The sequence below is a fragment of the Stegodyphus dumicola genome, chromosome 1 (assembly GCF_044657685.1).
Source record: "Stegodyphus dumicola isolate Sdum_Otavi_A_Nest chromosome 1, ASM4465768v1".
NCBI classification, from domain to species: Eukaryota; Metazoa; Arthropoda; class Arachnida; order Araneae; family Eresidae; genus Stegodyphus; species Stegodyphus dumicola.
In genome coordinates, this window is record NC_140768.1 from 106,787,319 (window position 1) to 107,006,617 (window position 219,299).

Sequence of the window (219,299 nt, forward strand, 5' to 3'; positions counted from 1 at the left end):
ACTCACATTGCCATCATCTTGGAATCGTTGCCAAAGCCTGGAGATGACACTCTTGGAAATTCCAAGTTCGTCTGATCCTTCCGAGTTAGGTACGCGCACATTCCAGACGGCCGATAATTCTACCACGTAAAAAATCATCCAAATGCGTCCTTTGTGTCATAACTATTTAGTTATTGCACTGAAATGCTTATAAAGCGCCTGCGAACAATTTTACTTCCTTGGCTGTATTCCTTACATATCACTCTCTTGCACTCTCGTCATTGTGACGTATCATCGGTGTCATCTGGTTACTTCCTGAAATTTGCATATCATTCATGAAGATGTGTGTAGTGATTTTACAAATGATATATTTATTTTAGAGTTCGATTTTCGCGTGACTCCGAATTATCCTTAATTTATGGACATGAGTGTAGTTCATTTCCATATTTATCGCCATGAATAATTGATGTCATCTTAGTTGCTGCAGGAAGGATAAGGGATTCTCCAATTGTATGGGGTTTCATTGTTTTTTCTATTAGATAAGAAACTTCTAAAGAAGCTCGTAATGCTTTCTGAGGTATTGTTGTAAATTTCTTTAAATGTGCACTTTGAATTTTCAGATTTTCAGCTCGTCTTTGAAAAAAATCGGCATGTTTATTTTGAATTTCTTTACGTTTAGTTTCCAGGTGCCTTTTTAATTTAGCTGGTTTCATGCTCTCATTTGCTAATTTTTCGTTGCAAATGACACATATCGGGCGTTCTTCATCATCAACAACACAAAATGTAAAACCATACTTAGTAAATTCCTCATTGTATGTTCTTATTTTTTTAGATCGGGCATTTAGTTCAGTATTTTGCGACTGCTCATCAGTATTTGTTCGTTTGTTAGCTGAAGATGTACCTGGTGTACGTATTACCCATTTATCCATTATGAAGATAGTTGTTAAATTATTTAAACTAAATAATATATAAAATTTTATCAATTTTTTTCAAGAAATTCAATAAAATTAACAGAGATCTTTCTCTAATGATAGTACATACCTGATAACAAAGAGTAGCAAAGCCCGATAAAAATATAAAAAATCATAATTACACAACGTCACATGATAAAACTCGAGGATAAACTAAAACAATTGCAGGCCAACTGCTACATGCTACAACTTCATGTGAACACTTCACGTCTTCCTCTGACTATCTGATACACCGCGTACCTCGCCATCTGATTGGCTGATCACGGAAGCGAATTTTCCCCCTTTCCTTGGGGTTAACGTCTAGTCAAATAGGTGCTTTTCAGTAAAACTGGCGAATTACCACAAAGAGGGCACTATCTACCGGAGTGAAAAACTTGCGTCTTCACACTTTACCTATATACGCATTACGGTCAAAGAAAGAGCGGACAGCATGAAATTGCAATTAAACAGTGAGTGACGGCGCTTCACTCTTTATATGTACACTGTATGGTATGCAGCATGCAGGCATAATTCATTTCATAAAAATTTGGCGACTCCTAGTTTGGGCACGACTGCAGTAGATGATTGATCCCGTCCATTATTTTTCATTTTATTATGAAAATTCTTTAAAAAACGCATGCTTGTAAAAATTTTATTTTTTCTGTATAAATTATTATTATTATTTTCTTTCTGTTTATTATTTTTGTATAAATTATTACTATCATTTTCTTTCTGTTTAATTAATTTTGTATTTAAGAATAAATTTATTGAAAAAGCTGGAAATATTGTATTGCTATTTGCTGCAAATGCTGATTTTCTTTCCAAACAAACTTCATGAATTAATTTTACTAAAACATCAAATCAATATCCAGCATCTGTTGTTTTTTTTACAGTAAAATTATTAAAAAAAAAAGAAAAAAATATTTTCACTTATTTAAGAATAGTCACAGTAGTCAATTCAGTGGAGTAAGCTTTGTATAAAAAATAAAAGATTAATCTTTTGAGAAAATGCTCTTATGAATTCCAAGAAGGAAAAAAATGTAGCGAAATAGCCTTAAAACAACAGTAAACATGTAAGGATCTTAAGTTTTACTAACGTTTATTTTATTTTAAATATTTACTATCACTTCTTATTTTCTACTTCCGGCCAGAATTATAAGCGTTAATGTATTTATGCAAAGTTTGTCTGGCGAACGCCAAGTATTTAAGTTGTGGCTTTTTGCCAAGCGAAAGGGAGGAAGCAGTTAGTCGAAGCAGGCCGCTTACCTTAGAAGTTTTACTCAGTTGCTGGTTGCCTTCCAGGCCAGAGGTTTAATCCTCTTGATAACTTTAAACGTATTGTAGTGTTCTCAGTTATCTGTACTACATACGGCTTCCTGTTAATATAAGGCCAATCTTCCACGTTTATTACTTCAAAGTTAGAGTTTAGTTCTATTTTTATATTCTTACGTTTAGACCACAAGTAGTGGATCTTTGTATTCCGAAGTACGGAAATTATTGTAAATAGAGAAAAATAAAGGGTTTTGTATACCCTTCTTGTGTATCCTGTCTACTTCCCACAGTTTTGAACATAGCTTTAGTAAGCTCCCTGTTCCGAATCAGCTTGCATGTTCCCGAAGAAGGTAAGACGGAACATTGAACCTGATAGTGGCGCCCAACGAAGAAGAATAACCATGGCCGAGTTTCAAGAAGAACCTGTGCTGCCTGCAGAAGCGGCTCAGAATCCAGAAATGCCAGCTGCCGGCCTGGAAGGATTTGGTTACATCGTCCAGACCATGCGCGCTTCGATGAAACCAGAAGCAACATTTAATGGAAACTCACCGGTAACCAGTTTTTTGGAAAAATTGGATGACCACTTCATGCTCTACCCCGTGCACGAATTTCAAAAAGTTACCTTAGCTACCAGCGCTTTGAGGGGCCAAGCGCTTAACTGGTTCAAGTGTATAGGCAGAAGTCTCTTGGGTCAACCACCTATACTTACGTGAATTTCAAGACTGCCCTAGTAAAAGCCTTCCTTGTTGTAAGGGATCGTGCGAAATTAGAAACGGAACTTTTCAGCATATATCAACAAAGAATCGAAAATCTCTCAAGCTTTATTTTAAGAAAAATTCACTTCTTCAAACTCTTGTATGGAAACCGTCCGGATCCTGAGATAATTCAAGTGATTTTGCCGAGGTTACTGCCCCAAGTGCAAGACTTTATTGAATTAAGAAATCCGACTACACTGGAAAAGTTATTTGAGCTAGCAAACCAATTTGAATGTAGAAGAACGACGGACGTCGAAAGAAGACGCCAATATCAACAGCGAAACCAATTTGGTGAGCCAAGACTACAGCAAACTCAAGCACACGGCTACGGAAGCAAAGCGAATCAGTGGGCAAGGAAACCCGAGCATTCAAAAACAGCCGGCGAACGTCGACAGTTCAATAGCAATCCAGGAAAAAAGTCTCAAGGCCAGTGGAAAAAGAAGGAAAGCATGGAAACGAAAAAGGATTTAAACTAAAACGGATTTCTGCTGACGGGAGGGTGCGGAAATCCGAAGGCCACGAAAACCCCTCTTCCTTCAAGTTAAATACAGTAATGGTGAAAAATTTGACTCTTCCGAAGATTGAAGAGTTGGTGAATAATATCCCAGCCACCGCACTCCTGGATACAGGCGCGCAGTGTTCCTGTGTGGCAGAAGAATTTTTTAGGAAGTATTTTCGGAAATACCGCATATATAATTCGGATAATACGAATGTAAGTGTATAGGTAAAGTACCGCTGTATGTCCGTATCAAGGACGAACAAGTAAAGGTGATGTTTTTTATAGTAAAGAATCTGCAAGCACATATATTCTTAGGAATAGATTTTCTTTCAGAGGCACAAGCAACACTGGATTTTAATGAAGCGTCCCTTAAGCTGACAATGAAACCAGTTCGTGCAGAAAAGGCTGAACCGCCGATGTTAAATCTTGACCACCTGCCTAATGACGAGAAAGGAAGAATCCGACAAGTGGTAAGTGAATTTGCTTCGTTATTTAGTGATATTCCAGGATGTACTCAGGTTACTAACCATAGTATTGACACCGGAGATTCAATGCCAGTTCGCGACAAAGCATACCGGCATGATAAGAATAAGGAAAAAATTATAGAATGGCATATAACGGATATGCTACGTAAAAAGATCATAACGCCCATCTCAAGTAGTTATGCTAGCCCGGTGGTTTTATGTAAGAAAAATAATGACTATCCTTTGACACATCCAAAAAGGTGGAGATTCGCAATTGATTACCGTAACTAAATATCCGGTATAACCGTTACCTATTATTGAAGAAATCCTAAGGAACATAACATCCACCAAATATATGACGAGTTTAGACTTAACGACTGGTTATTTTCAAATAGGGGTTAGGCCTGAGGACGTGCCTAAGACTGCTTTTATAACCAAGTCTGGCACTTATGCATTTTTGCGTATGCCGTTTGGCCTTTCAGGGGCCCCGGCAACATTTCAGCGATGTATGGACATTGTGTTAAGGCCTGTTCTTGGAAAGTCCACATTTATCTATTTAGACGATATCATTATTACTAGTGATAATCTCGACCAACATGTTCAGGATTTAAGACAGGTGTTTTTTTTATTAAATGAGGCCGGTCTAAAAGTTAATGTCGAAAAGTGCAAATTTGCAGCCCCTGAATTAAAATATTTAGGTTACAAGATATCTCAGAAAGGAATAGAGACAGACGAATCAAAAATAATCGCTGTACAAAAGTATCCGACTCCGAACACGGCAAAGAAGCTCTCTTCTTTTCTAGGACTTTGTTCATATTATAGGTCCTTTATAAAAAAATTTTGCAGCTATTGCTGAACCATTGTTAAAATCAAAAAGGAAAAAGACAAGATTCTCGTGGACGGCCGAAGCCAATAGTGCTTTCGAAAAATTAAAACAAGCATTAAAGCAAGCCCCTGTGTTGAAATTTCCTGAAAAGGATGAGAATTTAGAAATTTCAGCGGATGCTTCGGATTATGCGGTAGGAGCGGTACTTTCGCAAAATCAGCAGCCCGTGGCATTTTTTAGCCGAACTTTAAATCAAACACAAAGAAACTATTCCGTGACCGAGAGAGAGGCACTTTCAGTTCTGTTAGCAGTGCAAAAGTTCCGAGTCTATTTTGGAAAGGCGCCAATAACAGTGTACTCTGATCATGCGGCGGTTACTAGATTGTACTCAGGGAAAAACTTATCCCCAAGGTTAATAAGATGGGCACTCAAGCTACAAGAATATAATCTGGTAATCAAGCATACCCCCGAAAAGGAAAATATCGTAGCAGATGCCCTATCCAGAATTAAAATAGATGAAGAAGGTAATACCGTAAAGGTGGGAATGCTCACAGCCTGTACAATAAATTCCCGAGAAACTGTAATAACCGAACTGGGTAAGGATCCTGAGTTTTGAAGCATTTATGAATATTTAAAGGATCCTGAAAATTTTAGCCACCAAGATATTGTGGCGATAAGAAATAGGGCGGCCCATTACGAACTAATAGATGGTCTATTATTCTATACAAAAACTACGAATTCCAACAACGAATTTCGACCTGTTACCCCAGCTAGTCTTAGATTAAATATCCTGCAGGAGCTCCATGACAGCCCTTTAGCTTCTCATGCTGGTATTCGAAAAACTATCCAACGCGTACGCGAGGCAGTCTATTTTCCTGAACTGCAAAAGTTAACAAGGGCGTATGTCCAGTCCTGCCCAACATGTCAAGCAGTTAATTATATTAATTTCCGCCCGGCCGGGTTTCTAAATAGTATTAAATCCGAATTTCCAAATGAAATAATTGGCATCGATTTATTGGGCCCTTTCCCAAAAAGTCAGTTAAATAAAAGTCGCTATCTCCTTGTTATGGTTGATCATTTTAGTAAATGGACCGAAATTGTTCCCTTAAAACGAGCCTCCGCGAAAGAAATTTCTGATTCATATAGAATGAATCAGAAAAATAGAATCTTTACTGATTCTATTTTAAATAAATATATTTTAAAATACGGGGCGCCCCTAAAAGTTATATGGGATAATGGTCCTCAATTTGTAAGTAATGTATTTGAAGACATGTGCCAAAAACTGGGCACACGTCATTTAAAAATGGTCCCGTATCGGCCGCAATCAAATATAGCGGAACGGGTCAATAGAAATATAGTGAAAATTATCCGTAGTTATGTTAAAAATTTTCATAAAAGCTGGGATAACTATGTCAATGAATTTGCTTTCGCCCTTAGGACCGCAAAACATGATACAACGGGCAAAACTCCTGCTGAGTTATTTTTAGGCAGAAAGATTATAACGCCGTTAGATAAATTATTTTATGTGCAACAAAGAGCCCAGGAATTTAAAATGGGTGATATAGAAAAACTAATTAAGGAAGCAAAGAAGAATACTGAAGTAGCACAGAGAAAACAAAAACTCTATTATGACTTGAAACGACGGGGAGTAACTTATAAAGTAGGGGATGAAGTTTTAAAAATTAAGCATTCACTTTCTTCAGCACCAGAAGATAAAACTGCCAAATTTTTTCCACGATTTGAAGGACCATATGTCATAGAAAAAATAACTCACGCTGTAGTAGTGTTAAAAGATAGAAATGGTGAAACCTGCTCCGCAAACATTGATCAAATCAAACCCTACTATGATCGTAATAAAATGCAAATATTTACAGATCTTTTGCAGGATCCGGCACGGCAGACACCGCAGGCACAAGCTCCAGAGGTGGAAAAACGACAAGTACAAGGGCAAGCCATTAAGAGGCAGAAGCAAGTGAAAAGAAAGTTTCCCCGCGGAAAAATTGAAGGTAGCAAGAAAAAGAAGCCGTTCCACCGTCCAGAAAAGAGAGCTCACGATCACCCCCAGAATGAAGAAGGGAGAAGGACGACGTATGCAAGGAGAACCAGGAGAAATGACGGCAACTATAACCCGGCTCTAAAACGGAAGATCTACTCATCCGACAGGACTCTCCGCAGCAAATGTCGCCGAACTGCGGAAGGGCCACCAGCGACGGAGGAAAAGTTAAAAGGAAAATTTGAACGGCCAGCAAGGAGGTCCAAGCAGGAACACGAAAGAAGTTTCCCGGTTCCGCCAAGACCAGCTGCCATCAAACGACCAAGACCACAGGCAGAAGCGAAAAAGAAGGTATTCAAGGGTGACCGAACTGGAGAAAAAAGAAAGCATCTAGAGGAAGGCACTGAAGGGCGAGCCCGTACAAGAAGGAGGATAAATCAAATAACAATCTGCACTACCTTTCAAGACTGGGCCCAGAAAAGAATGTCCGAATATCACAAAGATAAGTAAAATTTTATGTTACTTTGCAAACTTAAGTTAATCTTTCATTCTTACTGCAAGTGGCAGATTTCAAGAAGTTTTACCTCATGCGAGGTCTACCTTTATCGCCAAAAGGGCGAGAAATGAGTTGTTACCGATTTTGGTATTATGTTTTTCAATTACTCGCGCGTAAAACTAAAGTTGATGTATAATAGCGTTGTGTAAAGACTTAAATATTGTAAAAAGTTATTGTATAAATATTATTTAAAACATTCTGGCAAGAAAGAAGTTTTAGTCTGAAAGACTTTTTGAAATGTATTATTTCAATGTAGAAAGAATTGGCACTTGCTTTGAAAAGAATAGAAGTTAACAATGTACTACTAAGGTATGTTTTCAAATGTATAAAATTAACGGCATGTTAATATGTTCTTATATACAATGTGAACTGTTATTTTATATCTTAAGAAATACCGTGATATGGTAAAAGTGAAAGTAATGTTAATTTTTTTTTTATTCGTGTGACTGTAAAAAGACTAAATCATGGTGAATATGTGTTAAAGGTTGAATGATGTAGTTAGGCTCTCTGACGCTACACTTCAGAGTTAGCCACTTTCAGAATAGTACCTCAGGGTTTAGAGTTGAAATTAGGGTGTGTTACGAGGTCTTGGTATGTTGGATTTTAATACGTTAGTGTTTTGATTGTAGGAGGAAGTGTTGAACACATAGACATAAACACATTCGTGTTTGGTGTTCTTTTACAACACATGTCAGAGAGCACGGGGAGAGATAACTAAAATAGTTATGAATGAAATAAGAATGTTAAGAGAAATATAATTATACATGTTGCTTGCCATCTCATTGTGTAACATTTCATTAAACTAGTTTTCCTTCCAGATCTCTGGAAGGAACCAGATTTGAATAAAAGCTCCTGTTTAGATACAGTACAGATGAAAAAAACTGTGTGTCCTGGGAGCTGCTATTGTAAAAACAAATTTCTTTCTTTTAAATTTCTAGTTTCTAGCGAAAAATGTTTGTAAAAGATTGGCCTCGCGTTAGATTCTAGAGCTAAAAGTTTTCAACAAGGTCGTTTTAGACCTCAATTTCAAACTAATTAACTCTGGCGGGAAGTATAAACTGTGTGTCCTGGGAGCTGCTATTGTAAAAACAAATTTCTTTCTTTTAAATTTCTAGTTTCTAGCGAAAAATGTTTGTAAAAGATTGGCCTCGCGTTAGATTCTAGAGCTAAAAGTTTTCAACAAGGTCGTTTTAGACCTCAAACTAATTAACTCTGGTTTCAAACTAATTAACTCTGGCGGGAAGTATGTAAGGATCTTAAGTTTTACTAACGTTTATTTTATTTTAAATCTTTACTACCACTTCTTATTTTCTACTTCCGGCCAGAATTATAAGCGTTAATGTATTTATGCAAAGTTTGTCTGGCGAACGCCAAGTACTTAAGTTGTGGCTTTTGCCAAGCGAGAGAGAGGAAGCAGTTAGTCGAAGCAGGCCGCTTACCTTAGAAGTTTTACTCAGTTGCTGGTTGCCTTCCAGGCCAGAGGTTTAATCCTCTTGATAACTTTAAACGTATTGTAGTGTTCTCAGTTATCTGTACTACATACTGCTTCCTGTTAATATAAGGCCAATCTTCCACGTTTATTACTTCAAAGTTAGAGTTTAGTTCTATTTTTATATTCATACGTTTAGACCACAAGTAGTGGATCTTTGTATTCCGAAGTACGGAAATTATTGTAAATAGAGAAAAATAAAGGGTTTTGTATACCCTTCTTGTGTATCCTGTCTACTTCCCACAGTTTTGAACATAGCTTTAGTAAGCTCTCTGTTCCGAGTCAGGTCCTTGCATGTTCCCGAAGAAGGTAAGACGGAACATTGAACCTGATAAACAGTCTAGACAGTTTCGTCTCCTGTTGATGTTCTGTTCTGTTTTTAATTACATTCTTCACGAAAGGAATTTACTTTTAATGAAACTGAATAGCACACATAATTCATAACATGGGCTATAATTTAATTAATAGTATTTGTTATTATTATCTACTCTTTATTACTATCATTTGAATGGAATTTAGATCATTAAATTCATGCTATTTTTTTGGCAGAAATTCCTGGATAACGTATGAATGTTTATAATTTTGTTGTATTTGAAGACTTTGGTACCTAAAATTGTCAATGTGAAATTACTTTTGAGATATTGTTCGTAAATAGAAATGACAGCATAGCATATGTTGAAATTAAACTCTTTTTGGTGATTTAATATGCATGTCTGCCAGTGAGTGAAGAATTGTCATAATCTGTCAGCAAATGAAAAATCATTAAAAGTAATTACTTCTGACAACAGACGGGGATGAATCTTACATCTATGACATCTCACAGCAGAGCAGAGTTTAATTTGAATTACTGATATGATGTAAACATACCAGTTTTCAGAATTATCTATAAAAATTCCTGAAAGTTATTGTTTACTATGTTCTGTAGTCTTTCGAGTGTAACCTCCCCCTTTTTTTTTCAGAAAAAACATATGAAATTCAGGGGTGCGGCTTATGCATGCAAATTTTTAGAAATAGATGTATACAAACAGCTGGCCACTCAGCAAAATGCATTTAATGATTGAGCATAAAATACATTGTTGGGTGAACGTTTTATAGTATTGTACTAGTTGTGGTTGCTGTCATGGTGACCAGTTGTGGGATACTAGTACTAGTGATAATTGATACTGGTAGTGCAGCCAACTACTGTAGTGATCGACAGTGACAGGGAATAAGGAGTGCTAAGCACAGAAATATGTTCCTTTTGATTGAAAATATATATATATATATATGTATGGTAAGTACTATTTTCCGCTTAACTGCTTTCACACCTGCAAAATAAATGGAAAGATATTTTATACAGGCTATGTGTCACTTATCGTCAAGACTTTTTTTTAATTAGGCATATTTAGAATATCGTATTTCTCCTAAGAGAAATTATATATAAAAGTTGAAGAAGGTTTTATATATATAAATATGCACGTGCGAGTTTATAGTATAGAGAGTACTACAAAACAATGGAGAAATATCCCATACTGCTTTGCACAGAACTATATGCCAACAAAGTATTGGCATTTCAAAGAAAATATCTCTAAACTATTTCGTTCTTTTTCTTTCTTTACCTTCTTCCGTTGCGTCTTGGCTTATAAGAAGGACAGATAAAAGAGCATTCTGTTGAACAAGTAAAACTTTGTCATGAGCTGAAAAAGTCATGACGCAAAATAACGAAAAATAGCAGAGCGAGCGCGGGAAATCAATCGAGCTGAAACACAGCGCGCGAAAGGTGTAGGCGCATCCACGCATGCGCAAATTTAGCTTGTTTCATTGGCCACAGCTTAGACCATCGTCTCGCAGGTTTGAACTGAACTCTCGTATTTGTAATGCCCTTATGTCTATACTTCTATGCTCTTTATGCCCGCAGTGGATAATCGCAGCGACGCTGCGAATAGCTAAGAGGCTATACACATCACCTACGTTCGCGCATCCGCACAATCAGCCCAGGTACCAGCATTTTACGCTGATTTCCGTAAGGCAGGCGGAGGCGAGAGCGAAGGTTGTTAATCCTAACTCAGTATACAAAGGGTTGTTAGTAGTTCACCAGCAAGAGAATAATTTGCAAGTAATAATTATCGGTTATAAAGACGAGATCAATCTATATACATGATAATGTTCAGGAAATGATTAGATAAAATAGGGATTTAATGATGGTTCTAATTGCAAACGGCCCACCAGCGGCCGAGCGGTAAAGTCGCTGAACACTGGTAGTTCGGTCCGAGGTTCGAATCCCGCGAACGGGCTGGCTGCATGGGGGTTTTCGTGGTTTTCCCCATGTGTAACGTGTATACGAGCCAGTTTTCCTTAGAAAGTCCTCCACGAAGGCATCCCTCCCCTTAGGCAGATAGCCCTCGAGGCTTTGCCATAATCACACACACACACACACAATTGCAAACGAGTACGTGTATTAGTTAAAAAATCTTTAATGTATTGACAGAAAGGCTACAGAAATTAGTTAAAATTTCTTTTATTTAACAGAGGAATTTTTATGCAAACTTAGACCCTAGTCTTGTAGCATAGAACTGTCAGAATTTATTATTCAATAAGAAAATTTACTGAAAATTATAATATTCTTATATATTCATCATTTTTTCAGTATCCACACATGTTTATATGTTCAAATGTTATATTTCAATATCAAAGTTATTTATGAAATAAAACCTTATAAAATCTGATAAATTATTTGTGTGTGCAAATTTTTAAATCTCAGTCTCTCACATTAAATTATTTCTGTCTTTTAAATTACACATTAATAAATTATTATTTCAATTTAATTTATTTATGCGTTTGTATTAATATTTCAAAGTCCTTTGAAGTACTTTTTGTGTCCTGAAAATGCCAAGCATTTCCATAAAAAAAATAAAGAGTCATATAGAATTGTTAATAACCAGTATTATATGATTAATTGTTCATTTAATCGCTTTTAACTTATTTCATGTCTAAATTTTCTACACAGAAATCCTCTGTCCAATTTTTATTATCTTTTCTCGGACGAAAATTTTAAAAGAGGAATGAATTAAAGTCTTGATTGCGCAAAACACAGCTTTGAAGCTAAATGTATTCTAAGATGTACAAAAAATGTAAACAAGATTTTGTCCCCCCCAATCAGTCCTTTAAACTATTCGAACCGTTTAGGAAAACGAAAAACATTGCGAACATAAAAATATGCCCTTGTTTTATACATACTTTAATAAAGGGAAATGTGTTCCTTCTTTTTATAAGGAAACCATTTTCCTTTCTTAACTTTTGAAAGTCGCCAACGCTTAAAAAATGATAAACTACGCTAAGGTAGTAACCCGCCTTTAAAAAAAAAAAAAAAAAAAAAAAAAAAAAAAAATTAGTTAGACATTACAACAGTAGATACTACAACAGTTCGCGTACGTAGAATTGCGCATGCGTGGTTAATGTTGGTGCGAATCAAGGAGGTTAGAATAGAAGGAGGGAGGGTTCGCTGTTTCCTCCACTATCGGGGAATGAAACTCCACCGAACAAGCGGCGTCCATGTTTGTAACTTCAAAACATTGCGTTACAGCAGTGAAACGGACGTGTTTTTAAGCTGTTCCGTGCATGTATTGTTCACTAAAAATATGTAAAATTTATAATGAAATGCTTCGCTATTATTAGTTTTTTGTTTTAAAGTTATAAAGATGATATCCGTAATTTATTACGTATAGAAAATCATTAAGAAATAGTTCGGAATCTAAATGCATGTGCATAACATTAAAGCCTTTAAAAATAATGTTTCTGCATATTTCAAGAATTTGTTTAGGTTTTACTAGCAACCTGTTGGGTGTACTTTCAAATTTTTCCTTTAAGAAGTGATATTTCTGATTTATTCAAAATACTGTAATTTGTTAAAAAATCATTTAAAATAATTTTAACCTGAAATTAATAGCAGATAATTATCTAAAAAATAGCCACAGGTTGCATTTTTTTTAAAAATGAAACTTTTAAATAGATTCTTTTCACAACCAACAACCTTATAACAACAAGAAAATAAATATTAATAAAATGAAACAGATGTATGTGATTTCAATTTATGCGCGTTTCATATTTATGAATCTCAAAGAAATTGCCTTGAATTAAGCTCAATTATACCTATACCTATATTTTTGGATACATCTTTCCACGTGTTCAGTTGTGTAAATATTTTACTTACAAATTTATGAAAAAAAAAAAAAAATTAACAACAGAAAAGTTAGATTATCTTGATCAAATGCCCAAATTATATTCCTAACAGTTCACAAAACTTTAAAATGAATAATAATTAATACATAAAGAAAAGCATTACTTTGTTTAACACCCTTACAATTCATAAAAATAGTAACAATTGGTGTCTTACTTTTCATGAAAATTATCAAACGAATTACCTAAACCGTTCAAATTATACAGTTTCAATCCTAGCATACATCATTGTATGTTAAGGAACAAAGATGCTATAAACAGAAACATTAAAATGTATTTAACATATTTTGATTATTATTACGTCCTTTTTTTCACATCTGGAAAGAAAACAACATGGCATTGTGATATTTTTACCTAAGTTATCAAATTACATAAAAAAAAAAAAAAAAAAAAAAAAAAATACTTACGCGTGAATAGTAATCCCAGGAATCTTTTTCGAAAATCTGTTTGTGCATCCATATACAACACAAGCTCATAATCCTTCAAAAAGAAAAGAAAAAAAAAAAAAAAAAATATTGCAGTTACAGAATTCCTTGCACACGTCACAGCGATTACAGGAACATGGCCGCCAAGCTTCACCGTTTGAGTTGAACCTTCCCTCCTTCTATTCTAACCTCCTTGGTGCGAATAGCTTAAGCGGCTAATCGCACCGCTGGTGGGAATAGCATCGGCCCTTTATGCCGCCGTCTGAATGCAGCTTTAGGAGGCAATGAACACTAAACACACGTCGGAGCGAGTTTTTGAAGATGTTCACGGAAATCAATGATAAAAGCAATTAGTATGTAGCAATTGCTACATCAGAAAATATTACTTTTCTGTTTAAGAATAACTTTTCTTCTACTACATTTTAAAGACAATTTTTTATTATTTTAAGATATTTATCTTTTTAAAACATTATCATTCTAATAAAATGTTTTTCGTTACCATTCGGTGTCTACATAAAATTGTACAAACAAAATATTATATATGCTTTGAAGAGGTTCCAAATACATGAAATTGCGTTTTTAATAATTCCTTTATAAATTATTCTTGTAAATATCCCCGTTCCTTTTCCGTTTTTCTGTCCATTCCTTCTAAATTGTATGGTCTCTGAGGGAGTCTTCCCTAAGCTCCACTTGAAAGCCCTGCTAAATCTGATACTTTTTTTTTATCCTCCATTGCTAAGCTCTTGCTCTAATAATTGATTCTAATGCAGTGTAATACTGATTAAATACACATACGACATAGCGACACATTTTGATAAACTTCAAAATTTTTGTGGCTGCCGCAAGTTTGCAACTTTTAGTGCTTGTTATGCTCCGAATTATATAAGACCACTCTTTCACAGGAAACACTGCAGAAATATACAAACGTAGAGAAATAAATACGTATAGAAATACGTATAAAATATGAAGTCTGTGAAAACGAAGCATAAAAATAAAAGCAAAAAATTGTAGAACCTATGCATGGCGCTGCATTCGTACGCTCTTTGGAAAAGAGTTCACTAGCCATTCTATTACTCAGTCATTGATGGCAATGTCCGTGCACGTTGTTGTGCATATTTGGAGTGAAGCGAATGTAGTGGTTAGGAGCTTTTGAGTTGTTTTTATTTACTTTTGCATGGAGTGCAAGTTGGACTTAGCAGAATTTATTTTCTAGGGCTGTAATCTATTTTGTTTTTACCTTTTCTATATATAGTAATTCAGGAATCATTACATTGCTATTCACGATGTCCCAACAGCGGGATGTTATCGAGCAGCAAGGGCCCAACCAAATTGTGCGGATACGAAGTGACAGTGGTACAAACTTAGATGATCTTTTTAAGGCTGTAATGGAACCTAAAGGAAACCAGGTTCATCAAAGTATTCCTATGCGACTTCGTAATCTGCCACCGTCATTTTTCCAACAGCCTGAGAGAGGATCTAAGTCGGCATCTCATAGCAGAGAATCCAGCACTGATAATACTTACTCTAGCCCGCCACCTCAGCCACTGTCACCGAACAACAATAGCAGTAGTAATAATGTAAATACGAGTAGTAATCAAGGTAATAACAATAACTCTGTGAGTTCTCCACCACCGCAACATCCTAGTGGGCTGCCAATTAATCATCCCAGGGCCCATTCTTCTCCCGCATCACTTCAGCAAACATACACAAATGCAGGCCAACATCAACATTTGCGACAGCAGAGTTACGACATTACAGATAGTATACCACTTCCTTTAGGCTGGGAAAGAGCGAAGACTGCAACAGGGCAATTGTATTTCCTCAAGTAAGTTTGAAGTTGATTTTTAAAATTTGTCAATATTAATGATTTCTAAAGATTGTTAAATCAGCCTTAATTATTTAAGGTGAAAATTCCATGCTTCATAAGTGGTGCTGCTTTTACAGTTATTTTAAATTATCAGTTGTTATTATATTTAAATTGCTATTCAGTGTATAAAGGAGAGGAAAACATTTTTGTAATTTATTTTATTATTTAATGAAGTGAAAACCTAAACAGAGCTTGTGTTTTAACTGTTTAGATATAGTTAAATGCTAAAACTACATTCAAAGATGCAAGGTTAGTAATGTAAATATAATTTTTAAATTAAATGCAATTATACCATTTCATCTTAAAGTAAATATTCTTTAGGTTTTTTCCCCCTTCAATTTCTGTGATGTGTTCCAAATTGAATTGTGGCAAAATAAGAATACAGATTGTTTGCATAAGAATGCAGTTTCCTTAATTATTCGTAATAAATTCATGTTAATAACTTTTAGAAGTCAATAGAATTATCAGTAAATTTTTTAAAGCAGTTATAACGGATACTTTCGTATTATTGCAACCACCATATCAAAATTTGCGAAATTTTCATTTTGTGTCATACTCTGACAGTCGTATACATAACAGTTCTTCGGTCAAGTTGTCGCCATTTTTGTACGCATACAGCAGAACCTTATTTCATAATTAAATATATTTTGAATTGCTGTAGTGTGTTTTCTTTGATAATGTTTGCTGATTTATGATAAATATGAATTGTTTGGGGATCTTTTTTTTTTAAAAAAAATGCCAGAATTGCCAACTTGCGGTAAGTAACTTTTACGGAATGAACGATGACTTATGTCACCATTCTTTTCTTCTAAAAAATCAGCATATTACAGCAGGGTGGTTGCATATAAATGCAACCATCTTATAATGGTTATTTGCTGAAATTTTTAGTGAGAATTTTTTCTTAGTTTGTAGGTGCTTGAATCAAATGGTTGCATGCCCAAGCTTTGTAAACATAGGTGTTTATTTATTTGTAAATTACAAAATAAAAACTGTAAACCTCATTTTTTAATATACTTTCTATTTTAGCAGAAATTTTTTTAATGTTCACTTAAGTAATTCAGGTATCTTATGCACCTGACTAAAAATTAACTGGTATTATGTTTTTATTTGAAAAATTGTAGTTGATATTGATGGCTACTGTATATATTAGTAAAACATGAGAGTGCAGTTTGAGAAGTTGTGAGTTTTTTGATACAGTATAGTCTGAAATCTGGACATCCAATATGCAAACCTCTGGAGCACAGGGGCAAAAAATAAATAAATTAGTGGTTGTGTGTATGTGTGGTGGGGAAGGAGTACCAAGGCCTTCCCCCACACCTAAAATCATTTCGTGATGCAGTGCAATCTTTGTAGGCCCTAAATTCTTCTGCTCTGTGGTTCTCTAAATTCTCTAACACGGTTTCCAGTTCTAACCCAGTACCTCTCCTAAATTCTAAAAATTCTGCCATCCCTAATTTTGGATGCTTGTTGTTTTTTTATATTTTAAAGCTTTTTGTTTTCAGTGAATTTTGATTGGATAATAATATGCTGTGAAATCATTATTGGCTGTTTTAGTACCATTTACATCATCAGAATTAGATAAGAGTCATATGACATAGATTAGTCTCGAAATGATGCAGTGCAAAGAGAGATTACTATTTTTGAACAGAGAAGGGAAATTAATTTATGCTGCTAATTATCCTGTACATATTCTTTATTCATTTTTTTTTTTTTTTTTACATATAAACTGATCGAAAGAAAAACCACTGTTTGTTAAACTCATCTCTGCCACTTATAAAACTGAAAGTGGTGAAAATTTTATTATTCAAATCTTGAATATACTATTTGTGGCTGAATATATACAGTCAAAAGTCGTTAATCCAGACCTCAAAGCTACAAATTTTCTGCATAATACGTTTACGCATGCATGTTTAATGTATAACAGACGGTATAAGCTAAGCTAAAATTATCTAATTATTTGTTTCAGTTAATGTTGCAGATTGCATTGTTCCTTAATCTTCGAATTGGATCTGGCTTATTATTTTTTGCAGACTGTTAGAGCAATTTTATAAAAGTAAGCTTGAACTTTCGATTATGTAAAATAGAATTTCAGATACTGGAGCTATAATTCCTTACTAAATGTAGTATTTCATCTCAATGTACTTCGTCTTTGATATGATTTAAATCAAAATTCCTCGTCATTATAATTCGCTTCCAATAGTGAAGAAAGTGACGCAGACGTTATTGAAAATGAAAAAAATTTTATTGACAAATTAGTCGGTATTCTCGACACAGCAATTATAGGACTTGAACAGCGGAACTTTATAACTGAACAGGAAATTATGTCTGTTTATAGAATTAAAGAGAAAGTATTATCCCATAAAACGAAGCAACTTAAACAACTTACATTGAAAGAAATGTTTAATAAAGTAAACAAGTAAATATTAAGCTTTTTTTTTTTTTGTAAATTTTGATACCCTTTTGATCATAATTGTTCTTTATTTCATAAATTACGGTTTCATATTTTTAATTTTATAATTTCTGTATACCATCTTACCAGATTTAAACTGATGATTTATAATCCGGAAAAAACGATAATCCAAAATCGCCAAAGTCCCAACGAGTCCGGATTAAAGACTTTTGACTGTATTGGTTAGAAGTTGTTTGTAGTTCATTCATTTATCTTTCACTCATGTATTGCGTAAATTAAACGGTTTTTAACAGAAATTTTGACCAGTGTAGTTAGAGCTAAGACCGTTTGTGGTATTCGGCTTGTACACTTTCCTAGTTCCTCTAGGACCCTGTTTGGAAAGACACGTGTGGTGTTTCATTATCTTGATGGAACATTACCCTTTTGTGCCAGAACTCATTTTGATGTTTTTTCTTGGTAGTAGTGTCAACACGGACTAGCATCTCAATGTACTCCTTACTGTCGAGGGTTTTACCTTTTTCCAGATATTCTTTGTGGATAATACCATGGCAATCACACCAGATACAAAGCATGATCTTTTTATGGTTAATCTTTGGATTATGGTAACTTGGCAATTTTTTGGCAAAAATTTGGAGACAAACTCTGCTACAGCAACCCTCTATTTTATTCCCCCCCCCCATTTTGTCTTCACAAAGTAAAGACATGTTTCTTTTCTTTTTATTTACTCAACACTTTTTCCAACAATCTGCTAGCCGAATTACACTTATGCTAGAAATTTTATGGAACAAAACTGCTTGGTTGATCTTTACATTATGGTAACTTGGCGATTTTTTGGCGAAAATTTGGCGACCAACTCTCCTACAGCAACCCTCTATTTTTTTTCCCCCGCCGCCATTTTGTCTTCACGAAGTAAAGACATGTTTCTTTTCTTTTTATCTCCTGAACACTTCTTCCAACAATCTTCTAGCCAAATTACACTTATGCTAGAAATTTTATCAAACAAAACTGCTTAATCATTACAAATATTCACTGCAAAATTAGGAAAAACTGCACAATACCATTCTCCTTACGCATTTTTCAAAATAACACATACACATAAACCATGTACACGCCGACTTATTTTTACTTAAAAAAACATCCCAGAATTGCACAAAAATGGCATTGCGCACGCTCTTCACTATATCCATGTACACTGCTTTTTTCTTATAAATTATAAAAATTTCACGAAAATACATGACAATTTTCTCAATCTTTAAACCCGGTAAAAAGAACATATATGAAATTACCTGATCGCGAAAAAGTATTTACCCTTTACAAATATGAACATTTTCACATATAAAATAAATAAAATATCCAAAAACTTTTACCTCTAAATCATCTATTACATTATACACGTCACCAACCAATTCATACCTCAAGCATTACAAATACTTAATATCAAATATTTAAATTATTTCCATGCACATTTATTTCAACCTAAACGTATACCAAATTCCTACAAACATAAAATTCACAAAATAACTATCATTTCATTAAAATATAATTAAATTCAAAAACACTACTTAAAATATAAATGAGCACATACATTAAATTAATAAAAATTACCTTACAATCCTAATTACTTTAAACTAAATCATTGCTAATAACAATTTTCCCAATAATACCAAATTCCTTTCCACCTTACATTTACAACAATGCATAAAAATAATATCCTCAAATAATTAAAAATACTAACTTACCTAATCTTCTTCAGAATCTTGATTACATGGCGGATACACTTTTCTTACTTCTGTTTCAGAATCTTTAAAATCATACTTATCTTTCAAAGCAAGATACCAGGTAAAATAAATAACATAATAAAACATCTTTATTTCTCTCTCGCACAACCTTAAAAAACATTTATTACTATCCTTTTCAATACCACTAAATACCCATTTCGAATTCACTTTAGTTACGGCCATGGGATCCAAAAATTCACAAACACTTTTTCACACAACACAGAATAAAGCCAAATACAAAATTGCCAGATTTTTTCCCGATTAAAGAACAGTAATTCGTCCATTAATATCACATAATATATCCCATAATCTCTCATTTCCCTCACACAAAATAATGTGTAATCAGAACTGAATACTACTCACATTCTTAACAAAGTCTAACTAACCTAATCTTCTTCCGAATCTTCCTTACATGGTGGATACACTTTTATTATGGATTCAATAAAATTACTGAACGATTTTTTTTCCGAATTTGATAGAATTTGATAAAAAAAAAATTCTCTTTATCACATCTACAATTCACTTTAGACAGCGCCATACAATCCCAAAATTATTCAACCCTACTTCACACAACACACAATGAAGCTTAATACAAAATAATATACATCCACGGATACTTGTCCAAATTCCCCCCTTTTCCGATTAAAGAACCGTAATTCGTCCATTAATATCACATGACATATCCCATGATCTCTCATTTCCCCCACACAAAATAATGCGTAATCGGAACTGAGTACTGCTCACATTATTACCAAAGTCCCAGGTAGTAACCTTTATCGCCTCCAAAATGTCGCCAAACTACCAGTTACCATATTGTAAAGATCAACCAACTGCTTAATCATGACAAATATTAACTGCAAAATTGGAAAAAAGTGCAGAATCGCAAACTCCTTGGCGCGTTTTTCAGAATCGCACATACACAGTAACCATGTACACGTCGACTTGTTTTTACTTAAAAAAAATCCCAGAATTGCACAAAAATGGCATTGCGCACACTCTTGACTTTATCCATCTACACTGCTATTTTCTCATAAACTACAAAAATTTGCACGAAAATGCAGTAAATTTTTGTGAATCTTTAAACTCGGTAAAAAGCACATATATGAAATTACCTGATCGCGAAAAAGTATATACCCTTTCCAAGGATGAACATTTTCACGTATAATATAAATAAAATATCCAAAAACTTTTACCTCTAAATTATCTATTATAAACGTCACCAACAAATTTATAACGCAAAAATTAAAAATGGTTACAAATACTTAGTGTCAAATATTTAAATTATTTCCATGCACGTTTACTTCCACTGAAACGTATACCAATTGCTACAAACAAATAATTCACAAAATAAATTAAAATATAATTAAACAGTTAATTAAAACATAATTAAACCATGTACACGTCGACTTCTTTTTACTTAAAAAAAACATCCCAGAATTGCACAAAAATGGCATTGCGCACACTCTTCACCATATCCATGTACACTGCTTTTTTCTCATAAATTAGAAAAATTTCACGAAACTGCATGAAAATTTTGTGAATCTTTAAATTCGGTAAAAAGGACATATATGAAATTACCTGATCGCGAAATAATAAAAAATGTCAAATATTTAAATTATTTCCATGCACGTTTACTTCCACTGAAACGTATACCAAATTGCTACAAACGTATAATTCACAAAATAACTATCATTTAATTAAAATACAATTAAATTAAAAAACACTACTTAAAATATAAATAAGCACATACATTAAATTAATAAAAATTAGCTTACAATCCTAATTACTTTAAACTAAATCATTGCTAATACCAATTTTCCAATAATAGCATATTAATTTATTTACTCCTTACATTTAGAACAATACATAAAAATAATATCCTCAAATAATTAAAAATATTGACTTATCTAATCTTCTTCAGAATCTTGATTACATGGCAGATAAACTTTTATTATTTCCTCAGCTAAAGCAATTCCTAAATTTTCCTTTCCTTTTTAGGAATAGCTAAGCTAATTCCTAAAAAGCAAAATTCTCTTTATCATAATGCTTCGGAATTTCGCTTTTTATAGCACTCCACGTGCCCTCTATTGTATTCGTATGTGCGCCTGTTTCAGGATCTTTAAAATCATACGTTCACAGCAAGATGCTGAAAACCCTCATCCTCCAAACAGACATATGACTTCCAGCAATCAGATATTATTATTGTACCAGGTAGAATATACTGCTTAATAAAACTTAATAAGCAATCTTTACTTCTATCTCGCACAACCTTAAGAAAAACACTTATTACTACTACCCCTTTCAATCCCACTAAATACCCATTTCGAATTTACTTTAGATAGGGCCATGGGATCCAAAAATTAACCAACACTGTTTCACACAACACAGAATGAAGCTAAATACAAAATACTATAAAGTACTGCAGATATTTTTCCAGATTTCCCCCCTTTTCTGATTAAAGAACTGTAGTTCGTCCATTAATGTCACATGACATATCTCATGATCTCTCATTTCCCTCGCACAAAATAATGCGTAATCGGAACTGAGTACTTCTAACATTATTCCCAAAGTCCTAGGTAGCAACCTTTATCGCCTACCAAAATGTCGCCGAACTACCTGTTACCATATTCCAAAGATTAGCCCTTTTTGTTAGTCAAACTGCACTTTGCGACACTGCTTATGGGCTCACTGGGCACAAACCAACCCTCTTTTCAGCCTGTGTTGTTGAAGTAAATCCACTTTTCATCTCAAGTCATGACCTAGTCCAGAATTTTATCCTTGTGTTGATATTCAACCAGATTAGTGCAGGCCCAAACACGTCTGTCGACAACACGTCAAAGGATATGCCTTTATCCACATGAGCTGCTCAAGTCAGCTCATGTGGCACCCAGCGATTGAACTGGTACGTCAATTTTTATGCAATCAGCTCATGTGGCACCCAGCGATTGAACTGGTACGTCAGTTTTTATGCAATGACAATTAGTGTGATTAATGGACATGGCACCAACATCTAACTACTTAGCAAGCCCTCGAGTGATTGCATACTGATTCCACAAGTTCTGGCAGGCATGCCTTATCAACATCAGTAGGCTGGCCAGAGTGCTCTGCTTCTTGAATGTCATAGTCCTTGTTTTTGAACTTTCCATACCAAACCTTCACTGTGTCATATGATACGACATTAGTATAAAGTGACTACATTTTCAATGGAATTCAAATGAAATGAAATGAGAATTGTAATTTAGTTATGAAAGCAGACCAATAATTCAAAAAAATATATTTTATCGTATACATTCATATATTTGTCTATAAATATACAAAAATATATTTACTATTAACTATTGGTAACTATAAAAATGTTTATAAAAAACTACAATCTGAATATTATGTTTTTTAATTAATTTAAAATTTTATTTAAAAAAATTATGATTTTTCTTTCACGGTCATAGTTTTATCCGAGTGAATACTTTGCAATAGATTCAGATTATTTATTAAAATATCATGAAATTTCTCACATGAATTGGTAAAATTATATTTTACGCTTAATAGAGATTTTAAAGTTTTAATATTCAACTGTGTTTTGTCAGTTGTCCATATTTTTTTTTTTTTTTTTTATATACTAGAAAAACAAATTCTGTTGCTGCATTTGCTTCTGGAAAAGAGAGCGCGTGTTCTACAATTTTCAAAATATTTTCATAAGGAATATTATTCTGTTTAAAATGATGGAATAACTTCGTCCATTTTTTTTGTCTGTTTCCACATTTGCTGACAATTAACATTTAACTTTTTACCAATGACACCCCATCAAAAAGATAATTTTTGCAAATATTATTTTTTGGAAAATGGGTACTAATATATTAAAAAGATTTTTCCACATATTCCCATAAAATCTCCTTTTTTAATGTCACCCAATGAAAATTTTTAATATCTTTAAATTGAACTGTCCGTTCTTCAAGATATTCCAAACAGTTATTATAAAAATTTCTGACTTCTTTCAGAAAATCAGGTCATTTAATGGCACCTTGGTCTGTCAACCTAGTGATGTCCTTTCGAATAACTAAAGGAACACACATTATCAATTCTTTCTCGCAATTTTGTTTTTAAATTATTGATTTCATGTGACACTTCCGTAACTGAAATTTTGTCTTCTTCAATAATTTTCAAAGCATTGTGAAATAATGTAGCTTGGTTGTGGATGAACTGAAGCCAAATTTGTGATGTGTGATTTTCAAAAAAGAGCTGCAATATTCTTCGGCATTTATCTTGTGACGGGAAATATGATTTTGATGGTTCGTATATTTTAAAAATATTTTCTACGGCTGGTTAAAAAAGCTAGTTATTGTGTTTTGCTGTAATAAATAATTTATATTCGATATATTCGATTTCTGCGCTTTCACAAAAATCCTTCAAACCTTCAACACGCACAGCATATACAGTCAAAAGTCTTTAATTCGGACTCGTCGGAACTTAGGCGATTCTGGATTATCAGCTTTTCCGGATTATAGATCATCAGTTTAAATCTGCTAAAATGGCATGCAGAAATTATAAAATTAAAAATATGAAACTGTAATTTATAAAATAAAGAGCAATTGTAATCTAAAGGGTATCAAAATTTACAAAAAAAAAAAAAAAAAAAAAAAAAAAAAAGCTAAATATTTATTTGTTTACTTTATTAAACATTTCTTTCAATGTGCACTTGCTTAAAGCATACATTACGCATAATCGAAATTAGAAAATTGCAACCAGAAAACTATTTGATGTGTATTCGTGATATTTATAATGACGAGGAATTTGATTTAAATCATATCAAAGATGGAGTACATCGAGATGAAATACTACATTTAGTAAGGAATTATAAGTCAAATAAAATAAAAACATCTGCCCTGAAGATAACGATAGTGCTGACAGATCAACTTCCAGTTCATTGCACGCCGGGACGTCCCCCCCCCCGCAGAGCAGCATGAAATTGATAAACAGATTTCGGAGTGGTTAGAGAAACAAAGGATATGCCTTTATCCATTTTTTTGCAGCAACTTCTCTTTTTGTTTGATGGACATCGAAACATGCTTTAGCTTTGTAGATCCTTTGGCAGCTCCAGAATCAGAAATTCTTTTTGACATAATCGAAAGTTCAAGCTTACTTTTATAAAATTGCTCTAACATTCTACAAAAAATAATAAGCCAAATCTAATTAGAAGATTAAGGAACAACGCAATCTGCAACATTAACTGAAATATATAATTTTGGCTTAGCTTATACCGTCCGTTATACATTAAATGCGCATGCATAAATGTATTATGTGCATGTGTGGATGCATATGCGCAGCATAAGAATATTATGCGCATTCGTAAATGCATTATGCGTTTACGCATGCGTAGAAAGTTTGTAGCGTTGAGGTCCGGATTATGAACATCTGGGTTAAAGACTTTTAACTGTATATAAAAATACGAATTAATTTTTGCAAGAATACTTTCAAGATCCACTTTAAGTAAGTCAGATGCTCTTTGAAGAGTAATGTGTAGAATATGCGCTGCACAACCTATTCCAATAATTTTTTGGTTCTGTAACCTCTACAAACCATATACAGTCAATCCGGACTCGTCGGGACTTCGGCGATTCCCTATTATCGATTTTTCCGGATTATAGATCAACAGTTTAAATCTGGTAAGATGGCATGCAGAAATTATAAAATCTAAATTTAAAAACCGTAATTTATGAAACAAAGAACGATTATGATCTAAAGAGTATCAAAATTTACAAAAAAAAAAGTTTAATATTAATTGTTTACTTTATTAAACATTTCTTTCAATGTAAGTTGTTTAAGTTGCTTTTTTTTATGTGATAATATATTCTCTTTAATTCTATAAACAAACATAATTTCTTGTTCAGTTACAAAGTTCCGCTGTTTAAGTCCTATAATTGCTGTGTCAAGAATACCGACTAATTTGTCAATCGAAATTTTTTCGTTTTCAATAACCTCTGTGTCACTTTCTTCGCTATTGGAAGCGAATTATAATGACGAGGTATTTGATTTAAATCATATCAAAGATGGAGTACATCGAAATGAAATACTACATTTAGTAAGGAATTGTAAGCCAAATAAAATAAAAGCATCTGCCCTGAAGATAAGGATAGTGCTCTGACAGATCAACTTCAAATTAATTGCGCGCCGTGACGACCCCCCCTCCCCGCAGAGCAGGATGAAATTGATATACAGATTTCGGAATGGTTAGAGAAACAAAGGATATGCCTTTATCTATTTTTTGCAGCAATTCCACTTTTTGTTTGATGGACATCGAAACATACTTTCTCCAGCATCGGAAATTCTATTTGGCATAATTGAAAGTTCAAGCTTACTTTTATAAAATTGGTCTAACAGTCTGCAAAAGATAATAAGCCGGATCCAATTCGAAGATTAAGGAACAACGCAATCTGCAACATTAACTGAAATAGATAATTAGATAAATTTAGCTTAGCTTATACCGTCCTTTATACATTAAACGCACATGCATAAATGTATTATGCACACACGCATATGCACATGCGTAAAAGTATTACGCGATTGCATGAACGAACTATGCGTTTACGCATGCGCAGAAAGTTTGTAGCTTTGAGGTCTGGATTATAGATCATTCTGGATTATGGGTGTCTGGATTAATGACTTTTGACTGCATAATCTTTTCTTTCGTACAACTTTATGTAGACTGGGAGTAGCAACAGTAGAAACAAAAACAATCATAGCATGATGTCATTTAAAAAGATTGTCTTTAAAAAGTGAATAATAAATTGTTTTTCTTTCAAAATTAGTGGTGTAAAGCAGAAAAATAATGTTTAGGATGTAGCAACCGCTACAGTTCAAATGTTCGTTAAGTTTCATAAAAATGTTATTGACGCCCCTTCTAGCTTTTCCACCAAAATTTGCATTAGTGTTATCCTCTCAATAGGTAATAATTTTATTGTTCAATTTTATTACTCTTTATTAAAGATTGAATAAAAAAATTATTTTGGGAGTTTCACTCAGCAATGAAACAAAATATAATATTCTAATTTTAGTTCCTGTTTCTAGATCAAAAAGTCTAACAATTGTGGGAAATAATTTTAAATCTTTGGGGTTGGAACTATCATAATATATGGATATAAATGTTCATTTATCTAATTCTTTCTGAAATTGTGAAAACGAATATAGTGAAATAACATTACAAATAATTGCTTCGGTTTTTTGTCCTTGCACATGCAAATTTTTTGTTGTACAATGTTTTGATCATTTGCGACGTATAATCAATTGATCTGAAACTTTGATTATGGTTTATGGTGTGGAAAGCAAATAGCCCTTCAGCTAATGCTAGCTGTTCCTACATTAACAATACATATTCCTTGACGAGACGTAACGAAAATGATAGAACACCACCAAGTAAATGTAACTTACTAACTTTAGTTTGCTCTGCATCAATTTTATGTGTTTTCTATTTACGTATTTTTTATTTCTTTATATTTGCTATAATAAATAATAAATAATAGATAATATATTTTTAAGTTACATTTAAAATAAGATATGCAGATGTTTTCTAAAAAGCGGGACATTTTTAAAAATCGGCAGGACTCGGGACATTCCTCCAAAAAGCATGGCTGTCCCGTCAAAATCGGGATGTGTGGTCACTTTACATTAGTACCTAAAGCTGTACACATGATTTGGTGACATTCTGTAGCTGACTTTTTGCAAAAGAACTGAAAGTAAATGATGGTTCTAATCTGGTAGCATGATAGTTCCATTTCAGATACTTTGTATTTAATGATAATGATATTTTTTTACGAACTTCATAACAGAGTATTCTAAAGCAAGTCTCTTCCTTTCAAGTGCCAAAATATGACATGCCATCGTGAACTGTTTGCATGGACGATATTTGTGGTGGTGGGAAACTTTCATTAAAACCTGATATTATAATATTTGATGGATAGTTATTTGGTATTTGGTATTAACCAAGTTGGACACATCGCTTTTCAGCTGAGTTACCTCATAAAACCCCCAATGGCACCTCACACGAATGAATCTTTACTGCAGTTCTCGAGGTTGACATCGAATGGAAGAAATGAGAAGTGAGCGAACAAAAGACCCAGATTTCAAAAGATGAAACACATCAGCAAAAGACAATAGGTCACATACACTGTAATGTAAATAATAGAAGTAAGGAGAAAGGACATGTTTGTAAAGTTTCTTAAGTCTGAGAAAACTTGTCATGCAAGGGTAATTAATGAAGAATCTTCTCAAAATGCATTTCAAATAATAAATATAAGGAAAAATAAAATGGATGAAATGCTAAAACAAAAATGCAAATGCAAATTGAATACACTGAATAAAAATAAAAGTAGTTTAGGGGGTTGAACTTTACTGTGTGGTACCACTTGGTTTCTGCCTGAAAAAAGTCGCCAAGTCATATTGGTTATTTGTGAAATCTGGTAGCCCGCTGCGTGAACTATGTTTTTCGGTAATCCTGATGTTGATAATAGTTGTGAAACTAGCCTCGGGGAAAATTGTGTTTTTTTTTTACTTTTTAGTCATTAAAAAGGGGTTATTTCTACGAATATTACCAAATGTGTTGTTATAAATTTAGATGTTGGCTATTTTTTGTAATAGTAACCCTTTCATATGGATCCGGGTTTGGTTTTCAGTTGCTTCGTTTGCTTGGATGTGTGTGGTATGGTCTTGGATTTTGAACTTGCTGTTATTTTGCTGTGGGCACTATCATTTGAATATGTCTGAGGTGGGTAAAAAGATGAGTGTTGATTAACAACGGATGAGCTGAAGCGACCAAAAATTTTATTGCTTATGTGGAGGATAGAAGAGATGGTAGTGGGAAGCATGAACGTATGCATGTGAAAAAAGGTATGGTAAAAAATTGACGTTTCATTTATTTATTCATCTGTGTGTGTTAATTTTTCGTAAAAGATTTGTTGTTTAATGTTTTTATGATAGGAAATATGTATTTTTGGTTATTTGTTTGTCTCTGTGTGTTAAGACGGTGAATTTGTTATGGTTAACATGCTAGTTTTAACTTTGTTTTAGCTTTCTGATTTTGTTAAAGTGAAAATAAATCAATGTGTACATGGCCAAAGTTAAGGCAATGCACAATGCCTATTTTGTGCAATTTTCTGATTTTTTTTAAGTTAAAATAGGTTGATGTGTGCATGGACAAAGTTAAGGCAGTGTGCAATGCCTAGTTTGTGCAGTTCTCTCTCTCTCTCTCTCTCTTTTTTTTTTTTTTTTTTAAGTTGAAATAAGTTGATGTGTGTGTACATGGACACCAAGTTTTTGTAAGCCTTTGACTTCTTGTTTTGGTTTTGTGTAGTGGGTGGAAGGATTGGTGCCGATCTTGGCGTTAAAAAAGAGATTTTTCACAAAGGGGTACCGTAGAGTAAATTTTAACCAGTTTAGGGAATATAATTTACCATCAAAACTAGCCCTTAGATGTAAAACTATGTACAGAAGACGAACTGGAAAATTATGTGAATATTTTGAAAATTTTCAGAATTTAGTGCTAAAAAGCTACACGAGGAAATACCGTATTTGTTTAAAATCTGAATTACTCAATAGCTAACATAGTATCTAATTGAGTTATATTTAGAATAATTCTTTCAGTTAGTTTTGGTAGTTAAATAGTGAACTGATTAAATGATAGTTCTGGGACAGCATGTGGCTCTGTTTGAAAAAGTAACGTGTCAGATCTAGCTGTTATTGCCTCTAGGCTCCCTCAGTGCAACTCACTCAGTTTTCATGTTGTTTTGGCCAATTTATTGTAATGCATTTTCATATTTTGTCTCAAAATATGAATACACTTTTAACTTGACCATATATTCATGAAGTTAGAAATTATTCCTGGCCAGTGAACTGAATGTTTCTAATGACACACAGAATTTGTCTTATTAAATTGCACCAACAAAGCAATATTTTTCTTATTTCAGCTGCTCATCACTTATTACTAAAACACCTGAACAAGAACAAATGTGAAACTTTTAATCCCACAGCATGCCTTTGGTGACTGTGTACATCTTCATTGAACATAATGTAGTCATAATGAGCTAGATTTTCAGACATGTTGCTCATTTATTAAATAATAAATTGAATAAAAAAGGAAGAAGAAAATCAAAAACCTGACTTCCCCCCCCCCCCGAAAAAAAAGATGTTACTTTGAATCATTGTGCATAATCAATGTAACTGGAAAGAAAGAATACTAATGTTAGTGTTGAATTGAGTTCAGTAATTGAATAATAATTTGATAAAATGGAAAATAAAAGTTCAAGATCCGAGTTGCAAATAAGTTTCTAGCAAAAGTGAAAAATGGTGATGCTGAAGGATGTAAACAAAGTGATAACATTTGTACATTTAATTACTAAAATGAAATGTTTAAACTCGTGAAAGCATAAAAATGGTGGATGGTGTAAACATAGTGATGAAATTTGTAAATTTAATTACTGAAAAAATATATTCATACTTTGTGAAAAATAAAAAATGAAACTAACATTAAAAATTTTTTAAAATAAATTTTAACAAGTATTTTAACTGCGTGGAAAAATGGAATTTAAAAAATGACATTAATTTAATAACTTTAAATTACTTTATATGCAATGGGGAGTAGAAAAGGGAAATAATAGTGAAAATTCTTTCAAGCTGACAATCAGTGTCATTCTGCAGGAGTAGTTAAAGTGAAGAAGAAGGTTGACTGGTTTTAAGAAAAATTTTAATGTAGATATTTTTATTTGTCAAGATGCTTGAGAGAATTAATTTGAGTTGTAGTGAAATAATTTTTTGAATATGTGTTGTGGAGAATTGTGCTACAGTCGTAATTTATCGTAATGGATTTTTAGTAGTATTACAGGAGTACAAAGAGTAGTTCAAGAGAGCCCAGTTATAAAAAATAGTCAAAAGTTCATTTCAAATGTTTACATTTTGAACTTTCTGCACCTAGTACTGAGAGAATAAAGTTTTCCTGTGTACCTGTGACTTTGCAGGACTAGTCCGTGTGTGCCTAAGCATTTTTTGCTTTTTAACCTAATATACCCGTTCCTCCTTCAAAAAAGCCCCTACAAATTCTGCTTTTTATCAAAATATATTTATTCCTTAAGATACTGTTTAAGTTATATTTTTGTTCATAAACAGAAAGTCTTGATTTATATAATTAAAATAAAAGGTAGAAATGAGACAAAATGTAATATTATCTGTAATGATTATGCTTGTACATTGAAGAGCCATTACATTATGACCACCCTGTTAATAGCATGTAGAATCACCTTTAACTCTTAAAACTGCCAGCCCCGGCATGGCATTGACTCTACAAGGTGCTGATACTAAAAGTCTGAGGTATCTGGTACCAAGCGCTAACCAACTTGTCCTGCAATTCCCGCACAGTATGAGGCATTAGCGAGGCAGCACGAATTTGGTTATCCTAGTAGGACCAGAAATGCTCTATTGGATTAATGTTAAGTGAATTTGGAGTCCTAGACGTGACTTGAAAGTCACTGGAATGTTCCTCTAATCACTCCCTGATGTTTCCACCATTATGACATGGTGCATCCTGTTGGTAAACACAATTCTCTGGTAGAAATACTGTTGTCATGAATGGGTGAACCTGGTCTGCAACAATGTTCACATTTTTCTATGGGGATTATGGGTCCTAACGTGCTTCATGAAAACATTGCCCACATCATAATCCCCTCCCTTCTGCAACAATGTTCATGCAACACATAGACATCAGGGATTGTTCTGTGGGACTTATAGGTTCTAATGTGCTCCACGAAAACATTGCCAACATCATAATACCCTGCCACCACCTGGTCTCCATCGAACTGTGCATCTGGGAGCCAGGGTTTTGTTTAGAAATCAGCATATTAGCACACACCCATCGATGTGATGGACCAGAAAACATGATTCATTGGACCATGCAACTTTCTTCCATTCTTCTAATGTCCAATTCCGATGTTTTTTGGCCCATTGCAGATGCAGCTGCCGATGGTGTGCCATCATGCTTCGGTCTGCGGCTGCGTAGGCCCATATATGCAGCAATGTATGCTGCACAATGTGTTGAGAAACACTTTGGGTCACCACTGTTGTAGCTGGTGTTGATTTCGGCTGTTGTAGCTCTTCGGTCATAGCGAATAATATGTAGTATTCTCCGCTCTCCTCCGGAATCAGTGCACCTTTGATGACACTCTGCTGGCCTACGACTTGTCATTTCATCATCCATACACCACTTTCAATATGTGCTCACAACAACTGCATGTGAACAGCTCACTAAACACGCTGTTTCTGATATTGTTGTTCCCATTTGCCGAGCCATAACGATTTGACTTTTATCAATTTCTCGCTTTTCCTTGGGGGGGGGACGTCACGGCGCGCAATTAATCGGAAGTTGATCTGTTAGCACTATTCTCATCTTCAGGGCAGATGTTTTCATTTTATTCGGCTTATAATTCCTCACTAAATGTAGTGTTTCATCTCGATGTACTCCGATATAATTTAAATCAATTTCCTCGTCATTATAAATATCATGAATACACATCAAATGGTTTTCTAGTTGCAACTTTCTAATTTTGACTATGCATAATGTATGCTTTATGCAAAGAAATGTTTAATAAAGTAAACAAATATTAAGCTTTTTTTTTTGTAAATTTTGATACTTTTTAGATCATAATTGCTCTTTATTTCATAAATTACGGTTTCATATTTTTAATTTTATAATTTCTGCATGCCATCTTACCAGATTTAAATTGATGATCTATAATCTGGAAAAACCGATAATCCAGAATCGCGAAAGTCCCGACGAGTCTGGATTAAAGACTTTTGACTGTAGATATTTATAAATTACTGTTATTGTACTAGCATTATTTATTTTATATTAGAAAGGCAACAAGATAAAAATGTACATGGTGTGGACACACTCAGCTGATCAGTATTTAACAATATTTTTACCTGAAATATTGTGTACAGTGACGTTTTTGATTAGTTTCATGAGCTGATTATTTTGTTAATTTTAGTGCTGTTTGTTGTGCAAAGTTTGAGTTATGTTGTAAAGTAAAGCAATAAAATAATGGACCCAACTTCGTTTAATCATTATTTAATATTAAATATGTACTACTTAATTTTATTTAATGTTTTATTTCATTATTTGCAGCAAGTCTCAAAATGTATGTACAACTTTAAAGTTAGATTTATTCTCTACTTTTCAATTATTCATTATTTGCAGCAAGTCTCAAAATGTATGTACAACTTTAAAGTTAGATTTATTCTCTACTTTTCAATTCTCCCATTCTCATTCCTATGCAGTTCATACCATAGCATGTTTTGTGCTTTCATCTGTTTGATTCATTACATAATTGAGGGCTTAGTAGTGCATATAGAAAACTACAAATATCCCATCCAGCTAGCCCATCCAGTTGTCAGAAATTTAACTTGGAACAAAATCCTAGTATTAAGTGGCCTGATCCATTCAGCCCATAGTAGTAGTTAAAGGGCAAGCGGTGACCAGACAAAAGCCCACTGGACGAAAGCGCACGCGACAAAAGCCCACAAAAAAGACCCCACTGTGATAATTGCCCATGTGACTAATACCCACATCGATGAAAGTGCACATTGATAAATGCCCACACAGATAAAAGCCCACATTGATAAAAAAAAAAGCCCACATAGATATAAGCGCACACTGATAAAAGCCCACACAGACAAAAAACCACACTGATATATATGCTATGTTAAAATTAATATTTTTTCCCTTTTTTCTTCAGCTTCCCAAAGCAGATTCATGAATAAAGGTAAAATAAAAAATAAATTAATAACAAATAATTGAACAATTAATTTAAATAGTGGAGCACATTTCATTTTGGGGTCTGGCTGAATTAAAATCCTATATGTATATAGAACAGAGAATCAATCAAAATAATACAATTAAAAACATATACATGTATGTATAACTTTATTTTTATATTTACGAGGCCAAATGGAAGTGCCCTTGTATGAGTCCGACAAAGGGAGGTGAAAGGGAATACTGGCCACACTGCTTCTTTTAATTCTACAAAATTATAAGAAGTATAAAATATATGTAAATTTTCATCATATACAGAGAATAATTTATGAATAATTTTAACACTGCAGAAAATTTTGCATATAATGAATTTAATATGGAGAATTAAAGCCGAACTTTCATTTCAGCGAAAAAAAATAAAAGTATCGTATTCTATTATGATTAAGAAAACATTTGTGTGCGCTATCACAAACACTGTTTTAATGGTGAGTTTAAAAACACGGTTTCAAATAATCTAGTTAAATTTTGACAACTTGGATTTTACATAATTTAATTTCTTTCCCACTTGAAATTTAATTTTTAATCATAATAATTATTACTCATAAAATTTTTCATGAAGTCATAGCTATTTTGGAATTCCTGAAAATGTGTGCTGCTTTTAAGTGGGCATTCATTCGTCTTGCGGGCTTTTGTCATGCATTTGTTCTAACTGGCCATTGGTTATTCAGGCAGAAAACCATTGCATTCCTTTTCTTTTGCCCCCAGCTGTGTGAAAAAGCAGTTAAAGAGAGGAAAGCCTTGCTTAATTACTTTATCCCCTATCGAACCTGGGGTGCTGAAGAACGGCCTCAGAAGGGAGGGGGTGGCAGGAGAGAAATTAAAGGTTGGTCAGGAATAAACTAAATAGGATTTTAAATGTTTTTTGTTAGTTACTAGAAAATAACAATATCTGTAATTCCGCTTGTAACTGAAGTTAACCCCTATATATTGCATTTCTTTAGTCTAGTTCTTGAATAACGTTTTATCTAAAGATTTAGTTAGAATTTCAATAACTTAAAAACGAAAGGAATTGAATATTTCTTAACCATTTTTAAAGGGATAGTTCACTGTTTTTACAGTAAAACTGCAGAGTGGAAAAATATGCTAGATCCCGATTCGATAGTGTCTCTAATAACTTTTTGATGAACTAATTAAACATGTTTGTTATATCGAAGCAAAGCCGTTATTTAAAAGTAAAACTACTGAACTATTTCTAAAAATATTAAATTATTACATATATTAAAATTTACGTAAAAGTAATATTTTTCATTTTAACTTTCATATTGTTGCATTTTCAACCATATGAAAGTTAAAATGAAAAATATGAAACCATATAAAAGTAAACTATTCGAATAACTTTAGTAACGAAGCTTTCTGAACTCAAGAACAAGAGGATTTAAGAACAATGAGCCCAGCGTTGTAAGAAAAGTAATCTTGTACATTAAAAGAATTTTTATTTCAATAAAAAATATTATGTTATTCAATTGACTGTACGCTTAAAAACAGTTCATTTTAATTTAACGTAATTATTTATATATAAAAACTTTCAATGAAGCAAATTTAAACAGCATTTAGAAACTGAATTTCACTGCAGCACTTCTTTTGTGGGTCTTATGCTGTTATTACATGTTGAATATTATTTCGCCTAGATTAAGAAAAAGAAACACATAACATGTAAAAATTTATTATTTAGGAAAACTATCAAATTAAGGTCATTTTCTTCACCTCGAAATGCATTGTTTTCCCTATACGAATTTGTATTCTGACAGCACAGAAATAGTGGCCACATAACTTGTAGGTGATATTTCTTATAAGATTCTTGTGTTGATGATCAAGTAGAAAAAACGCATAATTATGGAGCTACGGTTTGAAGAATTTTTCCCTTATTGAATAAGTTCAAAAGTTTTTAATATCTTGTTTTCTAACATGAAATGTTTCACGAGTTTTTAAGGTTCTTTTCTAAGAATAATTCATTAAGCAGAAGTTAGTAAGAACAAGTAAGGTGTACTTCAAATTTGATCTCTTGGGTTTATTAGGTCTGGCTACCAAATAAACGTTTTTGAATTCAAACAAAATTTTAAACATAATTTTCTTTTAATTTGTGTCTTAACTTTTATTTTCAAAAAACATGCACGTTATCTATCATGCAAGTTTAATATAACAAAAGTTAGTATAAGAGAAGTGTGACAAATTAAATTATCTGTGCATTCAGTCACTATTAAAAACTAATTCTGTTTAGACTTTGGGTCCTCAATCAGGAAATAGCTCTAAGAGGAATTTCACGATTTCAGAGAGTAATTTAGTCAACCTTTTCTGTACGTATTAAGTATTTAGATTTAGTTTATGAATATAAAAAAAGCACTTTTATTCAAATTTTGGTATTTACCAACATGTTTAATTTACATTAAAAATAATCCATATTTAAACAAACGCATATGTACTTTTCAAGTTTGGGGAAGGAGAAGTTGAATGATCTTTTAGTATTGGTGAAAAGGGCATATGAGGGAAAAACTGTTGAGAATTACTTTTCTAGACTGAGCCAACTTGAATTGAATTAAATATAGAATTTTATACTTTATGGATCGTAAGTTCTTACTGTAGAGTCATTAGGGTTTTTTTTTATGTGGGAGACAAGAAAAATAAGCAATGCCCTCTTCGAGACTAGAGCCTGTATCTCTCGAATATGAGCCAATTGTACTGACCCTTACACCACAAAGGCATTCTGGAGGGAGGGAGAAAATACCTTATATACTCCCCCTTTTAAAGACGACTGGGTATTGGGGGGACTCAGTCGTCAAATCTTGGTGGAGAAGAGTCATCATCCACTACCTTTTTTTTTTTTAGTTCATGTGTCATGCTGGAGACATGAAAAATGAGCAAAACGCTCGCCAGGACTCTAAATTGAACCTCTCAAATACATGCAGAGAGTGCTAATCGTTACACCACAAACGCATGCTGAAAAGAGGGAGAAAATACTATCCTGTTATGTGTTATTTCAGCATATACTGTCAATTCTACTTTCTGCTTCGTCACCCGAATGTAAATAAGTTAGTAAGTAAACATGTTTAGGATGCAAATGAGTTAAGAGTATTTAAGGCAAAGCTTTTGAAGTTGAAAGGGAATGCGAGAATTGGCTACGTCGACTTCTGCTGTCAGGGTTTAGCCATTTGCGGCCGTTGCATTAAGTGTGTCAGTAAGTTAATTGTCTGAGGAAGCCTGTTAGGCTAATCTTGAATTCCTCTATTTAATTTATTACCTTGAAATGTTAAGCTTATTAGTTGTGCTGATACTTTAGCAACTCAATATTTTGTTCAGTTGTTAAAATATGAACACAATTTAAGTATTGTTGTATGGCTGTACTGATACTTTAGCAACTCATTCGTCAATACTGAGTAGTTAAAGTATCAGCACATCTATACAACAATATTTAAATGTAAGCAGTAAAATGCAGAATGAAGTAAGCTTTGTAAACAGTTTTATAGTGCTAACTTAATTTTGATAGTAAACACAGATGATGTTTGCAAACACGCCCTTAAAGAACATCATCTACAGCATGCCTTTATCTGCTGCAATATGTAATGTCCTGAAACATATCATAATGCCATTAAACATGCACCTGTACAACTATGTATCGCTATATAGTATATCATGTAATGTAATGCATTTTAGGTGATCTAATTTAACCCCCGGCGGTGGCAGAACTTGCAGTGTTAGCTGGAGTCACAATTTCATTATGACTCGAAGACGCTGGAAGGTTGTTGTTTTTCTAGTCAGTGTGTAGAGCTAATGTCTATTTACTTCAGGTAAATATTAGGTGGCCCCTTCACTTTTACGTAACATAACACCACAAGCAGTGGTCTATACGTTAAGCACAAGGTGTACTCTTGTAAATAGTTCTCTTGGATAAAAGGTTTCAACCTTTATCCTTATTCTGTTGTTACTGAACATCAAGTTGATTAGTGAGTTTGGTTTGGTGTATGTTAGCACGGCAAAGCCTCGAGGACTATATGCCTGAGGAGAGGGATGCCTTCGTGGAAGACTTTCTAAGGGAAACTGGCTCATATATATGTTACACATGGGGAAACCCATGAAAATCTCTTTACAATCAGCCCACACTGTAAAAAAAAATCTGTAAGGTTACTAAGAAAACTCATAGAAACTGGGATGCCATGAGTTATTTGAGTAACAGAAACAGGTGCATTCTTTGTAACTTTACAAGAATTTTGCCTGTAATGGTTACATATCTTTTTCTTGTAATATCACAGCATATAGTTATGGAAGTAGAACATATTTTTCTCATGTAAAATCCCAAATGATATATCTGTAATGGTTACAGATTATTTGCGTGTAATATTACAGCAAATAATTATGTAAAAAGAACATGTTTTTCTCATGTAAAATCTCAACAAATATATCTGTAACCGTTACAGGTTATTTGCTTGTATTATTACAGCAAGTTATTATGTGAGTAGAAGATGCTTTTCTTATGTAAAATTCCAACGGTTGTATCTGTAAAGATTTCAGATTATTTCCCTCTAATATCCCATTAAGTAATTATGTAATATGTTTTGAGTAAAAGAATGATATCTGTATATATGTATATACATACAGATATCATTATACAGATATATGCAAGTGAAGCATAATAGTTTGGTTTTTAAATTAGCCAATTTGACCTCAGAATAGCATTAATTTCAAAGATGTGTTTTCAACAGCATTCAATGTTCTTTTTCAAAACGTAACATCATTCTGTTGCAGAGTATTTTTGTTTTATGAAGAGAAACTTATGTCTGATATTATTGAAAGGCCTTTCATATTATCACTTTGATTAATTTAAATATTCAAATTGATATGCTACTCCTTACATTAAATAACATGTATATCATTTACATTATAAGGTATTTCTCCTACCTTCTTGGCGTGCCTTCGGGGTGTAGTAGTTCTGCACAATGGGCCGGTATTCTAGAGGTCCGTGTTTCGATTCCTGGCGAAAGCGTTGCATATTTTTCATCTCTCTGGCTTTTCCAAAAAATCCTAATGTCTCTACAGTGGCACCCGATCTAAAAGGGTGTTGGATGACGATTCTCCACACCCAGGATTTAGTGATTGGGTTCCCTAAAAACCCCAGTCGCCCTTTAAAAGGTGGTTTATATAAGGGATTTCTCCCACCTTCTTGGTGTGCCTTTGTGGTGCAGTGGTTCTGCACCATGGGCCGGTATTCCAGAGGTCCGCAGTTCGATTCCCGGCGAAGGCGTTGCATATTTTTCATCTCTCCGGCTTTTCCAAAAAAATCCTAATGTCTACAAAATAAAATAATGGAAAGACATCTGGAATTTATATTTGCCCTGTAAAATAGCTGGAAAAAAACAGTATGTTTTATTTGCATGTTTTAGTGTCAATCAATAAGATATGTTCTAGAACTTCCTTTTTAGTAATTTTAGCTAAAATAGACACATGTTGCTTTAGATTTAACTTATATGAATAAAGTGTTGCATGTTGATATGATCATATTATTACAGTAAAAGACATTTTGTGAAATATTTCTATGAAGAACTCAGAACAGCTATTCTTTATGTTTCAAAAATATTATATTCTCTTCTAAATATCAATTTTTCTTAAAAATGATATTTTCAGTAAATCAAAGAATTCAACCTAGCAATGAACTTCATTTTGTTACTACAAGGAATTCGAAATTTTGTTCATACGCTTGAATTATAATGTCCAACTTATCTTTTTATTCTTCTCTGTACTCAGTGTTTGTCAACAGTCTGCTATTGTTTAAAGTAATAGATGGTAAATGCATAAATTTTTACCTTACCTTCAAATAATTTCCTTTGAATTAACAGATAGAAGTCTTCCATTAAAAACCTAACGTCATGCTTTTTGAATAAGCATAAAACTTCACCAACTGACCTTATTTTTAAAGCCTCGCTTCCATTAAAATTCTTAATGCAATTATGCCTTTAACAAATTTGTTTCAAAAATTAATACTTCAGTTTAGCTTAAAATTTAATGCATTTTAATTTTACCTATAATTTTTTACAAACATGATATGTAATAAATCTAAGCTTCATATTTACCATTTAGAAAGTGATATCAAAAAGTATTCCTAGTTATTCTAAATTTCGAGATTTGCATACAAAATTGTGAAATATACATATGACAGCAGAAAACAAACTTTATGCCCTATATATATATACAGTCAAAAGTCGTTAATCCGGACTCATCGGGCGATTCCGGATTATAGATCATCAGTTTAAATTGCGTAAGATGGCATGCAGAAATTCTAAAATTAAAAATATGAAACCGTAATTTATGAAATAAAGAACAATTACGATCTAAAGGGTATCAAAATTTACAAAAAAAGCTTAATATTTATTTGTTTACTTTATTAAACATTTCTTTCAATGTAAGTTGTTTAAGTTGCTTCGTTTTATGTGATAATACTTTCTCTTTAATTCTATAAACAGACATAATTTTTTGTTCAGTTACAAAGTTCCGCTGTTCAAGTCCCGTTAATTGCTGTGCCGAGAATACCGACTAACTTGTCAATCGAAATTTTTTCGTTTTCACTAACCTCTCTGTCACATTCTTCATGTCTTTATCCATTTTTTTGCAGCAATTCCACTTTTTGTTTGATGGACATCGAAACATACTTTAGTTTTGTACGATCCCTTGGGAGCTCCAGATTCGGAAATTCTATTTGACATAATCGAAAGTTCAAGTTTACTTTTATAGTATTGCTCTTACAGTCTGCAAAAAATAATAAGCAGGATCCAATTCAAAAATTAAGGAACAACGCAATCATCAACATTAACTGAAATAGATAATTAGATAATTTTAGCTTATACCGTTCGTTATACATAAAATGTGCACGCGAAAATGTATTCTGTGCTTGCGCACACGCAAATGCGCAGTCGTAAGAGGTCTTACGCACACGCGTAAACTCCTATGCGCATGTGTCAACGCGGCGCATGCGCAGAAAGTTTTTAGCTTTGAGGTCCGGATTATAGATCATTCCGGATTATGGGTGTCCGAATTAACGATTTTTGACTGTATATATATTACAGCATGTTAATTAAGAAAGTTTACTGAATTTATAATTTTATTGTGAAACACTATGAAGCAAATAATATGCTAATTAAAATACAGAAGTAAAAATAATTTATTACTTAATTCATAAACTTTATATAAAACCTGAAAAAAGAAATAATTAAAAAATAAAATAATATAACATTTCATAAAAATTTGTTTTGACTGCTTGGAAAAAATGAATGGTTTTTTCCCTCTTTACACATGTAAACCATGTCTCCTAAATAAAGAAAAAAACATTTCTTTTAAAATCATAATTATGCTCTTAAAAAGCTTATAAAAATTATTTTAATAGATGTTTTAAACATGTGCTTATGTAACACTTTTAATCATATTTCTTTATAATATCTTAATTAATTAAGAACAGCTTAAATTCTTTAAAAAATTGGATTACAGTGAACCGTCTCATTGCGACAAGCTACCTCAGTCAATCACTTTTTAAATTTAACCAACATTCCTCATAAAATAACTAATTAGTAAACATAACTAAGATGCCCACTATCATTGAAGATCAAAATCTTCAGGAATCACGCATAGCTAGCTTAGAGAAGGTTCATTGTACAAAAACAACCAATATGCAAATCGTTTCATAAATGAAGCCACCATAGTTATTAAATATAATATACAGTATACTTATATTCAGAATTCAGAACTTGAATAAATTTCTCGAACTGCTCTAGCATTCGAAAAATATTATATTTATTACCTTAAATTTCTAAACCAATGTTACATATTGGTCCTTATGAATCACTAGGACTCAGGCAACATTTGCCTTCTAGCTTTTTTTTAGCACAGGATTCTGAAATTGTTTTAATGATTCAGGTAATGTTTGTCTTCTAAGCCGCTCACAAAACGAGTTACCCTAAATATTTCGTCCGCGTAGTGGTCGTTTTCATCTTACTAACTGATATGCTAGTGGATTTTGGGTGCATGGCGTATCATAGATGAAATAATAATAGTGAACAGCTTCAAGAAAATGAGGATAACTAATGCTCTTGATGCCATATTCCCACTTATTTTTACTAATTTTATCTTCCGAAAATTGAGAGGGAAAAATTAGGTGAATAATTTAATTTCCAAAGGACACAATCACAGTAGGAATATAACAAATGAAAAGTAATCATGGATAAACTACTACTATCACAATATTATTTCTTTAATTTTCTTAATTTGGTTAACTTAAAATAATATTAAAAAATAAATCTTCATATATACAGTGTCTCACAAAAGTGATGGGACACTTGTGCTTTACAAAAGGAAACTAATAAAATAAATTAAAAAAACATGTAAATTTTTTTTTGTGGGTGTGTTTCATGCTTAAATTTAGTAACAATTATTACATAACATACATTTTCTCAAAATATTAAAATAATAATTTAATAAAAATATAATTGTTTAGAACGGAGCAAAAAATGGCTCACATAAGTAAGTGATGGGATGCCATTAGATACTACTACGTACTACAATAAAAATATTTGTTTGGTTTTTTATTTTTACTCAAAAGCAATTAGCAATAATTTATAAAATCGTCTGCAGTCTTTCTCTCCAGTTTGTTTTGGAATTTTTGTGTTTTTTTAGCTCTGTGCAGCCATAAATGCTAAACAAAAAGGAACTTTGCCTGAAATTCGAAAATTAGTTATTAATTTGCATATTGAACGTGAAAAATCTATTAGAGAAACTGCTGAAACAGTTAATATGAGTCATTCAACAGTTTTCAATATCGTTAAACGATATAAAAAATATCATATGATTCAGGATAAAAGAAGACCTGGCCGACCATCAAAGCTATCCAATGGAATAAAGCGAATTATTGTTCAAAATATTAAAAAAAATCCAAGAATAAGTGCTCCTAAAGTTGCTGCTGATTTACAAGTATTATCTGGAGTAATTGTTAATCCTGAGACTATTAGAAGAGTAATTCGATCTGCTGGATATCACGGTGGAGCAGCCAGGAAAAAATTCTGTGTAAGTGAAAAGAATAGAAAACTCAGACTGGCTTTCGCAAATTCCAACATAAAGAAGAACTTCGATTACTGGAATGAAGTTATATTTGCTGATGAGAGTAAATTTAATATATTTGGTTCTGACGGTAGAATCTTGGTGTAGAGAAAACCCAGGAAAGAATTTCGCAAACAGAACTTGGTGCCAACAGTAAAACATGGTAGAGGAGGAGTTATGGTATGGGGGTGTATGTCGTCTGCTGGAGTTGGTAATCTTGTTTTTATTGACAATATAATGGATCACGACAAGTATATTGACATTTTAAATGAAAATTTGAAATCTTCAGCACGAAAATTGACCCTTCATAACGATTTCTACCAGGAAAATTCTACTAAATTCTACCAGGACAATGACCCCAAGCACACTGCTTTGAACGTTAGACTCTGCCTGCTGTATAACTGTCCTGAAATAATAAAAACACCACCACAATCTCCAGACTTAAATCCCATAGAGAATATTTGGCAAGAATTGGAATCAAGAATTCGCAAACACACCATTTCTTCAAAACAAAAATTAAAATCATTGCTTCCAGAAGAATGGGGTAAAATCACTCCAGAAATCACAAAAAAATTAGTCGAATCCATCCCAAGAAGATTAAATCACGTTTTAAAAGTAAAAGGAAATCCAACAAAATATCAAAACATTTTAAGAAGTAAAATTTTGGATAAATATTTGATGGAAAAGTAAGTGTCCCATCACTTATGTGAGCCATTTTTTGCTCCGTTCTAAACGATTGTATTTTTATTACATTACTATTTTAATATTTTGAGAAAATGTATGTTATGTAATAATTGTTACTAAATTTAAGTATGAAACACACCCACAAAAATTTTTACGTTTTTTTAATTTATTTTACTACAGTTTCCTTTTGTAAAGCACAAGTGTCCCATCACTTTTGTGAGACACTGTTTTGTTTTGTTTTTGCTAGAACGCCCCAACCCGCCTGATCACAAAGTGATCTTATGGTCCAAAAAGGGGGCGTCCCATTCACACCACATTCTGAGTAACTAAAAATGTTAGTATAATCAACTAAAGAAAATAATAATTATACATCCAGCAAGGTTGCCATACGACTATATAATTTTATTTGTGAGATACTGTATGTCTAAAAATCAGACCTTCATAATTTTCTTTTATTTGAACGATATCTGAATTCTGCATTACTTTGGACTAGTAAATCATTGGCCAATTAAAATGCCAAACTATGAACTAATGTGGTTTACAAATGCATTGAATTTTATTTCCTGCATTAACTTTCAAAGAAAGTAAAATTTTTTGCATATTTGCATCATTTGAATTGATAGAATGTGGCAAAGCATGCAAAGGCTATCAGCCTAAAGGGAAGTATATATTCATGGACGGCTTTGTAAGGAAAAATAGCTTGCATTTCCATGCTAAAAGCAATTGCTTCATTAAAAATTTATTTTTATTTTATTTTTAATACTGACATACAGATACAGAATTGTTTTAAATTCCAATAAACAATCATAATTTATTTTTAAGAAAACTTATTTTATAATTTATATATTATACTACATGATTAGGTAGGTTATTTAATTATGGCAAAGCCTCGAGGGCTATCTGCCTAAAGGAAGGGATGCCTTCGTGGGGGACTAAAGGAAATTGGCTCATATATGCATTACACAGGGGGAAAACTACGAAAACACCCATGCATAGCCTGTTCTCAGGATTTGAACGTCGGACCGAACTACCAGTGTTCAGTGACTTTACCGCTCGGCCGCTGGTGGGCCCTTATACTACATGAATGAGAGAAACATTTGTCAAGAAATGTATTAAACTTGTATTAGCAGATTTATGCTATCCTAGTAACAAGATATCATACTTCAAAACTGTATTAAAACTGTGCAAAATAAAATAAACATACAGTGTCTCACAAAAGTGATGGGACACTTGTGCTTTACAAAAGGAAACTGTAATAAAATAAATTAGAAAAACATGTAAAAATTTTTTGTGGGTATGTTTCATACTTAAATTTAGTAGCAATTATTACACAACATACATTTTCACAAAATATTAAAATATTAATTTAATAAAAATACAATTGTTTAGAACGGAACAAAAAATGGCTCACATAAGTGATGGACACCATTAGATAGTACTACGTACTACAATAAAAATATTTTTTGGAGTTTTTATTTTTACTCAAAAGCAATTGACAATAATTTATAAAATCGTCTGCAGTATTTTTCTCCAGTTTGTTTTGGAATTTTTGTGTTTTTTAGCTCTGTGCAGCCATGAATGCTAAACGAAAAGAAACTTTGCCTGAAATTCGAAAATTAGTTATTAATTTGCAAATTGAACTTGGAAAATCTATTAGAGAAACTGCTGAAACAGTTAACTTGAGTCATTCAACAGTTTTCAATATCATTAAACGATATAAAAATAATCATATGATTCAGCATAAAAGAAGACTTGGCCGACCATCAAAGCTATCCAATGGAATAAAGCGAATTATCGTTCGAAATATTAAAAAAATTCCAAGAATGAGTGCTCCTAAAGTTGCTGCTGATTTACAAGCATTACATGGAGTAATTGTTAATCCTGAGACTATTAAAAGAGTAATTCGATCTGCTGTATATCACGGTAGATTAGCCAGGAAAAAATTCTTTGTAAGTGAAAAGAATAGAAAACTCAGACTGGCTTTCGCAAAATCCAACATAAATAAGAATCCTGATTACTGGAATGAAGTTATATTTGCTGATGAGAGTAAATTTAATATATTTGGTTCTGACGGTAGAATCTTGGTGTGGAGAAAACCCAGGGAAGAATTTTGCAAACAGAACTTGGTGCCAACAGTAAAACATGGTGGAGGAGGAGTTATGGTATGGGGGGTGTATGTCGTCCGCTGGAGTTGGAAATTTTGTTTTTATTGACAGTATAATGGATCAGTACAAGTATATTGACATTTTAAATCAAAATTTGAAATCTTCAGCACGAAAATTGAACCTTCATAACGATTTTAAATTCTACCAGGACAATGACCCCAAGCACACTGCTTTGAATGTTAGACTCTGGCTGCTGTATAACTATCCTGAAATAATAAAAACACCACCACAGTCTCCAGACTTAAATCCCATAGAGAATATTTGGTAAGAATTGGAATCAAGAATTCGCAAACACACCATTTCTTCGAAACAACAATTAAAATCGGTGCTTCAAGAAGAATGGGGCAAATCCTAAGAATCCATCCAGAAATCACAAAAAATTAGTCGAATCCATCCTAAGAAGATTAAATCATGTTTTAAAAGTAAAAGGAAATCCAACAAAATATTAAAACCTTTTAAAAAGTAAAATTTCTGGATAAATATTTGATGAAAAAGTAAGTGTCCCATCACTTATGTGAGCCATTTTTTGCTCCGTTCTAAACAATTGTATTTTTATTAAATTAATATTTTAATATTTTGAGAAAATTTATGTTATGTAATAATTGTTATCAGGGTCAATGTTCCTTCTAACCTTCTTCGGGAACATGCAAGGACCTGACTCGGAACAGAGAGCTTACTAAAGCTATGTTCAAAACTGTGGGAAGTAAACAGGATACACAAGAAGGGTATACAAAACCCTTTATTTTTCTCTATTTACAATGACTTCCATACTTCGGAATACACCGACCCGCTACTTGGGGTCAAAACGTAAAAGTATAAAAATAAAACTAAACTCTAATTTAACTTTAGAATAATAAACGTAGAAGATTGGCCTTATATTAACAGGAAGCGCATGTAGTACAGAGAACTGTGAACACTACAATACGTTTAAAATTTATCAAGAGGATTAAAACCTCTGGCCTGGAAGGCAACAAGCAACTGCGTAACTTCTAAGGTAAGCGGCCTGCATCGACTACCTGCTTCCTCTCTCTCGCTTGGCAAAAAGCCACAACTTAAATACTTGGCGTTCGCCAGACAACTTTGCATAAAAACCTTAACGCTTATAATTCTGGCCGGAAGTAGAAAATAAGAAGTGATAGTAAAGATTTAAAATAAAAATAAACGTTAGTAAAACTTAAGATCCTTACATTGTTACTAAATTTAAGTATGAAACACACTCACAAAAAATTTTTAAATGTTTTTTAAATTAATTTTACTACAGTTTCCTTTTGTAAAGCACAAGTGTTCCATCACTTTTTTGAGACAACGTAAATATAAATTCTACATTAAATGTTAAAAAGTATGCAATGGTAGTTATATATACAATATAATAAATTTTGTCATTTCTAAAATGTTACTGAAATGATATTTTTGGAAATGATGTACAAAATTTGAGTTTTCGTTTATAACTAGTTTAACAAATTTTTAGAAAATATATTTTAGGTCATTTCCATCTTTCGCCTGTTGATATTGGTATATTAAAATATATGGAATAATTAAGTTGCATCTAATTAGTAAAACAAAACATTACGAAAAGTATGATGCGACATATTTTTAATCATTATAATTACTTCATTTTGGAGTTATAACATTATAGTAAGAAATTAATACCACTGAAAAAATAATATTATTACAGTAAAGAATAAACGAGACTCTCGCAAGACCGTGTTGTTCAAGTTTTTGTAATTTTAATTCATAACATATCTCGTACATAAACATATTAGACTGAATTATAAACCAAGTATAATTAATCAGGTAACCGTAGAAAAAGAATAAACTAAAGCTAATGAGCAAAAAATATATACATTACATTCAGAATTCTAAATGTTTACATAAACTTTTCTCGCAAGGCCTGCCCGGAAAAAGATGTGAAACGTTCTTTGGTCAGACGATTGCAAACGAATGCTAATTTTGTTTGTAATGTTTAATTAATTTTGTTTTCAACAACCACATTACTGTTTCAATTAAATACCACAATAGTGATTAAATTTTGGAATAATTAGTTATAAATAATACGGTCAATTTAAGGAGTAATTTATCGGATGCACAATGACAAAATACTACTATTAGATCTGCATTTGGAATAAATATTTTGTACTCTTTCAACTCATTAGACATTACGAACACTGATATTAATTAATAGCAAAGCTTAAACGTTAAAATACTTATTCAATACATATATCAGTGCATAAGAATAATCTGCATAAAATGAACAAAAAATGGTACTACTTTGGTAGACGGTTGCACGGATTTTTGGCGATTTACATTGGCGCAATTGTTGGCGCGGTTTTTAAAGTCGTCGGCCATCTTGAAAAATGCTGTTTTTACGTATTTCACGCATAATAAAGTATTCGAAACTTAAAAAAAATAAATATCGTTAAAAATAATGGATTCATTTTTTGTTGAAAACGTTGTTTTTTTAAGATGGCTGGCAAATGTAAATAAAGAGATTTACTAAGTGTATAAAATGCTAAAGTAAGGTTAAATTATTACTTTCATATAATAGAATAAAAACACCGCTATAAAAACATTGCGCCAACATTTAATTGGAATAAAATATTACTTTAATTGAATATTGAATTAAAAACATTAACCAACGTTTAAAAGAATTAAATTTTTCAATTACTTAAATTCAAATCCTTTATAATAAGTTTTATAGGATATAATTATTTAACATTAAAACATATGTGGTATAAATATCTCAGGAATTTTTGAAAAAGTGTGTTAATTTTTTAATAAAAATTTAAGTATACAATAATAAAGTAAAAGAAAAATATGTACTTACATTTTTTTTAAGCATTTTACCTTAGGTATATTGATAAGTACCAGAAAAAAAAAAAAAAAAAAACCGATTTTCATCTGTTATCCCCATCTCTCGCACTTCATTGAAGAAACAATTAGCGAGGTTTCCTCAAAAAATTTTTAATAAATTTCTTCTGAACCTTGTAACAATAAATAAATCTTTGATTAGGAAATCCAGGTTGGCCAAAATAAAGTCTCAAACGGCAAATTTTGTATGCTGATACCAATAATTCTTGGTAATTACCAACAACAACATTTATCTTCGAAATGGAGACATCCATTCGTTTTGAAATCTGAGGAATTCGAAGAGATGAATAATAAAATTTTAAAATGGTGCGGAAATGCACAAATATTCAGTAACCAATAAGGGAGCTGATTACATCATGCATAGAATTAAAATTATTTAAATAATCATTCATAATAAAATCATATTTAAAAAATTACAAAATTAAATTGTATTTTAATATTTAACAGCCATAAGTAATGTTTAAAACATTAGATTAAATTTATAGATATTAAAACCAATTACTTTTAAAATAATGTGACGTCATTCATTACATCATTCACAACATAAAATTCCATAAAATATCATAAACAATAAAAATTTTATTTCAAATAAAAATGCAAAATTAAATTCATTTTTATTATTTTGAAGTCATAAATAATATTCAAAACACAGAATTTATGCATAATAAAACGCATTATTTTTTAAATAAAATGACAACAAAGTATCGGTTACCATAAATAACTTGTCCAGCAATGGGTTTACCATAAGTCGTATCGCACGCCAAAAAAATATCGCCAGAATATCGCCAAAAACCGTGCAACCGTCTACCAAAGTAGCACCCAAAAAATATTTCAAACAGTAATTGTAAAATTTATCTTACCTCTGTTATGCAACAAACAGACATTCAGCCATGCTTTTTTCTGCGACTAGCTTTCAAACACTTATCTCATTGGCTGATCTCCAGTCAGTCACATGATTCTTCCGCGCGGCTTCTGAAACATTATCTGTAATGCTGCAGGCAATTCATCTGTAGTCGCCACAGATCGCTTTGAAGCTGTTCACATTACAGGAAATTCTTGTGTAACTTTTTGATTTCTGTAACTTTACAAAACTTTTGCCTGTAAAGAACGACCTTTTTTCTTTTACAGTGCATTCGCGAGACTCGTATCTACCTCAGACCGAAGTACCAGTATTTAGTGATTAACTATTTTTAAGGTAATATGGCTGAGATTATGCTATTTTTAAGGTAATATGGTCGTCAATAGATATACAGTCAAAAGTCATTAATTCTGACACCCATAATCCGGAATGATCTATAATCCGGACCTCAAAGCTACAAACTTTCTGCGCATGCGTCGCGTTGACACATGCGCGTAAGACCTTTACGGCTGCGAATATGCGTGTGCGCAAAATACGTTTACAAATGCGCGTTTAATGTATAACGGACGGTATAAGCTAAGCTAAAAATCATCTAATTCAGTTAATGTTGCAGATTGCGTTGTTCCTTAATCTTCGAATTGGATTCGGCTTATTATTTTTTGCAGACTGTTAGAGCAATATAATAAAAGTAAGCTTGAAATTTCGATTATGTCAAATAGAATTTCTGATATATATTTACTAATATGTAAAAGATCTACAAAGCGAAAGTATGTTTCGAAGTCCATTAAACAAAAAGTGGAATTGCTGCAAAAAATGGATAAAGGCAAATCCTTTGTTTATCTAAACTTTAACATTTGTTTATCTTTAACGCCGCGCCACGCAATGAATTAAAAGTTGATCTGTCAGCAGTATCCTTATCTTCAGGGTAGTTGTTTTTATTTTATTTGGCTTATAATTCCTTACTAAATGTAGTATTTCATCTCGATGTACTCCGTCTTTGATATGATTTAAATCAAATTCCTGGTCATTATAATTCGCTTCCGATAGAGAAGAAAGTAACAGATGTTATTGAAAACGAAAAAATTTCGATTGACAAATTAGGCGGTATTCTCGACACAGCAATTATAGGACTTGGAACAGCGGAACTTTGTAAATGAACAAGAAATTATGTCTGTTTATAGAATTAAACAGAATGTATTATCACATAAAAAACGAAGCAACTTAAACAACTTATATGGAAAGAAATGTATAATAAAGTAAACAAATAAATATTAAGCTTTTTTTTTTTTTTTTTTTTTTGTAAATTTTGATACCCTTTAGATCATAAATGTTCTTTATTTCATAAATTACGGTTTCATATTTTTAATTTTATAATTTTTGCATGCCATCTTACCAGATTTAAACTGATGATCTATAATCCCGAAAAATCAATAATCCGGAATCGCCGAAGTCCCGACGATTCCGGATTAACGACTTTTGATTGTATCTCTAGAAAATCGCCAAATTATAATTGTTACATTCAAAAAAGCTTTTAATGAGAAACTAGCGGGCAAGCCCGCCAGCTGAGCGGGCTGAAGCCCGCTTTTCATTGTTCAATGTTCATGAGTTTCCATTGTAATTTCGCCGGTATTCGAAAGTTGGACCGAACTACCAGTGTTCAGCAATTTTGAGCGGTCTGCGTCCGCTTTGTTCACCTATGCATGGAGAAGATACTGCATAAATGATACACATGCGTAAAAGCAAGAAAACACACATGGAGCCAGCCTGTTCGCCGGGATCGAAAGTTGGACCGAACTACCAGTGTTCATCGGTTTTGTGCTGGCTGCGCCCGCTTTATTCACATATGCATCCAGAAGACACTGCATACACGATACACATGCGGAAAATCATGAAAACACCCATGCAGCCAGCCCGCTCTCTTGGATTCGAAACATGGACCGAACTACCAGTGTTCATCGGATTTGAGCGGGCTGCGCCCGCTTTATTTACGTATCCATCCATTAGATAGTGCATACACAATACACATGCTTAAAATCACAAAACACCCATGCAGCCAGCCCTTTCGCGGGTATTCGAAAGTTAGACCGAACTACCAGAGTTCAGCGCTTTTGCTCGGGCTGCGCCCGCTTTATTCATGTAGGCTTCCAGAAGATTCTGCATACAGGATACACATGTGTAAAATCACGAAAACACCCATTATTCGCGTATACGTCCAGAAAATACTGCATACATGATAAATATACCTAAAATCACGAAAACACCCATGCAGCCAGCCCGATCGCCTTTATTCGAAAGCTGGATCGAACTATCAGTGTTTAGCGGTTTGCGCGGGCTGCGCCTGCTTTATTTACGTATGCATCCACAATATACTGCACACACGTTACACATACGGAAGATTACGAAAGCACCTATGGAGCCAGCCGAGATTCGAAAATTGGACTGAACTACCAGTGTTCAGCGATTTTACAGCTCAGGCTTTTTGCCAAGTGTAATCGCAAAAATTTTCGGGTATTATATTCAAACAGTAGATTCGTTATTAAAATTCCTTTTGATAAACTTTAACATAATCACACACAAAGGTGCATCAATATATATATTAATGTAATTAATCAATCATAATTATTTATAATATGAAAACTTTCCATATGCCATATCCGAGCAACAGAAATTTAAAACCTTGAACGAAAAAAATATTTAATCAGAATTTAAATAAATAGTTTAATTATTTTTTTTTGCAATTAAAATTTCTTAATTAAAATTTAATTTAATATTAGCTTTATGCGAACAGAGACATTATATTAATGCACTTATATATAATAACAAAAGCAGTGAATGATTACGTAGCTCAGTAACACAAATGAGCACGGTGATTTAAGCTATTAGACATATTAATTTGTATTACTCAAAGTTGCTTTTCTTATTCAGATCCAAAAATCACGAATTGTTCGAAAAATGCACAAAAAATACGTATCTCGGCAACCGACAGTCCGATCGGCTCGCAATTTACAATCTTATAATTGCCAAATTTTGAAAAGAGGTTTGGTCTTTGTTCCAGACAGATTGGCAAATTAGAAGATTAATTAGCCATAATGAATAAAAATCCTCCACTACTTTAATTTCATCCCTGGCGAATGGCCTTGACGATTCCAAAAGTCGTGCGGAAACCATCTCCCCCTCTCCGACACCCGTCGCTTTCGAACATGGAGTAAACAAATAAGTATTAAGCTTTTTTTTTTTTGTAAATTTTGATACCCTTTAGATCATAATTGTTCTTTATTTTATAAATTACGGTTTCATATTTTTTATTTTAGAATTTCAGCATGCCATCTTACGAGATTTAAACTGATGATCTGTAATCCGGAAAAATCGATAATCCGGAATCGCTGAAGTCCCGACGAGTCCGGATTAACGACTTTTGACTGTATAACAAATTGTTGAAAATTATTTGGTCTTTTTTGAGGAGAACTGAAGAATTTTCAACAGAGCTACGTTTTGAATTGCACATAGATGATTATTAATTATTGAAACAATTCAAATGAAAGTGCCAAGTAAAGATAAAAAAGTACATTAATTTAAAACAACAATTTAAGGCCATTAAAAAGTTTTGGCAGGAAAGAATGTAAGGATGTATAAAATATAAATAATTTTTTTTAAACTATAAATCATCAAGATATCTGCTTCAGTATGACCCTAAAACAAATAATACTGTAAACAGTATATTTGTAGATAGTATATTTGTATACATCAAGAATTCTTGAAATTAGAAACCAAGAAAATCATTAGGTAAATTAAAAGCAGTGGGCTACGTAAACATTTGAAATAAATTTTGACTTTACTTCCCCTCCAAAAAAATATGAAATTGCTAAGAAACATTGTAAATCAAAAGTAGCTATTGCAAATCGAAATTAAATATATTTTAATGTCAAAATTTTTGAGGAAACAAATTTATTTTAGAATGAAATTTACTTAAAAGTAGAATAAATAAGAAGCTTTTGTTAATTTATGCGTGAAAAAAGTTCCCAAATGGAGGAAAAACGAAACAAACCTTGCAAAAGAATGAAAGTGATGAAATTCTCTAAAATAGGGAATACTAAAAAAGACAAAGAATTTTCAGCAATTTGTTATCATTATTATAATTGATATTATTTTTATGATGTTATTTTATTGATCTATTTTTGTTTCAATTTGATGTATGTTCTAGTGACCTCTGTAGTTTCATTTAATTATTATTTCTGGATTATGTAATGTATATGAATTGGTAAACATTAAAGGCAAAAGCAGCTTTAATAACTAGTAATTAAAGAAGAAATAAATTATAATTCACTTTCTGTGGCCGAAAAAAATTTTTAATATAAAAATGCTAGTCGAAAATTAAAGTTAGACAAAACAGGCAAAAGATAAACGCTAATTAATTTTACTTGATTTTTACTCGGATTTTACGAGTCAGCAATTTTTATATTAATTTTTTTTTCCGGTCCTAAGAAGTGGATTATATTTTATTTCTAGTTTATGAGATAAAACGACTATTGTTTACTAGTTAGAGTAAAATACTAGGTTTGCAAAAATAAAAATTTCCAGTAATAAAAAAGTGATGCTACAAGACTGGTTGCACTTCTTGCTGTCCAAATAATCAGAAATATCATTTTCGAACATGTCAAATAACCGTATACTATTTTACGAATTTTCATTTGCGGGCTTATTTTAGCTGAAATTTTATTTGGAAGTTAAACACGGAGAGCTAGAACTGCGTCGGTATGAATGAATTAGGTGACTCATTCGCGCTATAGTAACTGCTGCCGTGATTTAAAGCTTGCGACTTAAAGCTTATTAAAGCTGCTTACCTTTTCTTTTGCTTGGAGAAAAGGTTATGTTGCTACGGAAAGTGACAACGAGCAATCCCCTCCTTCTGCCTACTACTTTCTGGAGTATAAAAAAGAACGATTTTTCTTTCTCCAGTTACGGGTTGGAAGTTTATTTTTGCCCAACCTGACTGTTGATGGTTTTGCGTTTTATAAATAGCGATTCAATGTTCTTTTCTTTCTTGAGATAGTGCTGATCTTTTCTGTGTCCATCTATTCAGTATTTCCCCTTTTCATATAATATTCTAATTCGAAAATCGGAGAAAATATTCATTCCGACGAAATTACGTGTGGAGAAATAAATTTATTGCATAACCTATGAATCAGTGGGGTAAAAAAACAGTGAAGATAAACATTTTCGAGTTATTGAAAATATTTTAATTTCTGTGTTATTCTTGTATGTCTCTGTCAGACTTTTAAATTACAATGGTACCTCGGAATAAGTCTTTTTGGATGCGAACAGTTTTATTTGCAATATGACTGGAGTTCGATGAATCACGAATACGCGCACTATATTTGTTTACTTCTTTTGAAACAATGCTATGATTGTCTATGACAGTGGTTTTCAACCTGTTTAGCCTCATGCACTTCTTACACCATTGTTAGAAGATCATTCCTTCCCTCTTTTACAAAACGTGACGAATTCATACTCGAAAAATTGATATATACTATTAACGTAACCACCATCGCAAAATTTTGGCGGTTTTTTACTGATGAAAAGGTGATAGTTATTTATCGGACGCTAGTTGGTGGTTTTTGGGGCCTGTTTTTTGAAAGATTCCTATGGATATTTATCCTACGTCGGGAAACATTTTCAATGTATGAAAAGAAAATAATACTTTAGCTATTGAAAGTACTAAGGATTACTGAATGCATTAAAAAATAAAATACTTAACATTCTTCAAATCTTTCTGTAATTTTTTTGCTCTTTTCTTCTCCCAAAGTACACAACGTTTTGTTTTCGCTGAAAAAAAACATAAAATTCCCAAGACTCGGCTTCGTGTAATCGTCGACAACTGCGGCTATCGAGGAAATGTATTTCCTCGTTGTTTCCTTTAGAAAATTTTCAGAAAAATTTTGTGTTCTTGCAAAAATTTAACTGTAAATTCTAAAGCTCATATTTTAAAAGAGTTTAAGGCAAAAAATATCACGCTTTGTGTGTGAAAACCGTTGGAATCTGAAATACAACAACAAAAAGAAAAAAAAAAAAAAAAAAAGTATGCGAAAATGGCAGCTTTGCTGAACTGAAGGATTGTTATCAGCATGGTTGCCGGAATAATGGTTATGCACATTGTTGCCAGTTTGGCAAATTCTAAAAATTTGGCGACTTTATACTAAGGTGGTTGTATTAATATATAAGTACCCATTTATTTTAAATTATTTTTAGTTTCTTATGAATTAAACGATAAAAAGTATACAAAATGTTGACAAATACCAAAATTTAAATAAAAGTAATTTTTTTTATATATATATTTAGAAACTAAAACTAAGTTCTTAAAAGCTAAATAAAAAGCTCACCGCATTCTTCCCTGAAACCTTTCGGAGGGGGGAAATTCCCACGTGGTTGAGAACCCGTGGTCAGTAAGCGGCAGTGCGCCCATTGCTATTATTCACTAAACAACCAGCATTAGAAACTCTGAAATTTAAAGGGATTTTATGTTTTATCTCATACATGTTTAGCAAATTCATTAATAATATGTTTTAGGAAAGTTAATAGTCTATTAAAGAAGAAAATTTTTAAGTTCACCATGGAGGTGAAAAGAGAGATTGTTGAAAAGTATAAAGACTACTCGCGTATTTGTAACTGAGCTATTGCATACCGTAAGCTGAGTTAGCATGATTGTGAGATTTAATCGGCTGACGTCGCGAAAGGTGATGAATTCAATTTCGAAAACTCAAGAGACGTTAGAGCATAATATTGCTTGTTTTGTTTCATTCCGTCGAAATTAAACTTTGCATTAAAACCAAACACATGGCCGTTTATCCCTGTCCTTAGTCGATTCCAGTGCGTAAAAGGATTATGTATGGTGTACATACTGTATTGTACAAAATAATGAAGCTTTCGTTTTTTTGAAACGCAATTTTATTTTAGTTAGTTGGTTTGGCTATGCGAAATTGTGGAAATTTTGTATACATACCTGCTTGCAATGATATAATCGAATATGCCAAGGGAAAAAAAAAAAAAAAAAATGTGTGGCGGAGACGTACTCGGATGGTCAGTGTTTACGTTTACAGAGTGTTAAGTGTTGCATTGCTCTTTTTACTTCCTTGTAAGTAAAAAGGAAGTATTGTAATCGCGAAAAGTTTCAGGCAGCATATTTCAACGAAAATATCCATTTTGACCGCTATCGAATGCAATTTAACGATGGTTTTGCGTGATATCTGTACGTAAGGACAGAATAAAAGACTCGTTTCCTTCAAAAAAATTATAAAACTGCTTTAAAATTAATTCTGAAGAGAATTTTTCGTGGCGTCTGTACGAACGTATGTACGTACGTAAATATCTCGCGTAACTCAAAAACGAGTAGCCTCAGAACGTTGAAATTTTGTATATAGGACTGCTATAACATGTAGATGTGCATCTCGTATTTTGGTTGCAATCGGCCGCACCAAACGTATATAAATATATTTATATATATATCCACTCTGTTACCCGGCTCAGTGATCTCAGTTTCTTCACTCTTATATGTTTGTAAATTGTACATTTTTTTGCTTTAAAAATGATTGAATTATGTTATTCTTATCTTCCGGTTAAGGTTTTTATGCCTTTAGTTAATCTGCATGAATAGTAATAGAATTATCAAAAAATTAAAAGTTGTTTAAGTGCATCTAAGCCTAATATTTTTACTATAGCAGCTATATTTGTTTATATTTAAAATTTAGCAGAATAGTGAATTAAGTCAGTTTCTGCACATTCAGTGTTTTTTTGCCGAGAGGGATAAAGAGGTAACTTTCAATGTATGCTTAAAGAGTTTCAAAATTAAATAAAAAAAATATTACATATAAAGTTGTAATGTTGTATTTAAATTTATGCAAACAGTGTCAAATGAAACACAGTGCACCTAAGAAAGGTATTGTTGTGAAACCAATGATAAGTTCCGAGTTAAACTCAAGATGTCAAATTGATCTGATAGATCTGCAGTCAAACAGAGATGGCGAATATAAGTTCATAATCGTGTATCAAGATCATTTAACTAAATTTGTCCAGTTACGACCTTTGAAAACTAAGAGAGCTGAAGAAATTAGTGTATCACATTCTTGCAGTATTTTTAACATTTGGTGCTCCAGCAATATTGCAATTAGATAATGGTAGAAAATTCAGTAATCAAGTCATATCCGAAATATGCGCTATGTGGAAAAATGTTAAAATAGTTTATGGAAAGCCTCGTCACAGTCAAACTCAAGGGTCAGTTGAAAGGTCAATCAGGATATACAGAATATGCTAACTGCATGGATGAACGATAACAATACAAATAAATGGGCAGAAGGTTTACGCTTTGTTCAATTTGTTAAGAACACTACATACCACGAAGGAATACGCCAAAGTCCTTATGAAGCCATGTTTGGCGTTAAAGCAAAAAGAGGCATAGCATCGTCTTTTTTGTCTAGTGAACAAATCGTAAATATCGAAACCGAAGTACAACTCGAAGAAATTGCCAATACTTTTGAAACCGAAGGGCAGCTTGAAGAAACTGGTAATATTTCTGAAAAAAATTTGACCGGTGGTCATACCGAAAACCATATTTCAAAGAAAAATATTGAAGAGGACTTTGAATCTACCACGTCTTCACATCAAATTCTGAGTGAAAAACACGAGTTAATTTCTATAAAAAGAGCGGCTGTGAAAGAGAATCTTCAACTGCAAGCTACAAAAATGTTACGAACCTCTCAAAAATAATTTCCTCCTGCTCAAATTGGTGATACTGTACGAATACAAGTCCCTGATGTCGACCGTGGTCGTACAGATAACAGAAATGTGTTAGCGGTTGTTGTTGGAATAGAAGACTCCGACTTCTGTAAACTTGCAAACGAAAATGGTACCCTCAAGCAGCTTTACACACATAATCAGTTCGTAATTTGTAAAGAAAAATTACTTTCCATAGATGAGATTTATTTTCAAGAAATGTCGCTGTGTTATTGTGTCTTAATCATAACCAATGTGTTTTGTGAGTATGCTGTTGACCTTCACAATGTTTTGCTATGAGAATACTCGAGTTTTATGGCACGTCTCTTTCTACTCAGCGTTAATATCATAATTCAGATAATTATTTACCATTTATTCTGCGTAATAAAAATATTAAGAACCACAAAATTTTGGAGAAAAGCAGCTGCATCTAATTCGAGAAGCGATGGGCAAGGTTTTGCACGCTGTCATTGCAAAAGGACGTGTTCCACAAATAAATGCAGTTGAAAAAGAAAGGGCTTCTTGTGCAATTTAAAGTAGCATAATAGTTTAAGTTGTTGCAATAAATAAGAACATAATTTAGTAACTTTTCTATTACTAAATTATGTTCTTATTTATTGCAACAATTATTTTATTTTATTATTTTATTTTCTCATTTAGAACGTACTGTATAATTAAGTAAGTTTTTAACTTCTATTATTTTCCTTTCTCATTTTGAATGTACTGTGTATTTTAAACTCTTATTTTAAGTCTCAAGTGCCCTTTTTTCGCGACTGAATTACGGAGAAGAACATATAATATTCTTATACAGTCAAAAGTCGTTAATTCGGACACCCATAATCCGGAAGGATCTATAATCCGGACCTCAAAGCTAAAATCTTTCTGCGCATGCGCATAGGCGTTTACGCGTGCGCGTAAGACCTTTACGACTGCGCATATGCGTCTGCGCAAGCGCAGAATACGTTTTCACGTGCGCGTTTAATGTATAACGGACGGTATAAGCTTAAATTATCTAATTATCTATTTCAGTTAATGTTGATGATTGCGTTGTTCCTTAATCTTCGAATTGGATCCGGCTTATTATTTTTTGCAGACTGTAAGAGCAATTTTATAAAAGTAAGCTTGAACTTTCGATTATGTCAAATAGAATTTCCGATGCTGGAGCTCCCAAAGGATCTACAAAACGAAAGTATGTTTTGATGTCCATCAAACAAAAAGTGGAATTGCTACAATAAATGGATAAAGGCATATCCTTTATTTATCTAACCGTTCCGAAATCTGTTTATCAATTTCACGGTGCTCTACGGGGGGGGACGTCGCGGCGCGCAATGAACTGGAAGTTGATCTGTCATCATTATCGTTATCTTCAGGTCAGATGTTTTTATTTTATTCGGCTTATAATTCTTTACTAAATGTAGTATTTCATCTCGATGTACTCCGTCTTTGATATGATTTAAATCAAATTCCTCGTCATTATAAATATCACGAATACACATCAAATAGTTTTCTGGTTGCAATTTTCTAATTTCGATTATGCGTAATGTATGCTTTAAGCAAGTGCACATTGAAAGAAATGTTTAATAAAGTAAACAAATAAATATTTAGCTTTTTTTTTTTTTTTTTTTTTTTTTTGTAAATTTTGATACCCTTTAGATTACAATTGCTCTTTATTTTATAAATTACAGTTTCATATTTTTAATTTTATAATTTCTGCATGCCATTTTAGCAGATTTAAACTGATGATCTATAATCCGGAAAAGCTGATAATCCGGAATCGCCGAAGTCCCGACGATTCCGGATTAAAGACTTTTGACTGTAGTATGTTCAACATTCATGTACTAATGAGTACATGGTGAATGTCGGCATTTACCGGTGTAGGTCAGAAATAAGAGTATTTGGAAAATATTTCGGACATAACCAAGTGACTATGTGAATGTTGACATTCTCCAGATTTCGATGTTTCACCGTAACATATATATATATATATCCATTCTGTTACTCGGCTCAGTAATCTCAAAGTTCTTTATTCTTATATATTTGTAAATTGTGCATTTTTTGCTTGAAAAATGATTGAATCATGTTGTTCTTATCTTCTGGTTAAGGTTTTTATGCCTTTAGTAAATCTGTATGCAATATTTTTAGAATTGCCAACAATTTAAGTTGTTTAAGTGTCGCTAAGCCTAATTATTTTTGCCATGGCGGCCATTGCTTGTTTACATTTTAAAAAGCAGGATAGTAGATTCTGCATGGGCATTTTCATGGTTTTCCCCATGTGTAACGTGTATACGAGCCAGTTTCCCTTAGAAAGACTTCCACGAAGGCATCAGGCAGATAGCCCTCGAGGCTTTGCCATAATCACATACATGCACACATAATTTTCAATACAGATGTTTTGAGGTTTTTTTTTTTTTTTTTTTTTTTTTCCTTGTCGCGAAGTGAGAACTGAATTAATTGAATGAGAAATACTGAATCGTCTGTGAAAAACTGTTTCTTTCTTTCTTTTTTATTTATTTATTTATTTTTTTGTTGTTGTTCTTTTCTTAATTTCTTTTATACATCGTTTTAGATTTATTATACTAGTATTTGAATAGAGCATGTGGCAATGTTAGAAAAAAGGAAACACAGAAGTCTTCTGTTGCTCAACATTGTTGGTCCGAAAATCACACTTTCAATTTTTCTGCTGGCAAAATTATTCAAAAAACATCTTCCATTGGAGAACTGGATTTTCTAGAGGCATTTCACATTCATAAAAATCTTTCTGTTCTAGTTAACGATCCTAATTCCAATCCAAATTTGCCTTCGGCTTTTAGAGAAATTATGTTTTAGTTCTGGTTTCGCCAACAGATGGCACCACTTGCTTATTCTCGTCCAGGCTTTCTTATCTTATCTAATCATTATTTCCTATCTTGTTCATTTGCGGTTTTGCAGCTGAAGATGGTGGTTTGGTAAAACCATCGAAACTAGTCCTGTGAAAATTTTGTAAATATAGCGCTGATTTTTGTTGTTTGACTTTTGTTGTTTGACGCCGAATAAATACTAATTCAGTATTTATTCGGCGTGTTATTGTGTCTTGATCAGATAATTCTTAAGATGATATAAATTTTGTGCATTCTGAGTTAAAAAATGAACGAAATGTGACTATTAAGTGAACCTAGGGGCGCTATGGTAAACAATATAGTGAATTTTAAAGAGTGAATTTATTCTATTGTGCTTTATGCACTATCGACGAAGTAGATTTTATTCAACCCAATAAGTTTAATGAAATGCAAGAAAAAATGCGTATAATTTAATATTCCATACAAGGAAGTCGTGGTGTACGCATCAAATTTTTTAGCCCAGTAAAGCCGAGCATAGAATATTAATATATTCTAAACTTCGACTGTTTAAGGAATCGATTTACACTTTATCCTTACGGACTGAATGCATATCTCAGTACTACCACCAATAGACAGCACGAGATCTCTATATATGAACAATTCAGATTTTTTAGCACTACTACTACCAGAGGAACTAGAGGAGGTGATACCAAGAACAAAAAATTTTTTTCGTCACAAGATCTGAAATTAATTATTCACAATCTTAATTCCTACCTTGAACATAAAGAATTCGCAAAAAATGCCATAAAACTTCTTCATACCTTTAAGAATACTACCTTATGGAATCTGATAAAAACAGTAAATCAACCGTCTCAATGCTTCAAAATAGTCAAGGATCTAATTATAGACTTCTGCTATTTTAAACTAAAGAACAGTAATTTTTTTCACAAAAAACTTTTTTGTACTATTCAGTTCAAACACCCTTCTTACGATAAGTTAAAAATACCTAGCATTTTAAAAAAATATCAGCACTTGCTTCCTGATCAACCACTCCAAATTAAACCCTGTTTTAAATTTGAAAAAACCTTAGGTCAACTAGTTATCAACCACCACGTTCTACAAGATAATAGCAAATGTAACAGCCAATTGACTGTCTACAAAAAATATGTCGATCCTTTCCACCAACATATTATTACAGGAGATCTTAATATTGTTGAAGATGTTGAATTACGTAACCTTTTGCAACTTGGCACCAAATTTCGTCCTATTTTCGGTATTAATAGACACATCTGCCTCAAACAATTCAATAATGATCTTGATAAATTTATTATTTTAGCTAGTAATAGATCCAATCTACCCACTACAACTTTTCTTGATTGGAAAGCTGCACTTATTAAAGAATTTCAACGTTTGCTGTTCGAGGCACCTTGTTTCTACTCTTTACACAATAAAAAATGCCTGGAGGATCTAATTCAAAAATTGCAAAATCACTTTATCATCACGAAGATTGACAAAGCAAGCAACATTTTTAGTATTATTTGACAACAATTCTACTACAACCTTCTGCATAAAGAGTTAAATAACACCTGCACTTACCAAAAAATCACTACCAGTGCTCAGATTCTTCTCAATAAATTTAAAGCATTCCATAAAAGACTAAAAATACAACCCCAGAAATATAACAACAGCTTTGCCAATCTCTATGCCTTGCCTAAATTTCATAAGTCTCCAATAAAATTCAGGTTTATAGCGAATAGTACCAAAAGTTATCTCAAAGAAACAGATTATCTCTATGCTCAAAAACTTTGTATAATACGTGACCTAATCAATAACTATGATTTTGAGGGTTTGCATTGCAACTGGATGATCTCTAGTAACGAACTAGTTCTTAAAACTATGAATTCACTTAAAATTGACTATATGCAATGCTACGACTTTGAAAACCTTTATACATCTCTACCGCTCGAAGAAACTTTTACAAGTTTACTTGCTCTTCCAGATTTATTTCCGCAAATTTCTACCATTCTCAGCAACGAAAAATGGCAACTATTCCTTACCAGCGTGCTCTCCAATAATTTTATTCAATTTGACAATAACATCTATAAACAAGTACAGGGTATCCCTATGGGCGGTAATTTTTCAACCTCTGTCTGTGAATTATTCCTGTTTACTAAAGAATTGACCTGTGTCCGTTCACTCAGTACAGAAGAAAGTCTCTTTTACCAACACATCTATAGATATATTGATGATGTCATTGCATTTAATAACTACAACAAAATAGAAATAGCTAATATCTACCCTGCATGCTTAAAACTAAATAAAACAAATACAGAACAGCATAATGTAGTCTACCTTGATTTACATATTATAGATTACAATTTTATTAAAGTTTACGACAAAAGAAGAGAATTTAATTTTTCCACACTTAAATTAACTAACTGGAATTCAAATATTTCCAAAAGAGTCATACTCAACACAATTTATTCACAGCTACTTAGAATAAAAAGAATATGCAATACTGCGAAACACTTACAAGAAGAAATACTATACTTCGTAACTATTTTAAAAAGTAACCTAATTCCTCATAAAATAATTAAAAATACCCTTACAAAAGCTGGCATTAGCCTTACATATTTTTAGATTTTTTGAATTAGATAATGATATTTTATGCTTAAAGCCATGGACGGTTTAAGATGGATGACTAATTCAGAGAATCTAATGTAAAAATGTACAGATAATTCTTGTTTGTTTATTCTCTTTCCTCCAAAATTTTGGCACTTTACTTTTAAATACTATTGTGTACATAGTTTTAAATTTCTATAATGGCCAATTTTACTGCTTTTATTAACCTTCCAGCGGGCGCGCCTTCTGCACCAACAAGAAAGGTCGTGCGTATTTCTTAGATACGCTGTTATAAAAAATAAATTTTCCAGAGCAAAAATATTAAAATTAGCTTGTAAATAGTTAAATGTTAATAAGTACAATTGAGTTAAATAATATTAACTTTAAATTAAGGAAAATAAAATAAGTATAAAGGAAAAAAACAATATAAAATGGACTAAAGACTTATCAAACTAACTTGAAAGTAAAACAAAATTAAACTGCCAATATTTACATTGAACTTTTATATTTTTAATCAGTAAGTGAAAACACATTAAATATTACATAACAAATCAATTTCATAGTCACTTCATTGCATCGGTGCAGTCTGAACAAATATGTTTACAGTGCTCTAGACAAATGAATTTTAAACAAATCTCACAGCTGAACATCGTAATTCCAGTATGCTTGTCATTTTGGCAGGGTTTGCATCTTTTTTTCCCTGAAGTCATTTCTTACACAACAGCTAATTCTGCTTTTCGTTTCAACAATTTAAATTTCAGCTCACTTTGAAGAGAGTTAGGGATTCTTCTTTCAACGATTTCCTTCACAAGAGCATTTGCTAGCTTTCGCAGATATTATCTTCTAAGTAATTTTTCACTATTATTTGTTGAATGAATTATGTAGCTGTTGATTGCTGCTATATTCAGCATAGAGAAGAAAACTACAAGAGTCCACACCTCCTTTGGTACGATTGTAAAATGTGATAATCTCAGGCTTTTTTTGGTCTTGGGTATTATCATCTATTGTTACGTCATCATGAAGATTTGAAATCAAGATGACGTTTGTATAACGTTTGGGTACATAGGAGAGAAGTGTCATATTTTTTCTAAATCCAAAAAGACTCGTATTGGGTTCCCGAGTTTTCGCCAGCTTGAACTGATCCAGAATTTGAGGTTTATTGTTTTTCAAAGTACCTACAAATGACAATTTTTTTCATCTATTTCTCGTACTAACTCAAAACTTGAAAACCAGTTGTCTGTGGTTACATTTCTTCCAGTGTTATCAGTAGGTTCTGTCAACCTTTTTACAACATCTTTTGGTTTGTTGCTTACGTAAAAAGACAATCTGTAACATTCTCTCCAAGTGAATAGCACTTCTGGCAATTAGAGACAAACTTTTCAAAAATGTTTCTTATTGGAGCCAAGTGGTCGACTTCTCTTCGTTCTGCTCTTGTGTTTATGTCATCAAACCATAAAGCTCTTAGTAAAAACAAAAATCTTTTCAAGAGTTCATTACTACTTTAAATTCCTCCATTCTCCACAGTTCCTCAAGATTCCAGAAATCTGTTACCATGATAAATACCAGCTAAGTAAAGTAAGCCCAAAAAAGCTTATTTCTGCTGTCCCTTATACGAGAATAATTAGACTTCACAGAAGAAATAAACTTAATCGTATCTTCAGCGATGATTTCTATCAAACTATCAGTAAAGAGGCATTTCCATATATCCAAATTATCTGTTAGATATTTAGCTTTACCGATGACTCGAGAAACATGAACACATATGTTACGAGGCGCTCGTTTAGTTTTCTTTTTATGCCATGTCCAAGAATCAATGACTTTTCTGTTTTATGAACTATATAAATTTCGGAAGAATTATCATCATTATTTCCCTCTTCAGAATTGCCCTCTGCACTTATCTCCGATTCTGAATCACCTTTTTCTGAAATTCGCTCTTCTTCATCTGTAATGCTTTCATCTAAAATAATGTCCTCATCACTGTCACATAAAAGCATATTTCTTATAATCTCAAGATCCTTCGGATCATTCATGTCGAGTATTTTACTTTTATTCGCCATAACTGAAAAGAAAAGAACAAAAATATACATGGTCGCGCATATGTGACGCATACAGTGCTTCTATTTTATCATTAAAAGTAATTATGCAGACAAATTATACAAAATTATAAGATTTAGATGCAAAAGAATAAAGATTTTCTATAATAAAAAAGGAAATTAGATATAGCAAAAACTTACTTCAATGGTCGCACGTATTTCTGGAATACAAATAGTAAATCTGCAGACTCGCATTAACCCCTCGAAATCCAGCAGACGACTGAAAGAAGGGCAAACAAAGAGGAGAGAATAGCCAAGAACACACGGCCATAGCGCCTTCTGGTCTACGAAAAAAATGCGAAATTAAAATCTAGTGTATGTCACACATACGTGCACCCGCTGGAAGGTTAACAAATCGGGCCTTTTCATTTTTCATAGTAGCTTGATCGCCTGCTAGCTTGAAGAATTACGACTTTTTTAACAAATGACTGTTTTTTCCTTTTACTCTTGCTTTTATGGCCAAGTTTTTGTAGTTTTAGCTGAATTAGCCATTTTCACTTCGAGACAAAAAATTTTTTCCATCCAACTACATGCCAGGCGCCATTTTTGAGATCTTTTCACGTTTTTCCGAGGTTTCCGGCCCCCTTCGATAATAGGAGACGAGTTGCAGATAACGAAAATCTCTTCGTATTGGCTAATGCCCACAGAACTTCGCACCCCCCCTACATACGTCATTCGGATGAAATACACAGAAGGGAATGCAACCACTTTTCAACTAGTTTTAAGAGGGAGAGCTTTGCATAGCCACAGGTCAGTTTTTTGTTTCTTTTGTTACAACTTTTTCTTGGTCTTAGCAAGACCCACTTAGTTTGTTATCATCTTAATTTACTTTTATTTTATTTTAATTACAGTTTTTCATTAGAGATTTCTAAAATATATAAAAAAATAAATTGTTAATCTTTAAGCTTGCAGGCCCAGCCCGTATGTTTTTTGTATATTTAGAACTAATAGCTGACCGCTATTTATTTTCGTTTTTATTTTGATTTTAATTTTGATTTTAGTCTAGATTTAAGATGTTTAGGTATTGTTTAACATATTTTAACACCTTAAAGTGTCATTCTGTGCGTACGCGTCGGGAAACAGGAACAGAGAATTGAGACTATTAAAATTTCCAAGACACTTTGTCTAAATTTAAAAAAATTTTGTAGCGAAAAAGTTTCAATTGTCTGTTTCGGCGAAACGCGTAATGGGGTTAGCTTAATTCGACGTTCAAATAAATTAAATTTCCCTTGAAAAGCCAGTTTGGAAGTCGAGTTGGGCTAATTTACCATTTTCCGCTTACCTTTTTATCTGATTCTGTTTTTTTTTTTTAATGTTTTACATGTTTAATGGTTTGATTTTCATATGTATTATTTTTTTTAAAATGTGTTGAACCTTTTGGAGCAGCAGCTCTTGGTAACTTTTAGGCGAGCTTACTACATTTTTTTAATGTATTCTAAATTTATATATATTCATTTGTAATTAAATATATCTTAAGTGATTTTTATTTAGAAAGCTCTTTTCACAAGGGACAGCTATAGGAAAAGTTTGCGATAGGATTATAAAGTTTGGAACTTTGTTTTGAAGATTGTATTTTAGAACAAACTGAAATTCAAAAGGACTGCCTTTCCACAATCCTGTTTTTGTATTTTAGAACAAACTGAAATTCAAAAGGACTGCCTTTCCACAATCCTGTTTTGATTTCCTTAACAGTATCTAAAATACTTCTTTCTTCTTAAAGAATGTCTTCCTTATTAACGCCCCATGATCATAATTTAGGTGGCATTTGCAATTCAACAATCAAAAGTTTTAAAGGAATAAAAAAGATATAACAATTTTCAGATCTTGTGGCGATTCTTTGAATGTTTCATCTGTGGGGGGGGGGGAATTTATCTTCTCAATTTAGTTCCATAAGGAAATTCAGAATCTCTCATTATTCTTGAAATGCATCAGTGATCCACATGACTAACTCTTATAAAGCGTTTCATGTAAAACTTGCTACCCTAAAAAATATGCAGAATTTTTATTCACATTTGTAAAAAAAAGAATTTGTTTAAGGCTATGTAATAAATTTTTCAACAAATGAATAAAGAAGAGTAAAATAGTTTATTAGACTTTTCTTCTGACTTCAGAATATGAGTTAACAAGGAACTTGCATATAACTGAACAAATATAAATTTTAATAATTTATTCCAATGGTTCTCAGTTTTATTGAATCTAGAGTACTGTCTGTGCATCAGTTTTTCCATGATACCCAAATTCAAAATACATAAAAATAAATTATAATTAAATTGCTTAAGTTGAAAAAATATATGCATTTCAAATTTCTGTTCAATTTGTATAAACAGAAAGCACATGTTAAATAATAAATCCCAGTCAGTGGAATGGATGAACATGTTAAACATTAAACATATTCTAACTTGTTGTGTGCTGTACTACAGTGTATATTATAATTCTGTAAGTATGTAGCCATTATTAGGAAAATTGGAATAACTTTCAAAATTTGTTCGGTAAAACATTATTGCATGCAACAGTCATGTGTACTACTTGCAAAGCTTTAAAAAAAAAAAAAAAAAAACTTCCAGCGCGCAAAACTGTGTATTGGGAATTCTAAAGACATGTTCTTTTAAATATTTTGTGATATTGCCGTTGAATTGAATTTTATGGTTTAACTGCGAAGAACGTAATATTTAATAAATAAGGTAACACGCGAAACATTAAAAAAAAATGCCCCTTTGGGCGTAATATAAAATCTGAGAGCTTTCAGATATTTAGTCCAAAGGGGCTTTGCCCCTGAAGGACTATTGTTTTTTGTTTTGCAATTTTGCGTTGTTTCACTATAAATGTACGTTTCACGTTTCAAACTGTTGCAACCAAATATTATCGCCCTGTATTATGTTTGAAGAAATTAAATAATGAAAAATCTGCATAAATGTATGTATATTTCTGGCATTTTGATAAAACAACGGTGCGTAGAGCCATCGAATTTTGAATGACGTAATCCTACTGTGAATATGGGCATGTTGAAGTCGAAATTTGTTTTATTATCGATTTCATATTTTGTAAAACTTAAACGAATTTTTGATTAGCAAACTCAAGGATTTCAAAGCGAGCACTTATCTACATTGTGCAGAAAAAACATTTTTAACTTTCAGATTTTCTTTCCCCCCCTTTTTTTGGTGTTTAATTAATTCAGATTCTTATATATTAAAGCGTAACATTTAAAACTATTGTTGTGGTTTAGTAACTTTCTTCATCCAACCTTGTAGCGTCTGTGAGTTCCATTGCCGTCTTCATGCGTCGTGGACGGGGTGAACAGGGAAAGAGGACTTTTCGGCTGCATTCTTTCTTCCTTTCCTTGCTTTTATAGCTTTCGCTTAGGAAATATGTCCTTTGATGTAAACAACGAAATGAGTCCTTTTTATCTTTCCACCCCTTGTTCCACAGCTTTCTTGCGGCCAGAAAATCCATTTTGCAAGCAACTTCACAATACTTATTCTATAGGTCAGTCCTTTTTAAACCTTTTCATTCATGACCCCGTTTTTGTTATAGAGATTTTTTCACGACCCCAGATACGAAATATAGAATAAAGATATGAAAACTCAAAAACTAGTTCATAAAGCTGGGTAATAGAAACTATGCTTCCATTCAAAAATTTTAACACCAAAAAGAATTATACTCTTTCCTTATTCTTTGAATAATTTTTCAAAGTGGAATGTAAAATCATAAGTATTAAAAAAATCTGAAAGGATTCAGATTTTTATATTACGCCTAAAGGGTCGTTTTTTTTCTTTTACACATACATACACGTTTTGAGAGCATTTGGGCAAAAAATATTTAAAAATAGCACATCTTTGGAATTTGCGATAGACAGTCTGACGCGCTGGATATAAAAATATTTTATTCCGCACATTGTGTTGTCACTGCTGGCTTTGAAATCGTTGATTTTCTCAATTCAAAACTCATTAAAAGTTAAAAAATATGAAGTAGTTAACAAAAAAAAAATTCAAGATTCGGGCTTCCAGGTGCCTATGTTTGGATGGAGAACTACGCTATTGAAAATTCGATGGCTCTAGGTGTCATTGCTTTTTCACAGTGCGAGAAACGTACATATATTCACTCAAATTCTTCTTTATTTAATTTCTTTAAATATAACACAAGGCGGTAATATTTGGTGGCAATAATTTGAAAAGTGATACAGCTGTTTATAATTGATTTGACGCAAAATGCCGTTTCAAGATTAACAGACCTTCTGGGCAAAAAATATTTTCTCATAAGTAATGACTTTTTTTTGTAAATAATATATACATTCGAAAAGTAGTAGTTTTTAGGATTTATTTCAAGTATAGAAACATTAATAAAAGAACATTACGTTTTAATGTAACGGATGTGCTAGGTTTTTTTCTGCAGAATAGGTGTAGTATTTGATACTATTGGAGCTATGTATACTCATGTCCATAAATTAAGGATAATGCAAAATCAGGCAAAGCAAGAGTTAGAAGCAAAACAAATTTGACTTATTTGTAAAGCTTATTTATTAAACAAAAATGTAAAGAGCAAAAAAGGATGCTATATGTTTGATATTAAAAAAATTAGCGATTTGTGTAGTGATGTAAGATGTGTGTAGTGATTTTACAGGTGATATATTTATTTTAGAGTTCGATTTCTACGTGACTCCGAATTATCCTTAATTTATGGACATGAGTGTATTTTACCATTGGACCACATTCGGGATAAAGCAGGAAACGTCATTTCACTTCAGAAATTGTGGAAAATTCAGTTGGGCTTTACAGATGACAGGTGATTAACCTCATTAATGTCAATTGATGTAATTTTTTACAGTTATGTAATTAAATTTAAACTCACAATTTAATAAACTTTACTATAGGTTAATCACTAAGGAGATGGATTTTAGGCGACAGAATTGGTAAATGTCGTGATTTTTTTCTCTTGATAAATTCTTTATCTCTGCTGGTAAATTTTTAAATTATGTGAAAGAAAAAATTCCAAATAAAGTAAAAATTAATGTACTTTACCACATTACAAAGCCTCTCCTATTTTATGGTTATGCAACTCCTAATTCCTGCTGTACTTATAAGCTTAAGGGTCTTAAATTTTCAATATGAGCGTTGTGTTGTCCAGATGTGGCCAAGAAGGGAAGGACATTAATTACGACGGGAAAAGTAAACAGGTGTGCTAACGGTCATAAGGGGAGGTATTTTTTAAAAGAAAGTTGCTTTTTAGTCTCTTTCAATATCAGTGTATCAGGCAAGAAAGTTTTATTCTTCTTAATTTTGCAGATGACTTAGCACCAGAGGTGCTTTCGATAAAAACTAGAATGGAGCTACAGAGAGAGCTCTTATTTTCTCTTTACTACTGCCCAGAGTTACTGGTCAGAGAGTTCGTTGGAGGGGTATTAGAAGCAAGTGGAAATGAGAAAAAAGTTCTGCTTAAGGACTTCTGAAACAAACGTTTAAACCAGGGATTCCCAATGGGGTTGGATATTCACTTCCTTTTGGGTCAATAACATTTAAAAATGGTCAATGATGATTAAGGAGTCGATATCCAAATATAGAAGTGGATCGGTATAATCAAAATCCCATTGATCACAGTAAATTTATTAATAAAACTGTTAATTTGTTTATTGATATAACAATGTATCCTGCAGTAAGGAGGAAATCATATAAAATAAGTATAAGGGAAAAAATAAACTAAAAAGATTTAATATATTGTCAAAATCAATAATAAATTAAAAAAAATTTTTTTTTTTTTTTTTTTCAGTAAGTGCAATATAAAAAAGGAAAACGCAATAAGAAGAAAATACGAAGTACTCAAACTAGAAACGGGAAACGAAAGAGGTTGAATATTTTTGAATGAGATGTTAAGTATTAAATTAAGCAATTTTATAGTAAAAATTTAAAAAAAAAAATGAGTAAATACATTAAGCGTAGCCATCACATTTATTAAAATAAAAGGTTTGTGCAATTTGAGTCTGATTTTGTTTCTGAAAACTGATTGTTACGAATTTTGTGTAATGTAACATGAAATGCCTCAAGAGTAAAGCTTCGCAGGAAAAATAAAGTTGCTGGGACAAGTCCGTTTAACATTAGGTAAATGACTATCTCTCCAAGTTCACGAGATAGCGCCAAGCTAGAGAAGGTTTTGGCGAGTAATTTTTACCGCAAAATTTAGCTAGAAATCGCCAAAAAGTTACCAAACTTCGTGAACATTTAGCGACATTTTGGTCCGGTACCTGTGCAACTGTAATTGATCCTGTCGCTATGTAACTGTATCTAAATAATACTATGTAACTTGTATCACTGTATAACTTGCAGTTGTATATGAATTCCAGAATTGCGAGAGCCCACTAGCGGCCGAGCGGTAAAATCTCTGAACACTGGTAGTTCGGTCCGAGGTTCGAATCCCGCGAGCAGGCTGGCCGCATGGGTGTTTCCATGGTTTTCCTCATGTGTAACATGTATACGAGCCAGTTTCCCTTAGAAAGTCCTCCACGAAGGCATCCCTTCCCTTAGGCAGATAGCCCTAGTGTGCTTTGCCGTAATTAAATACACCACACCACCAGAATTGCGAGAAATCAGAGGTACTGGAAATTTCTCAACTGCCGGGCAATAACAATGTGAGATCGGAAAGAGCATTAGTTTTCGGTTTTTAGTTCAGAGTCGACATGCGAGCCTCGCTGTAGATGTGCTTTGCATTGCGTTTCGTTGTATTTAACGTTCTCTGTATTCTGAAGTGGTAACTACTGATTGTGCTTTATCATATTGAGAAGAGCTGTATGAGTACTTTTGTAGAAAGCTCCAGAACTGTTAAGTGTTTTGGGAAAATAAACTTTATCGAGCTATCATCGGTTCTGTGTGCATTGCGAACCGTACACACGTAACAATTAATGGTGTCAAAAAAGGGATGCCGATGATGAGCGATGGAAGTACATCTACGGCAGCTGATGGTAGCCTTTGCTGCATTCCAAAAAAGGATGGAAGGGCCCGTCAACGTTCTTAAAGAAGAGATGAAAGCAGTTCACAAAAGATGGGAGTGAGCGAAGAAAAGATGGAAGAGGCTGTCCAGTCAGCTAAAAAGAGGTTGAAGGAGGTCAAAAGCAAATGAAAAGAGAAATTATTTCCGTAATAGAAAACAAATTCGAAGGTATGGAAGACAGAATGGACAGACTTCAAACTTCGAGAAATTGAAGAAGGAGTTTCTGCTGTAGCGCAACAAATCGAAGAAGGGGTTTCTGCTGTAGAACAACAAATCGATGATTGAGTTCTTGCTGTCGCCTAGAAGATGAACTTAAGGAAAACGATAGAGACAGCAGAATTCAATTCTGACGCCTTTAATTCGTACCTATGTCTTCTATGAAGCTATGATGAAAAGTGTGTGTGGGATTATGGCAAAGCCTCGAGGGCTATCTGCCTAAGGGTAGGGATGCTTTCGTGAGGACTTTCTTAGGGAAACTGGCTCGTTACACATGGGGAAAACCACGGAAACGCCCATGCAGTCGCCCGTTCACGGGATTCGAACCTCGGACCGAACTTACCACTCGGCCGCTGTTGGGCCTAAGATGGAAAGACTTGCTGGTAAGCGTACGAGACTCAGTTGTCTATAGCGGCGGAAGCAAATGGATGAGATTCCAAGCTAAGGCCGGCAATCGCGCTGCCTTCTGGGAGCAGACGCAATGGATATTCTTCAAATTCTGGTCGGAAAACAGAGGCTAAATTTTGAAACTATTTGCGAATATTGATAGCTGGATTCCATAGATATTGCAATCAGACAGGTTGACCAGTTGTGGAGTGGTAAATTTGCTGAATACTGATCGTTCGACCTAGGTTTAAATCCCCACGAACAGCCTGGCTGGACTGGGCCGATTTGAGGCTTTTCTTTGCTTTGTGCAAAATCTGCGACTTCAAAATTCTGTCTCCCGGTTCCCTCCTTCCTGAGTTCTGAAATTTTGTCATCCTTATATTGTACTTTCCGTTTCGTCGAGTCTGGCACCACCCTGTGGCTGCATGGTGTTTTGTGATTTTCTCCAAGTGTAATGTAAATAGGAGCTAGTTTTCCGTAGGAAGTCCTCCACGAAGGCATCCCTTCTCATAGGCAGATAACCTTCAAGTTGCTTGCTTTAATCGAATAACCTAATTTCATATTACAATCACATATTTTTACAAGGATCATATTAAATCATGCCAATCGATGCTTTGCATATGTAATTCCAAGTTACATGTAATTGGTTCATTTTTCTAATCTGAGGGAACGAATCCAAGACACAAAGTTATCAACTTAATAGGCTAAAATATGTCCACTAACATGGCATTCAATGATATCCAGTATATGAAAATAACAATTCTTTCGATATGAAACTCTGTGCATGCTGTGGTAAGAATCTGTGTATGGTTTCTTATAGCTGTGAATGCTTTAAGAAATCTTTAATCTGACACTTAAAGACCATTTTGTTTCTGTATTGCATGGCATAATAAATTTGATGATGTGCAAATCCAATAAATACTTTCCTTTTCCGTTGTCCAAAATGGATCAGCTTCTTCACTGGGACATAAGCATACCAGCTCTAGGGCTTCCTTGACTAAACTAAAGACTCAAGGATTTAGTGGCACTTGAGCACTAATCGAAAAACAGAGATATTTGCGCACAAGAAACATTCATTCCTGTGTAGTTTGTATAGTTTAGTGTCAGTTTCGCGCCAAACCACATCTACTTGATTATTTTTCTATAACTTGGAACAGTGACCTAGATAAATAAATTTGTGTCATAAAATTTAAAGGTACTGGACTGAACAAATAGAGATTTTAACAAAATATTTATATTGTATATATATCAACTTGTAAAGAATGACAAAACACTTTAAGGAATCAGGTAGTACCTTTAAAATGTCAAAATATTCCCAATATATTACAGATGTGTTCTGTACTTTCAGAGCTACTTCCTTCATTTTGCATCGCCATTCACTCTTTACATCTGTCATTTCTGCTTTTAACACATCTTCGCGTTATCACTTGAAGAGCTGCACAATGCGAAACTATGGATACCGATAGTGGTATCCGATCCGTAACTGTCGACTGCGCATGGTGCGCCTTTTGATGTTTCAATACGGGTGAAATTTATTTTTTGTAAATATTCGAAAAAGAACTGGTAAGAAATATAATAATACACAGAAACACTTAGAACAACTGTCAGAGCAGGAATGAACACTATGAAGGAAAATCATGTTAATAAATCATAAGGCTGATTGATTGTTTCTGACAGGGTGTGCGGAAATGTCGCTTGTCTATAACGGGTTATACCAATCAGAAAGCTTCTTGTCGCAAGCATGATGTGCATAAATGCCATTTGTGCCAAAGTGGCATGTTTTTATGTGTCACATCATCGACCAAGGATCTTATTGCATGGCCGTCGGGGTTATTGTTTACATGGTGGGTAAAAGTTTCGAATGTTGAAGGCTTTTTTCTATAAATCAGAAATTCGGAAACTCGGAAGAAACATGCCTTGTATGTACTGGGAATCTATTGCTGCTGTGCAGTGGAGATTTCCATGTCTTGTTGCTTTCTGGTTTAGAATGAATGAAAGGGTTGGTATTTTGAGATGCTATTCATAGTTATCCATTTGCTGAATCATCGTTGCACTGGCTGAGCTTCGAAGAAATAAATAAGAAAACAAGACCGTGAATAATGCTGATAAATACATTGATGCATACATACTACAAAGTTATGACGTTACAATAGGTATGTAATTCACCGATTATCGTGATGCCCATTATAATGTACAGTGAAATGAAAGTACCGTATTTCCTTGCATATTTCTCCATTTTTTAACTTTTTAACGCCAGGTTCTGAAAATTTTAAAAATATTCGCGTCATTTTCCCTTTCCTCATTCCGGTCAGAGAATGAGCTCTCTTAAATTTTAAAATATATTCGTCCACATAACGATTGTTTTCGTCTTACTAAGACAAACCCTTGGAAACTGTGTGCGGAGGTCAAGCGGAAACGTTCAGCCTTTACAAGAACTGACCCATCACAGCGAAGCAAGCACTGACCGATGTTCAGTGTACGATTGAACGCAGTACATTCATATTCGCTAATTATTCATGCATGATTTGAAGCCTAAAGAGTAGCAGAGACGACACTAAACGGCCAAGACTCAAGTTATAGGGAAGTGAAAATAAAGATATCTTATTACATATTATTGCAATATTAATATTCCTGTGTATTCTTATCGAAATGTAGGTTTCTTTTAAAGAAATATTATTGTAATAGTTACCTGTGGTTTATCTATGTCTACTTTTCATTTGTTACGTTCATACAGTAACCACGTCCTTCGGAAATTAAATGATTCGCATTAATTTTCCCCTTCGGATGATAGAAGTAGTTAAGGGAAAACAGTGAAAATTGCGCAGTAGTTGGGAAAACATGTGGCATGCAAACTGCAATAAATATCTAAAATACATTAAGCGTTTTCAGGCGATACCCAGAAGTCACATTGAGAAGATATCTAATATAGTTCTGTGCTAGAATTAGGGGTTTGTTTGGCATAAATGATTCAAGAACTGAAATTAATATAAATTAAAAAGAATTAGAGTTAATTAAGTTGTGGAGAACTGAATGAAGGAAGTTTATAAAAACAATAAATTTATTAAATAAATTGAAAACTGATACTTCTTTGGTCCTCTAGGTCCTTTATCAAGGGGACATTCCAGAAGAGATTTGTTAAAAAATAATAAAAAACATTTTATTTCTACCCATCCCTATAATATTATATACAAAAGGAAAAGAAGTATAGCTTATGTCCAGTTTTGTGCATGCTCATATATTTCAATTTAAAAGTGTTTGAAATAGCTGTGCGTGTTTCCTCTACAACGGCTGCTGCTGAAATTATGTACTGGATTGGTAATGAAAAAGGTAGTAACAAAATGATGCTTCTCGTATTACATTTATGAGGAATATCCACTTTGACAATCTTCATTCCAGTTAGTTGCAAAACATGCCAGAGTTCCTCTATTTGTTAACTTTTCTGTGAATGATTACAAAAGCGTTCTGTGTATTTGGTCAACTTGTGATGCAACTCTTGCAAATCACTCCGTGCATTTGCAGTAATCAACAAAAATTTACTTACAGTAATCAACAAAATTCAGTAATTCTTTCAGTTAAAACATCTGATAATATTATTTCGGGTATGGGAAACTGAATTTATAACTAAGCAGAATGAATATGCCAGTTGTTAGAGTATCCTTTTACTAACTTCTTTACCTTTGCATTTGCAACATAGAAAAGTGTTTTTAAACGATACAAGCACCTGTATCGTTTAAAAACCTGTATCATCAGCCTACTTAAAAGAAGAAGGTCTTAAAAAGGTCTTCTATGAAGCATCCGTCATCTCAGACATTTAGCCCTCTTTCGCTTTGTCGTAATTCAAATTAATCTAATCCTCATCGGCAGATATTGCATCGAGATGAGATTTACTTTTCCGTATCTTCAAGCTTAAACATGTATTGTTTCAGCTCTAATTGTTGATTAGAGACTTTGCATAGTTCCCTTTTCATCAAATGATCAACGTCCTGCGAATTTTAGTCAAAAAGAAAAGAGAGATTGATTTTTCACTTGACAGCATGATTTCAAGAACTTGAAAGCTTTCACTATAAGAAATTAAGTGGTCCGTTTCTTCTGATTTCGGACAGAATGGATGAAGTCAGGAATAAAATTTTGAAATCAATAATTAAAGACTATGAGAAAGATGGCATTGCAATGAAATTTATGCATTACGAAGTAATATTCCATCATGAAATTTTGCTCTTTTTGGGGAAGAGCTAGTTTTCTTCCTTCACCAAAAAAAAAAAAGGGGGGGTTTAAGCTAACAGAGTAAATGGGTACTAACAGAGTTTAAGCTAACAGTTGAATTTTCAAGTGATACATTTAGTTTTAATAGTATATAGGGGTCATTAGTTGAAACCATTAATATCCACAATTTTTGAAAGTTTTATATTCGCGACTTTTTCAGCACTTGTTATATAATGGAAATATTAAAAATTAAATTGCTCATAATTTTTAATAAAAACAATCCAAGTATTCAGACGTCATATGCTATCACGATGTTATCTCACATACTTTTTTTTTTTTTTTAATTTTATTTTCCTTAGATAGGTTTTATGTTGAATGTGACAGAAATTTTCCATTGGTTCGCTATAAAAATTCTTTTGACAGAGCCCAATTAGTTAGCATCTTTCGCACCCAGTGGTCTCACATTCGCACTCAAAATTCTATAGAATGCAAGTCGATGGTTTTCTTTGTGAAACTTCATGCGTAAGTAGGTAGCATAGGGCGCCATTACTTGGTGCGAAGCGGAAATTTCTGGATGAAATGCAGTGTTTCAACAATATTGGCATTTTCATGGTGTGATGCCACTTGTAGAGGGCCATAACCTTGCATTTTGTGCAATGCAGTTTTAATAGCGTTTCTGCAATGGCTGGCAAGTTATTTTCTCAACATCGGTGTCTTCGTATATTTTGGCATTTTGTTGACGTGACAGTAACTTAGTACATCTTATTCTTCGTAAGGGGTGAAGGTCAATTCTTAAACTGAAAGATTTTTCAAATTTTTGTAGAAAGAATGATAGCACTGCAAAAATGTTGGATGAAAAATTTAAAACATCAAGGCATGTGTTATTTTGTTTCATTTGAGATTCACCAACCAGAAGCAGCTCATATACAAATATACGCGATATCATTGCCATGTGGTTTATGCAATACGAAAGCTTAATTGCATCGCACAAAATGGCAGTACATAGTTTGCAATGTTGTATTCAGCTTAAGCAATAAGAACAACTGTTTTCTAAGAGTATAGTCCTAATGGTAGTGTATTGGAATCACCACATTTTGCATAATAATTTAAAAAATATCGGACGTGGGCATCGCATTACTTCCTTAAACGGCTAAAAAATGTGTACAGTTAAGTACACATTTTTTGCAGCATTTCACTTAGATTCGTTTCCTCGCATTATTATAACTCAATTAACCGATCCCTCAAGGCAAGTTGAAAATGACATAAAAAATTGCAAATTTTGAAATTAGATATCTCTGTCAGTTTTTGTTGTGTGGGAATCACACTTCTTATAATTTTATTTTTTTCATAATGAGTATAAAGCTTTCCCAAATATAAATATAGGAACCGGGAGACCGCATTAAAAGTTAGATTTCGTTATTTGCCTAAAAATATTAATAATATTTTTAATTTGACACATTGGCAAAACATAACTTTCGCCATTTAAAACACTTCTGTAATTCAAAATATATTACTGCAATTAATGGTTGCGAAGGTAAAGGCTGGGTAAGAGGGTGACACCTGTATTTATACACACACTCACCTGGGGTTCTCAGCCTTTTTTGCTCCATGCCTCTCTTTCACCACTGCTAGAAGGTAATTCCCTCCCTCCTTTCCAAAACTCGAAACATGAATGTAATATTTTTATCTAGACTTAGATGATTTTCCAACTTGTTTCTTAAACTAATGAGAACGTCTGATATATATGTTTGCTACTGCCGTTTGCAGTAATAAAGGGGAGGTATCATTTTGGAAAAAAAGAGTCCGTCATTATGTCCGTACACACAGATATCATGTAAAAAAATTGTCCATATGGATTCAGGAATGGATATTTCCATTGGAATACGATACCCGAAATTTTTCGCGATTACAAAACTTCCTTTGCTTTGTTCAAGAAAGTAAAAATCAATAAATATTTTGCTGTTTAAATATTAATGATTCCAGATATGTTAACCATGTAACAAGCAAGTAATTTTTTTCACTAACTACCTTTTTATTGGGGGAGGGGGTGGACTAAAGGGTTAGTCCGCACTTCATTCATTTTCAAGCATGGTAGGAAACACTTCAAAACATTTTTCACTCCGATCCTGTATTTGTATCGCAGGTGAGTTTCAAAAGTGGATTAGGAAAACTCTGTTGTAACGTCATTGCGTTGAGTCAGCGTATATATCGACATTTGTTAGCAGGTGTTCGTTGATTCACCTACCAGACTGTAAATGCAATCATTCATATACTAATATCCCTTTGTCACGTTTCTTACCGAGATTGTTTCTTGTCCTCGTCATGCAAATGTACGTCTGTTTCTCGCATTGTGATAAAACAACGGTACCTAGAGCCATTCAGTTTTGAATAACTTAAGTCTCCATCTGAATATGGGCATCTAGAAGTCCAAATTTGGAATTTGTTTTACAGAGGCTGTTCACACATTTTTTAGACGATTTTGGTAAGCGGTAATAAAAAATCGTTTACTGCAGAAGAAGTAATTGCATTTGTACTACGTTTTTAAAAGTCAAAATTATCGTCTGTGGCTTGAAAGTTTTGTTTTTATTCAAAATGGCGAATTTAACAAAGCAGTGGTTCGAAGGCTACATTTACGCTCGTTCCGAAGAGAAATATGCATACTCCGTTACCCAAAAGCGATGTGAGAGTCATGGTTTTGTAATATCTAAAGCGTTGATAGGGTAATATCGTCAACAAGAAAGGAAAAAAACGTCAAATTGGAGCCTCAAGTGGGACAAAAATTTCAAACAAGTATCCAAGGAAAAAACGGACGTCTTCGACTATTGCAAAGGTATGTTGTTTAATGTTAAAAGAAAAATCCCCATAGTCAAAGGACAGTTGCAAAATCATTAAAATGCTCGGTGTCCACTGTAAACAAAATGATAAACGTTGATTTAAATCTTAAGAAAGCAAAAAAACGTAATGTGCATCATCTTCTTCCAAAGCATATCACTCAACGCAGGTCACGCTGCAGAATTCTATATGAGAAACGCTTATCCAAAGAAAAATGGAAAACAATTGTCACAATAGAAGAAGCACGGGTGTATTTAAATGATTGTAAAAAAAAAAAAAAAAAAAAAAAAAAAAAGCCATTTATTATCATAAAAGGGGAGAAAAAAAATTTAAATACATGGTTCAAAGAATTGAAAGATAGTTTTTCTAAGGGATTCATGATTGTTGCTGGTTTTTCTTATAATGGCAAGTTAAAAATAAAGAGAGTGCAAAAAAATGTCAAGATTAACTCCAAATATTATCAGGAACTTATTTTATCACCATTTTTTATGAATGAAATACCATCGCTTTACCCACAGTGCCATCAATCTGTGAGACTCCATCAGGACAAAGCTAGCAGTCACACATCAAAATCCACTGTAAATTTCCTAAAAGAAATGGAACAAAAAACTGGTATCAAGGCCATACCCTTCACTGATATCTCTACTAAATCTCCCGATGTGTCACCTATGGATTTTTGTGCTTTCGGACTTTTAAAAACTGCATTATCCAAACGTTGTCCCAAAACCCTAACAGGACTCTGGAAAGCTGTTCGGGAGAAATGGGATAGAATATCTCTTCTGCCACTTCAAAAGGCATTATTATCCTGGACATTGCGGTGTCGAAAGATAGTTCAGAATAAGGGATGTCAAATAGAACATTTAAAACACAAGAATTTTATGTAATTTAGTTTTGTGAATAAAATGTAGATCGTCTAAAAAATGTGTGAACAGCCTCTGTATTATCATTTTCATGTTCTGTAAAGCATTTATGAGTTTTTGATTAAGAAAGTCAACGATTTCAAAGCGAGCAATGGCAAAACTGTATGGGAAGGGATTAGCGAGACTCTATCAGAAATTCTATAGATACGCTCTTTTAAATATTTTGTGATATTACTGTTGAATATAATTTTATGATTTAAGTGCGAAGAGCATGATATTTTAAATAAAAGTAAGACACAAAATGTTAAAAAAGTGCTCCTTTGGGAGTAATATAAAATCTGAAAGCTTTCAGATTTTTTTTCTTTCGAAACTGTGGAAGGCAGCGATTTGTAAAGTAATTTAAAATGAAATCTTAAGTTTTAAGCCTTTTATTTAGGAAACAGGTAAGATGATGTTTTTACATATTTAAAATTCTGAATTTTAATGTTGTTATAATACAATCCATAGAATTTTATAAGCCGTATTATTATGACCAATTTTTTTTATTTGCATTCTGTGACCTGTTTTGATGTTTAAGATTGTGAAATGAATGAGTTGTACAGCATGATTTGCTAATTTAGTTATTATTATTTATTGTTACTTAGGATATTATTTGCAGCGTTAACAGTGATTTCAGCATCTTGGCCTTTGCTTATTCGATTCGTTAGAGAAATGGGGGGTGAGCATACTAATATTTACATAAAATAAAATATATATAACCTTAAGAATTTTTACTTATTTTTATTGGAGACCTCTCTGTTAATTAGAGTAAAAGGATAGGTCGAAAATAGTCCAATTAAACTGTTTAGTAGATTAAAATAATCAAGTATATGAGCACGACGATAATTACAAGCATCTCATATTCAAGCAACATCCTCCTCAGCTTCAAATGTGGTGATCGCAAATAATAATGAGAATTAGCTGTGAAAGTTGATGTTAATGTACAAATTAATTCCTCTTCTAAACCAGGAATTTTTAACCCTTTTTTACATCAACCACTTTAAAAAAATAATTTTCCATGTCGACATGCTAACGTTTATAGTCCACCAGCGGCCGAGTGGTAAAATTGCTGAACATTGGTACTTCCACCCTGGGTTTGATTCTAGGCGAACGGGATGACTTGCATGGACGTTTTCGTGGATTTCCTCACGTGTAACGTGTATACGAGACAGTTTCCTTAGAAAGTCCTTCACGAAAGCATCCGTACCTTTAGGCAGGTAGTGCTTGTGAGCTTTACCATAATTAAAAAATAAATAAGTAAACTTTATATAACATAGCATTTACCTTCAATGCAGTCAACTCTTCTTTCGTAATATTCACATATATCGCATTTCAGCGGTTCTATGAGCCATACAGGCACATTCAAATATGCAGCATCTTGGAAGTTAAACATTAAAGCTTTTCCTTAATTTTCAATGAACAATATATCTTCTAAGAAAATACAGTCTTTTTTAGCAGCGGACGATCGCGCTAAGTTATCAGAGTAATGGAATTCTTTTCGATTCAGCCAGTGTTGATGTAAACAAAGCAGTTTTAGAATGAAAATAATCATGATATCGCTTTATAGCAATAAATAATTAATTATGAATTTAATTAATACTTTTTTTATTTTAATAACCATAAAAGCAGAATATGTAGAAAGGTGAAAAATGAATAAGTTAATTAAATAGTAAATTCATGGTAAATAAACAGTCCGTGCTTTCCATTTCGTGAATTGGGCCCTGTTTTTCGCTTTAATTCAACTATAAAACCATGATTTTTAAGTGTAGAGAATGCTAAGTCTATGCGCAGGAGACAGATCCATTAAAACTCTCGGCGAATTTAGTTTTTATATTTGGCCTAGAAGCATTTTAGTTATTTTTAGTTAACTTTTAATATAAAATGTGGCAACCGCTTTGCGGAATTATAGCTCATTGACAAGACGAGTAAATGGTTAACCACCGTTTCTTCGCGTTTGATTGATTTCCCGCTCAGTCGTGGTTTCTTCAAGCAAAAGTGTGCTTTCGCCGGCTTTCAGGCCGCTGGCATTCGCAGTTCATGAACCGAAGGCACCCAGCGACGCGTGACTACGAAAGTGTCCTTGCCGTGTCCTTGAGTACGTTTTGTTGTTTTGTTTTGGTTTCTCCGCCCTCTCGTTTTCTCCCACTCCTTTTCGTTTTGTTCTCACGTTTGGCGTTTCGCTTCGCCGTTACTCGGGGCACAAGAACATTTAGCCATTGACGTTAGTTATTTTTAACAATATTTGTCTACCACGTTGACCAGTCAAAGTATCGTTTGCAGAGTTTGCATGACGCTGGAACCCGGCTTCGGTACTTTTCAATAACTGAGGTAAATCATAATTCTAGCCGAAGTGCAGTGGAGCCGTAAATAAAAGAACTCGGGCATTTCTTTATGTAACTCAACTGCAGTTTCAGCAGAAATTTTTTATCTCTGAAATTTAATTTTAATAATAAGTAAACTTAAAGATTGATTCCAACTTCTGAAGGCATCACCCCAATTTGATCGAGTGGTTAAGAACGCTGAATACTGGTAGTTCTACCTGCTTTGGGTTCGAACCGAGGCAAAATGTTTGGTTTTCCACATGCGTAGCGTGAATACGAACAAGTTTTCCATAGGAAATTCTCTCGGAAAGTATCCCTTCTCTTAGGCACAGATAATCCTCATAGCTTTGCCATGTTCAAAGAACTAACTATCTAAAGGCATGCCTGCCTTTCGTGGGGAGCATTGCTTTGGATGGAGGTTAACACTTAAAGACTCCATCCATATGTCCAGAGAGTGCAATGAATTTTCCAAGAAGTGCATTGACTAGAATTATAGCGGCAGGGAAATTGTGGTCAGAAAGTGTTAGATTGTTCTTTCTTTGTTTTCGTACTTTCTCTGATTACGGGTACAGCATCGGTGAAATAAATTCCGAAGGCGTTATGAACAATTCATAAACAAATATTTGCATTTTCTTCATTTGCTGTGAAAATGTTCTGGAATGCTGTAAAAGTATCCATTTTTTATGTTTCTAATTGTATTTGTATCAAAGAAGTTAAATTCCATTGCTATTTTGAAGGATATTTTTGCCTCGTCGTTTGATGTTATCATCCAGTTAATGTTATCAGAATAGCCATGGACAATTGTAATCACATTAAGCCTATTGAACAACAGTGCAAATAAATATAATTTCAAGGTTTGAGATTACCTGACAAGCAAATTCGTTAAAATTTATGGCAATCACTTTGGCGTTAGAAATTCCGTAATGGCAGTTAAATTGGGAACAAAATAGTCGTCTTTGTGGATTCGCCGCAACATAAATTCTCAATAAATACGAATCGAAGATTTGTTGCGGTTGCCGTGTGTTTTACTGCTAATTTTGCCGAACCCCAGAGTCTTTCAATGTTCTGAGCATGCGCACCAATACGGCCAGCGCCGTAACTTTTAAAATACTCCAGTGCTTGCTATTCTATGTAGAATGTAAGACCCCCCCAAATTTTATTTATTTTTAATATCGTTTTTGTCTATATACAAGAAAACAAAGCTTAGAAGTAGCAGTAACTTGTATCCTTCATTACAGAAACTAAACTGGATTGGAATTGCATAAAAGGAAAACGAAGATCTTGTAAAAGTGTTTTGTGAGTTTAGGCTTATTCGTTATTGGATCGCGGCGTTGTTCGTTCTGGGGTTCAAATCCCAGCGAATGCGCCCGCTGCGAACGAAAATGCAAAACATATTTTTTAAATAATTTTGTTTTGTTAATAAAATAATAAATAAATTTTGGCTTGTTGGACGTTTTCAAATCATATATTCGGCTTGAATGCAGTTTATGTTTGAGACCACTGTTCAACGGAATGATTTATTATTTAATTAGAGCAGACTATATGAAGTAAGCGGACATTGGAACTTTATTTGCAGACTTCTTGCACTGGCAATATTGATGACTTTAAATAATAAACCAATTAAATATTACAATAAATTTAATTTCTACTAAGTTTATTTGCGAAGTACAGCATCCAAATTTTTCATTTCTCAATACATTCACTACCATTGTCGGAGGGTGGTGGTGGAATCGTCCAATTTTAATCCGATAATTTGGCATCACTGAATTCTCGATCATATTGAATTATCAGATTTCTGCTTTTTTTACTTGTATTTGTTAAATTCAAATTTCATTCTTTGCAGCATTGGCGCAAGAGAATTATTTAATTATGTTTAATATATTTTTTTAAACTCTACTAATTAGTTTCTTATGAAACAATGTATGTATATGGCCACTCTATTACATTACTGGGTGAGCTCTTTTTTTATTAGTATTATTATTCTAATATGTTGGTAAATTGTGCAGTTTTTGCTTTAAAAGTTATAATGTTGCGATGGCCCCAACTTGTCAGCAACGGTGGTAGTGACTGCTTTGAACTGTATATTACACAAACTCGTAAGAAGGGTTTAAATCCCTTTTTATTCCACTTTAGAAATCACACCTGCGTTCACTTGACGCTCACAAACTATGCCGACCCGGTGGTTTAATAAAATAGAAAAAAATGCAACTAAAAATAAATGACAGTATGAATAAATAACGAGGTCACTACCTACGAGGCTCTGTAATCGTAACTAACTTAACCGCGTTCTAAGATACAGCTGAAATTCTGCAAACTTACTGTTTAAGAAGTTGAAAGATTCAACGAACTGCCGAAATAGGCACACAGGCCGAAACGCGTGGTTCTTAAATTTCTACCTAGCAACCTTCACGCTCGCGATTCAAGAAGCACACTTACAATCTCGTTTCCCTTCTATTTAAACTCAACTTAATTCTGCTAAAATTTGAATACTCTGCGCGTTCGACTAAAATTTACATACTCTGGCTTTGGCAATTCTAGGGGAAAGAAAAGGCTTGACAGGAAAGATAGCTTAAACTTAAAATAAATGTTGGTTAAAATAAATATAAACCCTACAAAGTGATTGAATTATGTTGTTCTTCTAGATTAAGGTTTATGTGCCTCTAGATAAGCTGCATGCAATAGTTGTAGAATTATTAACAAATTAGAACTGAAGCTAAGCCTAAATAAGCTTAAAGAAGGCGCCATTTGTTTACATTTGAAACTCTTAGTAGAGTAGTGAATTAAGTCGTTTGATGCACCAACATGTGTGTCTTTTGCCTAGTGTGATCAAAAGTTAACTTTCAATTTTGTGTATCGAAAATTTTGTCTTCCTGCCCACTGGTCGAATTACTTACTTTTATGTAGAAAACTCTAATTTTAATTGTAAAAATTGTTTCTAACTCTATTTGGTTTTGTAGGTTTTTCTGTATTTTAGAATTGTTAATGAGGATTAAGTTTTTATGTAGTTTGCCTTCCCGCAAAGTGAGAACTGAATTGATTGAATTAGAAATATATCTGTAGTGAAGTTCGAAGCAATAAGTTTAAATGAAGTGCAAAAAATATGTATAATTTAATAGGCCGTACAAGGAAGTCATGTGGTGTTCACATTATTTAATGTGGGTAGCCTTCGAGTGCTTTGCCATAATTAAATTAACGAAACCAAACCAAAGTTATCTCTAAATGCTATTTCTCATTATTATGAGTTTTGTGTCAGCGGTGTGTCTCTGCTTTCTCTCTTACTCATTCTGTTGCTCTTTTTTTTCAAGGAGTTCGTTTACATTTCATTAACTATCTTATATCAAGCATTTTTATTGTGCCCATTTAAGTTTTATAATTACAGAAGGCGCCGTTTCATGTGATCATGTTTGGCAACGGCTATTCTGATAACATCAAAAGATGAGAAAAAATAGGCTTCAAAATAGCAATGGAATTTAATTCAGCATAAAAAATATCAAGAAATATATTACTAATTTTATTCATAAAACTATAAAAAACTATTTATGAGTTGTTTTTAATACAAAAGTTCATATAGGAACAGTGCATGATGTTTATGGAAGTAATTTGAGCAATGTTTGTATCCCTGACTGGTAGGGTACGAACTGCGCCAAATTTGATCGAAGATCCCCATCCCCCACTTATCTAATCCACGAACTGCGTGACGTTTCCTTCCCTTATTTCTTTTCCAAGAAGATTGGGTGCTACAAAAAGTCATTTATCGCCATTAATGGGACATTCTATTGAGACTACAAGCCTTTATTTTCATTTATCAATGTTGTAAAAATTGTGCATGCAAAACAAATATTAATTTAAAGTCTGACGGGTGCTGAAGCAAAAATAAATTTCTTTTACACTCATTTTAAAGTTTTATGATGCTTAAAGGAATGATGAGTCAGATCTTTTTTATTCTCTGTAAGAATTAAAAACTTTCCAAGTTGTAGATTATAGTTGTTGATATATCAGTTTTGAATAGTAAAATTGATAGATTAATGACATATACAAAACTTATACATAATCAACCTATCAAATATCAGATTTGTAGTTCACCTTAAATAAGTTTCTTGTCTAGATAAATATTAACAAATCTTCTTACATAGCAGAATGGTTTTAACTTTCAAATTTACCATTTTAGGTAAACAGTTCTAATTTAATTATAAAAATTATCTTTATTAAATCTAAAAATTGGACTTCTTAAGTCGTTCTAAATTCACACTAATATTATTGCAATATATTCTCGTATTAAGCTTTCCATTTTTAGTCATTGAAGTTATTTTAAGGTTATTTAACTTTGTTACAAATTCCATATTTTAATACTAGAAACGTTTAAATATTTATTCTGTTTTCCACCTGATGTACTTTGTCATACATTTAATTAATAAATTGATAATTATGAGCGTCATCAGAATTTTTATAATTAACAAAAAAAAAAAAAAAAAAAAAAATCAAACTTCCTTATATTCATATCCTGGGATTTTCAGTCTCCCTTTTAATCCATTCCTTTTTCACATATTGTTGCACTGTACTCAAGTTTTCATGTATGTAAAATTTATATAATTTGTATTGTATTTATGCCAATTTATATTTAAATGATAATTTTTACAAATTCTTGCTTCATAACTCTAGTTAACAGAAGATGTTTCTAACACCTTGGCAAAGCTTAATCTTCAGCATGTAGCTTATTTTCTAACCTAGTTTCAGGCTGAATTATTTGTAAAATTAGTTACTTGAAATTATTTGTTAACAAAGATGGTCGCTAAATCACGCTAATAATGTTTCTAACTGTTGTATGTTAATTTATAATGCAACAAGTTCATACGATTTATAATATAATTCATTTATAATTTTTTCAGCAGTATTGAAATTAATAGCAGATACTGATAATGTTATACATTTAGATTACAATGATTTTGTTTGCCATTGCCTTCTCCACTCATGCTTTTATGCTACTTCCTAATATTTCATAATGGCATACAGGTAAGTTTAACTTATTCATTAAACATGTAAATCTCTAATTCAGCCCACTTTTGTTCTTACGTGTGCTGTATCTTCTATTTTTTTTAATATATTGTTCAGGCTTATTTCAAAAGGTCTTATGATCAAGCGGAAAAGTCACTAAACATTGGTAGTTCGACCCGAGTTTCTAGTCCCAGTGATCCCCCAGTTCTTTCTTTTTTTGTACTTATTTATTGTGTAAAAATTTATAGTAAAAATTTCAGTTCATGAAGTAAAAATACTTTTAAAATTTATTCTTTAAAAATATTGCAAAATTTTTCACCTTAGCATATCTTTTTACAAATCCTTCTGATAAGAAAAAGTAAGGAAAGAAATTAACTTGGTTTCGGTGATTGATACCTCAGTGCAAATTATGTGTAACTTTTTCCAAAAGCATAGAGTTTATATGGATATCAATAAATTAAGGATTATTTCTCCATCTAATTTTCTTAACATGTTTATTCCAGAATTTTCTTTTCACACTGTAGCGCTTAACTTTATGAGTTTTCTATAATCATTCAATTTCTCTAGCCAGGGCAACTTTGCATACCTTCTGACAAGTAGTTATATTTTTAGCCACTGTATTTTAATTTCTGTTGACTATCAGTACATTATTCACTTGTTTCACAAGTGCAAATTTTATTTATATGCAAATCTACGTAAAATAGCATTAAAACTTCAGTTATGCGGAGCTCCTGATCGATTGCTTGTTTTAGATTGAAATTAAGCTTAACGTTACTGTTAATTAGCTTGTTATTAATTTAATTATACAATTCTAATTAATTATATGTTCAGATATTTCCAAGTATATTACTCAAACGTTTGCATCCCAATTTTTAATTTTTGGTTAAAAAAATAAACTTTTATTTATTGAGAGGCCTGATTGATTACATTAATTTGCAGTATTGTTTACCTAATTCCTTTCTTCTAGATAAATTTTAGAAAAAACTTCTTAGCATAATAATTTAAATTTTTTTACAATTTATATGTCAGTGTTCCAAATGCATAGTAATGTTGTTATAATAGATTTCATGCTAAGCTTTTCTTAAATTTAACTAAATTTAGTTTCTGCAAACATTTACATGATTACTTTAATTAACAAAAAATATTTTTAGCACATTTTAACATACTTTGATATGAAATAATTTTTTGCACGCTAGTGAACTCTATTAAATTTTCCAGTCTAGTTCAGACATCTTGACTATTATTGAGGTAATTTCTTAAAATATAATCTGTATGCTTTATAATTATTTAATTTATGATATTATTATAATAAATGAAAGATGTTTGTAATGCTAATATGTATATTTACCAATACCTTTTATTTTCTTTGTTAGCTCTCGCATTTATTACTGTTATTCAAGTAATTAGCCTGCTTGTTAGATATTTTTACTTCCTTGTACGAAGTAAAAAGGAAGTATTGTAATTGTGAAAAGTTTCAGGCAGCATATTTCAACGAAAATATCCATTTTGACCACTATCGAATGCAATTTAACGATGTTTTTGCGTGATATCTGTACGTAAGGACAGAATAAAATACTCTTTTCCTTCAAAAAAATTATAACACTGCTTTAAAATGAATTCTGAAGAGAATTTTTTGTGGCGTATGTACGTATCTCGCATAACTCAAAAACGAGTAGCCTCAGAACGTTGAAATGTATATAGGACTGCTATAACATGTAGATGTGCACCTCATATTTTGGTTGCAATCGGCCGCACCAAACGTATATAAATATATTTATATATATATCCAATCTGTTACCCGGCTCATTGATCTCACTTTCTTTACTCTTATATGTTTGTAAATTGTACATTTTTTTGCTTTAAAAATGATTGAATTATATTGTTTTTATCTTCCGGTTAAGGATTTTATGGCTTTAGTAAATCTGTGTGCAATATTTTTAGAATTATCAGCAATTTTAAAGTTGTTTAATTGCCGCTAAGCCTGTTTTTAATGGCGGCCATTAATGTTTACATTTGAAACAGGAGACTAGTGGATTTGTTGCCAATCTAGAGAAACTTAGCTTCGCAACAACAAAGATAACGCATTCATTTATTATTGCCAATTAAATCATGCTTAATTCTTTCTGGAATTTTTTCGAGGAAATAAGCGTTTGAGATTTACTTCGTAATTTTTAATATAAATATTTTCAGTTTTTATGTTTTTTTGCCTTCTCGCGAAGTGAAAACTGAATTAACTAAATGAGAAATACTCAATCGTCTGTGAAAAACTGTTTCTTTTTTGTTTTGTTTGCTTAATTTCTTTTATACATAGTTCTAGCTTTATTATAGTATTTGAATAGAACATGTGGCAACGATTAGATAATTCTTTAAATGATGCACATTTTGTGCATTCTGAGCTACAATATGAATGAAATATAATACTGTTAAGTAAACCTAGCGCCAGAGTGTCGCTATGGTAAACAAAGTAAATTTTAAAGAATGCATTTATTCTATTGTGGTTTATGCGTTGTCGGCGAAGTAGGTTTAATTCAATCTAATAAGTTTAAATAAAATGCAAGAAAAAATGCGTATAATTTAATATTCCGTACAAGGAAGTCATGTGGTGTACACATCAGATTTTTTTACTTGTTCTTGTGATATGCAATTCTATTTATTTATTTTTATTTTCCTCTTGGCTACAATTGGCTTCGAAAAGTTAAATTGTAACCCTGTAGGTAGCAGGGGGAAGAAATTTTGATTGGTGCAGCTCGACCCGGGGGGGATTTTCATTAGCGCAGTTGGAGTACACTCCCCTGATCTTGCGCATGGAGGTAGGAAAGGGAGGAGGGGCCAACCCGCGCTAAAAGTGAAGCACTGCTTTGAAGCTTGGGTCACCAGATGGGGTGTTCTTTGTTTACATTCAGAAGCTCGCTTGACAAGATTCTGATAGTATTTCGACACACGGCAGTTCCATAGAAATCGAAAAAGGGACACTTTCGCATGAGAGAAACATTTATAGTGTGATGGATAATAGCAATTTGTATAGTTTAGTGACATTTACGCAAAAATCACATCTTGGTTATTTTTCGATAACTAACAACAGCGATTTTGATTATGAATTTGTTTTATAAAATTCTAAGCTATTGCACTACAAAAATATAGATTTTAAGAAAAATGTTATGCTTAAAGAATGAAAAATACCTTACGGTACATTTAAAATTGTATACGTCTTTCGATACTCTTGATAGAGTATTCGCTACTTTTATTTTATTTTCCAAAAGTCAAAATGTTTTAAATAAAACAAATTTTTTTCACATCCATGTATTATTGTAACATGTACCTTTTAAAATTTTTTAGAGGAGAGGCTTTACTGCTGCTCATTTTAAACCCATCATTTTAATTTTATATATCTAAAAAATAATCACTTTGGGCTTACACGTTTTATAAATATAAAATTATGTATGTTAAAATATTTGTAATTAGGCACATAGGTCAGATTAAGTTTTTATTAAATAGAGTAACGCATGCAAGGGCTATCTGCCTAAAGAAAGAGATGCCATCGTGGAGGAATTTTGAAGAAAAACTGACCTTTGAGTGGGTATTAAAAATAATACTTATAATTTTCATTCAAATTATATTCATATATATTTTTTATGTAAAACTTTCGGGTGTATGCTAAATTAGTGTAAATTACTTTACACGAGAAATATAGTGAATGCACAGAAATTAAAGATTTGCATATGCCGGAAATGAAAAATAGGAAATATGTATGGGTATTTATGCATGTGCTTGCAAAAAGCATGTATCTGCCTTTGACAAAATACTTAAATATTCATTAAATTATTTATAAATGTATTTGAAATGAAGAATTTATTCACTTATAAACAACAGTGAAAGTACTGTCAAGATATCTAATTATTAAATGTATCTAATTTATAATGATTATAAATATTATCTAAATATATAATAACCTTAATATTGAATTGTAAACATAAATTGAAATCCTGTTGACAAATACGTTATAAAACTATTTAAACAAGAATTGTTTGTATTGGAAAGCAATCTGTTAAAAGGTATTGTAAAGCAAATGCTATGAGATGCGCACTTAAGAACGTAATAAAGAGTTTTGGAATATGTATTGTTGAAATGAAGGTTAAAAAAAAATCTGATAAGTAGAATTAAAAGAATTATTCCCCTTACATTTTATAATAACTCAGTTACAAGTTTTAAATAATACTTAAAAAAAAAAAAAAAAAAAAAAAAAAAAAAAAAAAAAAAAACTTATTTTTTTCCCTTTCAGAAATGTTCAGAGAAAGTCAAGTACTATTTAATACCTATTTAATTATTAGGAATTAGCGAAATACTTATTTAAAATATTTCGCTAATTCCTAATAATTCTCTAATTTAAAATGAACCAAATAGAGCATTAATTATAAATTGACTTACATTTTTTGATTTAAAAGATGCCTCAGAAGCCAAAAAATCATGTCATATTTAAGAAAGTATTTTAGGAAGAAGCTCTATAAATAGAAAGAAATAATGCATAATTTTAATATTAATAATACAATAAACTTTGATCTTAATTTTTGTACCTTAACCGAATAAAATCGAATTACCTTAATTTTTTTTTCTAATGTAATTAACACTAGAAGCGCCAGAGCAGTCATTTTGACTGCTTTTGTCATTTGACCTTGGATTCCTTAAAAACCCTTTATCTTAAGAAGTCACAAATTTTGGTATTTTCCTGAAATATGTCGAAAATTATTGATACCAAACATAAATCGAATGAAATTAAAATTAACGGATATATTATTAGTTATACCTAAAAGCGCCACGAACAGTCATAATGACTGCTAGTAATACTGGGTAGATTTATATGGTATTCTCGCTCAGAAAATATTTTTCTTGGAAAAACATCTGGCGTACATATACATTTCTTTCATTCACTGATTATTTACAGAAGGAATTGCATTATTTTACGAGAAACAATGTCTCGCAATCGTTTTCGAGACATTATGAAATATCTAAGATTTGACATGAAGTCAACTAGGACTCAGCGTTTAGAAAGTGATAAGTTTGCACTTTTTCCCGATATTTGGAATAAATTTATACAGAACTGTGCGATTTCCTATAAACCAGGAGAAAATCTAGTTGTGGATGAGCAGTTATTTCCATCCAAAGTCAGGTGTAAGTTTATACAGTATATGACGAATAAACCGGATTAATTCGGTATCAAATTTTGGATGTTAGTCGATGTAGACTCGAAGTATATGTGCAATGCTTTTCCATATCTTGGAAAAATACATCTAGAAGTGAAACTGAAAGTCTTCCTGAAAATGTAGTAATGCGTCTTCTAAGCCATTATCTGAATTCAGGTCGAAATTTGACAACGGACAATTATTTTTCCTCACTATCATTAGCTAGAAGACTTAAAATGAAAAACACAAGTTTTGTCGGCACAGTAAGAAGACATCGACAAGAAATTCCGCATGAAGTAAGGAAATCAAAAACCCGGCTATTTGAAACAGTTTTGCTAAAGAATGGTGAAACTACGCTCACTGTCTATCAGGGAAAAAGGAATAAAAATGTCCTACTACTAAGTACCTTACATCCAAAGTGTAAATATAGACTCACAAAATAAGAAAAAGCTTCCAGAAACAGTAGAGTTCTACAACAAAACAAATGTGGAGTTGATATCATTGACAAGACACGTAAATATTCTGTTCGCGCTGCTTCACGTAGATGGCCTGTGCATGTTTTCTATAATATGCTGGATTTAGCAGGGACAAATGCCTACATTATCTACCATAAATTGAGTGATAAAAATATTACAAGGCACGACTTCCTATTTCAATTAGCAGAGGAATTAAGAGAGCTTTATTTAAACAGAAGAAAAACCGCAAAATTGCCCCAGGAAATTTCCAAATCTAGCAATAGACTCTCGAAGAAAAGACCTCAATGCCAGATTGGACTTTGTAACAACAACAAAACAAGTGATGTGTGTAAAAAATGTTCATATTAGGTGTGTGGAAAATGCACTTCCAATATTGAAAAAGTTGTGTTTTGTAAAAATTACGAAAAGCTGTAAAATGTGTTTTATTAAGGGTAGGCTGAAATTTATAATAAAATATCTTCTATTTTTTATTAAAATAATCTGTTATTCTGTAAAGTTCTTCAACAACTGTACTTAATATTCTTAAGAGCATTATAAAGCATTTACATTTGAATATATACATTAATTCGTTGAGCAGTCAATTTAACTGCTGCTGGCGCTTCTAGTTAGGGAGAAAGCTTGGCGCTTCTAGTTAGGGAGAAAGCTTGGCGCTTCTAGTGTTAACGAAAACTTGTGAAAATATTTCATTCAAATTAAACCATTCTGAGAAAACTGTCCTGTGAAAAATATAGCATTTAATTCCGTTCAGAATGAAATGTTGTTTTCACATACTTAGGACTCTGAAGTGTTGTAGAAAAAGAAAAAAAATATACATTTATATGTATATTTACGACGTAATTACAAAATATTTACATCCGAACGCGTCAAATCCCATAGAATTCAATGGTAAATGACCCAATGTTTTGGTCACTACGTAGGGATCGCTGGTGCTTCAGAGCAGGGTACGGGAGAAACTTGTTTAGAGCGACTCCATCTTACTTCCTACCTCCATGATCTTGCGTTGATGAGAACATGCCAGTGTGGGGGGGGGGGCTGAAGAGTAGTGTTAGTTTTTCATAAATGTTTCCAGGAATTTTTTTTCTCCCAAAATGAACTAACCCATGAACTAGTTCTGGTGAATGTTTTTGTTGCTGAAGAAGAAAGACCCATTTGATTCTTATCGCTCTCAAAATAGATTGAGTTGTAAAAAGTCTACATCAAACTAAGATTGATTTTTTGTCTGTAATAGTTGACTGACATCGAAATCAAGCTATTTGGCGAATTAACCCCTCACTTGGCGACATTCATTTCTCTGTCATTTGGCGATTTTTGTTAACTAATTTTGATCTTATTGACGATTTTACTTGAGCTTAAAACATTTATTCAATAGAATCTCGTCTTCTCTGGTAACATCAAATGTACGAGAACTCTTGAGACTAAAAGCGAATTATCGCTATTTCTTGTAAGTACTACAGAGACAGGAAAAGGGTGTCAAAGGATTCTTTTTATTTTACTCAAATAAAAGTAAGTAGACAGCACCACTCGTGCTTACAAAAATCAACATTTATGGCTTAAGTCAAAGCTAATGGATTAAATAAAATTAAGAAAAGTAAATTAGCCCAACGTCCACACAGTTGGAATAACGCGCAAGCTGTCTGTGACCTAGGGTCGGCGTAACAAAGTCAATGGCGAGAATAACACAGCGCCGCAGAATAGTACTTGCAAGAATATCAGATTCGAACCGTGGCCTTCAGCAAGCAGAACATGCTGTGATTCTGCCCTCTAAAAGCTTCCTTTGATACTCTCTTCTTCCTCATTTTAATATCACAGGATCTAGAAATTAACATTCTGGCAGGAAAATGGAAATGAAGGAGATAGCAAAGCGGTTTTAACATAAAATGACTGGTAAAGGAACATAAATGAGACCTTATATAATTCTATCATAGTTTGATCCTGTTAACCAAGTTTTTGATACCAGTAAGCGAAGTGTTTACCATGTGTTCGTATGTAAGAGGGCGAGACTTCGGTAATTCGGTATCATATCTGAATGAAACATTTACCGCGATCACATTAAGTGTTTAAAAAAATCAATTTTGCAAAAATTATGAAACCTCTTTTATAGGATCTGCCACACTCATTGTTATATTTATTAAAAGTTTATAACTGTTTGACGAGCTAAAACACAAAAAGGTTTGATTCCCGTACTGTAAAAGTTGTTCGAGATACTTAATTTTAAAGCTTGAGGTTATACTCTTGAAATGCAGGCGTCGTAGAAGCTGAAGTATGAAATATTTAAATTTGTATGTAACTGAAAATGAAATATCTGTTTAGAAAAAGATTTCTGATGCTAACAGATGAAAATGACAAGGCCCACCAGCGGCCGAGCGATAAAGTTGCTAAACACTGGTAGTACTGTCCGAGGTTCGAATCCTGCGAACGGGCTATCTGCATGGGTGTTTTCATAGTTTCGTAGTAAGAAACTCGGCAATCCACCGCGAATTTAATATACCGTATCTGAAGGAATATATGGCCACTCTGGCCCTCAGATTTTACAAAAAAATTCCTAAAGTCTCTAACCCAACCATTCCTGTACTAGATTACAATTACAATACTCAGGCCTTCAAAAAAAGGCCTCGGGCTGTGCTCAAACATCTTAAATAACCTGTTGATATGTATTCCCTTTATATGTAATTTTTCTGGTATGCAATTGTTTTTATGTAACCGCACAATTCGTCACTCATGTATAATATATTATATTAATTTTCATTTCTGCATTGATTTACTCAAATTCCTATTATTGCTTTTATTTTTGTGTTGTCTCCGTATGTATATCAATATCTATGTGTTTCACACTGGACTTTTGGACTCTGTTGCGACTGGCATTTCTTTTTTACTCCACACTTACCCTCGCCCAATGGGGCATGTTAGCTACTGCAGTAGCTCAGTCTCTTAGGATCACAATGGATTATCACCATGAATTTCAGTCTCTTAGGATCTCAATGGATTATCACCATGAATTTCACATCCACTTCATGCGTTCAATTGACCCTGCACCAGCTTAGGAACTTTATGTGTTCGAAAATCGTTTAAAATGATAATGTAGGGTAGCGCACCATGCGTGGGCACCTGAATGCAACCTACAGACGTACTAATGCTTGATCCGAGGTTCGAATCCCGCGAATGCATGGGCGTTTTCGTGGTTTTCCCCATGTGTGTAACGTGTATACGAGCCAGTTAAAGACATCCTGTAGAAAGACATTCATAAAGGCATCCCTTCTTTCAGGCAGATAGCCCACGAGGCTTTGCCATAATCACATGAACCAAACAGATTAAACTGACGAGCATTGCAATGCAGATTGCCATGAAACGTTTTGATCAATACAAAGTTTTTCAAAAAGAAGGTCTTATTGAGATACATTTATAGAATTCATATTCTGGAAAACAATGCAGAATTTATTGACATATAATCATGATATTGAAGTAATAAGCGATATTTGTGCAACATTGTATGAACCTCTTGTCCCAACATTTTGATTGCAGCTAGTATGGGAGATTGAAAGGAAAACTAAAATGTACTGTATAAGGTACCAAGTGTATTGTATTTCCTAGTGTACTTGTTCTATAAAAATATCGTGTCTAATAACTGGATGCCTGTTATACAACGGTGGCGACGACGGCAACGGAAATACTAACGTTACGGCGAACGAAACCTGGCATTGAAAGACTGTCGACTACGTATGCAGGGCATGCGTGTTAACCCTTTGCGACACTTAAAAATTTCCCTCTGTACGCACAGAAAAATTGAATGAAAAAGGATTTATAGGTTACTCTGAACCTTCTTTATTTATAGTAGATGGCAGCTCAACACAAACCAGTCCATATATTTTAGCCATGTTTAGTTTTTAAGACCCTCATTTAACTCAGTTTAAACTCATTTAACTCAGTAATTTTTGAAAATTTGGTTTTTTATTTCATGTAGCTCAAAATTTGTCACCCTGTATATTTGGCATTTAAACTCTATTTTATTTGAATTGAAATTATATTTGGAATCTATTATATTATACTCTCTGTTGCATTAGAAACAAGTTCTTCCATTTTTTGGAATGTAGAATTTTTGTGCTGCTTTCGCGATTTATCAAAGTTTGGGCGAATTTAAGATAAGTTTGTCTATAAAAATTTTGAATGCGATGTGTTGCAAATTTCATGCCAGTTTTTTTAAAACAAATATAATAATATCATTATATTTAATAAAATATATATAATAATATAATGATATTATTATATTTGTTATATACAAACGTAATAATATTATTATATAAGTAATATATAATAAATATAATAATAATGTTATTAGAATATCATTAAAAAATAATAAATCAAAGTTATATTTTTCGGGTAGTGCATTAAAAGGGAAAAATTTGCTCTGTTTCTGATTCAAAATGTTTCATTTTTCATTTTGGCAGTTTTTGACTACTGATTCTGAAATTTAAGTTAGATAATAAATGTTACGAAACCCGATTTCCGAATTACTTTTCAACAAACTTAAAACAAGCTATTGTAATTTAGTGAAAAGTAATTTCAGTTGTCGAACTTTCGCTTTTTATGATGAATGTTTTTCCCTGTGTAATTGTTTCAGATATGTGTCTTTTTTTGTGTAAAGTTCAATTTCCACATTTTTCGCCCAAAAGGATTATCGGTTTCGAAACGCAGTTTTGGTTTGTTTCACTTTTGTTTGAGTCTGTTGTCATTCGGAAAAACATAAAATATTATTCTTTCATGTTTAATCTGCCTGTTATTAATTAACAAGCTAAACCATGTAAAAACAATAGGTGAATATCTAAAATGTTAATTTTTTACTTTTTAAATCGGACTGACTTAAATTAAAATGATTTAGTTCATGATACATCTAATTTAAAAACATACAGTCCTTTTACAGAATGACCGTACATATTTTTTCACTTTTTACATAGCTAGAAGATGTAGGACGTATGAGAACGAGTTTGTATAAATGCATATTCTCCTAATATGCTATAAAATGTTTCGCTCTTCCACCTGGGACCTATTGAAATTCTCTGCTGATGATAATCCTTAAAAGAGCCCTTTAATCTGAAAGTCTTACCTTTGAAGTCTGAAACATTTCAAATTTTATTTTTGTGCTTTTTCCTTTTTTCCCCCTGAATCTTCCCTTCTAAAATCGTTTGATTTTTGCACGAATTGCCACAAAACTGCGCTTCCTTCGGAAGCAATATATAGTGAACGCGTTGAGTTTTTATTTATTTATTTATTTTATTTATTATTATTATTATTACGTTGATGATAGTAAAAATGCATTCTCTGTTGGAAATATTTGTCTCCGCCCCTATGTCTGTACCGTGGTAAATTCAATGCATATTTATTTTTCGTCGGCAACTGCAGGAAGCTCGCCAAATAGTATCCAAACGCCCCTTCACGTGTTCAACTTACTCTCTCAATGTTCCATTGTTAACGTCCAATACATGAATGAACATTTCCCAGAATTCATCTGAGCCTATTGTCTTGCTCAACCGTAACCGACTTTTTACTAGATTTTTATCCCCTTCATCTTCAGATTGGGAACCGACGCGAAGTTGATGCTGTTGTAATAATGAGGCATATTCGAAGTAACAAGGCAGTTTTGTATCGTTTATATTCTTTTTAAGATGTAGCGATTACTTTCACGCTTCGAACACAAATTGTTTGAGCTATTCAGTATCTGTTGATTTCCTAATAGCTTATTAGTTGGGTTAAAAAAAAAAAAAAAAAAAAAAAAAAAAAATTCAGGGCATTTGCTTATTGTAGTCACGTGCACGTTTCCTGTATATTTTAACTTAATGCAACTAATTGATGATAATATTCTGATTATTACAGTTCATTTATGTTTTCAGGTCTTCACAAAACTACTGATGTTAGTTTATTATTGGAACCTGTAAAAAAAACCAGAGGTTTTACAATGTACGTGATTAATTAGTTTGACTGGTGCAATGTTAGTGTTTAGCTAAGCAATAGTTATCTAATTTTATAATAGGAATCCATTATAAAATTATTTTCTTATTACTGTTGGACTTAAAAAAAATCGTCCAAAGAGTGTTTACACATTGTTAGAACGATTTCGATAAAGAGCTTTTTTTTTTTTTTTTTTTTTTTTTTTTGGAAGAAAAACTTTTGGCAACAGCTTTTTATGTGAAATGAGAAATATTGGCTGCTATTTTTAAATTTAATCTTCAATCAAAATATCGCGTGTAAACAGGCTGTGGATTGAAGGATATGTTTTTCCGCTCTCCGAAGAGAACTATTCCCATTCCGTAATTCAAAAACATTAATTGTAGTTTAAAAAACGTTAAAACATGGCATTAAAATTTCTAAGTGCAAAATAAGTAACATTTTAATTGGAAAGGGGAAAACCGAGAAGCATTGCTTCTACCTGTAAATTCTAAACGAATATCCGAAAGACGTAGGTACTATTTCTAATGTTTCTAAAGTAAAATCGTTGGTGACAAGAGAAAATTCGCCGACGCAGAAATCAATTGCAGGTGACAAGAGAAACTTTACCGACGCAGAAATCAACTTCAGAATCTTTAATTACATCTGTAACAACAATAAATAAAATAATAAACCAAGGTTTACAACTTCGAAAGGCTAAAAACATAATGTTCACCAGCTTTTGCCGACGCATGTGGCTCAACGAAGAGCATTTTACAAAAACCTGCATTAAAACTATTTAGCAGGAGATAAATGGAAATACATTGTGAATCAGGATGAAGCATGGATTTACCTAAATGACTGCAAGAAAAAAAAAAAAAAAAAAAAAAAAAAACATATTTATCATTGAAAAATCAACTCTACTATCAAAAGAAACTTTTACGTCCGATATTTACTGAAAAAATCCTATTTCTTTATCCCAGTGGCTATTTCAAAGAGTGAAACTTCAATGAATCACATTTTGAAATGTACCATTGCATTTCTTTGGGGTGGGATGAAGACTGTTACAGAGTTTCGGGAAAGCAGCTCTTTTTAAGCCTGAACCCACCACGACTGATGGACTGTGAGACGTAGTTGGAGGAGGATTGGAAATTTTTCTTGAACAAAAAACCCTGGAAATTTTACGAACAACCCCTTTATGATGGAAATTGCGATGTAGACTTATAGCCCTTCCCCCCCCCCAAAAAAAAAAACTATCATATCGAACATTTAGAAAAATATTCTTTACATTTTAAACATTAATTTAATGTTTTAAAAATCTTGCTAGAAGTCGAAATCGTTCTAAAAATGTATAAACACCCTTTGTATTTCAAGGAATAGAAGGCATTTTTTCATTTTACGTTTTCATTTACAACTTTATGTAATGATGTTGCAGATCTTCCTTGTGACTTTGCTGCAGAAGAAGTTAAATGTCTTGATCAGGGGTTTCCAGCGAGGTTGGTATAGACCCCCTAGGAATCGATGAAAATTTAAAGCACAATGAAGATCCCATTAATTACAAAAAAATTATTAATTATGAGACATTGTTTACTAGCTGTTAACGGGGATGCGTCGGCGAACGATAACACGCTTTAAAATGTTTTAATTTGGGCAATGGCAACACATTTCTCTTAGATAGCCGAGTTTGTTTATTAAATTTTGAGAATTTTTTTATATAGCAGAGTCTTCTGATTAAATTTGAAACATATGTATCTTACGCTTTGCAAAATGTCAGCGGAAATCTTTTAAATCGCTGAGTTTTTAATTAAGAGTTCATTAAAGGAGCTTTATGTATATAAAGAGTGCGGAGTCCTTGGGCCGGGTTTTGAGAAATCTTATGTAGACAGTGACCTTCCTTTTGTTTTGAAGGTCGAGTGTGGCAAGATTCAGAAAGATCGGAATTTTTATGATTTTTATTATACTACATGATATAGTTTTATATCAATTTATATATACTATATATATATAAATTGGTATAAAGCTAATTCAGAAGTCAAACAACAAAAATTAGCGTTATATTTATCAGCATTATATTTTTGTTGTTTGACTTCTGAATTAGTATTTATTCGGCGTGTTATTTTGTCTTAATTATGGTATAAAGCTATATCATGCAGTATAATAAAAATCATAAAAAATAAATATATTTCTAATTAATGTGTTTTAAAAATAAGCATGTACATTAAGTAATATATGCGTAATTAATATGCACAAAATTAGTTAATACATTAAAAATCAATAATATACTATATATTTTTAAACATATAAATTTTTAAGGGGAAAAACTCATGAACACAATGAATTATACGAAAAAAGCGAAACTAACGCAGCAAAATTTGCGTCTATTCTTTGAGCCATTCCGACCGTTGAAACTTGTTAACAGAACTTATGCTGAAATGACAATTACGTCATCGATATGCAAGTTTACCTTTTACATTTCTCAAGAATATTACAAGCTAACTGCTGCTTCCCCGCTGAAATTACGATTATATTGCTTGTTGTATATTATAGAAAAATAATTTAAAGGTATTAATGAAGAAAACCGTTCTTTGAAAGGGCTGTATGCAAGAAAAAGTTGTGAATTCTTAGTCTAGGTCATTGTGTGAGTTAAGGAGTTCTAATTACAAATTCGAAAAGTATATGAAAATGTAGGGTAATTTAACTCAGTGACCATTTAAAAGATTTACATTTAACACGATCGCTGCTCAGAGTTGATCTAGTGTGTCTGTTCGCATGCGCCAAGATGCTACCTCCATAGCTATGTTTTAAAATTATTTTCTGTTGTTTTATTATTGAGTATAGATACAGTAGATTACTTTTAGCAGTAAATAAATTCGCAAGAGTACACACGTAATTGGTATATGAAATAATATGTTTGCCCTCTGCCAACTGCTAGATAAACGTTACTTACCCATTCTACGCATTCAGGAGTACGCATTCAGGCATTCTACGCTTCTGCATATGTGATATGTTATAAAGGCCGTTTATACTAGCGTAGGGTTCTCAAACAGGAGGGATTTACCCTCTAGGGAAAAATTTCATAGTTTCAGGGGGTTGCAGTCATCCTTTTATTTACCTGGTAAGTATTTATTTTTATGAATATAAAAAATTACTTTTATTCAAAGTTTGTTGTTCATCTATATTTTCTATACTTTTTCCTACTTAATTTGTGAAACACATTAAAATAATCTTAATTTAAATAAACGTGTATGCATTTTCGAGCCTTAGAGTGGAGGGGGGAGGGAATGATCATCTAGCAATGGTGAAATAGAATAGGTTAAGAACAACTGCACTTATGCAATTTTGCTCCCCAGAAACGTGCTTAAACCCGACTGCTCCGCTTAATCTAAGCTTTCAACCGATTGACGTAAGCCTAAGAGAGAAAAACTCTAATTTTTAGGCTTACGTCAACCGGCCTAAACTTACTTTCAGATTTGGTCGCTTCGCGTAGGTTAAACGGAGCAATCGAGTTAGCGTAGCAAAGTTCCGCTCATATAAACTGTGAGTTTTAGTTATTGTACCCACGTTTTGAAAAAAATTATCCACTTCATTACACCAAGTGTACTATTTAGGCCCTTACTGTACGCCCAAATCTAAACCTAAACTTTGTATGAGTTTGCTACAACAATACTCTTACTCAATGATTTTGATAGGGCGTTCAGTAACGACTTATTTCGTAGTTGGCAAGTAAACTATGTTTTAGTGAACCTTTTGAACTTACAACAGAAATTTTAGTGAACTTAACACAGAAATTCAGAAATGCACAAAATTACGGTACTTTTTTGAAAAGAATTTTATTATGATAGTTGTTGGTTACAGTTATATCAACTAGACGACTTTATATTCTGGAATTCTTTGCCTTTGAATTAGCACTATTACAAGTCAGTAATATTGCTAATCTGTTATGAAGAAGTGCTTTGGTTTTTGTAACTTTAACGCGAATGGAACGTATATCTTGTTACTCTCCTATGAACGGCCTTTTACTGTTAATCTTCGAAGAGAATCGTTTGATAAGTTGCCTTTTTTAGCAAGAATGACTATCCATTCATTCTTGTTAGGTTACTTAGAAGTTACAGAGCAATCAGTCATTGTTACTGGACGGTGGCCTGCTTCAAGGATCCTTAACAAAATCCAATTTCTGCTTTTCATACATCGTAACTCGTTTTCATGTAATGTTGGGAAGTCAGTAAAGATGGTTAAGACGGTTGCTTTATTCAGTGTTTATATATATATATATATATGTAATGATTTCAAATGCGTAGATGAAAGCAGTGGACCTCCCAACAGCTTATGATACTGCGTAGATGACCGAGAAGACCGTAGTGGCTTGAAGTTGGCAGATGAATAGTTACCTTTTTTATTTTATCCATTCGTTAAACGATGTGAGATCAGTTGAAATAAACTGCACTGAAGTTCCACCCACGCCTGTAGGTTCGAAAATCGGCTGCGCCATATTCTTGTCATGAAACTGTGGTTTGAAGGTGGCAGAGTGGAAAGCATGATGACGCAATTTAGCACAATATATCTTGAAAAATCACAATCTTTATTTTTTCCATGATTATCAAATCATCCTTTTTCAGACAAGATATTTCCTAATTATATTTTAATAGAATAACTCCCATTTTGAAGTACGACGTCATCTTAAGCAAGTAAGCAGCAGCATGGATGAAGCCAGCAGGAAAGCTATGCGGTATAAAGGACAAGGTTATAGTACTTTCATAGCAAGAAGGCTGAAGTTTCAGTTCACAGTTTTGGTTTAGCATTAATTTGATTGGACGAGAGGCATCTGCATTAAAACGTTACATAAGATAGAAAAGTCTGGAACCTGTGAGAAGAGATGAATTTAGGGGCAGATTACCAAATTTAGAATTTTAATTTTGAGGTCGTCAATTATTTTTTTGAAACAGCTATCATATTTTGTTATATCTTACATATCCCCCCCCTTCGAAAGAGAGTTGGGTGAGCAGGGTGGAAGAAAAAGCATTAGAACAGCAAAATGTGAAATATATAATTTTGAAATACAAAATATATTAACTTTTAAACAAAAAATTATTATCATAAATTTTGACCGATATTTTGAATCAATTTTGACATTTCACTGAATGTCATAAAATTTTGAATTCAATAATAATTTTAGACACTGTACTCTTTTAAAACAATTGCATATATTAGTGTTCAGAGATAAGAATGTCCAATGAAATTTTGTAAAGTTCTTGATAGTTCCACATGGTAAAAGTTCAAATTTTTTCACAAAATAATTGTTCAAATAAAATTCTTTCAAATTTTTGTTGATGAAAATATTTCTATTATAATACAAATTAAGATGCCAATTTTTATATTATTTAATTATGTTTTTCAAAGAAGGGATTTTAAAATATAAAAATTTTGTAAAACACCATTCATAAACACAATTTAAAATTTTTCACTATTATTAAGACAATTAAAATTTACTTATTCTTTACAAAACTTGAAGACTCCACAACTTTATCTAAATACTAGCATTTCCATCATATTGGTTTATCAGTTGAGCAAACTGGTGTTTAATATTCTTCACCAGTGGCCAAATTTGCCAAATTAGCAGTTACTGTAGAAAAGACCTCCGTTCCTTCTGTCCAGGCAACTGGCCTTTTTTGAACTGCTGTCATTCCATATGAATATTAAAAACACACTCCATTTTATGAAAAAATAAAAACACTTACATTAAAAAAATTTATTTTTTCATAAGGTGAGAGGCTTCAACGTTTATCATAAAAACATTAAAGAAATTCCTACAACTCAAAATTTTCTAACAATAAATTCATTCATATAAATTTAAAGAAATTTAAATAATAGTACAAAAATCTTATTCACATTAGGAACCTTCCCTAAGTAAAACATTCCTAATTTTTACCAAATTCAATAATTTCTTTTTCCCAATTCAGAAATACAAAATTACATTTTAAATAAATCATAAAATGTTTGAATTATTAACTTTGATTTTAAAATGACTTAAGTAAAACTTTATCATCAATAAATGATAATACAATTATAACTTATAAATGCAATTTTTTTAAACGTAATGTACTCAATTTTGGAAATTAATATCACTTCCCTATCAAATTAATATCACTTCCCTGTCATATTTGATGCGTATAATAATATTGCATTTTTTGAATATGAAGAATTAGCCGAATAAAGCACTGAAACATGCAAGAGAGCACAAAATACTATTTAGCATTTCTTATTTCACTAATGAGGTTGATGACCTTCAAAGCACTTTGGATGTTTAATTTTCTTTCTACGCGATGATCGGAGATGCATAAACATTGTGAATATTCGAAGCGAGCAAGGAAGATTAACCATATTTCACTACGTTGGCGAGACTGACCTTGATCCCAAACATTTTCGATTTTGAACTTACAGATACTCGATGATTTCAAAGCACTTTTAAAATATACCGTTAAATCACACACCGGCAACGAATTTGAGGATTCACTGGTATTTTGAGGCAGTATAGTTCGAAATCCATTCGGGAAAACTTGCACCAGGTTAATCCTGTTCTGACTTTTTTTAAATATGTAATGATTTCAAATGCGTAGATGAAAGCAGTGGACCTCCCAACAGCTTACGATACTGCGTAGATGACCGAGAAGACCGTAGTGGCTTGAAGTTGGCAGATGAATAGTTACCTTTTTTATTTTATCCATTCGTTAAACGATGTGAGATCAGTTGAAATAAACTGCACTGAAGTTCCACCCACGCCTATAGGGTCGAAAATCGGCTGCGCCATATTCTTGTCATGAAACTGTGGTTTGAAGGTGGCAGAGTGGAAAGCATGATGACGCAATTTAGCACAACATATCTTGAAAAATCACATATATATATATTTTTAGGAATGTTCTTGTGGGGACGAATTTCAAGTCCCGCCGAGCTTGCTTCACTGGCCATTTCTAAATTTCAGTATTTTTATTTTGAGTGATCATTTGCAAAGAAAATGCGTTACTACCATAGCAAAACATCACAGTTCCAAATTTTAAGAACAATGAAAATAAAACACGAAAAGGCTTTCAATTTCTCTCTCATAATGCGGCCTGTGTGCTAAGCTTAACGTGAATGCCGAATGGCAATTCATTACGGAAGTCGAATGAAATATCACGTGGAAAATAATCAACAACATCCAAATAACATCGTATTATCATCATCACATCAATATCACTTCTGAGAAATCTTTATTCTGTTCTATAACCGTCACCATTGTTATTGTCATCGGTCACATCGATTCAGTTTTAGACAAAACTTGTCTAAGCTGCTGCCAATCGAAGAAGGGTAGTGATGTCGTGAATATACCAGCCACAATGAAGATAACCTAAATGATGCATCCGTCTTTTATTCACATCACGATCACAACGCATAGACACAGACATAAATTGTAATTTACGCGTATTAAAAAATATTAATGAATTTCCGAGTTGGTGGCACATTCAAATACGACAAAATTGGGTCATGATGGTATCTGTCACACCTGTCTTCGGTAGACAAAATCTGCAGCTCTTTAGCTCGCTGACGGAGCTTCTACCTTCTTTCACATTAAATTAGTGCCTCAGGTAATTTGAAAGCATTACTAATTTTTGCCAGAAAAAGATATCATATCGTTGATGGAGTCTTCCTCCTCGTGACAAAGTTTCGAGTCTGACAATGATAATTGGCCATTGTATTACTAGCTGAAAATTCATGTTTTTTATGCCATCAACTGACTTTCTACTAATAACTTTATGCTGTTCTATGATGTCTACGACTTTCGCAACTTAAATACTATCGAAAATCTTCAACTAGTTATCCTGGAATTTCGCTGACGCGCGGGTGCCCGAGTTGCAACTCCAACTGATCGCCTGAGTCGACAATGATAATACACCTTTTTTCATTATTACTTTTATTATTGGGTATTTTTATTTTTTACAATTTACTTTTCCAAATTAGTCGTACTTAATTTAATAGTTTCAATTATACTTAATTTTAAAATTTGAGTATATTTCCGCTTTCTAGGCCATTCTTTGCCTCTTTAGTTTTGATTTAAACTAAGTAAATAATTATTTTATGTCATCTTAGGAGCAGTCACGCAGGTATTGTTTTGTTAGCCCTATTTGCATAATTTTTTTTTTTTTTTTTTTTTTTTTTTTTTTTTAAAGTTTTTAATAGTTTATATATTGGCATGTTCTCTTCCAATGCGGGATGCAATCCGTGTATTAGGAGCACAGTTTCGATAAGTTACGTATTCCTAGAAAAGTAATGAATACTTCATAAATGAGCTTCTTCATTGAAGATTTTATGAACAGTTTATAAACAAAATTTTGGGTTTCTTTAATGAAAATACTTTGAATATTATTATATTATTTATATATTTGTATTAAATTAGTTACATTCCAATGTTATTTTGAAGCATATTTTTTCCTAATCTTTTAATATTATCAGAATAGCTGTGGGCAAACGTGATCACATTAAACGCCACTTACTGTACTTTTTAGTATTTTATATTGTTATGAGAATGACCACTAAGATATCTATTCCATAGCGCGAGCGCTTCCTTATAAGATACAGTGGCGTTTGGTTGCATAAGTGTTATTGAAATGTTTGTTTTGCGTAGTAAAATTCTTTCAAAATAAAATCTGCGATTTTATGCATTTTTTGTGTTATTTGTATTACTCTACTTTATGAATTTAATAAAAAAGTGTGAAATATTTACTGATATCTAAGTTAGCCTGTACTTCGATGTGAACACTGACTGTATTAAAAAGTTTGTATAATTATGCCTTTTTTTTTTTTTTTTTTTTGTTATAAAAATAACATTAGTAGTAGACTTTGAGACTCACTGAAACTTCACGATTTTTTTTAATGTATTCCATAAAAGTGAAGTGAATATAATTGTCAACTTATATTTAAAGGAAGACTAAAAATATTATCTTTAACTGATATTCAAAGGAAAACTTGAAATTTTTCAAATACGTTAAATGAATACAGTTAAATTTTACAGTTAATTCCTATTTAGTTTGTTAAAAACAAGCTTGAAGTAAAACTATTCCGAAGCGGAACGAAAATTGTTTACGTAGCTGATTTTTTTTCAGTTTTTATTGACAAAAAAGAAAAAATATTTAAATACACTTATTAAAAAGTAATCGTAACCGCAAACATAAAAAGTGGTATGTACAGTCAACAACTGATTAACCAAGGGCTAATTAACTAGGGTGCAAATTAACCGGGCCTTGTCTAAAAAGAATTTTAAGTTTCTTGCAGAACAATGCAATATACTAATCAAATTAAAAATTTCTCCGTTAAAACCTAGCTTACCAGCAGTGGTGAGCTATCTTATATATATTACCTTATCTTATGAAAAAAAAAAGTCGAATTTTCATTAAATATTTTGCTTTTTACAAAAAACAGAAACTACAAATAATTGTACACAAAATTTTTTTTATTAAAAAATTCTGTAAAATTTTAAAAAGTTATCAAACTATCAGAGAAATCACATAAATTATCGAATAAATTTAATTATGTGGCACAACTTGTGCCGGAAGTTGCCACATATTACTTCGTTTTTTTTCAAGTCAGCTAATTTTCAAATAGGTTTTAAAGCTTTGCAAAGATTTTTCAAAAACATTTTTCCGTAAGATTTAGAATTACATTCTTATAATGGTTTCTCATTTAAAGGGGTTGTCATTAATTCTAAAAAATATGTTATACAGTGAACGAAAATATTGTTCAACGAGCTGAAAGTTCGTTCAGCGTCAGGAGTACTTATAACCATAGTGTACATGGTGCCCCAGAAGGTTGTTTGCAGACTTGACGCGCTGGTCTGTCAGGCCAAAATGAACAAGTTTTGCATGGGAAGTTGTGTCTGAAAGTGTGACAAACCGCTACTACCGGGCAGTATCCGTAGGCGTATTGGAGAGTGAAAATCGGGATCATTTCCGGCGAGGACGTCACAGGAGAAAGATGCATCCATTCAAGGTAACGACGAATTAGCCAATATACACTACGTTTTTGGGGCCGTGGATGGAAATGGACAAGCTGCGAGACGCATGCACCGAGAGCCCTTCCCGAAAAGACGTCTGCCTAGTCTTCCATTGGTTAGACATTTGCTTCGCAGATTAAGTGAAACTAGAGCTTTACCGAGCAAGCAGCCACACAGATCGGCAACATATTACACGCACACCAGCCGTAGAGGAAACTGTTTAAAACTAAAAAATAGAGATAAATCCAGCAAGTTGAGTTGGGGGAACTCAATTAAAATGAGGGCAAAGGGAAATTGAAAGAAACCGAGGAACAAGTATCAAAGCAATCGAACACAACGTGGGTGTACCTTGCTGCAGCGTTATGCGCATTTTGCGCAGAGACGCCACAGCCCCACCACAACCAAAGACTGCAGGCATAGAGCAAAGTCGATTTTCCCCCAACGCGCTAAATTCGCACATTTGTTTCTTTGAATAAAGCCATGTTAACGCCGCTATCGACTCTCTTGCTTTTGTGTCGATCACGTTGCTGTAAGCACTGCACGGTTTGAATTTCGGGCATAACGTGCTATGTAAAACTTTTCCCTCATGATCTGACAGACCAGCACGTAAAGTCTGTAAACGACTTTTTAGGACCTTTGTAATGATTTTAGCTTCTTTTATACTGTTGGGAATTTCGTTATAGACATGTTACTTATTTCATATCCTATGTCTGTCTGTAATATTTATTGAAATTCGCTTTTAATTTTGCATCGTTAAATTCTTCGCCTGTTTCATTTTTTGTTTTGCAATTACTTTGCTGCAGTCTAGAGGATGCCCCAACAAAACCGCCCTATTTAATATGTTCACAAAAATATTCTGTTTTTAGGAATTAGGAAATGATTTTACGTATTTACAACAGACAGGTTCTTCGATTTAATATTGAGTTTTATATTAATTTTAATAATTAATATAAAACTTAATAATTTAATATTGATTTAGCAAGAGTAGCATGTTATTACTGCCAGTTCATTTCGCAGCTTAGTCGAGTTAAAGCGCTACTCAAGGGAACAGCGGGTGTGATTGCGAAAACTTATTGCAAGAAAGATTGTCGAAAACATCACTGTTGTGCATTATAGTGTTATTTTAATTCCCCAAAGGAATTGCTTTCAATCGTTAATCGTTCAAATCCGTTTAATCACAGAGTTAATTTATTTGTTTTAAATAGACAAAAAGAAAAAAGGGCATACAAATATGCAGATAATTTTAATAAACGGCTCGCCGAAGCTCTCTGTAGCTCACCATTGCACACAGGCAAAAAAATAAGACGAAAAGGTCACTTCATTAAGAAGAAATAAGACAAAATTTTCCCTTTTTTATTAAAAAAAAAGTCGCATTGTCAAAATGCCAAATCTGGCTTTTACTACGTAGAATATAAATATTTATAATAAAACCATCATAATAAAATACGTATCGTCTGCAAGCAAAAATAAAATAAAATTTACCATTAAAACATGCATCACATTAACAAACTGTACCTTGTAATACAGCTTATTTAGCAAAACATCGTTTGTAAAGCAAAATACGTTTAGGAGTTATTACTTCTCATCATGACTATATGTATAATAATATTGTTTGTTATAGTAAAATGAGCTATATTAATCTTTGTATGCCAGTATGATATTTTGAAATTGTTAAGTGTGATTTATTTAGTTAAAAGAAGAATTCTGTTCGTACTGTCAAAGGAATAGGGTATTCCCAAAATAATGATTAATATCTGCTTTTTCATTTAGTTTTCCACATTTCAAAGTATGGTGATTGTTTATTCTGATGGCTATAAAACAGGAATTGCTGTGTGTTATGGACTACACTATTATTTTCTTTGATATTAAGAATCCAACTAATGCAGTTTAGTCAAAAATTTGCTTTCTACGGTTTGGAACTGCTGTTAAACATGCTCTGTAGTGAATGGCATCAAACGTTTTCGAGATTTTCAAACGTGAGAAAAATGTTAAAGGATTTTCGTCACTATGTAAAGAAGGTGAAGTCTTTAATTGCTCTTCATAAGTATAATTATAAAGTCATAACTATACATATCAACGTCGTTTTAATGAAGGCGTTTTAGTTTTTGGTTTAGTGTAGCCATCTGTTTAGAATACAATGAGTTCCTGAATCAGAAGTTGCTGCTATTGAAGAGCTTGTGTTTTGATCCTGGAGCAGACAGCATTGTTTTATTCAGACTGAAGAACAGAGAAGATGGTTGATAACGTGGCATAAGCGCTTCATTGATCTCGCATTAATTGCGTTCTATCCTTCCCCCTTCGGATTGTTCACACTAGGGCTCTTTTTTTTATCTTGAAACCTTTGTTTTTTTATTTAGAAGACTTCAGAGAACCATTTAATTAAAACTTCTCGGTATGTGGCTTTTCACAAACTCTGTTAAATGTGATTATTTGTTGTAGCATCTCCTGAGTGCTGACTAGTGCAGATAGTTTTCGCGTAGGGAAAAAAACAAATTGCGAATGATTTGTAAGGTATTTCTGTAAATTTTGAAATTCATTTCTTGAAATCTTCAAATGAAAAATTTTATGTTTTTCCCATAGTTTCAGTTTAAATCTTCAGGCAGAGCCGTCTTAAACACACGAACCTGCTGGGCACTTTTCCGGTGATCATAGGAGCCCCTTGAATCCATTTACTTTTCATTTCTATAAGTGGTTGTTACAAGGGTCACTGGCTTGCGCAGGCGCCCATAATGCTGTTAAGACATACAGATATACATAGTTCTGTTGAATTTTTGTACTGTGGGAACTATACTATTAGTAATGGAAATCATACCTATACTTACGATACTTAGAGGGAGTTGTAAACCCATATGTAACGCATTTCAAGCTGCGGATATAAAAATACATTAGAGTACATGAAAATAAAAATATATGCTTAAAAGAGTTTTTAGTATTTACATATTTGTGAGTGCATAGAAGACTAATGATTCCATAAGAATTACGCTGTCATACGGAATATTATCGAATACAAAATTAGTGCACAGAACAAGGTGGATTATTGTTTCATTTAATCACATTACATTATCTTTGATGCTTATTTCTATTGGTAAATAAGCGTTTTGTTTTTACGTCCTTGTACGAAGTAAAGGAACTATTGTAATCGCGAAAAATTTCAGATTTCAAAGGAAGTATCCATTTTTTTTCTTCCCCCCCCCCTTGATGTCTGTACGTACGGACAAAATAAAGGACTTTATTTCTAAACGGATCGTAAATGGATTAAAAATGGATTTTTTCGTGATGTCTCTACATATGTATGTATTTCGCATAACTCAAAAACCATTAGTCGTAGAACGTTGAAATTTTATATATGGGACTGTTATGACATCCTTGTATACACTTTCTTATGTGCACTTCTTTTTTTATTGCAGTCGGTAACACCAGAATTATAGATGTATATATCCACCCCCCTTATCCGCTTAAAATTCCTTACTCGGCCTTTATTTTCACAATCGTTGATCGTACTCATATACTTTCAATTGCAGAATGTCGAAATTTATTCATGCTTTGTCAGTGTCATATTAAAAAAAAATAATTTTGGACAAATCATGAAATCTAACTTTTAATGCGGTCTCCTGGTTCCTATACTTAAAAGTTTTATACTCATTATGAAAAAAATGAAATTAAAAGAAGTTAGACGTCCGCACGACTAAAATTGACTGGGATATTTAATTTCAAAATTTGCAATTCTTGATGTCGTTTTTAACTGGCCTTGAGGGATAGGTTAATTAAGTTTGAATAATTCGAGAAAATGACTATAAATGAAGTGCAGCAGAAAATATGCAAAATTTAATAGGCGTACAAGGAAGTCATGTCTACAGCAGATTTTATTTGTTTGTGTGTTTTCTTGAGGCATAAATGTATCATCACTTGTTTCCTCGACGGGTTTTTTCTCCCCCCCTGCAAATTCATTGACAATATCAGTTGCACTCGCTTCTATATTTTCCATAATTAAGATAGCTTTGTTAAATAAATTTAGTTGCTCGAAGACGAACCACAACTACAACAAAGTAAATTCCATATCGCCGTTTTAGCTAAGGCTGTGCTATTTTTACTTCTTGCATATTCAGCACTTTTAAAATTTTACTAAATCAGTGGGACAAAATGACAAAGAGGTCGGGACGCAAGGGCCACATCATCAAACTGGGACAGTCCCTGTCAAATCGGGACATATCGGAAGCCTATATGTATGGGAAATTAGAGAGAGACAGTATCAGTAACTTCGTTTTATATCCAGGTTTTTGTGATAAACTGATTTCATTGTAGTGGGGGTTTGATCTTTTTTCTTTGATTCTTTTCAAGGTCATAAAAAATCAGTTGTAGCCGCTTTTATAAGTTATTAGCCTGGAGAGGCAACCCGGAGTGCTCAGCTCGCCTACGTAAATCATTTATGCCAGGAGAGCAATTGCTTGTAAGATTATTGCTGCATTTCATTTTGTATCTTATTTTGAAATATTAATCTGAATTTTTGATTGATTAGTTAACAAGGCAAAACACGGGAGGACTGTCGTGCCTTAGAAAAGGATTAGATTATTTAATTATGGCAAAGCACACGAGGGCTATCTGCCTAAAGGGAGGGATGCCTTCGTGGAGGACTTTCTAAGGGAAACTGGCTCGTATACACGTTACACATGGGGAAAACCACGAAAACGCCCATGCAGCCAGCCCGTTTGCGGGATTCGAATCTCGGACCGAACTACCAGTGTTTAGCTCTTTACCACTCGGTCGCTGGTGGGCCCTTAGAAAAGGAATAGCCCCGCAGAGAACTTACTGAGCGAAGGTTGTGCAGAGTTTTAGAACAGAACTCTTTTAGAGTGGTTTGCAAATTATGTTTTATTATTTTTGAAAGTGAGAAGCCATTTCTTTCTTCTAAGTGCGAAAAATCTATGGAAAATTTTATCTCAAGATAGCGCTGCGAGTGACAAACGGTGTCTTGAGTTACGAGCACTCAAGTCATCAATAAGTGATTTTCTGTTGAGGCAATCTGTGTCGCAGAACTAACCCTCGGAAACATCTGAAAACATCATTTTAATATGTTCCATTGCTTAACTCTCATTAACAGAACTTGGCAGCGAGTGGCTTACGAGACCATGAATTGGACCTTGAAGAAATATTGGCCAGATTTTGTTGCAGGCAGAAACTTCAGGGGACCTCTTTTTTTTGTTGTTATTTTTATTTTTATTGCGTCTCCACACAAAGCCATGGCTTGCAAGTTAATAATGAAGACGTGGAAGATTTACCAAAGGGCCATAAAATTGAACTTTACAGAAACAGCAATGAAAGGCAATTCTTAAAGAAAATATCTTTTGAGGGAAAGAAAGGTTCAGAAATCGAGAAATGTGTGCAAGCTGCTAAGTTTTCACATAATGATGAACCCTGATAAAGCAGTAGTAAGCTGCAGCGTTAAGTAGTATTACCAGTGTCAAAGCCATGTCTTACTTTGGAAACATTTTAAAATGCAGATAATAATTTACAAATTATGAGCGGAATAAATGCTCTGTGAGTCCCAAGCAGAGTCGAGTGGCACTAAGAGACAAAGAAAACATAAGAGAAGAGTTTTATAAACATAATTATCGGCTTTTCTATGGAAAGATTCCTCAATCTTAAGCAGTAACTAGAGGGCCTGTTCCCTTTCCCTTCCTCATTATTTTCCACTAATGTCGTCTTCTCTCCTTAAGCACAAATACATTCGAGTCAAATTAAGATTTCGTCTATTTTATCTTTTTAATATTAAATTTAAACAAACATGTATAAAAGCAAATTTAATTTAAATTCAATTTATTCTTTTGAAACAATTATCTTTTTAATATATATATATATATTTGTGATTTTTGACTTAATTTAATTATTTTCTTTGGTTTTGTGTTATAAACTTGTGTGCAAAGTAATTTACCCGATTCTCCATTGAGATGACATCCGGTTTAAGGTTTTTATATAGACCAAACGGATTAAGTCACCCGATGACGTACATTGAGCCTTAGTTATACCCGATGACGTATATTGAGCCTTAGTAAGAAGTTTAAAAATTTATGTAAGTTATTTTGTTACATTTTCTGTGACATGTTACACTCGTTGAGCTTCGAACGATGGATATAATTTGTACATTGAGACTTAACAATAAACTAACCGTAGTTATTTAGAATATATATATGCATTGAATAATCATTAGATATATTGAATAATCAGTACTCCATAAAGTCAGCTTGTGTCATTGTTCAAATTTAAAGTCAAGACTATAAATCTGAAGTAAGAAAAGATCTAAGTAAATTGTCAAATTCAAAGCGAAATCCATTCATAGTTAATTGTCATTATTCCTTGTCATAGTCTCTTATCTTTGCCATTGATCTTTGTCACTGTAATTATTTCGTAGTACGTTCTGCAAAGATACAGAATTTGAAACAAAGTGAACTATCAGTTCAGGTAAAAAAGCGCAAAATACTCTTGTAAAGCTTAATTAAGCAGTCATGTGTAGTCATGACTATACATGACTGGACATTCCTGGACCTAGTCATGTGTGGTCCAGGAACTGGTTAATCCATTTTACATTTAATTCCTACGAAAAAAATAGTTTCGGCCTACGACCATTTCGGATTAAACGTCCTTTAGGAGTGACTTTATGTCTGTGAATGGAGGTTTTTTAGTGTATAAATAATCTCTGCTACATCGGTCTTTCGCTAATTAGTTGTGTTGTCTTTGACTTAACTCACTACTCAGTTTTTGCAATGATCATAAGCATGGCGATTTTCATCTTTGTGAGAAACTTGATGGTCGCAAACATGACACCTTTTTGACAGAGGCGTCTCGTTAAGAAATGCTGACTTATTTTCGTTATATATGTAATTTCTTTATGTGGATTTCTAACTGCGCAATGTTTTCCCCTGTTATTGATCCTGTGCAGATCCGTGTTATTTATGAATGAATGTTTGTACTTCGAGCTCAAGTTTCGTAGCTGAGCTCCTGATATCTTAAGCAATCTGGTTTTTAGACAAGATTAGAATGAAATATGCGTTATATTTGAATAGTTGTTTTACGGGAAGTTTTAGGTGCCGAGTTGTATTATCCAGACTTTTAAATCTTTTCTCTTTTTTTTTGCTGTTCACAATGCCACACTAAAAAAAAAAAATAATAATAATAATGGTTCAGATTTTTTTTTGTTTAAATAATATGTAAGTATATGTGTATCAGGGCACCTTAATATAATGTGTTGTTCTTTTAAACTGGCTCATAAGAAGTTTTAAAACGTATATATGGGTGTGGTATGGAAGAAAGTTTCTTTGAAGGCATCAGCCTCGTCAAGTAAGAGCTTCAAAAACAAAATTAATGTAGTTTTAGAATTTCCTGTACTGAAAATAAATCTATGCATTTTATTTGTAAAGTTTTATTTTTAAGAAAGTTCGACTAGTAGGTGCTTGAAATGGAGGAGCATTACAGAAGCTATTTTCATTGGACAGTATTATTATATTATTTTATTCTAACGCCTTCATAAAACACTGCCCGAGGAAAATGGCTCATATTTACGTTGTAGCTAAAAAATATTAAAGAAAGCCCTTGTATGTTTTATGACTTCTTCCACTCGTGTAAACATTATTAAGCCTTTTCAAAAGTGAAATGGTCCGTTATAGGTGAAAAAAATTTAAAAAGAAAGCCTGTGTAATATTTTTCTTAATCTATGTTTTTATATGCTGTCTCTGAGTTCATGAAGGTCCATTATAAAAGCGGCCACCGCATATGCTTTGCCAATATTTGGCGATTATTTAAAAAAAAAAAAAAAAAAAACGCTAACAGCCTTCACAAAATGAAAAAAATTATAATATGGGAACATAATAAATAACATTTATTTTGCAATTAGTAACATAATAACTATATTTAATAAATATAAATAACATTTATTTACCCTTAGAGAAGTTAACATTTATTTTCATTTGTGGGGGTCATAATTCGACAGTTACTGCTAGAAAAGAATCAAATAGTTTGTATAATCTTATATACTGCCACCACATAAATTCCTCTTTGTCGTTTGCTTCCCCATTTGGCCACAGATTCCCTATGAATAATTTCATTTGGTGGACATTTTTACACTTTAGCTTATTATTCCAAATTCCGTGCTTTTGTAAAAAAATCATTGCTTCTTTCTTATTCAGTTGACAGCAAGTTCAGTATGGTCAGTATTTTAGAGGAAAATTTACAAAGAATACGAAAGAGTCTAACTCTTATTTTCAAATTTACCAAAAATAACTGACATCATTTAAAAAGAAAATATATATAGTAATCTTCTTTGCAATCTTGAACTGGAATCAAACTTTAGATACTGTTAGAAGCTAAGCCAGCACCTCTCTAATACCATACAGGATTGAGGTAGTGATGAACCTAACTGTTAAGCTTCCGCCCGAATTTTGAGGAAGAACACTCCGGGGGTCGGTCCGAGGGTCACCTGCCACCAACCTTTCGAGAGGACTTTCGGCTCGTCTTGTATTTTGAACGCCCCCATGCCTTAGGGACACTTAAAATAGATTGGCAGTGAATTATCGCCAAGTCTAAATAACAACTAAGCCTTGAGAAGAGTGTTAAAGGACCCTTTATTAAAACTAAAGAACAGAGCGCGAAGTTGGCTCAAAACCCAACCGTGTTGATATAATATCGGCAATTATAATGCAAGGCCGAAGATTAGAATTCTTAGATGATCTAGCAGGAACTTAAGTAACGTGGTCCCGAGAAGCAGAACACGCTCTGTCTTACAATCCAAAAACCTCACCTTAAATACACGCGAGCTAATTTACATTATGGTGTGAAAACGGAAAGAAGAAGTGATAGTAAATATCTAAATCAAAATGATTGGTTAATTAAAATAAAGGAACTATACAAATAATTAACAATAGTACGATATCACGCGGTCAAAAAAGAGCGAAGAAACCAATAAATGTGGCACATTATAAATATTATTTAGAAAAAAAAAAAAAAAAATGCTGCTTTTATCTTTCTAATTAATTATAAGTTAAAACACTAAACATTTTAGACGGAAACTAAGGAATTACTGAATCAATGATATCACGCGGACAGCATCACGATTAAAAAAGTCTGAAAATCAAATTCGTTGCAGGTAAAATTTTGGGGATTATAATGTACAGTGGCTTACATTTGTTTTCGGACACTTGTGTGTTTCAGTTTTATTTTCAAAATATCGTTTACTAAATATTAGCAAAATGACTATTTTATTTTCACATAGTATACAATTTACTGGTCATCTGTTTTAAAACTTGCACGTTTTGAAAAAAGTTTTTCTGAACGCATTTAATAATAATAAAAGAAAAGTCTGAAAATTCTGAAAACGAGCTCACATAAATATTCAGACACTTTGAATAAACAGTTTATATCAGTGGTTCGCACCCCCCCCCTGTTTTTTCTTTGCTCCATTCACCCCTTAAACTCCATTGTTAGAAGAAATTTATTCCTCACTTCCTTTCCGGAATATAAAAAAATACATGTATATTTATTTAGATTTAGATAAATTTTTAACGGTGCAGCAGGAAACAGGTGGGTTGTATTCCTCCCTGAGGTTTTGATAATTTCAAGACAGTTGTATAATATTCACGATATAACATCTAGGACTGTATGTTTAGAATCGTTATCTTGATCAAACTTGAATCATTTTGCATTCAAGCTTTCTTCCCAGGTGCTTTCAGATTTTCATTAAGAGTATTTACACTAATCCATATTATTTTCGATAAATATTAAATTTCTTGTTCAAAAAAAAGGCAGCGAAACACCTTTAAGCAATAGGTTTTTGAATTCACTTCTAAATTTGGATGTTGCCATATATTTTTTCATACGTCAGAACGAAATGATCTAAATTTTGACTTTTCTGCAAATATAACATTGTTCAATGTGATAAAACTTCGTTTACTACAGATTTTGGGCAGTGACGAAGAAAATTATCCCCTTCTTGCTGATGATCCATTGCATTCATGGGCTTTAAATGACTCTTCTTCAAGATTAAATTTTATTTCAAACCATTCTACTAAGTCTGCTGCAAGTTCCACTGCAGTAATTTTTGGGTCTTGTTTGATTTTCTATAAGATGAATCTCTGATTCCTGTTAGTTTGTTATGAGGTCTAGACTTTAGTGTATTTTCACCAGTTATACGCCGTTTCCCTCATTTTAATATATCAAAGGTAATTGAACGCTTTACATCAAGGATTTTTTTGATATTTCGAATGCTTTTACCACATCTAAAAATATGAATTATTAAATTTCTAACACGGCTTGGGCTTAATTTGTAGTGTCTTTCCCCAGATATGAAATTGTTATCATCGGGTTGGTAAGAAAGTAATTTCGGTTTTTTATTGTGAAATAAATCTAAATTTTTTCTATAAAAAAAAAAAAAAAAAAAAAAAAAAAGATGTTTTAAGCAGCCAAATATCATCCATTCTGTTCGATGAGCTTTTTCCCATCTTTCTGGCAACTTAGTGACTCCACGCTCATATAAGTTCTCGTCTTTATCAGCAAAAGATTCAACCAAGTGCGATTTGAGGTCATCGTTTACTGAAATTGTTACCATTTAAGAAGTTTTGTAAACCTCGAAATAAATTATAATCCGATGATGCAGAGTCACCCCTATATGGGCTATACCACATCACCAACCAAACTCGAGTAATTTCTTACGCGTTGCTAAAGATATGTGAGGCCGTCGTGGTGTAACACGATTCCTTTGCAATCTGACAATTCTGGCCTTTGATTGCTTCCTGTAGTTTCATTAGTTGGCAGTAAACATCTGAGTTGATCATCTGGTTGCTTTGGAAGCAGCTCAAAATACACGCCTCTGCAGTTTTAACACATTGACAGCATGATCTTTTTCTGATTCAGTTTAACTTTCGATTTGATTTGTGCTGATTCATCATGCTTGAACCATGATTTTTTTCGAGACTTTACCCATCTTAGGTTAATGTCGCCGTTGTTGCTTTTCCGCTATCAGTTCTTACTAAAATCCGTTAGATGGCGCCACGTTCTTTTGCTATTTAGATCAGTGTCGAACTTTCCAGAACAGTATATAACATTTAAAAAAAAAAATAAGTCCGCTCATGTATCAATTTTCCTCGAATATTTCGAAAATTCGAGTGATTTTGTGAAAGCTTATTTTCGAAAAAAGACGTAACCGATACCAAAGAAGTGCAGCTTCTTACTAAAATCGGTACATGGCGGCGTGTTATGCATAATTCTGTATTTACAGTTTTATTCGAGCTTAATAAAAAATTGCCCAATTCATCTTGAGCCACAACAATGAAAATCATTGTCTACCTGAAATTTCGAAAACAGTTATTCCCATCCTCCTAAATGAAGCCTGTTTATTCTGCAAACACGGGCAATCTCTTATAGCTAGTAATGATAATGACAATAATGGCTGGGTTATTTTGATCCATTTTGGACAAACTCAATCAAAATGAGATTTTCAATTTTTCTTTGCTGAAAACAAATTAGAGATGCTATGTTGAAATTTCATTCCATTGGTTTATAATAATGGCTTAGTATCGTTTTATCATAAAAAAATGAATGTAGACACAAAACTCTGTGGTAATCACGAATAGGCCGGGATAATAAAATTGACCTTTACGAAATCTTGATAATGAAGCTTACTTTTGTCGATCTCTTACTTATCTTATGCGATTCTTTAAACTTTTGTGATTTTTAAATTGAGACCCGAAATAAAAAAACAAGAATGGTAATTACTTTGATATGTTTTCGTGATGATGATAATTTTCAGAATATGTGTTCAACTGCATACTTTCTTCGGTTCTCTGCTAAGCTGGAAATTTATTTTTTTATTTATTTATTTTGAATTGTAGTTAATATCTTAAACTTTACTAGCGGTATACGCATTTATTGTTTGCCGACGCTTGCTTTTTTTCATTGCTCCGAACATGCTGAATTACCCGTGTTTTTACGTATACTCATTACCAAAATTAAAGCACAATCTAAAAAAACATTCTCATTTAAAAGTGTTCAGTAACTGCAGTGGAAAGCAAGTTGGAACTTTTTCGCATGTTACGCAAAGAGCAGATGTTTGGAATTCGGGTGTATAATGTCGTTTAAAGTTAGTGTAATTTAAGTGTAAAGTTGTAAAGTTGTATTTAATTGGTAGATGCAAGAAGAGGCAGACACAAATAGAGATCTCCCCAGATCTAAATATCCCGCAGAGTATCGTATTAAGAACTTTGAACTGCATTTTAGTAGTGAAACTGTTAGTAGACATCCTGGTTAGAGTTGCCAAAAGCAACAACTGCATACGAATTCCGTGTCCTGAATTTGTCGAGTATGATTAGCCGTTATGCTGCTGCACGAAGGTTTCGCGTGGTTTGATTTCATGCAAGAAAACCAATAGTTTGTGTTTCACTCACTTTCCATCTTCCAGAGAGGCGGTTAAGATGGCGTGCTTATTAATGAGTACAGATATAGCCGGAATTTGAATTCTATACATGTTTTGGTCTGGAGGAATGAATAACTTGCAGTTTGCCTTCTCGTATTCATTAAAATATTGTTTCATGACTGAGGGGGATATCATCAAAAAGTGACTGAACCGAAATGTATATCTTAGATGGAGGTTCTGTAACCTATCACTAATGTGTGGACGATGTCTTGGAACTCCATGCAGGCTGTTTAATGTTGCTGTTGACCTATATTTTTTTACTACCAGGTGACAACACTCGTCTGCATCGAATATCTGTAGTATAAGAATATTTGGAAATAGAAAATATCGCTCTAATAGATTGGCCGCTTTACTCTCCAAACTTGAATGCCATTGAGAATGTGGGAGATACTTTAAGCTGTCAAATTGCAGCACGCCAAATGGTTCTTCGAATGCACCAGGATCTGAAAACTGCACTTTCAATAGAATGGCATATAATTACACAAGACTTAATCAATACAATATTTTCAGTGCAATGATCTCCAAAATATCAGCTTTACTATATTCACGTAATCCAATATTTTAACGAATATACTAAACAGTTTGTGTTATTTATGTAACATAGTATGTAATTTTACATTATTATCCTCTTATGTCGAAATGTAACAACTCCGATGTGTAACTCCAGTATTACTTAGAAATAGTACACAGTTCAAGTTTTTCATATTTTAGCTCGTTAATGTATTGGGGCAATACCTGTTCGATTTTGTAGTGGAGTTTCTGGCGCTCCATGCACTTCTACCTGTTTACCTGATAAATTATATAAAATCAAGGTGTGAGGTTTGCATTTTTATCGTTGATGACCAACCACTATGATAAAGATTTGCTTCAATACCATAAGTTGGCCATATTTAAATTTTGGTAAATATGCCTTTGATTTCAGTATCTCAATCAACTTGTTAAATCATAATTTTAGCTAAATAATGCTTTGTAAAAACTATGTTTTATCATATTTCAGTAAATAGCAGTTAAGTTTTATTTTTATCAATTTCTTTTAATTTTGACGAGCAGTGTAGAATGAGAAAATAGATTTTTATTTACAAGCTTGGTGGGAGGAGCAGAAGGGATTAATAAAGAACGCAATAAGAAAGTACTGAACGATTGAGCTATAAAATAGGCTTAAAATAGTGTAAAGTAGAAATTCTTAACCCGGAAGGAAGTAAATTTTTAAATTTAAATAGTCTTTAACTATTCTTCTTATATAACGTGGATGGCACATTACTTTACAATGGATCCTATGCCATTAGGGCGATATGAAAAGTAACCTGGCGCATTTTCCGTGCCAAAGATTGCATTCTCTTGTTTATTCTCCTATTGTTAAGAGATTTAATTCTGATTATTAAGATACTATCTTCTGTTAATACACCATCAATGCATATCGGCGAAACTTCTGTGGAAAATTTGCCCAGGTTCCTTTCTGGAGACCGCGGTTTCTTATAACCTACCTAGAGCTGCGGACGTGGCGAATTTTCATTTCAGACCTGGCAAAGATTATTTGCAAAATCTTCGTATACGTTAGGAGGACTCGTTAATGTGCTTGTTATGTGGTCTGTTTCACAAGACTGTCAATCATCTCTACATTTTCTCTGTTCTTAGTGATATTGCAGGCAGTAATTCTGTAGATGATAACTGTTTACCTGTTTCAAGATTTTACTAATGTGCCTGCCAGAGGCTAATGGGCGTCAAACCGAGATTTGGTGTAGGATTTAAATAAATAAATAAATAATTTTTATCTTTTTAATTGATGCAGCTTCTGTGCGTTTCTCTTCGAGCCTTCGTACAAGGAGGAAAAAGTGCTAGTCGTCGATCAGTAAAAGATAAAGCTTTGATTATCATCTATCTTAATCAACTGAAGTAAAAAAGAAGGAAGTTTCAAGGTGAAATGATGTTTTAATCTCTTAAGTTTTGAAATCTGAGTCGATGTTATCGCTGTGTTTACTGATTTCATAACACAAGTTTCTAATCAAGGAACACTTCAAGGCGGGTTACGTCAGTTAAAGTTATCGAAATTATATTGATCTGAGCGTGGTTAAGCAACTACTTTTTTCCTTTTAAAAAGCATATATGTTTTGAGATGGGTTTTATTTATTTATTTATTTATTTTCTTTATTCAAATAAAATTTCGCCTGGAACAACCTCAAATAAATGGAAAACTATCATTAATGATGGTACGTCCTGAGAAAATTTTCACTGAAAACCGAAAGTCGTTTAAAAAAATCATGAAGGATAATTGAATACCATTATAGTAGTTCAGTACTCGCTAAACAAATTTTGTATGGAAGGACAAATTGTGGTATTGTCTGCTGTAATAACGATTCTAAATTTCTTCAAAACGAAAGTTGCTTTAATTCACTTAATTTAGAGGCAAATAACGTTTACAAACATTTTATATACAGTTTATTATATCATTTAATCGTAAGAATTAATAAGCGTGTACCTTTATCAGAATTATTAGGCTTAAAGTGAAATCCTATGTTTCTTTTGCCCAGTGTAGTAAGCCTTGTACAGTCTTAACCTAGTATAAGATGTCTTGTATGGCCGTAACCAGTGTAACAGTCCATGAACCGAGGAAATAAAGATCAACTTTCCGATTCCTTTTAATGCGTCGATATGTGAACTTCGTAAGTAGTGTTCATGGTTTCAGAACCAGTTCACACTAAATTACGCCAGATTTACTTCGTTTGGAAAGGTATAAGAAACATTGCTTTACACCTCATTTGATAGCAGGGCCGTCTTAACTACATTAGGGTCCCATGAGCAAACCTGTGTGCTAGGACTCCCTAATACGGCAACTACTCGCAGAAATGAAATGTGTATAGATTATCACGGGGCCCTCCTGCCAAGCAGCAGGCCATGCATTAAAGACGGCCCTCTTTGGCATAATTTATGGCTTATGGTATTGTTCGAACATAATGAGGCGCTTAACGAAGTTTCTTTCGGTTTTAAAATACGTTTGGCACACTTGAGTGATGTTGGATTTACTTATATTTACTTATATTAGGAGAAGATTAGTAGTGAAGAGGAAGGGCAGGTTTCGGCATATGTAGACAACTGTGTCCGTCAGACTCTCTTAAAATGAGACGAAATAATCTGACATTTAGTTGGAAAGGAGAAAGTTAATAAGAAGAATGAAGATAAGACGACACGCAGAGCAAGAAAGTTATGGAATGCAGCTGAGGAAGAATTGCAGACTCTCCTAAAAATTTGTTAACGAAATGCTCATCTATATGTGTACATGATGTTATGAAACTCAGTTGTGTATGCACTGCGAATTTTTAAAACTACGGCGACATTTGAGCAATAGACAGGCATTCTAAGCAGGCAGATATTCCAAATTCTATGTCGTGCCTCTAAGAAATTAAGAACTTCCATATAATATGTGTGATAATTTTAAAATGTTTAATTTCGTTTTTCTAAAATATAAAGGTCATGTGTATGTGCTGTAATTTTAAACAATATATCGTTTTCGGCCGACAGACTATAAAATACGTAGAAAACTTCAGATGATGTTATTTCTACCATCACACAAAAAAAGTAAATTCATAAACTGGATATGTTCAGTTTTTCGAAAATGCTATCTGGAATCGGTGAGGTTCTGCTGCTGTTTTTTAAAAGAAATTTCTCTGTATTACGCATTAAGCCTAATAATTTAAAGTTCATAACTGCTTTTCTTCTGCTCAAAAATTAAAAATGTAGTTCGAAACTCAGGATTTTAGAAACGCTAGCTAGCCAGTGCAACATTAATTCGTAACAGATACTAGCCATTCTTTACTTGATTCTTCTTTGTGCGAATTCACTTTGAAAACGTGAAATGTGCTTAATATATGAAATATGCATAGAATTATATAAAAATGGGATTAATTTTTTGAATCGTTTCATGTATTCTTTGAGTAGATCCTTGAGCATTGTAGTCTACGTTTTGTATACGATGCAGATTGTCCAGCATTCTTCTAGTTTGCACTGTGGTAAGTATTATGCGAAATTTATGGGTGTTGAGCTTCGAATATGCCACTTAAAATAGTTCTGTACAGTAAAAAATGTTAAGTAATATGGGTATAAATTTTATTTGATTCGTTGTAATAATTTGCATATGAAAGATATAAACTTCTATTTTCGGGAAAAAATACCAGAAATGTATCAAATCATGTGATTTATCTGGGTGGTCTTCAAATTCGACTGAGGTGATATATCTTCGAATATAACTTTATATAAGAACATCTAAAATTTTCTATGAGAATTGAGATTTGGAAATATTTTTATACTTTTTGATACTGTTTCATCGCACGAAGTCTTCAAGCTCTTATGAGATATCACTATTATTAATAAATTTTCATGAAAGATGAAAAATATTTGATTTTGTTCTTGAAAGTTTTAGTAAGCATCTGCAATTAAACTCATACGGCACTCTCTAATTAATGTGAAATAATATATATTCTTTGAAAACGATTGGGCTATGTTCTTAGAATCTACGAAACAGCTGAAATGTTTGGTATGAAACGATAAAAATCTTGCATGAAGTTCAGTCTCATTATTGAAAATATCTTTTTAAGATCTGAAATAGTGATGTTTTTTACTCTTATTATTTTCAATATTTGGCATTTTATGAATTCAATAACTGTACAGATGTACTAAATTTTATTGAAAATTCAAATATTTTATTAAATGGTTGGTTTCCTGTAAATGATTTAGAAGTAAAAGAGTGGCATGTTAGGCAGTTTGTTTCAGATATATATCCGTATTTGAAAAATCTGTAGATAATTTACCTTACTAAACTAGATCTAAATTTCTAAAATTATATGGGTGGTATGATGCTATGTTATCATCTAGAGTGTCTGTTCTCTTTGCAAATAGTGTATAGAGTAATAATAGGAATTGAATCTTCTTTATATAGTAGAATTTATTAGAATCTCTAGAAGAGGAAATAGAAAAAAATTTCGTGTTTTTGTAAAAATAATGTAATATCTGGTTGTCAATATGGTTGAAAGTGCTTTATTCAAAAGTTTCAGAGTGGTAAAATATGATTCTGAAATGACGTTTTCTGAAAATAATCAGTATATTTCTCAATAATATAAATTAAAATAGTCAAAACTAGAAGTCTTTTAAACAATGCGAGTATGAAAGCCACTGAAATATATGTTGCAGACGTATAAAATTTAACTCCTAGATGAAAATCCTTCCATGTATAATTAAAAAAATATCAAAATTTGGTTTGAAACTAAACCGCCGAATGATAAATATAGATCTGATCGTGATTGTTTCAGGGTCTAATAGTAGAAGATATCCTATTTCTTAAATAAAATCATTTTCTTTTTCCGATGAAAGTAAGTGTAAAGCTGAATCTATGGAAAAGTTTAATGCTCCGGTTTTCATCTATTAGGGGATATGGGTATGCTTTCGTAGGAAAAAAGTGGGAGTTTCATTGAATTTTCTCTTTCATATAAACGTGTAGATTTAGAAAATGGGGGAAAATTCCTAAAAACTCTTTTTCATTACCTTACTCTTACTTAAGGGTTGATAAGTTATCATAGGAATACTCTTTTTAACCATATATTGCTTATAGGAAATAATTTGTTACTCATGTTTTATACTAATCCTTTACATAATTTCAAATATCATGGAAATATGCATAAGGTTTTACTACCGGTTTTTTTGCACCTGCAGTGATGTCGTACTTTGTTTTCGTATTTTTCTCTTAAACTATGGCTCGTACAGGAACGCTTCTTTGGGTCTAGCTGTGCAGAGTTTATGCGGTCGCTTTTGGACACCCTGTATAGCGAATTAGTTAAATTCAGAGTATGTTGGAAACTAAAAACATTAAAAAATATAAAAGAAGTTAAAATTTACATCTAAAATTAAATAAAAGTTAGGTATATGGTAGGAAAATGTAATAAATAAGTTTAAATTTAAAGTACTTTAAAAGTTATGAAGGTTTAAAATGTACGGAACACGTTAAAAATATCATCTAAAATTAAATAAAGTTCATATATATGATCAGAAAATAGAGGAATTAAGCTAAAATTAAGGATATGTTTGAAATTACGAAGGTTAAAACGTAAGAAAGCAGCTAAAAATTAAATGAAAGTCTTGTACATAGTTTGAAAATCTAGCAAATTAGTTAAAAGTTCAGAGTATGTTGGGAATTAAAAGCGTTAAAAAGAAGTTAAAAATCTAAAATAAAAGTTAGGTATATGGTAGGAAAATATACGAATTGTGTTAAAATTAGGATTATATTGGAAATTGTGAAGGTTAAAATGTGCAACACGAGCTAAAAATGTTACATCTAAAATTAAGTAAAGGTCATCTATATGATCAGAAAATATATGAAATAAGATAAAATACAGAATGTGTTGAAGATCAACCTTAAAAACGTTAAACGTTAAAAAGCACGAAAAAGGTTAAAAATTACATCTGACACTAAATAATATAATACACAAAAACACGTGATTTAGGAATTACAGTCATAAAATATAAGGAATAATTAAGAATATTGGTTAAAAGGCATGAAAATAATTCTGAATAAAATAAATTTAATACTAAAAATCAGTAATGTAATTAAGATTACGGAAAGTAAATCTGGTATTATGAACAGAAGATTTAGAAAATAAGGTAAAATTCTGAGTGTATATAGGGAATTAAAAGTCTTAAAAATATATGGGAACATAAAAAAAAAAAATAAATAAATAAAAAATAAAAAATTGCATCTAAAATTAAGGCCTTCTGAATCAATCATTAAATTCAAAAATAAGCGCCGTTAAAGTTACCTAGGAAATAATCATCATGTACCTAGTAAAATAGCCGGAATACGAAGAAAAATACAAAGGCTGAAAATTCGTTAACGAAAACCTTCGGAAAATCAATAAAAGCTAATCTCTTATCAAAGTGTGACATCATCTTATCAGTTAAATGAAGAATCTTGAAGCACTCCTTATCTGCTGTGCCTTCTGACTGTGGACTTACACCGCACGCACACCACCTGCGAGCTTGCACCGCGTCCTGCCCATGAACCGGTACTTTCCTACTACAGTCAAAAGTCGTTAATTCGGACCTCAAAGCTACAAACTTTCTGCGCATGGTACGGGTTGATGCATGCGTGTAAGACCTTTACAGCTGCGAATATGCGTGTGCGCGTGCGCAAAATACGTTTACGAATGCGCGTTTAATGTATAACGGACGGTATAAGCTAAGCTAAAATTATCTAATTCAGTTAATGTTGCAGATTGCGTTGTTCCTTAATCTTCGAATTGTATTCGGCTTTTTATTTTTTGCAGACTGTTAGAGCAATTTTATAAAAGTAAGCTTGAACTTTCGATTATGTCAAATAGAATTTCTGATATATATTTACTAATATGTAAAGGATCTACAAAGCGAAAGTATGTTTCGAAGTCTATTAAACAAAAAGTGGGATTGCAGCAAAAAATGGATAAAGGCATATCCTTTGTTTATCTTAAACGCCGCGGCGGGCGCGCAATGTATTGGAAGTTGATCTGTCAGCGTCTTCAGGGCAGATGTTTTTATTTTATTTGGCTTATAATTCCTTACTAAATGTAGTATTTCATCTCGATGTACTCCATCTTTGATATGATTTAAATCAAATTGCTCGTCATTATAATTCGCTTCAAAATTGACAAATTGACAAATTAGTCGGTATTCTCGACACAGCAATAATAGGACTGGAACAGCGGAACTTTGTAACTGAACAAGAAATTATGTCTGTTTATAGAATTAAAGAGAATGTATTATCACATAAAAAACGAAGCAACTTAAACAACTTACATTGAAAGAAATGTTTAAAAAAGTAAACAAATAAATATTAAGCTCTTTTTTTTGTACATTTTGATACCCTTTAGATCATAATTGTTCTTTATTTCGTAAATTACAGTTTCATATTTTTAATTTTATAATTTCTGCATGCCATCTTACCAGATTTAAACTGATGATATATAATCCGGAATCGCCGAAGTCCCGACAAGTCCGGATTAACGACTTTTGACTGTACATATTATATTTCAAAGAAAAGTATATTTAATACATTAAATTTGAAAAAGAAAAATCGTCTGGCTGACATAAAAAATGGGGGATGGGATGTCTGCAGAACAATATTCTAAGACTATTCGAACGCGTGTAAATATCATGAAAGTGATGTCTGTGCTCCTAAAAGAAAATACACCGACTCAAAAGATCATTGCTATGGCTTGTGGAACTGTAAGTAAAACCATTCATAAAGGTTTGAATTAAAAAGATGTTTTAAACCTAGAGTTTATCCTCTTTTGCCAAAGCATAATGAATAAGAAAATTATATGAAAAATTTCTACCTGCTGATAAATGGAAATTTGTGGTAACACGCAATGAGGCATTTAAGTGACTGACATAAAAAAGATCAACTGACGAAAATGACCTTAAGAAATTTCTTCATCAGTGCACAGAAAAGTATGTCAGGATTTATGACAGTTGCAGGATTTTTTTATGGCAATATATTAGAACTAAAAAAAGTCATAAGTAAGACTAAAATTAATGACCTGTACTGTCAACATTTTATTTTAGAATCAATTTTTGAAGAAGGAATTTCGGCCTTATATGTAGAAGACATCCATAAAGTTGAGCTTCATATGAACAAAGCCTGTAATTACATGTCTACGTTAACTGCCGCTTATTTTGCGAAGGAAGGATCAAAAGCAGGAATAAAATGTATCCAATTTATGTAAAATTATCTAACGCTTCTATGGAATTTTTTGGGCTTCTTGTTAAAACGAGTCTGAAGGAAACAGCATGCAAGAACCTGAACGGACTTTGGGAGAGGATTGGGATAAAATCGACATGACGCTGCTAAGAAAAGTTTCATTTCATGGAAAATTCGAGCTAGAGCTATGGCCAAGAATCAAGGCTATGAGAAATCACCACAAGAAATGCGCCTTTTTGCATAAAAAATATTAGCAAAATAGTTTCCATAAAATGCGAACGACTTTCTTTATTTCTGTAATTTCGAAAAATTACTAATTTGTATACTTTTATTGAATTTATAACTAGTAACTTCGATTCTGAATTTCAGAATTGACGAAATTCTAATCATTACAGCTTTGATCTGTTATAATTTAATATTTTAATCATGGGTTGGAACTGTTTGTATGAGTCATTTTGTTGAGTTTTTTTTAAAATTATTTTGGATAGGGTTTAATGTCTTTTTACTTTGCGAGCCTTTTATACGAGAGTTGAGAATTCGACGTCAAACCCGTAGCGTGGAGATCTCACTTTCTGTTTCATTCAGCAAGTAAAAATAAAGATGAGTGCTTCAGAAAGTTACAGACGTGCCTAAAAATAATCATGACCACTTATTTTTCTCTCAACATAAACACTTTTTATCACCTTCTCCCTTTTTTTAAACCAATTTCCTTTTCTACTTAATCGCTTCTTGTTCATTGTCTGTATTGAGAATTTAGGAATACGTGTTTCGTTTACTTTGCTCAGTATGAGCATCGATATTTGAGAAATTCTGCATTTATGAGAGGATATCTACTAGTCTGATACTTTTGCTACTCACCAATAGCTCCACTTTACCAAATAAGTGAATTTCAATAAAAATTATTACTTTGAAAGTTTGATAATTCCGCATCCCTTTCACAATAATTTCTGCTGTTACTTTCATTCTGCTACTTGCTTCGCGTCTTTCTGCCATTTTCAGTTACAACAGACGCCGCTTAATGTGGCCGCAGGTGTCTGGCTATTATTCGGATATTTTTATCGAATTGTCGAAACTCCGCTTTTTTGTATACGAAAACAGGGAAAATAAATGTGGTCAACAATTCGTTTAAAAGGATCAAAATGTTATGGAATATTTTTTTTTTTTTTTTAAACTGACGTAAAGTATCCACTATTAAAATTTCCAAGAAATGTCAAATCGCCAAACATTTTTGGTTTCGATTTTAGTCAAGCATTTAAAATAGGAAAAAAAACAACCTTCATTTAGCGTAGATTTTTAATAACATTATAGATTTTGAGAGGATACCCTATAAGTGTATCTTCTTCAGGACGGGGGGGGGGAGGAGATCCTTGAAAACATCTGCGTCAAATAACATAGCTTTTTTGCCTAATTTAAAATTTTGTTACCAATTTCTGTACCAATGAAAGATGTCCTCGTTGATTGGAGTTTTGAAACCTTCTCGAACTATCCATGTTCATCGGTTCAGTGCCTTGTGGGGCTTTAACCTTTTATGTCCCAAATTTAATTTACAAAAATATAAGTGTTTTTTTTTTTAATTTGAAAGTGGGGTATAAAAATCCCATTGGGGCGCATAATCGAGCGATTTTATTGATGGGACTTAGAAGTCCCGTCCAGAAATAGTTTTAAATGAACAAGCCTGAAATGCCCTTGTGTGTTCTGTAATGAGAAAAGCTTGTTATATATATTTACAGCTAATTGTTCATTAGATTTTCTTTTTTTAATTTATATTTTGTGGCAGTCTACATACAAGAACACGGCAGTCAGCTACGCTAACCACTATACCGGTTGGGCGGCAGTAAGAAGTGAACCCCAATTACAAACAAGGGTACTTATATATTAGCGTAACCGTCATCATGCAGCTTGGCGGTTTTTTTACAGATAGAAAGGTAAAAGTAACTTATCAGGTGCAAGTTGGCGGTTATTGTGACTTTTTTTTAAATTACCAAATTATCGATATTTATCGTAAGTTGGCAAACATAATCAACATATATATAAAAAAAAAAGAGAACATATTTCAGAAATGTAAAATACAAATTTTTATTATTAATTAAGGATTACGTTAAAAAAGTAATGCACTCTTCTCCGAACCTTTCAGCATTATTTCTCTTCCTAAGCACACAACGGTCAGTTTTTGCTTAAAAAAAAATCAGATAATTGCAGAGACTCAGAATTACATAGATCTTAGCATACATTTTGTCGCAATTTCTTCCATTGCTCGCAAATTCCACAAGCGCATATCTTAAAATAAAGGGGGAAAATACCGTAATTTGTTGATAAAAACCGTTGGAACTTGAAATACAATATGAATGCATACGAAAATGATGACGTTGCTTTACTGAAAAATTATGAGCATGGTTGCCATTCTGAAAATTTGGCGACTTCTACTACGATGGTTATGATAACGTCTAATTACCCAAAGAAATTGCCACCTTTTCTGTTGAGCAGGCAACTTCGGAGCAGGGGTCTTCAAACTTTTTAGCCTGATGACCACTCTGACACCTCCGCTAAGGAGCAAGATATAGTTAGCAAAGGCGTTATTTAGGGGTGAAGGGTGGTCATTCCCCCCTCCCCCCAGTGTTAGAAATTTAAGAAAAATTGCTAATTTTGCACGGTTTTAAGACTTTTTGAAGTATTTTTTATCCTTTTGCCTCTCTCCTAAGGCATTTTGACTCTTTTACCCCTTTCTGGAAAAGTCAGAAAAAACGCCTCTGCTAGATAGTTTATTATATCAACAAACTATAGTTTTGAATTGCGCACTAATTTTCGTTTCAGAACTAGTCAGCGAGTGAGACATGGTGTTCCATAAGCAGTTTTGATTGGTACTTATGGGCTTGTGTCAAGGATACGTCATTGCGGCTGAATCATGGACCTTATAAGAGATAGACTAACGGGATAGACTTAGAGATAGACTGACGGGCGCGCGTCACCGACACGTCCACAAGAAAGATTAGAGACGATCTGGTTTACTTAACACTGAAATCTATGGCGTTTGTATCACATAACTGTTTTTAATTATTATATCTGATACGTTGTACAGTGATGATATAATGAAAGCCAAAGGTTTTTCCAAATAGGATTTAATATATCTCATTAAAGCACTTTTTACTGCATTTCGCGCATTTTGTTTCTTTCAGGCGTAATTTTTGTATAAACATCTTTGGTAAAACTGTAAAAACTCTAAGCACAAAATTTATGAACTTAATTTTGCGTAAAAATAAAGTAAAATTAAATAAGATTGATAGCATGTGATGCTTTGAAATAAATAAGGTAAAATTAAACAAGATCTGATAAATGTTTTTTTTAATTTAATGAACATTTTCAGGCAGTGATTTTCAAAACTAAAATAACATTACGAACCGATTATTTATTTGATTATATCATCAATAAATTATTAACATTAAAGAGGATTATTTATTTTACAGTCAAAAGTCGTTAATCCGGACTCGTCGGGATTTCGGCGATTCCGGAATATCGATTTTTCCGGATTATAGATCATCAGTTTAAATCTCGTAAGATGGCATGCAGAAATTCTAAAATTAAAAATATGAAACCTTAATTTATGAAATAAAGAACAATTATAATCTAAAGGGTATCAAAATTTACAAAAAAAAAGCTTAATATTTATTTGTTTACTTTATTAAACATTTCTTTCAATGTAAGTTGTTTTAAGTTGCTTCGTTTTATGTGATAATACTTTCTCTTTAATTCTATAAACAGACACGATTTCTTGTTCAGTTACAAAGTTCCGTTGTTCAAGTCCCATTAATTGTTGTGCTGAGAATACCGACTAACTTGTCAATCGAAATTTTTTCGTTTTCACTAACCTCTCTGTCACATTCTTCATGTCTTTATCCATTTTTTGCAGCAATTCTACTTTTTGTTTGATGGACATCGAAACATACTTTCGTTTTGTACGATCCTTTGGAAGCTCCAGAAACGGAAATTCTATTTGACATAATCGAAAGTTCAAGTTTACTTTTATAAAATTGCTCTTACAGTCTGCAAAAAATAATAAGCCGGATCCAATTCGAAGATTAAGAAACAACGCAATCATCAACATTAACTGAAATAGATAATTAGATAATTTTAGATTATACTGTCCGTTATACATAAAACGCGCACGCGAAGGCATATTCTGCGCTTGCGCAAACGCATATGCGCAGTGGTAAAAGGTCTTACGCGCACGCGTAAACGCCTATGCGCATGTGCCAACGTGGCACACGCGCAGAAAGTTTTTTGCTTTGAGGTCCGGATTATAGATCATTCCGGATTATGGATGTCCGAATTAACGACTTTTGACTGTAGTAATTTATAAAATTTGGAGCATAAAGGTTTCGAAGTGTAATGAAGGGAAAAAAAAAAAAAAAAAAAAAAAAAAGATAAAATAAAATCTAAAAGCACTCAAATTTTATATTACGTCCAAAAGGAACTTTTTTTTTTTTTTAACGTTTTGAGTCTTACCTATATTTATTAAATATCATCTTCTTCGCCCATAAACCACATACATTTGAAAACAGCATATCTTTCCGCACTGGAGATAAAAATGTTATTTTCCGTACAGTGTTTACCATTGCCCACTTTGAACTCGTTGAATTTGTGAATCAAAAATTCGTTAAGATTTTACAAAATATGAAATAGATGAAAACAAATTCGAAATTCGGCCGTCCAGATGCCCATGTTCGGGTGGAGGATTACATTATTCAAAATTTGATGGCTCTAGATACCGTCGTTTTTGTCACGGTGCGAGAAACATACATGTATTCATGCAGATTCTTCATTATTTAATTTCTTTAAATATAATACAGGGCGATAATATTTGGTAACAATAATTTGCAAAAAGACACGGACATTTATAGTGAAACAGCGCAAAATACCGCTTTGAGCTAATAAATTAAATTAACAGTAAATAAAAAAATCTTATGCAGAACTAAAATAATCACTATAATATGCAAGCAAACTTAATTGTTACGGTTAAATACAATTTTAATATTAGAATTAAATGTATAAAAATTAAGGAGGGAAAAGTGTTTATCAAAATATAATTGAAATAAAATTCCTTTATAGAAATTGTGCTATAATACTCATCTATAATTTTAAAAAAGCAGCTCAATTTAGAATTTTAAACAAAACTTTCAAAAATTCGTTTTTAAATATTTTAGTATTTTTTACTTATTTACACTAATAAAGAGCATAAGAATTGCAAGAGAAAAATTGCTAGTTTGAAATTTTCTATTAGTTTAGATTTAAAATATTATTTTCTAAAAGAAGTAGTTAAAAGTTTCCTTACAGCATAGAAAAAGCTAAAAAAAATATCCAGATCTGAAAGCATGCAATAGCTTTATATAATTATTTGGAACGCTAATTATGCTTGATAAATATGCTAAATTTTTAAAAATCAATCTCAGTTTCAAAAATAAAAATATGGAAAAATTCTAATTTGTGAAATGAGGCGCTACAACCAGCTTTTTCTTGACAATTATACACGCTGCAATAGGCAACCACTGTTAAATTTCTGCAAGTCGTCTCTACTCCTCCGGATGTGATCAAGGTGCCAGACGGGAACGCGTCAAACGAGGGAGAAAACTAATGTGGGTTGGTCTATTTCTTATAAGGTCCATGGGCTGAATGGTCTCTCGTCTGAAAGGTTCCATTACTTTTGAGTGTTTCCGATTATGTTCTGAGGACACGTGGTATAGCTACGGAAGACAAGTGAGAATTGGCCAGTTACAGTTCAGCCGCCCAGAAGAGAAAGTAATTAGTGACGCTCACTGCCCTACCAAAGGGCCTGGGCTTGAATCCCGGAGGAGGCATGGGTGAAAATTGTCTGTTCCTTCATAGGAGGCAACAGTTGCCCACTGTTAAGTGCTTTCATAATAAATTGACCACCGTTTCCGCCCCTAGTAGTGATCAACGCCTGGTAACAGTAGCCAATAACTAGTGCCTGCCATTGGGGGCAGGGTGGGGATATTCTGAGTTCGGAGTGCATTATTTTGATTTCAAGTTACATGCGTTTGGTGTGGATTTACATAAATATGAAAAAGAAACGAAAGATGGTTCAGAACATATAAAGAGCAATAGGAAGATCAATATTACATAATTGAGTCAAGTAATAAGGCGATGTGTATAATTTACAATGAAAAAATACCAGTCTTGAAAGAATACAATAACGTTATTGTGAGACTAAACGTTCTTAAAATTATTTCGAATTCACAGATAACTTAGGTTTAGAAAAATACGAATCTTTGAAACGCAATGCGAAATCTCAGAAGTTGTTTAAAAAAGTAAATGTTGAACAAAAAGCAGCAACTCGAGTTAGTTTCCCCATGGCTCATTCAATAGTGGATAAATAGCAAAAGCATAGAAGGATAAATAGCATTCAATAGCAAAAGAAATATATCCAGGAAAAGCTAATTAGTTTAAAAACATCAGTTTGTTAGCAAACACTGTGGCTCGAAGAGTAGATGATATTGCAGAAAATATATTAACTCAGTTGTCTGACAAAAATTGACACATAGCGTGGTTCTCTTTAGCCCAGGATCATCTGACAGATCTTTTCAGGTGCTCGTAAAGTGTTACTTTTTATTCGAGGGGTAGATAAAAATTATGATGTGAATGAAGAGCTTCTTGACGTTCATAGCATTAACAGCACGACCACTGTAATGGATATTTTTAAAGGAGTTGAAAATGCTGTTAGAAAAAAAAAACAATCTTCAGCGGAAAAAAAATTGCAGTGTATCACTACTGATGGTGGCAGAAACATGTGTGGAAAAAATAAAAGTGCTGTTTCTCTCTCATCAAAAGCCCTAAATATGGCAATGGTTCAAAACCATTAACCGTATATAGTATCCTTTATTAAGGCTTTGTACGGAAAATACTTGGATATGTTAGAAGTTTTAAAGCATGCCAGATCAGATCCCATGCCTTCGGTCATCGTCAGTTCCACGAGTTTATTGAAGCTTTTGGGGAAAATGACTTACTATATTACACCGCAGTACACTGGCTGAGCTGTAGAAAAATGCTGTTTCCAATGTGATTGTTTGAGTTCCCAGCAATTATCGAAATTTTCTTGAATGAAAGGAATCGTCTTTTGGCTATAGAAGTAAATATTTTATACAGATTTAATTAAACAAATGAATGACCTTAATTTAAAATTACAAGGTGAAAATCAGCTTTTACTTGATTATTGACATTTGTACACTCTAAGTCGTTTCAATAAAAATTGTTGGGTTTCAATCTCAGTTGAGCAAAACATGCTTCTCGTATTTTTATACGTGCCAAACATCCAGTCAGTATACTGAGACTTCATATCCGATAGATTTTGTGATTGAAGTTGGAGTGCTTTAAAAATAAATTTGAAGTCTTGTTTTTCAGATTTTGAAGCAATTACAAACGGCATCAAGATTTTTCAGAATCCTTCTGACATAGAAACGCTTGCCCCAGAACTTAAAATGAAAATGATTGATTTGCACTGTAGTGATATTTTTAAAGGGAAAATATTTAAGGTCAACATTGCTGGAATTTTATAGAGCGACTTCACCTCTTATAAGAAAAGTAAATAAATAAAATTAAAAAAAACCCTTCAACCCATTTTCTTTTACTTCAGAAACCTATTTTTAAAGAACAAGAATAGATTCTTTTAGAGCTTATCTTTTTCTTGGCATCGCATTTAAAAAATAAACATTTTGTTTTATCTGCTCTAAAATCTCATCTTGCGCTGCCGTCTGCGTGCCTCCGCAGTATCAGACTGTCAGTTGAATCTCTCTACTTAATCAGCAAAATAATAGAAGTGATATTATGCAATAAATGGATTTTAATACTTGGCATTTTTTTTTAAATTATAACTTTTTTAAATCGTTCCATTTTTACAGGCATTACCTGCTGCAGAAAAAGATGCTACGTATCGTTACAGAAATAGTATGCATTCAAACCCTACCATAGCGAGTCCAGTTGTTCGGTTATTATGAACAAACTTTTTATATACCTTTTATATTCTGAAACTTTTTCAAATTGGGGCCACTTTTATAAATTACAATGATCTGCGGACCACCATATCTTTCGAATTTTTTAGAATATTTTAATACAAATATACTTATATCTGTCTGTAATATACTATGAATTAAAATTTGTTTAATTTTATATTTCGTTAATAGAAGAAAGGTTATTTTGGTTTTTAAATAACTGAAGGCATTTTTATTATATTAACGTAATTTTGAATAATTATTGGTACTCAAAATAATGATAAGCCTGCTGATTCTTGCCCAACTGTTTGGATATATGCTTGCCCAACAATTTGGATATATGCTGGTAAGTATGAGATCGGCACATACATCGAGTTGATTTTTGTCCTTTGTTTTTACCTTAAATGAGTAATAAAAATCCTTTCGCACGTAGAAAGCCAAATTATAGTTTTTAATGCATCATTGTGCAATTCACTTTATTCCGTTTTCACTGGTAATGAGGTCCAGAAATTAAACATACCTTCTTCATTAAGTCCGGTTGTGATAGAGAATTTAAGTAACTGTTGTCTTTCCTGTAATGATAATTTGTTATTTTCAAACTCGCAGTGGAAAGGATCAAAACCCCTAAAAACTAGTTATATTGCCTCAGAATTTCGAGGTACGAACGCATAATGTTTTCCCAATATCGATATAATTTTCGACTTATTCTAAGGTTGGAAATAGAAAAAAATTCTTTGTTTTACTAAACTAACCTACAAAACGAATTTCGTATTAAACCCTATCAGGACTTGTACAGGGTGATTATAATTAAAGTTTAAATTTCAAAACGCTATAAAAAAAGAACCACTGATGAAAATGATGTGAAATTTGAAAGGAATGTTATTGAAGAAGGTGGAAAGCGTATGGCAGAAGAAAAAATTTTGTTTCAAAAGCTGGAGAATCGCGACGAGAAACGAGAAATGATTCGTAAAACAACGGCTAAGGTGGAAAGTACACATTAAAACGCATTGACAAATTAGAATTGTTGAATAATTTTATTTGCATGACTGTACATATCACATTGAAAGGGACAAATCAGTTTCAAGAGTTTTGCGGCGACATACCATTCATCAAAGAAGTTCGGAACTGTCGCGAGACTGGCACAAAACATGTTCAATATGGTGTCCACCGTTGTGTGCAACAAGTTGAAAGCGACAAACAGCATGTTCCACAATGGATCGCAGTGTCTCAGGGGTGATGTTCAGAATGTGTTGCGAAATGCGTGCCTTTAATTCCGCTAAATTTGCAATTGGAGCACGGAACACAACATCCTTCAGATATCCCCTCAGCCAGGAATCACACGGAGTAAGATAAGGCGATCGGGACGGCCAGGCTGTAGGGAAATGACGGCTGATAATTCGAGCATTTCCGAAATTGCGCCTCAGCAGCTGCTTCACGGGATGTGCAATGTGCGGAGGAGCGCCATCTTCCATAAAAATGATTTTATCCACACATCCACGCTGTTGCAGAGCTGGAATCACATGGTTGCGCAAAATAGATGCATACCTCTGACCAGTGACGGTTGCGATAACAGGACCGGAAGCACCCGTCTGCTCAAAAAAATATGGTTGTAGGATGAATGATGCCGTAAAGCCACACCATACCGTGACCTTTTCAGGATGAAGTGGTACGGGGTGCGTTGCCAGTAGATTTTCTGTTGCCCATATTCTCGACAATTCTGGGTATTCACGTATCCTGTCAGATGGAAATGGGCTTCATCTGTCCAAAAAATTTTCCACGGCCATTCATTATCCACATCCATGCGAGCCAGGAATTGTAACGCAAACGTCTCCCTAGCTGTCAAGTCAGACGGAAGCAACTCCTGCACATGGCCAATTTTGTATGGATAGCATTGCGGGATGTTTCGTACGATTTTCAGCACCGCGCTCGTAGGCCTGTCCAATGTTCAGGCAATTCCTCGTGCACTGCACGGTTGCACACCACCAGCCGACCCCTCTTGTAATGCTGTGGCCACTTCTTCAACTACCGTTGAATGCACTCGTTTTCTCCCTCTACCAGATTGCATATCAAACGAACCTGTCGTTTCGAATTTTTGCATCATTTTCTTTAGACCTACGACACTCATTGGACCAACGCCTTCTTTTATACCCTTCAGTGTCCTGAAGTTTTGCAGAGCTACTCTTGCACAATCATCATTCTTGTAATACAGCTTTACCAGCAGACGCGATCCTGCAGTGAAACACCCATGGCGAACGTCTAAGACGCGAAATGAGGAACAGCCTGGTACCTGGCGGCTTTATAACACTGAAATTTAACTAACATTTTAATTTACGTCTTCTTCCGCTTGCAGCGCCATCTGTTGCTAACTTTTGAAACTAATTTTTTTCTTCTGCCATACGCTTTCCGCCTTCTTCAATAACATTCCTTTCAAATTTGACGTCATTTTCATGAGTGGTTCTTTTTTTATAGCGTTTTGAAACTTAAACTTTAATTATAATCACCCTGTATTTCTCTCAATTTGCTTTGGAAACATGAATGGTCCTGAATAGGAACAGGGTCGAGCCTTACTCAAGCTATGTTCAGGAAGGTGTGAAATAGACAACACAAGCAGGAAGATTAGTATACAAATGCCTAGCACTAAGACTGGCCTTTATTTAAAAAAGGTACGTATGTAGTACGCCGAGCTGCTAAAACTACGATACGTGTGCAAATATCAAGAGGGCTAAACCTCTGGCCTTAAAGGCAACCAGCAGCAGAGTGAAAACTCGTGAAACTACAGTGGCAAGTGGCTTGCTTCCTATAACTCCTTCTCTCTCTCTCTCTTGGCAAAAAGCCACAACTTAAGTACTTGGCATTAGCGAGACAATTTGCATAAACAAGTTAAAGCATTTAATTCTGGCCGGAAGTAGAAAATAAGAAGTGATAGTACAGTTTTAAAATAAAATAAACATTAGTAAAACTTAGGATCCTTACAACCCCTTTAATTTTTCATGGACATTGAGAACAGTCAAAGAATTTTCGTGTAGATAGATATTCGTTTAGTTTTGAGGTATGTCAGAGTACTAGCCACATGCTGTCAGCAATAAATGATGTAAAAACTTTGTAATGTAATTTGATTTACAAATAACAGGACATCTAAGAGGACATCAAGGGCAGGTTGAAGTAATAAGGAACAAAGTTCTTGTTGAAGTAATAACATGTGGTAAAACAATTTTTTTTAAAACCAATGGCGGACCCTCAGCCGTCTTCGGCTTGGTCACTAATAGGGCTAGAAGTGGTGGTCACTTTATTATTATTACTTCTATGAAGGGACGGATATTTACAACCATGCTTTCTCTGAGATTCGAATCCGGGCCCCTTGGTATCGCAATCGGCTCCCCTAACCACTATACCGTCTGGGCAGCTACGTGGTTAAACACGGTTATCATTTCATTCAACCTATTCTTTGAACACCTGCTTCCCTCCCTTCGAACGTCTCTACCATCTATAATGAAGGAGGAAATAGAAAGACTGAAATGGTACGATTTTAATGTTTTCAAGCCAGAAATAAAGAACTGTGGTACAATTGTTGTTGCCACCTTCGGGAAACTTACATGAGATAACAGAGGAAGACTATTTTAGCAAATAACGAGAAAATTAATTGGACAAACCATCTGAAAGAATGCCTTGAAGTTATTGGTGATTATACTGTAAAGTGTTGTTTTCGAAGAGAAAAATTAAAAGTTAACTAACTATTTAGACTTATATAAAATAAAATAGATGTCTGAAAAAAATTTCAAATTTTAGTTTAAATTTTCATCACTTTTTCAAAGGAATTTCAAAGGAATAGTGCAAAATGAAGTCCCCTGAACTAGTGCTTTTGTTAAATTAATTCAACTTTTTAGATCAAATTTTAGGTGAATGAGAATTGGAACAAGCAGTTATTATAATTGTTGTCCAAAAAACAAGAGCATACTTTTAAGAGTAGTACCATATCATCATAAATTTCAAATATAAAATTTATGTTGTATATAATAAAATAAATCAGATCGGTGAAAAAATAAAAATAAACAAATTTGTAAATAGTTAAGGTCATCTTCCCCCCCCCCCAATCTTTTCAAACAACGCCTTTTAGTTTCCAAGAATTTTCATTTTCGATGTGCGGAGGAGCTGCTGCTTTGCTGGTCAATCATATTAAAACGTATTTTGAGTGTAAAGGGTTAAAAATCCTGTCGATTTGGTACAAAAAGGTTAAGAAGTGATGTATACTGATTTTAATACACTTACTCAAGCATCAGAGAAGAAACAGTCAAAGAAACTTTCCGGAATTCTTATTTTATAACTCCTACTGCTGATTGGAAAAATGCTTCTGAATCTCATATTTTATAATAATGTTAACATTACTACTGTTGAGTGTATTTCAGAGCTGGATTGACCATTAAACAAAATAAGAATGTGCTTATATACGGCATGTTAAGGAGATATGGTTATCCCAAAAAGCTGCGTAAGAACTCTTGAGAAAAGGGGCACCACAAAGATTTCCTAATGCTGGTTTTGGCATGTGACATTTAATACAAAACCGAGAGAAAAATAATGGAAAAAAATAGATGTGAATGTATTTGGGGGAAGTGGAGGATCAAAATCTTTTAAGTGCTGAGTAAAAGTCATAACCGTACCTTGCTGGATTTTCCCAAACCTCAGGGAATTTTGAATTTAATGCCAAGCAGTTTTGTTGTAAAAAGATTCACCCAAATTCTTCTTTATGATTTTGGATCCTTAGTACACTATTTGGGCGGTATAAAAAGTTGTAAATTCAATGTAGTTTGAATGAATGTCTTTCTGATTGTTCTGATCGATGCGGTGGTTTGCAAATCCGCGTACTGTTTCATTGTGTTCGGTTTCAAATCCCGGAGGAGGCACGAATGTTTACCTATCCTTTCTTCTTGTGGTTTAATATCAGTCGACCGTTAGCCTGCGTTCGGATGTTGGTATAAATCTCATAACTGGTTTAAGACGAGTTTCGTTGCTGAGTAACCAGACCTTGCTACTCACAAAAACCTCTTTAGGGGTTTGGGGATAAAGTCCGAAGTTTTCAACCTTATCTCGACTTGGTATAAGAGTCAACCAATTGGAGCGAACGCGCGAAACTATTGAGCGGGAAAACTGTAGACACATCCACGCATGCTCAAATTTAGCTTCTGTAATTGGCTACGACTTAGATCCTTTGTCACAGTAGTGAAAGGAACTCTTGCATTGTATGCTTTATGACTGTGCCTCTTATGACATTTATACCACTGTCTGAATAAGCATTATGGTGCATCTGAGCAACACTTTGAGTGATGAGACGGCTGAATGATCAGTGGGTTAGCGGTTTTCTTAAAATGTCATCATTGGAAAGGGGGGTTTAATTTTGATTCAGTTGACAAAATATCGATAATAATTTGACTAGAATATTTTTTTATTATGTGCTTCGCCATTAGGCACCACACGGAAAGGGAAGGATGTACGGTGAAGGTCTTTTTAAGGAAAACTGGGTGATATCCTCGTTGCACACGGGAAAAGCCACGAAAACGCTCATGCAGCCAACTCAGTCGCAGCCTCAAACGGCGGTCTGAACTGCCAATGTTCAGCAGCTTTTACCGCTTGGCCGCTGGTGGGCCTTTGCAGTAGTATTAACCGAAATATATATATATGTATAGGCAAAAAGTAAGAAATTATTATATGAGGTTTTGAAAGAAAAAAGGGCATTCCAGGCATAAACATTTAATTAAGACATCATATTCGATGACGAATTTCCGTCGACCATGAAAATTGGTGGAGATCTCACCAAAATATAGGCCAGTCATTCCAACAGAAATTTGGAAAAGCAGATCAATCTTTATTTAATCACCATATGCAAGTTACAGGTATATAAAAAATATTAATCGCTCGTCATGATTTTTCACATTGCATAACCAATGTTTATCCAGTTTCACGTAAGTCGCAAATTTCTTAATGCCAGAATCTCGTAAATTTGAAAATACTGCATGCTCTTCCTTTGAAGACAAGTCCCAAATTCAAGTCTTTTTTTTTATTCAAAATGCAGTTGAAAAACAAGTAAATAGCAGTTATTTTATATCTTTTTTTTTTTTTTTTTTTCAAAAATTAAGCCAACTTGAGAATTAATCGGGTTTACATGAAGCCGAAGCATTACGTCAAACTTATCCATTATTGGCACTAGATCGCACTGTTTGGCGATAATTTTTTTAATACGTATTCGTGCTTTAAACGGAGTTCACAAATTTCTTATTTGTTAAATTTTCTTTAAATTTTTATTTATTTAAATAAATAAATAAAGTTTCTGAAATTTAAAATTATTGTGGTTGCTTGAGTTTTCCGTTAGCTGAATGCCGCATCTTTTGCTTGTACGTGTGTATAGTATATATTGTGACATACTACATGCATGCATACATACATATATAATATATATAGTTTCTGCATATTCTGAAATAACATTTATGTGTACTTTTGGAAAGCATTATGTCTTATGAAATCCTAAAACTTTTTATAGAGCTAAGTAGTTTAAAGTACCCATATAAAATCAAACAAAGCAGGAAACGTTACTTTTTGTACATTTCTGTTATGTGATAGCAATGATTCGGCTGCTTTAAGTAATCACTGGCCAAAAATGAAACTTCTTTTCAGGAAAATTTCTTACAGATTTTTTAGTTTATATTAAATGTTGTTTTTAATTCACGCGTGATTGAGGTTGAAACCATTAAATAACCGAGTAATGAAATTATGACTCCATTAAATATTTTATTAAAGCATAACATATAAAATTCTTAAGTACTGTCTAGTTTTTGGTTATTGAAAATAAAAAAGTTCAAAAAAATTGCTTACCTGATAAAGTGTAAATTAATTTCTAAATTCAAACAAAATTAATAATTAAAGCTTATATTTGCAAACATACACTTTATTTATAATACAGATGCTAAGATTTATAATACTTTTATATTTTAATTATTTGCATTAACAGTACTAAGAGTAGTTTAATTTTAATGTTTGAAATTCAAGATTAAATTGCATATATTTCATTTGAATTAATGTAATTTTTTAATTCTTTATATTTGCACTTGAGATTATAAATATAAAATAAATAATGATTGGAATTGATAAAATAAATTATATATATAAATATGCAGATATGTACACACACATTGTGCTTAAAAGATTTTATGCGGCCTACATTTTTACAACTGTTAGATCACGGATTCTCAGCCCGGGGGGGGGGGTAATTTTCCCCTGGGAGGAATTTCCTAGTTTCAGGGGTAGAATGCAGTCAGTTTTTTTTTGTTTACCTGTTAAGTACTATGTAGTTTTAGTTTATGAATATAAAAAACTACTTTTCTCCCAAGTCTAGGTATTTATGAATACTAAACATTTTCTTTTTTAATTTATAAAACACATTAAAAATAATTTAAATAAAGATATGTGTATTATTCAAGTTTTTTTAATTGAGGGATGTAATGCTCATCTGGCCGTGGTAAAAGAGGTGCTTGGAGCAAAGAAGGTTGAGAACCACTGTGTCAGTCATATACTTCTACTATTTGCAAAAGTGTTTTAAATAAGGCAAATATTCATATTTTGGCATTTTTTAATGTAAAAACTAATTTGTAATATGAAATTTAATTTTTATTCAATCCACTGATCCATATAGCTGTATTTAATAAAAGTTTATGTTTATTTTAAAAAATAAAGCACAGGTAGTTCAACTATATGACAAAATATTTTTCATTCCTGTTTACGTTCAGTGATGGGAAAACAAAAAATTTCAGCATTTTATAATTTTTAGCTCAGTGATCCAAGTTATTTTAAAATCTGCCTTCACGACAGCTCCAAATATTCTAGATTATCAGTCTTTTGTTGTAATTGATTTTTTACTTGGCATATTCCCTTTCATTTAAATGTTAATTTTTTTCTCTCTTCTTTTTCAGTCATTTGACAAAAACAACAACATGGGAGGATCCACGTAAAAAGTTGAGTCTTGGATCTCTCTCCAACTCTTCAGGGATCACTTGCTCCAGTCCAAGCACAAGCCCAGCATCATCTATTTTAAATATTCAGAATTTAGGGCCTCTGCCGGAGGGCTGGGACCAAGCTACAACAGCAGAAGGCGAAGTTTATTACATAAACCATAAAACTCGTACCACAAGTTGGTATGATCCCAGAATTCGTAAGTTTTGCTTTGTTCATGTGACTTCATTTATGTTGTTGCACGCATATGGGTGTGTAATAGATTGAATGCACACATAACCATTGATAGCTTGATAAGATTTGTGTTCCCAAAAGAAACACTTTATAATTATGGAGTTTCCACAAAAGTATTCATACAGCTATTCTCAATATAGCAGAGCACAATCAGTAGTTACCACATGAAACTATTAATAACGTTAAACAACACAATGCCAAGTGCATCCACAGAGCGAAGCTTGAAACAAGATCTCTCAATACTCCAGAGTGATGTCTAAACTGGAAACTGACAACCAATGTTCTATTCGCCCTTATATAGTTTTCTGTCGGCCGCAGAGAAATCTCTAGTACCTTCCATTTATCGAAATTACTGGAAGGCTTATACAGTTAACTCTTTCGCATCGAAGTCGCCCCAAACACCCAAACATTCAGACACCGGCTGGACGCCCGAAACGCCTGAATAATTTCCTACCCAGTGCTTTCCCCCATCATGTTACTGCATTACTGATTGCTTTCAGGTGTTGTTAAATCGCATGTCAATCATTCTTTTGAAGCTACTAAAAGTAGCTTCCTTGTTTCCTTTGTTCCTTCCTTTCCTTTGTTTATTGTCAGTGTTTAGCTTTTGATGCCCGAAGTTGCAATCCCGTCCCAAGGGGGAACTTCACACAATGTCAAAGCGTCGAAGAAAGAAGTTCTTGCTTTACTTAAGTAAGGCTATTGTTAGTGCTGTAGTATTCAACTTGTCATGGGGGAAGGAAAAGCATTCCAGGAGAAATTCTTAGATACGGGCGTTTTCGATGTTTGAGGAATTGAGATTTTGCCCTCTCTCGATGCGAAAGAGTTAAAGTTACATATAGGGATCCATTGCAGTTATTCGGTTACAGTAGGAATTACAGTTACACAGTGATGGACCCAAATGGTCACCAAGTTTGGTGACTTTTGGTGATTTGGTGACAAGAATTAGTTGCCCAAACCATCTCCAACTTGGCGATACCTCACCGATTTAGCAAGATAGCCATTTACCTTGATGTTAAATGGACTTGCCCCTGTAATTTTATGGATGGCTGTCGTCGCTTCAAGCATTTCATATTGCATTGTACAAAAAATACTACAATTTCACATATTATTTCACTAAAATTATTTACCTATATGCAAAATGCGTAACAATATTGATATTCCATATTTCTATCTCTTAGGCTACAGCCCACTTCAAGATCTGATCAGCGGTTTCTTTAATGATCTGTGGTGATTTAACTATTGCTCTCCAACCATTTTTTTAAAAAATAATTTTGATTACATGCACAACTTATATTAACGAAATATTAAAAAATTAACTTTTATCAAATTTTATATTGTGAAGTAAATTAGCTTGTATTGAATTCAGAATGTTTAAAAGCTGAAAACCTCTCATGTAAATAAATTTTGGGTACAATTTTGCATTTCGCATTTTCCAAAGAAAAATAATGTAAGTTTTCCATGCAATAATGATGTAGGAGTCTTTTAAATCAAGATATTTAAGGGTGCTATAAAACAGTGAAAAATTGACTGTCATTGTTTTGTACAGAAACATAACTTTAAATGCTTGTTCAATGAAAGAGTGCGATGTCTCAAACATGATTTAAAAAATTAAACTTGTGATCTGAAAAGAGAAGTGCTGTTAAATAAGTTACTCTTCAGAATTGTTGAATTTTTAAATCAATCATTTAAATATTAACCTCTTAACGCCGACTGTCACGTATACGTGCCAGCAACGAACACGCTTATCTACCGGCCGACACGCAGGCATGCCAGAGCATTGTTGCATTCTCTACCGACTGTCACGTATTTGTGCAAGTATCTTGGAACCTTTTTCAAACTATAATTTCTGCCACAAGATGGCACTGTATGCCCATATGGTTTCAGATACATGTACATTAAACTTTCTACTAGAAATGAGAGAAGCATGACTCACATACACGTGTTTTTGATTATATAAACAAACGGGGAACTAAATGTTTCCGAATGACGTGATTTGTGACGTCTCTTTAAATCGCACTTTATTCGCACGTGGTAGTTGTCTATTGTAAGTAGAAGTTTTATATGCACTAAAGTGTTGAGTATTTCGGTTTACAGTTAACATATGAACATATGTTAACTGTAAACCGTAAATATGTACATATGTATGTAAATATGTACATATGTTATATGTTAACTGTAAACCGACTGTATGTCGGTTTACAGTTAACATATAACATATGAATCGGTATTTCGGTTTACAGTATTCGGTAAAGTGTTCAGTATTTCGGTTCAGTATTTCGTGCATGTTGAAGAGGAAGTGGTATGCACAGGTGCATGTCAGAGTGCAAAGACCGACATATTCAGCCGTCAACAATTAGAGAGCCTTTTTCCTCATCACATGACATCCGAAGCCAGTTGCCTCCAGGAGCAAGTAGATCTGTGTCCATCCAAACTATACGCAACAGACTGCATGAAATACACTTATCCTATTCATAGGTACCACTGACTACTGAACATAAAACTAGACAGCTGGTGTGGTGTCAGTGTCATAGTGCATGAACCATCGAATGGCATTGGGTTTTGTTTACATATAAATCTTGTTTCTGTCTGCGCAAGAGTGACGGCCATTGACAGATATGGCGGCGACTGGGAGAATGCTACGAAACAGCCCATTTTGCCAGGCGTCACACCGGTTGTGCACTGGGCATTATGGTTTGGGGTGACATAATGTTTGATCACAAGATGCCCTTGGTACATATTAATGGCAGTTTGACAGCGGACCGTTATGTGACGCAAGTTGTGGAGCCAGTTGTTCTGCCCTGGTTGCAGGGCGCACCCAACACAGTATTCTAACAAGACAATGCCAAGCCGTATGTCGTGTGGCATAGCCTTAACAGCTTGACCTGATGGGACATCCTACCTTGGCTGGCAGCCTCTCCAGATCTGAATCCCATCGAACACCTGTGGGATGTCATTGGCTGTGACATTAACTGAGGACCACGACCACTGGTGATCTGCATACAGCAGTGGATGTGGCTTGGCATCAATGAACTCGCTGATAGCATGCCTTGCCTGCATCGCTGCCTGAGATAGGCACATTAGATATCGAATAAATTGGTTTATAATGATTTTTTGTGTCTGTTTTTTTAATCATTTGCATCATATCCATCTCACAACTCTCAGTCCTACAATTTGCATGGTGCTATGAGCATTCTTTCTTGATGTTGCAATTTCACTTTTGAGGAGTGTATAAAACATGACAGTGGAAGGAATCAAGGAATATAACTACTGTTGTTTTGTTTGTGTGTTTTAAGTAATAATGTTGTAGAATTTTTTTAGGTAAAAAATAATTGCATATATAAATCTTTGTACAAATTTGTTCCCTTTTATTTTGTAGCTATACAATTACAACAGCCCCCTCTGGTGCCAATCTTAGGTTATGGTTCTGTGACTGGTCAAAGTCAAAGCCCTGTGTCATTGTCTGGGCAGCAGACTCAGGTATGTATCTTTTGAAAAGTGTGTATAAAATCTAGAATTATGTATTTACTTTTGAACATTTTCTGAATGTTCATTCATTGAAACTTATTTGATATATATTTTTCTGAGAATGTCGTAAAATATATGTAAGTTATACAGTTATACTGTATGTGTGTACAGACATACAGCCTGTATGCATATATGTGTTTACATACCTATATGCATACAGGATAATTATAAATAAATTGGCGGTTAAAGAAATCAGATTTTTGCTCCTGATGAAGGAGGATCTGTATCTGTTTGTCGTTGAATTCAAGTCTTAGTTAAAATCTAAATGCAAGGTTGTTGCTTTGCTTAATTTTATGTGTTATTTTGGTGTGCTCCTCTTCTGTTTACATTCTAGGTTCTTGTAAATTTGGTGTATAATATGGCCAGATGAAAAACAACTTTTTTGGTTGTTTTCTTTGTTGAAATAAATATTATGTTTAGCTTCTGTAGCTTTAACATGCTACATATCTAACTGTAGATTCCTTTTAACAAGATGGAGCATTGTCACACTTACTGAATTGTGTGTTAATGAGTTGAATCATTGATGTCAAGATGGTAGAAATAGATCCATCCCATGGTTCAAAAGTCCCAATCTTATTTCACCAGACTTCCTTGCAGATTTGTCAAAAATAAGATTCACAATGAAAGAATTGATAATGTTGCCACATCAGGGAAGAAATTAGGCAAGCAACTGCAAGACACCAGACTTCAGATTTAGGGCAAAACTGAATATCTTTATGACATCTGATATGCTGTTAATGGTGCACATATTTAAATTTATTAATTTGTTCATGTTTTTTTAAATGATTGAATTAAATAAGTACTTTCAATCCATTTTGCAAATAACATGTTTCACTGATACCTCACAATTTATTTTCAGAGATCCTGTTTAAGAAATTCTAATGCTGAAATAATAATAAAAGAAAAGTAAAAATTCTTAGTACTGATGTAGTGTTTCAGTCAACAACTTTCTGACTGTATTTTATTAGGATATGATTACTGAACTGTAAACCAACAAAGAACTTTTTCAATTCTTCAGACAATACTAATACTTGAACATATGAATTGTGTGGGTGGATTTTAAAACTAAAAGTTCTGGACAACATGTGGAATACCACACTCCAAATGTTTCTTAGTTATCTTGGTGAAGCATGGTGGAAATCCATCATTAACAGTTGTGACTGTTTTTTGGCCACGCACATTTGCACTATATAGAACTAAACAACTCATACAAAGAATCTTTTTTTTTTAACCCACTCCTGTTTTTGTTTTGGAACATTGAAAGCAATTTAAATTGAAGGAATTAAAACTTTAATGGATTATCTAATTAATTAATGGAATCATTTTTATTTATATGCATTTAATTATTTGTTGTATGATCTTAAATTCACTTAGTTTGAAAGTTAATTATTTGTATTTCTTTTTATATTTAGAAGTAGCATTTTAGTGGCACAATGTAATAACTAATTAAAAGTGGTAGATTGCATACTATAGCAGTACTAGTTCCCCTAACAGTTTATTGGTTGCAGAATTTTTATTCTGGAAAATAAAATGGTAAGTTGTGAGTGTTTATGTGAGAAATGCATGAAAAGGCCATCAGCATTGTTGGAGCAAATTCATTAATTTTGGTGCTCGCAGTCTAATATTTAATTAATCTCATAATGTCATTAATAATTGGTTAAAGGACTTTTTTTAATAAAATTGTTTGTTCATGATACTAATGAAATTTTTATTTTTGTAGTCATCTGTTGTTACATCAGGCTCTGGGACATCTGTCTTGCCTACTTTGAGTAGCCAGACTTTGCAGCAGCAACAACAAAACTTGCGATTGCAGAGACTACAGATGGAACGAGAGCGACTCCGCCTTCGCCAGCAGGAGATATTAAGAGAGGTATTAATTTTTAATTGAAAAATTTTTACTCAGTAGTAAAATTCACTTCATAAATTTCTGTTTAAGATATTTTTTAAGTTGCTTATTTTTTATAATTTTATATTTTTTATATTGTTATAGTCTGTAATAAAACTGTTCTTTCACCATTGACGAAGTTTTGGTACTTTCAATGTTAATGGGACACCACAACAAATCTATTCGAATGTGCTGTATTTTCAGTTTCTTGCTATATAAAGGCTATTAACCGTATACATTGAACTGCATGAAGCATTCTGACTCCCTATTTGTGGATCATTGGGATTTATTAGATGAATCTGACAGTTACCTAATCATGGAAAAGCTGCCTTCAAATTGCTTCAAGGTAGAGAAATATCCACACAGAAAGACTGTTTGAATAATCACCAGTAAAATAATGGTGCCACCTGTGAACATAAGAGTAAAAGAACGGATTGTGAACCTGAACATGTTTGAAGAATCATTTGTTTGTGCTCCTGTTAAATTTTTATACAGGATGAATAGAACTGAAAAAGTTTTAATAGGAAGATTACAAACAATGATAGATTTTAGCCATGTCTTTTGTTGAATTCTCAGTTAATTACAAGACTGCAAAGAATGCAGTTTAGTTTAATTTAGTCATGATTGTAAGGCAGCATTTGATGCCAGGAGTTTGTTCATGATTTTGGCTTTGTCCCTTTCAGTTACTGAGTTTTGATTACTCCAGGGAGTATTTCACCAAAGACGTGCAAATTTCAGTAATGTACCAAATTCAAAGAGTTTTTTTTTTTTTTTCTTTTAAATTGCTTGGCAGTTTTTCGTGATAATATTTTAGATGTCAGACCAGTGTATTGGCTTTCTCTGTATCTTCATTGTGAATTGGAATAGTATACACACCTGATGCATGTGTTGTACTGTCTTTAAAGAAATCAGATGGCCATTATGAGTAAACCGGATTAGAATGAGTTAACATCAGCTGAGTTACGTGAAATGCATTTTCATTTGAATCACATTGCAACTGTGAACTGAAAAAGCTACATGTATGCGATATATGTTAATGTCCCAAACTTACCCTAAATGTAAAATCAGTGGAAGTAAGAAAATCATAGAAAATAGATGAAAGCCTGTTCATTAATATGTATGTGTGTGTATATATATACACACATACACTGACTACCAATAAGTATTTGGACACCCGTGATAGAAAAGAAAAACTAATTTTATTCAAAATCAATAGTTGGTAGAGCCTCCACGAGAGGTAATTACAGCGTGGACCCTCCAGGGCATACTTTCCACAAGTCTTTGTATGACAACTAGTGGTATTTTCTTCCACTTGGCTTGGAGAAGACATAGAATTTCCTTCACCGAATTTGCATGGGTAGTGCACTTTTGAATTCGGCGATGCAACTTGTCCCAGAGGTTCTCGATAGGGTTCAGGTCAGGTCTGGACTCTGGGTAGGCCAGTCCATTCGATGAACTCCATTGGCACCATACCAAGACTTGGTTAAACGTCGAAACATGACAACTGGCATTGTTGTCCTGAAAGTAATAGGGGTCCAACCCGTAAAACTGCCACAACGTAGGAAGCACATTGTCATCCAAAGTAGTGCAGTAGGCATCGGGGTTGAGCTTACCATGAATAGGGACCAAGTGTCCGAGCCCATACCAGGAGAAACACCCCCAGACCATAATTCCACCTCTGCCGAACTTGACTGTTGGCACAATGCATTCTGGCAGGAGACGTTCTCCAGGTAGATGCCAGACCCAGACCCTGCCATCCGAACGGTAAAGGGTGAACCTTGATTCGTCACTCCAAAGAACCCGTTTCCACTGATCTATGGTCCAATTTCGATGTGCTTTGCACCACATTAACCAAGCAGCGCAGTTGGACTTTGCGATCAAAGGCTTAAGGGCAGCAGCACGACCGTGAAAACCAAGCAGATGTGCTTCCTTATGGATGGTATTCATTGAAACAATACTCCCGGATGCCTGTTGAAACTCCTTGCAGATGAGGACCATCGGTTGGATGCGGTTCTTCTGAATTTCTCTGGACAGCACTCGTTGGTCTCTATCTCCCAGTTTCATTAGTCTGCCGGCTCAGGGCACATTCCGACAATCACCGCTGACCTTCCACTTCTTAATCACATAGGCCACTGTTGATTTTGGGTACTTCAGATGGCTAGATATGTCCCTTAAGGATCGGCTAAATTTGTGATCCCCGATAGTTATACCTTTCTCGAAATCAGAGAGCTCCGAACTGCGAGGCATCTTGCATGCGACTAAAGCTGATGCTGTTTCCTACACGATATATACCGGCGGCGTCCGTGACGTACCTTAGGACCGCATATATCGTCATTTGCATAGGTGTCCAAATACTTATTGGTAGTCAGTGTATAACAGTCCTTATATATATATATATATAAGGGCTGTTAAAATGAAAAGGTACAAAATGTCTTAACAAATAAAGCTGTTGAAATTTGAATATGCCACTTTGGCATAGCGGAGTGAGATATCTGAGGATGCAAATTTAATGTATTCCATAGTTGTGCACATGGGCGTCCGCCCGCACATAGTACTACAGGAGAGAAGCAGTCAGTTGTGCACTCCAACCAATTAATGTGGAAGTGAGTACGAGAACATCATGGTGTTCTCGTTGCAGAATTTGAGGATTGAGCAGCAGCAAGGTGTTATCAGATTTCTGACTGTAGAAGGGGTTAAACCAGCTGATATTCATCCCAAATGGTGACCATATATGGGAGAAACTGTGGGTCTGACAAATCAGTGAGAAAGTGGATTGCTAGTTTTCACGAAGGGCTGGAATGTTTCCGAGACCAGGCCAGGCAAACACAGTAATTACAGCCAAACTCATTGACAAGGTGAATGACCTGGTGAGAAGCGACATCGCAAAGGGCAGTGCTTCAAGTCTGATGACAAACTAAATGACATAGTGGAGAACTGACTCCTGTCATAGCTACAAGAATTATTAGAAGAGGAAATACATCAGTCTCGTGAAACAGTGGGATAGTTATGCTTAGGCCTTTGTTGATTACTTGTGAATAAAGACTTCAATATATCTATAGTATATGTTACCATCAGTTAAGTACATTTGACCCCAGTGTCTCATTAATGCAATTTTTGTTCCAATTTACTAAAACTACTTTTTCTTAAGTACTGGAATTTTTGCAGGTAATTTCTGAAAAATTGTCTTAGAAGGATTTCGTTGCATGTGTTTGTGATATGATCTTTAAGAAAAACTGTTCTTTCTGAATAGTATTAAACATGAAATAAATTAAATAAGTAGAGTTTGAAGATATTACAAATATTAAATTGTATGTACAAAAATGTATTCATGTTAATTACTTTTTCTTCTTTCTGAATTGATCTAGACTTCCTGTTATGGAAATCCTATGCTTAATGTGAGTGCAATATTTATCATTTGCAGTTATGCATTCAGTTTTAAATTGGTCACTTAAAAGAACAGGAGCATAAATAATAAAATAATTGGAATGAATGAAGATTTAATCCATATCATCAAATAATCATTGAAATATTAATTTTTTATATTTAAAATATCAAATTTATCATTAAAAATATGTTTTGCAGATTTTCATCTATTATTTATGTTCTCTGTTTTTAATTTCTGAATTCATAGCTTACGATTTCTGTATTTAAATATTTGTTGCAAAACTTACTTCCAATTTTTTTTTAAAATTTGTTCATAAAAAAAAGGGGGGAAGGTGTTTAGAAATGTTATTAATTTTTGTAAGAGACATCCTTCTTCCCCATCCCACAAAATGAAGTATATGTGAATTCATGTGATATGAAAAATCTGGAATCACATTCTTACAATATATTTAATTTATCATTAGAATAGTTTTTTATATCATCTCCAAGGGACATAAATTTAATTAATGCTATGAATTATTGGAATAAATTTGAGTCAGTATTTAAAGTATAAGTTATTTAGATTTCTACTGTAGTAAAAATATTTTAATAAGTTTTATAGAAATATTATTTTAAACCAGAAAAATACTAAATAGTAAAATTTAAAGTAATAAGAAGGTAGCCATTGTTATTGACTGTATATTAATTGACTTGGAACATACCAATCCACTATCAATTAACAATAACCAAATTAAGTGTGAGTGTTTTGTCTTTTTTCTAAGTAAGGATCAAATTATTTTGCTAGGGTTAAATCATAAGCTTCAAAGAAAACTCAAAAATTAGAAAGACTTGCTTGAGCCAAAATACTTATCATAAACAAAAAAGAAATATGAGTAAGATCTTCTTTTTAATTTAACGTACTTGTTAAGAACTGAATTAATGTGAGATCTTCACTTTAGAAAAAACATTCTCTGACACTCTCACAGTATAGTAAAAACAATGAAAAACAGTTGAGACCTGTACAAATCAATGCAAAATAATTGAAATATGTACAAAAGAAGATATTGGAAAGCAATAGAAATATGTACAAATTGATACATACTTTCAGAGTTAAATGCAAAATCAAAAGTAGGTATTAAAATACAAGTTTACATACAAACCGATACCAGAAAGGAGATTAAAATTAATTTACTTGTTTGCAAAATTTGAAGCGAAGTTGCTGTAACTGTAAATGTACTCAGTGGTGCAATGTAATAGGGTTGTAATATTTAGTGGGAGAAAGATATAGTGGTTGGTGATGTGTTGTACTCTATTTGAGATACTGAAATTATATTTGGCAAGAGAAACTTATTGTTTAGTTAAAATTGCCCTTAGAGACTAGTTTCTCCACCATGCTTGAACCCATAAATTTGCACATAGTGTATGGAAAATTGAATTATTGGGATTGTACTGTATTATATTTCGTGTTTTGACTTTTCATGTTTCTTTTTACATATGTAATTTGTTGATTGAAATATATAAAAATTGCCTTTGAAGTTTACCCTTAAATTAATATCCCATGTAAATATTTAACCTTTTCATTAAGAATTCACTTTCAATACTCAAGCAATTTATTATTATTATTATTATTATTGAAAATATTATATAGAATATCAGACTCTGTAGTCATATGTTAAACAAGAGTAACAGTGATTCCATTCAGTCTGCAAGAAAATGATTGGAACCACTTTTACTCTTGTTTAACATATGATTTCATTAAAGAAGCATGTATTCAAAAAGGGAAAGGTTTAAATTATTATTATATATTATTTTCATTTTCTATAGTTGTATACTTGGTTTTGATAATAGGGAGATATAAATGAGACTAATTCAATAATTTGAAAAAAACTAAAAAATAACCACTGTCTTCAACATGAGAGGAAATATGAAGGTTGTCATAATCCCTGCCTGTGAATTGTTATTTTTATAATGATAAGCTTCATTGTTGTTCAACTAGCAAAAAACAACTGAAGCAATGACTGTAGAATAAAATGAGCTAAAAAATATCAGGAATGGAAACCTCAATTTGACATGTGATGCTTTTAACATAAATCCAAATTTAATCTGTTTGGAAAGAAATCCATTTATTATGTCAGATAGCAAAAATAGTGATACATTTTGATTAGCAATTTTTATCCATTTTAGAAAGGTGTTTATCACAAGTAACAGTACTACTTACTGTGATGTGCAAAATTATTATCCATAGTATGTATTTTCAATTATGTGGTTTTGTTAATGAGAGAACTATCAATTCTTTAGTGGTGGAGGTAAACAGTGATATTTCTCCTTGTAAATCTGCGTAACATCATCAGAAATGAGACTATGTTGTAGACATGGTTTAAATTGTTAATCATATTTTCAATGTACCTAATTTAGAAGTATTTTCTTAGGGAATGAATGCTAGTCTGGTTTGTATGCCAGGAATGACAGTGACTATCTTTGATGAAAAGTTAGCTGTATCTGAAACTGATGGATTGAATATTTTTTAAGAAAAATTTTAATGAGAATTTCTAGCTGTACCAAAGAAAATATCAGATTTGCTGATACTTTTGAAAGAACATTTGAATCTGATACATTTGAAATCAAAAGAAAGGCGGTTGTGTGATGCTCATTTCTTCAGATGATAATTCCAGATAGTTTTTGGATTTCAAATATTTTTGCCAGTGACTATAGGGTCATTTATGCTAGAGTTTGTCTGGAGGAGACATCTATTATGGCTGACACTGCTCCATGACATTGAGAAGGCTTGTTTTTCTTTGGTTGAAAAATTTGAACTTCATGTATAGTGGAGCTAGTCAACGCATAGTATTGACTATGTTAGCTCAGATAAACCCCCTGTGTGAATTACCCTTATCAATTAATTGAGGTTACATTTCCTTTGTTTTTAATCCTTCTTCATATATTACTTCTTACTTATCCATTGCACTTTTACAATGTTCAACCTCATAGCAATTTTAATTATATATTATATTGCCATTTATTGACCTATGAAAGGAGAGTAAGATGAATTATATGCCACTGTTGCATATCATAAGCCCGTAAAAAGACATCAGCATTGGTTATAAATGCATAACAGTTACAATAGTTAAAATGTGCATCAGCAAGATCTGACTGAACCTGAATATGATTACCAATGCTCACTTAGTTCAATCATTCTGCTTATGATATATTTAACAAATTCCAGATACCATGCGTAACAGTGAAAGATGTAATTGTGAAATAAAAGCTTGAGTGAGTTGCAAAACTCCATTCTTTACCAAGAAGCCAAAGGAAGTGACAAATAATGTTATTTAATACCGCAGATATGTGGTGAAGTCAAATTGGAAAGTTGGTTTTAAATAGCACCTCAGAGTTTTGATTGGCATCTGGAAAAGATGCCAGTTCTCATATCATTCATTGAGAGATATTTCCATGAGTCATTTGCACCAATAAGCCCATGATGATTAAACCAAATGATCACAGCTTGTTATTGTATTATTTGTCTATATCAAGATTTGAAATGACACAATTAGATGCTCAGATAAAAATAGACAACTTTAACTTTCATGGAGGACTTTGGATGGGAAAATAATTTGTTATTTACGAGTACGGTTAATTAAAACAAAGGAGGGCTCTCTCTATATGGGAAGGGATGCCTTCTTGGAAGACTATTTAAAGAAAACTGGCTCGTATTCACATTACAAGTGGGAAAACTCAATTCCAGATCAAACTACTAGTGTTCAGTGATGTTGCTGCTCGGCCGCTAGTGGACGTTATTTATGACTAAGGACTGATGAGCTATGTTAAATTAGGTACTGATTACCATTTATTTTTAAATTCATTAGTTAGTACTTACACTTGGGGGTTTACTAAAAAGGCCAATATATGCATGTATTTCTTGAAATCAGTTTTCACATTTTATTAACATTTTATGTGCAGTTTTTATGGCATCCTTCCTTCACGTCCACTCAAATGATTTCACAGCCTAAGAACAAAATAGAACTATTTAAAATTAAATATCTATGCTTCGTTTGAAATATTTCTCTTTGGTTTGGTTTACTTGAAAAAGCGCTCGAAGGCTATCTGAATAAGGAGGTATGCCTTCATGGAGAACTGTCTAAGAGAAAATGGTTTCTATACATGTTATACAATGGAAAAATCACGAAAACGTCCGTGCAGCCAGCCCATTTGCTGGGATTCGAACCGAAATACCCGTGTTCAGCAATTTTACTGCTTGGCCGTTGGTGGATGCATCCTTTTTTGAGATAATTATCATAATATTATATGTTTTAATGGGCATCAATGACAATCAATGCTTACTATTGTGATTTACATTTCCAGTGATGTTAATCTCGTACGAGGGCAATCCCCCAAAAAAAAGGTCTCCTATATTTTTAGATATACAAAGAACCGTTTATTTTCTATAATTGCTACATCACTTTAAAGATTGAAGAATGCTTTATTTTTCAACATAATCGCCATTTCGGTCGATGCATTTTTGTAGACGCTGTGGCAGTTTTACAATGCCCATGTCATACCAGCTTGCTGCCATGCTGTTCAGGAAGCGTTGAACCATCATCTGGAAACCTCAGGAACCAAAATGAAGAGAGCATCCAGAGTGATCCTCCGATCTTTACACATGAGTTCCTCAACTTTCGCGATTGTCTCGTCGGCAGTTGACGGTCTCCCGCTCCTTTCTTCGTCATGAATTTCAGTACGACCGGCTATAAACTCTCTACACAACTTGTGAACGTTTTTGACATCCATGCACGACTGTCCATATGTTTCCGTCAATAGGTAGTGAATTTCAACCGGTTTAACGCCTTTTGCATTCAAAAATCGAATAACTGTGCGCACTTCGCACTTGGCGGTAACGTTTAACGGGAGCTCTATTTCGAATGGCTGCCAAGCCGAGACTGAGCATCCGAGTGAAGCGGCTGCGTGCTTATGTGGTAGCGGAAGAGGCACCACTCACAACAGTGTTGCCAACAACCGTATTAAAACTTTCTCTACGTCTCCAAAAAATAGGAAACCTTTTTTTTGGGGGGGGATTGCCCTCGTAATTAATACTCTTGTGTATTTGACGGCTCTGTGCCTAACAGCAGTAAAGCTTCAAACGAGGACTTCATAAGCAGAACTGGCTCATATCCACATTATACATTGGAAACCACTGTAATTAATACAAATGTGGGAATATTTTTCTTGTAACTGTCAATGATACCAATCGTACGATTTGATATTCACTTTCGGAGCAAAAATATATTGATAAAGAAATCAATTTGGGGGCAAATAAAAATAGAATTGATGAAATAAGTATTATAAAAAAGCAAATTTCTTTTATATTTTGGGTTATTTGTTACCATTTACTTTATTTTAATATCTTTTCATATTTTATTGCAGTATTGCTTTATTAATTCTTAAATATTTTGCGAAATGCAAAAAATTTGTGAAATTCATAAACTCTTTCAATTCTAAAATAATTCACTTTCCCAATTCTAAAAATATATTCTGGATATTATAACAAAAAGATATAGTAGTCAATAAATTAATATGCAATTATCATTAGTGCATTTTGGTAGTAGATTCATGATAGTTGTAATGTGCACATGCTTCAAAAAGATTGAACGACTAAACAATTTTTTCACAGTTCTGGGCAGAACCATGGTTTCAATTTCAAATAAATAAATAAATAAAAATAAAATAGGCTTCCGCACAACGACAGTTTTTGACTCATTTTATTACAAATGTATGAAGCAAATTTCTTTTCGTTCTCCAAAAGAAATAAATATGTCAGTGAATAATATGTTTTTCAATGTGCTATTAGAATAAGAAATCCATACTCGTCTGATGCAAATTAACTGATATATATTTCTAATCAAAATTTTGCAGGAGAAATTTCAAATATTACTTTCAAGCACTAACTACACAGAAGTTGCATTTTTAAGTTTCTAAACGCAGTATTCGATAGTTTCAGCATCTTTTATAAGTGCTACGAACCATATTACTTCTCTAAATTTTCTTTAGCAAGGTAAGAAACAACGCGTTCAATGGCACTTTTTTCACACAATCGCTTTACAAACACTTAAATTTCGCATAGGTTTGTCATATATTCGTAGCCGAAATAGTCCATAACTGAAAAGTTTAACTTTATTCAATTAATTTCTTACATTAAAGTCATAGCCGCTTGCATACTTTTTAAGATTTTCTGGATAAATAGGTATTCGGCTAAAATAGAAATTGTAAAGTCATTTGAGATATAATTTTTCCTTCTTAAAACAAGCTATTTAACGGTAACACAACAGTATAATACGTTATCATAATATCAGCTGAGAGTTGTAAAAGAGTAAACACGTTCCATTCCTACTAAATGGTTTATATAACTCTCCTTTTATAAAAGCTCGAAAAACAGAATATAGTATATATCATTTGAATTTGGTGAATTAACGTATTAAAGGCATTGTTCTATATGATATAAATATTTGCTTGTTATTTTATGAAATAGAGTATCTTGAGCCCATTCAAATGTCTTGTAGAATTTTAACAAATTATTTTATAGGATACAAATATGCACAAGCTTTTTATAAAATATGCAAATATAATTCTGTTTTATTAAAATTAAGGGTTATGAATTTTATTTTAATATAAATATATTACTCTACATAAAGAAATCTACAGCTATCTTTATTGCCCTTATTTTTCTATTATTATCATCGCAAAAAAATAATAGCATTTATCTTAAAATAAGCTAATTAGATTAGTTTAAAAATACGATCAGAAAACGTTTTATCCTTCTTGCTTCAGTTTTTCTTATGACAGTTACGCACTTTCTTTAACTTGATATAAGATCCATTTATTTTAAATACTTTTCTAAAACTTTCTTTTTAATTTTAAATACTTTCTATTTCTTTTCTTTTTTAAATACTTTTTATTATAAAGAAATAAGAAAATAATGCTAGCGCAAACCATTTGGTTGAAAAGTTATGTAAAACTGGGTTCAGTACCCCCAAAAAATAAATTAGTTAAAAAGGAAAACATCCAAATGGGCAATTTTTTTAATTTATAGTCACATACATATATCGAAAGCATTTGGGTTAACGCCACTTTGGGCTAAAAATATTTCGAAACAGCATAGCTTTAGAATTTCCGATACACAGGCTTGCACACTGGAGACAAAAATGTTTTATTCCTTACAGTATTGCCACTGCTCACTTTGAAACTGTTGCATTTTTTTAATCAAAAATCCGTTAAAGTTTTACGAAATATGAAATAGACAATAAAAACAAATTCCAGATTCCAAATTCGGGCTTTTAAGTGCCCTTGTTCGGGTGGAGGACTATGTGATCCAAAATTTGATGACTCTAGGTAACATTTTCCACAATGCAAAAAACATACATACGTTCATGTAGATTATCATTGTTTAGGTTCTTTAAATAAAATACAGGATGGTAATATTCGGTGGCAACAGTTCGGAAAAAAGACTCGGGCATTTAAAGTGATTCGATGCAAAATGGCGTTTCAAAACTAAAAGCCCTTTTGTGCTAACGCTTATTTGGGCTTTGAAAAGGAATTATAAAATTAAACACATTGAAATAAAATCCGAAAGCTTTCAGATTTTATATTATTTCCAAAGGGACATTTTTTGACGTTTTGTGTGTTATTTTTATTTATTAAATATCATGTTCTTCGCACTTAAACTGCATAAAGTCCACAGCAATATCATGAAATATTTAAAAACAGTATATCTTTGGAATTTCCGTTATACAACCTCAGACGCTGCAGATAAAAATGTTTTATTCCTTACAGTGTTGCCTCTCTCGTTTTGAAATTGTTGAATTTTCTAAGCAAAAATCCCTTAAAGTTTTACAAAATATGAAAGAGATAATAAATTAAATTTGAAATTAAAAATTCGGTTCTCTAGGTTCGCATGCTCGGGTGGAGGAGGGTACCTTTGATGTAAAAGACTTCTTTTCCGCTGTCCACGAGTAAAGACCCCCTGGACATACATAACTGTTATCTGTTTCTGTTCGTTTACTGGGCTAACTTTAGAACTTTGCGAAAGAAAATTGTAAACTTTAGAACACTATGCGGAAGAAAATTCAAAAGTGCAATTTACATTAAAATTTTTCCAATATCGATATTACCTGCTAATTGCATTAAAATTAGCTAACGACAGAGTACAAGAAATATCGTAAGACTAGAATTCTCTTATTGCAGGTGTCGAGTTTACTACTGTATGCGAATAAAATTTTTGAATTGGTTTCGTATAGTTGAACCTTGCTAATAGTCGAATAGTAAAATCGTTTCATTTAGGTTCGAACATAAGTGAATGGGATGACTGCATCATTGGTGTTTAGTGCAAAGTCAGTTTCCCTTAGAAAGCCTTTCATGATGGCAGCCGTCATATAATTGCAATAAATAGCTCTCTTATGCTCTGCAATATCCAAAAAGTCTAAACTATTTTTAGTTGAAAATGACTAAATTACACGTTTGGTTTTGAAAATAAAAGGGTATCTTGTTGAATTTTAGTTTCTTAGAGGAAAGAAGGAAAAAAAAGATTATATATTTATTTTTAACTGAGCGAGTTATATGAACAAAATTTAATTTTGCTTCCTTTAGTTGAAACAGAAATATGTCGTACATTTTGGTGAATAAAAAGGGTTTTACTCTTCAGTTTTGCTATAGAACGTCTGTTTTGTATTTTATTTTACGGAAATTAAAACCTTAAATTTTTTTGTTGCAAACCCTAGGTGGAGAAAACGTTTTTTATATTAAAAAATTGCAGTCCCACATGTGGATAATAATAAATAAATATAAGCCTATAGGAAACAAACCTGTGGCCCAGATATTCTTGGATATTTAGGTAGATTGTGATCATATTATCCCGGGTATTCGTTGAAATTAGTTGAATTTCTATTGAAACGCTTACTTCTTCTTCAATGCATGCTTGAATAATTTCTAATATCCGCATATCTAAGCATGTATATTAACACACAAATATTCTTGAGAAAACTTAACTGAAGGAAGATGAATCTAATCATGATCAGTTCTACAGAATTTTATTTTAAAATTCGTTATGATTTGTATTTTTTGAGTGTAAAAATAATTTTTTTCTTTTCATGTTTCAAAATTTTCATGATTATACCCTTTAAAAATAGCTGCATGTTATTAAACTGAAAAATAAAATTTAAGAAAGTAGTGAATTCTGGGAAATAATCTTAATTCAATGTATCGAAAACCAAATTATAAATATAAATATTAAAAAACGTATGTTTCTGTGTTAGGTAATTACCTTGAAAGTAATACTGATAGTAAATGTTGAGTAAAACTATGCATTACCTCTAACTATAACATTTTGAAAAAATATTTTCAATTTTCCGACTGCACATACAAAAAGTTATGTTGCATATAAGGCATCAAGAGCATTGGCCCATCAGGCAGACTAGAAATAAATTCTCTGAACACTGGTAATTTTGCCTAGGATTCGAACTCCACGAACAAGCTCACTGCGCAGGCGTTTTCTTTGTTTTCCCCACGTGCAACGTGTATACGAGCCAGCTTTCCTCAGAAATTCCTCCAGGAAGACATCCCTATCCTTAGGCAAATAACTTTTGAGTTTTTTACCATAATCACATTAAATCAAATTTAAAAAATAAGTAACAAGAGCATTAGACTAGTGTCTTTGTTTGATTCTTTCAATATATATCGAGAGAAAAAAAATTAAAGGTATGGAGACTAATAAAACCATAAGATTCAATCAAAATCCGATTTAATCATTCATCAAAATCCAATTTCTTATAATTTTTTAACACGAAGATTTCTAAGGGCAACTGTTCATTTGCTCTTAGCTCCCCCTTCCAAAATAAGTAGTGGAATAGTAAAATATACTGATATTTTCTTAGATTTTAAAGAAAACAATATCATCATGGTACAATTAATAAACTCGCGGCTTTCCTTACTTATTGCTGTACACAAAAGCGAAAAATTACATGGCAAAAATTTAGACGTTTGTGATTATGATCAGAAAATAAATAAGTTTTTTACATGTTCAGTTAATTAGTTCTGTCATTATATCAAGTAAATTGTGAAATATTATTTATATCCGTAGTCTTAAATAAACCCTGGATGAAAAATACCCAAAGCTGCAAATAAAATAAGAAATTTCCTAAGTTTCCAAGATATTTTACTTTTTATTTTATTAAAAAAAATAAAGAAAACATATCGAAAATCATATTGTTTCAGTGAGAAAATATTGCTTCTATCCTAGGCAAGCAATCATATATAATGGGTAAATTAAGTAATTAAAGTGAAGGTTACTACTAGAAACGCAAAAATATTTTGATATTAAGGCCGAATGCGTATAGATTGCTCATAAAGAGTTAAATAAATGAATATATATATATATAAACACGTACACAAACATATACATGCAGGTTTATGAACAAAAAAAATTAAACATTTATAATTATTATCTTTTAATGTCTTGATTTGCAGTTTTTCACAAAATTTAGATTTTGTAACATAAACTTACTGTTACAAGTTGAATCACAAACGCTAACATATACCTTCTTGGAAACTACCAAAGGACAAAGTTTTGACAGTGATTGATATTTTTACAGCCGACTCTAATCAGTCCACTTGATGATTCTCCGCAGGTGTGGGGGGGATAAAAAAAACTACTTAACGCTTTTCGTGCATTTTGTGAAAGAAAGGTTCCGTGCTTTTCAAAAGTTTTTGTTGACAAAGCTGGTGACGCTTTAGAAAACAATACCTTATCTTTCTCAGTACCTCCAGAGGGTTAATACAGTTAGTTGTTCTTTAGGGAAAAAAAAAGCCAATAAAGGCCAAAAAAAAAAAAAAAAAAAAAGGAAGATGGACCTTTTTGAGGTTAAATTTGTTTAAAAGTCGGATAAAAGTTTTGTAATTGTGAAATATAATTAAAAGGTTGAAATAGAAAAGGTAGAAATAACATTCTACATTTCTACCTAAAAATAAAGATAATTATAATTTAAAACGTCAAAATTTTGAAACGTCATGTTTAGTTATTTATTCACTGCAATTTACATGTAAGGATTTTATAACTCAACTTAGTATAAATATTTGATCATGAATTTTTTTTTTTTTATTTTTCAATCCAGGAAATGATGAGACGCACTTTACGGGAAGAGGGATCCTTACCAACATCGCCAACTAACAGCAGCTCTGATGGAACCTCTTCAACTCATACTAGCATAGATCCCTTTTTGGGTGGTGATTCTGATTTCCATTCTCGTCAGGAAAGTGGTGATAGTGGTTTAGGTTTAGGTACAAATTACAGTCTGCCAAACACCCCAGAAGATTACTTGATGGGAATGGAAGAAGGAGCTGAAGGTAATCCTATTGACTGTAGATATTTAAAAAATATTCTATGCAAGTAGAATTCTGATAATGAACAATTTCCACACTAATACATTCAAAATTTGTTTGTAAGTAAATAAATTTCAGTTTTCAGGGAATTCAATAAGAGATTTTTTTTTTTTTTTTCATGTATGGAAATAAATTTTTTAACAAAAATATAACACAGTACATGATCCGAAATTTGGACGTCCATTATCAGGAATGATTTAAAATCCAGACCTCAAAATTACCAACAACTCTTTCTCATAGGCTTTACGCACGTGCATTTGATTCCCCTCTCCGCGTATAATAAAACATCTGAAGAGTCCTGATTCTTAGTTTCACTTCGACACCTTAAATTAAATACCTTGCTATTTAAGAAACGATCATTTTAGCATAAATTTGTACGATCAGTAATTTGGCTTTGTTGCTGCCAGGGTTCGTAGTGGTCCTTGTAAGTGCTTATAAGTCTATTTGAAAATAAAATATAAAGGCCCTTATAGGTGCATACTTTTTCTTTAAAGCCCTTATTTTTTTTGTTTTTAGGGCTTATTTTTTGCTTTTAGTGCTTTTTTTTAATGAACGTGCATTTTTCTCCAGTACCAAAGCCGAAACTAAATAAACAACTTTTCTTCCTTATATGGAACATCAGATAGTCAATCATACTCCCAGAAATAGCTTTTCCCACTTTCTCTGCATTAACGTAACCTTTGGTGCGCGCGAGAGTACAGACAGGTGCACGTCATTCTAAACTGCTCAGAACAATTAAAGGATATTGTAAGTTTTATATAAAATAAAGATGTAAGCGAAATTTTTTTTGCCGAAAATTGAAGAAGAGAATCACAAATGTAAATTTTTCTGATTTTCAAACTGTGGAGTATGCTAATATTGAGCGCTTCAGCGGCAGCTAATGAAATTTGACTTTCAACTGAATAAAAGACAATGAAGACAAGGATGATCGGCATTCAGTGACTGCTTTGTTTCGATGAGTACGAAGTCTCAGTGAAGTCATTTAACCGATTCAGAAGCTTGGAGAGTTTTTGGTAGGTTAGAAGAGGGCCAAACTTAAGCCGAAGTAGCGCAAGCCATTGGAGTGTCACAAAGTGTGATTTCCAGGATCTGGAACCATTTTTTGGAAACTGGAAGTGCAGGCCAAAGACCATGGCAAGGTCGTAGACAGGCGACAACACCCAATGAAGATCATTATTTAGTGTTAATGGCTCGGAGACACCGAAATATGAATGCTACTCTTCTCCAACAACACCTTCGCTCGGCTACTGGCACCACGGTTTCAACTCAGACTGTCCGAAACCGGCTCCATGGTGTAGGTCTGTATGCTCGCCGACTGATGGTATGTGTTAGACTAACATCAAGGCATCGTCGCGACCGCAGGGAGTGGGCAACAGAGCATGTGAACTGGAGGAGAAATGAATGGAGCAATGTTCTTTTTTCTGACGAGTCCCATTTTTCTGTTTATCCTGATAATAGGCGTATTTTCATCTGGAGGGACCGTGGCAGTAGGAAAAATCCTGCGTTCGTGCACGAGAGTGTCAGATTTGGCGGTGGGGGAGTGTTGGTGTATAGTGGCATCCCCATTGACGGGCGCACAGACCTCTACATCATTCAAGATGGACCTCTGACTGGTCGCCGATATAGGGATGAGATCCTCAGACCTATTGTAGTCCTTTACGCTGCAGCAATCGGAGATGACTTCATTTTAATGGGCGATAACTGCAGGCCACATCGTGCTAACCTGGTGGAGGAATTCCTTTTCGAGGAAGGAATCGTACAAATGGAATGGCTAGCGTGTTCTCTGGACATGAATCCAATAGAGCATGTTTGGGACGCTCTAGGAAGACAAGTTGCTGGCCGCCAACCACCCGCACAAACTCTCCTTCCTTTGAAGAAAACATTTTTTCTTATTATTTTTTCCTCACATGCGCAAATTGTGCTTTTTTCCTTTTGTACACAAATGCACAATAAAATGCATTTTTTTTCTGCCAAACATGTAATTTATACTCATATAACCTACTATGTCTGTCGACCATGTATCAATCAGCTAAAAAGCTTCTCAGCCACAAGATCCACCTAAAACCGCAATATCCTTTAATTGTTTTGAGCAGTGTATTAGTCAGAGAATTGCGAAAGCAGTAGAAAATTCCGGTATATTCCATATTCTTTTTCCTCCCACCCAAATACTACACATGTTTGAATTTCTAACACGATTTTAATAATTTACATTCTTGTTCCACGTGGTCAGTTCATATTCGTGTTTATTATGATTGTTATGCTTATATTATGAGCATATGTATGAATATTTATAATTAATATAGTTGCAGTAACTGCTGAAGTAAAGTTAAACTTCCAGAAATGGATGTGTTTTAACACAGATTAGCTTTCTAAGGAATAATATTCGGAATAGCTTAAATAAAGAAAAAGTAATCGATTAGTCAATTTTTTTTTTTTTTTTCCCAATGCATTATACAGTACGGAGGTTGTATTAAAACGGATAAACTCTCTCCACAAAATCTTGAGTATTGAAACAGTTACATTTCACAGCAAAACAAGCAACAGATTTTTTTTTTTTTTTTTTTTTTTTGTCACTTTCCAATCTGGATTGAATAGGACTAAAAGTTCTGTGGTCTACCAACCCAAGCGAAGAATGATTCTATTTCAGAAATTTAATGCAGTCTGTACAAAATTAGAATTAAAAACACCCTAAATTGGTAAGTCTCTTTCTTTTCCTTTATTTAGTTCTTTATTCTCCGAATACTAGCAGCTGTTGATTCCAATTGCGTAATATCGCATACAGAAGATTTATGGTGCACGGATTGTTGGATTTCAAATGAATGTAGTTTTTATTTTATACGTGCTTCAGTTTAACATTACTTACTTTCCTTTAATTTTTTATTTAATGTCATTTGGCCACTAATAATTATTGTTAGTTTAGTTTCTTAGAAGTGGCAACAAAATGATTTATAGAATTAGGAAAATATGTTTCTGTAGTTAAGTTAGGCTTATTTTAAAGAAGAATGACATAGTATGTAAATGAGTGATGTTTTACTCAAGTTAATAAATGAATACTTCAGAATATTTTTAGTAGTCTCTTAAGAGTCTGTGATACGTTGGTAGCGTAATAGTTCTTTTTTTTTTTTTTTTTTTGACACGTAAACAAACATTTTATTGGTGCCCTCGGTGGGACATAAAAGACGTTAGTTTGGAATTCTAGAGTATAAAAATGGAAGCTAAAGAAGCTATTAAACTGGAAAGGAAGATTCACAGAGCTGCTTTTACAAAATCCTTCAATGTTTTAGAAGAAATTTTAAAGAAAAGTCAGATAAATTCTTCTGAAATTCAGTCGAAGCTTAACGTTTTTGTTTTGAAAGTTCAAAGCTTGAAAGATATGCAAGTACGTTTCCTTACTTATCTGAGCACACTGTCCGGAAACGAAATTGAACCAGAATTCGATGTTATTGAAGATTATCGTGACAAGACCGTTAGAATCGAGACTAAAATGAAAGATATTCTTCAGAATCTACAAAATGTAAGTACTTCAAATTTAATTTTTAATGAATCTGTTAATGAGAATGTATGTAATTAATATTTTAGCTTCCAAAGCTTGAATTACGAAAATTTGATTGTGAAATTAAGGAATGGTTAGTTTTTTGGAGTCAGTTTGAAAAAATTGACAAAGATACTACGAATTTCTGATAGTGATAAATTTCAATACAGTATAAAGTCTGTTATCTCGACGTCCATTATCCGGAATAATCTATAATCTGGAGCTCAAAGCCACAAACTTTTTTTTTTTTTTTTTTTTTTTTGTATTCTTTCCACATGCGCGTTTCGGACGGTATAAGGTATGCTAAAATTATCTTTACTGATTCTAAGGCATTTCAGTTGCAGATTGCGCTGTTTCTTTAGCAGATTCGTTAGAAGATTTTCTAATTGGATCCAGCTTATTATTTTTTGCAGACTGTTAGAGCAATTTTATAAAAATTAAGCTTGAACTTTCGATTGTGTTAAAAAGAGTTTACAATTCTGAAGCTGCTAAAGGATCTACAAAGCAAAAGCATGTTTTGATGTCCATCAAACAAAAAGTGGAATTGCTGCAATAAATGGATAAAGGCATATTTGTCTCAAAATTATGTGATGAGTATGACATTGGAAAGTCAACTGTATTATATGACATAAGGAAAAAGAAAAAAGAACTTTTTGTGAATTCCGACACCCCACTTGCAATAAATAACAGAAAAAGGGTCCGTTATGCTAAAAGTGACGATCATGACAATGTGATAATTGAATGGGTCAGACAGCGTCGCATGGGTCAGAGGGTGTGCGATTGATGGGTCCAATTCTTAATGGCTCAAGCCAAAATATTTCATGAAGAAATGAACTTAAAGACTGAGTGCACATATTTGACAGGTTGGTTAACCAAATTTAAAAATCGCCATGGTATAAGACAATTAAAAATTTCAGGTGAAAAAGCTTCAGCTGATACTGAAGCTGCTGAACAATTTGTAGATAAAATCATTGAACTCATTACTATTGAACAATTATCTTCAGAACAAATTTACAACCCTGATGAAACTGGTCTTTTGTGGCAATATGTACCGTGGAATTCCTTGGCAACTGCTATAGAAAAGGCTCCAACTGGTGTCAAAGATTCCAAAGCGAGACTAACAATTTTAGAGTGCGCAAATGCTGCAGGAACGCACAAGTGCAAATTTTCATAATCGGAAAACATGCACCACTTCGAGCATTTAAAGGAGTAATGATTTTCCCCATTATATATTGCGCAAATAAAAGAGCACGGATGACACAAGCATTTTTTGAGTGAAAAGTTTGTCGGTATTCTCGACACAGCAATTACAGGACTTGAATAGTGGAACTTTGTAACTGAACAAGAAATTATGTCTGTTTATAGAATTAAAGAGAATGTATTAGCACAAAAAACAAAGCAACTTAAACAACTTACATTGAAAGAAATATTTACTAAAGTAAATAAATATTAAGCTTTTTTTTTTTTTTTTTTTTTTTTTTTGTAAATTTTGATACCCTTTAGATCATAATTGCTCTTTATTTCATAAATTACAGTTTCATATTTTTAATTGTATAATTTCTGCATGCCATCTTACCAGATTTAAATTGAGGATCTATAATCTGGAAGAAAACCCTAATACGGAGCCGCCGAGTCCGGATTACGGACTTTGTACTGTATTTGTTACAAGCGACTGTTGAGGGTTTGCATTCTAGGGACTTTTATAGAAAGTTTTCCCCCTACATCTGCTAATTATCCCAAGGCCATAGAATGTTTGAAGGCTCGTTTTGGTTAAAATGACTTGCAAATGAAAGTTTATGTGAGAGAATTGCTGAAGCAGATCCTTTCTCAGTGATTGATTATTGGAGACCAGATTTATGGACAGCAGGAACGTTAGCATATGGAATATATATGGAGGAGCCAATCCTTTTTGTTTCGTAAATTCTTGTTTAAAAAATGACTCATATGATGAAAGTAATTTACCTCCTCTTACATCAAAAGCACCACCAGTAATACAGAAATTGGTCAGAAGTACTCTGCCTAAAAACCAGGATTTTATGAGAAGTCAGGAATATCCAAAGACTAGACATATAGACTTATTTGGACTTTAATTTAGTTCTTTTATGTTTTTCCATTTAATTTTAAGTTTTTCCTTAATATTTCTAGTAGGTTAAGTTGTTTGCCAACAACTTAAGGTGGGAGGATGTTGGATTTCAAATGAATGTAGTTTTTATTTTATACGTGCTTCAATTTAACATTACTTACTTTCCTTTAATTTTTTATTTAATGTCGTTTGGCCACTAATAATTATTGTTAGTTTAGTTTCTTAGAAGTGGCAACAAAACAATTTATAGAATTAGGAAAGTATGTTTCTGTAGTTGAGTTAGGCTTATTTTAAAGAAGAATGACATATTATGTAAATGAGTGATGTGATGTTTTACTAAGTTAATAAATGAATACTTCAGAATATTTTTAGTAGTCTCTTAAGAGTCCGTGATACGCTGGTAGAGTAATAGTGTTTTTTTTTTTTTTTTTTTTTTTTGTGTGTGTGTGTGTGTAAGCGAACACATATTGCGCAATAATGCTTGCGATATTTTGCAGAGATAGTTAATTTTGATGTTCATTCTGAAATTTGTTTATGAAAACTTTAAAACATTTTACTGTGCTTGCTAAGCAGAATATTTTTCAGTTCCGTTGGTCTATTTTTATATGATACACATATTGAAATGTCAAAAGCATTTATTTAGCCAAAAAACCTAAAGAACGGCTACAATCTACCTCCCCCTTTCCTCTTTTTCCATTTATGCTTGACAATCCGGAATATTCCGCAATTTCCGAGTATGCGGGTTAGTTAAGTAGCTTTTACTGTTAAAGGATTAATGCATGAAGCAATTTCCCGTCTTCTGATTTCAGAAATGTTCCTCTTTTTTACTTAAATTACTTTGCTTTCAATATCTGTTAAGGCAAACTTAAATAAAAATTCTGAACAATTTCATTAACCCCTTAACTGCCGTGGGCGTATATATACGCCTTGCTCAGCCGATGCGTTAACTGCCCCAGATGCGCAGCCGATGCGTTAACTTTGCGAATAATTTTAGGTGTAGCAGCGCAAAGCAAATGATAGCAGTTTGGAAGGACGTATATATACGCCTGGGGCAGTTAACGCATCGGCTGAGCAAGGTGTATATATACGCCCGCGGCAGTTAAGGGGTTAAAGTTAAATTATTTAAATATTAATATGAGTGGGAAAATAAATTGTATTTATTATTAGGTGCCAAGCAAATACAATAAATATGGCTTATTATTATTTATTTTCTCTATTTTGAACTGAAATTTCATCATTAAATCTTGTAATGTAGTTTAGTTCTGCAAAGTTTTTTCCCTTTCATTGAAAACTAGATTTGTCAATTGAACTGTTATTTAAGATTTTAAAAAAAAGTAATAGTTTTTCATGGTTGATGTAATGCTCATTCTCTCTTAATAAATACTGCATTTCTCATATTTGAAATTACAAATCTAATTTTTCTTTTAAGGTTATGCAATAGTGTGTAATGTAATTAGACAGGTGCTTATTTTTTTTTTTAAATATGCTTGAAAAGTGCTTATAGGTGTTTTTTTTTTTTTTTTAAACTAAAATGTGGCTACAAACCCTGTAGCTGCGTATCTGCTTGGTACACATCTCAAACCGAAACATTCCATATAGATACATCATTGATCTGACGCCAACCTGGCGAATCATTATTTATTATACATTCTTTTCATCACCACATGTTTATCAAAACACGAAAACTTGAGTAATGACTCATGTAGTGATGCTTAAACAATTGTTTTATGTTAGTAATTGAATAATAAAGGAGTATGGTAACTTTTATATCACGCTTGTCGATGATTACAGATATAGGTTAAATATGCTAAAAAATGTTGACGAGGAAAAATTTAACAAAAATTTCTTTAAATGTGCTAAAAATAGATTTTGTTGCTAAAAATAGATCATAGACTCATTTAGAAGATTACATTTAGAACTATTTGAATTAAGAATAACTGATTTACTAATCACATAAACCCAGAACCAGCGCCAGGGCTCGTGTGGCTGCACCGAGTCGCAGAATTTAGGATCCACAGAGACTGTATCAGGTGGTAAGATATCAGCGCCGGTCCTAAATAAGGCTTAACCTTTTAACTGTCATGCCCGAGAAAATCTCGGACACAGCACCGGTGTTCGAAAATGTCAGGTCCGAGTATTACTCGGGGTTTTTTTTTTTTTTTTTTTTTTTTGAGTGCATTGTATTGTTATACCCAAATATATATGGGGAGATGTTTATTTCGGCTTCATCTCTTTGTCAAACTTGACTGTATTTCGGGAAAAGTTAATGTGCGCTCAATTCAATAGATGACAGCACTTTACTGAAGATTTCAAAGTTAGAGGTTATAAGTTCTTTGGTTCAAAGTGCACGGGATCTTTTTGTTGTAAAATGGCTTCCAGTTCTTTGAAACGTTATACAGTCAAAAGTTGTTAATCCGGACTCGTCGGGACTTCGGCGATTCCAGATTATCGATTTTTCCGGATTATAGATCATCAATTTAAATATGGTAAGATGGCATGCAGAAATTATAAAATTAAAAGTATGAAACCGTAATTTATGAAATAAAGAACAATTATGATCTAAAGGGTATCAAAATTTACAAAAAAAAAAGCTTAATATTTATTTGCTTACTTTATTAAACATTTCTTTCAATGTAAGTTGTTTAAGTTGCTTCGTTTTTTATGTGATAATACATTCTCTTTAATTCTATAAACAGACATAATTTCTTGTTCAGTTACAAAGTTCCGCTGTTCCAGTCCTATAATTGCTGTGTCGAGAATACCGACTAATTTGTCAATCGAAATTTTTTCGTTTTCAATAACCTCTGTAACTTTCTTTGCTATCGGAAGCGAATTATAATGATGAGGAATTTGATTTAAATCATATCAAAGACGGAGTACATCGAGATGAAATACTACATTTAGTAAGGAATTATAAGCCAAATAAAATAAAATCATCTGCCATGTAGATAAGGATGGTGCTGACAGATCAACTTCCAATACATTGCGCGCCGCGGCGGGAAATTGATAAACAGATTTCGGAAAGGTTAGATAAACAAAGGATATGCCTTTATCCATTTTTTGCAGCAATTCCACTTTTTGTTTAATGGACTTCGAAGCATACTTTCGCTTTGTAGATCCTTTACATATTAGTAAATATATATCAGAAATTCTATTTGACATAATCGAAAGTTCAAGCTTACTTTTATAAAATTGCTCTAACGGTCTGCAAAAAATAATAAGCCGAATCCAATTCGAAGATTAAGGAACAACGCAATCTGCAACGTTAACTGAATTGGATAATTTTATCTTAGCTTATACCATCCATTATACATTAAACGCGCATGCGTAAATGTATTATGCACACACGCATATGCACATGCGTAAAAGCATTACGCGCATGCGTGAACGAACTATGCGTTGACGCATGCGCAGAAAGTTTGTAGCTTTGAGGTCCAGATTATAGATCATTCTGGATTATGGGTGTCCGAATTATGACTTTTGACTGTATATATGATTTAGATTCTTCAACCAAAGATGAAGGATGTGTGTTTGATGAGCAGTATTCATGATACTTCCATGGTCAGCCTCAAAAATAAAAAACATGAAGATATACTCAAGCCGAAGATTGTTTCTGACTACAGTCTAACTATGGGTGGTGTAGATCACTGTGATTAGGAAATATCCTATCATCCAACAATCCGAAAACGTCAGAAAAAATATTATAAAAAGATATTTTTACATTTACTATACAAGGTACTTTGGAACTCATATTTGCTCTATAAAAATGTAGTTGGGATACATTTTTAGAATTTCAAATCCAAGATGTAGAAGATATTTTACATAAATATGATGATGCAGCTTCTGGACAAAAGAATGTTGGCAGACCACCTACAATAGATAACCCTGCCCGTCTTACTGAACGACATTTTATATTCCATATTCCTCCTACTCCTGTGAAACGTGAGCCTACAAGACAGTGCAAAGTGTGTTGTTTGAAAAAGGATAAAATGGGAAAAGGATAAAAAAAAGGAAACACGATTCTGAATAGTTATTGTGGAGTTGGTTTGTGCTTGGAAAAGTTTTTCCAGTTGTACCACACAAGACTGAATTACTGAACTACTAATAGGTATTCACTTTTATTTATTTTTTAGAAAATAATTAATTTTTTTCATTTTTAGAAAATAATGCTCCACTAGAAGCGAACTTTACAACTGCCATTTTGAGTGGCAGCCGCCTCAAGCAAATATGCAGTGGCTACAAAACTTTAAAAATTTTACCCATGTACTTCAAAATATCAATTTTTAACTACTTAAGTATATTTTATTTTGTACTAAACGTTTGATTTTTTCAATAAAAAAATTTGACAATTTGTGTACCCAAATCATCAAAATAATTTGACAGTTAAAGGGTTAAGTATAATATGGGAATTTATTTATTAGAACTCTGATAAGCACGTGCAAGAAATAGACATGAGTGTAATAAATAACTGAACTAATACAATTCAGGCTTAATTGTCTCAGTACTCAATAGAAGAAAGATAAAATTTAACGGAACAAGTTGTCGTTAGTCACCAAGCTCATGATGCATAGCCAAATACGTATAGTGAAGGATAGCTAAATAATTTGATGATGATAGCCACTAATTTTAAAGGTTTTCGGATATCGCAAAACAAAGGTGAAATTTTCCAATTACTGCATTTTAAAGAAATGTGGAGAAGCGGTAATAAATGAAGATGATATAAAAGAAGTTTTTCACTTTGATGACAGTGCTTCTCAGTCATCTATCAAATAATGAATGGCAAAATCTGTAGTATGGTTCTAGATCCATAAAATACCTCTACTAAAATGTGGCTACGAACCCTGTACCTGCATATCTGCTTGGTACACATCTCAAAACGAAACATTCCATATAGATGCATCATTGGTCTGACGCCAACCTGGCAAATCATTATTTATTATACTTTGTTATCATCACCAGATGTTTATCAAAACATGACAACTTGAGTAATGACTCATGTAGTTATGCTTAAAAAATTGCTTTATGTTAGTAATTGAATAATAAAGGAGTACGGTAACTTTTATATCACGCTTGTCGATGATTACAGATATAAGTTAAATATGCTAAAAAATGTTAGTGAAGAAAGTGACAGAGAAGTTAGTGATAAGAAGAAAATTTTAATTGATAAGTTAGTCCGAATTCTCAAAACAGCTGTTACAGGACTTCAAGAATGTAACTGAACAAGAGATTATGTCTGTCTACAGAATTAAAGACACAGTATTAGCGCAAAAAACGAAGCAACTTAAACAACTTACATTGAACAGAATGTTTAATAAGGTAAACAAATAACTATTAAGCTTTTTTTTGGTAAATTTTGATACCCTTTAAATCATAAATACTTCATTATTTCATAAATCACGATTTTATATTTTTAATTTTATAATTTCTACATGCCATCTAACTAAATTTAAACTGATGATCTAATATCCGGAAAAATCCAGAAACGCCGAAGTCCCTATGAGTCCAGATTTCAGATTTTGGACTGTATATTTTAATTGAAGAAGCCAGTTAATTTTGTTAATGAAGTTATTTAGCCTTTTCTGATCCATGTTAGTACTTTTCGTTTGTAGTAATCATGACTCTCTTCAAATTTTTTGCTTTTAGAAAACTCCCTACTTTTGCATGTATATTCTCCTATTTTTTAATTTTGAATTTATAGGATTAATTAATTCTAAAATTATGGAGATTATGCAGGAAGTTATTTGTCCACAACTTTTCAGATTTTTTGCTCCAAATTAAATTCACCTGATCACTGGTTTTACATTTCACATAATGAGCAAATGTCCTTGTCTCAGCAACAAGCACTTTCAAAGTATTGAAAAGGGGGTTTTCTAGTATTTAAAATGGAAAACACAGTAAAGAAGAAAGCAGCTAAAGAACAGTGGTCTTTTGGCGAATAATTGATAGAATTGAGGGAGGTCAAACAAAAATGGAGGTCACCTAAGATTTAAATATCCGCCAAAGTGTCACATCAAGAGTCTAGACCCCCTTGTTAAGCACTGGATTAGTTGATAGACAATCTAGTTAAGAGCGAATAAGAACAACAACTGCATCAGAAGATGGTTTTCTGTCATTGTCGTCTCGGAAGAAACCACGAAGCGACCACAAGAGATTTGGTTTTAAACATTCAGGCTTCCAAAGGAACTCATTAGCCGTTCTACTGCTACATGATAGTTTAATGAGGTTGGATTATATGCAAGAAAACAAATGGTTTTTGTCCCAGTCACTCCATCTTCCAGGAGGGCATGTTTAAATTGGTGCTACTGTTCAATAGAGCCAAGATGACTGGGCCCAGCTATTGTTTACTGATGACCCACATATATAGTCTGAACAGTCATTCTATACATGTTTTGATCTGGAGAAAGGAAGGAACATGCAACTTGCCTTCCCTTATGTGAAATCCTGTTTCCATGACCACCATTTAATGGTTTGGGGAGGAATCGTGATAAATGGCTGCACTGAGCTGTATGTATTTCAAGGAGGTTCTGCAACTGGAACCCAATTTAAACTGTTTAGGGGTGCTGCTAGTTCCGTGGTTTTGCAAATTGATGACAGTGCTCCATCTCTTTGAGCATATGTGATGTCAGAACACTTGCAAACAGAAGATATCACACCAATGGATTGGCCACCTTACTCACCCAACGTGAACTCAATTGAGCATGTATGGGATGCCTTAGGGCACCAAATTTCAGTGTGCTATATTCTTCCCTGGACCTTCCCCAGGAGGATGGTAAAACCTATGAAATCAAGGTATGAGATATTCATATTTGTCCAAGATGACCATACACCTTGGTAAAGAAAATTTTTTCCATTATTTTCCAATTTCCATAAATTTGGTTTTAATTCCAATATTTTGCAAATAATCAACTGCCAGGCATTGTAATTTATGTTAATTTCTCTGCTTTTGTACAAATTTCTGTTAATAATTTTTCATTAAGTATCAGTTACATTTTATTTCTATCATTATCCTTTAATTTTGATGACCAGCATTGTTTAGAAAGACAGAATTGAAAAGAGAGTGGATGCATTTTAAAATGTGAAGACAGTGACAATTATGCATTAAGCTATTGTGGATTCAAAAATGTGATATAAACACATTCATTATATCAGGAAGTGGGCTGTGTAGGAGAAGAGATAAATAATATAATTGAACCATTAGGAGATTTAGTAATGGGAGGTCAAAGACACGTAGTGTAGGAGGAACATGAATCATCTGTTCCTGTCCTCTTGTCATCTTTATTCACCAGATCACTGTGTATACAAAGCCCAAGCATCAGAAATTTAAATTTATTATGCCTAATCTGATATAAAAGGCTTAAAATAAGATAGTATGCTTAGTTTCTTCCTTATTTTGCAGTTTCTTGGGAGTTATCAAAGCAGCTTATAAAAATTGCTTTAACTCTTTCTGACATGCTACCTTTTAAAGTTGGAATTTTGATTTAAAAAAAAGGGGGGGAAGGTAGGCTGTCTAATTAGGCCTAGAGCAGTACACAAGTAAAATTTTGTGAAGATAGTACTTATCGTTTTAATTCTGTGGGTGTGCCCAAAATGGGCATACTGATTGAATAGAGCTTCAAAAAGAGTGCTGAAACGAGCATTGTTGTCAATGAACTGACCGATGAGATGCGGAGAAACAAAGAATACAGACTCTCAGTTGTCGTAGATTATCGGTCTGGGCACACCTAGGCTTCGCCGTTTGATTTTAGGCAAGATTTCAAGGTAAAAATTTAAAACTAATATAGAATAAGGAGATTACCATACAGCCAAAAATATAACATAGAACTTTTTTTTCAAACTATTCCAAATCTGGAATTCAAAAAAATCTGGAAGATTTCTTTGAAAATTAGGGTCTTAAAAAACTAAACATGGCTAAAATATATGGACTGGTTTGTGTTGAGATGCTATCTATTATAAATAAAGAAGGTTCAGAGTAACCTATAGTAACCTATAAATTCTTTTTCATTCAATTTTTCTCTGCGTACAGAAGGAAATTTTTAGGTTTGTCCAAACCGGACAGACACACTGTGCCGCAAAGGTTTAAACCTGTATACTGAACCATAATTAATTACACTTTTACTGCATTCAAAGCAAGTATTGAACTCCTTTTATTTGGAAGAGAGGTAAAAGCAAAAACTCTTCAGAGATTTATTTCCTTAATTGAGAAAAGTTCAAATTTAGATCTTTTTGTAAAAGCAGGTTTTATACTATGAGCACTGATAAAACAGCAGATACTTATGTAATATTTGCCAGTGTCTGAATTTTCAAATACGAAGCTTTAATCAATGCTGTATATAAATATTTTTTTGTGTTGTTTTTATAATTGATGCCTAACTTGCAATCCTCCTTTCTATTTTAGATGTATTGTTAGACATTGCTGAACTGAATTTAGAGCCTATTCCAGGAACAGCTTTGGGTATTGTTCCTGAAAATATGGATTCTGAAGATCTAGTACCAAGTCTACAAGTGTGTATCAATTTCATTTCACGTTATTTTTCTGTAATTACCATTATTAGATAAATCTCCTGTTATCAAAACAGAGTTCATTTATGTGATAAACTAAAGCTGTATACTACTTTAAGCTTGAGATACAATAACACCCCAAACAAATATTATTTTAGAAATCAAACAATAAAAATCAGCGTTATATTTTCAAATTTTCACAGGATTTTTTCGATGGTTTTACAGAACCATCATCCTCAGCTGCATGAACAGATATTAATGTAGAAGTCATACAACAAAAATCAGTGTTATATTTTCAAATTTTTACAGGATTAGTTTCGATGGTTGGGTGAAACCATCTTTACACCTTACCTGTAATGTTTAAATGGGTACGTTTCCGTTATGCACCTCCCATACTTTTTGGCACCTCTGAAAGAGAAGCCATATGCAGGTCGAGATCCAATGATAGCAACATATGGGCTATCATAGTGTGTATTTATAAACTGTTCTAATAACTAGGAATTGTTTACAATAATAAAAAAAAAAAAAAAAAAAAAAAAAAAAAACTGCCAAAATTTATGACTGGTGCAATAACGGAAAAGTACTTTTGTCATGAACTAAAGAATCCATCTTCCTTCTTATGAAGAATATAGATATTAAACTTGCCCTATAATCTGTGTGTTTAAATGTTAACTGAAAATACATTAATTTTATGTGCTCTGTTTATGCAGGAAGAGTTCAATGCTGATATCTTGTCTGATGTTGAAGCTATTTTAACTAAAGAATCGGGTATGAAATGGCTGTAAAATGCATGGTCATACAGTGAGTTAAAAGTTTATCATATATTCTCTATATCTGATGTTTTATATAAGAAGCATAATTGGTTTATATATTTTCATTATGCAAAAATTTTCTCTGCATATTTTGGGATCATTAATATAATATTGTATCAGCGATAGGGATTATAATTCATAACTTATTTGATCATTTTATTTTTTAATATGTTGTTATATTTATTGATGCAGTATAGAGTTTTGAGCTTATCCATTCATAACTTGCTATGGACTTCAGTGATTTTATATCAGGGGTTCATCATGTATCATTGAAGTGTAATATTATCTTCCCCTCAGTTTATTTTGGAATGTATAAAATTGCTACATTTTAGTGCTGCTGAAAGCTTTTATCTCTTCTCTTATTAATTTTTTTAATGTATTAAATTTACTATTATATTCAAATTTATGATGCATTAAGTTATGCTGCCTGTTTGCTGCTGTATTACTTTAAATTTAAGCTACAGTATGATTTCAAAATTGAAAAACTAAAGAATATAATAAAGAATAGTCATCTGTGAATTTAACTCGAGTAAAACTTTAAAATTGGAAAAATAATAAAAAGTAAAAATAATATTGTTATAGGGAAAATAGGAAAAAAGATTTTTATGTACTTAAACAAGCTACCTAATCCATTGAACATTTTCTTCCAATTTAATAATATCGCTTTCAGAGCTTAAATTCTGTTCTTCATTAATGTAATTTAAATAGAACTGAAAATGATGTTCAGTGGTCTGTAGCTAGTGGACAATTAATATGCTCCTTATAATTATAGAAACATAGATATTTGTACTGAGCTTGTGACCACTAGTGAAGGAAAATAAGCTAGAATGAATAGGTTTGAGGGCTTTGTAACCGTATGGCAAGCAGTGTATGCTTGTAGACCAAATCACATGACTTGGGTAAAGTGAAAGACCTTATATTTGTAGAATCAGTAAATTTAGTTTACGAGCCAGCAATTAGTGATGTTTCAATATTCTGATGGTTCCAGCTTTTTCTATTGAGTTTCAACTTCTCATTGATTACTAATTCTTTTCTGGAGACAAATTAATATACGTCTTGTAAAACTAGCTTATTTGTGCTAGTTATAATTGTAACAACACTTAGCATTTAGAATTGTGCATAATGTAATGCTTTCATACAAAAGTTATCTTGCTGTATCAAAGTTGTAAATAAAGTTAGAATACTAATTTTAATTTAGGGATTAAAATGCAAGATATGTTTTTAAAATGGGTAAAAGAAGCAGAAATATTGTTGTACTTGTTAAAAAGACACGTGAAATTTTCAAATTACCAAATCAAACTTTTTGTTATTATAATTAATCGCCAAACTTGGGCAAATGCACAACAAAAGGATTCATACCTCAGAAATGTTTTTCATATAATAAAGATGATGAATTTAAACCATAATCCAAAAGTCTGCCATTTAAAATATAAATTTGGCAACAGATTGTCAAACTGGGATATTTTTTGGCACCTGCAAGACAAGTTATATAGAATTTATGCATAAAATTATAAAACTATATCAGTTAAGGCAGATAAGTCATGTCTGTCATACTACCGTCTTAATTCTAGGGTCAACAATTTAATTTTTGCAAATGTATTTATGAGAAAATATTTTACAGACATGAAGTTTCTTATAATGTTTTAATGCATATGTGTTATAGACACACAGTATCCCTTATATTATGAGAAGTTTTCATTATATATAAAACATATGAATGTTTAATTTTCTTAATGAGTAATGATTTCCTAAACACAGTTTTCATTTCTCTATAGGATATTCAAGAATCTTGTGCATGAGCTCAAATTATTTTTAAAAATCTCGGCTCACTCCTTTAGTAACAATAATTAAGTTTTGTGCCTTAATCTCGTGCCTTCTCAAGTTATAAAAGAAGATATCATTTTCAAGTGTGCATTTGTGATTCTTTAATTATGGTCTGTGTCTGTGAATATTTTGTAATCTATGTTGAATCTTTTTTTTTTATGTTTAATGTTTTTTATTGTGAAGGGAAATGTTTGTGACTGTTATGTGAATTTTTTTCTCTGTTGTTGCTTTTATGCAACATTTACTCAATGAACAAAATGCACTGTACTAGGAATATTCATCATCTGTTATTGTCGTAGCCAGCCATGGAATGGTAGCTCACATGTGCCATTTGATTTTTGTCCGTGTTTTTATATTTTTTAGAAAATTGTTTTTACCATTGTTTTTTAATTATTATTATAGCCCTTTTTAGGAAAATATATACATCTTTGTTGTGTTTTTCATCAATTAGTTCACTCCTGTATGATCAGATACTTTCTAGCTCTGAGCTGTTTGCCCCATATGCAGTCAGTTCCAATTAACCAGGGAAATTACATCCACAATTAATTCAAAATCACAATTAATCCAGTTCCAGTTAATAATACTCAGGAAAGAGGAATAATACATTTTATAATTAATAGATAAATGCTGCTAACTACTTACTTGTGTTTTTAAGCAGTTTAATCTGGTGAATGCTCATTCAATTATGTGAATTTAATCAGTGTTCAAAATAAAACAAAAAGAACACTGTAAATAATGAGGAATGAACATCATTTAAGAATGAGGAAACTGTATTAGAAATAGCATTAAAGAACAGTATTCACAAGGTTAGGTTATTTAGCTATGACAATGTAGAGGGGGGGAGGCATCTGCCTAATGATAGGGATGCTATCGTAGAAGTGTTTAAGGAAAACTAGCTTATGTTCATTTTAGATAGGAAGGAAAACACATATGCAAGCCTATTTGCGTAGGGCAGAGATTCCCAACTTGTTTCTTTGTTTCTTGCTTCAATCTCTTTTAAAAGAATAGTTTTTTTCATCGACCCCCTTACAGTTTTCTCTGTTAATATATAATAGCATGCAAGATAATAATAATGATTGTGCATAAATAAATTGGATAACAGTTAGACTAAGACTATGAACAAAAGTTTTGAAAAAATTCCAAAGTTTAGTCAGCTTATGTGTTTTGAATAAGACTTGATTTATTTGTATAATAAAACCTTATACAGTCAAAAGTCGTTAATCCGGACCTCAAAGCTACATACTGTTCTTTAATGCTATTTCTGCGCATGCCTCAACGTATTATGCGTTGACGCATGCGCATTTAATGTATAATGGACAGTATAAGCTAAGCTAAAATTATCTAATTATCTATTTCAGTTAATGTTGCAGATTGCGTTGTACCTTAATCTTCAAATTGGATCCGCCTTATTATTTTTTGCAGATTATTATAGCAATTTTATAAAAGTAAGTTGAAACTTTCGATTATGTCAAATAGAATTTCCGATGATGGATCTACAAAGGGAAAGCATGTTTCAATGTCCATCAAACAAAAAGTGGAATTGCTGGGAAAAAATGATAAAGGCTCCTTTATTTCTCTAATCATTCTGAAATCTGTTTATAAATTTCATGCTGCTCTACACGGGGGAGGGGGGGTGGACGTCGCGGTGCGCAATGAACTGGAATTTGATCTGTCAGCACTATCCTTATCTTCAGAGCAGATGTTTTTATTTTATTCGGCTTATAATTCCTTACTAAATGTAGTATTTCATCTCGATGTACATCTTTGATATGATTTAAATCAAATTCCTCGTCATTATAAATATCATGAATACAAATCAAATTGTTTTCTGGTTGCAATTTTCTAATTTCGACTATGCGTAATGTATGCTTTATGCATGCGCACGTTGAAAGAAATGTTTAATAAAGTAAACAAATAAATATTAAGCGCTTTTTTTTTTTTTTTTTTTTTGTTGTTGTAAATTTTGATACCCTTTAGATCATAATTGCTCTTCATTTCATAAGTTACAGTTTCATATTTTTAGTTTTATAATTTCTACATGCCATCATACCAGATTTAAACTGATAATCTATAATCCGGAAAAATCGATAATCCTGAATCGCCGAAATCCCGACGAATCCGGATTAAAGACTTTTGACTGTATCAATAAACAAATAATTCTAAATTTTACTCATACATTTTCTGTAACCAATAAGATCTTAAGTATGACTCTGGTGCATATTCGGTGGTTGCCCCCCCCCCCCCCGAATCAACTCTTTGGTCATCACAGACTGACCCCCTTTAAAATGTCATTGATCATCAGGGTCCATACCTACTCCATTGGGAATCCCTGGCCTAGGTCAAACTACCAATATTCAGCAGCCATAATCGTTTGGGCCGATTCGTTGAGTCCTAATATTTACAAGAGAGCATGAACTATTTCATTAAGTTCAAACTTGAATAAAAGAATTGGTTAAAACTTTTTTACAATTGCATCATGTTTGTATATTCAAAGTTATGTACAATTAAAGTGCATAACGTAATAGATAAAAACAATTTCCAAGACTATGACATCATCTGCTATCACTGCTGTAATCCCACTTATTTTTCTTTTCCGTTTCGTATTTTTCATAGATAATTTTGTTTTATACTGATGGTTAGGGGTAGTAATTTTTCCATTGTGGGATGTGCAATAAAAAACGTAATTTTTTTTTGGCAGGGCCCAGTTAATCCACCCTGGATAATCTGGACTTGATTGTAATGAGCTGCTATTGTATTATGTGTTTTAAGTGTCATATTAGAGTTGGAAATAGGAAAGTTTAAATAGCTATTTCAGTGGTAAAAATAGTCGGTGTTTAATATACCTGTGCCTAGAAGCAAAAGTTTAGTATTAGCATCAATATGTACTAAAATATTTCTCTTACCAGTCTTTATATTAAAGTGCCTATTTGCCGTAATATTTCTTAATATATAATCACTGCTAACATATCCGCACATGCTTCAAAATACCCCTCCTACACCCAAAAAACTTTTTGGGCATCTTTCCAATCTGTGCAAATTTATTGTTTTATAATATGGTTATATGTAATAATATACTGTACTTCTAAGTGCCTTCAAAATGCCATAATCAAACATTTTAATTTAAAAAGAAAACTAAACCTTGCAATCAAATGTTTAATATCCTAATTAAAATGTTTTTACAATTTTTGTTCGCACTATTTTGTCAACACATGCAGTGTGTATCTGTAAATAGAATATTGTTAAAAATATAGAAATATACATTTATACATTTTCTTCAGTATCCCATCTTCTTAATCTGTTAATGTATTAAGTATATATTAGGTGAATTCAAATTTTATTGTTGTTAAATTAATAAATTATCTTGATCAGTTTGTTAAATTCTGCACTCATATTTTTCATCATGTATTAATTATTCTGAATGTGTTTTCAATTAAAATTTTAATAAAAAGTATATAGATAGTAATTCTATTAATTGGTTAAATTTGTAATGTATAAATGTATACTATAATGCATCAGTTTCAAATTATAAGAACTGAGTGATTTCAAAATTGCTTTGTTATCAGTCATTTTATGCAGTCTTTGTTAACGTGCTAATTAAGTTTCAAATTTTTTGTACATCTGTATTATAAACATTTTTTAAAAATTAAATCACATTTTTATCTTGCACATCTTAGCACATTTTATTTGTACATCATCTATATACCTTTGTAAAAAGAAAATTTATAGTGAAGCAAGTGTATGTATAATCAGACTGCTCGTATATTGAGATTTAAGCCTTTAAATGTTATATAATGCATGTTTCCTAATTCAAATACAAAAAAATCAGAAGTTTGGTTATATGTAAAATCTAAAAATGGATTCTTATAGTTATGCTTGCAATGTGATAAATGCAATGTCACCAAAAAAAAAAAAAAAAAAAAAAAAAAAAAAAAAAAAAAAAAAGCTGCATTTTCTGAAGTCATAAATGACATATCCTTAGAGGGTGTTGGCTTTTTTTAATCTATAAAGAATAATTAACGAGTTGGTTAAATCATTATTTAGCATTCTAGGACAAGGGTTTTTATTGTTGAATCAGCTTGAGGTTGAAATCCATTATAATGAATTAAATTATAAGTTTTTTGAAAGTTGTAAGGAAGTGAGAAAAGGCTGGTAGGTTATGTACATATAGAAATAAAAACTTGAAGAATAAATAGCATTTGTGTAAAAAAAAAAATGGAACAAAAAAAAGTTTGGGTTTAATTAAACAGATGTAACATTATTTTGATTTAATTAAAAGTTACAGCCTTGCATTAGATCCACCCAATATTATTTTAAAAAATAGTTAAATGATAGTAATTTTTTTAAATGTAAGTTTCCATCAAAACTCATTGAAGCCTTTCATTTGTAAGGGGGAAAGTATAGTGCAAAGTTAAATACATTATGTACCAATTATTTGAATAATTGGCAATGACATGTTTTGATGATCTAAATTTGTCTATCTGATCACTTTTCAGCTGCTTTAAGAATAGTCTATTTTTGAAAAAAATCTGCTATAAAATACAACTTAACATAAAATTAATTGGGGCTTTAAAATAAAATATTGCAATTACGCTATTTCTGTAAGCTTTAAAATTCTAGGGTTTTATTTTATTTTATTTATTTATTTATTTATTTATTTTATTATTATTTTTTCAAGGTGAATTTAAAGTTGGATAGAGTTAATAAATACATGAACCTAGAAAAAGAGATTGGTCATGTTTTGCTTTGTGCTGGTATTTGCGTTGGATGCAATTTCTATTTCATCAAAAATGAGAAGACTTTTACATAGAATTTTATTGAAAACTAAAACATTTTTATTGTGATCACATAGCAGTGGGCACACATTAAACGATTGGCGGGCACCATGGTGCTAGCGGACTAAAACTTATACACTATTAATGAACATATTAAGTTTTGTTTAATACCTTTTTTATAGTTGATAGTTAAAATTGTGTCTAGCATTATAGAAGTTAACCTTATTCGAGAAATTTAGATTCATTTTAGAAATCCTTTCTTGCTTGCAGTAATTGTAAGCAGAAAAAGGTTAAATGCTATTAAACAGAAAAGAGACTGTCCATGTCTTGTCGGATATATTCTTTTAGAGATTTATTTAGTATGATTATCCAACAAAATATATCTACTTACTCGAAAATAAGACCCATCTTACATTTTAGGTTCAAATTTAAGGAATGAAAGTGTAGATGAATATTTATTCATCTTGCAGTAATTTAGAGAAACCTAGTTTATTATTCTTCCTTTAGAATTTTTTTTTTAAATTACAGTGCTATTATTTGTGGCTCAAAGACAAAGAAGAAGTTAGTGATGCATTGCTATATATTTGTTTTCATGCATGTCTGTAAGAATGCAAAACTAAATTGAAATTGCTTAGATAGATGTGTTTATTATAATTAGCAGCAATTGTGCATTTATATATACCATAATTAACCATTCAGTTTATTTAGTATTCAATAATGTAATTTTACTGTGTAGTATGATGATTAAATTTATTTCTTTCATTCTGCAATTGCACTTATCAAAATACCCATTTAAAAATGTCTGACCAACTTTTAGAGAAAAATGGTAATAAAAAGAGTGGGGTCATATTTTCAAGTAAATATAATATTTTCCAGTATTGGTGCAATTATATTCTTTTATGTATGAACTACTTTAAACCTTTTCACTGCATATCCTTTTTACCTTAGACCTTTAATATTTTTATTAATGTCTGTGGTTCTTTTGGATATTTGGACAAGATTTATTTTTGGACACGTCTTCTGCCAGAAACCAGATAAAAAATTTCACCTTTTGTTATAAAAAAAAATACAAAGGAGTGAATGATTTCAAAGCAAAAATATGTCAAGGCTAAGCTATAATGTATCACTTCTACTCTCATGTAAATTATAATTTTCTTATCATTTCTTTTATGCCATATGTCTGTAGTCAGTTTATCCTGATGACAAAAGTTTACTCTCAGTTATCTGATGTCACAATTACTATTGTACTTTCATCTCATTATTAGCCTATGATCTGTGCCAAAAAAATATAAAAATAATTATATTTGATTTTAATTCTCATGTCACACATTCTTTGTATTTTTATTTTAATTTGCATGTACATTTATTGGTATTATATGTTTTGGAAACTCATAAAATAAAAGTAATAAACTGAGTGCAAATTTTTTGTAACAATGTGTACTGTAATTGAAAATTCCTTTCAAACATTCCAGAGTTTACCCTGACTGATTATATAAATTTTCAGCAATTTCACTGATTTATATTTTATAGTCTGGATTTATTAAGAAAACCTGATATGTCAGCTCATGTATTAATAACAGGGTTGCCACGCTACCGGGAAAACCGGAAAAAGTCAGGGAATTCAAAAATTGACCAAAAAATTCAGGGAATTTAAATATTTTATTCAAAATCTGGAAAAGTCAGGGAATTTCATACAGCAATCTCCTCAAAAAAGCGAGTTTTGAGCCAATGTTTGAAGCGATCACTTTCTTGGCAAATTGTGTATCGCGTGAGAGTCATTCAGGCATCTGGCATAGAGCCAATTTTCACAGCTCCAATTAGATTGTCTATAGCCCCATTCACAAGAGCAGATTCGGCCGGTAGCGAAAACCGGTTCTTCTGGCGTGTCCCGTTCACACGCGGAAAAGCATTAACACAAGTGCCTAGATATTGGGTTCTCATCTAACCCAGAGTTCCACACTCTCTTCGCTCGCAGTATGTCATTTCCGGTTGTGGGGAGGGATCTCAAATGATACTAGCTGGTGAACGGAAATCCTCGTATTGCAATTTTCGTAGTCGAGTGTTTACAAGCTAATTTGTTCAAACATCTCTGATTACTTTAATAAAGGGCCCTTTTCAGAGCCAAGTGTTAAATCTGATGAAAAAAATCAAACTAATTCGGATATTTCTACGGACACGTTTCCATGCGGATGTGGGAAATTCTTTTTTCCAAATTTAATTTGAAGAGGCATGTAATAAAATGCCATCCAACGGATGAACACATATTGCAGTCTCTAAATTTAAAAGTATGTGAAACATCCAAACTCAAAATATGTGACTCTAGTTGTAATGGTGATCACATTTCAAACAAGAGACAGTATAAATGTCCTTTGTGTAAAGGAGATTTTGAAAATGAGTTGATAAATGAACACTTTTTAGAAGTTCATGATGTAAAACTTGAAACATCAGAATTAAAATTTGAATCCTATGATGGAAAGATGATTTAGAAAATAAAACAAAGTCGAAATTTATAATGCATGTATCTGAAAACCAAATGCCACTGGTACAGTTACATATTTTACATGTCACCATTCAGGGCATTTTCATTCACAGAGTTCTGGAAAGCGACACATAAAGCTACTGGGCAGTAAAAAAATTACTGCTTATTGTCAACACCTTCTTAAACAGAAGCCCAACTACGAGATCGTGACATCACAAACTGGCAGCTGACAATCGCCGTTGGTCACCTACTATCTGCCTTTAAAGTATATATGTTTTTAAAGCTTTACTAACAGGAGGGTATTTTCTAATGATGTAGATACATATTATTTTTCGTTTTTTATTTCATATATATTGAAAATATATATTTTCAATTCATTCGCAGATATAATATTGGAAACATTTTCCTTTGCACAAAACATATTATATATTATTAATTTTTCTATGATCTTATATTGTATGTTTACAGTTAAAATGATGCTTTAAGGTACTGGTTGACGTTTGGTAAGTAACAGTAAGGTAATGTTGGAATCTCCCTCCATACTAATAATATTAAAGTCACTTAACTGCATAAAAATTATATCAGAAGGATGTGTGGAAAATATTTTTAAGGATATTAGAAGTTTTTAAATTTTAGCAGGGTAGATTTATAAGCACACATATTACACGAAAAACCTAAATTTTCTAAACCTTTTATTATTTTCACAATATATCCATGCAAAAATTGCGCTGATAATGATTTTACTGGGACAATACTTATAACATCCTTATATGAAGATCTAATACTCTGCAGCATAAAAACATAAGCAGAATTAGCAGCGTTTTCACAATTATATTTTGCTACATTCCTATTATATTTTCACCTTTGAAATCTAAGAATGAAATCTTAATGTGAATTTCATCAACCATTAAAGTGACATATCGTTTTCGTCTAAAAAGCGGATTTTTTCCTTAGCATAATTCAGAAAATTTTCAGGAGTTTGCTCCACTTTAGGATTAACATTATATTCAGAACACAATCATTTCAATATAGAAGGATGTGGCAAAGTAACATATGCACTATTTCTTAAAAATTTATAGCAATGTGGAGAAATTGAAAACATCAAACTTGATAATATTAACAGATCAGAACTATACCTATTATTATTTTTATGCAAAACGAGTAATGTCAGCTGCTCAAATGTAAACTGAACTACTTTCTTTTTATGTTCAGGGGCATTTTTTGTAATTCCCGAAGGCCTTGAGTTACGAATAATAAAATTTTAAAGCTGCTTTCATTATCGTCACCTTTAATTTTTGAAACTTCTTTAAGCAATGAACAGAGATTATACACATCATTAATTTTTAAAGGGAATTCATGGTTAATAATTTTTGTTAATGGAATATCTCTAAAATATGCTTCCACAGGCAGATCATTATGGATAACGACTGATAAAGATATAAAAGGAGCAAATTCTGTGCTTATATGGAGAAAAAATAGACTATTTTCTTTAATCACAACTGTTAAATCATCAGGTACCTTAACATTTTTTAGACATGATGAAAGCTCACTCAGATTACTGTAATTACCTAATTACTAATTTTAAAGTAATAAAAGTAGGATTTCTAGTAATGCAATTTATATTTTAACAAAGCAGGTAATAGCAAGCATATGTGTGTTTGTCTCCCACTCGGGAAGGGGGGGAGAAAAGGATTCTTAGTGACATAAGTTTAATAATATTTGAATTTTCATGCATTAGAAATTTAAATTATTTCTTGTTTTATGCAAAACTGTGCCTTTTATATTACAATTTAAAAAACCATAAGCATATTTATTGCCTTCACAGTTTCTTTAGAAAAACTTTTAAAACCAAAATATATTAAATATTAAGCTAAATAATTTCATTTGCTACCATATACGTGTAAAGTTAAAAGTTCCAAGTTATAAAATTAATCAAAAAGTAAAAAATTGGACATTTTAAAAAGTAAACGAATATTTAGCATGCAATTCGATACATAATTATTAACCATACAATTCGATACATAATTATACTAATCGATACGTAATTACACAATGTTATACACAATGTATTCTATAAAAATGAAATTCCTTAATATTAACGTATCCATTCTTTTAAATGTAGAAGCAAATACCTTAATAAATTTAAATTTCAAGTTAGGCTTAACTTACCCGAGAATACTTCAAAATGGTAAAATTTTCTCGTGGTATCGATTTTAATCATCTATGTAATACATCTTGTTGCTTAGGAAATCTATATACTCATACTTTAGAACCGTCACAATAATTTTGTCGGCGTTACGGCACACAGCACTTTAAAGGCATGATTGAAATCGAAAAAAATATATCAAATTAAGGCGACATGGTTCACACGCCTTCTCACGACCAAGGACGAATTTCCCCTAACTTGCTAATGCCATCTAGATGGCCTTGGTTTAGGGGCGATTTTTCGCACCCCATTGAGAAGGCCAACAGTTTGTAACGTCACTAAACTACGAGCCTTCAGTAGGGAGGCTTGTGTTTAAGAAGGTGTTGTTATTGTCCTGCGAAAATAAAATTGGTCAAATCAAAACAAGAGGAATACTATGCATATTTCCAGGGAACACATGTAGGCCATGAAAATGATATGGGTCATCTTTTTCCTTTCAAGTAAGGATAGAACCTTTATTGCATCAAAAATAGCAGCTAAAGTACCATTTGATGCAATTTTGGATGAAATTCATGATTCCATATCTGATTCTGGCCTTGAACGATTGCATCTAATAACAAAAAAAGATCTGCAAAACATTGAACGAAGTTTTGATTTAGCTTCCAGTGCAGTAAAGCATAGTAATGGTGTTGGTGTATTTAATTATGGCAAAGCACACGAGGGCTATCTGCCTAAGGGGAGGGATGCCTTTGTGGAGGACTTTTTAAGGGAAACTGGCTCGTATACACGTTACACATGGGGAAAACGCTCATGCAGCGAGCCCGTTCGTGGGATTCGAACCTCGGACCGAACTACCAGTGTTCAGCGACTTTACTGCTCGGCCGCTGGTCGGCTAAAGCATAGTAATGACTATGTGAGGTTTGACATGTGGGTGAATGAAATGCTTAGTTCACAGAATTCATGTGTGTTATATTATAAGGCACAAGGTGTAGTATCCCCAACACATACATTCCTTAATGATGAAGATTTTATTCTCATCATAATGACAAATATGATGACAATAATCACAAAGTGAAATGCTAAAAAAATTTAATTCAGACTGCATACAGTTAGCTACAAAAGTCTGTGTACAGACTGAATTTTAAATTAATAAAAACACTTAAAGCATAGAAAAATGTATTTTAATCATTGCATTTTTTTTCTTCTATTAGCTAAAATTGTAAGCTTAAATAATATCAGTGTGATATTTTTTACATTTTTGCAAAAAAACTCAGAAATTCCATCCAATAAGTCTGCGTACACTTTCAAAAAAAAAAAAGCAAAATATAAGTTTTTTACATTACTTCATTACTTTGTAGGATATCAATTATTCTTTAAAACAGCTTGCAGATGTCTGGGCATTGACTGAACTAGTTTTTCAGTGTCATCCGACATAAATTTCGCCCATTCTTTCTGCAGTTTACTAATTAGCTCATTTTGCGATGTAATATTGTGTTTTCGAATTCGTTTCTCCAATTTTGCCCACAAATGTTCGATTGGATTGAGGTCTGGTGACTGTGGAGGAGTACGCAATTGTCTTGGAGTGTGATAGAGGAGATATTCCTTCACAATTTTAGTTGTATGTTTCGGGTCGTTGTCTTGTTGGAAAATAAAGGTATTAGAAAGGTTTAAATTTCGGGCACTGTCTCGCAGATTTTTCTTCAGAATATCCAGATAAACATGACTTTATCAATAATGTGAAAATTTCCATCTCCTTTCGACGACATACACCCCCATACCATTACACCGCCAGCTCCATGTTTGACAGTTGGATTTAAATTTCTCAGATTCATTTCTGTTCCCGGTTTTTTTCATACAATAGGTTGGCCATTAACTTTAAATATTGTAAATTTACTTTCATCTGACCAAATTACATTGTTCCAGAAGTCCTGCAAAGAGTTTAAATAGGTTTTGGCAAAAGAAACTCTTTTCTTTCTATTTGTCTCGGAAATGTATGGCTTAGACCTAGGTTTGTGTCCATGATAATCGGCCTTTCGCAGCACTTTTCGTACAATTTCAGGAGAAATTTCCTTTTTGCTAGTTAAAAAAATGTCTTTTGCAATGCTTGCAGCAGAAAGTTTAGGATTTTGTTTAATTCGTAAAAGAATTTTTCTTTCTTCTCTCTGCGCTTCTTCGGTCTCCCACATCTTGGTTTTACAGCAAGACTATCAGTGTCAAGATAGTTTTGAATAACTCTTTGCACACTAGAAAATGGTTTTCCAATGGTTTTACAGAATTTTACCTTCATCTCTCAATTTGATAATTAGTTGTCTCGTAACTAAAGGAATTTCTTTATTGGTTGTCGTTTTCGTCAAAGAAAATAGAAATAACAACTTCCAATCAACGTGAAATTTGCTTCGGAAGTCAATGACCTTGAAAGTGTAACCTTCTTTGCATTCTCAAGTTTGAAGTTTAAAAGTTAGATAAGAAATACCCCGCCTCCTTCGTGTTGTACGCAAACTTTATTGGCTTTGATTTCTGACCACTTATCTTTTAAAATTTAGTCTGCATAAATTATTAGATATGAAAATATTACAGTTAAATAATTTCAAAGTCCCTTATTGAAACTAAATATTTAAAAAATAAAACTTTAAGAAACTACCCTTTTCGCACCTTAAAATTTGGATTTGATATTACTTTTCTTGATGTACACAGACTTTGTTGACTAAATGTATGCATAGATGGCACTCATGGCATGAATGCATATGGCTTTGAGCTTATAACTTTATTAACTGTCAACAATTTAAGAGAAGGATTTCCTTGTGCATTTTTAATTTCGAATCAAAGTGACCAACCAGTTTTGTCTATTTTCTTCTCAATAATCAAGCAAAGGATTGGCACATTACAACCAAAAGTTTTCATGTCAGATGTGGCTGATTCTTTTTTTAATGCATGGGTTTCAGAGATGGGCACACGTGAAAAACGCCTCTTTTGTGCATGGCATGTTGACCGTGCATGGCGAAGGAATTTTAAAAAAATCAGTGGTACAGAAAAACAAGCCCAAGAGTATCAAGTTCTCTGCATTTTTTTACAAGAATGTGTATATAGAGTTTTAATACTGCAGAAGAAGCTGTGTTAAATTACTTGAAAAATGATCCCGATACACTTGATTTTGCTAATTATTTTTCGACACATTTAAAAGATGCAACTACGTACTTGGGCTTATTGTCACAGAGTTCATTGTGGATTAAATACAAATATACATATTGAAAGAATACATTGAATGTTGAAGTAGATATATTTATTTACATGGAAAAAATGTTAAAAAATTTGATAAGGCTGTGCATGCAATTATGAAATTTATTAGGGATAAAATGTTTGATAGAATTATTACATCAAACAAAGGAAAATTGACAAGTAAAATTATAGACTTGAGAAACAGATATAAAATCAGCTTAACACTGTCATAAAAAATTATACAAAATGAAAGTGGCTGGATTATTTCGTCAGAAATAGATTTGTATACCATACAAAAAGTGATCAGTGAGGGTAACTGTGAATTGAAGTGTACTGAATGTAATGTATGCATACATACATATCTGTGCACATGTATAGATTCTTCAATTAAGTGGAATATGTGTAAGCATATTCATTATTTATGCCAGATGCAGAAAAACAGTCCAGCAGATACAGTTCATGATTCCTCTAATGATCCTTCATTGATAATAGACGACACAAATGATATAATAGTAAATGAATTAATGCAAAATACATCACAAACTTTGACATTAGCAGAAAGAAAAATAGCACTGCTGAATAAATTTACAAGCTTACTAAACTCAATAACAACACCTAATGAAGTAACTAAAATGGAGAAAATTTATAAATCTGCAATAAATACGAGCATACCACACTTTGAACCTCCAACTCTAAACATACCAGCTAATAAAAAAATTGTACAGCAAAGAACCTTTAAACAAACAAAAAGAAGAAAAATAATGAAAATTTAATTCAGACATCAGTACAAAATTTTCCTCTCACAGTTATGATAAATAACAAGACAAATATTCAGGGGCAACATTCTTCTTAAAATTTTCATTGTTTAAAATAACATTATATTGAAAATTCATTTGATGACCTAAGTCTTAGTAAAATTAACTTATATTAATTTTACTATTACTTTACATGTACAGGACTCTGGTATTTTTTTTCTCTTTGTAGAACTCATATTCAGTAAATTTCCAGCTATATACATTTTAAACAATTTTAGAGATTTTAAATGTTCTCACTCTGCGGGTAACTGTTTACACGATAAGAATGAATTAACTACACAAACATCAAGGAAATGAAAAAAAATTCTGTGCCACCATTTGACACTTTTTCTCTCAGTCTGATATAGACTTTTTTAAGTGGTCAAATTAATCAACATATCTCATATGATTATTATAGTTTGTGATACCTTAGAAATAACCATAAAGTAAACCTACAAAAAAATTTCAGAAAATTAAACCGAAAGTACTAAAATCGCAATGGAACAAATGTTCGGAGCAGTATTTCCTACATGCGTTTGTCCCACCTTTTCATTTCAACCATTTTTAATTAATATATACAGTCAAAAGTCGTTAATCCAGACTCGTCGGGACTTCGGCGATTCCGGATTATAGATCATCAGTTTAAATCGCGTAAGATGGCATGCAGAAATTCTAAAATTAAAAATATGAAACCGTAATTTATGTAATAAAGAACAATTATGATCTAAAGGGTATCAAAATTTACAAAAAAAAAAGCTTAATATTTATTTGTTTACTTTATTAAACATTTCTTTCAATGTAAGTTGTTTAAGTTGCTTCGTTTTATGTGATAATACTTTCTCTTTAATTCTATAAACAGACATAATTTTTTGTTCACTTACAAAGTTCCGCTGTTCAAGTCCCGTTAATTGCTGTGCCGAGAATACCGACTAACTTGTCAATCGAAATTTTTTCGTTTTCACTAACCTCTCTGTCACATTCTTCATGTCTTTATCCATTTTTTGCAGCAATTCCACTTTTTGTTTGATGGACATCGAAACATACTTTCGTTTTGTACGATCCTTTGGGAGCTCCAGAATCAAAAATTCTATTTGACATAATCGAAAGTTCAAGTTTACTTTTATAGTATTGCTCTTACAGTCTGCAAAAAATAATAAGCCGGATCCAATTCGAAAATTAAAGAACAACGCAATCATCAACATTAACAGAAATAGATAATTAGATAATTTTAGCTTACACCGTCCGTTATACATAAAACGCGCACGCGAAAACGTATTCTGCGCTTGCGCACACGCAAACGTGCAGTCGTAAGAGGTCTTACGCGCACGCGTAAACGCCTATGCGCATGTGTCAACGCGGCGCATGCGCAGAAAGTTTTTAGCTTTGAGGTCCGGATTATAGATTATTCCGAATTATGGGTGTCCGAATTAACGACATTTGACTGTATATGAATTCAAATAATACTTTTTATCTGCAAGATAAAAAATGTTCATTCTAATACCAAAAGTTGCCCAAATAATTTAAATTGCATAAGAAATTAAAACAAAAAATGCTTCAAAATTAGACCTGCAAAGAATTTTTTCCTACATGATTTCTATGAATTACTAGTGCCACCATCTGTTATATATTTAGGAAACTGAAAGGTATTATTGTATGTATTTTAAACAGAATTTTGCAGCTGTCATCTTGGAGATAAAAGCTGTCCCGCCGCCCATCAAAGAGTTAAAGGCTTTATGAACCTCTTTTTTTTACCTTCTTATTTTAAAATTTTGATTTCAGTGCTGTGTCCAAAAAATCAAACAGTAGCACAAACAAACAAACAAACAAACAAACAAAAAAAGAAAAGAAAAGAAAAAAGAAGTATGTGTATTGTAGAAAAAAAGAAAAATATAAAAAGAAATAGGTGGCACTGGATGCATGATTAAAATAGACACAAAAGTACTCAAATAAACATCTCTCTCTAAAGTTGGCAACAAATTTATAATTTTTGGTGGTGGTGGGGTGTGATAATTAGAAATTACCTAAAAAAGTAAAGGGATGAAATGCTCCTTTTCAGGAAGGTTATTGTTGATCAACTTAGTAAGCATGAATGTCAGAGTGATGACTAGGTTCTGTCAAAATTTCTTCTCTCAGTTTCATTTGTTTCTTTGCTTTGCCTTATGTGCTATACTGCCAAGCTTAAGAAAGAGCTTTCAATGGTAGGGAAAATGAACAATTTTGCAAAAGAATTTGGAATGGACACTTTTATCGATACATAAGCACCAGAAAAACCACTTAGTGCTCAAAAATTTTATTTTGTAGCATAGCACAAACATACAATTAAGAAAAAGTGTAATGCCAATGAAACAACAAAACATTTACTAGTGTTTACAGCTGCACGTCATGTCATAAGTAGTTCATGAATGATTTGAATTGAATGACATTTTGGAAAGTTAAAAGTCCATCTGCAAAAAGATATTTTGAAAGTGATAAATTCCCTATAAATCTATTGTAAGAAGGACATATTGACATACTGCTTACACTAGTGCAGTTTAGGATATCCAAAGTGTGATTTTGGACAGCCATTCATTTTCATGAATGAATGCTGTGGTAAAATTCATATGTAATATTGCAACTAAAACCTTACACCCTAGAATATCGGATATATTCCTCCTGATAGCAGATGTAGAAAGAAATCAACAGTTTCAGTATATCTCAAGTTTCATCAATAGAATTTATTTCATCCTAATAGAAGTAAACATGGCTATGCCATTCTTTTCCTGAATGATGAGATGTATAAAAAAGGTGAAGCATTTACAGGGTTATTTCTCAAAATAGTGTATCTAAAATGCACACCCTGTACACCTTGCCGAAGAATTTCATGAATTGTTCACAGACAATTGCAAACTTATTTCTAATGTAAAAAGGATGTTTTTAGAATTACCTGCTAGAGCGAAAGTCTTACAGCGATTGCAGTTGATATATTGTTGCCTTTAAATACAGTTTTGAAAAAGTGAGGAATATGGTAGAGTGAACTTGCTATTTTGCCGAGCAGTAGCGGTTTTAAGAGGTGGAGGTAGTGTAATTGCACAGAATGCCAAATACTGAAGTTTTTTTTTTTTAGATTTCTTTGTGAAATGTTCTATCTTTATTCAGTTATTTCTGGTTTCAGTGAAGGGTTATTAACAGATTTTTACTTTCTGTATGCTTTCGTGGGCAGAAAATACAGTAAGGTTGGCCCTAATGACTAGTATTTTGTCAAAACCACAGATGCTGTCAATATTTTTTATTTTCTTTAATTAAAATGCTTAGGCGTTATTTAAAAAGGCATCTCTAAATAAGAGTCTCACATTTATAGCTTCATATTTCTCTCAAATACAAGCTTTCCTGGAGAAACAGAATCTAAATTTAGTGGCCTCTTTGTATGCATTTGATGTGATGAAAAATGTGTCTCAATATTTACATTGAAAATGTGTAGGTTCAAGCATTGTGAAAACATGTTTGATATTGTTACGAATCCTGTGAATCTCTATGTTTTAAATATGCACCTGTGCCATCAGCAGATGATTGTTTTCCTACCTCAGGGGCATTTTAACAGATACAACTTGTCAGTGGAGAATCTGAAGAAAATGCCTGTGATATTGACGCAAGTGAACAATGTGTTACATGGCAATATTCCTTTCTTATGTGTCAAGGCAGGGAATCCTTTTCTTTCCTGTTTGTTTAAGTAATTCTTGACCATGATATTTATTATTCATTAGCATATTTTCTCGGAATTCATGGAAAATACTAATATTTTAATGATATGTAGGAATAAGTTTTTATGTACTTTGTTTATCGATATTAAGAAAACTTTTATCTTTATCAGTGCTAGTTATAGTACATGAAATGGGTTAATGAATTTACAACTTAACACAGTTAACATATTCATTTTTCCCAAACTATATTTTAAAGACATTTTCCTTTATCTATTTACCTACCGCTTTCAGCATTTTAGTTTGACACAACTGCGTGTCCTTATTCATAACATACTTAACAATACCACAGATTTAAATTCCTTAGAACATCATTATAAATAAAATAGAAAAATTATACATTTTGTTATTTTTATGCAGTTTGAAGTCATTTGAATTTAGATTACACCCACCAGTTTGTTAATTTTGGTGACTCTGGGAGTGCATAAAACTTCTCAGTCATCTCACAGAGCCAATAAAATGATAATAATCTTTATTTTACTGAAATCACTTATTGGGTGTAACACCTAACATCTTCTGAAAGGTAAATATTAAAAAAAATATCATTCGAAATATATTATTTCATTATAATGTTACTCATAAAAACTTATCTGCTTAATATTATAGGTAACATTATAACAACGGAAGTAAAAAACACTACTTCATTAACCATTTAAAATGTATATTTTGAGGGGACACGATATTTAAGAGCTGCATGGAATAATACGGCTCTGGGAAAGACGACAACCACGTTAGCTTTGCTTTTTCCCACTCCCAACTTATTTACATCTTCTCAACGGAAGTGACGTCTGGCGAGCAACGGTGAGTGTGGAGCTCTGGGATAGATGAGAACCCAATGTCTAGGCGCTTGTAGCATTAACTGCCTCGCCGAATTGGAGGTAGAACTTGGTTATGTTCCTTACCTCTCGGAAGTGGGGGGCGCTGCGATCACCGAGGCAAGCGGCCGCACGTTCGCAGCGCTCAGCAAAAAAGTGAAAAAAAATTCCTTTCTCCTTGGTGATTTTCAATTAAATTACTTTGAAATACTTTTTTTTTCTACAAAACCTATATCTTTCCAAAAAAATTTCGCTCCGATGTTGACGAGAATAAAACAGCGAACAATGTGAGGATTTACTACGCCTGGATTACAACGCTATCTGTTACTAAGCCTTGAATTTTAAGATAAGTACTTTTCTTTCATCTAAAATAAATCAAATTTCTATAAATAAGTGCCTTTAAATCAATAAATTTTAATTTTTCATCAGTTTTTAGCATTAAAAAATACTTTAAATTGCTCATGGCTTGTGGCTTCCTTTGTGAAACAATTCCAAAGAGAGGCCAACGTTATCAGTTCATGTCTGTCACCACTCTTCTTATCTTGCTTTGAGGAATCTCTTGAGAGGGAAAATTGAGGTAACGCGCTATTTCCCTCTCGGATCTTCTGGATTCTCTCCTTTTTTTTTTTTTTTTTTAGATCACTAAAATATATTATTTTCGCCTTTAAATAATATTATACTTCACGGATTTTTTCTCATGCTGTTCCTTGCTATCTGTTAAATGTCCATATGTAAAGGATGGTTTATTCCTCACTGCCTTAAATAAATTCTTTGAACTATGAGCTTATATAAATAACAGTGTGCCTCATTGTGTTATACTAGCATTAATTAACTAGTAATAAATTATGGTAGTAAAATAATTAATCTTGTAATAAATTATGATAGTTAAATTAATAAATATTATGTTTAATTTGTGCTTTTAATACATATACTCAGTAATTTACACACAACATATATATGTTTTTTTGTGTGTGTGCGTGTGCGATTGTGGTCTTGTATTGTATATGGCTCTATGTTGTTTGTCTGCTGCTGTTTTTTGAAAAATGCATGAGAATGTTGGGAACGACAATAGCATAAGTTACTTTAGTTAAATTAATATATACTCTTGTTTGATGACTTTTGTTGATATCTCAGGATGCAAGCATACATATAACTTTGTATTCCATGCTAAATACCTTGATACGAAGCATTTTAACACCGTCAATATTTTTTTTTCCAGTAACACATCTATTCACCATTACCATACACACTCACCACACACACCTGTGAGACACTATTTATTGTAAATGAAGACAGATTTCTTTTCCTTTTAACTATACTCATGGACACAATCGTATGTTAGGATATTTTCTACCTTTTTTCCTTTTTCCTTTCTATAGGCCTTTTTTTTTTTTTTTTCCTATTATTTTGGGCCATTTATTTAAAATTTTATTTTGTCCCATCTTTTCTTCCTGGCCTTTTGAACTCGAACAAAATGTACGAAGTTCCTTTTTACTCTCCTCAAATACGAAATTTCCCCCCTTTCTATATACCTTTCCTTTGCACCTATGCTTGATTTTTCGCCCATCGGTGCAGAAAGACTTAGCGGGTGCAAAACAAGACATCTGTTTACTTTATCTGTCTGCCTGTCAGTCTGCCTTACCTCTCGGGAGCAGGGCAAATGGGGAAATTTCCCCTTGAAATTTCCCATACTATACAGCGCGGTTCACTTAATTTTAGTTACTGCTAGCTGGACTGTCAGCGAAATAATCGCGCTGATAGATGTCTGAGGATGTGATAGCATTCTCCTAAAAATTAGATAGAACTGTACAAGATACGGAAATTATAGACAAATACAGACAAGGTTATCTGATGCTAGGTATTCCAGAAATATCGTTCAAATTAAAACTAAAGTTAAGACAAGTGCATATCGGATTCAACGCAACAAGGGACTCAGTATTTTTTGAATGATTTAAAAAAAATTAGCATTTTCATCTACTTTTTATGAATATTATTAAATGGTTTCGTGAGACAAAATAATTTTAAGCTGAAAAAAAAGTTTTTGCTACTAATTTTTTTAATTAAAATTTTTGAAGAAAAATTTTACAATTAAAATGTCTATCTTCTCCTACAATTTTCAATGTCTCCCCCCAGTTTTTTTTATTGTATTTATTAGAGTGTTTTTAATAAGTTCAAGGAATGATTTTGCAATTAATGAATTAGTTTCTGAGAAAAAAATAAATATACAATTTTATCTAAAATCTTTAAAACAGATATGATTTCAGTCACATTTTCATTTCAAATAATTTTTCCTTTTGGTATTTTGCAAAACCCATCCTTGTTTCTATAAAGTATATAATTTTAAATAAGCAGTAAAAATAATAAAAAAAATTAGTCCATACCTGTATATGTTTTAGGACTTTAAATAAAATGATTTATTGAAAAAAATACAAAAGGCTTCTCAGTTTGAATTTGCAGTTTAAAGAATACAAACTGTCTAAATAGACATTTAATTATTTCAAATCTTTTAAAATTTTATTACTGAATTTCAATACACACATATATATATATATATAAATCAAACCTAGCGCTATTTATTCAATTGGTAAATATAAACATAAATTACAAACCTTTTTTAAAACCTTATGTGGCCATAAAAATTGCAAAAACTCATAAAATGCAAGCAGAATTTTTCTTTACCTGTTTTTGTTTTGTAAAACACGTTCCAAACAATTTTAATGCATTAATTAATTATAATATTGTTGCGTGTGTACGGGTTTGTAATAGATTGATAATAGTTCGTAAATGATTGTCATTGCACTCAAATCCGATGATAGCTTAATTAATTTAATTTTATCAACAGAAACACTTCAAAGTTCTGGAATTTTCCACAGAAATACTCGTACAAGTGTTTAGAATATCACTAATACTGATTATTATTTTATAAGATAATATTTTCTTATTAGATTGAAGCATAATTACTGATTATAAAGTATAATCAGTAATTATGCTTCAATCTAATAAGAACGTTAAACACAACGGAATGCAAAAGGCATCTTAAGAGAAAGTTAACTCAGAAATATCTCCAATCTCCTGTTGAACTAACAACTGGCAACAATAACAACTTATATAGCATAAATAATGTCATAAAAATAGTGTGGTATGATGAGATTATTACTTTGAAATGTTTCGAATTGATGCCCAAGAAGAACCAATATTTCCCATTCTGCTTCATTGCATATCTTTCATAAAAGTAAAAAAATCATCCAATTAATTTCTTTTATCATTTTTTTAATGCGAAATGTTTGTTTTACAAGCTGTGAAAATGTCGAAAGTTTGTAACCAATATATTTTTAGATATGAAATTTTTAAATTAATGGGCATCAAAAAGTCTAAAAATATGAACGATTTTCAAAAATTCTCTCAAAATATTAAAAAAAAAAAAATACGCTAAAAATTTCATTTAATTTTTTTCCTTCACAGTGTGTTATTTTGCAAACTATAATATTCTGAGATTCTCTTTATTTGTTAATATTTGAAAAAAATCGTTTCAACTTTAAATTTGAAAAAAAATCTAATCCTCTAAAAATCAAAAGGGTGACACCACATCCACAAGCAGTGTATGTACAAAGTTTGAGTTCTATATCTTATCAGTAAGCAGTTTAAAAATCCATGACCATCTTTTAACCATAGCGACAAGCTCTAAGAGTGAAATAAATAACAGCTTATAAAATAATAATTAAAAAGTATATATTTTTCAGGAACCATTACGAAAGTTCAGGTACTAGTTGCGAAAGTACAGATTACAAATTAACAGCAGTAAACAACGTTAAAAATGTGTAAACAGTATTATTAGAAATCTGCCAATTCGGAGACGGATTGTTCACAGAGGCTTAGGTGTAAAGGGAAGGAAGATGGTGGTCTTCTGAACGAGTCCTAAAGACGAAACTCTTTCATGTCTCCTTTTTCTCCTCTTGCTAACGGCAGGCATATTTCACAAGTGCACATCTGTGTAGCCACTGAGGGAGTGGCTTCTAGGATGGACCAATGAGAATCCAGTAATATTTCTGTCATGTCACATGACCTTTGCGTGCTTTAGTATTTAAGCAAGATGGTCGGAAAATAATTAAAGTATCGTCGATTACTTCTGAAACTTTTCATTGCGAAGTTAGATCAAATATAGGCAATTATGAAGATTTCACTACCTGGTTGAAGTAAATACAAACACGTGTTGGATACTTCGCAAAAATATCGATGTGAAATATTACTTAATAAGGGGTAAATAAGATGAAGAAAGAAATATGTGAAAAATATCTGAGCCCAAATGCAATCTTTACATAAGACTATGCGTATGAGAAAAATATTTACACCAATTATACATGTAAATAGAAGTCAGCACTTTTTTATTGCAGTCTATATGAAAAAGATGTTCTATAATAATAACCAATGCAGAATTTTTATTCAAAGTGAACTTTACTAATTTGCATTCGTATACATTTAGTGCTTTAGATTTCATATTTAATAAATGTTCACTCTTAAATGTACTGTCTACACAAGAAATGCTCATCAAACAGAGTGAATTTATCGTATTCACAACGAGTATATTCAATTTATTCACTTATAATTTTTAATGTTAACAATGGATATAATCAGATCATATGTATTCTGAATCTTACACTTTAAAAATCAAAAGACTGAAATAAGAAAACACTAGATTCATTGTAACACTTTCAGTCATTCTCAGCTCAATTAAAAAAAAAAATATACACTTGAATTTTCTTAATCCACATAATATGCCGTGAACATCAATCCTAATATTATGCGTGAAAAAAATCGCGAAAGTGAAATGTCAGCGATTAATCAAACTCAGAAAATGTAAGCACTACGAGATTTTCCACTGTTACGCCATATATTTATAACTGCGAAACGAATGCAAATTATAACGTAAACAACATATGCTCACATGCACGAAGATTTAGCGTCACAAGAGCAATAGCAGCTCATTGGTCCATTTTCGAAACTCCTCCCTCAGTGGCTACGCTGATGTGCACTTGTGAAATATGCTAACGGCAGCTGTACGAAGGAGCGTTGCATGTGAACGGGGCTTATTAGAACGGCAAAGCAAGTTTCCGGCAGCTTTGCTTTCCAGTAACCTCGAGATTCGCATGCGCATGTGCAGTGCATGCTGAACTAAAAATATTCATTCTCGTATAAAACAAAATCAGATTAATCCTAGTATACGGTACTATGGAGGTTAGAATCAAAGAATATGCCTTGTTAAGAAGGAAAACTTCTCTGCAACAGGAGTGTCTCCATTCCAGCATAGAGGAAAACAGTTGCGTGCGAAATATCTGTCGCCAAAGTTCGAAGCTCATGTCGAAGTTCGAAGGTCATTTTATCAAGAGTTCATAAAATGAATATCGTTTAAAATTTCTTTAAACTTTAAAGAAAAAGAAAATATTTTTTCACGCAAGTAAATTAATTAATCGATTAGTTATTTTGAGGGGGAGTGGAAACCCTACTAAAATTCGTGTTTAAATTATTGCGAAAAATCAAAGAAGAAACATTTCTTCTTAGCATCAGTTCCTCAATTTCCTGTACACATCGCGGAGATGGAAATTCTAGCTGCCAGGTTCCGTCGCCAAATGCCTTGTCGAATTTTCTTTCCGCTTTCTAGCGGCATAAAATCATTATGTCTATGCAGTGGCGTAGCTAAAGTGGGGGTAGGGGGGACATCTGTCCCCAGGCACAGCTTCGAGAAGGCGCCAAATTGTAGAATGAAATGATTTCCATTCTTGGCACACAGAAGGGGGCGTAAAATCTTCAGTTGTCCTCGGGCACTGAAGAATCTAGCTATGCCTCTGCGTCTATGGAACCTTTCTTTCTTTACATAAACATTCTTTGGTTAGAATAACCTCTATGTACGGTAAACACACGGGATTTGGCGACATTATGATGGGTCATTCTGGTGTTGGCGACAATTTTCAAAATCGTGCCAAGGCCTTACCGTATACTAGAATTTTACTCCAAAATCTTTAAAACCTTTTTTTTTAATAAATGCCTTATTTGTCATTTTGCAGTAAAATAAAAAAATATTAATCAGTCATCTAGGCTATAACTATATTCGCTATATCCCCCCCCCCGCTTTAACCTATATTACCTTTAATCTACTACTTACTTTCTACCATTAAATATATTCGCTAAAATAAGAATGATTATTCTTAATTCAATTTTTAAATAGTTATCTTTATTTTCATGTTATTCGTATCATTTAATGTTGCGGCCTCTCTCTAAATTTATTTATTAGTAGTAAATAATAGTTTCAAATTTAAGAAAATTTTCTCTGGCATAATCCTGAAATTAATTCTAGCAGTATGATGACATACCATCACGAAATGTAATGCACATATTTTTTGCTTATGTATGCTGCTAAATAAATATAAAGTACATGAATTTATTTAAAAATATCATTAAATAAGATTTCTTTTGTTTATTAAACATGAACTTATTAAAACATGAAGTCAACATCCTATTTGCTGGGATAACACCTAGGACGAGCCGAGCCGCTCCTAGTGTATGCTCCCCAGAGCCCTGGCATTTCAAAAAAGAATGAAATAAAAGGGGCCTTTTTTCCCCAACCTCCAATGAACCATTTAAAAAAAAAGGTAAAGAACAAAATGAATTTATTCCCATGTACAAACGGTTACATTTCAACAAAACTGCCTCAAGAAGATTCTTGCATTTTTCATATGGGTTGACGAGCCTCCTAATCCTCATTTTGAATAATGTTGCTCCTAGTGATGTGAGATGAACCTGAACATTGTTTTGAAATTTCCCCTAGGTCTAAAATCTATGGCCTCGTAGCCAGTTCTTCAATTAAAGGAAGAGATGAAAATCTCACAGCATTAAATCAGGGCTGTGGCTGGAGGATCAAACATGTCTGATTTAAATTGCTCTAGAAAAGCTCTGAATGATTTTCACCTCCCGCCTGAACTGAAGAACTGGCTAGGAGAACAAAGTTTTCTAATCAATGAGGATCTTCAAAGCAATGTTCAGGTACATCTTGCATCCCTAGTGCCAACATTCTTCAAAGAGGAGATCAGAAAGCCTATTCGCCAGTATGAAAAATGCCTGAATTTTCTTGACCATTTTGCTGAAAAATAACCATACGTATAAACTGACTTGCTTGTAAACTGAAAAAGAAGAGGGGCAGGTCTATATTTGCCATTCTACTAGGATGATTGATAAAATTCAATTTTCATTTTTCATGTCTCAAAAGTGCAACTTAGGATACATATTAGATTTATATATAGCATTGTTCTAACATTTGTATTTTGAAATGAAATTGGACATTTTCTGAAATGACATGCCAGTTGAATCAGTAAATTTTAAAAGGGATTACATGATTTTTTCTTTTTTCCAAAACTGAGATTAATAGTGGGAATGCACCACCACACACAACTTCACAAACTGTGTAAAAACTAGGCTCTCAGCTCAGTGCCTAAAGAGTGAAGCAGGAGATTCTAATTCACAGTAGTTGTTAAAAAGGGATGTGTGCACACTCGTGACCCATTTGTACTTGTTGTCAGTCACTCATTAGAGCTTCTTCTGAATCAGATGAAAGCTTTAAGAGCAAAAGCAGCAAAATAAGAAAAATCTTTACATTAGGAATGTAATAAGTTGTGCAAGTGTGACCAGAGTGAGTTACATAAACCATGCTGGCAAGTATTATTATGTGCTTACGGGTTCATAATCAACTGAATGCACACAAATCTGATGATAGATAAAATTTATTTTTCCAGAAGAGCCACTTTACAGTTCTGAAACTTTTCACAAATACACTCATACAGTTTTCTCCATATGGCAGAGCACAATAAGTAGTTACAACTTCCAAACTGCTAAGAATGTTAAACACAATACAATGGAAAGCACATCTAAGGAGCGAGCCTTCCACAGAGATCTCAGTACTCCGATGTCAACCCTGAAGTGAAAAAACTGGGAACCAATGCTCTGTTTCGTACTGCGTCTGTCCTCGTAGTTTTTCCTGGACTGCCAGGAAATCTTCAGTGCCTTCCATTTCTTGAAATTACTGCAAGGCATGCACGGTTAAAATTATATACAGGGACCAGACCAGTATGTTGCCAAGTTTGGCGACTTTTTGCGACAAAAATTGGTTGCTAAAACCATCGCCAGCTTGGTGGTATCTCACCAATTAAGCAAGATTGCCATTTACTTTATGTTAGTCTGATGTTGATGAAGACTTACCCCTATACTCTTTTTCTAGCAAAACTTTGCTTTCTTAAGGCTTTTCATGTTACTTTATGCAAAAGGTACTAATATTTCACACAGTTTTACTAAAATTATTTACATATATACAAAATTCATAACAGTATCTTTATGTACAGGAATGATTATATTGTTGGGTAATACTAAAGTTTGCTTTGTCTGGGATTTCTATAAAACTAACATCTCCCGAGAATTGCTACATTTGAAATATGTAAATTTGATATTCGGCAGTTTTAGGGATATATATATATATATATTCTTTTGGATAAAAATACCTAATTTACACATTTCGAATCGGGCTATTAAGGGGGGGGGAGAATCAGTAATTTACACATTTCAAATTAGGACCATTGTTTTTCTTTTACGGATTCCATACAGTCAGTATAGGTGGCGAGTATAGATCAAGATCTATTCTCTCTACACCTTGGGAATTGATATAACCATAATTGAAAGTCTTTTGCCAAAAGATAATCGGTATATAAGGTGAAACCTAAGTATGGGTTTGTTGTCATGCTTTTTGACTGCGTTTCTTCTATTATAAAGGTCCTTTAATTTTGTATATTTTGAAAATCTGCAAGTACAAAATTCTACCTCAGGTGTTCCTCTCCCCCTATTAATCCAAAAAATCCCACATCTTGTTCATTGTCGGTATGGTATTTTGAACCAGTTTTTATATTGATCATTTTTTGTTCATGAAGGGCTTAAAAGTGAAACACAAATAAATTTATTTTCGAAAACCACCAAATAAGGAGTTGTACACATTTTCAAACATGTTAAAACAAAAAGCGCACTCTATTCATGGTACTTATCAAAATGAAAAATGTTCGATGAAACTTAAATTTGTTTTCCTATTAAGGGTCATTCGTTTCTCTGATGTGATCACCAGGAGAACTGATCAGATCTACAAGCCAGAAGAATATGAAGAACAGATAAGGAAGTCCCCCCCCAAAAAAAGTAATTTAATGTGATATGAGTAGTCATTGATCAAATGAAGGTGTTCAAGGAGTTGGGGGGGGTACTTTCTATAAAAAGATCAAATGAAATCAGTGTCTGATGAAAGCTGTAGTGGGCATATGAGAAAAGAAGATAAAGTATCCTTCAAAAGATATCATTAATGTGACATTTTTCATCTGTGGCCAATGTAAAAGCCAAGGCATTTCCTTCCATATATGGTTTGAGACAAGATACATTTATCCCAAGAAAAACTTGCAGCACTCCCATAACTTTGTGGACCAACCAGCCATTTAGTGAAGAATTCAGGTAACGAAAAGAAGGTTGTGGATATCGAAAAGTGCATTCAATACACATCGGCTGAGCATACAGACGTTTACAACATCATTCAATAGCCAACAACTGGAACAGAACGCTATGAGGAGAATGGAGATTGACAATATAAAAGCTTTATTATTTTTGGGAACTTCTTTGTCCCTCTCTAGTTATTATTAAATTTTAACAGCTTTTCAGAACTTTGCTTTCTTTGACTTGTTTATTATAACAAAATAAAATTTAGTTTTTAATGGTATTATTTTTTTTTATTATTTGATTTTTTTACAATAGATTGTACCATGAGAGAATGGAGATGACGACGATTAAAAGCTTTATTATTATTGGTAACTTTTTCTTTTAGTTATTGTTTATTATTATATTTTTAACAGTTTTTTCAGACTTGTTTATATAACAAAAAATTTAGTTTTTAATGCTATTGTTTATTTTTTATTTTATGTATTTATTAATTTTTACAGTATTGTAAAATTTTTTTTTCAAAGATCATGACAAAGTGCATAAACCACATTTGGCGCTATTATCGCTTATAACATATATTCCAAAATTTTAAATGTGCTCATATATAAATTCACTTGCGTCTTCGGGAATTTTGAATAAAATTTTTTTTTTTGCAGGTATGAAGTATATCTGATTTAAGATAACAATAAATTTTTATAGGTTATAAATCAAATTTTTTTCGAAAAATTATTTTAAAATACAAATTTTTAAAAGAAATGAATTTTATTTGGATTAAACTTAAATTTCGAATTAGTGTAAGAAAAATTTTAAGTACATTTAGTTAGAAAGTCGGTATTATTAAATATATCAAAAACTCCATTAGCATTGTATGGTTAAAACTTTGACTGCAAATTTAAAAAAATATGCTGCTGCGATTTTTATAAAACTTTGGTATAATAACATAATTTTACTGCTCGGCCACCAGAAATAGGATAAGGTTATTCTTTCAGGTAAATAGTTTCCATTAAAAAAAAAAAAAAAAAAAGTAGAACAGAGAGATTTCACTAAAATTCTCAATACTTCTCAACTGGAATTTGATAATCAGTTTTCATATAATACTGTTGCGAGCGTACGGGTTCGTAATTGATTGAATGCACACAGGTTAAAAGAGGTTATTAAAATTTATTAAGAGAAATACTTCAAAATTCTGGAACTTTTCATAAAAATACTCTTATAAATCTTCACAGTATCGCACAGTACAATCAACAGTGATATTTTAAACTACTAACAATGTTAAACACAACACAAATCAAAGAGCAGCTAAAGAGCAAAGCTAAACTGAAGATAGTACTCCAAACTCACAGCTGACAACTACTACTGAGAGCAAATGCTCTCTTCGGTCTTATCTAGTTTTCATCCGGCCGCTGAGATACTTCTAGTACTTTCTTCTTCTCGAAATTAATCTAAGGCAATATGAGGGTCGAATTACGGTTACAGACAATATAGTGAGCAATTACATTTATTCCATTATTACTCTACCTATTAAGGGCAGTTCCCACTGGGGCTTATCTGAGCTAATGGAGTAAGTTCCCTGTGTCGATTAGCTTCACTATGCTAATCGATTCAGTTCAGATTTTTCAACTTGCTGCCTTATGGAAAAAAACTGGTTTTGCAGATGGGTCAGCTACGTTAGCTGTCCCTGTCAGCTCAGATAAAACCCAGTGGGAACTGCCCTTTACGGTGATACAAGGACCGGACCTAAACGGTCACCAAGTTTGGCAAGAAAAATTAGTGGCCAAAAACCGTTGCAAGGTTGGCGATATCTCGTCAAATTCCCGAGATACACGTTTACTCAATGCTAAATGGACTTGCCCCTGTATTCTTATTTTTCCAGATTAGCTTGTCTCTCTTATTTTTTGTTACATTAAACAGAAAAATACAATTTCACATATAAAATTAATATTTCTTTAAAATGTCTAAAAATTCTCATCCCTAAAAGATATTTTCTTTAACTTAGTCAACTGTTTTTCTTCTTTATGGCAATTTTTACTTCAAGCCAAAAATTTAATAATGATGCACAACCTTGAAATCAATACCTACAGTCCCTGCAGTTTGTTAAAATTACTTTGCTCTACTGTTATTGCTATTTTTATATAAAGTTTATCCCAATAATGGATAATCAAACTTTGTTTTGTTCAGACTAGGGCTAAAATCAGTCCCAAGTAGTACTTATACATAAAACATTTAAAAATGCTTTCCAAAGCATTTCTCCACAGTGTATCTTAAAGCATTATCACATACAATATTTGTTGCCGGAACAAAAGGTTTGGTGGAACAGTTCTGAGAAACGCTCTTTCGCGAAATAGGGTTACGACTTGGTAAACAGGCTGAAAGCCAAACAAGAATCAGTTATCACTCAGATTGGCGAAAGTGACGCTTGCTTCTTCCATGTTGTTTTGTATCGCTTACTCTTTTCATTTTAAACTTTATGATTAGTAATGGAAGATAACAGAAAGGTGATTGCTATCAAGTTTCAACTTTGATCTCCACTCTGGCACTTCAAGGTAATAAATAAACACACTTCTGGTTATAGCAATCAATTACATCAGTAATAGCCAAATTCTGTATACACCAAGAATAGTTTAAAAACATGTGCTGGATAAGTCTATTTATCAGACATCACTTATGTGTATTTTCTGTTGTCTGCATTTCAATGAAAATTTGATGGCCCACTGGAAAACTTGTGACCTGGTGAAAGCATTTTCTTAACTAACTTTATGGCTCATAATTACTATTCTGTCCATTCAAACAAACAGACTAAAAAAAAAAAAAAAAAAAAAAAAAAAAAAAACCCACCTTCTATGACAAAAATCTATATGGCTGATATTTACATCCTCATAGCCAGCCGATACTATTCAGCAAAATGAAGATCAAACAAAACATGTGCGAATTGCTTACTGTCCCATAGAACACTCGGTAATATACCTAAAATGCATTAATTATACCAACTCTAGAAATTAGGTGTGCACATCATGAGTTTGTTTTATGTGATTACGGCAAAACTTCGAGAGATATCTGCCTAACACGAAGGATTCCTTTGTAGAAAATTTTTTTAAACTGGCTCGTATACCAGTTTAAAATGGGGAAAACCAAGAAAACGCCCATGTAGCCAGCCCGTTCGCGGCATTCTAATCCGAGACAGAACTACCAGCGTTCAACAATGCTTCGGCCACTAGTAGGCCCGTGCACTTAATTGGAAAGTACAATTCATTATGTAAACAGATATGAAGATGATAATCAGTTGTGCAGTTTTAAGTAAACAAATGTTATAAATGCACAGCCGTTACATTTCTTATTATTTATTAGTCATGTTTATATTACGTAGATCATACATATGATATAATTATGAATTAACCCAATAACAAAATATGTATACTCTTTAGTACTCAAATGCTCATCAATTATTTTTCAACTGATTATTACATATCCATAATAATTTGCAAAGAACTGATGACTACAGTTGCTGCCAATTACATGATCGTTATATGAATTAAAGGTAACCTCAAATAAACTTTTTTGCAATGTTCATTTTTGTATTTATACATACATATATATACACATCTAATAAGTCATATATTTACATACAGATAGAGAGACGCGATGGTTTAGAAGTTGTTAATATATATTTATTAGTATTAATGTAATGAATAAGATTTATATTAATGAATGTATATACAAATGTTTTTCATCATACATAATAATAAATCCATAAATTTCCAATGTTTCAATATGTAGCATTTACAATAAAAGTATAGCTTCTAATGTATTTATAATCCAAAAAGTATTTCATTAATAACATGAAAATAATAGACAAATTTAATGAGTATTCTCATTATTACATATGCTATGCTTTTCTTTTTTTACGCATATTTATGCTGTTTAAAATGTGTCACTGATTATGCAATTAACAATTTAAAAGATAAGTAATTAGGAGAAATGCCGTGCATATACAAACGGATTTAAAAAATTATTCAACTTAAATTTAAGAAATAAAATTCTATTATATAAGTGATAATACACGATCAGCACGAAATACAACAAATTTGGCGACGAACAATTTGTAAACAAATCCAAACTGCAAGAACGTCGTAAAATACTGTCAACTCTGAAATTTCCACGATTATATATTTAATGAATATATAAACATTTTAAAAATGACTCAGGCAGTTATATTATTACAACAAAAGAGCAATAATTAAATCGGCCTCTATTTCCACCTCACAGTGAGAGCCATCGCCATATTGCAAGTCACCGTGATCCTTCAGAAGCAGAACGTCTGATTGGTTGAATGTTCGAGGAACACGTCTCCAGCCGGAACATTTCCGGAAAAGTTTTAAAATGTTGCTCGTAGCCGGGACATGTTCCTCCTAGCTAGATGAAACATTTCTCGGAAGCCTCCCGCTTAAAGCAGTGCTATTAGAATCTGGTTTCTCGGAATTGTCCCGAGTAAGCGCATGTGTCCCTAGAAGTGATAGCCTCTTTACTGTGGGTAAACATTTCCATGTTCAACTTCACACGCTGCTAAAAATACATTAAAATTCTGCAAGCATCAATAAGGTTAATTTATATAGTCTCATCAATGGGTACTATACTGATAATCTGAAGTTTGTTACTTTTCATGTGAGGGATGTCTAAAATATAACTATAAAAAAGGAAAGGTTCTGTTATGCAAGGTCCACCAGCAGCTGAATGCTGCTATTTCAACCTGAGTTCAAATTCTGGTGAATCAGCTAGAGTGTAAACATTTTCATGGTTTTTCCTATACATAACATTAATACAAGAGTTTCCTTTACATTCGGCCATGAAAGCATCCCTCCCTATAGGCTGTAACATTAGTGTGCTTTGCCACTATCTAACAAAACCAAATCTGCTGCACAAAGTTTTAAAAAAAGCTTTTGAAAAGGTGGTGAAAATAATACCTCTCCAAACAAATATTAAATCTTTAACTTATCATGTTGTCTGTGTACGCTAATCTATGCTAAACCTAGTCACGGCAAAACATTTTTTTTTTTTTTTTTTTTTTAAATTTCACTTCTGAAAATAATATATGTACATGACTTCTGTCTTTTCGAGGTACCCAACTACAGTAGATTCATAACAAATAAAAATCTAGTGGTACAGTGTCAATTTTCAAACAGTTTAAAATCTTTTAAAAGGACTGATAACAGTGCTGTTATTTTTTTAGAACTAGCTTGTTTAAAATCTTATAAATTTATTTCATTTTCAGATTCTATTACCAATATCAATGTACTGTTTTGACATTAATGATTAAAAAACTTGTTTTTTCTAAACTTTTTGCTCGAATACTAAAAATATCAAATACTTCATGACATTCATGAGTATTACACACATTGGCCAATGAAGTAGAAACCTTAAGAGATTTTCATTTGAATGCGATGAAGTATGCAATTTTTTAATTTTTTTTATTTTATGAAGTGAGTTACATGTGGTTAGATAGCTTATATAAGTAAGGTGTAAGAGTGCTTTCACAATGAATGAAGTAAAATGGGAAACCGTTTGAAAAAGAGCTTATTGTTAGTTCCCGTTTAGCAGGGGCATCGATTTCGAAGATGGCAAATCTCACTGGGTTCTCAAAAGCAGGTTTTCAAAACTTGGAATTGGAAACCAGTCTTTCTCTAGAAGATATAACTGTGGTTCGAGCACAGGTTTCAAAGAAAGTGATTGACATCATCTCTGACGAATTTTAAGGCAGAACAGGGACTCTACTGTGCTTCAACTGACACAAATCGTCAATCAAGGCTCTTCCTAACAGATTTCAACTCGAACCAAGAGCAGAGAATTGCAAAGGCTAGGAATGCATAGTCGGATGCCTGTGAGAAAACCACTCATTTCTGCCTGACATGTAAGAGAATTCGTTTGCAGAGGTGTCAAGAAAAGAAGACACTGGACATCTAAGGATTGGAAATGGGTAATGCGGTTGGATGAATCCTGCTACACCTTATTTTGCATTGATGGATGACACTATTTGGCGAGAACCCCATGAATCGATCTTGTCTTACTCGCACCGTGCAAGGGTCTATCATGATATAGGGCATGTTCTGCTTGCATGGAAGTGATGCCCTGGTTACTCAAGGGTAAACAAATAGTTATGAGATACTTATACTGCACCCTGCAATGTTGCACTTTTACCCTGATGGTGACGGATACTTCATGGTTGATGATGCAACTATACATCATGCCATAAGTGTTCAAAATTGGTTCGCTGAACATCAGTCTGACTTCCAACACCTTTCCTGGCCAATAGCCTGAATCTCAACCCCATAGAAAATGTGTGGATGTGGTGGAAAGATGCATCCGACAGCATTCTTCTCTGTCATCAAGATCTAAAAAGTTGCATATCCAATGCATGGTATTCTCTGGATGTAAATGCACTCCAGAAGCATGTAGACTCGATGCCCAAACAAATCATTAGCAATCTGTGCAAAAGGTGGTCCAATAAAATATTGATCTTAAGTTTCTAATTCATTGGCCAGTGTGTGTATTTTGCTGTCAAAATATCAATACTTGTTAGCACATAATGAAGATACCAATGAGCAAGAAGATTTACTTAAAGCAAACTATGCATGAAATACAGATAACAGTGACAAGGATTTGTACGTTGAATGATAGATGAAAAGTCAATAGAGAAACTTTCAAATGCTAATTGAGGCATAAAAGATATGAATCTTAGAGACCTAAATCTTTGCCTCCATTAAGTTCTCAAAATGGTCATCTTCCTTAGAAATTCCTCAACAAAGGCTCAATTCCCTTTTGAGAACACAACCATTCTGTGCTTTACTGTATTCAGTTTAACTAAGTTTTCAAAATGAATGGGGGAAAATAAAGATTCATATTCTGAAGAAAAATTTGTCAAAGGGCAATTTCAAGTTATTAATTATTACATAATAATGAAACATGTTTTTATCAATAATCATTCATTTTAATATACTAATTTAAAAATGTGCTGCATCAAAATATTTCCAAAGATTGAGTAAAAATTCTCTTCCCCAACCTTTCAGTGTTCTAGGATCAAGCTTATCCTCAAGTTGTTTTAAACAGTACTTATACTAAATGTATTTAAAAGCAAAATTTAATTATCCCCCCCCCCAAGAAAAAAATCTCTTAAATGCATGATAATTTCCATGCTTTCCTATTACTAAATATTTTAACGACATATTTCATGTAATATGAAGTTTTTTGCGAAAAAAAAAAATAGATTTTGGAGAAACTAAGCGTAAATATTCCATTTTTCCCCTACAAAGCAATTTTTTTGTATAACTTTTATCTCATTTAAAGCATTTTATTCCATTATAGAGATTTTTAGAAGTATTTCTTCTCTATTCAGATTTCAGTAGCATAAAAATTTAAGAAATTACAAAATCAAATTTAATTATTAAAAAAATTGTTATTCCAAATTAGAATTAAAATATACTATCATATATCAGAAATATGTTATCACTAGTTTAATATCATCATGAAGTGACTTGTAGAAATGTTCAAAATTCATGCCTACAAACAATTTTTTTCTCTCTTAAATTCGAAATCTGGCTCAAAATCCTTCCAGTATAGAAGGCTGCATGTTCAAAACACATGCAGCTCACCACTATAGTGACTACATGCATTATGTACTCGCTTGGGCGCTGCTTGGTATATGGGTGCTTTCGTATGTCCCCATCTATTAGCATCTCTGAAGTGCAGCAATGAATGAGTTTGGTATGTCCTTGAAGATTTTGATGACCTTGGGGTTTGATACTATGTCTAATAAGTGATAGTTATATA

At 32.7% G+C, this 219,299-nt stretch overlaps 1 protein-coding gene across 2 annotated transcripts; it reads left to right on the forward strand.

Moving 5' to 3' along the window:
• The first annotated feature begins 14,504 nt into the window (after positions 1–14,504).
• LOC118202205 (transcriptional coactivator YAP1-like) lies at positions 14,505–190,205 on the forward strand. 2 transcript variants are annotated; one of them, XM_085818931.1, is made up of 9 exons: positions 14,505–15,248; positions 146,801–147,039; positions 150,451–150,551; positions 152,320–152,469; positions 155,850–155,879; positions 167,001–167,232; positions 181,279–181,385; positions 182,093–182,183; positions 183,970–190,205. In XM_085818931.1, the coding sequence occupies exons 1-8, from the start codon at positions 14,707–14,709 to the stop codon at positions 182,165–182,167; spliced, it is 1,476 nt and encodes a 491-aa protein (XP_085675057.1). In that variant the 5' UTR covers positions 14,505–14,706; the 3' UTR covers positions 182,168–182,183; positions 183,970–190,205. The 2 variants fall into 2 exon arrangements, with proteins under 2 accessions (XP_085675057.1, XP_085675062.1); XM_085818936.1 differs by lacking the exon at positions 155,850–155,879 and having other exon boundaries at positions 14,506–15,248.
• Positions 190,206–219,299: the final 29,094 nt, after the last annotated feature.

Excerpts from the sequence above, each read along its gene's own strand:
- LOC118202205 (XM_085818931.1), top strand. The coding sequence starts at position 14,707 with ATGTCCCAACAGCGGGATGTTATCGAGCAGCAAGGGCCCAACCAAATT. Across the intron at positions 150,552-152,319 it reads TGTCTGGGCAGCAGACTCAG|TCATCTGTTGTTACATCAGG; the intron begins GTATGTATCTTT and ends TTATTTTTGTAG. Across the intron at positions 181,386-182,092 it reads ATCTAGTACCAAGTCTACAA|GAAGAGTTCAATGCTGATAT; the intron begins GTGTGTATCAAT and ends CTGTTTATGCAG.